The sequence below is a fragment of the Pagrus pagrus genome, assembly GCF_965226575.1.
Source record: "Pagrus pagrus genome assembly, chromosome: 10".
Taxonomy (NCBI): Eukaryota; Metazoa; Chordata; class Actinopteri; order Spariformes; family Sparidae; genus Pagrus; species Pagrus pagrus.
Window position 1 is genome coordinate 10421681 of NC_140194.1, and position 240076 is coordinate 10661756.

Consider the following 240076-nt stretch of genomic DNA (forward strand, 5'->3'; position numbering starts at 1 on the left):
ACAGCAGACGTCTCTGTATGCTTTGGTGCTGGTTATGTCTGCTCCTCCCCTGGGTGTGAAAAGTCCCGTGCAAATTAACCACGGCTGGCTCGCTTTCTGATCCAGTTCCGGATTTCTTCTCCACACCAGCCGCCAACAGCAGTCACACGGATGAGGGGAGATCTGCCAAGCATCTCCTCTGCAGTGCTCTGCTCTCCTCTGGGATTAGCTGCACTGCATTCCTACCATCAGCAGCACCGGGGCCTTCACACACACACACACACACACACACACACACACACACACACACACACACACACACACACACACACACACACACACAATTGAGTGCAGGCAGTGGCGGGTCGTCTATATAAGCAAACACACACATAAATTCCTTTTCTTTCTCTTTTCTGTCTCCCACAGACTCACAGCAGTCTGGTTTTTACCTTTTTTTCTGTTTCACTCAACATCCACTCTCTCGTTTCACCTGCGAGATGCAAACAGACAGCGTGATGCTGTAGGTTGACAAAAGTTTTTAACGGTTGTGGTTTTTGTTGCTTCCTCCCCACACTGACAGGACAGAGACCCTCTCCCCCTCCCTCCTCTCACCCCTCCCTGGGGACGATGGATCAGATTGTATGAACAAGAGGTCAGCGCACACATCATCACATATCGCTGGAGGGCTGCAGCACTGCAATGCAAAAATCTTCAGTGTCTAGAGTACAACCACTACTATATACCACTATAATAACCTATTTTGTTACCATGAATTGTAGCGTATGATCTGCAAAAGAGCGTAAATGTTAGTAGAGACTGTTTATAGTGCTATTCAGACCAACTTTATGGTGTTTTTTTCCCTCATCATACTCTTCAAAAGCTTCCTGATTCCAGCCACATTTGGTGAAATAAATCAGCTTCCTCCACCACCTATCACGATTTATCTTCCCTGTCTCTTCCTCGGCCGGTCTGAGGAGGTTGCATCCCAACGGTGGTGTGACCTTGGACCCCCAGCTGCGTCCCCCTGGGTCATGAATGCCAGTTGTTAAATAACGATAGATGATTAGCCGAAGACAGAGGGGGATTTCCACAGAGCTACTTTGTCTGCAAACAAAAGAGGCACTCAGTTTAGTTGAGGCTTGATTAGGCTTTTCCTTGGGAGACCAGGTAATTCCCACTAATGACGCCCTGAGAGAGAGCAAGGGGGGAGCTCGGGGATTGGCCGACTGCAGGAGGATGCAGGCATGCATGTTGGGAAAATGTCTTCATGGTGAAAGAAGCATCAGAGAGCTCAGCTGATCGATGCTGCAGTGGAGTTAAGAGTGCAAACCTTATGATTCAGCCTTGTGTGCGTGGACTCCAACATATCATCCGTCTGTGAGCAGCCCTGCAGCATTGCTCAATGTTCCAAAATACAGTGCAGTGCACGTCAGTGGCTCAAATTAATCTCCAGCAGAGGGCACCATGGATGCTTTCTATTTATAGTAGTTGACTAAGATTTCTAAAGGGGATTAGAGGCTTCCTGAGGATGCCTTGCTCTGTATTCATGGAAAAAAAGGCCCATTTTTCTCTGACTGAGCACTAACAGGAGACCGTACAGCAGTCATGTATAGACACAGTGATAAACGTCTTTAACTTTTCCTCCACGGATGATTTTTGCATGTCTTGTGTCTCATAGTGGTTACCTAACACTATAGCAGCAGTATGTTGCATTCTGTGAGATGCTGTTCAATGCGTTCTGATGATGCTGTGGTGCCGTGTGTGTGTAACCGGTCGCTGTTTGTTGCGTGCACGACGCCGGCATCTAATACACATATCTCACATCTCTGAGAAGACTTTTGCCTAAACCATTTTTGGCAGCACTAAACTTGACTCAGTTGCTATGGACACAGATGATGTTTTCTTTTTCTTTTTTCAGCCTTTTTTTTTTTTCTATCTGTGGCCATGACAACAAAATGGCTGTATGGTATGCATTTTAAGACCCAAGAAAGAGAAGGAGGGGTGACGTGTTCGTTAGTTATGGCAGGTTAACCTGGATGATGATTACACTTTTGATAACCGCACTGTTGTTTGGTTATTTTCTGTCAAGCTCGCTATATGTCGTCACATGTGACTTCATCCACTGTCGTTTTACACACATGTACTCTTTTTAAACGTGAATCCGGGAGACGGATAATGGTCAAGCTGTAACGTAGACAACATGTGCAGTGATGAACTGAGTCGTCACACAGTGAGTGGATCTCGACTGAAGCCTAAAGGCAACATGAAGGCGGAAAGGAGTGGGAGGGGGGATGGTGGGATATCCCTGATGACGGGCTATTACTGTCTTCTCTTTTGTTTGTTTGTTTGTTTGTAAAGGAATACCAATGAGGGTTCGGCTTGTGAAATGAAGAATTTAGAAAAAAAATGTATTATTTGTCTGACACTTTCACCACCTTTGTAGAAAATGATAACGCACAACTGACACATCCAAGAAAGTCTTCATAAAGAGCCTCTTTTCAGTTACAATGTTGCTATGTCCTTGTATTTAGAATGTATAACGAGTGTGTACACACTTAATAAAGCACAATATAATGTTTATTCATGTATTTGTCAACAACGCCTGTTATAAAACAGGATGAATAAACACTAAGTGAATACTTGATAACATTTTTTTTTCTACTGATATATATAATGACGCCAGGAAAGTACTTTCATGGACTAAGTCTATATTTTGATTAGAACGTACACTGTTAAAGTTATAATTATGTAAGGTGTATTAGATTAGAAAGTAGTCTCTTAGGTAAAAAACTGAGTTATTTCATCTATGCTGATTTCAAACCACCGGAGGCTCCAGCTAGCTAAACAATGGCTGACAGGGATTGTTGCAACCCTTCATCCTAACGTCAACTAAACACATTTATAACAGCTTCATAACCCACTGTAAGGTCATCATCATGTTCACAACTATGTTAAAATGTGCTGTAACTATTCACTAACTGCTTATACACCAATATGGATGCCTCATAGGAAGATGTAGAGAAAGCCAAAACTTTATTGACTGATATATAAACTGTTTATAACACAATAATATAACATAAACTATATTATATATCATGATAAAGTGTTTAATGTCTATACACCGTTAATAAATGCTTTCAAGCTTACTCTGAGGAGTTACTCATGCATGATTACAACCACGCTATGCTGTGTTATCAACTATTGGCTGTTAACCAATGTTTTCTAACAGGAGGGTGGAGCTGCCTTTTCTTTTTCAGTATTTCCCCTGTTATTGTTTTTTCTCTGTTTCTTTGTTTTATTTGGAGCTGAAGTCATTGTTAATGTGGGTCAACCCTCAGTGATCGAGTATAAATAAAGGTTGATTGATTGATTCACTGACTGATTAATTGACTGATTGATTATTTGATTTCAGTGTAACATTTAAATGTTTCTTAATGTCTCCAAAGCTAATTAAGATATATCACTATATATCACTAGAAATGTGTTATCCAGCATCAGTTAACTGTTCATACACAAGCGGATGCTTCATTAGAGAGTTGTAGTTATTTACAAATGCACTAGAAACCTCCTTACATCTGCTTACAACTACATTAAAGAAGTTAATAATAAATACTAATACTTCACCATGTTTATGAGCTGAAGCCTCCCAGGACCTGATCCTTTTGCGTGACCACTAGATGGTGGTGTCAAGTCAACCATCAGCCGGTTTGGGGCTGTGTGGCCACCAGGCTCATTATTAGCACATGATGAGGCTGCACTTCTTGAGAGAAGCGAATGCCGGCTATACTGGATGAATATTTAAGAGGGATAAAGGAAACAAACTGAGCAGCAACACATTCAACACAAGTGGACATCCAAGGTCATTGTGAAATAAGAAAAAAAACACCCCTGAGGCTCTGAGCTCAGCAGCAGCAGCAGCTTTTACACCCATCATGGATAAATTATAGACGGTTTTACTGTAAGCATGTAATGACAAATTAAAATTGTCATGGAGAGGAGTGTCAGCTGTGCAGATTCAACCAACCACACACTGAAGTGACCTGCTGGAAGTTTTAAAAAAAAGATTTTCCTAAAGCAAACAATAATAATAATATATGAGGCCACTCAGGAGAAAGAGCTGACACACCAAAATGAAGCATACAGCATACAGTACAAGGGAATTCACATGTTCAGCTCTTTCATAAAACAGACTTTAATTCATCTGTGTAGAGCAAATAGAAACAATTTCTGCAGTGGCGCGTCTACTGTTAATCATTTCTTCTCTACCTTCGTCTAACTCCGTGGTCAAGGTCCTGCTGCACTGACTGTGCTGAGTAAATGATTGTAGATTATATTGCATACATGTTTTGACTTTCAAACTAAATGACAGTACAAGATGCAAATATGAGCTGCATATCTTCATGCAATGTACATTAAACTGGGTCTGATGCAGCCAGGAAATGAGAAACATACCGCACCAGTTTCTTCCTGGTTTTGAGCTTGATTTGGGCTGATTGATTCACTTTAATGATCAGATTGATGACATCTGATGAGCAGAAGGGCTAATGATTTTGTTACAGTGGGGAAAACACACACAGAAAATGCATTTCCGCAAAATACTGCAGTAAAAAGGGAGAGAAAGGGGGTATTAAAGATCACAACCTCAAATATCAACTCTGCACAGTGTTGCCAAGTCCTGTTGCTATGGAGATTGCATCCTACTGCAGGTGTGAGTAACGACAGAGGAAGTCAACTGTGCTTCCCTCTCTGTGTCTCTTTCTGCTCCTCTGTATCTTACATGGTCCTCGCTGCATGTGTGAGCGCATGTGAGTGTTTCCACCCTCAGACATGCTAATAAACAGCCCTGAAGATGAACCTTGAGCGACTCAATGCGTCGTGCACTTTCGAAACTTTCTCTGATCTCCGTGTGTTCGTCGCAGACACCAGCAGATTGCAATCAAAGGCTTCTTTGTCAGATCTCGACATATTTTTCTTTGCTGCCTTTGTCTCTCACAGAGGCAACAATGGAGGACCTATGGACTGTGCAAATGTAATTAGCCCTCAGGCAGGGTGTGTGCACAGTGTAGGCTGAAATGAATACATGCATGCGTCCACATACTGCTAGGAGATCTCCACTGAACCGAGATGGCATTGCTTTGCCTCGACGCCGTTGGAGGAAATCCAGTCTGAAAAGCTGAAAAGATCTGACCTGGCAAGACGGGATATGACTCTTTCCCAAAAATCTGTTTTTTTGGAGAAAAAAAACGGTGTGTGACTTGTTTTTAGGATGTTTCTGGCAAATTTCTTTTATTTAAAAATCACGAGGACTGTTTCTTTTGTCATCCTTCACTGATTGCAGTGATCAGCACAGTGACAGTCCCCTCAACACATAATTACTTCCACAGCACTATTTTCTATTTATTCAGCATCTATTTTGATAATCCATTAATGATCTAAATTTCAAGCACAAAAAAAACAAACAAAAAAAACCAAACATTTGCTGTACTCAGCTTCTAAATTTTGAGGATTTACAGCATTTCTGCAACTGATAAACTGAACACAATAACTTTATTTCTATAGCACCTTTAAAAACACAGTTTAGAAAGCAAGAAACTCGGGAAGACAATAATACAGAATAAACGGCCCAGCCAAACACAAGGAAGCCCAGACTAGAAGAAGGAGAAGGAGACAGGCTCATAATTTTATTTCGGGTTTCTACCAGAATAAGTTTACATAGTTTAATGCTCAAAAAACACAATCATTTTCTCATACTGTCCAATGCTGCAGCACTGTAATCCCTCTCTGTCTGAACCGCTCTGTTTAAGCTCCTGTCTCTTTAAGGCCCCCCCTCCCTAATACATAGTCTCCTCTGATTGGTTAGTTCACACACGCCTGAGCAACAACAGAGCCGCTGTGCTAAATGATATGCGAATGTGTGACATTGTGACATAGTGTGATGTCACCGAGTCACAGAATTAAAGACGAGGCTACTGATGAGGAGTTTCAGGAGCAGTGTTTTCGGTGGGAGAGAGGAGCTTCTGCTTGACCTTTTTAACTTCTTTAACATGCGCAAGAACAGTATAACACACTGAAGGGAAGGAAAAAATGCAAAAGCATAAAGATCTCCTTTTAAACAAGAGGGCAAAACAGAAAATGTCAATATGAATAAATACAAGTAAAGGGAATAAAAGTGATTTTAAAAAGGCGTAATCGGATGAAAGAAAAATTAACGTAATAAAGGATGAAGAGGACGACATCACATACAAGGAATGGGTAACCGTGAAAAGTTATATAGGTAGGAAGAATATCCATTTGTGTGTTTTTGACTGTGTGTTGCCCAAAATCAATTCAAAGACATCCCCTTAAGCCCTGGAAAACTGTGATGGGCATTTCCCAAAATCGAATGTTGAATCAATTGATCAGAAATCATTTTAAAAATAATGAAAGCAATCATTAGCCCTACAACAAGTTATTCTCCCTTTGAGTAATTTTACAGCTACACTGCATGTAAATTTAAGTGGAAACAGTGTTATTTTTCCACAAGAATTACACCCTCACATTGACTTGTCCAATTCTATCAGATTTGGAGCTGTTGTTATGCACTGCAGGCGGCTGCTGCTCGGCTTCCTTGTGGCTTTGTGGCTTTGAGTCTAACCGAGGCAGACTGAGAGAGGCTTATTAATCCCAGGGCTGCAGCTTCACTCTGAAGGCCACAATCAGGAAAAAAAAAAAAAAAAATCACTCACTGTGTGACATAAATAGACTTCTAATGTTGATCATCTAAATAACCAGGACGAAGTTCAGACGTTAGGATCCAGCATAGTTGATCCGGCATTGTTATTAATAGGGGCTGACATTTTCACAGTTCACGCCTCAATCACTCTATGCAAGCCTTGGCGAGCCTGCACATTTGTATTACGAAGCATAAAAGCTCACCCGAGTGTCCAAATGTGTTCATAACTGCATTTTTGAAGTACAGATAAAAGCTAAAGATAACTGTCTGCAGTGTAGGAGCACAGGGAGGTTTCTACTTTCACAGCTCTTGCAGCTAAAACCAAGAGGAGAAGAGGAAGGAGGCAAAGAAGAACAATTTAGTATTACGTCATCACTATCATCAAAATAATAACCTGTGTTCTGCCACGTTTCTCATACGTGGCCCATAAAAGAATGAATGACAAGTTGAACACCTAATGATCTGTATCTCATTAGCAGCCGACTGGAAAGGGCAGCAGTTTGATAAACAAATATAAATCAGAGATGGTGAGCCGATGATTGCGGCAGGTACAATTTTAACTCAGTGGATTTTGGTGTGAGAAGGTCATCATCAGTGTGCTGGTCTGTTTTCACCCTGTGTCGTCTGCGCTTCCTGTGTTGCTGTGCCTGCTCCCCAGCCCTCGTGTGTCCTCTGTGGCCCCACCTTGTTCTCTGTGGCTTCTAGTATGTCCTCAATTTTGAATTTCTTTCCAGTTTTTTCTTGGACTGTCCTTTTACAAACTATATAGACATCTATGGCACAGATGAATAAGATATGTCAGACTTTGGCCGCACAAATGATACTTGTTTTTAGGATAAATTCATTGTTGGTTGTGTGCTTTCACAGGATCTGCTGACAATAACAAGACACAGACTACCTCCAGACTTGTCCTTTAAATCAGCGCTGTCACACAGACAAGAAAAAGACCAATACGCTGAAGAAGCTTAAAGATGGGTTCATGCTGGGTAGGACGCTGGTGCTGAAGGAGCTGTTGATGCACTGCAAGAGTAGAGATAATAGCGTTTTTATTGAGAGCACTCGTCAACAGTGGTATAACCTTGCCCAGGCCTGGTGAGCACTGGGCTGTAGTGTAAGCGATGGCGCTCTGCCAGGATCTGACCATTAAGGCTCATTAGTCCCTATTGATAGCTCTGATGATAGGCACTCTGAAAGGAGCCGGCCGAGGAAAAGGTCAGCGTTTGGATCTTAATTTGACCTCACTAACCCGTCGCTGATTGGCAGCATCTGTCATCCTTAGATTAAATTTAACAGTGATTGAGTGCTGCGGAGACCATACTGGCAATAACCCCTGCAGGCCGTCTCATAGCCCCTGTTCTTAAAGATTAAATCTGCGCCTGACACCCGTTATGGCACAACTGTCTCCTGTGCCCATTTCATTTAGGGAGTGAATACAGTCAGACTGGTGCATGGGGCAATTTCTGTTCGTTCTCATATAAGTCTTCAAAGGATGTCGCAGTCAAACACCCTAACCCGAGAATGTAGCAGAGGTTTTTGTTATTTGTATCAAGCCAACATTTTTTTGCTCTCTGGTGTTTTATTTTTCAGTGAAACAGTTTTGTGTAATTTCCACTGCTGCCTGTCTTTTCAATAAAACTATAACAAGAGTCTACAGTCATGCTTATTGGCTCTGTAAGGCTGTACTCCTGGTTCACTCCTATGTTCACATTCCTGAGGTTTCTTCCATTTTTCTCCCTGTTAAAGGGGCTGTACACCCCAAAATCAAAAATACATATTTTTCCTCTTACATTGAGCGCTACTGTTGGAGTTTTGGAGATCGGGCGCGGAAATGTTTGCTCATGGATGAGAGGCTAGCTGACTAAACTAAGGGCCCGTGTCCACACAGCATTTCTTTCGAGCAGGAAAGTGCTGGCAGTGCACTTGGGAACACTGGGCTGAAGCACTTGTGCAGTGAGAGAGAAAAAACTGCATGTTGGTTTTGATATAAGCTAACACTATGGTAACAGAGGGTTGACTGCTGTAGACAGCTAACAACAAGCTTAAAAATGTACAATGTGTAGGGTGATAATAGCACAGCACTCACCAGTACCATTCATCGTTTGATTGATCTTCTCCCACAAACTGGCTTTTCTGTCTCTGTTATGATAATGACAATTTATGTTCGATAACGCTCAGGACAGACAGGTACAGCCAGAATAAATTTCTTCCCCATTTTCTTGGTTACCAGGGTGCAGGTGTCAAGTCCCGCCCCGTCTAAGGTATGATCGGTTGCCCCCATCACCTCAGAGAGAGACCTCGATCTCTGTAGCCAATTTCACAGCAATTCATCCAATAGTCTTCAGGATATTTCACTTTAAATCACGATTATCAGCTTCTGCTGCTAGAAGAAAATTCAGGGGATCTCTGAAGTCAATGTATACTATGAACGCCCGAGGAAGTGCTGGATTAGACAACATCAACCATTTCCAGCCGCTGCTTTAGCTAGCGAGCAGAGAGAAGACATGACAACGACTGGGTGTGTGGAGAGAAGAGAAGACGCTTCAAGGAAAAAGGGACTGATTATGTAATGGAGGGACTTGTTTACGTGTCCCCTCTGAGTTCATGTTAGCTGAAGGAAGACACCCTGCCTCTGCGGCTCCTCTTGGGCTCTGCCACGTTGCATTAATGTCTTTATTCATAGTGACTGGTAATTGGCCTACTTTGAGCCGAGCGCTCGTCTCGTATGTTGAAATGTACAGTAAGGGAAGGGGATGGAAACCGTTAAGTGGGAACGCAAACACAAATATAGGAATGAAAAATGTGAAAAATAAACAAGAGCGGCACCTTTGAAGACCACACAGCAGGTCCAGATCGCACAGCACTGAAGTGTGTCTGTTTGAGGCTATATCAAGAGTAATAACTATTACTTGACTTTGTAAATACTTCATTTGTAATCACAAAAATTGTATTACTGTGGATGTATTTGAGTTTTTTGGGGTAGGCGGTGAGCTCATCTGAGCTCATGATGGATAGAGAGAAATAATTGTTTTCCGCTTAATTTTGTGATAAGCGGGCATACTTCTCAATGTAACCCTCAGCTTTACAGCCTTTTAGTGTGTTTTGGATCATTGTTTTGGTTTTCCAGCCTACAAACTTTCATCAGTGTCTTTTTCAAACACACCAGGCAGCTGTTTTTAAGCCCTGGAGGCAAGACACACTTAGCGACTACAGGGGGTGAACATAGTCGAGCATTAATCAACTAAAGAGCCAAATATTTCCCTCAATAGTTCGGTGGAAAACTGGTGAAGATTACTTTTTAACTTGTGATTAAACCGTAGATTTATCTTCATTCCCGTTTACTAACCTCGCTGAAGCAGCTTGTGATTATGTACTGTAATGTCATCTGCCAGCTGGAGCTGTTGGGAAAATGTATTTTACTTCATAACCGTAAAGTTACGGAGAGAAGAAGGAGAGAGATAAACCGGAGTCTCTGGTGAGTGCTGAGTTCAATGAGAGGTTAATCAGAGCTCAAACACACATACACACCCTTGATTTGTGCCGTTGCTCGCTAACGTTAGCTTATGGCTAGTGAACAGTAAAGTTAAACATAGTTGGACACATCTGGGATAATGTATGCACACAAGTCAACACAATTAATAACAGGTCAAGTCATTTTAATACATTTTAATGCAGAATTTCTACATTAATATCTTCAAAGGTGCTATCTGTAAGAAAAGTAGATTTCTGATTAATTCCCAACTCGTCATTTTATGAGTTTAATGCAGTTTAAAGATCTACAGTCTTGTTGATCTAGCTTGCTAAATTAGCACCAACTGTATAATGTCTTATTAGTCAGTCAACACATGTCTACCCAGACAGGCTACAACAACAAATTGTGTAAATATCCTTACACATCATCCTTGGCTTACACGATGAAATTGTGAGAGATTGGCTGCATGACAATTAAATTTGCACACCATATTTGATGTAACTGTATAAAGGCTTATAAAGGCAGTATAGACCTCTGTATTATTTAAATTTTGGAGGGGAGAAATTGTGTTTCTTGTATTATTGACAAGGTTATAGCCTGAAGCCTGAAGAACTAAACTCACAACAAGTCATGTTCCAGCAAAGGGGAAATTTTGCCTCCTTCCTCTCAGGCTACGCTTACATCCTGCCTCTTTTACCCGGATTGGCCAACATAAATATCTTAACTTACCAACCTACTATACTGTATCTATATTGTATCCACTGTATTGATTAGAGCTGGGAGGTTGTACGACCTGCAAGGTTAATTAAAGTTAAAACGTCCCTTGCAAAAGGGGTCAAAAGGTTCTTTCAACATGCTGGTTAAGCCTGTGGCTCTGAAGGTATGGAAGATTAATATAACATCCAGATAATCGCATACCTCTGGCAGGTCAAGGTCGACCCTCTGAAAACATTTAAGTTTTTTAATGATTTGGCACCGTATTTGATTTATCTTTGCAACAGGAGTTCAAAGTGTGCAGAGGAGCTGAAGTGTATCCTCCCTAATCTCGATAATTCTCAACCATATCAAGATTAAATTTTTCAAGGTGCACGCACCTTCCAGAAAACACAGTTAAGCTGACTGTGACATGTGTGAAATTCAATTACAGACCTGCTGTGGATGCACTCTATGTAACCCAGGGAGACTGGAGGCAGCGGCAGCCAGGTGGCGACCCTGTAGGCAGCGGCGAGCACAAATCACAATGGCCTGGGCCGCTGCCAAGAGCTGGGATTCTGCCATCACACAGCCCACCAACACTCCAAGAGCAGCTCATGGTCACTCATCACAGACACTCTCCACGCGTCTCTCTCTCTGCGCACTCAGGTCAGTAGAAAGGGAATGCAATACACATTGTTGGCCACTTCGCTCTATAATTCATGTGCTGCTCCTAAAATAGAGTACTCGAACAGTACGCACTGTTTCATCGGCGGCTGCAAAAATAGAGTCATGCATGTGGAGTAAAAAGGGGCATGTTTTCAAATCAAAGGGAATTATATTGACACATTAGACTGTGGTTTATAGCGTTCAGGATGTCATGTCTGGTGGCTCTGTGCGGTCATCTCTTCACGCAACTGGAAATCAAAACAACATGCGATTGGCTTATGCGAAGGAAGAAATATCTTTCTGGTTGGTGAAGGCTCAACCAGGCAGACATGAAATCTGCATGTGAGCAAGCACAGACTTCCTACATGTGACCAAGACTGAGCGGCCCCTGGGGATCCTGGAACATCTCCGTGCTGTTATACAACGACGAGAGTGTCAGCAAACAACACATGGCAACAGCCATCTCTGATAACAATGTATTTGCCCTGGAAATGTAACCAAATACACACGATCTGAAGGTTAGATATTGTGTGCCATGGCCAGTAGTATCACTGGACTGCCCAAACATAATGCAGCCAGTGTCTGGTGGGTCCAGTTCCTCCCACCCTCCAACTCATGAGCTGTGAATGGCAGGCCGGCTAACCGGTCATGACACGGGAGAATCAGCCTGAGTTGAGAGGGAGCAGCCGTGGGAGCCATGCCTGCCTGCCACATTGGAGACATGTCAGCCTCCATTCCAGTTAAAGTCCTACAACGTGTTGTACTGTACTGCAACACAGCCAGAAACAGAAAATGAATATGACTCTACAGTAATATGATCGCAAAGAACACATGCAGGTGTTTTCTTCCAAAATTAACAATATTGCATTCAATCATTCATTCAGTGGGACACTCAATGGGCCCTTCAGAAGCTCAAGTGCTCCCAAAAGTGCCCCTCCGGATAGTTCAAGTGCCACTTTGATGCAGCCTGAGGTTAAAAATGAACCCTAATGAGATACTAATCCTTTAGATCAGTTATAAGTTATTAAAACAAGAACATTTGAGTGGCCAGGATTTGAAATGCTGTATCTCTACAGCTGATGTGTATCCACTTAACACGTGACATCTGTCACAGTTCTCCAAAAATGCAGACACAGAGGCACGCAAAGAGCGCGCTTTAATGATGATATCCAAAATACAAAATGCAAACAACAAAAGGCAGGTAAAGGAAGGTCCAAGGAAAAAAACTCAAGAGAAATACAAACCTGAGGACGAACCAGAAGCCACAGAGAACAAAGAGGGAACACAGAGGACACACAAGGACCGGGGGACAGGCACAGGAACACAAGAGACGCAGGAGACACAATTGAACCAACGAAGAGTAAAGGAAACCCACAGACTTAAATACACATGAGATAATGAACAAAATGAAACACAAGTGTACACAGAAAAAGCGCGGGAAAACATACAAAGACAGGAAGTGGAAAGTAAATCGTGACACATGAGGATGCACTTTCAACATAAAACAGGAAATCAACGAAACCAAAACCAAGGACCATGACTCTTTATCTGCAGGTCTCTCAAGATGTACGTCACATGGGATCATGGGAGTTATTGTCATCATTGTGAAACAGCTATTTTCTATAACACAGGTCAAGTTTTAGATATTTTAATGCAGAAATGTTGCATATTATATCATCAAATAATCAGGACGATCCTTCTTGTCTCCTTTTCTTTTAACCTCAGTTAAATTATACATTAAAAACTGCCAACTTGAGAAATCAGTATAAAGATATTTAAGAATATAAAATATGACCCTTTATTTGTGACTTCATTTGCATTTGTAACCGCAGAATTGATGACTTATTAAAAGTTTTAAAGAGAAAGTTCACCCAAAAATGGTCCACAAATCATTTCTGCGCAGCAAAGCAGTGTCACAGCATTCTCCTAAACCACTGAAGTAGATCGACTTATAAAGACGTTATTTACACCCTTGGCGCCCGGTCAAGCTCGTGCACCCACTTCAGACAGAACTGAATTTGTATTTTTGGGTGAACTTTGAAAGTAATTTTCTTGTAAATGTTTTATAACTGATCTACTAAACATTAGTAAATGTTTATTAACCATTCATCATAAGTTATAAACCCTTTATAAGGAAAACTTATTAGAAGTGGTGCCTCTGCATATGAAATTTCACCCGTGCCGCTTAGAGAGTCTGTGCACGCCACTGACCAGAGGTTTTCCCAGCATGCACTGGGCAGAGGGCATTGAAGCATCCCAGACAGGTCTCATATCTGTCAAACTGGGGTTCTTGGCAATAGAAGAAATCTTGAGCTTTATAATTCATTGCTCTAATAAGTTTCTGTTGAACAACAGCACATATTGTTGTCATTAATGTGGCTCAACACATTGACTACAGCCGAGGTAACTGTGCCGCAGGCTGCGGCATGGAGGAAACAATCCTGAACAGTTGGGAAGAAAATGTTGGTTGCCCTCTTTGAAGAGGTTGTGTGGGCTCCGACAACTCCGCTTTTTGTCCCAGCATTACTGCATTGCAGATTTCCCTCCACATCTCTCTCTTTTTATTTAATTCCTCTCTCCGGAAAATCCAGATTGTTCAACACAACATCATGCTTTAAAGGGATTTCAGATGTCTGTTTGTATGTTTGCTTACTCACTTTCAATCAAATAGGCTGTGACTGCCACAACAGCCAACTTGTTTGTTCCTACATGACAATGAGCATGAGGGAGCCTGGATCAGATCCAGAAAGCTGTTTCTAAAAAAGGAAGGAGTAATTAGTAAATGTCATTGGAGAAGAGTATGGCGAATTAGAAGCCTGGTGGATCATGTAATTAGGACTGGAGCCTTTTCAGAGGCGGCTCAGAGAAGGACGGGGACACCACGGCAGCATCCTCCGCTGAACGCTGACAGCACTACCAGTTGTTACAGAAAACACCATTTGACACACACACACACACACACACACACAGTCAAACAAGGCTGACAGTGATGCATGACGGTTGCAGTTGTTTTTTCTCTTGTTTCACAGATCTGATGTCTTGAATGTCACATGTGAAACAGAACATGTGGGCTTTAACAGCCAGGCTGAGCTTGAACAGAAGTTTTGGGTTTTCTACATGTGAAAGAAGAAAATTTCATGTAAAATTTTGACATTATTCGACAATAAACGACATCTCCACTCACATGTGCACTTTTTGGGGTTTTTACATGTGACTTTTTTATGATTTCTATGATGTTTGAAGTGTGAGAAATGTGCTGCTTTTGTCGGTTTCTGTGTGGAGTTTTCTTTCATGGATTTCATCAAAAACATGCGCATTAGGTTGATTCTCCAGTCAGTGCTCATGACCAAGGCACGGACTGAGATCTGGAGTTGGTTACCGGGCGCTGTAGCTGCCCACTGCTTCACCAGGATGGGTTAAATGCAGAGAACCAATTTCACTATGTTGCATATGTGACAATCTTCTTCTTCTTCTTCTTCTTCTTCTTCTTCTTCTTCTTCTTCTTCTTTTGCATATCCAATGATGAGGCAGGGGTTAGTGAGTAAAGACTGTTTATTCCACAGATAGGACCAAAATTTGAATAAACAAAAATGCATCCGTATGAAAGACTCATTTTTCAAAGTGACCTCGTGCTGAAAGTGACTTTCCTACAAACACAAAATATAGTCTACAATCTACATTCTGACAAATTGTTAATCTACCCAATAAAACACACTTGAAACGTGGCTCTCATCGGACATCACATCACTTTTCACACATTCATCTGTCAGTATAAGGATTACCTTCAGACACATCACCTTTACATGTGTCTGAAAAAGCAGGATGGCCTGAAAAGTCCTCACATTAAGCACAAAGGCCGTGTTGTGTTGCACCTTGGCTCACACAAAAAATACCCTCAGTGTTACCATGTGTGTTTATGCAAATCTATTCAAAACGTGGCAGCGTTTATCACTCAGCACATGTGGCTTCATCGTTTTATGTCAAAACAGGTGTTCACTCTCATTTTCTCTGATCACCTGCATTATGTTTTTGTATATTTGGGTTCAAATCTAAGTAGAAAGCCACTAATTGAAGTAAAAAAAAAAGGGGGGGGGGAGGAGGTCTTGTTGAGAAAGACGCTGCAGAGAATTCAGGGATTTATGGCAGAATAGATGAGAGAGCGCAGATAACAACGGAGATGGAGTAATACATAAATCTCCTCTCTGAGAAGTAGCCAGAGGACTGACAGCAGCAGATTAGAGCCTGTGCCTTTTAAACAAATTGGGTGCTCAAAGAAGCATATTGGCCGTGTCCTCAAGCATGTTTTACAGTGCAGATCTGTAACCGCCGAGACACACACACGTCTGACGGTCGCCACATGACATCATGGTGCAGTTCAAACAAGCTCACGCTGCAAATTCGGCCTTATTTATTTATTTATTTACTTATTGCCATTTTTAACTAAACTACTAAATGTTGTCTCATCCTGTCTTGCAAAAGATGGATACAGTGCCAGGAGCAGCAGTATATAAGTAAAGATTGATGAGATTGACCTTCAAGTGTTTCTGTTTGGGTATTTGTTTCATCTGAAAAGAACTATTAATGAATAAATAGATAAGTAAAATCCAGGTAACAGTCAAAAGTAAGACTGAAAAACAAAAACAAAACACAGAAGACATTCGAAATGAGACAATAAAAATTGTTTTAACTTCATTTCCCAGGTTCTGAATAAACCATCAATAGAAAAGACATTTTTTTGAGGGAAAATATCAAACATTGTTTTAAATTGATGAAACAAAAACATCCAGAATAGCAACAATGATTACTCACATCATAAAGGTGAAGTTGTTATGTTTTTATCGTGCTGGAGTTTCACAGTTAATTGAATTGAACTCTTCCAGTGTAATCTATACATCTGATAGAAAAAATAATGTGATCAATGTCTGACAAGTGATATCCTCCAGAGTCTACACCCGACCAGAGCAGCAGTTCATCTTCTGCTATCTACTTCCTGTCACTGACTGCTCTCTTTAAAATGCAGCAGCAGCAGCAGCAACTGATCTTAAACAGTCAGACCAAATGTTAAAAGCTCTTTAAAAAAACAAACTTCACGCTGCATCTTATGAGCAGACTATGGCGGTGGGTTTTTGCTGTTTGTTTGTTATTTTTCACAACTTCCAGGCCACCATAGACTCCAGATGACATGTCACACAAGGACGAGCTCAACAATAATCAGAGACATGAAATACTGGGAGCTATTACTGAACTCAGTCTTAACACACACAACCCGAACATATCGTGGCAGAAATGTGAAGTGTTTGTGACTTTAGGTTGAGAAGATGCTTTGATTTTACTTGTCTTTTGTTTTCTACGGTGGGTATTTTGTCTAGTCCCCGTTTAAAGGATGCATTCACCCAAAAATGAAAATGTAGTCGTTATCTAAAGTTCAGGTGAAACATTTCTGGAGCTTCACAGAAAAACAGCGTTGATGGGGACATCCAAAAAAGTAGAAAAACAACTGAAAATTATTTTACGTTGGGTTTTTTTACATTTTAAAGTAGTCTCCAGCTACTGCCGTTGTTTCTGTGTTAAACTCCAGAAATGTTTTGCTGACTACCAAACCAGCATGAGGGGACGTAGATAAAGACTGAATTTTCATTTTTGGGTGAACTTATCCTTTAACACATAACACTAATATGGTTTAAGCTGCTGGCAGAAATGTAAAGTGTCTGTGATTTTGTTGTTGGGATTTTTCTGAAAATGGGCAAAACAAGTCAAAACACTGTTTCCTGTTTACTGTCCTTTATGTTGAGTGTAAAAAAATGCTTTTGTTTCTTATTGTCTTGTGTTTTTTGCACTGGGTCTTCTGCCTTGTGTCCATGTATATACACTCTCTGTGACAGGGACATGCAGCTGAAAGTTTGAGAAAGAAGAGAGCTTTTTGAGATTTTAAGTTGTAGGCAAAAAAAAAAAAAAAAGAAAGAAAATTGTTGCACCAAATTAAAAAAAAAAAAAAAGAAAGAGAGAAAAGACTCCTCCTCCTTTAGCTCGTGGAGCCTTTTTTAGTTATCCACTTAAAAAAAAAAACTCAGATTCAAATCGACGGTGATTGCCATGAAACGATGATGAAAAAGGACAGAAACGTACCAAAGAAAATAAGGTGAGCGCACGTTTATTCTGCTTCCTGCTAAATGTCTGATCTCCCCACTGCATGCCTCTCACTTCACCCCCTTTTTGTTTTATTTTTTATCCCTCTGTCCTCAACAGAAGCTGCTGTAGGCTCAGAGGGAAACTCAACTTATGCGGCATCTTGTAGAAACGTCCCTGTCCAAGGTCCTGAAATCTGCTTTCCCAAGCATGCGTCATGTGACTTCAGCCAGCACTGCCGAGCTCAGCACCAAGCCTCCTGGTTTCTGGAGATTTCATGTGAGAAAAGGACAAACCCCGGACCCCTTCCCCTCTCATCTTGACTGGGTTTTTTTTTCCACTCCCATTTTTCCCCCTTCGTCTTTTTCTTTCTTTCTTTTCTTTTTTTTTTTGGTTTGTACTCGATCGGATAATGTGGACCTTCACAGCGCTCGGAGTATGACAGAAGATTTTTAGGATGCTGGACTTGTGCTGCTCGTTTTGTTCCTCTCTTTTTACTTAAATGCCAACACGGTGAATGCGTCGGACAGAGTGGACTAAGCCTGCTCTCCTGCCAGTGGTCCGCATTCACAAAGTCAACATCTTTTTTTTTTTGCCTTTTATTTATTTATTTATTTATTTATTTTTCTTTTTGATTTGATTCTTCTCTGGAGCGACTTCGGAAAAGATGTAACGACCGATCCCGACCTTTTGTGCATCTCAAGTCCTCCTCATCAAAATGCAGAAGGGATTACGACTTAATGATGGTCATGTCACCTACCTGGGGCTTTTGGCGAAAAAGGATGGTACGAGGCGAGGGTGCTTGAGCAAAAAGAGCTCTGACAACACGAAATGGCACACAAAGTGGTTCGCTCTGCTGCAGAATATGCTCTTTTATTTCGAGAACGAGTCCAGCTCTCGACCCTCGGGATTATACCTGTTGGAGGGATGCATATGCGACAGGGCGCCTTCACCCAAACCTTCACAGTCAGCCAAGGAGTGTTTGGAGAAGCAGGTATGGAGAGAGCGCGCACGCACGCACACACACACACACACGCAGGCTCTGTCTCTGACACACACTCACTGCTTCATTGTTTTTCAGGCTTCATGTTGAAATATTGACGAGGTGCAACACTGAATGTAAATTTCCCTCCCTTTGAACTCTGTTTGAATCTTTTCCTTCATGCGTGTTTTTTCCTCCTCACATCGCACGATGACCTCAAATCCAAAGCGCAGCAGAGCGGCACGAGGTTCCACATTGCCGTATTGCTCTCGTTATGTAATCCATACATGGCATTAATGATGAGGTAACAATATTAACACCTAATGATGTTACAGCAGCCCTGGCAGCGGGGCTCTGCAGTGTTTCTGCTTTAGGTTGCAGCAAACCCGAGCTTCACCCCCCCCCCCACCTCCCCGTTTTTGTTCCCCCCCTTATTGATGGGATAGTTGTCAGTGGCGCATGAGACGCAAATGGATTCCTCTTCTTATCAGGGTGGTGAGTTTGCATCCTGGTTGCTCGCATATTTTGCTTTTGACTTTCAGTCATCATCTTATTGACGTTTTAGGGCGGAGAGTGATATACCTAACGCTCCTGCCAATAAAACATGCAGGAGAGAGAGAGAGACAGAGAGAGAGAGAGAAAGTTGTTGCTTCAAGGTTTCCATCTTGTGGTGAGATGATGAAACTGCAGCTGGAGCCCGGAGAAACAGCAGGGTGCCAGTGATCAGTCAGCTCTGATCTAGATGACCTGGATGAGATGATTCAGCCCAATGTGCTGGAGTTTGCGTGCGCATTTCAGATGTTGCATCACTTCTCGTGAGTCGGATCATAAAGAAAGACTCCTGTTGTGAAGGTTTTCTTACAATCTTGTTCACTTCAGCGTCACAGATCTCCACTGGCGGCTTCTTATAGCAGCAGAACATGGCAGCGAGGAGCGGAAAGGTTAACAGGTCTGTTGTTTTGGTGAAAAAAACAGCAGAGGAGCATAATGCTTCACCGCCTCCTCTCCTCTCCTCTCCTCTCCTCTCCTCTCCTCTCCTCTCTCCAGGCTCGGTGCCTGACTCTGTAGGTAGGGCTGCAATCCAAAGTGAGGCCAGGCTCTTCCTGTGAACAGCTGCCTTTGTGCTGACGAAGCAGAATGCAACACAGTGGCTAATGTTGTGCTCCCACGGTTGCTAGAAAGGCAACCCAAAAAAACAAAAAAAAAAACACCCTTCCTCTTTTTGTCAGCAGTGCTGTTTCCTCTGCACTGTGCTCCGTTTTTTAAACGTCTACAGATCTCTGCCATCTTGCTCTGATTTCACGATAGACTGGAGGCAAGATATTTGATTCTCTTTGTTTTTTTTTGTGAATCCTGTTTGCGGAGAGCGAAAAAAGCACAAATAATGAACAGCTAATGTGACAGGCTGCTCTCAATGTAAACAAACAAACATCCTTAACAAGGACAAACAAGCACAAGAAAACATCACCTATATCTCCAACCCCCCCCCTACCTGGATGTATGGTTTTGTGGTTTTAAGCGATCCCTCCATAATCCCCACATTATATTTATCCTCAAATGCAGTTAGTGTGAAAATGATAATGCGTTTGAGCCCTGGGTTTCTATGGCAACCCTTATTTGCATCCTAAAGAATGATGCAGTTGGAAGAGGCGGGGTGTAACACAGAGAGAGAGAGGAGAGAGAAGAAGTCGCATCTCTCCTATTAATGCGAGCGCTATCTGGGCTAAATTTGTTCCTTGCAGTACCTCGGAGGGGTCAGAGTCCATTTATAGAAAACACAGCTCGCTCACACTGGGAAACAGCAGCGCCACGCAAGAATCTGCTGGAGCGAGAGATGGTTGATTTGGTGCAGGCTGCACTAGGAAATCAAAAGACCTGGATGATAAAAACATGATTGTCCTGCACTCTTTAGAGACTTAAAGCTCCTCATTAAAATGAAAGCAGAGAGATTACCAACGCTTAGTTCTCCTGGAAATATATCACAGTATCTCATTATGTGATTCTTTTATATTATTGCTGCAGTGAAACAGCTGTTTTATCAGCAAGAAGCAAGTGTACAAGGCAGAAGAAGAATGAGGAATGTCTACTGAAGTGTGATTCACATAGTTAAGAGCAAATAAAACTCATGTATCTATATGATAGATCTGATCAATGTCCTATCAAACTCATCTCTCCGTTAAGATCAGTAATGATGTTTAAAGGTGCATGACTCAGCCATAAACATAAAGCAAGAAGCAGACGGCGTGCTCAACATCGCCTCACACCAGACACTCACCGACTGCGCTCTCGCAGAGATCATGAGGGAAAACTACAACAACATGCATGCCTCTCTGCCAGAAATAGATTTTCTTTGACGGTAGGATGAATACCTAATGAATGTGAAGATGGAAGCGCAGTCGGCCATGAATAACGATCAGCTCGCAGGTTGATAGGCGCCTGTTGAACATCTGCAGGCCAAAGATTGGAGTCTGCTCTCCCTCAACACGGAGAGGTGACATTTCACTTCTGGGAGTTGTGGTATCGTCTTATCGTGGCTCACTTTCTGAAATCTTTCATATGTTTTAGTAAGAAAGATATGCAAATGTTCTCATTATACACATTATATAAACCCAAGAGTGCAAACTTATCATGTTTCTAATTAAAAGAGAATATGCATCCAAAGGTTTCCTTGATAAGAAAACCTCATTTTCACTGTTAAGGATATTTTTAGCAGCCATTTGTTAAAACATGCTTGAACCCACTTTGGACAGACATCTTCATTTGACATAAATGCAACATTTGCTCTTTTTTACTTTATCCACATCACACTCAGTGGCCACTTTATTAGGTACGCCTGTACAATCTAATGCAACAGCCCTGCCATCACGTCTTTCTTTACAGAGTTTATAATATTCAGTATTTGTTGACATTGTCAGAAATTCGAGGTGTTTAATCTTTTTTTTGAAACACCAGTAACTCTTTTTAACAACCATCATTAAATATATTTGTTTCATGTGTCGAGCCAAGTGAAAAAATGTTTTTCTTTGTGCTTTTCATTCTGTCACACACGAAAAAAAAACAAAATAACTTTCTCACTTGCCCCTCAGAGCGTCCATAGAAAACTGATAAAGCAAAGACACGGGGAACGTAAATGTCCAATCCCTTGCCCTTCAAAAAGTAATTGAATAGGCCTGATCTAATGTGAATAACTCCTCCATGACAGTGTAAAAAAATAAACACTATAGGCATCATAAAGGCAAGTTTTATTGGATTACATTACATTGTACAGGTGTACCTAACAGTGTCCACTGCATTTAGTCACACCTTCATGTCATTTAACCACAAGTATTCAAATCTTTTACTAACTAAAAATAGTAATAGAACAAGTAAAGATTCAAAATTGTGTTCTATGAACAAGTACTTACATATTATCAGCAAAATGTTATTTAGTATCTAACGCGCTCATTATGCAGACTGGCTCCTTACACAGGAGGAAAAACAACCCAATCGCCAGAGTAACTGGTAGAGGTCTCCGTGGATTTGTTGAAACTTTACATTTCTTTGGGTTGAATTATCCTTTTTTATTGTTGTTGTGACAATGCTGTGCTTATGTTCTGGTTAGGTTTAGGCATAAAACTCTTGTAGGGTTAGGAAAACATCACATTTTGGCTTGAAATACCTGCTTTGGCCGCGTGGAACACGCTACGAGATGTCCCAAGGTCTCGTCAAAAGCACACAGCTTTTGTTGGCGCAACAATTGTCCTATTGTCTCCATGTAATTACCCAGTGGTGTCACACTTACAAATGTTGAAACACAGTGAACGTGAACGTGTAGAATGTAGAAATGTCAATATGGTACGAGACGCGCACAAATGTGAACGGTTTGCAGAAATGTTAACTGCTAACATTTTATTCTGGCGACCTGGCTGAAGGAATCTCCGCCAAACAGATGTTTTACAATTTGAAATAGTAAAATTTACCCCCAATAATGACCTACACTTAATCTATGACCCCCTAGTAAATGACGTAATAATAATAATAATAATAATAATAATAATAATATTTTTAGCTGAGCTACAGTTGCTAGGAAACAGTGCTTCCCTCACTGTGCTCCATCAGTTGCACTGGTGGGCGAGGAAGATGTGGCTTCCCCAGGCCCTGTGTGGTTTTAAATCACCCGCTTGATGTCTGCAGCAGCGAGGCAGTGGAACAAACACAAAGACAAAAGCAGCGGCGAAGCTTCAGTTAAGCCACTATATAATAGATTTATCGAGAAGCCGTGCAATAATGAATGCTCCGTGTTCTGTGTGGAACATATAACATGTCAGTTTAATGATAGTCCTGTTGTTTCTAACTGGAACCCCTCCTCCTCCCCCTCTTCCTCCTCCTCTCTCCCCCTGTTTGTTTCAGTACTATTTCACTGTCAGCTTCACCCATGAAAACCAAAAGGCGCTCGAGTTACGCACAGAAGACGTAAAGGACTGCGATGAATGGGTGGCTGCAATATCCCACGCCAGGTAAAAGGCACACATGTCAGGGAAATGTGCAGACACGGCAGATAGAAGTTGAATTAGTCGGTAGAGGGTGAGACTGCTCCGTCTGCAGGGATGTGGTTTCATAAGTGGGGTCAAAATATGAGGAATGATATGAAAAATGCTTTGTTCACAAGAAAAACCTGACTGCTTTGATGTGAGATGTAACTACACACACTGATGTGAAATTCATTATGCAAGCTACAAAACAAAACCGTGTGTGTGTCTGTGTGTGTGTGTTTGTGTGTGTGTTACAGTTACAGAAACTTGGCCAACGAGCATGAGACTCTCATGCAGAAGTATCTTCATCTGCTTCAGATTGTGGAGACGGAGAAAACAGTTGCTAAGCAACTTCGACAACAGATAGAAGATGGGGAAATAGAGATTGAAAGGCTTAAGTCGGAGGTAATATTCACCGTGATGTCTTTACACTGAGGGGAAGGGATGTAAACAAATATAAATGCATTATTGGGATATGAGCAGATAATGCGCTCTGAGCAGATACGAACAGCGTCTGAATTTTGCAGTAATATTTGCCCCTCCTGTCTCTCGCCAAATGACACAGTTCAGATCTAAACACAGCATGCTACAGCTGAATTCACTCTTTACAGCGATGTTAAGATCTACAATGTCCATTGAGGATGAATGTCAATAAATATGTTTAGAAATGCTTAAAAAAAAAAAAAAAGTTCTGGATCAATTTTAACTGATGTTCCTCTGGTGTTATTTTTACCTCATGATCCGACACTGAAGCCTTGCAGCTTGAGCTACATGACAGTAGATGGACAAATTGGGGAGCTGAAGTTTTAGGGACTGTCTCTAAAGTGCAAGCCGATGGGCCAAGAAATGCTTTTCAGATATTTTTTTTTATATAGACTCATTTTTAAAAAATCATGCATCAAGTATGATGATTCTCTCTTGTAAGATTATGTCTCGATGAAGAAAAATCAATAATCAGAAATTTTAATCCCAATTATTTACATGATCGCCTGTAAAAAATGTTGCTAGAGCGGGGCTGTGCATTCGGAAAGGCTGAACAAACATTGGATTGTGCAAGCAAACAGATGCAAACATGTGCGTCATGTTTACATTCTGTAAGTTAAACAGTTAAGCAGTTAAAGTTGTAGATATAGTATGTTTGAGGACTATAAATAGCAGTAAAAAAAAACAATGTAACAGAGAAAACTTCCAGGATATACTGTAGGTCTCAATCAGGGGTGTCGCGATATAATGATACTCCAGCGGCTCTTTCCGTTCTCGCTTTGTCATTGTAGCTAGCGCTAATGCTTAACACTGATTGCTACCGTTTCATGCTACTGTCGTAAAACGGAAGAAGAAGAAGAAGAAGAAGAAGAAGAAGAAGAAGAAGAATACTTTTGTTAAATAAACAGATAGAGCATAACAGCCCCACTCAGCAGTGTCTGTTTGGGCTACTTTGGCTGCACTGGGTGTCCTGATGGTAGACTGTATCGGGGTCCTCAACACCAAAGCGAGTGCTGTTAAAATATCCAGGATTTTGTCCTCTCTGTATGAATCACAATAGCCAAGGATTACAGGATTTTCCATCTATAGACAAATGTGTGGCGGCCACACACAATATCAGTCAGACCTGCTGTAAATAGACTTCCTGAACTGGCACAATAACACAATACCACTTCTTCTCCTCGCATCGCTCTCTCATTCCTCTCCAGAATTTGTCTGCGTCCGATCATCACCTCGTCCTGCCAGCACAACAAATAGCAGCTGAACCGGTGGGAGAACGATGGATTATGTTGATTATTGTTATGTTTGTCTCGTATGTGTATGGAGGAGCGTGAGAGGACGGAGATGGAAGCACCGCTCCGTCACAGAGAGAGAGAGAGAGACGCGCAAGGGCCAAACCACTTTGCATCTCCTCTCAGAAACAATGCCTCCAACAGGGCCGCATTCCCGGCTGTACTCTTCAGATCAAATAGTCATTTTACTTTAATGTGCAAATGTGATGCTTGAAATCAAATTATGTGCTGAATATGCATGAACACAGCTTTATATTGCATCTCTTCTATGAAATGCAACGACAATTAACTCTCTCGCCGTCTACAAAGTAAATGGAGACACTTCGCTTCAAACAGTTCAAGGCAGCTTCAGTCTGTCTTTTTTTTTTTTTTTTTGGCAGCCTGTTTATGTCAGCATGCAGGACAGTTTGGTGCACATTGCTTTTAAATGACCAATGTAAATAAATATTGATGCAGAGACACCAGCCAAGTGAAGACAAATAGGTTAGTCAGGCTAATGTCTCAGTGTTGACAGTGCTGACAGGTCCTGCCCTGTTGAAGAGAAGTGCGTGAGTGGGAATGATTGGTCTTTCTTCTGCCTGCTTCCTCCGGCAGATCGCTGGGCTGCTCAAAGACAACGAGAAGATCAGCGCCAGCCCCGCAGCCGCCCCGTCCGATGACGACTCAGAAATCAAGAAAATCAAAAAAGTAAAGCATGCGATTTTAAACCTGTTGCAACATATTCAGAGTATCTCAGCACGACGAGAACCTGACTAGAGCCTTTACATTTCCAGGTCCAGAGCTTCCTGCGAGGCTGGATCTGCAGGAGGAAGTGGAAGACAATCATCCAGGATTATATCCGCTCACCACATGCAGAGAGCATGAGGAAGAGGAACCAGGTGGTGTTCAGCATGTTGGACTCAGAGGCCGAGTACGTCCAGCAGCTTCACATCCTGGTGAACAACTTCCTGAGGCCGCTCCGCATGGCGGCCAGCTCCAAGAAACCGCCCATCACCCACGATGATGTCAGCAGCATATTCCTCAACAGGTTGGATCCTTTTATAATCATCATAAAGGTTCTATATCTGAGAGTTTGAACATTAAGGGGGTATGCTATCTATTGTATCATCCAGACATATAAGGATGTAAGGTTTCAAGGTTCCGGCTTGAGTTTCCAGCATGCACCCTCATCGGCCTGTTCAGGATCTACCCACACATTCATCCATGATCTATCCGGATGATTTTATACACATGGCCTGATGTCAGGCTCTGATATACTACTTCAAATTTTGGAAATTTGTAAAAGCTTTATTTGTTTGAGAATTAATATTTTTTCCTTTTTTGCAGTGAAACCATCATGTTTCTACATCAGATATTCTACCAGGGTCTAAAAGCTAGAATAGCGAGCTGGCCAACGTTAGTACTGGGTAAGAAACACATTTTATAACGTGACCGTTGTGAATCTCACAATAAATTACTCCACAGCCCTCAGTATCGCTTGTGTCATTGTTACAGTATCTCGGTATTGATCTCTCCCCAGCCGACCTGTTCGATATCCTGCTGCCCATGCTGAACATCTACCAGGAGTTTGTGAGGAACCACCAGTACAGCCTGCAGATCCTGGCTCACTGCAAGCAGAACCGTGACTTTGACAAGCTGCTGAAGCAGTACGAGGCCAAGCCTGACTGTGAGGAGAGGACTCTGGAGACCTTCCTCACCTACCCCATGTTCCAGGTTAGCTCATTTGTCTCACTGATATACACGAGAAATAAAGGCAGACCCATTTATTTGCTGCAGAGCTGCAGCCTGGAGCCAGATTTTGTCGTTAATTCTGAGCTCTCACAGCCGTTCTGGGCCAAGTTCCTCTCTCCACATATAAATGTTACCCTTGGGCCATATAATTCACCAACTTAATACTAGTTGGCAATAGCTATGCCAGTGAAACCCAGTTGTAGCTGTCTGTAAAGCAGTTGGCCGCTTTGTTTTCTGGATAGTCAAACCTGGACGTCTTTTAAAGGCGCCACCTGTGAGCCAGATGTTAACAGAGAGAGAAGGCCCGTCATCAAAATCCAAAATAAAGACATGAGTTACAACTGGAATGTGCTATTAGTCCCATAATGGTATTTTCCATCTACAAATTGAACTCTTTGAATATTCTTGAATATTGTTTATATCATGTACATGTGATGTATGCTGCCACTAGTTAGTTTTCTGAAGTCCAAAGCCATTTTATCCTGTGCTCTAATATCTTAAAATTGTCTCTTTTGACTTTAAAGGTGCCCTGTGGAGTTTTCTTGTAAACAGAGCTTCTGTAGTCTGCTAACGTCTCGGTAACTAACTAGCTTACTAGCCAGTGTTACATTGCTAGTGTGGATTTTATCTATATAGACTTATTTATTAGCCCCCAGACTCTATGCTGCTATACATTTTTTGTTGTAGCGACATCTATACCTCCACTTATTGGAGGTACCGCAATGTGTAAGATGAATGTGAGCAAAATGGCAAATGGCACATATGATTGAATAAAATCCTTGTAACCAAATGGATTTCCACTTGACAATATTTTCATTATTGCATCCTGGCCTCTACTCTGGCCATCATGGCTCAGTCAGGACTTGGCTTCAAAGACCCGCCTCCTCCTTGAGCACTCATTGGCTCCGTGAGCGATGTCCCATATTGTAGTAGCGCTGATCAAAAACAGAAACAGCAGGCATTTGTCTGCTCTTGCTCAGAATATCCCTGTAGTGTTTTTCATGTCTATAAAAAGCTGTTGTTGGTTTTTTTTTTGAGCTCGGGCTTTAATAACGGCTCCTTTCTGGCGAGGCACGCAGTTTCCCGACAGTCCACTCTGCTGGGGCCTACTGCAGGCTGTGCTGTGTTGATAATAAATTTTGCTGATGAGTGTAGATTGTGCTCTCCGCTGATCTACTTCTCATTAGTGAACGTGCACGTGTATATTCCTGCCGGTGCGTCGTTGTGTTGCTGTTGTTACATTTATGCCTGCATGTCAGCTGTTATGTTTGAGTGTGACTCTCTTTCTCTGTAGATTCCTCGCTACATTCTTACGCTCCATGAACTTCTGGCCCACACACCTCACGAACACATAGAGAGAAACAGTCTGGACTACGCCAAATCTAAGCTGGAGGAGCTCTCCAGGTACTTTTGTGTGACTCAGTTAAAGTCAAGACACACACATGGGGCTGGGTACAGAAGCCCTGAGAGTTCAGTGAGACATCTTTTTGATTTGGGAACAGGTGAAAGAAAAAAAAGTTGTGCCAGGATCCTTTTTTTTTTCAGTTTTTTTTTTTAAATTAATGGATTAGATGACTGCATTTTATTTTTCTCAGTTGCCTCTCAGGGCTTCCGTAGCTGGGTGATACGACCTTTAAATAATATTGTGATATTTTTAGGCTATAATGAAAAACACAATATATATCTTGATATTTTAAAATCTCCTCAAAAGCACTTTATAAATGCTAGGACTGGGTGACAAAATCTAATATCCCAATAGTTTTCAACATAAAACACAATTTTGGTATTTCAACAATATTGGAAGGATGATTATTGGGACTCAAAAAATAAACACAGTGATATTTTTTAAAAACATAATCATTAGTAATGTGTATCTGACTACGTGGGTAAGACAGCTATTAGAACAGATCGAACAGTCTGGTCCTTTAAGACCAGGAAAAGACTAAACTTACGCCATATCACAATATTACAATATCCTAAATCTAAGATAATGTATGGTCTGATATCAAGATAACAATATTATCTTCTTCAAAAATGTTAATGTTATTTCCTGCAGTTAGCAAATAACAAATGTCCAGTATGATAAAAATGGTTATCATGTTTTCTATAAAAACAGTAGCATGACAAAAGACTCAAAATGTTAGAGAAAGTGAGAGAAAAATCATGAAATGAACATCTACAGTAAGATTTAATGTGTTTGATCCTGTGCAGCCCCATAAAGATCAAAGAAGAATGACGAAATGTCCCTTTTCCCTAGAATCATGCACGACGAAGTGAGCGAGACTGAAAACATCCGGAAGAACCTGGCAATCGAGCGCATGATCGTGGAGGGCTGCGAGATTCTCCTTGACACCAGCCAGACATTTGTGAGACAAGGTAACTCCTGCCGTCAAGTGTTGTACTTCAGATCCCGGCAAAGAAAAACCTCCAGTTCCACAGAAAAGCATCATTGCAGCAGAGGGGGGGATTTCCTGTCCCTCTTTACCTGCCTGACAGCCTGATCCTGCATCTTCAGCTTCAGTTTTTAAAAAGGACCCATCTCTCTCTCTCTCTCTCTCCCTCTCTCTCTCTCTCTGGGGATCAGCATGTACTCCTCGTGAGGAGAGTCTTTAATTTCCAAGTGTAATTAGACTGTTCAGAGGCAAACTGATGATGAATCTGGGACTTTAAATGCCACACATCCCCAACAGGCCCTGACGGATGAGGAAAGGGAAGACAGAAATGCTAGATTATCTAATCCTTAGTACGTCTTTTATTCAGTTTCTACACTGTCCCCACCTTATGCTCCTTTTTTCCGCCATCCTCGCCTCTTTTCCACTTATATATGTATCTTTCTCCCTCTCCTCTTTTATTCCAACATCCAGGGTCTCTCATCCAGGTGCCGATGAGCGAGAAGGGCAAGATCACCCGTGGGCGACTGGGCTCTCTGTCTCTGAAGAAGGAGGGGGAGAGGCAGTGCTTTCTCTTCTCCAAGCATTTAATCATCTGCACCAGAGGTTCTGGGGGAAAGCTTCATCTCACCAAGGTGGGCCCGCGCTGCTGAGCTAGCAGCGGTGCTGCTTCTTATTTCAAACGCCGCAATCTTACGGCTCCGCATAAAAAAAACCCTGAATCTCTGAGCTAAATTGAACGGATTAACTGACAGGAGATGAAAGCTACAGGGTTAGTGATGTCGTGGCTTTTATCAGTGGCAATGACCACTGGCAGCTACATGCGCTCATACAAGCCTGCTTACACACACACAGGCTCAGTGTATATGTTTGAAAGCAGCTGCTTGATGTCACTTCAACGTGTGTAGTGGTGGTAAATTATTACTCCACATTACTCAACATTACAAAGGAAGTCCAAGAAGTCCCAAATCTTTCAACTTAAAACCTTAATTATTACAGTAAAACTATAGCGACTTCTTGTGAGATGTTTTAAAGATTTAAACCTATCGTTCATTTTTCAGGCTACTTCAATATCTCTTACTCCCTAAGCTCCATGTTCGGTCAACTCCTGAGGGAAATATCTGTCTCTTTAGCCATATGCTCCTCTACGTTCACCATCTAGTTGCTAAAAAAAAGTGTCTGCCTGCCGTTTGGTGCTGAAAACACAACAACACCATGAGAGCAGTAAGAGTGAGCCAAAACAGTAAAGTTGTCAGGTGGACAGCTAAACAATGAGCGGAAAGTCGCTATAAAGCTTTTCCGAGGGGGAGCTGCAGATTCAGGTTATAAATTCTCAGCGGGTTCATCGCTAAAAGTGCCCCCTTTCACATTTCATGCATTGCTATTATATGATACAGCTGTTTGAGAATTATAATCCTCAAGCTTCTTATGAAATCAGACCCCGTATGCAACCCTATTAACAGTTTTCACTGTAAGTGCAGGGTCTTCACATGCACAGGCTTCGCAGTAAATGACGCCTCCATGTAGTCTGCAGTTCCTCTCATTTTACTTCAGCGTTTCCTGCACCACTTAGGCAGATGATGTCAAAGTTCAGCAGCATATGAGGCAAAGTCTTATGGAATAAAACCAAGCTGTTTTCACAAACACATCCGTATTTTTAGGATATTTCAACAGCTGAGATCAGATTTACTTCTAAAATTCACAACACCAGTCAACTGATGAACCCTAACCTTTGTAGTGTAAACATATGGTGGGTTATGCAATGTTACAGCCTGGTGAGTCAAATGAGGCTCATGTGAAGGAACTAAATGTATATTGTATGTTGTTTTCAGAATGGAGTAGTCTCGCTTATAGACTGCACTCTTATGGAGGACCCTGAGGGGACGGATGATGAGTGTGAGTGTTTTATTCATACAGTAGCTTATAAAAATATGCATCCTATGTACCATGTGTTATTACTGCAGTGTCCTATAATCTATTAATATTTGATAACAATTATAAAGGCAGGTAGTGCCACTAGAAAGTAGAACAGTCTCTAAATAACTAAATATAAAAGATGAAATGTTGACTGATTTCCTTATTTTTATACAAAAAATGTTTTTTTTTCTTTGTCTTTTGTGTATAAAAAAACACTTAACATGTATGTATTTTTATGCCTTTATAGTAAAAAATGACATCGAGTTATGTCTTTACGTTTTTGCCTCAAAGCCAAATCAGACAAGAGCGGCCAGGACATGGAGCACCTGGACTTCAAGATTGTCGTGGAGCCGAAGGACAGCCAGTCATTCACAGTCATCCTGGTGGCCTCCTCCAGGCAGGAGAAGTCTGCATGGACCAGTGACATCAGCCAGGCATGTCAACATGAATCACAGTCTCCGGCAGTCAGACGAGAAGCCGAGGATGTCGGCAGAAAGCCTGCAAGTTTCAGAACTCGCTAACATATCCTCTCTGTTCCCCTCTGCTGCATCTGTCCTACAGTGCATAGACAACATCCGCTGCAATGGGCTAATGATGAACGCTTTTGAAGACAACTCCAAAGTCACAGTGCCACAGATGATCAAGTAAGCCTCATTTTTACCGTAGATGTACATGCAGCTCTGTGCAGCTTCTCCCTCTAAGGTTGGTTGTCTTTTGTTTTCCTGAGCAGGTCAGATTCAAGTCTGTACTGCGATGACGTCGACATCCGCTTCAGTAAGATGATGAACTCCTGCAAGGTGCTGCAGATCCGCTACGCCAGCGTCGAGCGCCTGCTGGAGAGACTGACCGACCTCCGGTTCCTCTCCATCGACTTCCTCAACACCTTCCTGCACTCCTATCGCGTGTTCACCACTGCTGATGTGGTGCTAGACAAACTCATCACCATCTACAAGAAGCCCATCAGTGCCATCCCGGCTCGGTGAGTCACATTTGGACAGATCTGAACGTTGCGAGGTTGTTGACAGCATTTGCAATGAAAAACAAATCTTATTTGTGATGTTTGGCATCTTTCCACCCCTTACTGTGCTGCATAAAGATGAGATCGATCTATAATGATGTGAAGCTTTGTTGTCCTCTCGTGAATGCAAGGCATGGGCAGGCGCCAAAGGGGCTTGAACTTTAAGGTTTAACTGCAGCCATATAAATTTATGAAATTGTGAGTAGTTTCACTTGAGGAATCTCAGTTCGAACATAAAGGCAGTGTGTGCTCTACAGCAGTGGTTTTCAAACGATCTGTGCCCAAGTCACACCAAAGGGCAAAATCTCAAGGCACACCTGTATTCATATCTGTGTCATAAGCCTCTATGACGTGTTACCTAATCACTCTGTACACATTTATTTTAGTTTTTTTCTGGAAGGTTTTTAAAGGATTTTTTTAAGGTATAGAATTTGCCTCCGGATTTGGAAATTAATGTCTACAAAGGACTGATATAGTTACTTTTAATTGTACAAACACATTCATTGACTTTAAGTTACAGTTATGTAACTGCTAACCTTTAATTAGCTGACCTGAATAATTACTTTATTCTGAAGTTATTAACAGTTAACTATGTTCTTGCAGCTACCTGAGCAAGAAGACTTATTAAGTTGAATAAATACTTCATTATTAAATGAAGGCTTATTATTATTATTATTACTTATTATTTATTGGCTTATTGACACACACAGTATGAGCAGATTCTTCACTTTTGTTCTGACAGTACTGCCAGTGAAGTTCATTTAAATTTGAATGTGAATTTCATTAAGGATGGATGTAAGGAGGGTGAAATGTGAGTCTTGTCGGTGTTCAGAGATATTGGTTACACGTGACAGAGTTAGTGTTTAGATTCTGTATCTGAACACTTACGTCCGGTGATCTTTGAAGCTTTGTGTGTGTATTTGGGGAGCTTGTTTTGTTGGTTAATGTGAGCAGCAGCAGTCGAGGAAAACAGGCTCTATGATGTTTCAGTATCACTGTGCATGTGAGCGTGTGTGTGTGTGTATTTGTGTGTTCAGTAGTCGAAGGTAGTAATTGGGTCCGGTCTCTCCTGCCTGCCTGGGAGTGTCTCAACTGGGTCCTGTCGCTCTATGGCAACCAACCTCAGTGCTGCAGGACCCCACCCTCCCCTCCCTCCCTCTCTCCTTGTCTGCAAAAGATCCATAGTGTGAAATATTGACGGAGCGTTGCGGTGGGGCTCGCTCGCCTCTCCACAGGCTGAGAGCGCGGGCCCCTCTGTGGGGCTCAGATCACGGGGAACTCCCCATGCCCACGCCCTGCAGCATGCTCTCCCGTGGCGCTTGTCATGTCACTGTGAGACACCTACACTTGGCTGCTTGTGTCAGCAGTGGCCATGCGCACTATCACTCGCTGTGCTATTTATGGGAACCCGTGAGGTCGCCAGGAGGGTGGCAGGGAGTGGGAGAGGTTTTTCTGCAACACTGCAGCTTGTATCCTGCTTTAAAACGACGAGACACGGCTGCAGAGAGACTTCTGGTTGCTGGGTTGCATAAATTATTTAGGAGGTGTTGTGTATTTAGCTAAGCTCTTAAAACATGAGGTATGGTTACAAATATCAAAGAAAAACACACTCTTATATGTCCTCAATTCATATGCTTATATCCTCCCTTGATGCAGGTCCCTGGAGTTATTCTTTGCCAGCAGTCAGAACAGTAAACTTCTGTATGGAGAGCCTCCCAGCTCCCCCAGGGCCAGCAGAAAGTTCTCCTCACCTCCCCCTCTCGCCATCGCCAAGAATTCATCCCCAAACCGCCGGCGCAAGCTCTCCCTCAACATCCCCATCATCACTGGGGGCAAAGCTCTTGACCTAGCTGCCCTCAGCTGCTCCTCAAACGGCTATGCAAGCATGTACTCATCCATGTCACCATTCAGCAAGACCACCTTGGACATCAACAAACTGTATGTGTCCAGCCCCAGCGCAAGCAAAATCCCTGACGAGGGAGAGGACAAGAAGGACAAGGCGGAGGATACTCCAGTGTCCAAACAAGGTAGGTCATCAGGCCGGTCCTCAGCAAATTACTCCAATTGTGATCTGCTGTAATGATGTTTTTAATGATCCGCGTGATTTTGTTGATGCAGATCTCTCTGTGCGAGAAGAAAGTGACAACGATCCAAACCAGAGTGATGACGGGGACGCAGAAGCCTCTCCAACTAAGTCACCAACCACCCCGAAAAACCTCAAATGCAAAAACTCCTCAGGTACATTGCGTCCTAGATTATGTGCACGACTCGATAGTGTCATAACCAAGCTTGTAACATGCCACCTGTATCCAACGCCTCAGCCCGTTCATCACCGAGCTCTCGTCAGTGTTTTTGTTTGACCACAGGAACAGACTAATACAAACAAAGCTGAAAATATTCTTAGGTTTTTTAAACATTTTGTGGATTAATTATTTTATACGGCCTCGTTTTGCATTAGCTCACACAGCTGAAGTGTAATTTATATTAAAATTAAACCAGTTGATGATCATGTGGGGAAAGCCAATGCTTGGCTTCAGTAGGTGTTAGGGAAACTTGTGTCATAGCAACTACATCAAGAGCGTGTTTTCCCTTCCGCCCACAGCGATGAGGCTGTTTCACTGGAGCCAAGATTATCTGCGCCTTCTACATCTCATGACAAAAATCACACGATGGGTTTTTAAAAGAATCTATCGTCGGAAGTCAAGAATTAACAGAAATTGCGAGGCAGCGAGTGTCTCACAATGTGTAGGATCCTCGGCTGCTTGTGATGTGTCGATGTTCCCGGGATTTAAACATAGCAGACTGCAGAGAATCTGTTGATTCCTCTGTTATGCTGATATTTGGTGGCTATATTTAGCTGCAACCATCTTGAATATCAAAGCCTCTTGTGAAGGCAAGTCTGGAGGGAAAGAGTCATGTTGGCTTGTAGTGCCCCCCAGTGGAGACTTGTGCAATGACACTCAGGCTACTCTGCAGTCTTTACAGTAACACAGTTGATACAAATGGTATTTTACCAACAGTTTTTAGTCATATTTAATGTAAAAACATGTTGTTCCTTATGTCCTTCCTCTAACTGACCACCCATTTATTTAACACGATGCCAAAATCAATCTCTTGCCAGTTTCCAGAGGCTTATTTTCTTCGTCTCTATGCTTCCCTGTAGAGTTTTCCCTGTTTTCCTACAACAACGGCATGGTGATGTCCTCGTGTAGAGAGATGGATAACAACCGCAGTGCCCTGTCGGCTGCCTCTGCCTTCGCTATTGCAACAGCTGGAGCAAATGAGGGCACACCTACCAAGGAAAAATATCGGCGGATGTCCCTCGCCAGCACTGGTATACACACCGATCCATTCTTAGTCTTATATAAGGACTCAGGTCTTGTCAGCTTTCAAGCATTGCAAAACCGCCCCATGTCAGGTTCAATTTGCTCGAATTTTAGATTTATGGATTCTTCAAATTTTGTTTTTCTTTGTTGCTAAAGCTGTATACATCATAGTGATGAGAGCTCAGTGTAAAATCTCATCTCATCACATCTCCTGCAGGCTTCCCAACAGATCAGAGAAATGGAGACAAAGAGTTTGTGATCAGACGAGCAGCGACCAACAGAGTTCTGAATGTCCTGAGGCACTGGGTGTCCAAACACTCTCCGGTAAAACATCCCAACACATATTTATAGGCACAGTTCATAACACTGTCATATTAATAATGGTTGTGTAGATATATTCATATCCTGACTCACTGCTTCTGTTCACATTGATTCTGCAGGTGAGCTGTGAAACATGAATCTTTGACATAACAGAAAACTTGCGTGTTCGATTTCGATCATTTAATCGGTTCAATGTTCAAAAACATGTGAAATGAATAAATTGGAGGTTTCTGTGTTCAAGCCACATGTATGTGTCTGTTTGTCTGTCCCTCTCCAGGATTTTGAGACAAACAACGAGCTGAAGACAAAAGTTATTGCCTTCCTGGAGGAAGTGATGCATGACCCGGAGCTGTTGACCCAGGAGAGGAAAGCAGCAGCCAACATCATCAGGTACTGTCGTGTGTTGTTTGATCACCGGACTACAACTTATTATATGAACCCGACATTTGGAAGGATTTATGATGCTGCACACGTCTCAGGGCTTGAACTTCTCTTTTCCCATCTGTCAGGACTCTAACTCAGGAAGATCACGGTGACAATCAGATCACCCTTGAAGACGTGACACAACTGGTGAGTTGATGTTTAGTGTGGAGCAGTTATGAAGGTGCAGGAAGCAAGATTATTTTTAAAAAATATGCAAATATATATCTGCAATTATGCAGTTCAACCAGAAGCACAATGTGGGGCTTTGCTGAAGAAGACATTAGAGCTGCGACTCAAAATGATTGTCTTGTTTCTACATTTCTCTACCCAAAGCAAGTGAAACATCATCATCAGTGAACCTTTGCTCAGCCTTCAGATCACTTGACATTAACCGTTTACCAACATCTATTTAACAGACTTTTGAATATTCATGTTCTCCTAGATGGAGGGAGGGAAGTGCGATCCTTTCGAGAACCACTCTGCATTGGAGATCGCAGAACAGCTCACTCTGCTGGACCACGTGGTGTTTAAGGTCATCCCGTACGAGTGAGTACCATCGCATCTCAGCTGACAACAGCCGCACAGAAACGAACTGAGTCAGTGTTCACGTTTTCTTTCTGTTAATCTGTCAACAGGGAATTCTTTGGACAAGGCTGGATGAAGAACGACAAGAATGAGAAGACGCCGTATATCATGAGAACAACAAAGCACTTCAATGATGTATGTTTCGATCAGCAGAACTTTTTCACTGTGCATCTTGATTTGAGGGGAAAACCAATCGTTTCTCTCTTTCTCCTGCCAGATAAGCAACCTTATCGCCACGGAGATCCTGCGCTGTGACGACGTGGTCACTCGAGTAGCCGTCATAGAGAAATGGGTGGCTGTGGCCGACATCTGTCGCTGTCTCCACAACTACAACGCCGTGCTCGAGATCACCTCCTCTCTCAACCGCAGCTCCGTCTTCCGCCTCAAGAAGACCTGGCTCAAGGTTTCCAAGCAGGTGCGTATCTCCTAATGTGCCGTCTGTTTAGTTTTTTTCTTCTTTTCTCTTCTAACTGTGCTCTTGATAACCTTTTTTTTTTTTTTCCAGACAAAAGCTTTGATTGACAAGCTGCAGAAGCTGGTCTCATCAGAAGGAAGGTTCAAAAACCTGAGAGAGGCTTTGAAGAAGTGAGTTCAGTTCAAGGACATAGTTTTGCACTGGATCAATAACGCAAACACGCAGGACAAGTCAATAATGTGTGTGTGTGTGTGTGTGTGTGTGTGTGTGTGTGTGTGTGTGTGTGTGTGTGTGTGTGTTTTTCCCAACAGCTGTGATCCTCCCTGTGTGCCCTATCTGGGGATGTACCTCACCGACCTGGCTTTCATTGAGGAAGGGACACCAAACTACACCGAAGACAACTTGGTCAACTTCTCCAAGATGAGAATGGTGAGATGTTCGGTGGCCTGTCGCCTGAAAGAGACCAAGAGTGTGTTTAGAGTCAGAATTTAACACCCTGGGTTGTTTTGTTTCTTTCTGTTTTTCAGATTTCTCACATCATCCGAGAAATCAGGCAGTTTCAGCAAACAGCATACAAGATTGACCTGCAACCAAAGGTAAATAAGGACCAAAACTGTGGACCAGTGGAGAGGAACCTTTTTGGCTTGTGACACCTTAAGAAGATATGTCAGTAACAAAAACAAGCATCTGTAGTAAGTCCAGGGAAACTTAAGCTGCTTTGGAAGAGCAGAGTAAAACTACAGGAAAAGCTTTAATTTTGTCAAATGTGTTAGTTTTAAACACTGACAAGGGTTTTTTTCAGGGCTGAAACAGTAAAAATAAGCTATGTCTCTTTGCAGCAAGACTACTCAGGTCATATATGTAGACATGTTGTGACCAGTTTAGCCAAAGAGGGATAATTCTTTTAAGTTTGTCTTATTTTACTTACTTACTTTTCAGAGGCCTGAAGAAGTTAAATTATCCAGAAATTTACATGAAAAAGGCAAAAACATTTTTAAAGGGACTTATTATGCCCATTTTCAGGTTCATAATTTTATTTTAGGTTACTACTAGAATAGGTTTACATGCTCTAATGTTTAAAAAACATAAATGTTTTGTATGTACATGTGCTACTGATGATGGGTCACAAGCTTCATTTATAGAGGTCACAAACCAAAAAGGTTGGCAACCACTGATGTGGACAAAAAACAATATAGGTCAACATAGCTGTTTTGTATTGTTTAAAAAAGTGTGAAGATTTGATTTAAGTTGAAAGAACGCTCTTTAAACTTGCCTTTCTTTATTTAATGTCGCAGGTATGCCAGTATCTACTGGATAACAGCTTTGCTCTGGATGAAGAAAGCATGTACGAAGCCTCACTCAGAATTGAGCCGAAAGTGCCCAACTGATGGGGAAGTCGGTCCTCCACGTTATTTTCTCTGTTAATATTACACATCAGTTAATCATCTTTTGTATAGTTGTACATGTTTAAGATATTTGCTCCTCTGTACAGTAGATGTTTAATGACACAAAACCTTTCAGTGTATATTTTTTTTCTTTGTTGCCATGACGCCACCTGCTTTAAGGATTTCTTTTTTTATTTCTTTGAGGTATTTCATGCATAATAACAGAGGTCACTTTGGTTGTTCACAGCTGTGCCTTCTTAGTGACCAATGACATTATTTTGCATCATCATACTGTGTCAACTTTGCACTTTCTGAGCACTCGTGCTGCCGGCTGTTGTTCTCTTTGCTTGAGTTTTATCGATAACTGAGTTTCTCTGCAACCAATGTAGCATTGTAAAAAATGTAACTGCATCAAATCAGGTAAAAGAGCAAAGAGAATATAACTGTTGTTAAAGACAAGGAACAATGATCAGTGGAGAAGACAGCGAGATATCTGAAGCTTAACTGTCTCAGTGCTTCCCAAACCAAAACAAGGTTCTTCATCTCAACCGTATTTTGCACTGCGGACCATTTTTTTTATTGGTTCTGTCATTGTGGATCGGCCCAATCAGACAAAAAGAGGATGAAAACTATACTTAAAAAACAAAGCCACTAACCTTCTTTGAATAACACGACTTAGTCTACAGCCATGCTACAGCAGTGCTCTGAGCCAAATGCTAACATCAGCATGTTAAACTGCTCAAAATGACAATGCTAACATGCTTATGTTTACCATGTTCACCATCTTTTTTTGGTGTATAAGCATGCTAACATTTGCTAATTACTGCTAAAAACAGAGTCCAGCTGAGGCTGATGGGAATGTGGTTAGTTTTGCAGGTATTTGATCATAAAGAAAAGTATTACACCAGTTTAAATTATGATCTGATGGTGGCTCCAGATCAAATGTCTGAGGATCACCAAAGTTACTATATTTCATCCTGAGAGGGGCCTGAACATCTCTACCAAACATCATCGCAATCCATCCAATAGTTTTTGAGACATTTTATTAGAAACCACAAAAGTGAACCTGACGGTGGCACTAGAGGAAAAGTCAGGCAATCATTAAAGTCAGTCGGCCTCATCCTTTGGGGCCATGAATTTGTTCCAAACTTTAGCGCAATCCATCTAATAGTTATTGAAATATTTCAGTTTGAATCAAAAGGGAGACAAGCTGACAGACATGCATTACCATCTTTACATCGACACCACTAGCATGGCTACGAATCGTACAGTTTCTTCCCCGATTGGCAGCAAATATGGCGAAGGCTATAAAGTGTCTACAGGGGTTGGGAACCACCGCTCTATGATACATATTAACTAATAATATATAAAAGTGTGTTTTTATTTGCTTTAAAGGAGCAATTTGTGAGATAAGGCCAGAATTTTAGTTGAAATCATTCAAAAAATTAGCTAACATTATCAACAGAGTGTGAAGAAACAACAGTGTTGACGTAAAATCAAAGACGTCTACGTACTGTGTTCTAGGAATATCTACTGAAAGTAGCATGCTAACCAGCTAGCCCCGGCCTGTAGTCTCATAATACCACTTTCAATCGGCGAGCGGTGATGGTCTGATAGCCCCATAGTTTCATTGGGTAATACATGAACAAAATAAACTCAGAAAATAAACAAGATATGAAATTTCTTACTACATAGAAAAATATAACTGCACACCTTCCGAATTCAAGTTTCTTGCTATTACTTAGATGAGCGTAACTGCCTTGTTAACTTGTTAGCTACTACCAAGGTCAGCTAGTAGCAGGCGATAGCCTATTTTATTGGAGCTACCTTCAAATTCTGGCCGTATTCTACAAATTACACCTTTAAAGAGCCCAAACTCACCTCAGACACCTCACTTTAACGAATCTGATCAGTTCTAAGCTGCCCAACAACATGCAGCGATTCCTTAAGATTGCTGTGAATTAAGGTGAGAGATTAGTCATTTACTGCAACGCTTAAAATACACCAGTACAGGACAGCAAGTTCTCCCTGTCAAATATCATGTATCTTGTTTTTTTAGTTCATAAAAAAAAGTTCACATACGATGGAAAGTGTTGTATACCTTCAGGTTTGGCGATACTTCTGTAGAGTGAAAGGTTGTTGCTCTTCTGTAATTAAAAGACAATCTGTCCTTTTTGCTGTTCCAGTGATTGTGGAACGTGACTGTATATCACTCTGTTATATGCATTGCTGTTTAAAAACTATGATAAAACATATGTGAATGACCTCTGCCTGCAGCATTCAAACACTATTTTTGTAGTAGTATAAGAGAGAGTGACCTGCTCTTTATATGAACATGGGAAAGTATTTTGTACTTTGTTGTTAACTCACCTCACTGAGATGTGCTGTACATTTTGTACATGCAACCCTGCATATTTCTCAATGTGGAACAGTGTAATCCTTTAAAAAAAAAAAGAATTAAATAAAAGAAAAGTTGTATCTCAAGCTTAAACACAAAACGCTACAACAGTGTGGTCCTGAAACCATGACTTAGAGGTAGGAGACAACTTCAAAGTGTTTTGCATTTATACTGTAATCCTGTCTATAACCATTTCTGTTAGCAGGAATATAGTAACGTAGTGCTTATTCTGTGAATATTTGTATGTATTTTTACTATGTATGTACAGTACACTTTTGAAGCTCATATGGCAGGCATGCAACACCTTCACAGACAGAATAATACTATATACTTATACTGTATACACTTATACATGCACATACTCTTATAAGGTATATAAACAAATAAACATTTTGCTGTTAGCAATACCCAGTGGTATGAAAATTATCTTTCAACCCTCATGTTTCCACACCTGAAGAAATATTGCCAGTTTTGTAAGAAAACAAACGAAAAGACACTAAAAGAAAAGATATTATGATGATGATGATGATGATGATGATGATGACGATGATGATGATAATAACAACAAATAAACAAAACATGTGTTTCCCAGTTACCTCTTGCTAATAAATCCATTTTATATCAGGGGCATTTTGTCTCAAGCGTTTTTGTAGATCATCTATCGGTTGACATCGCGCTCGCTCCGTATGAAATAAAACATAATCTGAAAGCAACACCAGCATCTCTCTGTCCTAGCAAGCAATGGTGAACCCATCAGTGGCATGTGAAATCCTGGCTTTATCTGGAAAAAAAACGCTGTCATATAAAGAATCCACAATTTTGACAAATGCACAAACTGATGTAAAATGTATAAACATGTTAAAATACATGGTTGGTAACATATTTTGGGCTGAAATGCGAGTTACTCTCAGGACATCGATCAGAGTTTCACGATATGTGGAGAAAATCACTTATAGGACAGGTGCAGTCAGGGTTTGCTGTTTCTTTACATCTATTTCTGTAAATTTATGATATAAATGTTCTCATTTACACATGAATACATAAGAATAACGTTGGGCCCCCGTTGCCCTGCCTCCTTTATTAAAGCTAAGCCTGAGATTTCAACCAGCAGGACTCCTATGCGGAAACACTACCTGGTCCCAGGTTTTCTGTCTGTTAGCTTGAGGCAGTTTGGTTAAATACAATACAACTTTAAGAAATGTGTGACCACAATAAAAAACTAAAATTAAAACCAGATTTTGATCAGATCACATTCCCCTCTTCATGGCAGCACAACAAAGCTAATGTGAAGATCATTTGAAGACTTACAAATAGCACCTTTGAAGGCATTTGAAGGATACACTGATAGGACACTGGTGCTTATCCTCCAAACCAAAACATTATTATATTACTCAAACATAGCCTTTGTTCCTCTGTCAAAATATTAAAATGTATAATAAAAAGTGCATTTTTTATTTTTATTATTATGTTTTAGTGATGTAGGGTTTAGTAGTATGACTTTTAGGGATTTATTCATAGAGAGACTTGTCAGTAAACTGGATTAATTAAGGATTTGTATATTTTGTGCACATTTTGCAGAGTCATTATGAGAATCAAATGACCCCTGGCCTGCTGTAAGTTGTGTGCAGTTTGAGTATCAGCACCTTTGAATCAACGAAGAGAGAGTTTTGAGGAAGTCTCTTTTAATTTTTCATTTCACATCTCATGTGATCTCAAAACAACCGACGACTAAAACATTTTGCACATGGATATTATGCTTGACACTGATTGGTTCATTCACTCATGTACTTTTTTTTTTTTTTTTAGCTGCAGGGGAATTTTACAGGCGTGACTTGATCTGCTTCACTTCACTCTCACCTCGCCTCTGGATCACAGCACCTGAAGCTTTGACGAGTGACCATCATGAAGGCTTTGCTTTTAGTTGCTCTCGTGTCAGCAGCTTCAGCTTTATACCTGCGTGAACAAGGTAAACTTGTGCAATCCGTCCGTGCTTCAGAGCCACACTTCTGTACTTTTTGCAGTTTCATTGTTAGTGTTAACTTTCACTTTCATATTCTGTCATAGCGTCAGATCATTTATTATATAATTCTCTGTTTTTCACATTCTTTTGACCACTTGAATTGTTTTCAGACGAGTTTAACTTCAAAACATGGATGTCACAGGTAGGTTGAGTCTATAATACATGTTGTGTAACACATGTACAGTGTGTGGTTATGAGGAAGTTGCATGCAAATGAAAAAACAGTGTTTGTTTGTTGCTTAATGTTTCTGAATTGTGATGCTCACAAGATCACAACATTATAAACTGATCACACCCCATGTATACCCATACTTAATGAAAAATAAAGTTAACAGCTGTCTCTATCCTCTACAGCACAACAGAGCCTACAGCATACAGGAGTACAGTGAGAGACTCCAGATTTTCACTGAGAACAAGAGGAGGGTCGACAAACACAATGCAGGGAATCACTCTTTCACGAGTAGGATCAGCTTGATGTTTCATTTATTCATCTTTTATTTTTAATATGTTTTACAGAGTACAATGTGTTGAGTCTGGTTTCATGTCTTCCTGCAGTGGGGCTGAACCAGTTTTCAGACATGACGTTCGCTGAATTTAAAAAGTCTTTCCTCTGGTCTGAGCCACAGGTAATGCCATCCATACAGGAAGTGGTTATGTAGTTGTTAGACATGTTTTTTTTTTGACAGTGAGGGTAGTTTTTAACAGACTGCCTTTTCCAGAACTGCTCTGCCACCAAGGGGAACTACCTCAGGAGCAACGGACCAAATCCAGACTCCATCGACTGGAGAAAGAAAGGCAATTATGTGTCGCCTGTGAAGAATCAGGTGAAGTTTAACTGCACAAACATCCACATTAACACACATATTTTATCATTATTTTTACTATTTACAACTGGGCGTTTTACACTCCGACATGTCAGAACATTTTAGGTGAAAATGGTCTCTTGATAAACACTTAAAGTTAAGATAAAGGTTGTTTTTCAGCTTCCAAAGGGAGGAATTATAGAAAAACATTTATAATCAGATCCTGGAATTTTTGCTGTGCATTCACCTCTTCACCTACAACCTCTCTTTGCATTTTATCTGCCAAAATACTCACACAACGCCTTTTTGTTTTTGCATTGAAGGGAGGTTGTGGTAGCTGCTGGACTTTTTCCACAACCGGCTGTTTGGAGTCGGTCACCGCCATCAACAAAGGGAAGCTTTTGCTGCTGGTGAGTTTCCTCTTTCACTTCTCTATCGAAACTGCTGATCATGTATGACAAAATACAGTTCCTTTGTCATTTGCTGTAATCTTTAACTATTTTTTATATTACTTAGTCAGAACAACAGCTTGTAGACTGCGCCGGGGACTTCAAGAACCATGGATGTGACGGGTGAGAACCAAACGTATATGTAGTTCCCTCTTCTTTTGATAATTTCCCCGCAACTGTGTGCATCACTGTTTTTATAACAACATCTTAATTTGTCGTCCAGCGGCCTTCCCAGTCAAGCTTTCGAATACATCATGTACAACAAGGGACTGATGACAGAGGAGGACTACCCATACACAGCTTATGTAAATAAATAGTTTGCCATCCTACTAAAATGACTTTGAAATGACACATTTGATGGTCTTTGATTTTTTACTTTCTTTTAAATTAAAACAGGAAGATACTTGTGTGTATAAACCAGAGAAGGCAGCTGCCTTTGTGAAGAGCGTGGTGAACATAACGGCGGTGAGTGAAATTGACGGCCTTTCTTAAAAGGAGACACATTATGCTCATTTTCTGGTTGATCATTTAATTTTGGGTTATTACTAGAATATGTTTACCTGCTTTAATGCTCCAAAAACACACCAGTTTTCTCATACTGTCCAGTGCTGCTGCACTGTATTCCCCTCCTGTCTCTTTAAGGCCCCTGCTGCTGAATACCCAGTCTGCTCTGATTGGTCAGATCACACACGCCTGAGCCAGCACCACCAACAACAACAGAGTGGCTGTGCTAAATCAATTCTTACGTGCCAAACTAGGAATAAATTATGCAATTTAAGCAGTGTTTTCTTGGGCGAGAGGAGCTTGTGTTTGTGCAGACTTTGGGGCTTTTTTAACTTTCAAGACCTTTTACAACACAAGAACCTCTATAACCTCTATAATACCCTGGAGGAAACGAAAAAAAAGAAAGAGGATCTGTGTCTTTATTGAGTGATGTGAGTGATGAAGTATGTCTGTTACAGTACAATGAGAAGGAGATGCAGGATGCGGTCGCCACACGCAATCCAGTCAGTTTCGCCTTTGAGGTGACCGATGACTTCATGCAATACAGCGAGGGCGTGTACACCAGGTGAGGAGAGCTCACGGAAATATTGTCATGTATTGCTCTTGAAAATGTATTTCTCTGTCGCTTTTTATGCTTTTTTATACTTACATTATATTATGATAAATAAGCATGACTGTGGTGGTGCTTAACACAACATATACAAAGGTACATTGCATTTTAGCAGATATACACAATGTTTCAGGTTAATAATAGGTTTAGGTTTAGGAAATCACATCATTGTTTAGCTTTTTAAAAGCATGTTTTTTCTGTGCACTGTGCCTTTAAAGCACACATTCACAGGCTGTTTGTGCCAGTAAACTTGGTGGATTGAAAGTGGTTTAGTTCCTCTTTCCTTATCAAGCAGTCATGTGTTTATAGCTAGATTTAACTTCCATCTCTTCCTCCTTTCAGCACTCATTGCCACAAAACCACAGACAAGGTGAACCATGCTGTGTTAGCGGTCGGGTATGGAGAGGAGAACGGCTCCCCTTACTGGATAGTGAAGAACTCATGGGGAACCGGCTGGGGGATTAATGGGTAATTCTTCTGTTTAATCACATCCTGGAAAATATTACCAATTGTATATTAACTAGAGAAAGATAATAACAATGCTCTCCTCTTACAGATACTTCCTCATTGAACGCGGGAAGAACATGTGTGGACTCGCTGCCTGCTCGTCTTTCCCGGAGGTGTGATTTCTGCATGACTGCACACTACGAAAGGGAGGAAAAGGGAACACAACTCAAACTATTTTTGGGACTTTTTTATTATTATGCAAGGTGATTTTTATATAATCAGTATCCTACTGTGCCTTCATGTCCAGTGAGATTTTGCACAATGGAATAAGCACTATGATTGGCTGGATCATAGTCATATCTAGATAAATCAGTACATCTGAATGATCACTGAAACAGCAATGGTTCGATTCATTGTAGTTACATTCACAAATAAAATCTATAAAATCTGTTTTTTGAGTCTTTCATTACAGTTTACTGCAGCTGTCTGCAAGATGCCCAAATATGACGGCTATACTAGTAATAATGATTAAAACTTTACTTGCATTAATAGTACACTGAATTTATCATGACAGGGATTAGGGTAAACTGAATTATGTTTATTTCTTCGATTACAGAGGTGCAGGCAGTGTATGTCATCATAAAACCACATTTCCCAGAATCCTCCTTCCTCCTCATCCTCAGCCAATAAGGAGGCAGTTTGTTAACTGGGCGCTAAATCTGTTGTCTGTGTACCTCACAGGGGACTGAGGGGAGAGTAAGCTTACTGGTAACAACTAGTAGTTTAGACCGTAGAAGTTTAATGAACTTTAATGAAATACGACCCAGCGGTGAGACAAACTCCGTGCGAGTCGTCAGAAACTTGTCTTATCCCGTGTCTTGAGCAATGCTGAAGATACTGGCCGCCTCTTCGTGAACTGAGCTGGGGACTGTAAGCTAGCAAACACCCGCTAGCTCAGCTTCTTACCAACAATGTCTGGTCTTCCACAAAATAATTTGAAGGAGCAGCTGGCGAGGCACAGCAATGCTGCTCAAAGCAGGCTGTCTCTGGCTAAACCCAAAACGGGGTAAGTCGCGCTAACAGTTTGGAAATGACACGAGCTAACAGCTAGCTTTGAGCTGTCACCTGTGTTAATGGGTCAACACTTAGCTGCGTTAGCCACGTTAGCTTTGTCAGAGATGATGGGTCACTTACACACACATAGAACAAGTGTCAATTCATTATGAAGACAGTCAGTTTTTCTTGTAATATAAAACATTTTATATTGTTGTACCTGGTGAAGGTCATATAGATTATAGTATATTGGTTTACTGTGTGACAGTTTAACATGTCTGTGTCAATAAAAGCTGCACTATAGAGCCCATAAGATGTAATTAATGCAGCCATTACAACATGTCTCTGTACAATTAATGGTAGCAGTGTTTGCTGCTAGGGGTAGACCGATATGGCTTTTTCAGGGCCGATACCGATAATTAGAAATCAAGGAGATTGACAAAAAATGGAGAGGGTAAAGCAGTTTACAAATTAACAACTCAGGAAAAAAAACTTGCTGAAGAAATCAACTGGGGACTAGCTACAACCATTACATCTGAGAAAAGTAATTAGTTAATTATGATACGCTCCACATTGATTTTACATTGGGTGCTGCACCGAAGCCTTCCAGTGGTAGGGATGAAGATACAACGTAAAACAGCACAAAAGTAATGTTTGAATTGTCTTGATGTCCTTGCTTTTAATGGTCAAATTATGTCTCCAAAATCTCATGCTTTTTGTTTTTTGTTTATTTTTCAGGGCCTTTTGTTTCAAAAAGAAGTCCTCATCTGGTACAACCAAGGTGGAAATCCCAACCAAGGTAATCAGCTCTAATGTTTTGGCAAACAGGAATGTCAATGTCCCTAAGAGCAGTTTAGTGACTGAATCTCCTTTGACATTTTCAAACAAGCTTGAGAGACCTCAAAAATCCAAAATCAACAGCTTCTTCAATGTCAGTTCAAAAGGCAAGTCGGACTCCATCAGCCTAGCGGGTGACTGTGCTGCTGCAAGCCAAACTCCTTCAGCAGTGTCCGCTATTAAGGCGACTACAGCTTCAACTAAATCTGACAACCAGTTTACTAGTGATACACGAGGCAAAGCCAGTCTGGATGCATCTCTCGGATTTCCGCTGGACGACTGGGATGATTTTGATGACTTTGAAATGCCTGTCAAAACAAAAAATGACTCATTCAGTTCAGAAAAAACTGGGAAGAGCAACAACCCTGTGCCATCTTCTGGTGGAGATAAAACACAATTAGCTGGAAAGAATGGTCTTTCAATAAGTGAACAATCTTGTATGGAAACGGATGAACTGGACCACAGTGTCCACAAAGCTGCAATTTCACCAGGACCTAGTTTGAATCAGGACCCAGCAGAGAGTGAACTTGAGGATTCTCCAATTAAAACCACCAGAAGACGACGTCCTCCTCCTCCTCTTCCTCCTCCGAAATCTGTCTTCAGTGATAGTGAAGAGGACAACGATGTTGAGTTTGAGCCTTTTAAAGGAACAGCAGGTAAGAAGCTGTTTGTTGAAGCATTTGTATTTTTAATTTGTACATTGTATGGCAGAAATGGGTCAGGAAAGCTTTGAACAGGCTATATCTCTTTGTCTTTTAGACAATAAGAAAACATGGATTGACCCAAAGGTCATAGAGCTTGATGACAACACAGAGCCTGAAGATGAGCTTGATTGCATTCCTCCTTCTCCGATCCCTGATGAGATCTCCTCTGCATTGGAGACGAGGTCAGTTCCTTAAATGTATTTTGTGTTTCCACAAACATTGCTCTCCTATTACATTGTCCGACAGTTTTTTAAAAAAGAGCAAAATTGATGCAGTGAATTTACAATATTAACTATGATCTACAGAATGTGATCAGTCGGACACAGATTTGAGCTGTGCTGATCATCACAGTTAACATATCTAATTGTGCTTTATTGCTTTTCATCCAAAAGGTGTGAACAGAAAGCTACGTAGCAATGTTTTTTTTTGTGGCTATGAATACATTAACAAATCTAAAGAAAAGGTACCGGTGAGATACACATTACTTTTGATAGAACAGTGGTTATAGTTAATACATTTATGTTGCCATGGTATCATAGCGATGTCTGCCCTCTCAAGTGCATATGCTTGTTTTGACCTGGATATTGATCGACTTGAAGTCCAAAGAGAATTTAAAAAAGGAAACGGGATATAACTTTTCTTTTTATCTCATACAGATCTAAATCAGCTGCTACTGAAAACAAAGACCGTCCTGTGCAATCAACACCACATGAACCCTCTGATCATCACTCAAAAGACAAAACAAGTGGGTGTTATGTCCTTTTTCTAAATTTTCCATACTGGTGACCATTTTAGTCATCAAATTAGGACTCAGATCTTTGTCCCTGTTCATTAATTACCTTGTTTCTTTCCTCTGATCACGTCACAGATGAGCAACTCTTGAGTATCATGGAGTCCATTTGTGCTCTGGTGGATTCCATCCCTGAACATGAGCTAATAGGTCTGTCTTGTGGAAATGAGCTTTTGCTGAAGAGGGCTCAAAGGTGTGTACATTTGAGGCGAAAATGGCTTCGTTATTATTCATGATATTTAATTATACCTCCGTGTGATTGCAATCATCTCCTTTTCTCACGCAGGAAGAGGATTATTGCAACTGGTGGTGGCAGTTTAATGAGGATGCAGCAGCCAGATAGCACTGTGCTTTCTGAACCCAGCTTTAAAGAAAAAGCTTCTTTTAGCTGTGATACATCTAGTTTGATGTCGTCCAGCTACTCTGTGTCCATGGACTCCAAGAAGCCTCCTCAAATCAGGAGGTCTTCGGCCTTCTCCATGGACTATGACTCTGATCAGTCTGACAGTATTATTAATGTGAAACCTTTGCACAGTGATCATAGCAGGACAACACACGAGGAAAGTGAATATATCTGTGACTCTCCAAATCCATGTTTTAATTTCTCAAAGAAATCAAGTGGAGACTTGGACGGTTCGGATCTATTCTTCTCACCCAAGAAGTCAGAGACTGTCGTTCAGAGCAAATCTAAAACCTCAGCTGTAGAGCCAGATGACTTTTACGATGACGACTTTGACATCGATGACTTAAATGACTCGGACATCCCAGATTACTTTGACAAAACCCCAACAGTGTCGCGACACAACTCCAGCACAGTGACTACAACGGTGAAAGAGGGGGGACCAAGCAAGTCTTCGTGGGAGAGGAAACCAACAACACCAGTGTCTGCACCTAAACCTTCAAAGATCACCTCTCCAGGTAAGTCAGCACAACGTGGAATAATCTGGGCCTGTAAACCAAGAAAAGCCCTGTAAACCAAGAAAAGCCCTGCAAAAAGATAGCTGAATAGGACAGCAATAAAAGATGGGTAGTGAAAATACATTTTTTTTAGAAATAAAATTATGAAATACTATAGATAAATTGATTATATTTAAAAGACAAAATCAAATATAATGACCAACTGTAAAATGTTGATAAAACAAAAACTTGTTTTGACATTTTATCGACCAGTTATCGATTTATTGGGGGGAAAAAATGAATTGGGAGATTGAACTTTATTGAAAATAATCAGCCCTAGCTATAATTCAGTCCCAAATGAGTGTGAATACTGAGCAGTCTGTGTTTAACCCTCAGCAAGTGTGAATCTGAAATGATAATTTATGGTTTTATGTTGCAGAACCCACCTTCAGAAACCCAGCCCATGATCGCTTCAGAGGGTTCAGCTTCCCCTACTCACAGGAGATGATGAAGATCTTCCACAAACGTTTTGGTCTTCATCAGTTCAGGTTCAATCAATTGGAAGCAATTAATGCAGCGCTTCAGGGAGAGGACACGTTTATTTTGATGCCCACAGGTAAGTAGTGACCAAAACAGCACTTTGTCTTGGTAATGTGAGAATAGATATAGGATGTCAACGGCAGTCAATATGTCCACACTTCTCTGTAACTGATGCATTTCTAGGTGGTGGTAAGAGCCTGTGTTACCAGCTGCCTGCCTGCGTGGCTCCAGGAGTCACTGTGGTCATCTCTCCACTCAAATCACTCATTGTAGACCAGGTCCAGAAACTCACTACACTGGATGTAAGTGTGTTTGTAGTCTAAGAAGATGATGATATAATATGTGTGATGCTCGGAAAGTGTAGTGATTATTTTGTAATGTCCCACATTTCAGATCCCTGCAACAAGCCTGTCTGGTGAAAAAAGTGACAGTGAAGCAGGAAGGATCTACATGCAGCTCTCAAGGAAAGACCCCATCATTAAACTGCTTTATGTCACTCCTGAAAAGGTGAGAAATGAGTGAGGTACACTCTAAATGTGTTTTCAAGTTAGCTGTAACTGATTTTTTTACTCATGACTGATGCATCTTCTCCCCAAGGTGAGTGCAAGTAACAGGCTGATCTCCGCCCTGCACAACCTGTACGAGCGAGGCCTTCTGGCCCGGTTTGTCATAGATGAGGCCCATTGTGTCAGTCAGGTGTGTTCCTCTGCTTCATACACAGTCTGCAATATGCATTATTTTCAACACCCATCGTGAATAATCTTGTGGCCTTAAATCTTTCAGTGGGGCCACGATTTCCGCCCAGACTACAAACGGTTGCATGAACTGCGTCAGAAGTTCCCCAACGTGGTGATGATGGCCCTGACAGCCACCGCCACCCCCCGTGTTCAAAAAGACATCCTCCACCAGCTAAATATGAGTCGGCCGCAGGTGTACGTGCTCCATCCCAGTCACTCTGACTCTGATTTTTAAATTAGTTCTGTTTCAATATTTTTGAACTCAAACAGCTAAAAGCTGTGCATTTTCCATCCAATATATTTTCAGGTTCACCATGAGCTTCAACAGGACAAACCTGAAGTATGCTGTGTTGCCCAAGAAACCCAAAAAGGTGGACGAGGACTGCATCAGCTGGATCAAGAAGCACTATCCACGTAAATAATTCAGAAGTGCTTTTTTGTAGTGCTGGTTATTTTCAGAAAGCTGCCGTGACTGTTGTGTTGAAAACTCATCTCAAATTTGTATGTGAATGCAGTCTGAGGTCTGTCATATCTGAGTACTGTTGAAGGGACGGTGGATTATATTCTGTCTATTTCAATTCGCTGCCTCATGCCAAAACGATGTTGCTTTTTCCTGAGCTTAGTAATTTTAAAACCAACGTTTTTGTCAAATGATTAAATTGCTTTTTTATGTAGCTTTGTAATTGATGAAAAAGGACAATGTTTCTAATTAACCTGCTTGTCCGCATGTTGCAGGTGACTCTGGCATCGTTTACTGTCTGTCCCGTAATGACTGTGACTCCATGGCTGAGAGTCTGCAGAGAGCAGGGCTGTTGGCTTTGTCGTATCACGCAGGCTTGAAGGATGGTGACAGAGAATATGTGCAGACCAAGTGGATCAATCAGGACGGCTGCCAGGTGAGGATGCTGATATTATATGAAGATAACTAATAGCTGAAAATTAAAAATAAGGTAATGTTTTGCTGACCTGTAGCTTTTTGAAGGATTTAAAGCAAACATTGCTCCTGTTTCACTGTTTCCTTTGTCTGCCAGGTCATCTGTGCCACCATCGCCTTTGGCATGGGCATCGACAAGCCTGACGTGCGCTATGTGATCCACGCCAGTCTGCCAAAGTCAGTGGAGGGTTACTATCAGGAGTCTGGGAGAGCTGGCAGAGACGGAGAGATTTCTCACTGTATTCTCTTCTACTCCTATGCCGACGTGCAACGCATCAAGAGGATCATCAGCAGTACGTGGCAAAAATATGCACATGAAATTTACGAGCAGTTTTTGTTTGGTATTTTTATTAATGTATGTCTCTCTATAAGGGATGTTCCTAATGCATAATTAAGTTTATACTTCTACTAGTTGACTAAAAGTATTAAGTATAATGGCTTAAAGTATAAGCCATTTAAAAGCGTTAATCACATTCTTCAATAACAAAATCGCATTTTAAAATCTGCTGGTACCTTTAGTGGCTTTTGGCTGCCAAAATCTTAGGCCCAACAGGTAACCAGCTTTGTTGATATTGGTAACAGCTTGTTTTTTTATAAAGCAATATATGACGTTTCAGTGCAAATTATGTACGTATGTAGTTTTAAAAAAATGACTTTCTAATGCTGACTAGTGAGGGTAGCAGCGTTACTTTCCAAATGTCTAACTGTAAAAATTAGTCATGTAGACTCAAATGTTTTTTTTTTCCTCTCCTCACAGTGGACAGAGAAGGTGACAGACAGGCCAAGGCAACACATTTCAACAACCTCCACAGCATGGTGCACTTCTGTGAGAACATGATGGAGTGCAGAAGAATTCAGCTACTTGCGTACTTTGGGGAGCTGAAGTTCAACAAAAGCTTCTGTAAGGAACACTCAGACGTCAGCTGTGACAACTGCTCCAAACCCAACGTAGGAATCATTTCTCATCATTTTCTTTTCTGTATTCATCACGAACTTAAAACCTACCTGGTGGTTTCTAATTGATCTGTGAATTTTCCTGTGTGCAGCAATACAAGATGAGAAATGTTACCGATGATGTGAAGAAGATTGTGAGGTTTGTCCAGGAGAACTGCGAGAAAGTCGGAGGGGGTTTCCGCAAGACATCTCAGCAAAACAGACTGACACTGAACATGCTGGTGGATATCTTCTTAGGTAAAGCTCATGTACTGAAAAGGCTATTTTGCAGCTATAAATCTTGCCTGTGAATGGTCTTAACGTGGGGAATCCTTCTTTCTCTCAGGGTCTAAATCTGCCAAGGTTCAGACAGGAATGTTTGGGATGGGAGGAGCTTACTCGAGGCATAATGCTGACCGTCTCTTCAAAAAACTGGTTCTTGACAACGTCCTGGTCGAGGATCTCTACATCACTAACGGCGGCCAAGCTGTGTCTTACATCTCTGCTGGACCCAAATCTATGAACGTGCTCAATGGACACATGCAGGTAACGTGACGTACACTGACTGACGTACAGCATGAACAGTTGGAAAGCTCAGATTTATTGTTTGGATATTATTCAAAGCATTAAACACTGACTGGTATTCGTCACATTGCAGGTTGACTTCTACGAGACAGAGAGTGCATCTAGCATCAGGAAACACAAAGCTGCTGTGTCCAAGAACGTCACCCAGAGAGAGGAGAAGGTTCAGGAGTGTCTGAAGGAGCTGACAGATCTGTGCAAGCAGCTGGGGAAAGCTTTTGGCGTTCACTATTTTAACATCTTCTCCACCACCACCTTGAAGAAGATAGCTGGTAATTTTACTCTTTTAAAAGCCACAGCAGCTCATGCGATACAGCTAGCATTTTTATAACTTGTGAATCTTTCTATTTCACATGAACAGAGACGCTTTCTCCTGACCCTGAAGTCCTGCTACAAATTGATGGCGTGACTGAAGACAAACTGGACAAGTATGGAGCTGAATTCATTCAGGTCCTGGATAAGTACTCTCCGTGGCAGATGACTGGTAAGAGACCTTAGTGAAGATTCTGCATATTTAATATTTTTCCTTTTATATCCTGCACATTGTGGTATTAATCCTACATTGTCTCTGTAGCTGAAGAGCCGACTGACAATGGTGGAGACGGGTGGATAGATACAACTGCAGGCCGCGCACGGATAGATTATGATGACGACGATGACACAGAGTCCTCCACCTACTTCGGTGGAGGTGGAAGGGGACGGGGACGGGGACAGAAGAGAAAGAAAGCTGCTTTCTTCCAGTATTCCAAGAAGAAGAAAGGAAATTACAACTCTAAAGGGTTAGTAGTGTCTCTGTCTCACATTTTATCAACTAGTTTGGGATTGCATAGCTGAAACTTATCCTCCCTTTCCTCTATCTTTATCCGTGGTGGTGTTGGGGATTCAGTCGTGGCTACAGCAGCAATAAATCGTGGACATCGTCCGGCTCCGGCTCCAGGGGCGGATCAAAAGCTGCAGGCCGGGGGTCCAGGAGCTCAGCAGGAGATGCATCAGCAGGCAGGAGACCGGGCTTCATGTCCATCCCGACCCCTCAGACCAACAGACCCTTCTTAAAGCCGACCTATTCTCATCTGGGTTAGTCCCGTCTCCTGGATGAAAACCACTTACTCACTACATTTACAAACCAGTCGATGTAAGTAACTGTATATTTATGTTCTGTACAGGATGATATTATTTGTACATTGGCTGTAGATTGTGTTTTTCTGTCTTGTCTGTCTTGTGATGTACTTGTTAGTTTTTATAATAAAGACAAATTAAAATTTTATCCATGATTACTGCTTCAGCTGATCTAGCTGTACTTCTGTTGTACCACAAAGCCACATGGAGCCACATCACATTTTTATTCAATGTTTATTTCAAGTTTGAATAGTTTTATTTAATGGCACCAGTTACAAGGGACTACTGGAGAGAAACAATATTTTATACTGACTTGTACAGAAGGTTACCTACAGTACAAACATGGGTTCGGAATGGATCAGACTGAACAAGAACTGGATTTTGGCACATGGATTTATATATATTTATATACTCATATATATAACGTAATTAAACAGCAATCTTCAATCCCAGGATAGAGCGATGCAGACTACGTAACACACCACCAGACATGGATATGCGTATACACTTATTGACGTGTATTGGCGTGTGAGGGTCTGTCTACTGGGAGCTGACAGAGGGGCAAAAAGCAGATCGAGATGTCTTCGCTCATGACTAGTTTCATCCGTCAACCCCTCATTTTTCACATGCATCCACATTAATGTGACGGGTTTGGGCCAGGAATTAGCTAATTGCATATAAATCACTTGATTTCAATCATCTTAGTTGGTTATTTTATTCTTTTTTCATCACATAAATATTGACAAAAACCTTAAAAAAAATTATAACTTTAAAAAAAATCTTGATTATGTCGTATTTAAATTGGTTTCAGGGACTTTTCTTTCCTTACTTTTTTTTTACTTTTACTTAAGATGTCTATCTGATGACGAGTGCTAAAATATGTAAGAAGACACAGGGGATGGACAAAAAAACAAAAACACCTCACAGTACAATAACACCACAAAATACAACCCCAGAAATGACCCGCAACATCTTTTTGACACCGCTTTAGCAAAAATATAACTTCAAAGTTTTTGTTGTTTGGTTGGAATTGAATTATACCAAGCGGGTGTTTCTGTTCTTGAGTAAATCCCCTGTGTATTAAAGTTAAGAATTGATGTGTCATCTTGCAAATGCACCGCATCGTATTTGCACGGCTGCACCTTCACTGCTGCTTTTCAGGGACGGACACGCTGTTCTTTAACTGCTAATCAAAAGTCACACATCTGGCCAAAAAACTGTAGCCATCTCCCATGAGGTAAAAGAACTGTAAAATATGTAAACATGACACAGCAAACTGAACTGTAAAAATTAAAGTCAAGTCCGTCACAGGTAACACGCCTGTAAAGACAAATTAAGACAGAGATTTTGGGGCTACAAACAGTTTTGGACAGAGATGAACACTTTTTTTCTCTCTCGACCTGGGAGATTTAAGGATGGAGTAGACTGTAGTACAGTTGTTGTTGTTGTTTTTCGGATATTGTGTCTTTCCATTCCTTCCTCGTTGCAACTTTGGTAAACTGCAGAGTTAGGATCCAGGCACAGGGAACAATCTGTCACTTAACAATGAAACAGCAAAGAAAACAGCAGAACAAACATCCACACAAGAGGTCTCTAAGGAAAATGGGGATTTCTTTTATATATATGTATACATATATATATATATATATACATATATATACATATAAAATGTTATTAATGAATGTGTCTCAGTGGTCACATCGTCGGTAGAGTCAGCACAACAGCAATTAAGTGCTTTTCTAGAAACAGAAAGGACATATTTGACTTATTCATCATTGGATTTTCATACACAAGTTTGTAAATCACATCTTTTTGCTCTCGTAGCTAATTATTGCTTGTTGAATAATGCTGCCTTGTTTGTTTTTTTAATCGTTGCATGTTCAGAGAGACCACTGAAGCTACATAATGCTGATAGATGTATGAGAAACACCTTTTGCAGACCGACCTTTTAAAAGATGTCCTGCTAACAACTCAGCCTGGCTCCGACTGGTCGGCCATGTTGACCTTTATGTCAGTAAAGAAGTAATAAATATGAAGTATGAATGTATACACAAAAAAAAGTCAACCCGCCCACCCTGCTCCACCCCCTGTTAGGAAATAATGTGCTTCATCTTTGCATCTGGATGTATCCGAGTTAAAAAAAACGTGACATAATTAAGCTCCTACAGTGAGCTGACAGGTTTCTTGCCAATGTAGCTCTAATGATTTGAAATTCCCTCCAGCATTGTCGGTGCTGCTCCCTCCACCGCCTTATAACTGCGGTTTGAGAGGCATAATGGGCTACAGGAGTGGATCCAGCCACAACGCCAAAGTGCATGCTACTCTGTGGTCAGGACTACAATTCAGCCATGGACTGACACGCTCGGATTACACAGGAGCAAACAAAGGAAGGTAGCACCATCGGGCCTTCAGTGGAGCAGCTGCAGGTGCTGGTATGAGAGTGTGACATTTGAAAAATCAGGCCCAAAACTAAGCAACCCTGTACAGCCAGATCGATGAGTGTCTCTCATTCCCAATTTCTTTTTTTAAATCCCTCTTTTTCAAAGAAGCAGACTGATCACTTGAACCTCTTCTCTACCTCTTTCTCTCTTTTCCTTTCTCTTTTTATTCTTCTCCAATAAAGATGAAAAAATGGACTTTTAGACCCTCTCTGTCTAAACCTCCGCCGCTATCAGTCTCGTTTCCATTCCTACATACAGACATACTAACACTTACACCTGCACTTGGTACAGGAGGTAGACACGCATAACACAAAAAACAGATTTTACCCAGAATCCAGCAGCCATGACAATTATTGCTCTCCTGGAGCTGAGGCAGAAGAGTCTCGAGCCTGACCGACGAATCTGAGGGCAGAGATTATCGGCAGATAAACTGCTGTCTGCTTTTATTTTGGCTGATTGGAAATTAAGGGAGGAAACTGAAGTAAGTTATTAGAAGAAATAGTGAACATGAGGTATCTCAGAAAATATCCGGATTACATACCGAACGTGTGTTGGTTAAGGGCTGCAACAAATTATTTAATTTCTTTATCGAATAATCTACCTCGCATTCTCTAGATTAATTGATTAACTGCACCCAGACTGAAAAGATTGACAATTATGATTTCTCAGAATCTAAAGTAAAATATTCAAAATGTTTTTTAATCAGTCTGACAGTCTAAACCCAGATATATTCAATTAAAATTATAAAAAAAGAGAGAAAAGCCGAAAATCCCTCTTTTGGAGAAGCTGAAACCAGAAAATGTTTGTCATTTTTGCTTGAGATATGACAATTAATTGATTTTAAAAACAGCTGCCAATTAATTTTCTATCATCTTAACTAGTCATTCCAGCTCTAGTTTTGTCTCACACATATTTAAATCCATTTTAGTCTCACGATAGACTTTTTTTAGTGCAGATCTCGTATCGGCCAGGCTCACAGTCACCTCAAACTCTTCAAGTAAAAAAAGATGTCATGAAAGGTCAAAAATGTGTTTTTGGATTATTTGGTATTTGTGATGGTGTAATGACATCTCCAGATTTCATTCTGTACAACCACATGTTTAAAATAATCTGTAAAATTGTGCACACACTGAAGGCTGATTCACTGCTGGTGGAGTGATGAGAGGTGTGATCAGTGTCGAGTGGATCTGGATAAAAACCCTGTTTTTTAGTCCCCCGTTTCCACATTTCCATAAAATGCTTCTGACCTTACTTGAAACACAGCGCTAAAAAAGGTATAATTTAATCTTCAATAACAAAATAACATTTCAGTTCTGTTAAAATATACATGAAAAACCTGTCAATATATATTAGGAAACAAACTAATTTGTACAAAAAGTACATCATTATTCTTATTCTAATAATAATAATAATAATATAGTATGATACATGAACCTAAGAGCAAGGTTGATATGAAACCAAAATAAATCATAAACTCTTCATACAAAGAAATTATTGAAATTCATCGAATTTCAACTTGATGAAAAAATGCAAATCAAATTAATCGGAGAAATAACAGAACAACTGAACAAATGAGCACATTCAGAAGTACTTAATTATTAAAACCATTGCACATCTATCTAGACTATCATCTATTATTGGTGCCAGTGAATCTTTGCTCGTCATGAATGGTATTTTTAACCGCATCTGACACTACTGGGTCACATAACACTATTGGTTTTATTTTACTGTATCCTTATAAAATGTTATAAAACAACTCTGAGCCTCACCTGCTTACTTTGTACACAGTTGTATACTAAAGTGTAATTGTGTCTTAAAACAATCCACAAAATTCAAACCTGCCGACAGTCATGGACATCTTCTCAAAAAAAAAAGAAAAAAAAAAAGGCATTTGGTAATCACCCTGTCTGTTCTCTGTATCATGAACCTTCACTGTTATTCCCTTCAGATTTTGTTTTCCTGATGAGGTGACTCTGCTGTTTGTCTAGTTGACGTCTGACGGGGCTGAATTCATATCAGAAGATATTACACTACTTCGCCTCACTTCGCAGCAGCAGGCCTACCGACTCTAACATTCACTTCCATCTTCATTTTTAATAGCAAATCAACTTCCTCGATTACCGTTTCCGTCCTCTCCTCTCCTTTTCTTATGCAAACACATGTTTAAAAGCAATAAATAATAAGAAATGAAGGCAACGCTCATCCGTTGCGACAAAATCTTCTGTTCCTGTAAAAGGAACTGTTTAAAATTCTTCAGTTCTTTGATTTCAGTTTTAATTTTTTTCCTTTGTGTTATTTGAAAAAATAAAATACCTGACATGACGTGAAATAAAAAAAGAGGAAAAATGCAAAAAAAAAAAAAAATGTCTTCTGGTTTTGTAGAAAAAAAAGAAGAAGAAGAAAATAAGCGAAACGAGGAGGTGGTTTGGGTGGGGTGGTTGGGTGAGGGGGGTTAACTCAAAGTGAAGGAGTGAGGGGGGAGAGAGATCCTGGCCCGGTGTTACCAGGAGTGGTCCAAGCTGTATGTCTGCAGGAGGATGATGAGAGAAGCAGGGTTCATGGTTGGGACGAGGATTCCCTCCATCGCTCCGGAGTCCTAACCGTCTTCTCAGACCCCCGAACGGGTTTACGAACTCTACGACCTCACTCTCACTTGTTAATGAGCAACCCGCCCACCCAGCGGAGCTTGCAGGCAAACCACCGCCTGAGGGGACAAAAGTATTCGTAATGGAACTGCTCAAATTCGGGGGTCTGGCGGATATCACGTAAAAATGCAATGTCAAGGTCTGACTCGGTGAGGATGATGAGGAGGAGGAGCAAGACAAAGAGGAGTCCAATGGTCACAAGGAGCAAACGGAGGACACTTAAGACAAATTTATTCACCTGTTCCACCTCGCTGAGGGCCGAGTCCCCCCCAGCACCCTCCTGTGCAGATCTACCGTCCGCACCAAAATCACCCCTTTCCCCTTGCATAGGGGTGCCCGCCTCAGACTCCTTCTCCTCCTCTATGCTGCAGGGCGCCCCGTTGATCTGGCGCGAGGCTGCCAGCTCCATGCTGTGCTCGGCCACCGGGGTGGGCAGGACGCTGTCGGAGGGGCTGTAGGCCTCGTCCGAGATCACCGCAGTCCTCTCGCTGTGGTCTGTGGCCTGGCTCCGGGAGCGCGGCATGAAGGATTCCCCGTGGGACACTGAACGCACCGGTGTAGAGTGGGCACTGTCACGCAACGACTCCAGACCTTGTGGAAGGGGGGGTTCAGGGAGGAAGAGGAGGGAAACAGACAGAAAGAAGGGAACATCACACTTATTTCACAGCATGACAATAGATTTCTGACACAACATGATGTGGCTATTCATACTCTACAGTAGAGTGGCGTTCAAAGACACAATATACTGTAGTTCTGGCTCTAAAGGCTGAGAGGTCTCTGCAATTAGTACAGCAGAAATCAAGTCGAGCAGACAAGCAGAGGTTAATGTCATTGTACAGAACGCTCATCAGCTGATGTGACGCCTGGTCATCGACTCTAATCATCATGTTCGACTTACACCAAAAGTGTAAAACTCATTCATCATCTACAGATTGTACAAAACTATTAAGACAAAGTCTGCTTCAGAGAAAACAAAACAAACCGAGCCTGCTTCCTCATAACATCTTCTCCTTTTATTTACTGACACTTTCTGAGCGTGAATCTCTAAATACGATACCAGAGGTTACATCACTGATCCCACTTTAGATGTTATATTTTTCCATATGTATCGGTTATTTTAGAAGCTTATATAGAGACGCTTAAACAGCGTACAAGGAACCTTTAATTGGTTATGAAACAGTTTTGATTTAATACTGATGTCGGTACATGATCTACGAAAGCAAATCACACATAGTTGTTCTTAATGACTGACACCAGGTCAGATTTGGAAATTTTAACTATTAATGACTGCGGACTGTTGAGTATGAATTCAGCCTGAGGAAAGAAGCCGATCTGTAGTCTGGTGGTATGGAAGCGGATACTTGTTACGGAGCCACATAATGCTGCAGGCTTATTATTATGACAACATAACTTTTCTCGGGAAAGCTGATGACTTTAGCTTTAGCTCGATAAGATTACTGTTACAGAGCAACCGAATCTGTTAGCTGCAGACTCAACTTTTAGCATCATTTTACGGTTCTTAATCTTACATAGCCACAAATAGATACATTACCTCATATGCATCCTGCACGTAGAATACTTTAAGGAGAAAAATGCGTGTAACCAGATTATGATCTTTACGACAGGAGGCGATGGAAACACTAACAAAACATCCAACTTCCTTGAAGCGGCTTTAATATTTGTTTATTTTCAAAGATTATTTTTTGAGCTATTAGCCCTTATTTAGATAGAACAGTTTAGAGAGGTGACAGGAAATGGGGGAGAATGAGGGGACGACATGCAGCAAAAGTCCAAGGGTTGGAACCAAACCTCTATACGCGGGACACACGCTCTACCAGGTGAACTCCCTGAGCTCCCTGGCTGCTGTATTAGTTCTGACATAGCCTCATTGCCTCAAACACAAACACAAACCACAAGGTTTATATTGAAACATAGCTCACGTGCCCTGTCCATACAGGCGAAAAAGAAATCTGAGTTAGTTTGAGGCATCCAGTCTTAGTAAAAGCCAAGGGGGTATTTTCTAAAGTTGCAGCGTTTTTAGTGCAAATGTCACTCTTTGTGGTATCCCTCCACCACAGGAGCAATATCAGCAACTGCAAATTGTTTCAATGTACATGTGGGTGTTGTTTAAGATGGAACATTTTAACCTTTCCTTTAATGCCTGTAGAAAACTTGTGCTCACCCTGATTGCATCAGCACAAACTAGTCAAAAGACTCCAATTAAATCAAACCAAACTGAAAAGCACACCAAAATATTTTTAACTTACAACTAGGAGTGGGCTATCTGGATAAAATCTCCTACAGTATATGTAATCTGATATTGTGATCACACAGAAATCCAGTATAGCCACACGGCAGTAACTGCTCATTGACTCACAACATTACCCAAAATAGTCTTATGCAACTGTAGGTATTAAAGCAAGTACAGCACAGTACAGTAGCTACCTCGGTAGATAGATATTCATACCTACCTAAAACTATTCAACATTAGCTTCAGGACATGGTAAATTTACTTTACTGCTACTGTACGACTGTACTGTTACAGTACAGAATGTGAGAGGCTCACTACTCGGTACATGTCACTGAAGATGAGCTGCGGTTGAGCCCTTTGCTGACGATATCACATTCTCCAGATTGTCACAGCAGCGGCAGCATTACACTTTCACTATAAAGGGAAGGGATTAAAATCCTTCTTTTGATGAGGAAGCAAATCGTTAAAAGGACGTTTTAAATAAAACCGCAGGAAAAGTGGGGCAGATTATGTCCAGCGTCTAAGCCTCTGCTGACACGAAACTCCTGTCAAGTCAAAAAGGAGGAGGCATAATGTCTGGATGAGTGTCAGCGGCCATCTTTACTGAGTGTTGATCTGCCTCAGCTTATCCTATATTATGCTTACAACAGCGAGATAGCGAAGAGAACTGTTTTAATTGTATTTGTGTAATGTTTTGAGCTTTTAATTTGAAACACTTTAACACCAAAACATGCCCCTTTAAATACTGAAATACTGGTTGGAACCAGATATAGCTGCTCTATAAACAGGCCTCCAATTTAAATCCACAGAAAGCACAAAGAATAAAAATACAAAACTCCCGTCCAATTACTGAGACATCCAAGAGACACAGACAACCACAGGAATGGTGTCTCTCCCTCCCTGCCAACATTGATGTAGCGCAGACTGATTGGCCATTGGCACCTCCATGCAAAGCACAACACTGGCTGGCTCTGTGGTGAGTTTACCTGGAGGGGTGCTGGGCTGAACGCAGGGCAGCGGAGTGCCAGAAAGAGGGGTTGGGCTGGCAGACTCCGGCTGCCCCGTCAGGGCAGGGTAGAGGGGCAGAACGCCCAGGGCCTTGCCCAGCATACGAGGCCCCAGGCTCAGCACGCGAACCTTCACATCCCGGTAGCAGTGGTTGATCATACGCAGGTGGACGTTCACCCGGGTGGTGATACGAATCAGACACTTCACCATGGCTGCAGCATGCACGTGTTTATCCCGCCCTGATGGTCCCTATCCCGGAGTCCAGGCCACAGTCTTGCTTCGCTGTGTGTGTTGTTGTAGGCCGAACGGTTCTGCCTTAGTTGCAGTTTCAGAGAGGAGTGTGTGATGAAAAAACGGTGTGTTTCTGCAGCAGTGCTACAGTCGCCAGCATTGGCCTGGCCTGGTTTGGCCCCACCCAGGACAGTGACATACATGGAGTAGAAGACCCAGGCTATTTTCAGCTGGGGTATTAATACCTCTGTAAGACACCCAGTCAGCACACACTGGGAGCTCTTATGGCTCTCTTGAGCCCACAGAAAAGGACCCTCAATATACACAGTCCACCTGCTTCTGACCTCTATTTATCTCAGTGTACAAAGAGTTACAGTTTGGACTTAGAAAAGAGGGCCAAAGGGTCTCACTGCTGGTTTTACCCAGAGCCAGGCAGGACAATACACCTGCTGCGTCCATGTCAGAAACAGAAGTGAGGCCACCTGTTCCGGGCCAGGAGCCTGCAGGTGGGCTGAAGGAGTGACTTTAGCTGCCACTGCGTTGGCACAACAAGAACTTAAATCCACACTCTGTAAGTCTGCATTGAAGTGGAGCAGGCTGACTGACGCACACACCTGCAGCATGCCCCACCAGCTCTGTAAGCATGAACCGGGCCAAATGGCTCGAGTTACAGAGTGTGTGTGCACGCGCATGAGAGAGTGTGCACAAGTGTGTTTTCTCAAGAAGGGGAGGAGTTCTCACAGAGAGAACTAATGAGTCTCAAATCTATACAAATATTAGCATTAGCTTCCATGACAAATGAGGTGTTTCAGAGGATGAGGATGACATTTGAATGAATACCAATCTCACTGTGCGGCTCCTGACACAACAAACCGATATCAAAGGAGAAGCGGCGATGAAGGCTGACATTTGCGTCACCTCACGTCACCTGTGTCACGGACAAAAAGCTGCACTTGAACACACCACAAAGACTACAGCTGATGATCAACTCACTCCTACGTTCTGCATCCGTGTGAAATCTCACTCCATACTGTACCACCATTTAGTGGTTGTCTGTAATCATCATTAAAGAAGGGAAACCAGAAAACTCAGGACTGTGGACATACAAATTGTTATGATAAAGCAGCCTCTTTTTGACACCACTCTCACGAATAATATCCACATGAAATCAATAATATGTCTGATAAACAGTTGCAAATGACAAAAAAAACCAAAAACGCTTAGCTGAACAGCCAATCAGAGGGATTTCTCTCACCGACGACTCTACGTGCTAATATTGTGGGACACACCACAACAACTAGGCCCACAGCTCTCACCGATGGCTCCGACAATGGCGTGTCAGGCCCATAAAGAACACATCATTTTTTGTGAAACACACACTTGCCCTTCAGCACTCCCATGACTGATGGAGGATTTGTTGCTTGGTGTTGAAGCTCAAGTCTTACCCTCCATGATGGATATGTGCACAGCTCTCCTGCGCGTGCGCGGTACGCTGCTGAGGCGAGGCCCGTGGGTGATGGATGGGCAGCTTCTGCTGGGCACGAGTCCAGCCCTGCAGAGACAAACACAGACACAGATACACAACCATCACTGCACAGAGAGACACGACGAGAGGAGGTAACTCATACTGTAGCCAGTAGGTGCTGCTGATATAATGACATCTACAGTAGCTTGGTGCCTAAGAAAAATGGAGGAAAATGAAAGAAAGATGTGATTGAGAACATTCTGACCTCTCCTGAGTTTACAACTCTACCTGTGTATTTCTGGAGGTTCGCGTTTGATTTTGGCACTCTGCTCCATCACCTCTTTTGCCACTCGTCCACTGTTATAAAGCACAGAGACGATGCTCAGGATGAGTTTTACATACACACACGCACACACACATAACCAGGCACTCTAGTGTCACCCAATGCCATGAAAGCCATCAGTGCAGTGGATGAGTACAGTTCATGAGCATCATGATTGAATTAACTCGGTGAATTCAGCTTTGTGTAACTGAATTACCACCAGTCAGACAAATGCACACACAGACTTGCAGGCAAAAATATCAAAACAATGATCATGGTTTGCCCTTCAACAGTAAACTCAATGTTTAACTAAGTGGGCTTGGGATTTCAGTTCAAGTACAGTCTCCTTAAATTACAATTTGTAATGCAAATAACTTTCCATCCCTTTCATCTTGACCTTTTAATATTTAATATTTTCATCTGAAAGAGCCAGATCATCCAAAATTAAAAATAAAAAAAAAATTTTTCTCATCTATCTCAAGTTATATCGAGCTATGCCGATAGTTTTGGTTTTAAATGCACAGAATGTCATTTCTGCCACTAGGGGTCGCTAAATCCAATGAAACAAAAGACGCAGTTTGACTGCCTAGCGTGGGATCTTGGGAGTCGTTGTCTAGACTGTTGAACAGCCACCACCGCAGATGACAACTGATTTAAAGTGACGCAGGGAGAAATCATGTTAGCAAACAAGTTGATGGTTTAAAGTTTGACATTATGTTTCGTCATGTTCACCAACGTCCTTCCTCACTCTAACTCTCAACCAAATTACAGATTTTTCTGGGTTTGAATTTTGTTGAAACAATTAGGATAAGGATACAGGTAAGTACACAACTCATCAAAATATTTAACAAATGTCTCGTCGTTAATGTCTTAAACTGCGGAGGTTTTGAGATATTGTTGTTCTTCCAAAGTCCCAGTGAGGGGTATTTATTTATTATAAAGTAGTACTAATGGATTTGATTCACATCAAGGTTTATGAATTGTCCAAAGATACCAGCACATTGTTTCTGAAAACCCCTGTCATCGTTAAAAATTGCAAATGTCGAGCACCACAACTAAATTTCATTCACCTCAACAGGCAAATCATTTCTAAATCTGTGCAAATAAAACAAAAGCTATCCATATGCTTGATACCACAAAAGTAAAGTGAGTGCATATTTTTATAGAATTTGTGTGAACTGATACTTTAATAAAGGACAACATCTTGTCCATACTAAAGGTTTACAGCTCATACAAGGTGATAATGCCTCATGTGATCAAGTCCCCTTCATTTTCCCCTCTGCGTCCTCTATCTTGTGAGGTGTCAGTACTATCCTCCGGGCAACAGCCGGCTGATGTTACAGCACAGAAGGCCAGGAGGCCACGTCTCCTGGGAACACGTCTCTCCCCTTCCAGCTGTTATTTTTTCATTATTTTTATTTTTCCCCTCCCTGTCATCAGTCATAGTGTCCTGTCGTGTACTCTACCTGTAACGGAAACGGCTGCCCTTGAAGAACAGGTTGCTGCTGGACACCGTGCGAACCTGACTCGACTTCTCAAGCCTGATGGAACAAGAAAAAAAACGAGAGACAAATGAAGCTGCACCTAAAGGAAGGAAAAGCAGTAGTATGAACTTAAAAACACCAACAGTTCCCAGTCTTTCTAGCAAGAATATGCATCCTGATATGATCACGCAGTTGAAGCGTGAAGATATGTAATATTTGCTCTCTGAGTCCTGGAACAAAGCAGAACGAGGATTAAACACCCTGCTATTAAATTATGCATGTCCTCTCCATGCACTATAGGCACGGCTCCATACAGTATTCAATATGTTTATATTGTCATCCTAAGTGAGACATTAATGTTTCATGTTTCATTTCGCTTTCAAGGGATACGCGCGCTCCTCTGACAGATTATCACATGTCATCTCGCCTCTTAGCGCCCCACACTCACTTATTACAGTGAGATCTTAATAAGTGTTAAGCTGATAAAACATTATCTGCCACTTCAGAGAGTCATCAAAAGGTCACATCATGTTAACTCCATCAGCGCTCTGCCCTTCCCGTGCCCCCTCTCTTTCTCTCTTTCCATCTGCCGACCCCCCACACCCGCCCTTCGTCATTACACCCCTCCACCTCTGAGCGCACACACACACACACTGTTTTTTCTTTTTTTTATTAATCACCTTTTGTGAGCAGGAGAGAGCAGAGGGGACCTGCACTGTTATTCATAGCTTGGACAGGGGAGCCATATCTCAAAAAGGGAGCGCTGGAGTGCTCGCAGTCTCGTGCCAGCGCACACTCATCTACCAAAAGGTCAGAAGCAACTCACACCTCATTTTCCCGCTGACAAACAACCCGGAGGAAAAGGGCTTTTAAGGACACCAAGGTACCGTGACGGTAATCAGCCCCACAGTGCTCAAGGATGCACAGCAGGTAGCTAAACCATGACAGTGTGCTACAGGGAGAATGAGAAAAACACTGAGATGGAAGCAATTCGTGGACTCACTTGTAGAAAGCCTGGTTCTCCACTCCGCACTTCCAAAGGTGCTTGCATGCCTCCGGCGTGGGCGCAAAGTATGTCAGGATGATCTTTTCATCCTGCACGTTGAAAATAAGAGAACGTGCAGGAAAATATAACAAACCGAAGACAGATAAAAACGCCCTCACACTCAATTCATTTCCAACAGTTCATACTCTCACCTCCCTCTGGTTTGCATATACGTGGAACGTCTTGCCCTCGAACTTCAGCTTGGTCACCTCGTTCCTGTCCGGGAGAGAGAGCGCAGCAACAGTTATACATCGAGCGAGCCGGAACAGAAAGCCACAGCTTCTTTAAATATTCATGAGAAAACACTTTGAGATCACATAAACAGTCACAGAGCTCTATGTTTGCCTGACAAAACAAATAAGGGATAATATTCCCTGCAGACAGGGAATGGAGAGTGGGGAGAAACCTGAGCACTGCTCAGCGCAAACAAACAAACAATGCCAGAATAAATACTGCAAACATCATAAGTCTGTTGTCATTTTTGTGACAGTAAAAAAGAAACAAAACAAACGTTACATAAAAATGCACTATGTTGTATACATTTTCAATTCATCAGTGAAGCGTCTTGCTGGATTCATATCAGTAGGAATCTACCCCAAGCAGAGTCTGCTGGTACCAAGCTATTGTACTGGTCTAGCTGGTGTAATTAGCCATCTGTGCACACGCCAGCCGCCGGCTCTGATCACAGGTAGAGGCAGATGGATGGGCTTTGTTGACTGTGACTGTACAGCCAGCTGTAGTGCACACGCTGTTTCATGAAGAACACTCTGCACATAGAGCATGTTTGTCAAATCAGGAGAAATAAAGGCCCGCAGTAAAGTGTTTGTCTATTTACATCCTGCGAGTACTCGAGGCGTGTGCCGTCTTTGGCTCACATAGGAGAATGTTCCACATTTGGCTCACCATTTGAGAAAATGAACTCTCTTGTTTCCCTGAAGCACCACAAAACCGAACGGTGTGAAGGCGAGGAAGGCTGGGTTCCCAGACACATCCTGAAAGGCAATTTGAAAAAACGAAAGAGCACATTTGAACACAAATAAAACATAAATCATACATGTTTTGTTGCAATGTTAAAGTTGGAAATAACACCTTTTTTTTGCTATCTAGAAATAGTGCAGCGGTGCTTAAAAAAAACCAACCTTGCACGGATGTGGATCAACACCATATGTCTCCAGCATCTGGGCTTTCTGCAGGAAATTTCGCTCTGATGTTTCAGGTGTCTGTCCACTGGGGGGGAGAGCAACAATACACCGAACATCTGTGTCAGTCCACCATGCACATAAAACATGCAACACAAAAAGGCCAAACACTTCTGAGAGAGGCGCCAAACTAATTACTTTCAGTTATTGTGACATATTAAGATCAAGCTGAGGCAAAGAAAAAAAAAACACTTTCTTTATCACATCTTCAACATTCAGGCTGTCAAATCTCTGTAAATATGTGTTTACTCGGTGGTGAAGAAAGAATGAACCACTAGTGGGCAGCAGAGTCTCATGCTGTTTGTCGCTCTGCTCCGACAGCATCAAATCTGGACTTCATCGCTGCCATTCTTCCTCTATTGTGTCTCACTGTTCATCATTAAACAGACATCTTTTTTTGTTTTTTCTTGATGACCTTTATTTGTCCCATTTGTGCTTAATGAATGCAAGACAACACAGTGGCTCATTCACAGCAGAAATGATAAAACACTTTGGGGGACTGTGAATGAAACACTTAATCAGCTCACCTGCTGCGTGTGAGAGTGGTGTGTTTCCCTGTGTGTGCATGGACCGGCTCTGTCTGATCACTTTCATGACTGCGCCGCTCTTTTAATTGAAGCTGGGACCCATCACCACTGACTACAATAAAGTGCAGGTTATGAGCTCAAGACAATCTGACCTGGGTTATTTGAGCGGATAGTTGGGGAGAGAGTGCTTTTCTCTCCTATCTGCTCAAACAAGCGACGATAATCTGTCTGGCCGACCCACACAGGACCAACAGCGCCTCATTACCGCAGTCAATTACATAAATGTCAGCTGTTTGTTCAGCCTGAGTGAGTGCAGGTATGCGAAAACAACAGAGAGGCTGATCGTTGAGTGGTCGTTTATTTTTCGTTTTAGTCTTTTTTTAGCTCTTACATCAGCTCCGTCTTGTGTATGTCTGCAATCCGGCGCTCCAGCTTCTCCGAATGTTTCGGGAAAAACTGGAATTTGGAGCTGTAACCTTCAGGATGCTTCCCGGGGTCGTAGTCACCGATCTCAGCTGGAGGCAGGGCCAGAAAAAAGAAAAAAAAGGTAAATGTTAAACATATTCACAAACATTTCAGAGCAAATAAAAGTTAAAAAAGGATGTCTTTGCAGTTCGGCACAGCGGTGCTTTTGCCGGCCTGAACATGCCCAGGATTATTTGTGCTCCTTCATGCCACGCTGCACTCCCTCGGATGACCCTGATGCTGAATTCTCTCTGCAAGGAGGAGCTGACCAGGCAGCCCATCTTTAATTCATCAGCCCCTCCTCTTGAGGACAAGCCTCTCCTCAAACACGGTGCTCTATCCGATGTTAGCTGTGCCACTATATCTCAAGTGTGTGTTGTGTTTGTTTATGTTTGTGTGTATGTGGTGGTAAGATGCCAGATAACCACTTCAAAGACTTTTGAGATGAGCGTGAATTCTTGCTGGGAATCACCGAACTAATCATCATACAAAGAACAGAATAACCTTTCACTTCGTGGGAGCTTTGGAGTCGATATCGGTACGGAAAATCACATCAACATCAGCGTGAAATGCTTATTACACAGACAATCTAATGTGTGAATAAAATAACACTGCGGGCCTAATCTTATACAGTGCATCCTCCCCGTGATTCAGCTTCTTTCCACATAAAAATCTATTTGCTCGGCTGGCAGTATTCATCAGACTGGTGAATACAGGGCACGGTAAAAACAGAGGTCATGAACACAGTGCGAAGCAGAGAGTGGTGTAAGTCATTTCCATCTGTCACCTTCCATTACCTTGAAGGATGTGGGCAGCCAGCATGGCCGCATCCGAGGTTTTACACAGGAGCCGCCCGTGGTAGAGGTCTCTCTTAATTTGCAGGAAGACAAGATATCTACAAAAGAAAGGACAAAACCCACGTCAGGCTGTCTGACAGGCCTGCTTGTAAGAATGCTGATGATATTCATAAATACCCCGAGCCGCTCGTTCAGCTACATTTCTCAGTGAAAACACAGAAGGATTAAAACAATAAGAAAAGGCAGAGCAGGAGCGGCAAAACAGCAAACCTGATAAACCTCAAATGCTGGTGAGTTCACGTTCCCTATGGGTGTTTTGAATATTTCTTTTTGATTTAGCTGAAATGAGGGTTTTGTTTTTGGGGGAAAGGAGGATAGGAAGGCCCTGAGGGAGAAGCTGCTACTGATACTGTGCTTCTCTTAAAGCCTCCAGCCTACTTTCAGACTCACCAGACCAATCAGCTCCTCAAGCATCGAATTTACTCTTAGACCTGAAGCAAACATCACGCTGATGACTATTATCACTATCATTATTATTATTGTCGTTAGAGGCAAGAACAACACATTCAGTCGGATAATTACAATTATTCTTTTGCGAACCTTGAACATTTATCTCATTTTTCACAATCAGCCAGGCGGACCTGCTTCCCTCAATCTAGGCCATTTCCACACAGGCTAATAATGTTTCCTGTGCTTCCAGAGGCGCATTAAGAAGCCGCTTTCATTTCACATGTTCAGCAGCTTCAGCAGACCCTCCTGAAGGTGTGACGAGTACAATAAACGGGTAATAATTCAACAATAATTTTAATGCCAATGGCTGTTGATGTTTCGCATGTATTACATCCGTACAATGCAAACATGAGCTCACAGACATATCACTCTGTGAAGTAATTTCACCCTTTACAGGTGAAATTACACCTATAAAGAGGGGAAATCAGCTCTTGAGCTAACCCTGGCACATTTACATTGATGTTTTTAAAATGCCAGTGTTGATTTATGTGCATTTCCCCTGTAAGTGAACAGATTCCAATTATTTATGTTTATTTTTCTGTCATGTGGACCTTCTCATATGTGTACAAGTGTAATTTATTTCTTGTGGTTTGCACACATGCTGTATTACATGCTCTGAAGAGGGCTTAAAGCTGAAACACACCAGCAGTTTTGTCAGCCTATTACTTGACTAGACATGAGCTGATTATTTTGCTTTATTTACCACTAGTGTGGTAGTTATTCCTAAATTTGTCTTGGAAAAACCCAGCTGGAAAGGATGTTAGTAACACTGAATGGTCCTACTTCACAGAGGGCATTCTGGCCCTGTTTACACCTGCCATTAACATGCATCTCGGGGGGATCCACTCGTAAGCGGCTGTTCACACCCGAATGCCTCTCCACATGTCTCGTGTGAGCACTTGTGATTGCAACTCACTTAAAAACAAACACATCATACCAGTTTCCAAGGACCAAGAACGTTTTTGTTTATAAGCGGTGGCCCAACAGTAGTAGTCAACACACTGAGACAAAGGGACACATTGAACTGATGTGTGACAGTTGCCGAATTTACAAGAAGCCCCAAATAATTCAGAATTTTTCATAAATAGTGTTTCACAAACTTCATAAAGTTTCTCCAAACTCAACAACTCACAAAATTGCGTGATTTCCTAAGGGAGTCTGGGGACTTTCTCTAAGGGTGACAAAGAAATAGCATACATTGGTTACTGTATACTGTATTGACATGTCAATAAAATGAACGATGGATTAAATCCATTTGGCTGCTTCAGTTTCAGCACCCTCACATTATAGAACTGAGCCATCGCGTCTGCTTTTCCTACCACGTCCAGTCAAATGTCTGCTGTGAAGAAGACCTACATTAAGAAAGTATATTTTATGGAAAGCTGCCTGTTTGCTATTTGTTATCTACAGAATTTCAGTGGCATTAATGTGCTTTCCAAAAAATCCCTGCACAATATGTCGAGAGGGAACACCCACTGAATGAGGCTTGCGTGTGATTGATTATTTACCCTCTCCCTCCCTCTGTGGTCTGCCCTCTCCACTCTCATCATCATGTATCACTCCTCACCCCCACACCCCAGCCTTTCATTCTCCCTCCTTTTCCTTCCCACTCTCAATCAGCACCCTTTGGCCCCCATCTCCTCTATCCACCCTGTTCATAATGTACACTCTACATGTGGTGCGCATTTCATCTCATTACACCTCGGAGAAGCTTTCTCTCCCTCTTGTCAGTGATGAATTTATCGGTGAACTGTACATGCACACGTATACCGGCTGGCCAGGCAGTGTCAGCTCTTTCTGCAAATTAATTTGAGAAAAACATTATGACAGGACTGCATTTAGGAGGTGTAGCTATGGAAAAATGTGTGCTTTTTACACACAAAAATCTGGCATGATGTTAATTAATTCTCTAACCTATTATCTTTCGGAGATGAAGTGCTAATGAAGGCTTTTACATTCCTCTCTGCCTACCAACTCCGCTTGCAAACTGTGTTCTGTGTAATATTTATCATAATGTCTCAGACAGTAAAGTACTCAGCCATTTTAATTATGAAGGCCCATAAATAATGCTTTAGAAAGAGACATGTTTGCTCTATTTAAAAATTTCACGGCACAATCTCTCCAAACGGGGAAATCAGGGTCAACAAACAAGGAGGAATCGCGGCTGCTTTTCAAAGGTGTCTCAAATGTTTAAAAAATGTGCCCCGCTACCCCGCTGTTTAACTGACACAAAGGGGAAGCTGTAACTGAGGTGTCCTTATCAACTCATCTGAAGTGATAGCGACAACAGGAAGTCATACCGAGTGATTTCCTCCTTGAGAGCAGCGGGCTCAGGAGGGTAGAACTTGACTCTCAGACACATGGTGAACGGAGGCTGAGCTGGAGGAAACAAACACAAAACATTTAAGAAATGGACAGGAATCATTTTATTATAAGAGATCAAACAATCAACAGGACATTAGGGCAGCAACTAGTCCTCTGCTATTCCTTCCCTCGCATGTTTTTGTTGAATTCTTACAAATTGATTATGGATTATAACTAAATATCATGTGTTATACTGTGGGATTATTGGTGGATGTTCACTGCACTGTTTTGTGCATATGTACTTCTCTGTATATACACACAATTTTTAAGATATATTGTTTTATCTCATTTTTTGGGTGCCATTTAAAAATCTTGCAAAAAATTGCATGTACAAGTTATAATAATAGTGATTTTTCAATAAAGATTCAAGATTCAATTTTCAAAGTAGCATGAATTGCAACTTCAGCAAAGCAAAGTTGATACTTGAGCAAATTAGTTCAATTCCACCATTTGAGAAGCTGTAACCAGCAAATGTTTCGTGTTTTCATGGCTGAAATGACTTAAATGATTAATCAATTATCAGTGTTTAATGTTCCATCATATATATTTAATATACATTAAGTCATTCAGCGACTGCACGGCAGCCCAGGCCGTCGTGTGAAGGATTTAATCGCCCAGTTTATAAGATTACAAACATGAATTCAAAGTTCTTACCTTTCATTTGCTTTCCAATTGATTTTGTGAACTCCAACCAGTGCTGCGTTAGAAAGACAAACAGACAAATGCAAAAAGATTAAATGTCAATAAAAAAAAATTAAAAAATCCACACATTGAATCATTCTGCTGAAACTTTCAATATCGGTTGCCGTGACGCTCAGCTGTTACTACTGACAGTTTTCTGGGAGAACGTGTTCGTGCCACGTATGGTGTTACGACAGCACGGTCGGAGCAATATGGCAAAGCTGCATCTAATTTAAAGAGGTTTTTCTTTTGAAAATATGTCAGCAGAGGTCTCTAGTTAGAGCAAGAAGGCTGATTAGACAACTGACTTTGACTTTACACTGAGCTCCTGCTGGTTGTGACAGTCATATGGTGTGTCTGAACCCAGATTCAGATTCCTCATCCTCTCTGGGAGCATATTCTCTCTCCATCTTTCTCCCACATTGACTCCTCACCGACCCCACCCACCCACAGCAACAACCACCAAAATAGTCCTGAGTGACAGCATAGGAAATGCAGCATCAGCAGGACTCGGCTCTTGTCTGCAGGACTACAACATGATCTGTGAACATGTGAATACTTCATGAATCAAGCAGTGCTCGCTACATGCCCCACAGTAGAAGAGCCTGATGGAACAACCGTCAGTCTGAGAGGCGCCGTGAATAAGAGAAACTGAAGAACACAACTTTTCACTCTGGACCAAAGTCTCGCTCTCATTCTTCCATCTAGATCAAATCCAATCCATTTTTTAAATTATAGCCACGCATGTGGTTTATATATGGAGCAACGCAGTCCTGTGTGTGTGTGTGTGTGTGTGTGTGTGTGTGTGTGTGTGTGTGTGTGTGTGTGTGTGTGAAGTCACATTAAACCACTTCTACTTGTAAAACATCTCATGCAGTGCATATAAGAAGAGATACTTCAAACAAGCCTGTATCAACAAGGCTCTATTTTTGGAGCTGGGAAATACTTTTATCACTCTTTTTTTGCAGAGAGTTACATGAGCAAGTCTGCGCCAAGTGTGTGCCTACCTTGACGTCACTCAATGGTTTGAAGATTAAGGTTTTAGAGCCTTGACTTTTGGTTTTACAGACGTCGCCATCTTGGTTTTTTTGGAGTCAGAAGTGACCACGTTTGGACAAGAGAGTTTAGCTGATGAGCTTACGCAATGCAACGCCTCTATCTTGACTGACAGTCACCGTCAATCATAAGGTAACCCTAAAGCTTAATAATTCACAATTAGCCATAATTTACCATAATTTACTAAATGAACATCATGCTCTATTGAAGAAGACTTGAAACTTTAGGAAATGGCTTACTGAGGTAATAAATCAAATGAGAGGTAGGATGATTTTCTCATAGACTTCCGAGCTGGCTATACCCTTTTGACTCGGAAGCTCCATCAATATCTAATATAGTCAACGGTCTGTGCGTTAAAGGTACAGTGTCTAGGATTTAAGGGGCATCTAACAACCCCTCAACTCACCCTCCCACGGTGGCAGCTTAAAACATAGAGCCCTGTTTAGAGCCAGTGTCAACAGAGCAGACTGTGTGGAAGAGGACCCACTCCCTCTGTAGATATAAAAGGCTCAATCTAAGGTAATGAAAACACAATTCGTAGTTTCAGGTGATCATACACTGAATACACACTTGAAAACAATTATGCTTCAATTCTCATTCATAATTATGAATATAACATTCAAGTTCTGCTGATAGATCTGTCTATATCTTGCACACTGGACCTTTAAAGACGAGGCTGGAGTAAGGAAGCCTTTAGCTTCGCTTAGCCTAAAGACTCCAGCTTCAGACTGGTGTTGATGTTTTAATCTAACTTTCCTCGAGAAAGCAGAAAAATGGTATTTCCCAAAATGTCCAAATATTCCTTTAAACCAGCAGCAATGGTAGCAAATCCACAGACATGTCAGTTAAAAAAACAAACTTAAGCACTATACCATGCTATGCGTCATATAATAGACCCTTTTCACAGCAGACATTATGACTTGTCACAGCAGGAAAAGCACAGGTGGAATTGATAACGCTACTGATGGCCACATACCATTTAGGTGAACTAGTTCCAGTGCTCAGGTATTAAGCACGCTTACTCACTGACAGGGCTTAGGTTGACACTTAATGGAAAGGAGTCATTGTTGAAGTTATTATATACACCGTTGGTTTTCCTGCTTTGACAAGTCAAAATGTCTGCCGGTAAAAGGGTCTCTTGAAATTAACTGCAACATACTTTAAATCATGTTTTCTCCACCTGAAGGATTTTAAAGAAACAATATCTCAGTTTGCATTCATACAAAGAACACCTGAAACAGTCACACACACAAACACACACACACACTTACCCGCTGCTTGTCCGGATCCACATATCTGATGCCAAAATAGTCTTTCTCCAGCAGGTTGAGGTGGTGGCAGATGAGGTCAAACAGATACTGTCCCTTTGCATCCCGCTGTAACAGAAGAGAAGAAAAACAAAAATTCAGCAAGGATGACCACAACAACAAAAAATCCCAAACATATTTGAACATCCAACATCCGTCCACGAATAGATTCAACAAAGAAAAGGCCACTGTCCTGAGTTCAAACATGAGGAATAATTCGTGCTAGCAGAATGTGCTTCAGATTTTTATAAACCCTGCCAGAGATATCGGAGATTCATCCAATATTAATACACAGCCGCAGCCATCTGAAGTGTCTGGAATAAACCCCCGTCCATATCTAAAAGGAGAGCTCAGAGAGGATGGATTAAATATGCTGAGATCTCACTGGGGTTTTGCTAATACTCGTATGCATTCTGAACCTCATGAAGAGAAACGTGTGCATCCGGCAGCACAGAGAGACGCCTGTGCATCCTCCATCCACTGTGTCCAATATCTGATACCCTCCTCCCGATTCACAACAATGTATCTGCATAACGCCGCTGAACATCCTGGCTCAAACCAGAAAATTGGGATCAGACTGGAACAGATTTTCTTGTAGAGATCCAACAGTAGCACATAATACTGTTTGAAACGCTCCATAGCATTTAGAAACTCGAAAGATGGCGGGACGGAAACAAATTAAGTGCTGCTCTTCAACATTATTTGTTACTTTCCCTGAGGCCAATGTTATACACCCGTGAGGGAAGTGTATATATTTTGCATAAGGACATGACGAGTGATGATTACAACTAGACACAGCGCTGCAGAGAGTCAGGTAGAGCAGTCGCTGACAGTTCCTCGACTGATCAAACACCGAAGAGGTGCCACAACACTGCAAATCAGTGTCAGTCACTATGAAGAGCTGGAATCAAGTCTGAGTTGTGAAAACTCTCAAAAAACTCAGTAAGAACACCTAAAATTCAAAAGACAGCAGGTCACATACCTCACATTTGTTTAATTAGATGGGTAAAACTCTGTTGTCTGTGACATTTCAGCATCTTGACGCATATTTCTTGTACATGTGTTGAGTTAGAAGGTGGGTGTGGTTATCCAGTATCAGGACGACAGCAAACATTAAACCTAGAGCCACTTCAGAGCTCGTACTGTTCCCCGTCTCCTTCCGTGCCAAGGAGACGTCAGGACCACATGCCACATCACAGACTCTCAATGGGGGATTTTTTTGGAGGCCGGCTTTATTGGGTCAGTTTGCCAGTACACAAACACCTATGAGGAGTCACGCTGTTCATTGGCATCAAGCGGAAACTCTATTTGCATCTTTGTTCAAGCTAAATATAGTGAGTGTATGTCCATGCGTCTGTTAAAGCGGCAGTAATCCAGACTTTCATGTCCAGACCCAATTAATAAAAACTTTGTTGATTAAAACTATATTAGAGCTTTCATACAGCTGTTCGTCCAAGATATAGACAGTAACAGTTTGGCAGAAAAACATGTTCATAGAGATTAAAATCTAAAAATGATACCAAGCCCTATTCATGTCCATGTTTAAATCACATGTCAGCTGCAGTCTAATGGCCAAGTCTCAACCCTCATAATGACTCATGAGGAGGTCAGCTAAGGTCAAGGTTGTACAGTCACAGTCGACCGTCTCACTCCTCCGTCCTCTTTCTCTCTCGCTCTCTGGTCGTTTACCCTCTGATGGCAAGTGGAAGTGTCACTGGCAGCACTCTCCTCCACGTCATTACTCAGGCTGCAGATAAAAGGCACTTCATTAGCACAAAGGCCTGTCGATGCCGGGCTCGTCCTTTAACCGCTGTGACTTTCTGTGACCAAATGCCGATAGCAGCTCCGCTACTTGAGGTAACTGACCTTTTCTGTAGCGAGACTGAGGGGCTTCATGGGTGCTCGCCACTGTCACTCTGAGATTACTCCCTCGCTGTAACACTAGTAACCGATCTGACGTGCCTGCTAACTCACAGGGCCTTTTCACGAAGATTATCTTTGTGATGTGCTCTCAGACATAAGAACATGTTGTGCTTACAAAACAAAAAGGAGACGAGAAAAGATAAAAATATATTCATCTTTTCAAAGTGTAACACATTCTTCCTCCTGTGAGTTTATCATCGGGCTGCGAAGGAGACGCAGCGAGTGACAAAGCCAGCCACAAATTAAAACACGGTTCTGTGTGGAGAGGACACACTGAGTCACAAAAGACATCTGCTCTTTTGTTGCACGGAAAGAGCAAGTTTGTTAGTATTCAACAGCCCTCCCGCAAACCACCCTCCCCTTCACCCCCTTCTTGCTCCCCGGTGCCCCCTTCCCCAGACTCTGCCCCGCACCAAGCACAGCTGCATTATTCCCCCGCTGGTCTCTCTAATTACAAGACTGAGGGAGAAAGGAAGTCCAGAAATTTCTAATTAGCACTAATCAACCTTTTCCTCGCCTACACTGGCATCTCTATTCAGCCCTACGGGAGCCTCAACAGATCTGCAAAAGGTTTTATTAGCCTGAAAAAGTTTAAAAACAACCAGGTGACCAAGCGTGACCCTACCCTGTCACACCCAGTCCTGCAGTGTTGTAGCTGTTGTATAGAGTAAATTGTGAGAATGAAAATGTAACACCCGTGGCCAGATGTGCTTCTTACACAGAAAACATTGAAAAGATAAATCTCAAGCAGCATCACTGAAGAGGTGTTGCCTTATGTTGAGGTAACAAGAGCTCTTAGTATATCAATAGATCTTTGATTCAACAAAAAAGCGAGAGCTCATTCTTGTTCTGAAAATACAGAATCTATCAAGAATGCAGTTAAGAAAGAGCTACTCTCTCCTAGCTGATGCTCCATTAGTCTTTACATCTTTGTCAGGAACGGCATTTTCATGCATTTGTCTATAAGAGGTATTTAAATAAGATGTTGATGACTGTTCTTATTGAATAATTAGGACACAATCAAACAAATAGAAGATAGAACGACAGATAGAAAACGAAAATGAACTGGCAACTACTTATTTCAATAAAAGATTAATAATTTTTAGCTGTCTATCAAGAAAAAAGCTTCCCCAATGTAGGGATTAGCTATTTTTTTTCCTTATGATGGTACTGTAAACTGAATATCTCCAAAAATCTATCAAAACAAGTCGTTTGGAGACATCACCTTGGACTCTGGGAAACCGGGAAGGACATTGTTCATTGTTTTACAACAATTAACCTATTAATTAAGAAGATAATTAACAGATTAATCAGTAATGAAAATAATAATGAGCTGCAGCCCTGAAGTAATGATATAAATACATATAGACAAAATAATATAGTCTGGGATTGTGAAGTACATTGTGAAATACACCCTGCCCCTTTTACTCAAAGGTTTTTTAAACAGCGATGACGTGATTATTCATCTCATATTGTTTTATTTAACGAACGTTGAACACTTTGGGCCTCCCTATAAAGATGTAACAGAAGTGAAGGACTTTGTGGATAACTGGGTTTTGATAAAACATTTGTATCTATTAATTATTTGGTAGTTTTATGTATGCTTGAAATAGATCGTGACCAATGAAGTCTATATACTGTGATAAATGTTTGACTAGCTCCACCGATGAATGAATTCACTCACACGCTGTAGTTCATGGTATATTGCCGACAAACAAACACGTCTGCATCTCTCACAGAGGAATTAAAAAAAGGCGTTTCTGATGTTTCTCTGACTGAGAACAACAGTGGCTCGCTTACTTCCTGAAGAGCCCCCAGTGTACAATGGACACTTTCCTTTCAGATTAATCATTAAAATGGTCTCTATGTCAACGCAGGAGCACAGACCATTAATAAAAGATTGTATCACTTTATAGTGGGAGGAGTGGGAACACGATGCCATTGACTGTGAGGGACTGTGTGTGTGTTTGTGTGTGTGTGTGTGTGTGAGCAGTGTAAAGCTAAAGGCACCGAGAACCCTGAGGTGATTTCTTTGGTTTCATAAGCAGATTACTTTCTTTTGTCCCAGGAGGCCGAGCGATAGCGCTGGTTAATGTGTCAGAGCGATTCAGGCTCCTGACCGAGCTGCGCCGAGTTCAAGTCGTGACCCTGCCACTTCAGCTGGGACTGGGAGCACACGGAGGCCAACCCACAGCCACTTAGAGTTAATATGAAGCTTTCATTACATACAGTACGCTGTAAATTCAAGTCTTAAACCTAAATGCTTACCACCTGGTTCAAGTTAATTAATCACACAGCATTATAATTAAATGAAGTGTGTTGTTATGCTTTCAGCAAGTACATTAGCAGTTAGTCACCATGAAAGAGGCCTGTTCACGGCCTGTGCCTTTATTCTCCCTCGTCGTCCTGCATAAAAGGCCTGATGACAGACTGATGGGGTCATTTTTGTTTCGCTAGTACTTCAGCGGAAGTAGTAACAGAGCTGAACTGATGCCTGTGTGAAAAGAGTGGGACGGGACTGGGATGTGATGTGATGTTTTGAGGACCTGTAATGTTGGTAACCCACAACGAAGAGATTTTAAAAGTAAGCTAGCAGGAGTTTGCAGCTAATAAAATAAATAAATAAAATGCCGTTGCTGTTGTGTAACCCGTCACGCCTCCTTTTCTTGTGAAACGCTGTCATGCTATCTAAAATCCCACACTGAGGCGGCATTATGCCATTGTTGTTTTGTTCAGAAGGGTCTTCCTTCCAGGGACACTTTCACACAGAAGACTGTGAAACCAATTGTCAACATTGTTTGCTGTAAGGGAAGTAGTTGTTTTAACTCAAACCATGATCATTTCCTAAACCTAACCAAGTAGTTTTGGTGCTTAAAGCTATCGAGTCTGTGACCACCTGAAATGTTTCTCAGCCAGCTTTATTTTGAAAGTCTTACAGACTGTTGGCATATTTATTATTGCTAACATGTTTTGCCATGCCTTGGCATGACAAGTACACTGTGGACTGGCATGTGTATTACATACTTTGGTGTGTACAGGGTTGAATTATCACTACAGCAAGTATTTTGGTCTTTATTATGTCATTTTAAACCAACAGGTTAACACAGGCTGTTGCAGTATTTGAGCACTGATTTCAAACATGTTCTAGGAATCCATTCTCTGAAATGAAAATAATTGATACCACTTCACAGCATTAGTTTGACGCCGGTAAATCTTCTGCGTGAGTTCTGCTGTTTGTTGGATGTCACAGTAACGACACACATAGCAGGTGCTCCTGATGCACAAGCAGGCTTCTGTTCAAGAGAAAGGGAATCGATTACCCCCTGAAATTCATGGCACACTGCTTTGTTAAAGTACCAGACATTGTTGTGGCTGAATGATGAAAAACAAGAGCAGCGCGTATTGACACACACCGGTTGAGTTTTTTTCCAGCAGCTTATTGAAAAATCAATGCCGAGAAATCTGTGTTTTCAAATACTGCTCGGAAATCAGACAGCTGTAAAGAAACGACTGCTATCAGCTGCATTTATGGCGTCAATTCTCAAACAGTCGACACATCACTGCAAATACACTTCTCAAGACAACTCCAGAGGCTAATGGGGTGAAAACGAGAAAGGCTTCACTTAGAAATAAATTGAAAGTGTCTTTAGTATAAAACTCTAAAAACTTCCTCTCCCACTGAGCCACAGCCAGACTGAAATTATCACACTCATTAGCTGAGGAGGATAATATACGAGATCTGAGAGGAAATAACTTTATCAACGACACCATCCTCGCAGGGATTCACCGCTCAGTAGGAGAGAAAGAGAATAAAAGCTTATACTGATGTCACATGATGCTATTTATGGTGCCCAGATGCATATCTAAAAGAAATGCTGCGGCCAAACCCTCCATGAAACGAAAATGGCTCATCTCCCAAAGGTGTGGAACCAATTGATCAGCAATGGTCCAACGTTTGCCGTCTTTCTAGTAGTACAATGGAAGCTCTAAAATATGGTTATTAAGTTATATGCAACCCCGGGCAATTAAAGGAGACACATAACATGTAATAGATCGTGACAGAATATCTCATGAGTGATTAAAATGCCTCACTCGGACCACTCGAAGTCATCAGTCATTAAATAAAGATGCTAAAGGGATACGACAACGTCGACATCAAGATGTCAGAGTGACGCCTCGAGGAGCCATTCAACATAAAGAGCAAAGGCACATTTGAAGATTTGACAAACACTGACCCTAAAAGCCACAAGCTGGTTTGACGGCACACATATATAACGTCATGCAGTTGTAATCAGTGTACAAGAGGATGCTGAAAAACACAGAAACAGTTTGCGGTACAATCTCACGAGGCGGAAAAGTGGGCCATCAAAACACGATAGAAATGTGAGGAAGGATTTGCCCCAGAAATGTAAAGAATCGGGAGAATACATGTAGCAACAAGAGAACTGTGGATAAAGCGATATGGATAATTGCCTTTAAAGCTTCTCAACGGTAGAAAGTTTGAATGGGTGAAATGTGAGTTTTAATTAATGATTAAAAGTGGAATTCATGAGAGAGGAATGTTCTATTCAGCTAAATGCCAAAGGGGTCTCTTCACAACCGCGTCAAATATGATTCATAATTGATACGTTTAGCTGTAACCCGGCTTGACACTGTTGGGAGGGCATTCAAAAACCTCCACAGCATTATGACCGACGTTATTGTACTCTGACACAGATAACAGCAGAGAAGAATCAATTCAGACATCTGCAAAATGAGGCCAAGTGTGATCTTATTTGCATCTCATGTGAGTTCAGTGGTTGCCCCTGTCCGCTAACGCTTTTGGATATAAGGATGTTGAGTAATTATAAGGGAAAAAGAGAAAGTAGTTCAATTAAAAGTGATAATTTACTGTGTTGACTGAATGTAAATACTGCAAAACACAAAGCAACAGTATGTCTCTTAGTTGCCTTTAATGCATATTGGCAAGCAGCCCTTACAGCTTAGCTCAATACCATTGCTGTAGGTATACTGTAACATATACCCTGTTCACATTGGACAAAAAGTCCAGTGATTGGTGTTGATTGGCTCCATCTCCGATCGACTGTGATGAAGACAAAAACATCTGGGTGGGCACGCAAACTTTCGGCCATCGTCAGGCGCGATATGACGTGTTGAAATTAAGGACACTGGCTTGTTAATACTTTTCCAACCGTCTCGGTTCAAAGCAGCACTCAAACTGAAAAGAGACTGAAGTAAAAGATATTAAATGAAATTTCGACTTGATGGTTACGCTATGGAAAAGTCAAGGGATCACCGACGTCAATATTAATGCCAAATTTAATGGAAATCCAGCCAAAATAGGGTATTTACGTCAAGCCCAAAGTGGTGGACCTGTAAAGGTCACACAGGTTTGGAAGGAGACACAATACAATAGGAACAGGATGTATCCTCAGCACCTGAAAAGTGGCTGTGGATGTACATTTGATGGAGAGATGTTTGAGACGTGTGCATTGATGACGCTGCATCTTCATGCAGGCACGAGGAAATGACGATTTCTGTGTCATTAGTCTCTCAGCGCACCGGTGATGGATTTCACTTGCCTGTCTGGCTCCAATAGATTTTCTGTCACTTCTCTCAGCTGCACGTACAGCTGAGCATTGTGGGTGCAACTATTCCCAAATATACCCCCCCACATGTATTTTCAGTGAGCCTGGTGTTGCTCCCCTTCTTTACAACAGTTAGGTTTTCTTACTAAAAAGTGTGACAAATACCCCCAAAACAGAATGAGCAGCACAATTGGTGTAATGCTTGGGATTAGCATATAAACAATGCTTCATTTCTTGGCATTTGCACAGCCCTGGTGCGCCAGTTCAGTCTCCCCCAGCGTAGTGAAAGGCTGTCGGGCAATGACTCAGTGTCGCTAATTCACACTGTATCAGCCCCTCAGACCTGACATTTATTCTCACGCACTGTTAACCTCTACAAGAAATGAGAACTGTGCCGTCTTACAGCATGCGGTATTATCATAACTACATCTAGGTTTGGCCAACAGGCATGATGCGCTGTAACACACATGCACATTTGAGATGCTGGCGAAGATTTATTCACACACTGACTAATGTCTGTTTATCAGTAGAACTGCACTATTGGATTTCCTGGCAGGGTCAGCGGTTAATGCCCCTGAGCCTTTAGTTGATTTCCATCCATTTTATAAATGCCATTTAAGAACATTAGACCTCAATAGAAACTATTCCCAAGCAGGTTCAGTGTGAGAAGTTGTTAAACGCTGCACTACATGGTCTCGTAATTGGTTTCAGGCTATAACTTCCACAGTGTGTCTCAACCCGGGCTTCTCCCGGGCCTCATCCTCTTCAGGCAAAGGCAGCTGGAGCTTCACCACTGGTACTTTCTCTTTAGGCTGCTGTTTCTAAAATATGCAAGGTACAAGGTTCATTTATTTATCATTCTACCACACAGGGGTTTATACGGAAATGCTAGTTGTAGAAGTCCTAAAAATAAACTATTTCATGGTGGAGTACGAAGGATGAATTGAGGTTTTACAGCCAGTAATCTGGTGTATGGCACGAATACTTCTGTATCGCTTGCCAGACGGCAGCAGGGAGAACAGAGTGTGTGTAATTGTTCACAAAACGTTCTGTCTGGCATGATCATCGGTGATGCTGTGCTGATAACCCCTGTCTGTGAGGGCAATCCCCTCCTGACTGTACCCTGATGACCTCTGATCGCCTTCCTGTATCAGAGCGTCTTATCTGCACGTTTACTCCACTTTACTTCTAAATGAGACTTTCCTCCTGTTTTACACACTAAACACTTTGCCTGCAGCACCTGTCCTTTTTGCAGCTACTTAAAGAAGGTGTTGACACAAAACAAAAACAGCTGGTTAAAGCATCGTGCGTCTCCTTCAATAAACCGCTTCCGTCTGATCTTTAATGAAAAGCAAGACTGCACGAGATAGAGGGCAGGAAGACAAAGGATTTCTGCGAGAGAGATAATTCACTGAGACACAGTTCTCTTTTAACTGTCAAACTGTAATTTCCCTTCTGAATTCTTGGTCTTTCTCTATTATTATTGAAGAGGGATATTTCCCAGCCGCAGCTTCTCCTATTTTTGTCAAGTGGGCTGATTGAATCTGAAGTCACAGGAGGAAACATCCGTTGGGAACAGCCCTTTCGTCATCTTACCTGTACATTTGATAAAATCCAGTAGAATCATGACCTCGTGGTGAAAATACTGCATCTCGAAGATTAAATCAGGATAGAAAATTAAGATTATCCGCGGGAATTTGCACATATTTCCTAACAACTTTGAGTCGTGTTTGAATACCTGTGAAGAATAGTTTTGCACTTAAGAATCAGTTGGGTTGGCAGTAGAGAGAAGAAGCCTCAGGGCTCCATCAATGGAGATATTTGTTCCTGAGATTCACTCCTCCTCTGTCACATTAAGTTAGGCCAACATGAGGCTACGTTGTCTAAAACAGTCAACTCGTCTGGGAGCCTAGAACCAGTGTTGACCACAGAGGTGATGACAGGCACATCACCTAGTCTGAAATAGCTGCAGAAGAGCATAATGGAGCTAAAACGTGACCTGTGTGTGTCGTTTTTTTGCAGAATGTGAATAAGGAGATTATGAGGAATAAATTCCAGGAGAGATCCTTTGTAATGGAGACTTTTATTTTGTGGGAATGACCTTTGATGCCATTGTTTGCATTGTTTGCTTAGAGGAAACCAGTTGAACCAATCAAAAAGCTTGACTGACACCCACAAACATAAGCGCCACTTTCTTTTTGTCCTCAGTGTCTCGAGTATATCTGCAGATCATGAATCCAATGAAAACAGTCTCTGTGGTCAGAGCACGGTGAGAGCCTTTTTCCCTTTTGCATAATTAAAGGCTTTTAAACACCTCTTACCTCAGCATTTCCACAGGTGGCTTTAGAGACCTAAAACTGTACTGCTCCCTCGAACCCAAAGCACACTCGGGGGAAATGGAAGTAAAATGCACATTTGCCAGCAAGGAACAGCGATAAGATTGCTGCCGTAAAGTCAAAGGCAACACATTAAAGTGAGCAAGAAGAGGCAAAGGCAGCAGAATCCTTTGGAGTGAATTCAAGCTTTTGTGTAGTGAGTAGGCGGAAGCTTGATTTTTCTGGCTCGGCTAATGAAGCCACTTCCAGACTTTGCAGTGAGGACCCACTGAGGAAGTCATTGTCAGTCAACCAAAAATAACTTTAAGATTAAAGATGAAATCTTGTAGATGTAGATCTGGTGTTGTAATGTTTACTGCAGAGATAAGTCATCGGTTTGGACAGAGACATTTTAATCAGTTCAATAGCTGGACAGATCGATGTGAGCGCAGAGGATGAGATGTTCTGTTCTGTTTATTGTAGTTGGAGGACTCGTCAAAAGGTCTTGATAAGAAAACATATTGTTCTGTAAAATGTCACACAACCCATTTATGAACTACTGCTTCTGTGTAAACTGCATCCAGATGCCCCCTCACTGTAGTGAAGCCTGAATTTCACTCACTGTGCCTTTAATACTCATGATGACCTCCCACATATTTTGTAGCTACGTCTGTCTCCAGCATGCCAGAGGCACTCAGTGTACTGTAAATCAGACCCTCTGAAGTGAACCACTGCTGCTACAGAATCTAACAACAGCTACCACGGTTGGTTGTCCACTTGACGGATTTACTTAAATGTGTACTTATCTGAATAACCGAGTCTGTACACAGTGTAAGAGCAGTACTTGTGTGACTGGCAGACAAGCTGACTGATTGGCACTTTTTTGCTGTGTTAAACAGCTCATAGGGCGAGCCGAGGGGCCCCGCCGTGGTGCCACTTCACCCTTTACATTGTCTCCAAAGCCCCGGGAAAGATCACTTTCTGGTGGTGAATCCAGCCATAAAAATGCAGAAAGCTGTTTGGCCCTGGAGACTAGCCGCCTGTGCACACAGGCGTGAAAAGGCCCACCACTGCCCCTGCGTGTCAACGCTCTAATGGAGGCCCAAGGGAGATGCAATATTCTCAATAAATGATTCAGAGAAAAGAGGTTTTCATGGAAGGCAGTGCCACGTAGTTATGACAAGGGTAAATGTGGCCAAAGGTGGGTCATCAAACTTCCTGCCCCTGGACCTAAATGTGCCCTGAATGCTTTGAGAGAAGATTGACTAGGAGGAACAGTTCAGCACAGGGAGATTACAGAGTTGAGAGCTGTTATTTCAGGAGCTTCAGGATTTTATTATTCACGGTAACTGTTCTTTTTCTTAAGTAGGTTATTATTGTGTGTCACAGAGCAGACTTTTCAAATCTACTTGTGCTTACACCTGCATAACATAACTGTGATAACAATAAAACCAGATATTGTGCTCACTAGTGCTGCAACTACAAGTCGATTAATCAACGAGGTGGCTGATAATAAACAATCTACTTCTGATCACTTAATCATTAAAATAAATAATGTTTTATAGGTGACTAGTTCTAGCATCGGCCATTGGAATTTGTAGTGGTTTTCTTCTCCTCAACCAAATTTAAGAGGTTACAGGTTAGTGTGTTATCAGAGAAAAAACATTTTAAAAAAATTAAAAAGTCGAAGGAAAAATGTGATGGAGCAGAGTGTTATCTGCAAATTAATCAATAATGAAGACTAATAAATTATTTCAGTGTTACTGTTCACTGCAGAACTGTAACTCTCAATTACCAAACTGACACAAGGTTTACATCTCTGTAAATGTATTTTTAAAACACATCTGCAACACTGCAGCTTGCTTCAAACAACAGTCATCAGTCTTGAAAGCACCCCCATGCGAGCACCCCCTGGAGTCTAGTACTAATGTGCTACACTGAGGTGAACTAACCTTCAAAAGTCAGAAGCTCGCATTAAAGCCAAGTAATGCCAGGCTCCACTGTAATGAAGGGGAATTAGGAAATTATCTTATTGGTCACAGACAATTGGATCGCCTACCGGGAAACAAAGGGCCATTTCAATGCCACTGAGCTCTCCGCTCCACTACAAAACTGAGCTGTCTTTGAAAACTCCCAGAGGACACGGCAGCAAGTCCTTGTGCTGTAGGCGATAAAGACATTAGACATCAAACCCACTGCCTCACCATCAATTTTAAACAAAAAAGTATTTTTTAGGATTGCAAGAAGAACAGACATACAAATACATCACAAGTTTAGAATAAGAGACATTTACCAAAAATTTGTAAACCGTATTTTGTGTGATCTAATCTGATATGATGTAATATCTGGCTACTTTTCATGGCAGGCACTCCAAACTGTCCCGAGGAGGTTGCTGAGGGTTTTTGGGGGATTGGGGAGTTGGACTGAGTTGCACAGCAGCTCTTTACTTACTTTTCACCATCTTACAGATGCAGTGAACAGAATCATTTCTTTTGAGATTGTGTTATTTTCGTAGATTATTTAGTGTGACAGCCGTGAAGAGTTTAACTATGAAGGCGAGGGCGGCTGCTGTCTGCGACCCACTGTGCTGTACTTGGCAACCACGCAGCGAGGCAGGACAAGCTAAAAAGTGCTGTTGAGTTGTTGGCCGGGGATCTGGAGTGACAGCTTATTTGAGAGATTTACTGTGGTGTCACTTAGGAGGCTTCAAGACTGAGTCTCCGATTGCCTAATCCTTGACACTGTTACAGCTAAATTGGACACACTGGAAATATTTTTCTTTGATCAATGTTTTAATGAGGACTAAAGTAAACAAAGTGGCCATCCGTGGAACAAAACATGAGAATTAACTCGATCCCATGACAAGTTTGTGCTATCTCCTTGTTAACAGGACATCATACAAGTAAACTCATTTAAAAGTCTGTTTTATAAAAGCTTAACACCCTCTTGCTCCTAAACAATCAGCATTTCAGTCACACCATAGCACAGAAACTGCTCCTGTTAAGGTCTTGAATGACATCCACTTAAACACCGACAGTAAAAATCTTCGTCTTGGTGTTATTTGATTTCAGAGCTGCATTCTACCTGGTCCACTACAAGATACTACTAGGCAGATTGGACTTTCTGGCACAGTGCTAGTTGGTTCTGAATCCTATTTGAATGACAGAGGCTACTTTGTGTTCAGCAATACGTGAGCATACACAAATGATGTGGAGTTCCCCAGGGCTCCGTTCTCAGGCAACTTGTGTACTTGCTCCCACTAGAGCAAATTATTGAAAACAACAAAATAGCTTACCATAATTATGCAGATGACACAACGGTTTATTTAACTATATCAACTGGGGACATATGGTCCCTAATAAGCACTGAGTAAGTGCATTCAACATATCAATGTTTGGATTTGCAAACATTTCCACTAATTAAAAACAAGGTTAAACTGAAATAATTGTCTTTGGATTTCAAATCGCTAACATTTAAGACCACAAACCAGGCTAGAAATCCTGATGGAGTCACTGAGACCTAAATTGTGATATCCACATTAAAACAATTACAAAATCCACCTACTATCATCTTATGAATATTTCAAGATATAAAAGACTTGCGTCTGAGCAGGATTTAGAAAAACATATCCAAGCGTTTATCTTTACTAGGCTCGACTACTGACTAAAAAGTTCTCAGATCTTTACACTTACTTTCTGTGTGTCAAAGGACTTTAAAATACTTCTATTGGTTTAGTAAGTACTGAATGGTTATTTCTGATCTGCTTCTCTGTTATGAACCGGACTTCCCAGATCATCTGGCTCAAGACTTTCATTTTCCACAGAATCAAAACTCAACATGGAGAAGCAGCATTCACTTTAATGCTCCACATATCGGGAATAAACTCCCAGGAAATTTGAGATTAGCTTCAACTCTCAATTCTTTTAAATCCCGGCAAACTTTTCTGTCTGTCACTGTATTTTATATGCAACTGTGTAATCTGTCCAACTTTATTTGAGCGTATTTTTGCCCTATTTTTCATTTAAACTAAATGTATGTGTCTTTTTATATTACTTTTCTTGTATATTGCCTTATGCTTCTCCTACATGTTTTCTTAATGCCTTTCTGTCCTTTGAAAAGCACTTTCAATTGTCTTTGTCTTGTTGAAAGTTGTTATGCAAATAAACTTTTGCCTTTCCATGACTTACATGGTATGTACCATGGACAATGTGCTGAGCTCTCAGCATGTACAGTACAGTATGTCCTGACTCAGCTTCAGAGGACATCTCATACATAACATTTAATGACATCCTGCAGATCTACAGTACTGTAGATTGTTCAAGTGGTATGTGAAAACAAGAAGCGTTTCATTCTCGGGCTCCAACTAACTAGTCATCCATTTATTATTTAGCCTATGAAATTGTTAGATATACACTCAATTAACCGATTTAACCTATTCAACTTCGAAACACCGCTAGGAAACGCAGCATGCAGAGCGGGAGAGAATTGCACATGCAATAAGGAAACAATGGTTTTCACTGGGCTGCCTTGGCCTCAGCTGGTTTACTTTAAACTAGAAAGGTTTTATGAATCTGAGCACAGACCCCGTGACAGTGGACGCCTCTGCAGCTAACCTTGTCTGAGGTTAACCACAGGGAAAACGAAGAAGAGCATAACTTAATTGGTTTGCACGCTTAATTAAAAGCTGGTATTTTGAGAGCGATCTGATTGTATGGCTAATATAAATTAAGCCTCTTAGGATAAATCTCCCGAAGTGTAGCAAAAAATAGAACTTTCAAAGGCTGCCGTGAGAACTCTTTCAGCCAATTTTCATTTTCGGACAAGCTAGGCAGCTTAGCTTGTCCTCCTCATGGGAGACATGGTTCTGATTGTCTTATGGCCCCACAGCGACTGAGTGGTTAAAAACCTACCATGCAATCATCTGGGATCCAGCATCATCATGTGGTAAGACAAAGCAGAGACTGAATATGTCTCAAGGCATTCCAGTTGCGTTTTTTCCAGAGAATGACAAAAAGCTGAGCAGGTACAAGAAGGATATATTAACAAAACTGACACACCGGAGCACAGGTTGTTAAGCATTGTGCCCTTTCCGAAACATCACTGAAAACCTGACTCCATTCCCATAACCTCTTCCCACAACCTTCTAAATCTTGACACAAACCTAGAGAGACAAACACGGACCTTTTTCTCTCCTTGATATTCATGCTGTGTGAAAATAGAGAGGAGCTGAGAAGAAAACCTACAAAATACAGAGTACTTTTACAGCACCGGCTTCTTATTTCTCACTGCTTTCAATGGGCACATTATTGCATGTTCGTAGCAGAGGGCTTAGCATAATTCTGGTGCACACAAGCCTAAGCATTAGGTGTTAAAAATATTTTAACTTTCCTCAAAACGGAGCTGTGCTTCAAACAAGCTTTCGACAGTCTCATAGCAACAGCGGTATCCATGAGCAGCACTCCTTACAAGCCTCTCTTACGCAGGGCCTTACTCTTCAATGCATGCCCTTTGAATGAATGTAGGCGACTTCTTGCAGAACATACACAATGTAAAGATAGCACTCAGTCTTCTTAAGTAACACAGTCTCAAATTCATCTTCAGCTGTCTCCCACACAGCTTGCATAAGGTATTGATTTGAGTGTGCCAGACTTCAAATGGAAAAACAAGTGAGTAAGACACAACTCTAAATAGCTTGGTAAATGAAATATTTAAATCTTATCAAAGACAATCTGCTTGATTCAGAATGATTGCTTTCAACCTCAACTGTAAATTGACAGCAAACTGACATCTCATGATTGGAAGGACTGAGCTGAGAAGGAATCTTTTGCCTGAAGCAAATCAATAAAACAGCATCCTCATCCAGACGTGCGTTCACTTAAAAACGCAGCATTTGAGCAAAGAATTGTTATTCAAGATGCAAGTGGGTCAAACGCAAAGGAAGAAAAAAACCTGAGGTTACCAATGCTATGAAAGAGAACCAACTTTCAGTGGAAACAGAGCTGAGAAAAATACCAACAACACAAACAACCAGAGTGTTTTTCCAAAATTCTGTGAAGAAATGATTAACACCAGTTTGAAAACCCAAAGAGGTAAAGTGAGCCTGTATTTATTCAGCACTTTTCTGACCACTCAAAGCGCTCTGCAGCACTTGCCACATTCACCCATTCACACACTCATTCATACACTGATGGCAGAGGCTGCCGTGCAAGGTGCCAACCTGCTCATCAGGACTGACACAGCTCTTCCCCAACCAAAGCACCCCAAGATATTTCTATGCTTTCACATCCACTCATACACCGATGGAGCAGCCATTGAGAACAATCTCGTGTTCTGTATCTTGCCAAAGGATATGTCAACATGCAGCTGGAGCCTGGTAACAAACACTGACCCTCTGATTAATGGACAAGCTGCTCCATTCGAAAAGCGTCAGTATTTGACATGTTGGGAATGAGCTACTGCAGCTGGAGTTGGTGCCGGGCTCGAGGTCGAGGTGGGAATAAAAAGTAAACCTTATAGGAGAAGCGTGAGTTTATTCACCTCATAATGATGAGTTAAAGCAGAAATTGTGTGTATTGCCAGTTAAATTGTATTTAGGAAGACCATTTGAATTGATATTCAGAAAGCAGAATGGATTAGCATTTTTATATATAGTGGTTTTATAAGAGGTAAGGTACTATCTGCATTTCAATGAGTTGAAAATGCATCGGCACATTAGTGGCATTAGCACATCCATAATGTGACACTGAAAGACCATAACATTGCAAATATCTTGGATGAGAAAGCAACATCTCAAATGTGAACCATAATGTGAGGAAAAAGACAGAGGCATGTTCGCTTGCTGCTCATGAGTTGAGGGTATCGCTGCTGTACACTTATAGTGCATATACCCATCCACCATTTACTCCTGACAGACAAATAAAGCTCAAAATCTGACACTTAAAAGTAAAATGTTGAAACATTAGAGCGAGCCTGCATATGCACTTTCCAAGCAGCACAGAAGAAATTATTAAAAGTCATGTATTTACAAAAACCTCATTTGTGCCTAACTAATAAAGTTGCTGCTATTTCAAAACGTCCTTCACCTCAAGTCAACTCATTCAGTTTACTGTACAGTCAAAAAATGATTTGGCCCAGAAAATAACTAGTTGACCATTTTTTTTTAAAAACTGACTGTAGCACATCCTTTCTCTGAGGAGTACTGAAGTTGCCTTTCTGTAACAATCATGTTTGCCAGTGACAGCAGACAGTCTCTCCGCTCAGCTTCTGTCACACTTCAAGTACCGTCACGCCCCTTTGGCTCGGCCCATCTTTTAGAGATGCAGTCTGTAGCTGACTGCTTTTTGAGGTGGCCTGGCATTGTGCTTGTGGAGCCATAGTACACAACTTAGTGCCAAGTGAATCATACAGTGAACAGGACTGCTGGTTATGGTCTAATAATAACACAGAAAGCTGATTGTGGACAAAAACAGTGTTGGGTGGGCAATAAGTGGAAGGGAGCTTCAGTTTGCAATCAAAGATACTGACAAGGATGATGGTGATGTTTCCTTTTCCCCCTAAATTCAGTGTTTCATAAGCTTCTGAAATGTATGCTGAATTTTAAGCTTACACCTGTGTTAGCAACACAAAAAATATAATATTATGAGCTTTGTTTTTTTTTTATTTAAGGTTCTTAACTGCAAAAATGGACAGCAGTTAATATTACAGCTCAGTAGTAACAAAGTAACAGTGGCGTAATTATTTGAGTATAAAGAGGTAACAATCAAGTAATACCATATAATTACCAGTTAATATATCTCAGTGTAACACGGTGTTAAGGGACCATAGACAAAAATGGAAATACATTTAAAGGTATCAACAATGCAAAACTATTTAGTAATAGTACAGTAATATTTATGGAAACCTGCTAAATTGTTGTACCAGTGCAATATCTAGATTAGAGAAATGTTAATATGGTGGCATTAATGGGATAATAACCTGATAATCTAGTATTGTATTAAAATATAAATAATATATTTTTTTCCTCTTATATTCTTATAAAATACTTACTGAAAACATGTGTCTAATAAATGTTAAAACAAACACATAAAACAGAGATCTCAGTCTGCAACAAGCACTGGTCAGGTTGTATATTCACCTGAAAATGTCCATTATCCTTCAACGAATAGTGCATATACAGGAAGATACAACAGAGACTATACATAAAAGATACTTACAACATTACAGCTTATTGAAGTCAAACCCTGAAATGATCAACAATGAGCCACATTTATACGTCCACTTTGCCGTACTGTCTCATTCTACTCTCAACACTCAGAGCATGAAACTCTTCAACTTCTAATTAAGATAGCTGCATCTCAACAACTGAAAACAAGTCTCCTTACAAGAGCCTTTCTACTTGACTGGGTAAAATGAGATTCTTGCCCACAGCACTGTACAGTTGTAATAGCACCGTGGAAAAAGTAGGCTGTCAGTGTGACTGAATGTGGAGGGCTCCTCGTATCCCCCTTTTCAACACTTAACTCATATACGACGGTAGTGCCATGAAGGAGTTCTCACAGACATTTGTTGCAGGTTTAGAGTTAAGCTAACTGAGAATTTGTACTCGAGACCCACAAAGATGATAAAGTGTCTAGACGGTGTCAGCACAAAAACTCTTGTCATGCGAAATGCTAAATATTCACCAGTAATTTATTGCCAGATCAGTCCTTCTTGACGCCTTTAAAATGCTACAGTGGATGCATCAATTCTCAGGGGAAAAAAAAAATCAGTACAAGGTTACATAAGTCAGGGTTTCTGTTCCCCGGTCTGAAATCTACAACTGAGAGAAGTGAGAGCAGTGGCTGATGAAAACCAACAAGTCAATACCCTGACAAATACATCTTACTCAGCTATTGATTATTTTGCACAACAGATGAGTAGCAAATCACCTGATGATAAGGAGAGAGAGTGGGAATCTAACACTAAACAACCTGCCAGTGGAAAGAGTGAAGCGTCTGCAGTCACTATCGTTCTAAATCATGGATTTACTAATCAGACATGATATTAGAATCCAATTTCTACTCCTTTTCTTATAATTCGCTAAATTTCCCTTTTTCCTCTCTTATCAAAAACTCCTTCCTCGAGTCTGTGATTTTCTTCTAATGCAAACAAAAGCTTCCTTGATAACCCTAAAAATGTCTTGCGGGCTCAAAGGCTTTTATATTTTGTAGGTCGAGGCTTCTTGAGCACCTTGACTGCTGCAGACAGTGACTGAATGAGGCCAATGGATTGATGCTGCAGGTAGAAAGAAATAGGAGCCTGCTGACTGACAGAGTAGAGATGTGACATCACCCCAGAGGGCTGATGGGAGTACAGGTGCATGCTGGTCCAGACAGCCCAGTCCGGACCTTTTCATTCAAGCAAATAGCATTCTGGCCCTGCGGCATCTTAGACCATCAAAAGGAAGACGAGCTTCCATCAGGAAAGTCACTCAATATCAGAAAAATACCTTCAGCTACTGTTCCACTTTCTCACTAACAGAATCCACATCATCAAAGGCTACAGGGCTGCAGGATATGGACAACATATGTGATGCGTGATGAATCAGCAATCAACTACCTTTCTCAAAAATCACCTTTCCTACCTTGAACTTACTAACGCAACAAAGTTACATCACAAAAGTTACTCACATAACGCATAGTAGTAGTGTAGTAGTAGTAGTTTTAACCAAAACCACAATGTTTTCCGATACAAAACCCAGCAGTTTTTTTTGCCTAAACCTAACCAAACTGCAACGCTACAACAAAGTACGCCTGGTGCTGGTATACTGCAACAATCATGCTGTTTTAGGAACACCAATATGATGTTAAGGAAGTTGCTGGCAATCAACCTACTCAGTCGTTTTGATACGAGCAAGTGTTAAACAAGTAGGTGGGTGAATTGCACTTTCATATCATTGTTCTCATTCAGGCAGAAGACTGTAACATGCTTCCTTCCTCTCTTCTTCTTTTTTTCTTGTCAGACAATCTGTTAATTTTGGTACCTGATATTAATTCAGCTTTAGCATTTTGATGAAATCTTCTTTTTTTGTCTTTCATTTTAAATTTTAATGTCATCTTGGCATTTTAAGGCTCGAGCTGTCATCATCTTTTCTTATGTACAGTTACCATGGTAACAGTTCTCATCTATTGCAAGGTTTTTTGGAAAAGACACTGTTTACTTGTTCACACAAACAACGTCCATGCCACTCTCGTTGATGGAATCAAAAACTGCAGATAAAGACCATAATCAAGAACATTTTGCTTAATTGCCAGTTTTGTCTGAAATATTTCATAATGGAATCCAGTGCACAAGAAACATGTGAGGGAATGAGTAAAATGTACCAGAGTGCCTGAAAATAATGCCCCCGTTCCTACTTGTTGAATCGAGATTCAACTTTAAAATGATTCTACTTGGCATGGTTATGCACGCTCATGCTTTTCCTGTGCAATGAGGAACAACCGCTGGTGTGTGCTAATAAGATAATAAAGTAGTAAACTCTAGGCTTGTTTTACAACCTGTTTGAATGTCTGACCGCTTGTGTTTCTTATCCAATTGGAGCCATTATTAGTGATGTCACTGCAGAGTTACAAAAAGAGAAGTTGTTGTTTCCACTTATTCCCTGACTTATTAGTTTGTGGGGACGGCTCAACTGAGCCTTCATGCCCTTTTCAAGATGGACAGGACCAAGCAGAACATTCAACAGCAGAATCAGCCTGGCTGGTTGAGCGTTGCACAAACCAGTAAAGCTGGAGCAAGGAAAAGGCTGGGTCACTTCACAGTGAGCAGCCAAGAGGAACAGATTGCTTCTGCTCTGCATGATCACAGTAGGGACTGGCCTGAAAGGGGTCTTTGTTTGCCCCGGGGGAAGCTAGAATGGCATGGCTTGGCTGCACAGGGTGGCATGTGGTCTGGTGTAACTGGGACCGGAGTGGCGTGGGAGGCTGCACTTTTTACTGCAGGGCTTTTCCCCCCATGTCTTTCCAACCTCTTCTCAGTCATGCAGCACTGGCAGCAATGATATCATCCAATGCTGCAGGCAGTGGGCAGTCTCCCTGGTGTCTTGCTAATACATACTGTACAAAGTCTGAGATTTAAAGAAAGACTCAAACATTCCTGTGCTTCAATGCTCTCCGTGGTTAAATGAGAACAATTTGCCAAGTCATCCTCAATGTCAATTTGTGATGCATCTGTGGTGTGCGTGCATGCATAAACACTTCCCTCAAATCCCAGTGGAAGATGGTCCGGAAAAAACAATTAGTGCCATCAACAAGTGCCAGCAAGAGAAAATTGAACACAAAAACTGCACGAAAATTGAAACACGAACTGAGTTGACTGTTTATTTCTACTGATTACATCAACCTATCAAAGCAAAATGTTCTTCCACACACCATGGCAGGAGTGAGTACTGAGCTGAATGTGACATTCACGATGGTGGGTTTGGAAGAGAACATCCATCACCTCAGAGTATGAGCAGCATGAGCAGAGCGCGGAGGTCCCAGAAGCAAAAGGTGTGTCTTAACATTATCATCACCTTCTTGGCCCACTGTGCTGCTGCTGCTGCTCTTCTGCTGCAGATGGATGAGGTGTTGTTAGATGAAAATCTCACAGCCCATAAAGCGAGAACCTCCCCAGTCAGCAAAGGAAAACTGCAACTGCGAAGTAAGCTGATTGACTTGTCAGCATACATGAATTTATGGCTCGAGGGTGATTCAGTTTGCATACCATCAAAATGTCAGGGATGGCGACAGGAGAAAAGGGATTCCCTGTAATGAATTAAAAAACACACGGAACCTGGCAACAAGTCAACTGGAGGAATAAGGGGTCGACTTTCAAAAGTGAATGGAGCCGTCCCACAGAAACAACACAGCCACTAAATCTGTTTTAATCCTGCCAAACGAGGCTCTTGCTTCTTTTGACTGTCCCTAATTAATAAATACTTGTAATCAAATTGTAATCCCTGTTCAGGGATGAACGAGGGCACATACAACCATCCATTCATTTTCATTATTTAAATTCAATGACAAGACAGACAGACAGATGTGAAACTTCAGGAGAGACACGGAGAAAAACTAAAAACACACGTATGGCTGTGCTGCAGTCGGAAAAAGACCAGAGGGACACAATTCATACATGATATGCGCGGTTAGCTTTGGTTCAGTGGAAACGCAGTGAGGGCTGGCTGCTCTGAGGAAAATCATTGACTTGCATGAAACACACACACACAGCAGCACATAAACACACATCAAACATCTGTAACTGGCTGTCTGATCAGTGACAGTGATGAATGAAGGTAGGCTAAAGAGCTCTTAAGGATGATGCATCGCCTATTTAAATACCAGTTGTCGTCGCTTAATTTGAATCTGTGATAATAGTAATCAAAACAGAAATAACAATAGACTGTTATTTTAATAGGAGATAATCTCTCATTCTGAAGTCAGTTATTGTCAGTACTATTTAATACTAATAAGGAGAAATCAATATTTATTATGTATTATTCTGATTGAAGAAGAAGAAGAAGAAGAAGAAGACGATGAAGTGACAAAAACGAAGAAGACGAAGAAGAAGAAGAAGAAGAAGATGAAGAAGAAGATGACGAAGAAGACAAGGAAGAAGACAAGAGAAGCAGGTATCGGTTACCAGTTTCAGTTCACCATTATTCTAAATAATGCTTCATTTATGCAATTTTTGAGAAAAGTCAAATTTTGAGTCTCATTCACAGTTCATCAAATACTGATGCATTGGTTTTCTCAAATCTGATGCTATGGGATGGCAGCCAATCCGACCTACAATCCCAAAGCGGGATTTGACCAGTCGGGAATGAGACTCAAAAACAAATTTTCTTACAAACTGGACCTTCAATCATAAAGTTTTGATCCCAAGGCAAAACAGCAAAACACTGAAGGGAAGGAAAGTAAATTCCTTTGGCCAAAAATAATATGCAAATGAAATGTTACATAAAACGAGTGACAGTTTTATATCTAGAGATGGGATTTTTTCTTCTGATCTTGGTTAATGAGGGCAATGTCATAACACAATGTGCCGAGGTTAACACATTCCCTTCAGAGAACCACGACCTTGAGTCAAATTCACCAGAAAAAAGAAAAAAAAACCTCATCTAAGACAGAAGTCCTCTAAACTGTGCTGTAGAAGCCCAGAGAGAACTGGATCTTCCTCAAACCACCAGCCTTGAGCCCAAAATGCTGATCTCATTACCACCATGTAATCAGCCTTTTTAATGATCAGGGCCCCTTTTCAGCCTCCCTCGGATCACGTCATCCATCTGCTCCACTAGGATTCAGTCCTACTCTCCTAGCCCTGAGCCCACTGGAGCACCGGCGCTGGATTAGCAGAATGCGCTAATGCTGCACCCTTCAGGCACTAATTACTGTACCAGAACAAGTGGATTTTCATCTGCGGGCTGTGTTGCTCACTGTGATGTGCCGCCACTTGCTGTTGTTTTTTCCAGTCTTTACTGGCACGCTGCATTTGTAAATACAGGAAGAGAAGGCAGCAGTTTGTTTAGCGAGCCAAGAAGAAAATCTCAGAGATAACAGGTCTGGTACCGAGCCGGCCTGTCGACCATGGTGATGACACACAGAGAAAACAAAAGAAAAAGCTTCTTGTAAACATGAGATAATCAATAAATCATGAACGTAAAATACCAGCATCAATCTGCGTCATGATGAAGGTATACTAAGCGTTACACGAGGTGAGCCAGGAAGTGCAGCATGAGGTGAGACGTAGCTGGCAGCAGGGAGAGTTTGGGTGCACATTACACAGCACACCTGGGGAGCAATGACGAAATGAAGCAGTTGCCATGGTGATGAGGCGCTACGGCGTCCCAGAACTCCAAGGACATGGAAAAGTCATTTTTCCTTGGCTGCCACTCAGGAAGGCCAAAGATGGATGAGAACACAAATTACAACATAAGAGCTTGTTAAAGCTGCTATACGTCAACTTCAGTGTCGACCGTCTCTGTGAATTTAAAGGTGTTTTGGTCGAGAAATCGAGGAGAGTGTCATTCGGACCTGATAATTCTTTCTTAAATATTTAAAGAGAGGTTTGAGCGCATGTTCGATGGCGCCTTGGAGACATTAAACCCCCCACGATTCACACCAGAAGGATTATTATTCACATACAACATACGACAGAAAGTAGGGCCGATCTTCATGGCTCATTGGGCTGAATTCTAAAAGTGGAGTGTTTTTCTATAATCCTCTCAGGCTAGCGGTTACATAAAACATCTTGATTGAGAAAAATAATCCACTACTGGATATCAGAACAGGGTCACAGAGAAATAGATTGCAGAGCGGGTTGTGATCTAAACATATGTGCAGAAGGAGGCGGAGATCGAGTCCTGGATTAGACCTGCACGGCTGCGACTAACTGACCACAACCTCTCTGCTGTTCAACAGCAAAGAAAGTCTGATTTATCTAATTTAGAAACCGTCTACGTCCATGGACAGTATGAAAAAGGGAGATAGCAGTAAAATATAAACCAGCTTTCAGTATCAGTCATATTTAATTCGCTTTGGATTCAATTTCTGCTGTGGCCTTATTCTCCTCCATCTGTCTTTCTCCAGTGTTGACACACTGAAGGATTTGTGACCGTGTTTAAATATCATTATATTGTCATTTTGGCAGTCTGCTGTGCCCCCTCTTCCTTTCTCTCGCTGCCTCCCCACGGTGACTCATCAGGCAATAACCTTGACAAATGACCTTCAACACCCACACTCATCATCCCAACGCTGATAAGATTTACAAAGCGCCTCAGAATTGGCCTTCATTTCCTTCCATCTGTCATCGTCCCAATTATATAGGTCTCCAAGCATTTATACACTCATGATTCACCTTCTGAACATCTACTAGGGAATTTAATGAAACCTGTGGGTTGATGCACGATGGAGATATAATATTGCCTGACTCAGTACAGTATTAGAGGCAATTTCATGCTGTGCCTGTCGGTGCAGTCTTGTTGACCAACTAGTCCAACCATGTGTGTTTGAGATATCTAGTTTTTGTATATTTGTGTTAAAATGAATAAGGATCTCTGTCAGTCAGGAGGACAAACAAAACCACCGCTATCTGTGGTGTAGAGTACGCAAGGAGGAAAAGTGGAGCAGTGCAATATGCCAAGCTCTGTCCTGAGGGACAAATGCAATGTGCAGCATGTACATTACTGCCAAAAAATGCCTGTGCCTGTTTGAATTGGGCCAAAGAAACATGCTCGTGTTGAACCCCTCTTGTAGTTCAGAGAAAATGCATGTATTCTAAGGACACTGGTATTCTGAGTACAGTAGGAGGAGGTTTACATTTTTATTTATATCAAAGAGCATAAACCATGTGCAGGATTAGCAGAGAGGGATGCTAATGCACATGCACCACCGACACACGAGTAAGAAGCGAGAGACACCTTTTCAGCCAAGGCTATCTGCTGGCTAAGCAGCTTTTACTGGCGGGGATGGACTACTCAGCCATATTCCATCTAATGTTTAATACATCCATGGTGTAAACATAATGTACATCATAGAGCTGTGACCTTGCCTGAGGAATTACACAAAGATGCGCATCAGTCTCCAGAGAGACACACATAGAAGGGATTTGTGTTGTTTGGCAACAACCGTGCCACTGAAGAGAGATCCCAACAGACCTTTTCCACAGTGGATGTTTTGACTTGTCATACATTTTTGGAGGGGCAGCTTTAAAGGTCCCATATTGTAGAAAAATAGATTTCTTGTCTTTTATGAATATAAAGCAGGTCTAGGTGCTATGTGAACACTGTGAAAGTATCACAGCACTCAATCCACAGAGAGACACACACAGCGCGAAGCCAGAAACCGTGCCTTGAAAAGAGTCGCTTGGTTGGGATGTCACGACAACATAGTCTCCGTCCTCAACCATGACCCCAGCACGGCTATAGTTGCAAAAACACCGGCAGAGCTTGTGAAGATACACGATGGCCAGTGCCTGCTCAGGCTTGTGAGAGCTGGGCTCTTCGGGAGGGCAGGCTTAAAGACACAGGAGCTAATACAGAGCGTTCAGACAGCGTGTGAATAGAGGTACTGCAGTAATGGACAAAAATAATGTGTCTGTGAACATTAAAGCATGTAAACGTTTTCTGCTAACAACCACAATTAAAGTATGAACCTGAAAAAGAGCATTATATGGGACCTTTAAACAATATCTTCACCATGCTGAGAAATCATGTTATAAAACTGATTCCCCGGTTGCACATGGGGACAGACGACGGTGTTTAAGTTGCACTGGTTTCCTCAACACTGTAATTTTTAGCTTCCACCCTGATGTAACAGAAGCGTCATTGAATGTTTCTTGCCAAAATGCATTTTGGGAGTTTTTCAACTTCTTCAGCTTTTTGTCAAAGAACCAGATATTTTCTGACGCAGTCGTTAATCTTTTGTACTGATGATTCAGCCAGGAGAAGCGTGAGTCACAAAACATTTTCTATGGGAAAAACAAACTGCACTTTTACTTTTAGAAACTTAAAATAGCCACTCACAGTTTGCAACTCTTTAATATTAATGACTATTTTGTAGCATTTTGCTGTCACTGTAAGCCATACCAGTTAGCCAGCATGTACAATTATGGAGCAGCGGGGCAGTGCAAAGAGTAAAGAAAGGTTAAAACATGCCGCACAATTTTGCTGATCCTCCACCGTCCTCAATTCAAAGACAGGAGTCTTAGCGATAAATCAAATCAAGGTGATGTCTGCAGTGAATGAAGTGGGCAGTGAAGTATTGACTGCAAAGTCTGGCCAACTGTCACGGAGCAAACAGGGCCTGACAGCTGGGTGGTAATTACTACACCATTCGCAGAAGGACGCAGCCTTGGCAAAGACTCACATGCTCGTTTTTTTGCCCACACTACAGTTCAAAAAGATTGAAGTTCAAAACTTGTGAAATATCAGATACAGGCAATATGCTGATTTTTGCCAATTAAGCAATAACCAACCTCAGCATTGGTCAAGGAGAAGTGGCCTACATTTAAATTCATTAATGTATCTGGGAGTGCGTCATCACTTTCCCAGTATAGTATAGTGATATCAGAATGGCAAACATCTGCAGTGTTCTGTAAAAAAATACATAATTAATATATTCATTCATCTATTATTCAGCCACTTCCGACTTTAAGAAACAGTCTGGCTGAAGCTATGATACATTTAATGCAAGGGGGGGACGCACCACATCATTTTTTTTCATCACTTCCCTCTTGGCTGAAATGGCGACTGTCAAACAGCGTTAATGTTGTTCGTTCTTTAATGATGTTCTTGTGTACAGATAAAAACTTCTTTTATTGTAGGACTGAGATTTAAGTCTATAGAGACCAGAAATTGAGGGATGAAAAAGGTCCAAAACTGCTGCAGTAAATATAAGTAAACCCTCTATTAAAGAAAAATAAATGTACTGACAGCAGTTTCACTAGATTTGTAGCAACAACAAAAAATAATCTCCGCTTGATTCTACCTCCTACAGACAGCGGCACTCCTCAGCCATGACTGCCACCACAAAACATCATTACCAAGCCAGCAGCAACAGTCACAGTCTGCTCCCACCAGAGGAGAGGGGTAATGGGATGTCCTGAAGGGCACTCCTGGGGGCTTTCCATAAAGCTGTGCTGCCACTCTTCAGTTAGCTACCCTCATTAATTATAGAGGACAGTTAATGCCTACTGTATAAGCGGTGTTTCAGGAAAGCCCAAAGGAGCTGGGAGTGAGAGCGGAGTGGTCAATGACGATGATGCAACGAAACTTAGCCTTTCGCTCAGGAGGAAAGTCTGACCCTCTGCTACTTGTGCTAAGAAAGTACAGTACAAGCAACAAAGCAACACAGATTAACCAAATATCCAGGAACAGATCAACCTCGGTATTAATATCAGTAATGTCTAGGGGAGATACTATTTCTATTGTTTGTTTTGCAAGCCAGACTACAAGTCGATCAAACTGCTAGACTAGCATCTGTTTTCCATACAGCGTCATACCTCTACAGAACAGTAGTAGCCTTTTGTTGTGTGAAGTAGGCCAACGTAAGAAAACTCACACTCTTTCCACCCTGGTTGTACTGCCAAAAGCTGTTTTTTAACAAATCTGAGGTGAAATAGATCTCATTTTAAAGTTTGTTCTGACTTTTGTAAGGCAAGGGCCCTGCTGTACTGCTGTTCTTTCAGTCTCTTTGGACGGAGGCTAACATGCTAGTTGTTGTAGTGCTGAGTTGGCGACATTATAACAATGGCAAAACAAATAAAAAAGCAGGCTGTGATTCACACAGCTCTTGAATGTTAATGATAGCTAGCTAGTCTCCCTTAACTATGATTCAATGGGTGCTTATAAGCTTGTGTACGCCCTTACACATTGAAAACGAACTGAGAGGCTCCACACTAATTCATGTCTGTGAATTATTGACCGAGCAAAACATACAAGCGATTTCACTCTGGTTCTCAGCAGTATAGTGCTTTTTCTACACACTGCAGAAAATCATTATTTGCCACTGCTAGTGTAAACATCTTATATATATTCTTGTAACGTCAGAGAGAGCTCAATGCTCTGCAAATAAAGAAAACTTCCTTACTATTTTGACAACGCATATTTTGGATTCATAAAAAATTAACACAAATACATTAAACACAAGCAGAAAGACACATTTATATATTTGAACAAAACACATGCAAAGCAAACAAATAAATGGCAAATACATGAAACAAGCAAACACAAAAGCTACTCATTGAAGCAACACAACACTAATGTCATCAATAAAACTAACTGACATGCTGTTATCGGTAAAAAGCTAACACTTGGTCTTTAGTCACCATGTCCACTATAATCAGAAGGTTAATTGTATATTTATGTCACATATCTTTTGTCGGATTTGTGGCAAACACATTTTTTATTTTGTTCTTTTTAGGTTTTTTTGCAGCTTTACTGTTGATTGGATGTTCGCTGTGCTGCATCTTATTCGTGTTGTTATGTTATAATTGGCACCGCCGGCTCAGACTAAAAAGCAGCGACTGGAGCATCTGCTTTGAGCCTTGTTGTGAGAATCCTTTCTGTGAGGGCTACATATTATGCAACGTGGCCAACTTCTAAGACTCCTTCGGCTTGAAAAGGCAATAAAAATGTAGCAAAGTATGAGCAATACAATCAATCCAAGATATATCAGTGAATCTTCCCAGAGCGTTTGTACGCAGGGCACCGACAGATCAGATAATGATAGTCACAGAATGTGTTCATGATTCATTAGCTCTGCATTGTGCCTGAGGCAGCGTGTGGGCGGAGGTGGCTAGGCCAACTCCTCTGTAGAATGTATTCTCTGTACCTGCGCTGAGGAATGACTTGTGCTAAAAATAGCTAAGCTCACCACAAACAGGACCACAGCATCGTCAGCATCATCAGTGTCCCCCACAGCCCACAGGATACCTAATCGATCTCTGTATTGATTGGACTGATGCACACTTAATTGGATTCCAATTAGGATAGGATATGATTCAAGGAAGGATTGATATATAGGAAAACTCTATTTGCCTCACAATGATCATACCACCTTTGGTATATCACAAAAATGGTGAAACAATTCTCAAAATAAGAGAACAAAAGCTTCATATTTTATCTAGTATTATATTGTGCAAACAGAAACAAGGTTTTTGTAATGTCCTCTTACTGTTTCCTATCATATGAAACTCTACTGAAGCGGCTCTGGCACTGTACAAGCAGCCAAAGGGGCCCGGGGCAAACAATCAGTCTTCCCTTGCAAATGAGTTGGGAGACGGACGTGCTGGGTAGCTGTGCAAACAGCCCTTTATTCCCTTCAGCGGCACCTGTCCCCCACCCCGGGGACAGTGGGGAGCTCCATGAACACCATTTATTGAGAGGAAAGCACCACTGTTGAAACAATCCCCTCCAGACTGCTATTCTGCTGCCATATGGCACACCTCTGTCTGTGTGCTCAGCCAAAACAAAGACACAGAGCTGCGACCAAAGGCTTAAATCATTTCCTCAGCTCTTTTTCTTTGTTCAGATTCTGCAGTTTTGCAGTACTACCACAGCAACACACAATGAGCAAAATAAGGAGACACTTTTTCTCATATTACTGTTTAAAAGGGCCATAAATGCAGCCATGTTTTCACCTAAAGGGCATCATTTTCAAAAGCATCATTTTAGCGTTTCGTTCCTCATTTGTTTTCAGTTCCGTTCAGACACTAGAAAGCACAATAGGCTGAGTATGTGCAGGCCACAAGAATGAACACTCTCAGGGTGCTGGTGTTATTTTTGGTCATGCTAGCAACACGGCTCTAGGGAAAGCAACGTTGACCTGATGATCTGTCCATCACTTTGGTATTGGCATTCATGGTCCCCCACAATATGATTCCCGTTCCATCAATGTACAAACTCAGAAGGTTTGCGAAGGTGGGTGTCTACATCATGGTTTCCAAAATTGTCAGTTACTGCCCGGACATGAACACTGAAAATGGAGTTTCGTATACTAAAGGCCAAAACGCATTAAAATGGCTTAGTTTTAAGAAACATCCATGTACGTGTGGACAGAGCCACAAACCTGACTGTAGACTCTTCCGACTCTAACCACAGGATTTTTTTACAGTTTGAAATTTATGGATTCTGCCGCATTGTCAATGCGACAAGTTTTCAATTTTTCATAAGCTTTCATAACATAACAGTTATTGTTGGGTTGTTGAGGTTCACCCTGACAATGAACACTTTGTAAATAATAGGGCTTCTGAGTACCATTATTCAAAATTTTGACAAAGATGATGCTTATGGACAGTGCTGCTATCAGACTGTAGTCACTGAGAGCTCTCAGTGTGATATTTGGTAAGAAACAGACAATGTACAAGACAGGACACAATAGCAGCAACTCATCTATGGTTTTACATAACAGGAGAGCAGGAGAGAGCATCTGATGGCTCAGAAGATATCAGATGCTCTTTTCAGTCAGTCATGACATAAACACCTCCAGAGAGACATTCACTGTGACACTCAAGTGCACGACTGTTAAACCTTAAACCCATGTCACTACTTTGGCCTGAAAACCCATTTTCCTCAAGACAGCAATGCAGGCGCTCAGCGATATAACACTTCCTAATGTGATTTTCTCGTGCCAGAAGTGGGAATAGTCTCCTCTTACAATTACAAACATTACAGAGCGCAGAATGGAGTTTTCTGAACCAAATGAAAAGATGCCTGTGATTGAGTCTGCAATGTACTCACTCTCTGCTATAGTCAGTGAGGCGTGCATTCAAATGGAGACAGAGGAGAGGAGAGGAGAGGAGAGGAGAGGAGAGGAGATACCCAAATAACAAGTCTCTATCTCGGCTTGTTGTCTAACATATACAGACACAACCTAATGAACCAGGAATAATGACAATGTTTTGCCTTAACTGATTTCCAGCAGCTGTTGGGGCTGAGGGAGGACGACACCTGGGAAATACGTTGTGACAAGCAGTGGTTGTTGTGGTCATTGAGACCAGCCTGGCTGGTTTCCAGGTTGTCCAGCAAATCAGAGACTGAAAAGATGACTCATAAAGACATTCAACAAGATTAATTCAGATAAATAATATGATAGAGGGATAAATTACTTATGATTTCTCTTTCTAATGCTGTCAGTTGTGGGCTAGACCAAGCCTGATGTAAAACAGAGCTGCAACAATTAGTCGATCAAGAGAAATTAGTTCCCACTTATTTTGTTAATCGATTAATAATTCAAGCAAAGCTGTTGCTGGATCCAGTTTCTTAAATCAAAGGATTTCCTGCTTTTCTTTGTCATTTATGATAGTAAATGGAGAGTCTTTGGGTTTTGGACTGTTGGTGGGACAAACGACGCAGTCTGAAAACATCACTTCGGGCACGTGGAGATTGTGATGAGCATTTTTTGACATTATATTGACCAAACAATTAATCAATTAATTGGGAAAATAATCCACAGATTAATCATTAATGATAATAATTGCAAGTTGCAGCCCTAATGTCAAAAAAAGTGACAACTAGGGCTTTAGCAAACTAATTTAATTTATTTTCTGAATTAATCAAGAACTGTTTTGTTTATAAAAGGTCTGCCTGTTACAACTCCTTAAAGTCCAAGGGGACATTTAAAATTGCTTGTTTGTCTGATTGTCTGATCCGTTTGCCATAATTATTTGGTACACAAAGCAGCAAATTCTCATATTTGACAGGCAAAAACCTGCAAATATTTGGAATGTTTGATTGAAAAATAACAAACAATTAATTGATAATCAAGAAAATAATCTCACTGACTAATCACTTCAGCTGTAGGAACAATACATTTTTATCTGGTCACTGCTATCTGCAGGCGGTGTATGAGCCGGACTCAGGAGAAATAATGAAGCACCAGCAGCATGTTTGCCAACTGCAAGTCACATTACAAGCCATCTTATACTTTTTGACTTCAGCACCAAGACAGCCAAACAACAACAACAGTGGTATTAATGGGACCATCACAGAAAGAAAACAAATCACTCAAAACAAGTCCACTTTTTTAAGTTTAACAAAGGCTCAAAATAGCATGCTGGTTAAGAAATATTGAGACAATCTAACAATCTAATGGTGTAAAATCAGGGAACCAAAGATCTTAAAATGAATGATACAATGCATCCACGACCACAAGTATTTTAAACAGCAGAAAAATTTCAAATAAAAGACGTCAGCTGATGCAACCGAGGGAGACGTTGGCTGCAGCAGAGGCAGAAATTTATGGTACATCAGCTGAACTATAAAAAAAAACAAACACTGTTGCAGACACACATGTCAAAAAGGAGCTAGTGAAAAGTGAAAGATCCCTCAAGACAACAGAAAGCTAACAAAAGATCTAAATTCAACTATGTAGGAGAAGCTCTACTCTCATTTATTACATGAAAAAAGGAAATACTACAAACTGGACAGAACAATATGTTAATGGAAAACACTACACTACTGTTTTTAATCAAAACACACTTGCTGAATTGACCCAGAAGCTGCAGGACAGCTTGCTTTGTGTCTGAGGCTTGTGCATTTCCAGTGGCCAGCCTCTTTGTCTCCGGTGTGTGTTCATCTATCTCCTCTCCAGAGACACTCATCTCATCTGACTGCTGCGCTGACACACACACAAAAGGACAAGGAGACTGATTGCATGCACCAATGGCCGTTAGTGTAATCTGCAGGCCCAGACACACGTGGAACAATGGAAGCCACCCAAGAATTTATCTGATTATAAGATGGGAATAAAACATTGACCGATGGACGATATGCAAATATATATACATGCACACAAGACACACACAATGCAATCATACACGCACAAACACAAATAATGACTCTCATGAAGCAGCTCAGCCTCATCTATCTACCCAGTGGAAAACACAACTCCTTCTCTGGAGGAAAATTATCCAGTGTGGGTGGCATATTAGACTTAGATGAATTAAACATTCAAAGGGTGATTTTTCAAATCTAAATACCAAAAACAAGCAGCCAGCATCGTCTCAACGTCTCGTTGCACCAGTGCACACGCCTCCCGTCGAGCTCCCTCCGCTCTCTGCCTTCCTCCATTTTTATAAGAGGATTTGTTGAACTGTGAGCCGTGGCACACCTGAGAGACGGCGTGTTTTGTCACTCTTTTGAACAGAGAGATAGAAGACAGAAAAGGAGAGCAGGAGTGAGACCCACAGAGGATGAGCAACCCTTGTACTCTCAGTGCAGCTCGAGTAGCCCTCTTCACAGCCTCTCAGCCACATCTGTATGAAGATGACAGGAGCTCTCTTGGAACTAGACACGCATTTGTGAGAGTCCTGACGGCTTTCCTTCAAGGCCATTTTGCTATGATGCTCAAGTTCAGCCACCATCCTCCTAATAAAGAGAGCCAATAAGATAACTACAGTAAGAATAAATTATTGTCTTATTGTTAAGCTTGCACTGAAAGAAAAGAAATGATCATAATTTGGCACTACTGTTGTCTGATACCATCATTGCAGTTCAGAGCAGGGTTGCAAAATTTCAAGAACATTCAAGGCTGGAACTTTTCATTTGAATAAACAGGAATTTATGGGAAAAAACAGGAATGAAATGGAAATATAAGGGTTGTTTGCTCAGGCTGTATTTACCACATCATAGGCACATAGAAATAAATATTTTACCAAATCATAAGCAGATATAACTGTAAGACTTCTATTAGAAATATAATAAATAAACAATTCAGCTGTGTCCCAGTTAACCCCCTCCAAAAAAAGACATCTCTCCGAAAAATGATTTCAATCTCAAGCCTCTATATTGTCTCCATGGATTTCCTCATTGTCACACTCGGACCAATATTGACCTAATGTGAAGCGTAGTTCAGGATTTATTGGATCACTTAAAGTTGCTAACACTAGGCACCGATGCGACAGTCTGATGCACCAGATCATATCGCCGATACTGACTCAATTAAGTAGACTGCCGTGATGTGACCCATCGGCACTAAATGACATTATGTCTTTTTTTTCTTTTCTACCACAGCTGGCAAACACATACAGAGCATCATATCTCAGGACAACAGTCATTTCTAAGATGCCATAAGCTAGTTCATCATCGTATACCATTTAAAACATGGGACTTATGTGCACTATTTAGCCCGCTGCTGAACTTCTCAACCCAAGTCTGCATGCTTTATACTAATGTTTCATTTATTCATGACTCACTGTCTGGTTGAGTAAACTGCTTTTTAAAGACAGAAAGATGTACAAAGTGGTTACTGAGGCTGTACAGATACAGAGCTGAAGCACTGTTTATATAAGGAGAAAATAAGCTGTTAGCAAATTCTGCCTGCTGAACACGGAGCCTGAAGGACCTGACAGCTCTTCGTTTGAAGATCGTTTTCCCTTTTACTGACTATTATTGTGTGTGACATTATCCAGTCAACACAAAGTCATCATCCAGTCAAATCGAGACACCGTAAGTAATACCTCAATCTTCTGAAAGTGCAGTGAAGGGACAGGATCCATGAATCGAGCAGCCCTATGAAATCAAGTCAACCACAAATCCAGTTTATGTGAGCACTGAAAGCAAGAGGCTACAACTGACCTTGCAATAAGCCGGGGGTTTCCTTATCTGGAGTGAAAAATACTGTACACAGTATTTAGAAAATACCCAATTAGAGAAAATTAATACTAATCCAGAAGTGTTTATCCATTGTTTGTGTGAATGCTTTCTTGTTTATTTGATTAGCAACAGCATAGCAGGAGGTATAGGGTATATAATGGCACAGTTGGAAGACAAGAAACTGGTTGTCACCATGGCTTTAACAAAATCGGTAATCCTGACATACAAGCAATAACGGTAAAGCATCTGTTTCTTGAGCAGCAATGACCACAATGAGAACATTACAGAGGCGAGACTCCACAGAGCACGCTGAGTAGGAAAATCTGCTGAGGAGACAGATAAGACACGAGACACTAAGGCATGGATGAAGGGAAACGCAAGATGGAAGAAGAAGGGGAGGAACAGCAATCATTAGCTCAAAAAACCCTGCAGTGAGGCTGTGTGCAGCAGAATCCACAAGCCTGGCGACATAAACAGAGAAAGAGGTGACCCGTGGAGTAGATGAGGGCAGGATGGAAGAGAGGAATAGCAGGAGAACAAAGGGGAGAAAGATGTGTCATAAATAAAACGGCTCAATCTCATTCTTGAGAAAACGCTCCCTTGTGGGACTTCAAACTTAAGTGACGCAATGACAACTAAACTGAGAGCTGAAGATTAAATTACTCTCTATACCTCACTGGTCGTTCTCTGACTTTCACCACTCTGTCGGCCAACAGAAGAGTGTCACGGCTGTCAGACCACGTCAGTTTTCAGCTCAGCACCTGGCCTGAGCTGCTGATGACACACACATTAATATTAATCTCCATCACAAAGCAACTTTTGTATCGGAGAGCGTGACCGCCGATTATTCACAAGCAACAACATTGTTGGGCTGACAAAGAAGGAAAAATACGCATGCTTTGTTTTTATGAACTTGAAAAACAAAGTCCCATTTAGCTGATGAGAGAACAAGAATCTAAATGCACACAGATACACTGCAGATCACTGAGTTCTCAGCCTGCTGTTGTGCAACCTAAGTCAACGAAAAAGTGCAGATCTGCTGTTTTCCACTGTGAGTGGAGTAGTACGAGCATATGCCTGTTTCCTCATTAGTCTGCAGAGGCACAGGGCCTTGAAGTACAGAGCGAGACAAAGGATGGATTCTCTCATACAGCAGAGAGCCCAGAGGCCCAAAGACAAACAGGACCAGAGCAACAAGCAGGACTTACAGAGGAGTGGACGAAAGGGAAAGTGTGACTACGGATAGATCATGACGGATGAGTTTACATACGTACAAGAAGCATTTCCTTATTGTTAGTATGAAAATCTTGCTCACTACTACTTATTTTCCCATTATATTTATCTTTTGATGGTGTTGTTTCAATGAATGTATTTGTTTTTACGATGGAGGCTCCGCACATGATCAGCTTGCATATGTACATACATGCATTTTTCACTGTTTGCATCAATTGGCAACTCATCCTGGCTGTTATATTTTCTAACTACTATTTCGCTTGTATTTGTTTTTTGTTGATGTTGTTTCGACGATCCGTATCAGCTTTTTGTTAGTCACTGGCAGGATCCTGGCTGCTGTTTAAAGGGGTTACACCCACAAATGTCTCAGTAATGCTGAGGAAAGCCTCGGGCTAGGAGTTTCCTTCTGCTGCGGCGCGTCATTAAAAGTGTTACAAACTCATCTGCGGGTGCTGATGACTTCATTTGTTCTGATTTTTGTCATACTCTAAAGACTTTTGAGTTTTGTTGACATCACATCATAAAAAAAATAGTAAATAATCCGAATCAGTTTCTATTTCAAAGTGATAACTTATTGTAGAAATCTTCCCAAACAGATTATTCTGTGCTGTGTAAAACGTCATGAATAAAAATTAGGTTACAAAGACAACATCAGCAATAAGATCGTTCCTCTCTTTCCTGTAAATGTGTATTTGTTACAACACTGTATAATAAATAAGGCAGAAAATGTATTACAGTAACATCAGTTATCAGTCCTGCCACATTTAATATAAAATCATATATTTGTGCCCCGTTGGCAGTTACACAACAAAAATTGCTCTGCACAAAAAAAGTGTCTCATTATTAAACACAACTCCATATCCAACATTAACTAAGGCTGTTGTGTTGTCCTCCTTCAGTTTATGCTGAGCCTGATATAACATGGCAATTAAAATTCTGTTTGATGCTGAATTGTGCTCACAAACTTTTGAGGTCAGCATTTGAAGACAGCTCTTAACCGATTAACTCTCTGGCTTGAGGTGGTGCATCACTCCTGCGTGTCATAACTGCAGGTTAGAAACACCCTTCATTATCTGATTAAAGCTTAGCTCCACACTCTTTTTAAATTAGTTAAGCTATCAGAGGCTCTCCCTCTTCGCAATCCCCAGCAAGAGCTTCGGTGCGCCGTGTTAACTCATTTATGAGGCCACTGAAGTATATAAATATCACCAACAAGCTGTGCAATCTGTTTGCATTACTATGGCTGTAGGCTGTCTCCTTTTTAAGTGAACCTTGGCCTGACGGGGGAACGGGATCATCAACACTGCTCTGCTCTTGTCCACTTCTCTCATTAGCAGACCAGCCACCAGAGGAATATATTACTCTGGTAGTGAGGTTTAATATTCATGCTTCCAGGTGGAGCATAACCCCAGACCCCCTCTCTGTTTCTCTTTGTCACACAATACATCCCAGACAGCACAATGGAGGTCTCAGCAGACTGCTACCGACACACTGACAGACTGCCTGCCTGCTCTCCATCCAGCCACACACACACACACACACACACACACAAAGAGACACTGGGGAATATAAGAGGGCCATTTGGTGAAACCCAAACAAGCTCTCCACCCACATTTGTTGGCCTCAGCATTCAGATACGACAAGAGCTGATGACATTTCTGCGAGAAAAGTGTAAATGTGTGAGAGCTCGTGTTTCGATGAGTGTCTAACAAAAGAGTCATTTGGCATCTCGTCTTCGGCTAAGCTCATTCTTGAATCCAAGGTCAGGCAAAGTTTAAATTCTCCGTACCAACCCGTCGGAAAATCAGAGCTGTGACTGAGAATGTAAAGAAACACGAGGGTGACCACTAAGGACCACATCCAAAGGCAGCAACAGAGTTGCTGCCCTGTGCAACCTTGACACGACGCATCAGCCCTTTCGTTATCAACAAGACGTGACTGATAGAGTGAAACCGGCAAGTGGCTGCTCCCACATTTCAAATCCCCATGAAAGAGATCGGGGAGGGCTGCAAGACCGGGTCTGTCCTGCACCGCTCTGCTGTGTAGATAGACGCCACAGTGATGTAATCCTTAATCGCAACCAGCCATGCGCCGCAGGTTCAGCCAATCGTGATGCTGGTGCGCAGTGATGCTGGTAAACATAAGTGACGTTCTCCTGAGGTTACTCTTCATGAAACATTCAGACCTAGCACACATTTTAATCATTCATATGAAGCATAGCAACAGTGTGTCAGCCGCTGTGAGTTCTGAGCGCACACACCTGCACACAGAAGTATGCGCTCTTTCAAAGACGGCCCCCGCACAGGACACTGTGGAGATGTCCGTGTCACTGAAGGTCCTGACAGTGTAAAGTCAGCAAAGATCTGCAGTCACCAGGGATCTCTCAAGTGTCACGCTGGACACTGCAGATAAAACTGCGATATCTATATAAAAAAACATCTTAGCTCTGAGCCAGCTAGATTCATCGAGAATGTTTTATTTCTTATATGGATGTACAAGAAATACATTAATCCAATCTGTAATGACAAAACAGAAGCACTGAGAGTAAAGACGTGACTGTATATGTATATTTTATTAAACCAAACTGAACCAAATTAGACCAAATGTAAAGCAAATCTAAATGACCACAAACATAACCAAACTAAAACTTTGCTAGCTGGTAGAGACAGATAAAGAGAGGAACAGAGATATCCAGAACCTCATATATGAGTTGGAGCTATCAGGAGGCGTAGATTCAGGTGTGGCTCATTCTCCTGACACGTCTCTGCCACTCTGCCTCTAAACAGAAACAGGTAAAACACACACAAAAAAAGCCAGCCACACACTGTAGTAGGACAGGTGTTACTAATAACACTAATGATGGCTTTGTTCTATTTAAGTGCCCATTAGGCGATGAAAGTGTGAAAGAGAACCAGCATGAATATCCCAGGAACATGAAACTAAAGCAGCAAAATGGAATTCAGCCATCATTAATTTTATGATTTAGATCTGTGCTTTTCATACTCTGCCACATCAAAATGGCATAGACATATGATCAGTTTTGCATCACAGCTTTCATTTTCACTGTAAAAACTTTTAAAATCATGACGATGTGACATTCGTTAGCGTCTGTAACAAACAAACATGTTTTCTTACAGGATTTGTAGGCCGGGGCATCTCTGTAGCACCACAGCACTTCATTACAATGCTTGGCCATACTCCAATTTCGATAATGGATTGATTAATTGTGCAGCCCTGACTAGTACCGAAACATTTTAAATGATACCCAACCCTAAAAGCACATGCCAGTTCTAGATGTTGGTGTGAGCTTTAATGGCATCACAAGAGGTTAACTACTGAATGTGTGTCAGGGGAACAGTGGGACAGTCCCAGGATCATCTTGGTCGGTGAGGGCATGGCATCATGGTGTCCTCCAATAGCATTCAGGGCATTAATTACCTTCCTGGAAGCGCTAACGACCAAGCCTTTGTCAGGGCTTTTGGAAGGGGCAATCCTGACCAGCGAGTGATCTCATATTTTGTTAGAGTAACTGTGGAGTCACCGCAGCAACAGCTGAGAGCCTGGCACCATGCTTCAGTGTAAAGCACTCCTGAATGAGCACAAAACACACACAGCTCCCCTCCCCCGGCAGTCCCCCCCACCAAGATGTCAGCAGACCTCAGGAGAACTTGTACAGCATTGATTTTGGTCACAGCAGTAGTGACTCTTTCTTCTTTCTACCTTCATACATTCAGAATCAGAGTAGGGTTTATTGCCAAGTGGGTTTTCACATGTGAGGAATGTGCCTTGGTGTTTTGGTGCGTAACAACAAACATTAAAGTAGAAAAAATATAGAGAAAGATAGAGAGAAGGATCTCAAAGTCTAGAAAAATAAAAAGAACATTTTAAAAATGGCAATATGGCTGTTAATGAAGGAGCTGTGCAGTTTTGTGCAGGGAAGTATTCGAAGGGGAATCTGCCAAAAGTTCAGTTTGAAATGTTGAATCGAGTGTTTTTTTACTGTTGGGTTCAAAAGTGACACTGCCCTGAGCGCTGGTGGCTGGGTTTCCTTAAACAAAACAGTTATTAGAGAGCCCAGGGTAATCATAGGTTTCACAGGGTGTAGAGTAAGCTATAATTAACGATTTGTGAGGAATAGAGTGGGCCAAATCTCTGTGCTGACAGTCAAATTCAATAAATCCTTTATTAATTAGAAGCACAACAAAGAAACACTGGAGGTTTTCAGAGTGCGTAACAGATTCCTACCAGCGAAGGAGAAATTAAGTATGATCTATGTCTTCTGCATCATCATTCTTTTGCATTATAAGCATTTAAAGAAGTAACAATCAGCAAAAACATGGGAAAATGCAAATCCTCAGAAACAGCAGGACTTGGGTGGAGGGGAGCTTAAACACACCCTACTTCTTCTTTGTTTAAGAAAAGCAGACCAGTCCTTTTAGGCGTAAACAATAGTTTTCTTTCTCACTCTGCCTCCTCACCCCACAGACAATTCACAATACCTAACTGTGTAACAGTGTCGTCTTTGAGGCTCCTTCATATGCACAAGCTGGGAGAACTTTTAAAGCTAACCAGAGACAAACAACCTGCATTTAGATGTCTTAGGCCCATCAATAATGCATCTGGCAGACCTAAATGAGAATAATGCTCGACTTGTGCTTCAAGAGCACAAGCAGATGAGAGTGCATGTTGCACTGCAGTGGGTGAATCCACTTAGTCTTGTCTTTGATTAACTATGGTATTTTCTTTTCATGTGATTTCTGTTATACAAACATGTTAATGACAAATATGTGAGGCTCTCCTTGAGTCTCAGTCGGTGTTCTCTGCTGCAACACTGCATTAAAATCAGAGAGCAAAAGAGGCCTGAGGGCAACCGGGGATTTCAGGGCACTTCCATCAACCTGCGACTAGATGTGAGCTAAATCTACAGGACTGTGTAATTACAAGTGCTCACATTTTCCTCCATAATTCATTAAAGCAAAACTTAAGTCCATGCATTACAGCTGCCACCGCTTTAAAAAGGATGGACATGTTTTCCTCTGAAAGACCTCAATGCTCAGCTGCGGTCGTGTTTCCTTATTTCTGCCGCAAACACCACGGTGACGTCCACGTCACTGAAGAAGTGGGCACCTGGTTCAATGTCAGACAAAGGATGGAGGCCGACGTCTGTCAGGGGTAAATCTGAGTTTGGAGCCATTAAACAGTTTAGGGAAGGGATCAGAGTGTAATGGAAACAGGTCTAGTGGGAATAAAAGCTCGGCATAAGAAGGTGAAAAAGAGAAAGAGAGACAGAAACACAGAGGCAGAGAGAGCTCATGAGAGACTGAGAATATATGACCTAGTTATGCCTCTTACTTTGCATTCCCTAGTCTAGGTGTCCTGGTATCCAGGGTGATTTTGGTTTTTGGCAGGCCTGGAAGCCAGGCAGGAAGGAAGGGCAAAGTTTGAACTGAACGAGGAACACGCTCCAGTGGTGTGGCCAGTCAGGTGAATTAGCCTGCTCTCTCTCTCTCTCTCTCTCTCTCTCTCTCTCTCTCTCTCTCCCAGGTGCCAGGTTAGACAGAAAGATAGTCAGGATGCCAGACAGTCACAGCAGAGCCGGAGCATTCTCCTCTTTCACTCCACTCCCCTCCTTCCAGCCCTGCTGACGTCAGCCACCCAGACCACACGACTCTGCTGCAAACAGCACACCTGCTGGCTTCACAGTCCATCTGGCCCAGCTCCATCTCTGGCTCAGCTCTCCAAGCAGAAATGCAGGTCTGTTTACAACCTGGGCACACAGTCACGATCCTACAGTAATTGCAGTATCTATTTCACGCTTGCTCATGGGAGGAAAGAGGAGCGGTGGCTGTACAGCCTGCTGATGATAACACGTATCAAAGGGACGAGAATCACACATGTCTTATTAATGTTTCACATCGCAGGTTAATGTTGTGGAGCGGCTTTAATGCATCTACATGTTGCTGCTAGTCAGGGAAGTCTCTGAGGATTTCCTTGCGCACCTTTCCTACAACACAAAGAAAGGCAACAATACTGTCTTGCAATTGAAGTGACAGGCCCTCTCACCTACTTTTTCTGAAATCAGCGCGAACACAAGAACTGAGCAATCATCAAAGCATCACTTGTAGAAGAAGACATTGTACTATCAGGGCCTGGTTCTGTTTTCATCTTGACAAACAAACACGCTTCAGCCGGCATGATCAATAGTTTGTTTTCATGATCATGGAAGAATATGTCAGGCATGCACATCATCCCTGCGATCAACATGGCACGGCCCATGCTTCCACCTGTGCATGGAGCACCACTGCATGTTCTCCAGGGCAGCAATGGGATACCCCATGTGCATTATTGATGTCACAGGTTCAAGGGAAACTGCATGAGCAACAACAAGCTGACAAACTGACACGTAAGAAAAAATAATCCTGCCTTTCAGCCATACATTTCAGTAGTGCAATGTGCTTTTGACACCCCCCCCCCCCCCACTCCTCCATCAAGCCTTGAGGGGAGATGTCATGTCTGTCCTACAGAGCTCCCTGACGTCTTCAAAGCCAAGGCTGCCACCAAAATTCACTCACTGGTTTCTGGCAATGCTGGGGCATGCGAGGGGAAACACATCCTCCAGAATATACGCCTTTCTATTATTTAAAATGACAAAAATAACTCTGCATAATGCTCATCCAGGGTGCTCTCTTTGGTTAGACACCAGCAGCGGGACATGCAGGCACTTGCTGTCCCCCCCTCGCCTCTTCTTGTCTGCCAGGTCCAGACACAATCGCAAAGCGCTATTCAGCTGCTGAACCAAACCCCCGGTGGTCGACAGGTGACTAACCTGAATGGTGCACGTATATTCCGTATCGTCCAGCAGTCTGACGGTGCAGCTGTATTCCCGCTCGAGATTCCTGATGCTGCCGCTCATGAATCGGCTCAACATCTTCTCAGAGAGTCGCTGCTCTGCGTCTGTAAGGACCAGAACAATAAACTCAACAACCAGCGTGCCAGTGAATGTCACATTGACCACAATCCCCGGTCCCCTACACGACCAGCAGCCACGGATTCATCCGCCGAGGCGTGCACCATCGTTGTCCCGTTAAGTTTGCGTGCGGCGGGCCCGTGAAGAAGAAGAGCAGAATCCGAGGATGCCCGCATCCAGATCCAGAGGCAGCTCAGCCCTGTTGTGTGTGCGTGTGTGTGTGTGTGTGTGTGTGTGTCTGTGGCAGCAGAGCCGAGGATTATCTCTCACCATTCACCGCCGCCACTTGAGCGAGCGGGCGGGTCCCAGTGAAAACTGACGTCAAATTGAACCAACGGGAGCGCGTGGCGTTTTCTCCGCACTTTATTACCCAGTATTGTTGTTTTTTTTTCTTTGTTTTTTGTTTTTTTCTCTTACGCCGCAATTTGTCTCCTGACTCGCTGCCATCAAGGTCCAGAAAAAAAGATTCAACACCTGGATCCTGTGTTGTGAAACACCCTCCAGAGACTTACAATTAGGCTAAATATAGGGTCATGTGTTATTTATATTGCAAAATCTAGTAGGGAATGACTGCAGTGCCTTAACCCCATTTTTAACCATGATAAAAAAAAAAATGCTTCTTTGGGCTGAGAGCTATTAATAAATCATGAATGGTGTAAAGAAGCCTAAATATAATAGAAATCAGCAGTTAAATAATAAAAACTCTAATACTTGATTTCTTTTGCATGGAAATCTTTAACCAATTAGCCAAAATCATGACTGTCCTCAGGTGTCATGTCGTGTCTTGTCAAACTTCAGGTAAGCAATGTACTATTTTTAATAACTCTTCCTGTCTCGGTGAGTGCATGTTGTAAATATGTATGTTGACTGCCACCTGCAGGCCAGTCAGCGTTAGTGCGATTTAAACAGCCACCAGTGACCCCAGTGTGTGAAAATCATTAACCAGGTTGGTGGGAGAGGACCCTCTGCGGTCTTTGAGGCATGGTGGAGATGATGTTAAGAAAATTAACAGGTATGATTTTACTGCTTTTTAATTCCCACTTATTTCTATTATTACAAAAAACATTTTTCTTAGATCTGACAAAATCTTACCAAAGAGACACCACATTTTCATCTATGTTTGGGGAGTCTGGCATTAGAATCCAATGTCTGGATTGCAACATAATAAATATTTCACCTAAAACAGATCATGTTATTGTTGTGTTTCGTCGATAGGGATATTGTAAAGTTGAAATGGTTAAATTAAAAAAAAAAAAAAATAGGAGTCACCACTTGGACGTCCCTGCCGTGACCCGGATTCGAACCGGGGTTGCTGCGGCCACAACGCAGAGTACTAACCACTATACGATCACGGCGAGCTAGCCGGGGCTGGTGGCGTGAGGTGCCGGTTTCAGTATAAGACCAATGAAGACCCCCGAATTGGAAGCATGTTTGTTTCTTTATACATTAATTAACGACGTCATATAACGTCCTTGTTAATTAACCATGTAACAATAGAGGCTACAGTGGCCAAGTGAAGCGAGAACTGTAGTTAGCTAACGTTTTGTTAAGATAAAGTTTAGCTAAAGTTTAGCTAGCGCTTTATAACTTAACGTTACTGCCTGGTGATGTAATATAACGTCCTTGGGTGAACCACAATAACGTAAGACGTGTGACTATTTGCAAAGCGGACATTTTGTGTAAATATCCAGGCTTTTCTTATATTAATTTAACCTTTATAATATCTTCTCACAGAATTTCTCCTGGTTTTTGTTCGACATAACGCAGAAACTAGCTGGACATTTTGCAAATTGTTGTAAGTAGCCTATATAAGCTGTTTCCAACGTATAATGTACTTAAAGCCTAATTATAGTGTATAATTGTATTATTTGTTTACTCTAAAGACTACACTGAAACCCCACATGGGTTTGTACTGTATTTCCCTTTGGCTTCCATACCATAATGTATCTCGTCAGGATTTGATGTTTCTAATCATTTACATCCAGGTATCCTCACTATAGCAGGGTAGTAAGTTTAGTCTTTAAAGGATAAGTTCACCCAAAGATGAAAATTCAGTCATCATCTTCTGACCCTCATGCAAAGTCAGGTTAAGTTTTGTAGTCCAAGATACATTTCTGGAGCTTCACATGAAAACAGCGTTGCAGCATAAACTATTAAAGTACATGGGGACTTCTTTTAAAACATAAAAAACAAACAAACACACAAAAAAATCCCAATATACTTTTATAGTTATTTGGGAAAATGCAGTGACGCTCCAAAAATGTTGAGTGGCCCACAAAACTTCACCCGACTTTCCATCGGCATTTTGGATGAACTTATCCTCTAAGCCATGCAATTTGGTCTAAGCTAGTATGACTTAAGACTAGCATTTCTCAGGTTTTAATAAACAAGGTCACATCATCACATCATAGGTGTTTATTTATATGTGGTCGATTCAAACACATTTTTGCAATCCATTGAAGCTGTCGATTTCCCAGAAAGACAGAAAACATTGGTGTGTTAAAAAAAGATTGACGATCACAAGTAGTAGTCTTTATTTGATAAATTACAGGAATGGTCTTTAATAAGTTAGGCTAGCCAGCTTGCCACTGATGAAAAAGAAATATGTTAATAGTATTGTACAATTTATGATGAAATCAGTGGTTTGCAAAAGCATTGCTTAATGTTTCTTCAGTGTTTATTTAAGAATTAAAGGCTGGTAATACGAACCAAACACAAACCTCATTCATTCCCTCACTCATTCTTCATCATCAACAACCACAACCGCCAAATATGCATGATCAGCAACTAAGGAATTCCTAATCACATCAGTTTCAAAACATTTCAAACTCTTATTTACAATAACAGGACCAGAAAAACGTCCTAATGTCGATGAGTAAAGCAATGCAGTTCGTTCTCATCATTCTCTTCAGGTTCGTTGCTCCGTGTGACTGCCGCTTTAACAGCGCACACTGCCTTTCTGGTGAAAGGGCGACATGGTCCAGCCTGACTGTGATGCAGCGGTGGTTTGCCGCTTGAAATGTTGCCCATACTTTGCGCACAGGCACCTTCTTGTTTCTTGGTTGCTGTTGTTTGATTCCTCCTGTACAGTTTCCAAGATGCCACCAGAGGCTCTCCTATGTCCACCTGTTGACTTTCTGTCTGGCGCAGTTTACTGTCCTTGTGAGTATAGTGTAGATCCACCTTTATGAGCAGAGACTCCTAAGACACACAAATGATAAACATATTTTCACATTAATTATACAGACTTTCTTTTTAATAGTAGTTCTACCTTATTTTTAAGTAAAAGTTCTTGGTAACAGAATTGGGACACGTATAATGTCCGCATACCTTCAGCTTTTGAAGACCACAAAGTCGTAGAGTGCAGTCTGGATTATCTGATGTCTTAAATAGTAAAGAGTCCATCTCGTCTGACCTGCCAGGGCCGGAAAATATGTCTTCCATCGGCTAAGGATCCAGAACAGAAAAGATTTTGTCAGCATCATCAAAACATGTATAAATTTACTGATTAATAAACATACATTGTACATAGGCACTAAAAAAACAGATGCATTCATAAATCAGCCACTAGATGTCAGTATGATCCCAGATGCTGTTGTCGTCAACAGTGTGCACTATCAAACTTCATCAGATAACCATTACAAGTTCCTGTTTTGTCTGTGGTTGCAGCAGGCTGGAAGTCCATATATGGGCAGTACTTCCTCAAACATGTGGAACGTGGGGGTGAATGGTCATTATTGAGAAATTCCTGCTGGCTCATGGAAACTCACTGCGTTCACTGGTGAGCAACGTGGAACGTATGATGTAGATGCAACTTGCAATTTTTAAACACATTTCTCGGTTTAGTGACTCTGTCAGAAAGGAACTTCAGTGGGTGCCAAATACTCAAGAGCAATCTTTACTAGTGAGAAGTTGACATTTCTATATACTGCACAATTCTTTTATATTTTTTTTTTGTTTGTTTGTTTTACCTATAATGTGTTTTTTGTGTGCCTTGATACAAGTCTTATGTCTTAAGTCTTAGCCTATATAGATGACAATAAAACTTGACAGGATGATAGTTTTAAGTAAAAAATAAATACTTACAGGTTTGCTACTCAGAGTGACCGTGCAGTCCTGCGTCCGGGGGCCTGTGGTCTTCACAGTGGCAAAAGCCACCAACACATTAGAGAACAACGCAGAGAAGCTGACTTCCACTTCCACTCCGCAAAGAAACATTAACCGCTTCTTCCGTGGTAGCTCTGAAAGGGGATATGAAAAAAGTATTTTTTACAAAACATAAGGCTAAAAAGGTTTACTGTGACTGCAATTCTTATGGTATTAAATTACTAAAATAGAACAGCTGATTTGCCAGAGCCTTTTATTAACCACATTGGGGACTTTCAGCCCCTGTTAATTTTAGCCGCAGATTAGCCTGAGGGGAAAAGCAAGTTTGAGGAAGTTATGACATGCACTTTGTAAAAATAACCATTTCCCTGTTTTGATTAATTAAAGACCACGAGGGGCTTCTTTGGATGTTTCTGTAAACATCACCTGTAACCACAATGTCTGCATTTGGTTTGTCACATGCTGGAGTGTAGGAGGTGTCAGGAAGAGTGAATGACAACGGATCAAATGAACAGTGTGTGTGGCTTACTTGCTGGAAAATAAACTATATTTGGAGTGTGAATGTATTTTACACATCCTGTCCTCAATGCAGTTTGACCTAGAATTTCCGAAACATAGCAAAAAGAAACATATTAGAAATTTTTCCTCAACTCACCATTTGCTCGTTTCCAGCAGGCATCTCGCAGGTGTAGCTCCCTTGTGTGGCCAGCGGTCCGAACTGGGTCTGCAAGGGATCGAGCTTCCTTCAGGGTGTGTTTGATCTCCACCCCCTGCTTACCTCTGACAAGAGGGTCTCTGCTCAGATCTGGTGTAAAGAGAGGGAGAAAACGCAGGTAAATATGGTCAAACTCTGCAGCAACTTCACATACAAAAACTCCCGGGTGTTTTCCCATTTTTTACTCAGTCACTTCATTAACGACTAAAACCTGTATAAAATCTTTAACCACAAGAGCCTGCGGACTCACACTCATTTGATCATGGGGCTGCCAGAGTTTTGCAATAGCAGTTAAGAGGAGAATGAGTGAGTTTGGAAAAAAGCTCATTAGATTCACATTGCTAGCTTTGAGGAACTTAGGGAACTTTGAAAAATTAGATGGTTAATATTCACAGTAATTGATTGGGCTGGATTAGTTCTGGAAAACCCCTGTGCACAAGATTTAGTGAATACAAACATAGAAATCATTAAGGGTTGACAGGGTGGAATGACTGGCCAGTAGTGCAAGCATGTTCAAATCATTTAATATAGATTTATGCTTGGCTTTTCAGAAGATTTGGCGTCAGGGATATTCGGGGCAAGCTGTCGTCACTATGTTGACATAATGGATGAGCAACCAGCGGCTCGACTCTTTTTCCATCTCTAAATACGTCCCAGACAAGATGAGCAGATATCAAAAGGCCTGGAGATTTTTAAGTTACTGCCCATATCGTGGCTCTGGTATTTCAAATAAAAAATACAAAGAGATCAAAGGAAAAAAAGGAGAAAAATCCGTTGTAAACATGTCATAACCAGTAGTCTATTTTGTCATGTAACTATGTCCACATACACACACAGATCACTCTCAGCAGGGCGTCCTGTCCTGCATAGCGCTGATTTCATGTGTGACCCATGAGAGCAGTAGCATGGGTGCCCAAATGGCAGCGCAGCTGTCCTGCACTCTGCAGCTCTCAGGTTTCTTGCTGTTCTCTCGCCAACAGTGTGAATTTCCAGTGAATGAGGTCACATGCTAATGGTACCTCGAAAAATTATTCTACCAGAGATCCATCAAACAGGCAAACAACTTGGCTTGCCTACCCCGGCTTCAGTCACAGCTATACTTACAACTCCTGAGAAAGCAATACTACTAAAACGATTTGCCAATGATTATAAAACTTCTGCGCTCCACCCAGCACATCGAAGAACAACTTGTTCCCTTCAGATCTGTTTACACTCAGTCTATAAAAATACTACTGACAAGGTTTTGGTATTCTTTGAGTGGATTTGTAGTTTCACTTCAAACACTAATGATTTTAGTTTAAGCCATGAATGTGTTTATTGACCACAACCTCTCAGGAGCATACATGTCCACTCAGCTACTACAAAACACAGCATACACAGCTACACATAGATTTATTATCATGTACACAAAAAACAAATGCTCACCCTCAGACACCCTCTCCAAGACGTGTGTGACTTTGTCAGTCTGTAGGATGTGCTCGTTCAAGTACTTAGTGAAGATTCCAGTACTTTTCCCTCCGTCCTGGACCTCAAAAGCCTCCGCATCTTCACATCTGCATTAGTTATTAAAGAGAACGTTATTCAAGAATACATAGCAAAAGATAGGCCGATGATAATTGTGCTTGAACTGTTAAATCCATTTGCCGGTTTGGGCATTGGTTTCTGTATGTGTAATTCAATATTTAAAAAACAATGAATAAAGTACATACGTGGCATAACCGTAAACAGTATTCCCAGTGGGTCCCAGTGGCATGATGCCTGAAGGAATGCAATCCTGGTTGTACCTTTAGAAATTAATATACATTTTTTAGAAGAATGAAGCAATCAAAACAAATCCTGGTTTACATTTGTATAAAGTATGTGTAATCATCAGTTTATAATACATTTGAAAACCCATGTGAATGAAATGAATCACTGCACCTACCACTTTCTACAGGTATCCAGCAGGATCACACTCAGTGCAGTGCGTTTTTTCTGCATGCTGAGCATGACCCTCTGCACGCACACACAGTTTTCAGGTCGATATGGTTGTGGAGCGTCAACAGCTACCAAGTAATTCCTCCCAGCATGCTCATACCCATGACCCGCATAGTAGAAAAGGCCTGTGAGGAGTGATAATAACACACATTTAGTTATAGCTGCACAACCACAATAATTGTAATCATTGCATTTTGTCTGCACATATTCTGCCATCCTGGGAGCAACTTAGAGAAAGGTCACGATTTCTATACAGTACAGTACAAACGTGATTTCTCAGTTTTCAGTCATTGTTTCATTATTAGCAAGAGAAAGGCGGCTCGAGAATTGTCACAGACTGTCTCATTCTGACACAGCATGACACCATTTTACAGCTCCATAATGAAAGTGTGTACCTGTCTGGTGTTTATCAACAATAGTGGTTGAACAGTTAGTTCCCCTTAGCAATATGACCAATTGTAAACTACAGTGCCAATTAACAATTACAATAAGATAAGAAAATGAAAGTTAATAAAATCGTGTCAATCAAATTCCGGTGTGCGCTGGAATATTAAAAAAAATGTTTTGGTCCACCGTGGTTTACCCTGTACCAGCTGCACCCACAAGAAATGCATTGCTGTGCACGTGGTGTCTTTTGTTTCTACTGTATTATCAAAGTGCCAGAGTCAGAAGTGTATCTACCCACTCAGCCGCTCATACGTGTAAAGCGAGATACTATAAACCACCCGTGGGTTCATGACAACTGGACAACAACAGATAAGGACCACAAAACACGACAAAGGAAGTTATATATTTGATCGATTAAATAACTGTCAGCATTTCTTCAAGGAAGTTGAAACCGTTAATCAACAGACAAAGGTAGGTAATAAAAAAAAAAGAAAAGATTAATACGCAAATTATACCAACCATAAACTCCTCTGTCAAGGAGCTGGGTGAACTTTTCAATAGCGGCCACCATCTCCTCCTTGGTGAGATCCAGCAGAGAAACAACTCTGAAGCCGAGCTGCTGCAGGAGGTTGGCCAGCTCATGTACATCCATAACAGGGGCCATCAAGTTAGGGTGGTTGGTGTAATTCAAGTTGCCAATAAGGAGGGCAACTTTATCAGTGGCTGAAACAAAGACGACAGAATAATTCTCATTAAAACATGGTGAAATATAAATACAGAGCATGGTACTTTTGCTCTCTAATACAGTTAAAGTAGCGTGGGTTGAAAAAACTGTAGCCTACCTGTGAGTGCTGCAGGAGGAAGCTGATCAGTTTGCACTGGAAGGACTGAAAAAACAGAAGCGCAACATCTTTAGCTTAACAACAATCAACAGTAAGATTATTCTTTCCAGAGGGAGCCCACAGGGCAGTACCATTTACATTTTTTTTTTTTTTTAAAGCATCCTACAGTACCACAACGTGAGTTACAAACGGACGAAACACTGCAAGAACTAGTTTCACTTTACATCATTTTCCTGTTGTGGGTCTAAGACTCGGCTCAAGTAGTACTGGAGTCTAACAACTTCCTTTTTAGTCTGTAGAAATGGGAAAGTACCTCGAGCATAATGGAAATAGTCCAACTGCTAAATCAGTGGAATCAGTCTTCAGAGTTATTTCATTGGAAATGAAGGAAGTAGTCGAACAGTAAAACACGATGATAAAATTGGGAAAACATACACTTTTACCGAGTAGCTAAAAATAATTTGAGATATGTCTTACCTATGTCAACATCGACTGCTTCAGTCCATCTCTCCTCTAGCACGTTAGATATGGAGCACAGGTATGACCCTCTATGTTCGGCCGTTGTGTGATCAATCTGCAAGTACCACAATGATTATCTTCATACCATGTTTGTCTTCTTTACACGTGTAAGAGTACTCAACCATAAATCAAAACGTTGGTTAAATTTTGACCTCATTTCCCAAATGAATTGCATGGTTGGTGAAGGGTGCATGAATCAGAGTCAGTGTAAGGACACAGCAAATATAGCTCTGTGTAAACAATCACTGTCAACACTGAGGTAAGTAAATACTGGTTTGTCATCCTTCCTTACCTGCAGAGTGTCACCAGTCTTGTCCAGCAGTGGCTGTCCATTTCTGTACCACTGATAGTGAGGCGTGGGGATGCCAAAGGCAGTGCAGCGGAGGGTGAGTTTCGTACCTTGTCGGACTGTCTGGGGTTTAGGGTTGACAGCAATGTGTGGTTCACCCTGCCAGTGTACCGGCAAACCTGATGGTGTTTGAAAAGAAGCATCAGAAAACTAGAAATATGCATAAAACTGATAATAATGTGCTGCAAATATGGACAAACAACCATCACACCACTGCAGTATGTGTCGACATGAGGATGGCTCAATGCATACCTGACTTATCGATGTCCAACACCTTCACTTTCGCCCATTCACTGAACTCGTAGTTACCACGGTGGTCATTCACTCGGCACACATAGAGCTTAGTGTCTTTAGCTTTGATGGTCAGGTCTGCCTCGGTGCGACCAAGAAGCTTGAAAACAGAACAAAATAAAAATTAAGAGTTAAATCTCAGAGGCATTCGTGATGAGGTGCTTAAGATGAGTGCAAGATTGTCAAATAATTTCTTAAGGACTTGTTTCGGTTGTTATTTTAAGCAGCTGATTAATCATTTTTTGAAATGAGCAGTTTCAGTGTGACCAAAACAGCTGTGCACCGGATCAAACCTGTACTGTAGAAGCACAGCGACACACAATCCTCACACACTGTAGACATTATTTCACAAATGCCATTTGAAATGCTTGAGCAAAAAGTAAAATCCACATACCTCTTCTTCACTAGTGAACCACTGGTATTTGAGGATACCTGTGCCCTCAGCACGGACACTCAGAGTCACCTGATGGTTCACAGGCACACACACAGAGACAGGGTGGCGCACTATGACAATTTCTGAAACAAATCAAGTGAGAATCTTAGTCAAATGAAATCACACTCTGTGTATTATGAAACATTGCTGCATATTGAGGCTGTGGTGTTGAATGGAGACATAACATACCTCTGATCATTATTCGACAGGGTTTGGGTCGGGATCCAGTCATCAGTGCATTTTCTTCTTCTTATTCCAGACTGTAAGAAGTTGATGAAAAGTTTTAAACTTCAGTATTTTTCAATCACTCCCTATTGGACCGGTCCGAATGGTTAAAAAACAAAGCAAACTACGAAATGACTGACGTCAGGAACACACTGTTAAAACTGATGTCTAGACTCAGCCACTAACTTCTCATTTCTGGTGAAATGAGCTTTAAATGAACAGCGCAGAGAGAGATTCACTTAGAAACGTCCTGATTTAGATCAGAAAATAACCAAGACATCCATAAACACGCATGTTTCAGTGTATACCTGCCGTCTGCCTCGTACCAGATGAGCAGCTGTCGGACCTCGGCCAGAGTATGTTATGTTTGTCTCCTCTCAATGTTCATAACTTCAATTATATCGAGTAAAACTCTCCCCTTTCCCGGAACGAGACGGCGGACACGCACATTACCGCCACGCCCATAATATAGGAGCATCTGATATAAAGAAAGAGTCTCTCACCAAATTGTACGTGGGAAAAAAAGAGATGTATGTTTGATTTTAAAATTATAAAACGTCTTGAATTGAATAACAGCCAAACAGGCGAAATATGCGCCGGTTAAGTTGGTAGAAATCATGTAAGGCAGATGCGAGTAGGAACACTTTTAGTGACATTACGGTAATGAGCAATTTGGCCCCTTTTTTGGTGCTGTACAATCACAAACCAGAGCTGAGTTCAGGGAGGCACACAGATAAGAGAAGTGATGTTTGAACTGGAAAAACAGTCACTGAGGTAGAGAAATCATTGAATATTCTATATTTAGCCTGTGTGATGAAATACAGATCATCATCACAATGTCCTAGCCGTACAGAAATGGGACGCAGAACAAATCCTGTAACACCCATACATTGCTCAACTTCATTGTACGTGACTTTTAAACTGTATATTCACATAGATATATCAATATTGGCATATATGCGCATATTTCAACCAATATGTGCCTATATTTTCCTTTTTTTCAGCACATAATGCAGAAAACGACGCTTGGGGTCATTTATAATTATTCAACTTCCACCAGAGTTTACTGTGTTTTTGTTAAACTGTTAAATATCCTGCCTCTGTTACACAGGCTACGTGTCTTTGAGTAAGCGTTTGATAACCACATTTGTGGGATTATTGCAAAAATGTGTTTATATGTTTTATATTCTGTATATACATATACAGTAGTTTACTTGTATCGGCCGATATATCAATATCAGCATTTTTCATGCCCTATTGGTATCGGTATTGGCCTCAAAAATCCAGTATCGGTCACACTCTAATATAATTGAATGTTTATGTTCTTTTAGCATCCTTTTCACATTGAAGACAAAATGTAGGCTATATGGTATTTTTACAAATGCGTATGTTGTTTAAATAAAGATATGTGCTTGATTTGAGGATATGTTTTGTTTGTTTATGTTTGTGTTGAAGCCACATTTATTTATTTTTTTATCTAATCTTTATTAATCCAGGGAAACATATTGGCCAATATAGAAGAGGGAGTCCAGTATTCGATAGATTATACATTTCATGTGTAATATTTGTAACACAAGAGTATAACAGAATGATTGTAGAAACAAAGTTAACAACAACGTCTAAAACCATAAACATAAATAAGACCGATGTTAAACTATAGCAAACACATTCATGAAATACCCTCAGGTCTTCAGATCAAAGTATAGATTTTGTCAGCCAGGCCTTCTCTGATGTGAAATGTGAGCAGCAAGTGGGTCTCTATGTTTTGACCATGTGTTGCAATACGCAGTGAGGGGGCCTGTCCTATAACAACTCTTGTGCAAAGCACAGGACATAAATCACTGGTCATCAGCTACATCATGAACCATATTTTACAGACATGTTTTTCAAGTCCACATGCACTCCTCTACACTGTCTCATTAAGATGGGACACTATTTTTTCCAACTTTTTAAGATGGATCAAAACAAAGCAATGAATAATTTACAGTGTTGCCATGAAAGAAATGGCACATTTTTAGTTCTGGTTTAAATAGTTAGCTTTTACTCTGAATTCAGTTTAGCTTTTAGACTTCTTTGCTAAGACTAAAGTCTACTTTCGGAAAATCTGATGTGCTCTTGCACCTATTTGTAGGGCTGCTATAAATAGGCCCCTGCTGGCAACACATGCGTGTCTATGATAGGCGGTTACAGAGATTTTCTTCACAGACTCTGGCTCCAAAGCAACTCTGAAAACACCTCCATGGTAAGTTGGAAAATTTACAAAGTTTAAAGGTGACCAAGAAACACCTGAATTGTAGTCCTAACACGTACAAGTAGATAACATGTCTTGGATTGGTGTTTGACCACTAACAGCCCTTCCACAACCTGATAGCTGATCCTATTTATAACCCGCTCCAATGCGAGTACTTTGCTTGGTTAGAAAGGACGAGCATTGAGTGTGAACTGTGTCTTTGAGTGTCCTACAACCAAATAACCCAGTGTGTATCCTTTATCTTCTCTAATTAACTTCAAACAGGTTTTGTTACCACTCTAAAGTGTTTTTCTTTTTTCTTCTCCAGGGGCTTTTACATGGATACCACCACTGAATTTGAGCCTTGAACCCTGAACAAGCTGTGGACTCGACCACAGAGTAGTTTTTTTACTGGCTGATACATTTATTTGGATTTTACATTTTTTGTGAACTTCATCAGTGGATAATGACTTCCAGAAGGCCTATGACTCGCACTTATTCTGGCAATGGGAGGACAAGCAGCTTTGGCGAAGAGGACGGCAGCTCTTCCAATGGCCGCCCAGAAAGTCGTAATACTTACCTCTCGAATGTTAGGCCTGAAAACAGGTAGACAACCTCATCTATAATTCATGTATATGCAGAACACGTGAATCTTTGTTCCTTGTGAAGTGAATTTGTGTTTTAAAAACATATATATTGCACGGTGGTCAAGAAAAAACATCTAGGTCGGACAGAGTTCAAGTTAAAACAATCACAAAACAACTGAAATTGTCTGAATTATTTTTGTTCAGCACTTCACATTGTCAGTCAAAAATCATACTTATCACATAAATTATCTGTGTTATTGTATCTCATCTACAAAAAATAAGAAGTGAAGGAGGGCAGATGTTTAGGTAGGTAAGTTCACAGATCTTAATGATTCAATGACGTCCCTTCATTTGCCTCCTTTCTGAATAGCTATTCAAGGTATTCTCACTACAGACCAACGAGGTAATCCTTACTTTTAAAACATTCCTCCCAACTAACATCTTAACCACAAACACTGGTTTACCCCCAAGAATGACACCAACAGACATTTTAACTGTAATGTAAGTGTCCAGTTTGTCCAGTGATGCGTTCTGTTTTAGTGATCAACATCGGTTTCAGTGTTGGATTGACAGCTTTGTTTTGCCTGACATCTCACACGTCTCTGTGTCACTCTTTCCCGCTCTCGTCACTACCAGATATTTCCATTAACATCCTTTCCACTTAATTAAGAAAGTTGATTGGAATGTATTGCACAGAGATGAAGAAGCCGCTGACATTTCTATTTGAAAGCATGGAATTGACTCTCATGAGTGTTTGTTTCCAGGAGCACGTTGTGCAGCGTCATGGCTCAGCTGACCGAGGACATTCAGCCCTCCTTTGAGACCACCGTGAAATCAAAGGCAGTGTCAGAAAACTGTAATGTGAAGTTCAGCTGTGTGGTATCAGGTAGGACTACTCTTAACTTCCTTGTTCTTTGCATGCCTTCTTGGAGTAACAGAAACTTTCCACATTGTCAGTGATGTGGAGAGGGAGGATGTGAGTTATGTGGAAACAAAGAAAGGAGTTCACCTTGAAGGCACCTAAATGAACTGCTTTATACTTCCTGAACTGCTCTATCAAAACACACCAGGCCGTGTTTTATTCAAGCTGGTTTTTTCAGGATGTTGTTTTTGACTCCAGGCGGATTTGAAGGGTGGGTCCACCCACCCAACAGCAGCAGCGGCAGCAGCTGTTCCATTCTGACGCATCACAAACATGATGCAAGAGCTACAACACAATCATGCCAAAGCGTGTCAAAGCTTCTAAACAGTGATTCGTCAACTGCATAATTACTTCCGCCAAATGTGTTGGTTGTTGGCTGGTTTGTACAAAAAATACTGAATGGATTTCCAGGATCTTGGCTGGCAGATGGGTCTCAGCCCAGAATTGACCCCATTAACTTTTGGTGCAGATCTGGACAAAGGGACTGATCCAGGAATTTTATCTCACTTTCTGTAACATTGCAAGAGAAGACTTTATTCAAGATTTTTGTTAACTTCTCATGGAGTAATGCAAGGATAAAAAAAAATTCCCATGTATTTAGGTGGCTGGTATCTATGAATGAATACAATTTTATACAGATAAAGGGGCTGTTGGGCCTTGGTGGAGGTGTGCTCCATACAGAGTGCCATTCTAGCTTCCCAAATTAATGGTTCATAAAATGATATAAGTGCAGACTACTTCTTAGGACATGCATGTAGCAAATGTTCATAAATAGTGCTTTGCAGTTCTTGGAATGTATTGTTTATAACCCAAAGACAATCAGTTCATTATAGTTTATCCATGTCTTTAGGTTACCCAGCTCCAGAACTGAAATGGTATAAAGATGATATGGAAATGGACCGATATTGTGGACTCCCAAAATATGAAATTCGTCGTAACGGAAAAACCCACACCCTTCATATTTACAAGTATGTAACACAACTTAGAATAATCCATCTATTGTTCAAATTATTAGAAATGCAGCATTTTCTTGTGCAAATATTAACACTATAATAAGAGATAAACAAGTGTTTCTGTTTTCAGCTGCACATTGGATGATGCAGCTATCTACCAGGCCTCAGCCAGCAATAGCAAAGGTATTGTTTCCTGCTCGGGAGTTCTGGAGGTTGGCACCATGAACGAGTATAAGATCCACCAGAGGTTCTTTGCCAAGCTGAAGCAGAAAGCGGAGAAGAAGAGGAGCGAATTGGAGGTGCAGACCAAGAAGGGGGATAAAGAAAACATTCAAGAGAAACGGCAGAGTAGTCCGGAACGTCCACCAAGAAAGCGACACATCCCCCAACCAGAGGAGCTGCCAAAGGTCAAGGAGCCTGAGGTTGTGGAGCAACTTGGAGCTGCTGAGGAACCAAATGGCGTTAGTGCTGAAGTCAAGGAAACTGTCCCTGTGACATCCAAAGACAGTGACCTTGCTGCCAAAAAGAAACCAAAGATCACAAATGGTGTAGATGCTGGGGTTAACAACAGCAGCAGCAGTACCAGCAGTAGCAATGGCAGAAGCCATATGATGGGGAATGGAGGTGAGAACTGTTATGATGGAGGAATTGGTTTAGCACAATTTCTGGCAGAGACTCTCCAGGCCCAGACTGCTGAGGAAAAACAGAACTCACCTCGAGGGGAGAAACCTAAAGAAACTGATACACCTGTTGTAAGTGCCAGTAAAGAGAAAGAGAGAGAGCAAGAGAGGATGCGAAAAGAGAGTGAAGAACAAGAAAAAGCACGAGAGGAAGAGTGTGAGAGAGAGAAAAGGAGAGAAGAAGAACTGACCACAGATGTCAGAGAAAGTGAGAGGCCAGTGGCGATGTCATATACAGTACCATACACAAAACATGGTTCAGAGGTCAAACATCACAGCAAGGCTCATAAGGATCAGGACCACCACAACATCCAGGCATCCATCTCCTCAATGCTCCACTCAGTCAAGGACTTCCTCTTCGGTAAGGGTAAGAAGGACTCTCATGATTATGTTGAGAACAAGGAGAGAGAGTTTGACCAATTGCCTTCTGAACCGGAAATGCCACCATCCTTTCAGCTCCAACCAGAGCATAATCAAGTGTGCAAGCCCCTTGCAGAGGACGTTGTGCCTATGGAAACAGATGAACCAAAGCAGCCTTCAGAAACTGTGGATATAGAACAACAGTCGGAGCTAAACGAATATAAGGCAGCTGAGAGGAGAGAGGAGTCCAAAGGCCAGAGTGTCAAGGAGGCTGAGGATGCTGTAGAGGCCATGGAGGTGTCTGTTGGGCCAGGGGTCAGCAGTCCAGGTGAAGAAATGTCATTGTCCGGGCTTCAAGTTCTCACTAAGGTACGTGCAGTGGTCTTTCAGAGCAGCTGACTGCCACTTGAGATTTAAATATAGGCTGCATTTGTTTGACAAGATAGTACAAGATGAGCTAGGTCAGGGCCAAAGCCTGAACTATGTCAACTATGACACAGTTCAGAACTTGAGCTGCTGCTGTTTGTGGTGGATGAGAAGCAAAGTTAGATGTTATATTCATGGCAGTATAGGACAGTCAGACAATACAACTGCTTTGAAACATACAGTACAATATGTGTGATAAGCAACCGTCGAGGTGAGTCAGCCTGGCCACGTGAGACTGTGGTTATACTGCACCAATATCTCTGAAGAGCATCAAGCCAAACAAGATAGTGTAGAGGAAACTGGGAACCATAAGAACTGGGGCAACTTGCACTCAATATATGTGGGGGTGGGGGATGTTGTGTCTATACTGCACACTGTAAGATTGGATGGGGAATATGTGAGATGTTGGCTGCGATGAGTGGGACACCAGTGCGTCAGAGATCATGATGAAACCTGAATGTCAGAGGAGGCTCTCACGTTACAAACAGGGCTCTGCATGACAGAGTGACAGGGAGTAGATTCAGTTCTGCGGCAGGTCTCAGCAGGAAAGGAGGGCCTCGTCACATTGACCACATTCCTCCTTCCCCCACCCTTCCTCATTTAAAGAAGAGGGAAGAGGGCAGTACTTCTGTCAACTCGCTGTTCAGTTTGGAGAATGGTTCCATGTCTTTCATGTGTGAGGGATTAGGACTGTCACGCTATGATAAACAGGCTGTACAGTTAACACCAGTTAGAAGCTGATAAGCATACTCAGTGATGAATAGTTGTTGTTATATTTAGGGTTGCAATGGTTTAGTACAGTTTGACCATGTGACTGTAAGACTCTCGGCTTTTGAATATGGATTTGTTTTATGTCTTTCTTTGAAGTGAAAGACTGAAACTCTATTATATGCTGTAAATACATGACCATGTAACTTCATCCAAAGCCAAGCTTTGTTATTTTCCCCATAACATTAACGTCATTAAGTTATTAGCAATTTGGAAGATATCACCAGATTTTTTGCTTGTTTGTTTGTTTGTTTAAAACATTCAAAAAATGAACTAACATTATCAACAGTGAAGAAACAACAGTGTTGACGTGTATGTATTGTGTATGGTCCGTCTTGTCTTTTACTGTCACATACCAGCAAAGAGGCATAGAGATATATGCTGCCAGATATATGCCACCTCTTAGCAGAATAAATAACCAAAATAAACTTTTAAATAAACTTTTACCAAACTCTCAGGTCAAGCTACCAAATCCAGTAGAGATGGGCCTCGTCTGCCATCCCAGTCTAGACAAACTCAAGAGCCACCGCCACCATGGCTAACCGAGCCATGAGCTAATTAGCTAAAGGTAGCTAGCTGCAGCCAAGCATAGACGGCTAGTCTGTTGATATGCTGCCTCCTATATTTTTGAGGCTAGCTTTGAATTCTGGCAAAATTCTAGACCTTTAAAATAAATCACTTATTTATGTGAGTTTTGTAATAGTTTATGAAAAGCAGTTAATTATAGTGGCCATATTAAATTGAAATCCACTGAAGTGCATGGCCAAACCCTGTGAGCATACATTTGTTTTCAAAGATCGAATCTTAATTTGAAGTGGTTGACAGATGGTTTAAGTTGCACGTATCATAAATCAGTATCAATATTACAGCTATTATTAGAATGTTATTTCTGTTTCTGCATATCTTATTCAATTTGCCTGCTTGCTCGAGGAGAAGGTTGGGAAGAATTTTGTGAACGATTTGGTCGTTATTTTAACCCATCAATCCAAAAATGTTGCTGAAAATGTAATAATTGTTATCCCTATTAGACAATCCCATAATTGATTAAAATCCAAATATATTTAGCGTCTATGAATTGTCTTATGAATTCTATGAACTGTGCACTTAAACAGCATATGTATTGAACTTTACATTGTGCATTAACATTCACTTACACAATGAGATGACGTGGAAAAGGGAACTGCTACTTTTAAACATCCACCTGCAGATCAGTCTGTCCATAATGTGGAACTACCTTTGTTGTGATGATGGAATATTCTTAATGAATGATGAGTTGGAGGAAGTCACACGTTGTATCGGAACAATGTTTTTATCTCATGAGTGCGTTTACACACAGAGGTGTCCCGAAGACCACGGCTTCATTTTTAGACTCAACATGACACCAGTTCCCTTCCATCGAAAGCAGCAACTTCTTTTTTTCTTGGTAGATACTGCCATCCAAACATGTTGTCACGAGGCAACATGTGCTTTCATTACTCTACTGCATTAATTGTCACTGTTTCAACGGCTAAAACTGGGGCAGTGAGGGGGAAAAACCCCAGTGACTTACTTATACATTTTCTCTTCACTGCTATGTATGCTCAAATTTAATTCTTTTTCAGGAAAATCCTGCTTTTTTTTTAATATCCCATGAACTTGCACAACGGATGTATGTGAATCAGGCATGTTAGGACTTGTTTCTTGCCCAGCAGGTTCTTTGTGTAAACAGCACACGTGTGTCAGTTCTCTGGGATTTCCCCTGTCCGTGTTTCAACATTAGCTGCAAAAAACACAAGCACACGCTTTGAATGCTTAAATTATTGACATAAAAGTTAGTTTAAAATGGATGTTCAAAGAATTTTCAACAAAAAAAATATAAACCCTGTTTGCTAAGGGTAAGGCTTACTTCAACATTTTATTGGACCACTGCATGTGTAAACACCTGGTTTCAGCCACCTTGCACGTGACATGAAGTAAAGCAGTTCCCAAAATAAACTGTCAGACCATATAACCCAAGAATATATTGACTTACTTCCGCATATCTTCGGAGCTGTTTATTTGTCTACCTAATAACTAGTATTGATCAACTTTGTCTGCAGACTGACAACAGGGCTGTCCCTGTCTGTAGGAGATATAACACTGCAGTGCAGTGTCGCTTTGTTAGACTCATACATCTGTTGATTTATGGTCGGTAAATGTGTCTCATTCTAAAAGTGTCACAGAGTCACACTGTCAAAGGTCACCACAGTAACTTCACCATAACAAGCTTCTTAAAAAATATTTTAACTCCTCAACATGACACTGAATGTTTTTTCCTGTTCGGTCTCTAACAAATTTGACTGTTAATAATATTTTGCATGCATGTGAGGCATGTGCATTCATAGAGTTCATTGTGTAAGGCAGACACTGGTGTATCTAAAATGGTTTGTTTACTTTCCATCAGGCTGAATCTCAGGCAGTCTCAGAGGTTTCTGTACACCAGCAAGAGCCAGGTTGCCTGGTAGTTTCACCACAACCTATTCATCAGGCTGCAACAAATGAGTCTTCACCTAAGGAAGATATATCTGTCTTGCCACAAACCCAAACCCCTAATGAAGAGGAATCCTCCCCTACACCCACCATCACTAGTTTGGAAGAAAGCTGGACTCCCCCCTACAGTGTTATCTCAGGGTCGGACAGCCACAACCTTGGAGAAACACCCACTAACACTTTGCAAGAAGAAGAGGATACGAGTGGTGATAAGATTGGCAAAGATGTCCCACCAGAGGAAGCAGAGGAGGGCCTTTCTTCTAAAAAGTTAAGTGAGGAAGAGAAAGCTGAAGTGAAATCAAACAAACAGCCACGCTCAGTTATAAACAGATCTGAGATTACAGAATTAACGACATCTTCACTGGAAGAGAGCATAAAGCTGTGCGAATCTAAAACACCAGATCAGGTGCTTTTACCCCCGTCTACTGTGGCAGCCTACAGTGTAGAGAGAGATCATGTAAAGGAAGCTGAACATGCTTCTCTGATTCAGGAAATGAATATAGGATTTCCGCCCACTGCCGCCCCGGAGAGTTTAGAGAAGGGTGACCTAAAAATACAGCAAGAATGTGCCTCTTCAATACTAGAGGAAAGCGCAGAGGTCCAAAACGTCAGTACAATACTGAGTCCTAACTCAGGTTTTAGAGGCAGTGAAGAGAGAAGTGAATTGAAAGAGGTATTGATTTCTGCTTTAGAGAAAGATTTAGACGTTAGTTCATGCAAGAAAACACAAGAGCCGGCGATTTTAGAAGGTAAGAGCAGTGAAGCAAGGAATGAGAGTTTACCATTTGAAGTGGAGACAGAGAAGGATCCAATGAAAGTAGAGAAGTTTGATGAGTCAGACGGTGACAGTGAGAGACCACAGGATTGGCCTTCAGAGAATATTCCACAAATCCAAATATCTACTACTGAAGACACACCAGATATTAAACCAGCTGTGCCAGATGTAAACCCAAATAAACAATTTGTAATCCCAAAAATTGCAATAATGGACCCTGAGCTCAAAGAGTGTACTCTGCCACTCACTATTTTGTCACAAAACAAGCAAGAATCAGAGGCTGCTGTTATGCAAAAACATGATGCAACTCATGTGTCAGCGGTAATACCTCAAGACCAGGGCAAAGCTGATTCTCAAAGTGTGTTGCCCACACAGAAAGGTATGACGAACGATTACATCAAACCAAATGCACCGGATGTAAACCCCAATGAACATTTTGTAATCCCAAAAATTGAAATCATGGAGCCTGAGCTCAAAGAGTGTACTCTGCCACCGGCTATTTTTTCACAAAACAAGGAAAAGTCAGAGTCTGCTGTTATGCCAAAACATGATGCAACTCATGTGTCAGCGGTAATAACTCAAGACCAGGGCAAGGCTGATTCTCAAAGTTTGTTGCCCACGCAGAAAGGTATGCAGAATGATTATAACAAACCAAATGCACCGGATGTAAACCCCAATGAACATTTTGTAATCCCAAAAATTGAAATCGTGGAGCCTGAGCTCAAAGAGTGTACTCTGCCACCGGCTATTTTTTCACAAAACAAGCAAAAATCAGAGTCTGCTTTTATGCCAAAACATGATGCAATTCATGTGTCCGTGGCAATGATCCAAGACCAGAGCATGGCTGATTCTTCAAGTTTGTTGCCCACGCAGAAAGGTATGCAGAATGATTATAACCTCTCACCCACAGATAAAGTAAAGGAAATTGCGCAATTAGATGACAAGACAGAAACGTTTGAGCAGGATCAGGCTCGCATGAAAAGTAGTGAACAGCTCCCTCAGATGGACTTTGCATCAATTCCTCTTATAAGTGTTTCATGTACTGATGACAAGGAGGATGATGGTTATGTAAACACCCATGTTTCAGATGCCCCACAGCCTTTCGAAACATCAGCAGTGCCTTCGTTTGTGGTCCCACCAATCTCTGTCACTTGTCATGAAAGTGATTCTGCACTCACACTGTCCACTCAAAGTGAGTCAGAAACAGAAACTTCTGCTGCCACGCAAAGAGGAACAAAGCATGATGTTGAAAATAGTATGACCATCAAGCCTGAAAAAACTCAAAGCAGAAAAGAGAACCTAGAAGAAATGTCAGAAAAGATGATAAAAGAGAACACTTCTTCAATGCTATTTGAAGGTCTAATACCAAAGGTTGGTGAGAATGGGCCATCATTCAGTAAAACAACAGAAGACAACATTGTCCCTGAAACCCTGAAGACAAAACCCCTTAAAGAGCCCAAGATAGAAAACTCTGTGTCTGTTGAGGATCTTCAAAGAAACAGATCATCTGTTGAGAGACTCTGCTCTAAACCTCCGACACATCCATCACTGAGTCCGGCCAGTCTCCGCAAGTTCATGTCCAGATCCTCCCCAGACTCAGACACTGTCGGTGACCGTCAGAGTGACAAGGTGGATGATGATCTAAGCGGAGGCTCAACACCAACATCATCCCTCTCCTGTGAAAGCAGTCCCCGGCTGAAACGCAGAGACAGTCTGTCACTCATACGCTCTGCCACGCCTGAGGAGTTGGCATCCGGAGCCCGTCGCAAAATCTTCATCACAAAACCTAAAGAAGATGTAGAAGGAGCAGTGGTTGGTGCACTCGACACTCAAGGCAAGAAAGAAAGCCCCTACATGTCACCCAGCCAGGCTCGCAGAGCCGCGTTACTACAAGCTCCCACGGGGCAAAATACCCCACCAATGGAGAGGCGCTCTCCGCTGCTGAGCCGCAGGAAGGTCACCTTGGAGGTGCCAAAAGTCGTGGAGGAGACTCCCACAGAAGAACCAGTCAGCACCAAACGAGAGGAAAAACCAGCTGAGAAGAAGCTGGACCCTCTGAAAGGTAAAGAATTAATCATTCAGTCCTAAAAGATGGAATTATTTTTTATCTTGTTAGATATTGTGCGAACAAGTTCTGCATGTTTCCTAATAAGGGCTGCATTAAAGGGGCTCTATGGAACAATTTGTGGTAATTTACATGTTGTTATCGGCCATATGTGAGCAAATTGTAACAGGATGTGAAAAATGAGACCTTCCCCGTCTCTCTCAGTTGCCTTTACAAGCCTGTGGGCGATTTATTTGAGTTGTTTAATGCCTCTTTGCTGTGGATTTGTTTGTGAAGGACTCAGGTCAGATTTTCTGTGACCTCATCTTAGTTCCTCTCTCCACTCCACCAACAGAGAGCAACAGCAGCTAATGTAACACAAACTAGCAACCACACAAAAAGTTCCACAGGATTTGTTTCATTTTGTGTAGTTTCCACAAAATATCACAACACAAACGGTTCTATGAAAAACTGCATGTTTTTTAATGTTTGCCTAAACACATGCCTGATCAGTGCATTGGTGTCTGAGGAGGTGGAAACATTAGAAAGCCTCCACTCTCTCGAGTACAGTATATATTTACTTTGGCACCCCTTCTCTCTCATGCACCACCAGCTCCACAGGTCATCCGCAAGATCAGGGGGGAGCCATTCCCGGATGCCTCTGGACACCTGAAGCTGTGGTGCCAGTTCTTCAACGTGCTCAGTGACTCAACCATAAAGTGGTTGAGAGATGAGGAAGAAATACTAGAGGTGAAGAGAAGGTAAATCCCCTTCTTGTCTTACAACATCAACACTGCTCCAACCACCTGTAACACGAAGTATCACCTGGTGTTCACATTGTATTAACATCATTACTTGGCTCCTTTTTCACTGCAATTATTCTAAAAATTTCCATCCAGTGTGACTGGTAAAAATGGGCAGGATCCAAATGTGAAACAATGTTGCTTCAGGATGTTTTTTGGGGCCTCAGAGTGCATCCTGTGGCCCTCTGTCATTCTCATATTCTCACTGCAGAGAGAGAGAGCCCTGCTCATGTGACTGTGAACCCCACAGCTGTGACACAGAGAGGTGAATCTCTGGCTAGACACAGAAACTGTAACCTGACACAATATTTTTCTCATCTCCAGGGGGCATTAAAAGTCTATATATGTGCTACTGGCTGCTGTGTCAGCAAACACGACCTTCTTGTCTCACAGTGACACCTTGTGGGTTGTTGTTGAATCTTTCAAGTTTGGTACAACTCTGATGAGGCAATCAACTCGTTTATGATTGTGTATTTTTCCATTTTTTCGTCACCCAAGTGGAGGAGATGAAAGCCAAGTAGCTCTGGCTATTGTCCTAGCATCCAGCCAAGACTGTGGGGTATATGGCTGCTCGATCAGTAATGAATATGGGACTGACACCACTGACTACCTGCTCAGCGAGGACAGTAAGTGCCTGAAGACATCAAGTGTGAAATCTACATCATATATTTTCAGCTGTGCTTTTATGAGTCTTTGTTTTCTGTTTTACAGTTCTGTCTGAGATATTACTAAAAGATGATCTGGAAGGTAATGTTTCAGAGTAAATTATCTACAATATCAACTTTTCATTTTGTATAAATTATTTCTCATTCTAAATATTTGTTTCTGTTTTCTTTTAGTCGGAGAGGAGATCGAGATGACCCCGCTGTTGTTCAGTAGAGGGCTTGCTGACTCTGGCAACTGGGGCGACAAGTACTTTGGCCGCATCATGACCGAAGCGGTGAACATCGGGGAGGGATGCGCTCACAAAACCAGCAGAGTGAAGGTCATTTACGGCCTTGATCCCATCTTTGAGTCTGGGAGCGCCTGCATCATCAAAGTTCAAAACCCCATCGCCTATGGGACCAAACAGGAGAGCAATCTTGCCGAGAGAAATATAGAGATTACTAAGCAAGTGAGTATTTATTGTCTATGAATGCTCAGTAAATTGCTGCCAATAAATTCCTAGTTATTGTAACTGCAGTACATTAACTTGCTCTGTTAATCTGTTTGTGTTGCCAGGAATGTAAAGTCCAAAACATGATTCGGGAATACTGTAAAATCTTTGCTGCTGAAGCAAGAGTTATTGAGAACTTTGGCTGTTCACTAGAGTACGTACCAAACTTTTTATACAGTGGCTCTGATAATTGATTCCTGTTAAAATCTACGACACTGCTTCTTGTGATCCACCCACTATTCCTTTGTGTTTCCCACAGAGTGATTCCTCAGTATCTGATGTACCGGCCTGCAAACTCTGTGCCTTATGCCACAGTGGAGGCTGATCTTAAGGGTGCCTTCCTTCACTATTGTACGATGGATCCTAAAGGCAAGCTGATTACACGAACCACTTCCGAGGTGGAGCAGAAATGCAGCACCCTCCAGCACTGGATCCATCAGTGGACGCACGGCAATTTGTTGGTCACTCGGCTAGATGGTAAGACACATACAAAGTTAGTGGCCATTTATCTATATATAATAATAATATTAATAATCTTCCTCCTCTTTGCAGGTGTTGAAACGAAGATTACAAATGTTAAAGTTGTGACCAAGTCTAAAGGGTTTGTATCTAAACGTGTACATGCACATGTTATTGTTTGTGGTCTATTATAATAGCCGGAATAAAACGTTTTTCTTTTCCTTTTAGATACCAAGGACTGACGGAGTATGGCTCTCCTGAAGTATTCGAACAGTTCCTGACGCACCATCAGTGCAACTACTACTGCGGACTTCTTGGCCTGAGGTCACTTAAGACTATGGATAGTCTGCAGCCCACCAAGATAAAGGGCTCCAGGAGCCCTCTGCTCAACCGCAAGTTGGGCTCTAACAGCCCACAGCTGCAGCGGAAAGGACAAAGCCCTCAGATGAGGAGAAAAGCAAATTCTAGCCCAAAGGTACCCAGAAAAGTTCAGGAGACCGAGGACAATAAATCAGGTGCCAAACCCATGCCTGCAGAAACCGTTGATGTTCTTGAAAGGAGGTAGGAAAAACCACCCCTTTTGTGTCAAGCAAGATTTTGATGCTTTTAATGGTTTAGTATTACCTGTTTCTTTCCAGTTACCAAAGCCAGCAAGGACTTGAAGAGTTAAGATTGTAAGAAAAGGAACGGTTCATTGACCTGACTTGTCATAAAGAACGGTTGTGACCTCAGTCACCATTAATGTTACAATATGCGACATCCGTTCTAATGTTTATGAGAATGTTTGCAGCATTGGGCACAGGGTTTTTGACCTTATAGCTCACAAATGCTAAACAGCAAAATCAGTGTTTTTAACTTTAACGGTATGAAAAGCAACACTGGGCCACATTAGAGTTGACATATACACTACTGAATGGTTTGAAGCACTTGCTTCAGAGTCTTATCAGCTCTATGAGTGGACAAAACTCTCCAAACACAATTTGTCAAACCGTTTTAATGGTTTGATTTAAAGACATTATGCAGAATAAAGCTTCAGCCACTGAGGGGGCTGAGGTAATGTATCCGTACTAAATGCCATATGTTCATCTGTGATGTACAGTATGTGTGAAAGGCATAAAGTTTATTTTGGAAATGGTATTTAAGGGTGGCATTTGAACAGCATTTCTTTTCAGAGCTCACGTTGTTGAAGTACAGCACCGTAATCAGGTCAAAGATGTTTGTGTGCACTTTGTTTTTGGCATTCATTTTGAGTAGTTTTTGAGTACTTTGTATCTGTCGTGTCTGTGTCTTTAATAATTCCTCTTTTAAAATATATGCTGGTGAATGCTGCTGTCAAAGCCATGAGCAGTAAGGGGCTTATCAGTAAACTCTTTAACTACGGTACGCTCACGCTCATTGACATGCAAACACACAAGTGTGTTCCCAGTCACATGGAAAGCTGCTAATTGAGCTCCACACAATCATTTGCACCTGACCTATGGACTGTGGGGATAAATGCCCACTGAGCAAAATAACCGAAAGAGCAGGATATTGATCACTAAGTAACGTTCTCTGCATGAAATCTGTGAAATTTTTCCACAACTAGAAATCACTTTTAACTGAGCAAGAGAGCTGAGTTTTGCAGTTGGTCAGTAGTAACACGATCAATCTTAAGCATTGCCTATTCTTTTTATTCTGCTCTTTTTTTACGAGATGCAAAGCCAGCGTGGACTGAATAAAAAGTAGAATGAAAGCTTTTCAGTTATCTCTATCTATCTGTGAGTTGGCACAGATATTCGTGGTTAAAGGAGTCTTAGGAATTTCCAACAATGATGAACTTTACAGGAACTTCTGTAAAGGATAGTTGGTTAATGATCAACCAGAGTCTACAAATGAGCCCAAATAGCCACATTAAACATTAGCTACCCTCGCATAAAAAAAAACTGTAATTGCATGATTTTATTTTATGATAGTAAACCCAAATTCTCTAAAAAGAAAGAAAAAAAATGTTGGAAAATGAGGATGACATTTTTCGATCAGCAGATGACGTTCAAAGCACTGTGATGTTAAGGTGTGGTGTCATGCAAACAATCTGTTGTATTTATGTGTATATAAAGTCAAAGCACTAAATATCTGAAGTAGTGTGAAGAAAATCCAAACGTGTGAGGGAGTGTGTGAGTGAGTCAATGAATGAGTAATTAGGAAAGAAGCATAAATGTGTGTTTACAATGTGTGCTGTCTCATTCATGTTACATCATGTCAGCTTATGTTTTTTTTTAATAAATACGTAAAACATTTGTGTCCAAGCAGAGCTCACGTTTTTATTTTCAGAGTTTTATATAGTCAAAAAGTATAACTGTGTGTATCGTTATCAAGAACTTTATGAAATAATTGGTTTTATTTTGAAATATTTACATTCATCAACATTTGAATCCGAGCAGAGCACACGTTTTCATTTTCACAGTTTTATATAGTCAAAAAGTATTACTGAGTGTATCATCATCAATAACATTATGAAATAATTGGTTTATTTTAAAATATTTACATTTATCAAACTGTTGATGCCTGAATACATACTGAGGTATATTTCTAAAGGTGTGTCCTTTGAATCCTTGGCGTTAAATAAAAGCCAATATGTGAATTAATTTACAATATAATACATGAAATTTACAATCATTTTTAAAACGTGCATATACATTTTTACATAAAGTACGACACAAATATACAAACATGGAGAAACAAATTAACTACAGTATAAAAACAGACACTGACATGTATTTTTCTCCTCTAACTACAAACGTTCAGAGAAGGAAGCCCACAACACTGACAACATTTAGACAAATACATTGTGGCATTTGCTACTGTGCTCCATGATCCTTCAAATGTCCCATTGCCGAGAGCGCTGCAAAAGAATCAATTTGAGATTTAAGTCCAAATAACCACAAATCAGATACATATCAGAACCATTTGATTTCACATTAAAGGTGCCATATAATGTTCAGTTTCAGGTACATATGTTCATTTTGGATGTCTACTAGAAAATGTTTACATGCGTAAGTGTCTAAAAAACCTCGTTTTAACCCGCTGTCTGAATGCTCCTGTCTCTTTTAGGCCACCCTCCCAAAAAGCCCAGCTTGCTCTGATTAGTCAGCTTTAATAGGCCTGAGCAGGCACCGCCCACTTTGTTTTTAGGCATCAGCTCTGCAACCACAGCCATGTTAGGGGCATGGCTGAGGGTGGTGGTTATATCGTTGTGACATCATAACTTATAGAAGTCCTGACAGCTCATTTTAAGGAAAAGTTTCTGAATATGGGATGTGTGCATTTCTACATTGAGCATTTTGATATTTACAAAGCGCTTAGTTCTGTTTTATAATCACGAAAGTGAACTGAAGAAGCCTCTTGGATGAGATCAAGAAACTGAAATAAGTCCAGTTGCCTAAGATACAGCGCTTAAAATCACAAAAGACATGGAAATCTCACTTTCTACGATATGGGGCAATCTACTGACCCTGTGTATAACCGATGTTTTCCCAAGATTATCCCAGCCACCAGAAAGTATCTTTGTAATGAAAGTCTACATGCTCACCTTGTGAAGAGGTCTTCACAGCAAGTTTGTACATCTGCATTTGTGGCATTGAAAACAGATACCTTGAACAGCTCCACGCAGTCAAGTGGAGGAATAAATAGGATCCCTAAGAAAAAAAAGTGAAACAGCTACTCAGTTGCAGTACAATATGAAACAAGCTAAACTGCACTGCTAGTTCAATTCAAAAGCTCTTACCTGCAATACAAGCATTGACAAGAGATACACAAGTCCCAGTGAGCATAGCTCTCAGCACCAGGGACGAGATGTCACTTCTTCTGGATGGGCATATAGAGGCTTTGATAAAAGAAAATAGTCTGCGTCAAAAATTGTTGCTGAGGGATAAACGACTTTTTTGTTTGTTTGTTTTTTGCCCTGTGGTTACTCAAGATAAAATACTCACACAGGCCTCCGATCACAATGCCCAGTGAGCTGAAATTGGCAAACCCACAAAGAGCATAGGTGGTGATAATTTCTGATCGGACCTGAAACAGCAAAGAACAAAATCCTGCAGCGTTATTTTTGCATTGCGTAAAATCGTCTCCCTTCCACTTCGTGTTTTGTGCAGTGCTTTAGGAATTTATACTTGTCGCACACCCACACTGACAACATTTAAACTCCAGTGAACAACATTCACTCACAGATATCGATTCTTCACCAAGTCCACTGATCCTGTTGCTACTCAGTTCAGATAATTTCTGATAGGCCACAAACTCATTGAGGAAGAGCTTTGTGCCGATTAGTTCAGCCACGATGAAACTGTCTTCATATGGCACTCCCATCATAAAGGCAATAGGCATGAAGACGTAAGAGCAAATCAGCTGTGGACACAGAGAGACACCTTTATTTGAACATTGTGAGACTCACTTGTTAAATTTACAGTAGAAGCAAGTTTTAAATAAATATATGTATATCTCAGAATAATTACTAAAAAATGAGAAATATCATTAAAAAGATTTTGGTTTTGGTTTTAACAGAAATAATAATTTAAAAAGCTCTTTTGATATTACACCAGGGCCAAACAGATACATCAGATTTTTTAAAAATCCAAGAAAGTATTTGACATTATCAAAACATCCCTCTTGAGTTATCAGTCTTGTAGCTAAAAACATACCTGAAATGTCACTTCAGGATATCCCACCATACTTCCAAACCAACTCAAAGCTGCATTTATGAAGCCGAGGATGGCGAGAAAGGCGATCAGATTTGCTGCAATGTTGGCAACAAGACCTATTGAAGCCGATGCTCCACTGCTCGCAGCCTCCAGAATGTTCTTTTCATCTCTAGGGAGTAAAAAAAAAAATAAGTTAAATCAAAAAGTATAAAAAATCATTAAAGGGAAGAGAATAAACCAAGGGACAGATATACACACCCACAAGCCACTTTAATATTGCCCTCTGACTTAAAGGGACTCTCCTCTGTCTCTGGGTAAGAGAGCTTGGAGATGGCCAAGGCACAAGGAGCAGCCATGACAGAGGCTGATATCAAGGAAGATGCATCTATCTGCAAAATACAACAAGGTGTCTTTTATTGCAGCGTGCTGTAGCGGAGCAAAGATCAGCAACAGATGTAGTATTTGATATTATGCATGATGTTAATCTTCAGCTTTCAGCTTTATTGGCTTCAATTTAAGAGAAATGGGTTGGGCTCTTTGGCTCAATTTGTGCCAGGTTCATATCTTACAGGTTGAAACTATGTAGTTTCCACTGGGGTGTTCAGTCCTGGGCCCCGTTCTTTTCTGCCAGGAGGCTCAATCATGCGCAAACATGGTATCTTAAGTCCACTAAGTGACTTTTTTCTCACAGCACAACTCTGAACACATTTATTTACAATAACTGTATTCCACTTTTTACAGGCCTTCAGACTCTTATCTACAACTGCTTCAAAATTTTGCAGCCAGGAGCTTCCTCAACATAAAACCAAGGGCACACCTTGTCCCCAGACTAAAAGCTGCAAACTGGCTGCTTGTCACCATAGAAATAATTGAAGGTGCCTCTCACTGTTTTGAATTCAGTTCACCCTCTCATTCGGGATTAAATCGCTGGCCTCCTCACAGTTCATGTTCTGAACAAATGTCTGATTTGTGCTGACACTCCCTCATTAACAATTCCTCCCTTCATGAACTGAAGTTGCTGGCGATGCTGCATTTCATTTATACAGCCCCAGACTCTGGACTCTCTCAATCTAGATTCATATCTTTTAAAAGGAAAGTAAGCCTGGCTTTACCAAGATACAGTTTTACACGTACAATATATAATAATTATTATTAAGTAACTAGTGATCTCCTTTCTTTTCAAATGTCTCATTTATTTTATTGTCTCAGTTTAATGTTGCTGTTTTTGTGTTTTTTATATTTTGTTGAGCATATTTGATTGCATCTTTTGCATGAAATGTGCCATATGTATTATGTGGTGTGTTGTGAAAACAGCTTCATCTCACCCCAAATGAGATGAATGCCCCCATGACACTGCCTGCAATTGTGGCAAATCCGCCAGTCAAAACAGCATGGATCTCAGATTTGGTCATGTCCTTCAAGTAGGGGCGGATCAGCAGCGGAGCCTCAGTCTGAAGCACAAAAAACATGAAGCAAAAGTAAATCAGCAGAGTAATTGTCAGGTTTTTTTAAATCAGTTATTAGTGATTGTTTATGTAAGCATGACAGAAAGTACTGACAGATTGGAGCTCATTAAATTTTAAAGCCAAATGTAGGCAGACTAGTGCCAAGACATCAAGCCAGCGTACCTGCCCAACAAATATATTGCCTGCCACACTCAAGGTCTCTGTGGGAGAGGTTCCCATCGTTATCTGCATAACCCATGAGATCTGCGTGCACAAAAACACATGGCTCTTGGTCATAGTATTTCACTGCAGGCGTAAGCAATATACACCCAGGCCAACAGGAACATACGATGCTGTGAGGTGCACGTTTGAACCTTTCTTTACCTTCAGAATGAGCCACTGCATTATCCCCAGAAAGTAAAGGACCGACATTATGCTGCTGAAGAACACAACAATGGGCAACGCCTGAGGAAGAAATCAAAACTCACATTAAACACATTTACTTTCAGCAACTTAGAATCTTGTTTGGTTACGAAAAATCACATTATCATCCACTTACTTGAAAGGCAAAGATGTCTGCTACCAGATCCCCAAAAACAAACGATGACCCTTCTTTGGTATAGTCAAGGAATATCTGGAATTATAGCACAAAGAACAAACGTGGGTTATTTTATTTCAAATGATTATTTATTTCTCCTACCTATTCATTTATGACATTGATGATGCAATTACTCATTAATTTAGATTTTAATGAAGTGGCAGCTACACATTATAAAGTGATTGAAAGACCACATGCCTGCACTTTCTCAATCCTTAGATAACCCAGGAATAAGGGTGAACAGCATAATAAAGTGCTCTAAAGATAAGCATGTATGGGCACATTTAACTATGCTTACATTACGTAAGCATAGTTAAAGAATATAGTGACCTGGCAGAAAATGAACACTGTGTATGTAAGTAACATGTATGTAAGTGTCTGTTATGCAAACAAAACCTTTAGGATCACGCAGGACGTGACCGGTTCAAAAGGCTGAATCACACCTTAAAATGTACATTTTAGATGTTATTGATATTATACAAAATGAAAGGTTTTTGTAATGAGGTTCCTGATGAAATATTTTTTTTTTTTTAACATACAAATACGTGTTAATGTCATGTTTACTAATGATTTGGGAGCTGTATGCTGAATATTTATGATGACAATGGAGGACGGAGAGCTGAGCTTGTGTAATAACCATCAGTGTGGATACTGAAGCTGACACCTGCTTGTTCCTCCAACTAAAAGTGCGTATTTTTCAACATCCAAGTCTAATACCTGCACTTGTTGTCCAAGCCATTCGAATGCAATGAGTCCAGGTTGTGTTCTTATGACAAAAAGGCCAATGCAGAACTGCATCCCGAGACCCCAGAACACAGGCCTCCATTGCACCTAAAAAGTAGAAGAAGTCAGACCATCAGTGTATCAGGGAGTCCCTATAAAACTTTGTGTTATTGCAAGGAAGCATTTCTGCTAAACCTTAAGATGATAGGGGCACAAGGCCAAATGATATCCAAAGTCTCAGCACAACAGACCAGAGATAACATGCAAGATAAACCCGAACGTGTGTCAACACAATAATAATTCGTCTCTGAGAAGTGACTCACCGCTGTCCTGTGTGCTGACAAGATGAATATAAGCACAACGAACATGCACACACCCCCAAACGAGATAAGCTGCTCGGGACGCTTGCTCGTGTCCAAGGCGAGCCACACCACCAACAGGACCACGACAGCCAAGATGAAAACCCTGAAAAACACAGTTGAAACACACCTTTACCTTTTAACGGATTCCATTATGCGTAGCCACTGAAAACAAGATCGTCCACTCACCATTTGAGCCATTTCAAGTTGGATTTAAAGCATCTAACTGCGGGCTTGAAACAGCGACTGATGCTTTTGCCCTTGTACTGCTTCAAAAGTTCATACGTTTTTAGAAAGACAGCCAAACCAGTAAGTACGACAAGACCAGTGGCCCTCTGGAAGTCCAATACACAGGCTGCAATGAAGTAAGCCACATAACCTGTAGGACAGCAAAGAGCACATCAAACCTCACATTGTTGTTCTTGTCTTGTCATAATCAAAGTGTTTAGGACACATCTAGTGAATAAACTGCTACTGCCAGAACAATATTAACAGAAAAACAAACAGATTTTCTTTTTTTTTTCTTACCTGCTCCAAGTATGGCCAGCACAATGCATTTGAAGGTTCTCGAGTGAGCCTTGATGTAATCCTCTGTGGCGTTAATCGGCTTGGAAACTTGGCTGAAGTACAGGAGAAATTAGAAGTGAGGTCCAGTTGTGTACAAAATATATACTACACTGAAATCACAAATGTTCTCCTTTACATAATGAAAGATTCGATATCAAGTCGTCTATATTTGCTCAAAAGTTGTCATATATAATATATATATATAATATAATCAAATCTTAACAGTCTGAAACTTTACAGTAGCATTATAAAACAGAGCAGATTCTCTGTTGTACGTACGTTACTGTACATTTACTTACAGTATAAACAAATCCAACATTTCAGAGGTTTGATTTTGTGCACTTGATGTGATCCAGTACATCCAGAAGTATTGTACTCTCAATAAAACAATTATTATTTCTGCTTTACAAAATGCAATCACTTGAATTGACGCACCTCAAGTATGATCCCAATCCCTTTTTAGTCTTTTTATCCTCCCAGTTCTGGCTGCCAGTGTCAATAACATTGTCCTCCTAAGAAAATACAGACGTTTTATTTTTTAAAACAATGATCACAATGTGCTGCTTCCTTTAAAAAAAATGAAATGTGATACATACCTCTATTTCAAAAGCCTTGTTGTCCACGCCATTTCCGTTGGCTTGGATTACGTTTTTGAGCTGGACACCGTTGCTTTCTGCTGAAAAAAACAAAACACAATCACCGTTCACTTCGTGTGCAGCAGACTTTGTGAAAGCACCCTCGGCTCACTCAAACCAGGAATGCCAAACAAGTGACGAGCTGTGTTGTTCTGTTTCTGTGTACTCTCTGAGATAAAATAATCTTAAAATATGTCCACACGGTCCATACTTTGTGGGAGAAAAATATCAGTTCACAACTGCAAAACAAACAGCTTAATTCAAAGAAAAGCAGAGCTAATGGCTTACTCATTGTGCCTCGTCCTAAACCCGGCTGTCAAATGCTGTGCTGTAAAAAGCACTGCGGGAAAATATACTCTGCCCTCTATGAAGCATCTATCATTAATTAACAGACACGCTCTTCCCAGGAAGTACAGGACGTAAGCGTGATAAGTGTGATAATGCAATAGGAATGATTTAATAGACCTTATGAGGCAACGTTTGATTAGATGTGATGTTGACCACGTTCGCCAAATCACTGGGAGCAACAGATGATAAGTGATTTCTTGTTAGCAGATATGAATTTACTGTGTCTGATTGAATAGCAGGGAAAACACAGTGGATTAATCATGAATGAGTTTATCTGGAGGAGGTTGTCCTCCACCCATGCAAGTCATAAAAAGTCATGCTTATTGCTCATGTTTGTAAAGAAGACTCGTAAGGAACAATGCATCAGCAGCATGTGAATGAACATCATGATGATTAAGACTCAGACGCACATTTTCTATTATTTCTTTTCTAATTTTACTGAATTTAAATAATAATTGGCATGCACAAAAAACACAAATTAGATTATGATTAAACAAGATGAGATTATAGCTACTATACTTATACTATAATTTAAAAAATGCTCTTTGGTTTGTGACAGATGATCCTTCAGTGAAACCTACAGTGAATAAACTCAAGAAAAAACTTCTAATTTTGTGCATTTGTGTAATTTCTGGTCAAAATATCACATTACACTTAATATAAGACACAATCACCTGACGAGTAACATCTCAGTAAGATACAGAGTCCTGCTCTAAGATATCAAATCTTATTTCAACAGGCACATTTTCACTTTTTAACGTCTACAAGCAAAAAATATATTGTATTCATTCAATTTTGATACGCTTGTGAGTGATGACCATGCTGTATAACTACAGCATGTGAAGTTATACGCTCCTGTATGTGTGCTGTGATACACACAGACGGCTTTTTGTGGGTCGAAGTAAGGAAGGTCAAATTAACTTGTATTTTTATGAAAGAATCTCGTCTCTCTGAATGATTATTTTGAAGAAGTACACCGACTTATCGCCCGAGAATCAGATAACCAACAGTTAGAGCTGTTATCTGGACTATTAAATGTATTGCACTGCAATTTGTACTTTCCTTTCAGGTTGATAGTTCATGATTGGATATAATGGCGGCTATTTGTTCTTACTCGCTGCTGTTCAGATTTTATCTTGTCACACACAAAATCATAAAAACGGCTTCGTCCGTGGCTCATAACTCTCAATGGGGGCTCGTTCTGTCTGGATGGATATGATAAACAGTAATCCTTGTTTAAGAGTCCGGGATATTTGTGTTCAGAAAGCCTTGCAGACCTAAAATTCATTAGAAAGAACTTAATGTCCTGAATTTTGTACCATATGCCTCGGTTTATTAACCCAAGACGCTCTTTTTATGTAAGCCATTAACTGGTCTGCCAACAGACGCCATTTGACGATTTAGACAACAGAGCTGAAGTTTGGCCATTACTCAAATTAATCATATTTAAAGGTGCATTTTGTAAAAGTTTTTGTTGAAAAGTTTTAAAAAATAAACTTTTGACCCATAGAGCTTCCGCCCACTGAGCCGGCTAACTTCTGGTTAAGCGCACAGCTAGCTTGAATAAGGAAGAAACTGATTTTATCTTGCAACTTTTCTAGACTTTCCAATTATTATTGAACCGAATGGCTCAAATTATGATAGTCCGACGAGTCGTTTCGCTGGATTTGTGAAGCTAAAAAAAGAAAAAAAACTATCCAGCATTTTACAGACACTTCTTTCACAATGTGAGCTTACGGGATAAAGTATTTTTTGGGCCTGCAGTGCATCAAGACACGTTGTTATAACACTGTCTGGTCGCTACCAAAGATGGCTTCAGAGCCTGGTGCTCTTCCTGGTGGCTTGCTCTAAGCTCCCATTGGATGCACTGCTAACCGAGCTAACTCGCTAACAGCAGCTACAGTTAGCAGCAGCGGTAACTCTGGTGATATACCGCCCCCTTTTTGTTTGGAGTATGTATTAGGCCAATTCTTACATATTGCACCTTTAAATCTAAATTATTTTCTTCTTTATTCACAGACTTACAAATTCAAACATGTGCATGAAATAGCTTTTAGCTTTTTTCATCTCTTAAATCACATTACTGCGCTGTTACCCTTCACTATATGGTCACTACTCTGCATTGCAGTTAAATCCTGCGTCATTATGTCTTTTAATAAGTCTCTGACTACAGAGGCTTTTTTTAAATCTGATGTGAGTGTGCTGCAGTCCTGTGAGTCTGTAACACTGTGTGTCTGTAACACTGAGTCTGTAAACTTCACAGGAATCGGTGTCATCACTTCACAGCCTCACTAGCGGGAAGGAAGAAAAATGGGGATTTTTGCCCTCAAAGTTGTCTTACAGGATTATTCCTTCAAAATAACAACAGTGACACAGAGGCTCCTGAGGTCATGAATCTTAAAAAACTAATAGCTGAACCTTCCCCCTTCTCCTCAGATGATACTGGTACAATCCACATTAATCTGGTGGGGATCTAGTTTAGTGTCAGTTCAAGGCTACAGTATGAGTTGTGGTAAATATTGGTGTCAGTTTTGTTGATCATCTGTCTGCATTCAACTCCACATGACCTTTACACATCTGTGTCAATATAACTTGCCAGGAAATCCTCTGTGAAAAATACTGAAAACAAACAGAAGAACAATACCTTATCTTTGTCTGTAATGTCATGTGACTTACAGTTTATCCAGGCCGCTGATAAGAACAAACAGCGCAGCTGATGCCTGGTTTTTCTTTATTGACATTCTGATTATAAATTGACATGGATCAACAAAACATTATTAAAGCGACACTAAGATCAACATCCAACTGGTAACAATCACTGTGATTTTGGTATTTAGCTGACGGCTCTACCTTTATATTAAGCAGACAACACAAGAAGAACAGCGGCCAAATCTTATATATGTCACCTTTATAAATTATTTGGATCTTATTTCATTTGGATTTGAGATTTTTATTGAGCAGTGAGGGTCTAATGACAGACGCCCATGAGTTGCATGATGGAAACTGTATGACTCAGTGGTTCTGGAGCTGGATCTCAGGACTAGATGGGTCAGGACAGGGTGGGTGCCTCATAATGTGCCCCTGTCTCCAGCCATGCATGTGTTATACATTGATTATTTTATTAACATGACACAAACCCACCTCTGACTGCTTACCACATGTAATAATGGCAGTGTTTATAGGCTCACTGGACACAGTAAGTTGGATCCATCTTCCTCTTAGAGCAGGTCCATGGCACCGCCTATCGTCTGTAAGTCAGAGTCGAGGGCTACAATCACCCAGTTACAGGAAAAGGAAAACGAAGTTAACGCTAGTAGCTTGTAGCCTAGCTATGAAACCCTGCTACAGACAAACGTAGCTGCTACTCACTTACCGCCAACACTTAACTGGCTGTATAGCACATTTACTACAGCTGTTAAACATAATCGGATCAAATGGTAAGCGCACCTGTGCATCGTTAAGGGTTAATTATTTGCTCGATAGTATCATGCTAAGCTATATTGCCAGCTGGCTAGCTTGGCTCCGTTAGCTAGTCGGCTAACGTTAGCTGACAGTACGTTCTCTTGTTAGCTAGGCTAACAGCAAAACAACTTTCTTACAGGTCGGCCTAGGAAGGAGTTGATGTTTTCTTAACGAAATGGGCATTGTAGCATGTATTTAACGTTTACCTGCATATATATGTGTGTATTAATGCATGCCTTGGTACAAAATAGTAGCTGCATATACGAAGATCAGCAGACCTTGTTAACGTTCAGCTTGCTAGAGAAAGCTAGCGTTAGCATAGGAGACAGTACCCAGCTGTAAAACAGTTATTACTCACATTGTAAAACAGTAATAATACTGACAACAGTCCCTTTAGCGCTGGTTTCAATACCCATGGTGTTGAATGTAAATATAACAAGTCAAGCTAATTTTGTTTTTGTTCTTTTTGTAGGTTTATGACCCTGTGCAGCTATGGGTGACATGAAAACCCCAGATTTTGATGATCTTCTCGCAGCCTTTGACATCCCAGATGCCACAGGGTTGGATGCTAAAGAACCCATCCATGGGAGTCACGAGGAGACAGAGAGTCAGCTGAAACACACGGGGATATGTCTGGATGATGGCTTATTGAGTAACCAAACTGTCACACCAGCAGATATTCCTGCTGTAAGTGTTATTGTGAAAAACACAAGCCGACAGGAGTCATTGGAAGGTTTTGGATCAGCGTTGCAGAATGGATTTAGGGGACAGGAGACCTCCATTGATCCGGTTGAGACAACTAACACTGTCTTTTCCAAGTCATTTGTCTCTGCTTTGAACGGGGAGAGTTCAAGAGAGCTTCTTGGAAAGGCACCTATTCAGCAAAAACCTGATGGGACGCCAATATTTACCCAGTCACTTTCTCATTTTAGTCCCATCTCCAGTCCTGAGTCTGAAGACACTCAGTGTAGTAGAGATGAAATGCATCAAAAAGAGAGACCCTGTTTCCCAGAAGCATCAGTTATGGTGGAACCTTCAATCCCGGACAATCCCAAAAAACTGGACCTCAGCGTGTTTGATGACTGTCCAAATGACTCTGATATTCCTAAGAACTCTCAGAAAAGCAGAACAGAAAGTAGAAGTGAAGAGCCCTCTGACATCTGTGTTGGCAACGAAACAAATAAAACACGGAGAACACACAGTGCACTTCCCCCACCACTCGCAAACCAGAACTTTACTGACACTAACTGCAATTCAGGAGCCTCAGTGGATGTTCCCACCCCCTATCCACATGTAAAATCTCAGACATCTAAATTATCCTCTTGCCTAGAGGCTCTGGTGGCTCTGAATGCTAGAAAAGATCCCAGAGAGTCATCGGCAGTTCATAATGACATCATGAAAGCAAGCCCCAATGTGCCTATATCCCCACGAAGCCCCAGAAGTCCACTTGAGGCTGTGAAACGGTTAATGAAGCCCTCGGATAGCCCTGTAAGCATCTGCAGTGATAGTAGTGGCAAAGCGTCCCCTGCTGTGGCATCCGGGTCACCCCCTGCCATACCCAGGGTCAGAATTAAGACCATCAAAACCACATCTGGGCAGATCAAGCGCACAGTCACCAGTGTGCTGCCAGATTCAGAAACGGATGAAGTTCATTCTGCATATGAATCCTCTCCCGCCCAGAGTATGGTTAGTGAAGATTCTGACTGTAACATGTCTCCTCATCAGTCTCAAAGTGCGGCTGTTGATGGCATTGTTGGAATACAAACAAAAGGTACCCCGGCTAGTACATCTTCACCGAGAGTCTCGCACAACAAATTGGATGCTAGCTCCAGGAGGCCAGGCGTAACGCAGCCCCCAACAGTATTCCATAATACTACTGGTCCTGTCAAACGATCTGGTGCTCATCAGGGGCAGAAACCAAAGAGGGGATCAGCCACAGCAGGCCATTCAACTAGCACAAACCTCCTTCCCAAAGCAATGCACTTAGCTAGTCTGAACCTGGTCCCTCACAGTGTTGCTGCTTCGGTAGCTGCACGCTCCACCTCTCAACAACAAAGCCAACACACACTCTCCTCTACAGTGTACAGCACCGTCCCGCTGGTGCATCAGGTCAAAACAGCCAAACCATATCCTCGCACATGCACTCCCAACACAGCAGCAGGAACCCTAAACAGACTGTTAAACAATGCCAACCCTGTGCCTACATATGTGCCCAACCTGAACCCCCCTCCAGAGAGCAATATCAGCCTGCCACCACGCGGATACTGCTGCCTCGAGTGCGGGGACTCCTTCGGGCTGGAGAGGAGTCTGGCATATCATTACGGCAGGAGGAGCGTTCACATCGAAGTCGGATGCACGCACTGTGCAAAGACGATCGTGTTCTTCAACAAGTGCGCCTTGTTGGCACATGCACGAGAGCACAAGAACAATGGCATGGTGATGCAGTGCACACAGCTCCATATGAAACCCATAGCAGAGGAACAAATGTTCGCCCCGCCTTGTACTGACCCCGTGAACGTGGACCCTGTGAACTACACCTCACCGTCATCCTCATCCAAAAACCAACCTGTCCTGCCCCTATACCCAGACAATGTCATTCGCCACCGACTCCGTTGCCTGGAGTGTAACAAGCAGTTACCTGACTATAAAGCACTTGCAGGTCATTACCAGAGACCGTCAGAGGATGTGGAAGGACTTGTGAGTAGATATTTTATTGAAATATTCAAGGATAAGGCTGGAGATAGTTTTTTTTTTTTTTTTGTATAATTTCCAATGACAAGACCAAAACCAACAATGTGTAATTTCGGATACAAATCCTAAAAAATGGATCAAAAATATTGAGATTCAGTAATTTCTTAAACATCTGGGCACTGCAGGAGTATATTGTGTTCATTTTTTGGGACTATTTTCGGCTGAGGATCGATACACATGTAGTGCTCTTGTGAATATTTATGGCAGAATAGATGTGGGATTGATTCAAAGCAAAATTTCCCACATTTATGGACTGAAGCAACATGACGCACAATGCATCATCGTGGCTAATATATGTGTTTTTAGTCCTTTTCATCATGGCTGTACTGAAAAACGTTTTTTGGGCTTCATATGTATCTATAAGTGTTGTTATTATTGTAATAGTGAGAGAGGGGGGGAGATTAGCCACTATTCCCACCTCAAAAGTCGCAACACTAACTTGTTGTCGAGCAAGTGTTAAACAGTTACAAGGATCGGGGCTGGAGCTCTTGACCTGACGCAGTTGGTTTTAGTGTTTCATGGTATTTGTTGACAGTAAGCAAAATATCCAACATCTCCAGACTTGTTCTTCTAAAGGCACTGGGAGCAGTGTTTTTATATTTCCCTTGTTTCCCCTTTAGCATTTTTGACTTTACTGTCATTTTCTTTCACAAAACAGATGTGTAAGGTGTGCTCAATGTTGTTACCCAACAAGTGCAGCCTCAAAGCTCACGATCGCGTCCACGCACACAAGTCCCCTTACTGCTGTCCTGAGTGTGGCGCCCTGAGTCGGTCTGCAGACATACAGAAGCACGTCAAGGAGAACTGTCTGCATTATGCTCGCAAGGCTTGGTACAAGTAAGTAGGCAAACAAGAAAGGCAGGCTTTATTAAAAACATAACTACAGTGCAAACAGAAAATTGGCATTAAGTTTTGGGTTTTTTTTTGCAGATGTCTTCATTGTGATATGGTTTTCAAGACCCTTCAAGGCCAAAAGACTCACATCGAGGAGAAACACTGTGAAGTCTTACACAAGTGCTCCGTCTGTCCAGTTGCCTTCAAGACCACTGACAGCTGTGAAGTGCATTTAAAAAATAAACACAGTGCCAGCAAAATGTCTCCTCAGTAAGTCAAAGTCTCATGACCTGGCCTGTTGTATAAGCTGTACATTCTTTCTGTAGTTATCACTTTTACGGTTCATTTTAAGGGTTTTTCTCTTTTCCTTTGCAGGTTAATCTTTAAGTGTTCGTGTGAGACGTTGTTCAAGAAAAAGCAGTTACTCTTCGAACATTTCCATCAGAATGCAGACAAACGTGTTATGTGCGTGTTCAAGTGTCCAGAATGCAACTCGGTCTTTCCACAAAAGCAGCTGTTGATGCAGCACTTCAAGGTTAGCAATGATTGTACTTTTTATAAAGAGACATTGTGTATGTTTTCCCATTACATACATACATCCTATACATTTATCCATGTCCTTGGTTACCTATATGAAACGTGAAACTTTCATGATCAAAACAAATGACAAAAAGCTACTCATTTCCATTATTCACATCCAAATTATGTTAAACTGCAAAAACCGGCTTTTAAGCTGAGCCTTTGGGAGCATTATATAATGCAAACAATGCAGAGAAATCAACTAGTCAGTCCAGAAACACTTTAAGATGTCTGTCATGTTTGTCAAAAAACAGGTTGTTGAGTAAATAAGGAGTAGCTTAGGATGTTTCTCACATGAGTGCAGGAGATTATAAGGACTTACAATCTTTTTTTTGCCACGTGTTTTCTGTTCTGCAGGATGTTCATATAGGTAACATGACAGCAGAGACAGAGAAGAGAAGTAAACAAACAGGCAACACTGACCGGCACCAGGATGCTCGTTCCGTCCAACAACAGAAGAGTCGAAGCCCAGTTAAACACACAGAACATCCCAGAAAAAAGGCCGAGCAGGACAGCAGACCTCGCGTGAAGCCCACCGGCTGGACGTGTGGAGAGTGTCTCAAGTGGTTCCCTGAACGAGAGTCCTATGTTTCACATGTGAAGACCAACCACGGAAAGGTGAGAGACCATGAATTCCCAAAGATGAAATGCGTGTGTGTTCAACCGAAACAGTAATGCAGCTGCACATTTGAGTTATTTTTTTCTTGAAACATCTTGGCTCACATATACTACTGTGTATGAAATGGGGTGTCTCACTCTGCTTCAACTTCAGTGATCTCCAACTACAAGATCACACATATTGTTGATTGCGTCTTGATGAATTGTCAATTTGTCACATAACTTGTTACATAAGGCCTTTTGTGTTCCCAGATTGAACTCACAGTATATATTGCTATTTGTGTCCTACTAATTAAGCATCACTGTGTAGACGCCCGTACTGACTGAAATATAAGCGTATCTATTATGTCAGATGGGCTGACAAACTACTGATAATGTGCAGAATCACTTCCTGTGTAGACACAATGTGCTGTGAAACTCTTTTTCAGACGATTGATCAAGGTCATCAAGTTTCACATTGAGCTTTGAGTCTCAGTATGAGCGTATTTATTTTGGTCGGCGGGGGGGGGGATAAATTAAAAATAAAACCCAAATTCTCTACCTTCATACTTGTCATGTAGTCTACATGGAAAGTATGCAAACATTACAGATTAGTCAACCTGTTCTAAGGTACTGTTGTCCTTCTGCTGAAATGAGGAAATGGTGCTGAGGACAATGAGTCCTGAGCTCAGACTCATCACACTTTTTAATTGTTTTTTTTGTCTTCAACAGTCAGTGAAGAAGTATCCATGTCGACATTGTGAGCAGTCTTTCAATTCTGCAACCAGTCTGAGAAGACATATTCGAAGTGACCATGATGGAAAAAAGAAAATGTATACTTGTTGGTAAGATTTTTATGTTTAAAAAATGGCTAAATGACTGCACAGTCCTAGTTTTCTATCAAATTACCTGCAAATTCCAGGTTATCATTCAAAATTCCACTTCTGTTCCCTTTCTACACTTCAGGTATTGCACGGATACCAAGAAAACATTCACAACGAGTGTCACGTTGAAGAACCACATCAGTCTAATGCATGGAATCAAAAATCCTGATCTTGGCCAAATGCCGAAAACAGCGGTCCAAGAATCAAAAAAGGCTTTGGGCAAGGTAGTGTTTTTTTCCCGCAGCACAAACAACAAAATAATAACTGCAGGCAAAATTCTACATGTGAGTCTTACAACCATCAATTTGAAATGTGTGACTGTGATTTGCAGGGGCTTGTATCAGAAAGACCTGCCGTGAACGCACATAAGGAAGAACGTGGTCGCACTTCGGGCATCGATGCGCCGTCAGCGAAGCGTCTGAAAAGCCAGTTCCGCTGTTCAAAGTGTGGTTTCATCACAGAGGACAGGACGCAGTTCCAGCAGCATATACCACAGCATAAAACTGATGAAAACACTCCTCAGTGCCTTCACTGCGGCCTGTGTTTCACATCACTACTGTCTCTCAACAGACATCTTTTCATTGTACACAAAGTCAAAGAAGGGGAGAAAGAAGAGGAGGAGGCGGCGGAGGTTCGGGAGATGGAGCAGGATGATCAGCCAGATGGATCAGCAGATACAGACGAGGGGAATGACGTGTTATCGGAGCTAAATGAACCTGAGCCCTCGCAGGCAGGAGAGCCGGAAAGTGTGCGCTGTGACACGACTGTGGACTGTAATTTAAAACTGAGCGCTCACTCTCAGACACAAGCAGTCTCTCTCCGGTAGTGAGAGCAACCTCAACACCTCATTAAAGCTGCTTTAATATCTTCAGTTTTTATTTGAAACATGGGATGCTTGATGTTCTGCATGGAGGTGGTACAAAGTGTTGGGGCCTTTTTAATTTTGAAATTTCTCTCAAGTTATTCAGAGGTCGTGCAGTATATTTGTGCAGATCCTTAACATTTAGTAAAGAGCAGTATTTTCATAAATGAGAGGACAAATTAATATTCATTTTTCAATTGTTTTTATTTAACTTTGCATGTTGATAATATATTAATCTTGCCTTTCAGACATAACTGCACACGTATAACAGATACTTTTCTGTCTGTCTTTTTTATTTTCTCCAACTGTTTCATCCGCCCTGACAAGAGACTCAGGAATGTCTGTTAGCTTTTAGGTTTGATCGATGTAACAGTGAAGGGGTGGTTTTTCACCTTTGTAATCGACAGTAATTTTAATTGCTTAAATGTCGTCTGAAGTATTTAATGCAACACACTATCACCTGAATGGGATTCAGCTTTTACGACATGACTGTGTTGCAGTTAATTTGCAGTACAAAGCGAGAATTGTAGTCAGTTTATCACAAATTTTTATTATAGTTCAGCGTTCGTTTAAAAGCCGCATTTCTGCATTCTTGGTGAACAGTTATTTGAAAAGCTGTCCTGTGAGATCAGATGCAGGCGAGTAAAGCCTACTGAAGTAAGGCTACATAAAAGAACAAGACTTACTTTTGACTATTTAAGCATTCACAAATACTTTTGTTTTATGTTTGTTGAATGTGTTTGATTTGTGAGTGCATGTGTTATCTCAGATCTGGCCTTTTATTTTTTTAATGATTTTCTTTTCTTTCTTTTTTTGAATGATTGTTTCGGGGGAAGCGTGGGGAGGTATCGGATGTGTGATGCAGCAGTATTGAAAATACCTCAAATTGCCAGAAGTGTATTTTTCCGGCAAGTGGACAGTCAATGTTATGTCAAATCAGGGTACATTGTTTTGGATAATCCAGAGCAGGCATGAAAGTGAAGTTTGGTGGCATATCGGAGATAATGTTTTATAAATCAGGACCTGTTAACCGCAAGGCGCTCATAATAATAATAATACTAGTAGGATCAGGGGAGTTTGTTCAGTCCATGATGAATAAATTGCTTAGATCAGCCCTCGTGATGGTGGGCACCTTTTGTTTACAGGTCTGGATTTGTAAAGCAGCACTTCTTGTTTTGTATTCAATACATGACAGTTCCTACCTCCATGGTTAATGGCAGTGATTGTTAAATGATGAAAGTATTCGAGGAGTTGCAGGTAATCTCAGTGCAATGTAAAAATTAGTAAATGTGCATTATCCCACATTATTAAATTTTATAAATTATTTTGGGAATGAACCTAAGGCTATGTGGTCATATTGACTTGACTTGGCAAGTGAACTTTTCTATTTAAGTGCTATATGAGCTCTTTCTTTCTCTTCTCTTTATGTCGTTAAATTACTACACTGCAGCTGTTAAAGCTGCGGAGGCTGAAAAGAATGACTTGATCGCGACTTGTTCTTTTGTAACGCTCGTTGAAAGATATTTGTACTTTTGATACTGTGTACAGTGAGGACCTGTATTGGGAAGTAACCTGTGTACATACAGTAGCCAATGATCCCTGGATTCACAGCATTTCTTAAGCCATTACATCTATTCAGCATGCAGTGGCCCCTGTGCCTTGCTGTAATGTTTACGTTCAGTACAGTACTTACAAATAAATTGGTGCATTTAATTATATATCTGCTTTGTCTTTTCTCCTGTGTGACAGACTTCTTTGTGTGTGTGTGAAAGACTTCTCTGTGTATTAAAGCACTGGTATTTAAAGGTATTTGGATGTGATAATTAGAGGTTTGGCACTGAAGTCACATACTTTACAACCGTCAGAACAAGTCAGAATGGCACATGACTCTCCAATGTGCATCATTCATCCAATAAGAAACCCACCACAGATGGATGACTTCATCACATTAGAATATTAAGCCCATCCTCTCTCTGTATAACTGCCCGTCCCCAAAGTGACAGAAGAGCAGAGATTTTAATTAACCGGCACCAAATTGCGTTGGACACGTTTGAGGAATGAAAGGCACTTTGACAAAGATCTGCAGAGCAGGACTCCTGTCTTCTTTCATCTTTATCTCATACATTGCCATGACATCTTCAATGACGCTTGATTTGACTGAGCTGAGAAATAAAATTTCAAAGATCAAGGTGAATCCAAGGGGGAATCTGTGGGCAACAGGTAAGAGAAATAACACTCATCTGGCAAATCATGTCATGTTTTGTGCTTTTTTTTGTCCAAAAATGTATTTGATAGTTTTTATCATTTTGTGTGTTAATTAAGGGCATTTCATGGGCAAGAAAAGTGTTGTGGATAGTTCCTTTATGGAGTCTGCCTTTGAAGATGCAAATGTTCCCCCTGAAGTCAGAGCTGTTAGTCCTCTGAACCGCATGGAAGACCTGCTGGCACTGCTCGTTGAGATACTGAAAACTGCCCAACGGAAACAGGCATTGAACATGTTAGTTCATTATTATCATGATTATTATGATTATGTTTATTATGATTATTATTATTATTATTATTATTATTATTATTATTATGTTTGTTGTTGTTGTTTTTATCTAATCAACTGTGCAACTAACTTTTTTTTCCATTCATTTAGAGGAGATGGGGATCCTGCTTGAGGAACATTTGAGCCACCAGTTGTTACACCTTTACAGCAACAATGTGAAATCCTCCTGGTGAAGAGAAGAATATGTATTTTTAATGTGATATGTTACAATGACTATGACAACATGATGCCAGTCTGCCACTGCTTTGTTCTTGGGGCCAGTTATTTTGAACCCTAATATGTATTTCCACCTGTCAATAAACCCGTACTGAAAGCCAGAGCCAGTTGTCAGCCATTTTTTTTTTTTTTTAAATCAAAAACAGAGAATGATGTAATTGATGTGTGTGTTTAATGTCTGTCAAAGTATCACAAAGTCAAATAAAAGTTAATTTACTTAATAATAAATAATCTGACACATCTGTAAACTCAGTTTAATTACACTAGTTTTACAGCGCCCCCTGTTGGTCGTTTTGAAAAGTGCTTGCAGTAATCACATCCGGGTGAAGCAGTTGACATGCTGTTCATCACATTCAATGCTACTTTATTTGACAACACTCGGTAGTTATGCCTCTGATAGTGATGTGTGGTTACCCCTGTAGTGGTAAAACACGAAGGGCAGAAGAACTGAAGGTGTACTTTGAACAAAACTGTGACCGGAAGGTTCATGTTGTGGGAGACGGAGCCCTGGACGTTGACAAAAACTCTGTTTACGGAGGCAAGTTAAGCTAGCTAGCTGTGTCTCCGAGGCTAACTTACCTGGGAAGATGTGACATAACTTGTTCTTAAAGTTGACTTTGTGTAGCTTTTTAATGTGTTTAAATACTGCTGATGTTGAAAACTAGCAATAGCTTTTCATTCGTCTACCACGGAGTATGTTTATCGAAGGTTTGGGCAGCCTTAAATTGTTGGTATTTTGAATGGAGTTTGGTGTGAGAGTGTCATCACTGCCCTGTGGTATGATAAATGCTCTTCCTATCAAATTGTGTCACATAACAGGGTTATAGTCGATATCATGTATAGAAAAAACACTCTAGTCTCTTGTTTTACATACTGGCAATGCTACTAGACATCCAGTAGCTATTGGGGTCCTATATTTGGTTCACAAAACCATTTTCTCGCCACTATTTCATTAAATTCCTGATATCAGCAGCTAAAAGGTCTTTACATTTTTCAGCAATTTGGCTTCCAACGAGTCGAATAGTCAGAAAATGGTTGGAATATAAATATTTGGCAACAAATTTGATAATTTTGTAAAAAACAAAACAAAAAAACAACAAGAATTGACTGATATTCAATATGAGACAGTCAAGCAGACAAGCACAATATGAAGTTTGGTCATGGACGTTTTGAAGGGCATTTTCCACTTAGAAATGTTATACGACATCAAACAGTTAATCTGGAAAAGAAGTTGTAGTTTAATTCATGAAATCTTCATCAGTTGTTAATAGCACTTCTGCTGCTTGATGTTGCAGTCACAACAAATACTCGATTCGTTGGGAGTTTCCTCTGACTTTTGCTCACTCTTGCTGTCATTTAACCTTGTTGGATATGTTGCAGATTCCCAAAAGGAAAAAAATGTCAGAGCATCTCTGAAAGCTGAAGTAGAGAGGTGTGTTTTTCTGATCTGTTTTTGGATGAGATTCATCAGTGATGTTCTACCGACACAGCCCTTTTAATCTTTATTTGTTTGTTTTTAGGAAAGTCAACAAGGGTGACATTGTAATTTTGGATTCATTAAATTACATTAAAGGTAAATATTGGTAACAATAGGATTCTATGCAGACATTATGATTTGTTTTATGCTTTTACCTTTAAAGTTGAAATAATGTCTTACAGGCTACCGCTATGAACTGTTCTGTCTCATCAAGCATGCACAGACACCACACTGTCTGGTAAGTATACAAGAGTAATAAGTAATGGACTTGTAATATCTAAAAAATATATATATATATATTACCAAAACATTAAAATCTTATGCTTTTTTTTGATGAAGGTGTACTGTTTGACATCAGATGAAGTGAGTTCAACGTGGAATACCAACAGAGATGCTGCTGAGCAGTACACCCAGGACATGTGAGTGACAAGCCTTTGCACAAACAGTAGAGGTGCATGTCAATCTCTGGTAGGACTGTCTTAATTTGCCTGATAAACTGTCTGGTTTGTCTTGTAGCTTTGATGCATTAGTGCTGAGATTTGAAGCTCCAGACTCCAGAAACCGATGGGACAGTCCTCTCTTCACCATCCTGAAAGAGGACTCTCCTCCTTATGAAGCCATTTCTGATGCACTTTTCAAAAGAAAAGCACCCCCACCTAACCAGTCTACACAGAGTGTAAGAGACACACACACACAGTTTTTTTTTTTTTTTTTTAAGAGGATACATTTTTCAGTAGATGTAGATGGTAATAGAGATATTCTTTTTCTCTGCAGCAACCACTGTCATCTGCAAACTTCTTGTATGAGTTGGACAAGATCACACAAGATGTGTTAATGGTATGTCTTCATATGTTCTTTTTGATTTTCTGTGAGACTTCGTTTTGCTGAATATCTTTTTGTCATATTTCAAATCACCTACGTGAAATAATAGACTGGAGTCATATACTGTAAAATATTTGGCTTAAACTTTAATTTACAAATATGTCACTCCACGTCAAAGACTTTCTTTTACGGCAAGAAAGATAGCATCTGCTTATAGGCTATAAATACCTGTGTTACCAGTTTCAGCTAGTAAAAAAACATCAAAGTTGTAATTATGACTGGGAAGCTTTGACTCCTGAAAATGCGGGTATATCTGACTTATCAGGACAACCAAACAATGACGTCTCACTTCAGTCAAAGTCCATCATTCGGCATAACATGTTGTTATGCAACCAACAAATTATTCAATCGATCATGCCCTCGCAGTTTGTAAACCTGGGAATCTTTCCAGCGTCTACCATCAGTCCAACATGAATAGCAAATCAAGGGGACAGAGCGAGTGACAACTTATTGGCTGGTAGCGATTAGCTGACTAAAAGCAACAAGTAGAGTCAACCTGCTTGCAAATAATTACAGTACAGAGATATGGTGTTTACAAAAAAACAAACAAATACTATTATCAACATCGTGCATGAGGGAGGACACACTGGTGAATGAGGGCCTGATAATTTCTAGTTTTGTATTGTAGACAGAGAATGTTGTGTTGTTACATAATAAATTAAGTAATCTTTGTTCTTGCTTCAATGCTCTGCAGCTGGGAAGAGTTATACCCCAGAATATCAGTAAAGACAACCTCTCAAAATTTTTTATTACAAAAGTAGAATTTAATTCAATTAAAATAACAGTAAATTGATTACATATAAGTGGTAAATTACTATTTTAGCTGGAAATGGCTGATTTCTTTTTTTAATGGAATATCTATATAGGTGTATAGAGGACCATTTTCAACAACCATCACACCTGTGGTCCATCGGCACATTGTGTTAGTTGATCCAAGTTTGTCATGTTAAAAGGCTAATAGATCATTAGAAAACGCTTATGCAGTCATGTCAGCACAGCTGAGCTATAAAATTGTCTTCCATAGGACTAGTTGACTATCTCAAGCATCAGCGGGTTCGATCTTAGTGTGAAACTGGACAGAAAAAAAGAGCTTTCTTCTGAAACTTGTCAGTCTATTCTAATTCAGAGAAATTAATACAAGAAATTGCCAAGAAACTGAAGATCTCATAGAACGGTGTGTACTAGTCCCTTCAAAGAACAGCACAAACTGGCTATTTCCAGACTAGAAAGAGAAGTGGGAGGCCCAGGTGCACAATGGAGCAAGAGGACAAGTACATCAGACTCTCTAGTCTTAGAAACAGACGCCTCACAGGTCCTCAACTGATTAATTTAGTGGTACCCACAAAACACCAGTCTCAATGTTAAAGTTAAAGTTGCAAAGAAAAAGCCATATCTGAGACTGGCCAATAAAAGGAAAAGATTAATATGAGCCAAAGAACATTGGACAGAGGAAGACTGTAAACGTGTAGACAAATAAAAAGATCCTTGGTGCCATCTGTTCAGCATGGTGGAGGAAATGTGACGGTGTCGGGGGGCTTTGGTGCTGGTAAAGTAAGAGATTTGTTCAGGGTGAAAGTGACCTTGAATAAAGATCACACTATTTTGCGACGCCAGTATTGACGTCAGAATCTCTGAATGTGTTGCCGTGTACCAGTGTGTTGTAATTGTGATCTTTTTTTTGTCAGTATGATCATACAAACATTTTCCAGTGCTTTATATCTCAGCCAAGTGAAGAATCGTTTTGATTAGTGCTATATTTGGTAAGACGTTTTTGGCTTTTCTAACTCTAAGCGGGTGACGTAGAGACTGCCTCATCATTAGTATGTGGTTGCGTATCCTCTTTTGTCATACCTGTTGCTCCTGTAATTATTTAGCTACCTATTGATGTGTCTGTGTGATTGGCTCTGTCTGCTAATTGCTGTTAGCCAATAAGAAATCAGCGGCTCTGTTCCCTTAATGAGCTATTGAGGACACTGTTAGTGGCCTGAAACAGGATGTTCTTTGTTGCATTTTCTTCTTGCATTTATCATCTTTTTAAAGTAAAAATTCCCTACAAACCAAAGCACCACAAGAGCTGTGTTTATCAGTAAACACATAACATTCTGTGTGTCATGTGTTTGTTTTTTTTCAGGCAATTTTTAACGCACAGAAGACAAGCGTACCTGGGGATCTCATTTCAGTTCCAGGTACAACAGAAAAGATATCCTTTTCACATGTCCACCTTTTTTTAATCTAAAACCTGATTTTGAAGAATCGTTTCACAAACAAATGTTGGTTATTTTGTTTTCATGCCCTGGTAGCGGGTGATCTTTCACAGCTTATGACAGTCTGAAATCTGCGTTGCCTCTTTTAATTTCTGCAGCCTCATTTTCATAATCTACCTCCTAAGGAAAGTCACATACCCTCACCAGCAGGAGGCAAAGTACTCCATATCAAATGAGTTGTTTGAAGGGGAAGGTGGATGAATGCATGTCCATCAAAGAACTTAAATGAAAGGCACAGCAGCAGACCACTGTTAAAGGTCTTGCCTATAATAACATAGTGCGGGATACACATGGAGGAGGGAAACCAAATTACACAGATAAGTGGATTTGTATTGGCAGTTGCACCATTTCAGACGTTCTCAGAAGCAAACACTTTGATTTTCTGCTTTGAACATGTTGGTCCACGCAGACCCCAGTCAGCCTTTAATGACAGGTGCATAATTTGAATTTGCGATTTACGTCAGTAATGTTCAAAACTTTGTGTTGCGTCATTGTGTTGTTCCCCTTAAAGGTTAAGATGTGATGCTGTGACCTTCAGATACTTTTAGTCAGTAGGTTACCACTTGCTCCGTGACCAGCTCTACTGTAGAAAATGTAAATGGATCATAACTTGCACTGAAATGACCTTAACCTGATGTTAACATTGAGCTCACCAGGAGCATCAACATGGCAGAGCTGAGGAAGTTACGGCGCCAGTTCATCAGCTACACCAAGATGCATCCAACAGAGAACACCGGACAGATTTCCAATATGTTTGTGCAGTATTTAAACAAGAGTCTTCACTGAAATTTTATAGCATGTTTTTTTAATTTCTGACAAATAAATATATTTAAATATTTGTTGTATGTTTGAGTGTTATTGACCTTTTTTATATGATAAAATTCAGTTGCAGACATTTAAGGAGAAGAAGTTTGCAACAGAATAAAAAAGTATACATATATGCAATGCATGTATTTTATATACATCAATTTCTAGACACGGTAAGCACAAAAGTCTATCTCGCATACAAAAATCATCTCATCTGAAGGTCCACTTATAATGCTTGCAGCCACATCGTACGTAAGTGTTATCAAGCTAAAACACTGGAAATTAACCTTGTGTTGAAAAATGTTTTCTAAAGCTAATCAAGATTGAAACCAACATAAGATGTGTTTTCTACTTGTTAGCATTCCTGGTCTGTACATGCATTCAGAGTATAAGGGTAAATGTAATATTTTTTGCTGTGTCGTTATTTTTCATGGATTCCACCTTCAAGTCAGCCTTGAACAACTTGTCCAGTCAAAGCTCAGCACTTTCTCAAGTACAGGTTGACAATAATTCCCCTTGACCTCTTGGTGACAGGCCAGACTAACACTACTTCGTTTTTCTAGCTCAAAAGCTGCTTATACTTTTGTGGAATTTGTAGGCAAAATATTGCTGAGTAATGCCCCTTCAAGACTTTGTCTTATGTAAGATGATTGTGGCAAAAGCAAGGACCGGAAGTTGTTTGGAGGAATTTGTACTTGTAATTACTTCACTGGAATGACTTGGAGAACAATGTACTGAAGGCATTTTATTCCATATAAAACTAAACAAAAGTGGAAGAATCTTTGTAAACACAATGGTTTTATTGAATGGAAATACATAAAAACATAACTTTTATATTGCATATAAATATATATAATGATTATATATATAATATAATAATATATTTATAAAGCATTTTCCATTGAGAAAGCAGCATTTCAAGAGCAGCAATGAGGCAGCTATAAAAGTGCTATAAAATTAGAGAAAATAGTAATAAAAGACAGAAAAATAATGGATTTCACAAATGGAAAGAAAGTGACAGTGCTGAAATAGTTGTGACGATAAAGAAAAAGCACTAAACATACAGTATTTACAGAATTGCATTCAGTTATTTTCTCAGAGTCTTTTTCTTCAGAGGAACGGCGGTGCCAAAGATTCTGTCCCAGTGGCTGAAGAAAGGAGCGTAGTTGCTGCTTGGCTTCTGGTGGTGCATGTCATGAGCCGGTGCACCACCCAGCAGACCAAAAGGCACCAGGTGGTTGAGGGTCCACGGCAGATCGTAGCCAATGTGGTCCTCCACAGACATCCAGATGCTGAATACTGTGACGCACCATGTAGTCAGTGGGTGGCACTTTAAAATAATCGGGTCCTGGTTGCTCCAGAATCCAACAGTCATCAGTTCTGGGATGCTGAGCTGCTCAGTCGACCAAGAGAAAGGTGCCATGTATTCGTGGTGGATTGCATGGATCCAGCGGTAAAGCTGTGGATGCTTGTGATGTATGAAATGCCAAATATAGTACTGAGTGTCAAAGAGGAGAAGCACAGCCAGCCCCTCAATGAATACCTGATAAAGAGTGGGAGCAACCTGTGGCAGTATTGGTGTAGGCAGGATGAACATGCCAATTATTACAGTTGGAAGAACAAAGAATATGTGGTTATACAGCGCTGTCATGAAGCTCTTAGCCATCATTCCCACTGTTGGCTGCCTGTCTGGTTGGATCTTGTACTGATAGAATAAAGGCACTCTCTCTCCCAGAAGGTCCAGTGCAGCAAAAGGTATGCTGAAGAAGAAATAGCTGGAGAAGGCGAGCAGGACGGGGAAAAAAGGAGATGAGATGAGAGGTCGGTGGTGAAAAAGCATGTAATCCCAGAAAGGCTGCAGCAGACGGTCCGAGGTCCTGGAGGGCAGGAGCTGCAGAGTCAGTTCGCTGATGTTCAACATCTTGACGTGGTATTGCTGAAGGCTGCTGCTGCTGCGAGGCTCAGGAACAGGAGAAAGTTCTGCCTTTATATAGTGGAGTTCAACAGAAAGCTTTTCTCTCAATCAGAACAGACCAGCAGCTTTTTTTTTTTTCTCCCCCAAGCAGCTCAATGTCGACAAACAGACCTTGACAAGAAGATTAACAGAGCCTTTCAGGCATAAGACACAACACAATGATAGGCTTTAGACTCAATCAACTAGTGTAAGATTAAACATTTGTAAAGCATGAAAGTAAGAAGGACTAAAACAGTTTTTGTGAAAAGTGAAATATGCCCCTAAATGATTGGTTTCTCATCTGAGCTGCAGGTAGAGACCCTCATTTTGTTTTACAGAAATTTCTCAACAACCTAAAATTAAACCACAAAACAACCACTTATTATAATATAGTCAGGCCCAACTCTAAATTTCGTATTTTTAGTCCATAGATAATCAATCCTGTTTTTTTCTTTCACTAATATCAGAGAATAACCTAAGAAAGTTAGAAGGCTGGAGTACTCAATCCTTTAATGTGTAATCTGATCAAATGTCCTGCCATCTTTACTAAAACTGTTTATCTTGTTAAATGTGATATATTTAACAGCTAGACCATATAATATAATAATAATATGATATAAATGCGGGTTGAATACAAGTCCTCCAATTCAATCAACATTTAATCTTTAGGAGTTACGTATAGGAACAAAAATTACACTTCTCACACTGAATGATCATAACAACATGATTTATTGGAGAAAATTTATAATTTCATTGAAATCAGGTCGTGAATCAAATCATGTGTTTTCACAAATTAAGGCAGTGATGTTCTTCCTCTTCTCCATCGACTACTTCTTTTGGGCGGTCGCCCTCCTTGAAACCGTCTTGTTGGTGTTGGCATGTTTTTGTCGATCATTTCTGAAGAGAAATTAAAAAAACAACTCTTAAACTTTTAAACACAGAAAGAAATATTCTTTAATAAATAAAACGCTTCTACTGCTACCATCATGGTTTCATCAGCAATGGTACCAATGAACTTAGACAAAAGTGGGCCTTAACGGGGTCGGATTGATGTACCTGCCCATCTTGACTTTGTTTCTGCATCCCAGTCCTCCCTCCCAGTGACTGGTGCGGGCACCTCTCGTCATCATGCTTCCACAACTGATGCAAGGCTTTCCATTGCCGTACGGCTGCAACGACAAACAATGAAGAGATGATGATTTTTTAAATGTCTCCATGTCTAACATCAGCCTGTATGCATTAGTGCTTCCAGTTGAAACCAAATTAAGTAGCAGTGATAAGTTTGATATGTATGTCATCAGTATAAGCTCCAGTGTATCTGATATCGCTGGTTGGTGTCATTGTTCCTCAACGTAATAAATTATTGTTCCAGGACCGTCATTAAAACTGACCAATCACATTGTTCTGATGTCATCATTTTGCGACTCATGTGGGTGGTTCAACATAGCTCCAGGGCCATCATTTCAAGTTAGGCAGAATCAGATCGTGCTATAAGCTCCAGGTTATGGAATGTCGTGTCCGGTCTATAGCTCACCTGTTCTTTGGCACAGTAGCCACAGATCATTCTGGTGGCCAGTTCCATGGGGTGGTCCTGGTCCTCATCATGGCACACGTCACAGGGGTAAGCCCGGCCACAGCAGGGAAACCTGAGGGAAGCTTTCATGATATTCTACACTTTTCTTTCACAGATAAATAAGATAGGACACAGTGATGATGATACCTTAGCCAGCGATGGCTCTGTTTGTAATGTTTGCATGTTCCCTTTTCTGGCAGTGGCTTCCCCTTTTGCACAGCGGGATCTCTGATCGTCTTATAATTAACAGCACCGGCACTTGGACCTGCAGGAAGGAATCACATTATATTGGCCTGAATTACAATGTGAGGTAACATTGGTCAGCGAGCCAACTGTGGCTGTTTGTTGCTGCAAGATCTTGAACCACTGCTGATCGCCTTGATAGCAAATGTAGGTGAGCTCTGACCTGTTTTGTTGGTGCGTGGTGGAATATATTGGAATCTTGTGCTCTCAGCAAGAATACTGAGTTTGCTGTGGCAGTGTTCACAATTAAACTCCTTTGTTTGACCATAGGAGAGGTTCTGATGAAAACGAAAGACAAAAACAGAGCCCGTCAGGACATGTTTCAGTTATTCCTGGTGACATTTCACACTTCTGATTCACACAGGTATTGTAGTGTTAAGCGTTTCATCACCTGCATAGGAACGTCCTGGGAGCAGCTGAGGCAGCCCACACTGAGTTCACACTCCTGAAGCACAAGGTCAGCAGGTGCAGCATTGTGAAGGTCCAGGTATCCCAGGACATCACTGTAATGGTGCAGCATGCAGGGCCTGAATGCAGCATTGATGCTTGCACTGCACTTTTCACACTGAGCCGTGCAGGGTGTCCTTCCAGTCAGTGTCAGGTCTGCAGTCACCTTACACCTGCAGACAGTACACTTACAGTCAAGTCCTTCTGGTTAATCCAACTCTAATTTGTGGATATGAAATTGAGCTCTGTTTCCTCACCTGTTGCACTGAAGGCAAACTGTGATTTTTGGGGCCACTACAGTGGCTGTGTTCTCTCCAAGCCTCAGTCCGAGCAGCTTCACCTCTGTGCCTCTGCGGGGATCGCTGATCTTAATGTTCTCCACCAATTGAATGGCATCCTCTTCCTCCCGCCCTTCATCACCACCTGGACCCTCCTGCTGCACCGACTTCTCTCCCTCCACCGTCCTCCCGCCTTCGTCGCTGACGTCCTCATCTGCAGCAGCGGTGTCAGAGGCAGCCGGGTCAGACGAATGATCATTCGCAGATTTTTCAGACACTGTTGCCTGGAGCTCCTGGTATGAAATGAACTGCAATCCAGCCTTTTCCAAATCAATGTCTTTCTTCAACTGCAAAAACATTAACAAGAAGAGAAAATCTATCTACTATCTGCAGGTTTTTAAGGGTCATTTCAGAAAATTCAAAGGGACACAATCATGTTGCAGTCTAACCTGCCTGGCTCCTTCAGTGAACAGCCTCTCCAAACTACGATCGAGCCAGCGAAGAAAAGGCCGGAAGAGCAGCTCTACCTTTCCCAGAAGCTGATTGGTTGCATGCTTGGCTTGGAGCCACTCCAGTGATGCCTCCTGTACATGTCTAGAGATTTACAGAAAAGTCAGCACCGAGTACTCTTAACATTAAATGTTAAAATAAACTGCATGTGTATTTACCTTGCCATGACTGGCGGCAGATCCTGGTCCAACGGTATATCCAATGTGAAAACCTAAGAAAATGTATCAAGAGGATGAGGAACTGTTCTTTCGATGACAACCATCTCTTGTAAAGTTTAGCTACAGAGCATGCAGTGTCAATGGAAGCAGTGGTCTTTACCTCCTGAGGGTAGTTGTCTGGGAAGCTCACCATGATGTCAATTTCTTTCAGATCAAAAGGCTTTAAGTTAAAAAGCAGAGTTAGTATATTTCCAGATATTACTCTGGGATAATGTTCAACTATGAAACCTACTGTCACACCAAAGGATGGGAAATGAAGGAAAAGTTGGCTCAATATGATTTATAGGAAAAAGTTGCCTATGTTTTACCCTAAACCAAGGGATAGTGGCTTAGAAACATCATGAGGGAATAGTGGAGTGGCAAATTTTCTTTCTAGATTACTTGTTTGCAAATGAGCCAAAATAGCCAAGTTTTAATCACTGCTTTACCTCATTTCCCCTGTAAAACAAATAGGCTTAATTTAATCTCAGTGGTGCAGCTTAATTGAAACAAATCCCATGTTATCCTGTACTAATTAACAATAATACTATCACAGTAACATCACAGTGGGTGTTATTACAGTGTTCTAAGAACGCTTCTACTATAAAATCTATGGAGAGGCTTCAGTATTTGTGTCCAAATGCCATCGCTACAGTCTCACTCTGTGTTGATCAGTTGAGGAGAGACTTCTTCAAGTTAACATATTAAAACTGAGCTGTAACTTATTATAAAAATAATATGTGGGTGGATTTGAGCTTGAAGCTCTCAAGAGAGGAGAAAGAAGGTAGCAGGAAATGTTTACCCAGTCTGGATCAGTGGCCGCTACGGTCGCCCTGTAATAAGTAACTTTGCCATCACCTCGTTCCTGAATAATAAGCTGGTCTTTTGGAAAACGCTTCTTCAACTGCCTGATCTCTGTGTCTCGCAGCTGGTTGGCGAGATCCTCTGTCAGGTCACACAGCTTGACCTCCTGGAGGATGCCGGGACGGGGTACCGGTGGCATCCTCTGTGCAGATCTTGAGTAATTCCCAGGAACAGGCTGGTCATCCAACGGGGGTAACTGTGGTGGATGCCAAAAGCGACATCTGTCTTCCATGGTGCAGTGGCCTGAGAGAAAGTAGCGGCAGGGGCGGTGGCCAGCTGCAGGGGCAACCCTGTACCCCACATTTCCTCCAGTGACCTCTGAGTTTGGAAACGTGACATCTGATTGGCTGGGTGTCCCGGTGGTTTTCTCCTTATGAGCTCTGGCATCATCTCTTATGTGTAGGAATCTGCATCTCTTCCCAAAATTGCAGTGTCTTCCTTGAGAGAAGAAGCGACACAGCGGCTGTGTATGCACAGGCTCTGATTCGCTCGTCTTCTCTCCCTCACCCTCCTCCATCAGTATCAACCCCTGAATGAATGAATAGAGACATATAGATTATTGAGATGTATCTACTCGTTTTACATATATGTAAGAACTATGAGGCTAAAGTATGTGGACACACAAATATTACACCCATTTCTGATTAATATGAGTATGGATATGGCTGCTAGAACAGCCTTGACTCTTCTGGCTACAGGCATTTACTCTAATTCAGTCACAAGAGCCTTACTGAGAGCACTGATGCTGGCAGATTCAGTTTGGCTCCACTAAACTTGCAAAACTATTTATTTGTGTGTGTGGTGCATAAAACTTCCCAAAACTATCTTCTTAAATAGGCGTTCCCAACCATCCTGGCTCAGGGCCCTTATAATAAAGTAATAACCACTTGAAACCTCTGAACACAGGTTATGGCCTTAGTGAGTGAAAAGCAATCCCAGTGACCAGGGAGTGTTTTCCTTCTCAATTTGTTTCATTTAAGGGGTTTTGAAGAAGAAAACCAAGAAAACGTATCCAGTATTGAGCAAGAAACAGGAGAAATCTGAAATAATATATATTATTTTGTGTAACAGAAACATCTGGTGACTCCTAAAATTTTCTTGGGAGCATCCTGAAGGGTCCTGACCCCCGGTCACTTGTTTTAAATATCATTGTATGCCATGACATGATTTTCTATTTTTTTTGTCTAATGCAGCACACATATCTGCTCTATAAATCACTTCATCTGTGTTCTTATTGAAAAAAATAAAAACATTATATATATATATATATTTGAATATCCTACAGGTAATTAAATCAAGTCTCACACACAACTCGGGAAAAGGAGCATTTTCTGATGGTTGCTCCAAAACTAACCCAAGCCATTAAAAACCTCCAGATACAGGTATGTGTACAGGCCAATCTGATGGACTTTAATCTGTCTTATTGCTCTAGTTATATCAAAGATTTCTGAGGCTAGAACTAACCATATACATTAAAGTTTTTGTTGGAACCAGTTAACCTAACGAGCCTTTATTTAGCCTCATGATCCGTATCATCTTAAGTTGCATTAAAGTATCATTACCATCCTAATAATATGTTCTTCTGCTTTTTTTTCTTGCTAGTCTTCACAGTATCCACTATGGATCGACAAAACGACCAGCGTTAGCTAAACTTTAGCCACAGTTGTCAGAGTAAAGTTCCTTATTGATGACAGTCACTTCATTTAAAACAATTTTATTGTTGTGGAAAGATTACATTACCTTAAATACACCTGAGGGTCCGCGTAGAGGTTTATTCCGTGCAGTGAAAACAGTGGTTTTAATGGCTAACTGTCAAGTGACTACGTTAGACGGCGCAGTCATTTTACGTCATTACGTACGTCGTAAGGTTCAGAATCGGTTGAGGTAACGTTCGGGTCCGTGACACAATCAAACAGGACTATAATGGGTAAACGTTATGGTAATTTTAGTTACAGGCTATCGACTCGTCCTCTGTTGTAGACTGGCGAGAAATTTGTTTCGACGCCCTCTACAGTTTGGGAGTGTGAAGTGTCCACTTCTCTACTCAAGTTGAAAGTTAATTGTAGACCTTGAAAAACAGCAGTTGATAAAACAGTTTCCACCTCCGGCCTTTTGTAGTAGCTGGCTTGTTGTTTTTTTTTTTTATTTATTTACATCAAATAGTGTCCAGATTGTGCACTTGGTTCATAATTAAAGCTCTTCCAAATAGAAATGTCCACAGAATGAAGTTATGAACCTACAATGTTACTTTATTTTAAAATGAAATACATTTAATTGTTGAGTAATGGTTTCATGTCAAAAGATAGATTGTAGTTAATTCCCATTAAATTATATTTTTAAATAAAAAAGTAAATGTATTTAATTGATCACTATTAGTTTTCAATACATTCTTATAATATCCGCCCCTCATACCTCCGGAGCCACGAGACTTTGTACTACTTTTTCACATATGCAGTAGCACTTCCCCACACCTGTAAACACACTGGAATTAACCTTGCAAGAATGCCAGTGTGCTTGTACGTGTATCTTAATGCCAGATATGTACAACTAACAGAAAGTTTGAGAGAGTAAGACAGGACTTTGAAAACATTTCCCACACTGAACAATTAATCATGATGAGAGCTATATGCTACCAGTTGCCCAGAGTGTATGAATAATTTGTTGCACTGTTGCACCCAGCTGTCACTTGATACCACAGTGAGCAAAGCACTCGCAGACACTCATTTTATTGAGTCTTTACCATAGCTGCTGTTTCCTGCTGGAACGTCCACATATCTCAGTCATTTATAAGACATTTACATTGTGATTTTTTACTTCAGGATGGATTTTGCAGATACCAGCATAGATCTTTGGATAAGATGTTTAGGAAACAACTCTTTGCTCCAGCCTCTGTGGGACAGCCTGAGGCACAACTACAGAGACTATTTGAGATCTCCACTCTTTCCCATTGTTCTGACCGTGTCCTCCTACTTCTTCTTGTGCCTTCCTTTCCTTGTTTGCGACATCATGGGGGAAAGGTGGGGATGGGTCCAGCAGTTTAAAATCCAGCCCAGCCGTCGTCCTACAGCCTCCACGCTGCTGCACTGTGCAGGCATCACCTTGTACAACCATGTGTTTCTTGTGCTGCCAGCATCAGTGGCCCAGTGGGCATGGAGGCCACCTGTGGACCTGCCGGACCAGGCTCCATCCCTGCTGGAGCTGATTGCCGGGGTGATAGGCAACCTCCTGCTCTTTGACTTCCAGTACTTTATCTGGCACCTGCTCCATCACAAGATCCGCTGGCTGTATATGACTTTCCACGCCATCCATCATAATTACTCATCTCCCTTTGCTCTATCCACTCAGTGTCTGGGCGGCTGGGAGCTGGTCACAGTAGGCTTTTGGACCACTTTGAATCCAGTGATACTGAGATGCCACCTCCTCACCACCTGGACCTTCATGGTGCTGCATGTTTACGTCTCTATAGAGGATCACTGTGGCTATGATTTCCCCTGGTCCACATCACGCCTGATACCGTTTGGCATCTACGGAGGGCCTAGCAAACACGATGTGCACCATCAGAAACCCAACAGCAATTTTGCACCACACTTCAGCCACTGGGATAAAATATTTGGCACCCATGCTGATTTCAGCTTCTCTTCTGCTGTGAAATAGAGGACTATAACACTAGCAGCTATAGATGGCAACCTGTGCTTTTATGTGTCTGTGTTTCCAAATCATGTGACGAAAGAGAAATCTACATGTTCACTTTTCTCACAAATGGCTGTCAAAATGAGGTGTGTTTGTGTTTCCTTCAGCTTAAATTATACTGAGCAAATGTGCTCATCATACTGTATATGGAAATTTTGAACTCCTTTCAACTTTGTGCACAATCTAAATAATACCTGAAGGCATCTGTCTCCCAGGGTATCTGGTTTTGTTACTCTGACAGTGATCCTGAGCTTGACACACAGATCACATTACGTTCTTCCTCGTGTAAATAAAACATAATTTGAGCCTCTTCTCTGCTCTTTACAATGCAAGCCTGTTTGTGTATTTCCATGTATTTGACTGCGTGGGACTTAACATGAGTATATTCCATTTTCTGCAACTTTATACTTTCACTCCACTACATTTTGGAGGCAAATATTGTACTTCTTACCAATTTGTTAGATAACTATAGTTGCTAGTTACTTTGCAGATTGTATGCTGCATCAGAGACAAAGTAGCACATTTTTAAATGCTTTTATTTTATTGCCAACTAGAGTAAACACTGATTCAATAACCAGCAAGGCCAATAATGAAGGCCTTTGTATCATTTATATTTAGGCCTACTTCTCCTTTTGATACTTAGGTACGTTTATTGCCAGAAAAGTACTTTTGATACTAAAGTATATCTAATATTATATACTTTAAGACTTTTACTAAAGTACTATTTGCATGATTAACTTTCGCTTTTAATATAAACATAATATTTCAACATGATATCTTTTAACTTTTGGATACTTCTCACAACACTGGTTATTTATGTATAAAAAGTACATTGCACATATTGATGATTGGTTAAATAATTAATTTATCATAGGTCTTCTGAAAATGTGACCAAATGTGCTGGGTCAAAAAAATAATACATACACCAACTTGATCGATCAATTTTGGCGATTATATATATCTTTGCAGCATGGCCTCTTTATGTCTTCTGAGTGATTCTGATTGATGACAGCTGGTGACTTTTCTGGGCCCAAATTTAATAAGGCTTGTTTTTACACACCCACTAGACTCAGCCACAAACACTACAATGGGAAAGTCTCAGCATTGATCTGAAAGAGCACAAAATTGATTTGAACAAGTCAGCGAAGCCACTTGGAGCCATTTCAAAGCAGTTACAGGTTGTTTGTAAGTATGAAGTAAATGACACAGTTGCATCACTGCCATAATCAGGAAGGAAACCCAAACTTAGACCTGGTGCTGAGAGGAAACTGGTCTGTGTGGTCAAGAGTAAACCAAAAACCACCAAAAAGCAAGTCTGCAGAGAATCAGAAGCTGCTGGGAGACAGGTGTCAAGCCATAGTATGTAAACTTTTGACCATGACTCTAGTGTGCAATTTGCAAATATGCTGCCTGCATTATTTAAAACTAGAGATTTAAAAATATAGACACATGCATACCTAAAAAGTAAATGTAAGGACAGCGTACAAAATTATTCTGTTACACATAGTAGTAAAAAAAACATCAAAATATATTTAGTGACCACCTTATCTCTGGATTTCTATTGTGACACCAGTACCTCTTTGTATTTTGAGGTCATGTAACCTGACCAGTGATCCCACAGTGGGACTGACACTCTGTAATGTTTAATGTATAAGAAACAGTTATATTTCCCACCACTAGATGTCAGTAAAACACCCCAACTGCCATTTCGACTATATTTAACATACTTCTATCTTTTAATATAGTTAACTACATATGTCATCAGCAAAGGCTTAAAGTTAGCAACAGAAAAACATCACATTCAATGTATTCAGTACATCTGAGGGCGGTTGGGTGATTTGTTTCTGGAGGGTTTGTTGTTGTTGTTGTTGTTAACCTGGTGGCGCCGCTGCAACCTGCTCCACTGACACACAGTTGGGATATGGAGTGTGAGCGGTGGAGCTGGCCGGGACATGTCTGAGTAGAAACCTGCGGTCTTTCCCAACACGTACAGCGTTAAAAACCCCGTTTTGAAGATGGGGCACTGCGGCATCACGTCGTCCAAGACGGTCCTGGTCTTTCTGAACCTGATATTTTGGGTGAGTTCGGAGCTTTGTGACAGTTTTAAACGTGCGTCACAGACAGCGCACCAGCTAGCTTAGCCGTGTCCAGTCAGCCGCTCCGCTAGCTGCGGCAGCCGACCTTCGTTCAGCCGGGGAGGGATTACTTTGACAGGGCAGTAAGAAGCACATCATATGTCAGGTTTAATGATTCCCTGCTAACAACATATTGTGTAAAGCACAGTTTATGTTTTGGAGTAGATATACCCTTTGTTTAAAAAAAGCTGCAGTGTCGCTTACTGTAGTCAAACTGTCACTTTTTTGACCCTCCCTGCGGGCTGTATATGTAGTTTAACCTTAATCCACCTCACGGCAGAGATTATGACTCAGCTGTATGTGTTGATAATTGTATAATTTAGTTCAAAACGTGTGAAGAAATGTGTTCATGATTTGGTAAAAAGCTCTCAGGGCATCCTATTTAAACTGCAGCCCCAGGCATTATGAACACAAATCCACATGACAGGTGTTTAAACACTGGCTGAAGATGTATTCAGAGCCTTTATTTACTTAAAGTATATTTTGCTGGTGGTTTTTACTGACTTTTACTTGTCTAAAGTATTAAAACATTTATTTTAGTGGATAATTATCATACACTCCAATAATCTATTTGTTTTTTTTACTGAGGCATTAATGTTTAAGTAGTTTGGAGTGGAGCTGATTTTGACTACATACTTGTGGGTGGTTTAACCTACAAAATCCTATCAGTATGTTTTGTTTGTAAATTGTGAACCTGTGAAGTATCTACAGCTGTCAAATGAAGGCAGTGGTGTAAGTAACAAGTACAGCCCTTTTCTCTGAAATGTTGGGCAGTTTACAGTAGCTGTGGACAGTGCTTCCTCTTTACTTGTTTTGAAACAGTGCTGGCACATCATTTTTGGTATTTGCTCCACATGTATCCCTGTTGGTCTTAGTTTTGTTTCTAGTGCAATAAGTGGTTTACAGCACAAATATTGTTCACTTTGGTTAATTGTTCATGATTAAAGGGCTGCTTTTGCACATTGGGCAGGCCTTCTGCTTATCATGTTTGTTGTTTGTTTGTTTTTTGTTATCTAGATTATAATGTCAACTTCTCATCTTATCTAGCTGTGGTGTTAATGTTATTACTGTGGGAGTCCACTCCTCCTCAATGAATGTAAAGGAAACACTGGTAGACTGAAATACTTTTCACCACTGAGGATAAGTGTATTGTTTGTGATGATCGACTGTATGCTGCTGCATGTTAGATACTAAATAATAACCCGCTAAAAACCAAACCACAACATACTGTTTAAGGTCGTGTATACCAGTTGTGGAGTATAGCCCAGATATTTTACAAAAGTGAAAAAGAGACGCGTGTGAAACATCAATCAATTTAAAACAAATGTGTAAAATGCTCATCACAATTTCCCAGAGCCCGAAGTGACGTCTTCAGGTTCTTTTATCCAACCAATAGTCCAAAATCCAAAATCCAAAGACTCCTCATTTCCTCGCAGGAAGTACAGCAAATGTTTGACATTTTTGCTTGAAAAAGGACTGAAATGACTGAATCATCAAAATAGTTAGCAATTAATTTTCTTTGGCTATCATTGCAGCTCCTAATATTGAGTTGCAAGTAATGTTATTTCTCCCACAGGCCGCTGCTGGTATCCTGTGCTATGTTGGAGCCTATGTCTTCATTACATACGACGACTACGATCACTTCTTTGAAGACGTGTACACTCTCATCCCGGCTGTGACCATTATCGCAGTGGGAGCCCTGCTTTTCATCATTGGGCTCATAGGATGCTGCGCCACTGTGAGAGAGAGCTACTGTGGACTTACAACGGTCAGTCAACGAGCAGCTGCATAGATGAGGCGACTAAGGCCTTTGTGCACATAATTGTAAAAAAAAGATTAACTTTGAAACGGCAGACACAGAAACTGCAGAAAAATTCAGTCATTGAACCCTATTCTACAATAAAGGTGTATATGCATGTTAGTTTTCCACAGTGTTTGTCGTCCGTGCATTGCATTTTAAATCTTGAAATTCAATCCACAGTTTGTCGTCATTCTCCTGCTGGTTTTCATGACCGAAGTTGCCGTCGTGGTGCTCGGATATGTTTACAGAGCAAGGGTGAGGAAATCAAATACGAGTCGGTGCATGTTTGTTTTTCTTTGTCTTCTTTGATGTTAAACTTCCAAGAGGTTCACACCCAACCTTAAGAGCAGCAACGGTCTGTCACAACCGTGTTGCATTTTATCGCTCAAGGAAATGCGTCATCAAATGTGCAATCTCACCCTTCTTAACCATTGACAGGTCGAAGATGAAGTAAATAGCTCCATCAAGAAAGTGTATGATGAGTACAATGGCACCAACAGCAACGCCCAGAGCCGTGCCATCGACTACGTTCAGAGACAGGTGAGGACAGAAAGCCCCTGTAAGCCTGTTTGAATTGTTCTGACTGAGTGAGTAGTAGACATTAACCTTGAGTCTTTGTTTTCACAGCTTCAGTGTTGTGGGATCCACAATTACTCAGACTGGCAGTATACACACTGGTACGAAGAATCCAAAAACAATAGCGTACCAATTAGCTGCTGCAAAAGTAATGTTGGAAGCTGCACGGGGTCCTTCACTCATCCTGAAGATCTCTATCAAGAAGTAAAACGACCTCTAAATTTGTTAAGTTTTCAAATACAACTTATTTTTAAGAGTGCCTTGCTATTTTTTCAATTGTGTATTGTCTGTGTGTGTACTGTATGTAGGGTTGTGAGGCTCTGATTGTAAAGAAGTTGAAGGAGATCATGATGTACGTCATCTGGACTGCGCTGACATTTGCTGCCATCCAGGTAAATGTCACCTTCATCAAGATAATTTGTTTCACAGAACATCACCAGTTTTTAATGTCAAACATCCAGTCTGATACTTAAATATCTTTAAAAAATAAAAATATATCTGACCAAATAATGAAGGTCTCGGCTCAAAACTGTTAAGTTAATAAGCAAATGTATGTGTAATGTAAGTATAACAGGGACTCCACAGAGAGAGTATCAGTATCAGTATCAGTTGGAGTTGTTGGGACTGCAAAAACACACAAGTGGTCGTGTGTTGTTACAGAGTGATGTGTCTTTTATCTGATAAACACTCTTTGGCAGAGTACAGACACTACCTTACAGACAACAGCCAAGTTTTATTTTGGCCCGCCATCAAGTTACTCACAGAATTAACTTTTAATTCCTGACAGCCGATGCGTCCGCTGGTGACGTTTGTCATTCGAGCTGAGAAGCAGCTACAGTAGCTGAATGTTTTTCTGCACTGCTCTCTGCTAATAAGAGAGGAGAAATAACAGATTTGTTTCCATCTGAGGTTATGAATCTGTGGATTTTTTAAAGGTCAGTTACCGGTGCGATCAAATACATTTTCAAATCCACACACTCCTAGTTTTTTTTACTCGCATGTGGAGAAAAATGCTTCCAGTGTAGAGCCAACTGTAATTAATAAGAGGAGTGTGCTGCAATGTTAAAAATCTTCCTATGCATTTATGTTTTGATAATCTGTATTCTCCTATTTGCTGGATTTTCCAATTCACTATAATTATACTCACAATTATATGCATTTTTGCTGTAATTCTACAGGCTTCCCTGTTAAATGCTGGCCCACTTATTGTGTTTACACATCAAGCAATTAATATGTAAATGACTCTCAGTGAGCTTTAGAGATGCTGCTAGGTGGATTTTTTTTCTCTCCTAGACAGTGACAGGCTAGCTGTATCCCCTCCAGTCTTTGTGTTATGTTACGCTAACAGTCTCCTGGCTCCATATATTCATCAAACAAGCACAAGAGTGATATTGATCTTCTCATCTAAGTCTCAGCAAAAAGGCAAATCATTTCCCAAAAATGTTTACCTATACCTGTTCCCTTTAAACCATTTTTGGTGTACTTAGTGCAAATTACACAACCACAGTGGAATTTTGTGCCACAACCCCAGTACATTTCTGAAGGGTTGTAACTGATGGGTCATGAAAAAAACAGTTAAGAACTAGAATAACACTAATAAGACGTCTGTCTCTTCTCTTTAGATGCTGGGGATGCTGTGTGCATGTGCCGTGCTGTGCCGCAGTGGCAGAGATCCTCCCTACGAGCCTCTCATTACTGGGGCAACCTACGCATAAAGGAAAACGCATTTCTCACCGCAACACACACTGTCAGAAATTACTTTTGTCTTTGGTGAGAGCATGAAAATAATATATTACCACTCTAACCTTAAAAACACTAACCACACTGAGTTAAAAGTATATTTGACCTGTTTTTCCAAAAAAAGCTACTGACCAAATTCTTTCATGGTCAACGTAAATGACATGTAGAAAGCATTATGTTGCTCTGAGGATGGCGTGAGGGTGCAGACCTCCATCTTACTAAACTCAAACCTTGTTAGTCATGTATGGAGTGAAATACGGACAGGGTAATTTTCCTTATGTTAGTTTGCACTATGTGTGTTGCTTTCAATATTTTATATTTAAATCTGTCATGTACTTGAATGAAAGATTGTATAATTCTACCCTTAACCTCCACCACTATTACTACTACTACTTATACTACTACTACTACTACTACTATTCTACTCCTACTATACCTATTACAGCTCAGTTTTGGTTAAAACCTTTCACCAGCAGTATTCCGTCAAGAAATGGTTGACACCACAACCCTAAACATGTAACTTAACTGGCTTTTCTTTTAAGAATCGGCCTTTGTGATCCCCTTCGGTATGTGGGATTTTTCAAGTAGTTATGTATTCTTAACTCTAGATAGACTTTGTCCTATAGCTGCTTGGTTTGTTTTTTTGTCTCAGCAGTCTACTGATGGTGGTTTTAAAGTTTGATTTGCTGATATGTAGCAATGGCAAGACTCAAGAATGTAAATAAAAAAAAAAAGTGGTAAAGTTTGAAATTAAATGAGTGCGTTTTTGGATTTATTGGTTAAATTTCTCTCAGGTCTTTACAAAGAGATGAAATGTTTGCACAAAATGTGAGATTTGTTTTTCCCAAAGCCCAAGATGACATACTGAAATGTTTTGTTTTGTCCGCAAGCCAAAGATTTCCAGTTTACTGTTGTAAGAGTAAAACAGTCAGAAAATATTCATATCTGAAAAAGTAGACTCACAGAATTTTGACAGTATTTGTCTTTAAAAAAATACTCAAACTGATGAATCCATTATCAAAATAGTTGGTGATTCATTTAATTGTTGATAACTACTATATTAATTGTTACAGCTCTAAACATTTATGTATGAATATCATATCAAAACTCTTCTAGAATCAGTAGACCAAGTTGCGCTCCCTTCTGAAACAACTTACGGGCAGCAAACAACCATTTTGGCCCCTCATACACGCTTAAAATGACTGAGCTATGGCTCTTTGAGAGACACCAAGATAGCAATGAATCACCTGCTGCAGAGTAACCGGATATCTTTGCAGGATGCTCAGACACATGACCCAGGAATAACTGCCCGGGTACAGTTCAGCTACTTTGTTTAGACAGTTCTGGTCTGGTCTTGTTCACGACAATGAAGAGGAAATAATAGAGCAATGTGGTTTCTGACAGAGCAGGGGCTACGAACAAATTAAATTATCTTTCATGTCAATAAATACAACATAGTCACGCTTTGTCAAATAATTATTCTAAGCATTCAGAGTAGAAACAGTTACTACAAATAGAAATTATATACAGGCCGACAACAGAAACCAAACATTCAGGACTGTAAAATAATAGTACAGTATATGAACAAACTTAGTGCAGTGACCTTGTGCAACAGATCACTAGAGTCTCCCAGCTGTCATTGGTATGAGGAGCACTCAACACACCAGCTGTAAGGGCAAAGTAATATGAATATGTGCCAAAGCAATAAATAATTCACCTTTCAGCACTGTCTCATGCTACCGTATGTGAAAGCCCCTATCTGTAGGATTATTGTGTGATATTCTCATTCTAATGACATGAGTTAGCTTTCATTCATTCGTCCATGTACTCTCTGAGACTATGTCAACATGCATAAAATATTCATTTTTTAGAAATGGTGGCTTGTTGGTTTATGTACAATGCATCTTTGTCAACGCACAGAGCAGACCAGAAACAGACGAGAGGCTGTGTGTTGCAATCTGTAGTAAAATCACCAATTAAAACAAATATTTTGAATGCGTTGTACACATGCTCTGAAAAACTGAATATATCATCACATCCCACATGTCTTAATCGCAAAACTCTACATCTGGAATAAGGTCTAATTCAAAATATGCAGTTTACATGATCCATATAAAATTCAAAATCTTGGAGTATATGGGATAATAGTGGAATATAAGTGTGCATGTAAATATAGTCCATGTATCTTATGATTGCACTGTAGGGGGTGCCAAAGTAAAAAGAATTTCAAATCCTACTCATAGGGGCTTAAATGATGCGTGTAACATAATTATGAACAACAGATGAGATGAAAGTATAAGAAAAAGTGAAATGACAAGCCCTTTACAAAATATTACACGAGAAAGTGTCATAGTCGTACAGTCCTACATTCTCAGGTAAACTCATTCTTTCATAAGGTAAGAGCCTGGAACCAATCCAGTGAGGCCGTTCCTTTGCACCGTCCACCAGCCGTCCTCACCTTGATCCACGACAACCACAACGTCACCATAAGATACAGAGAGCTCATCCTCCCCCTGAGCAAGCACAGAAACAATTAATCAACACATATCCCTGAAAATGAACACGGTTTATAACATTTGTCCTATGTAGAGGTTAGGAGCTGACCTGTGCCTCGTAGTCATACACGACCTTGAACTGGTCACTGCTCTGCTGGGAGTCCTGAAATCCGGGAATGGATGCGTACACTCCTTCTGATTTTTCTGCTGAGGAGTCTGAAATATAAACAGAATCTGCAGTGGTTCAGTTACTGCGTGAAGCAGGCCGTACTTTGCTGCTTTAATCCCAAACCAGTGAATACAATTTCATTGGATTATTGACAAAATTAATAAAACGATTTGATGGTAGATCGGGTTGGGCAACAGCTGACGATTATTTTAATTGCCAATTAATTTGTTGATTATTCTTATTTGGTCTATAAAATGTAAGAAAATGGTAAGAATCACTGATTAGTGCCACAATGCAAAGATATTCAGTTTACTGTCACAGAGGAGTAAGAAAAATATAAAATATTCACATTTAAGAAGCTAGAATCAGAGAATTTTCACTTTCTTCTTAAAAAATGTGTCAAAATGATTTATTCTAGAAATAGTTGGTGAATAATTTAATAGTTAAAAATTAATCAATTAATCGTTGCAGCTCTACCATAAGATGAACTCCGGTACCCTTGATTAATTTTAGCAATTCATTGCAACTTCTCTATTCAGGGGCTGGCTAGCCTCGAGAGTGGTTTAGGTGGTTAAGGTGTGAAAATGGATAACAGCAGGTTTAGGTTCAGGTTATTTTGGAGGCATGTCTGTCATATTTATTTATTTGCATTTGTGACAATAAATATACTTCAATTTATAACCCTATGTGTGCTTATAATGTTCCTCAAAGACACAAAAATGGTCAACATATGTGTTTATTCCTCAAATCATAACTTTAATTTTGTTTTATTTGTCTAAATTAGCTGAGCTTCTCGACAATGTTTCCACATACCCTCTCCACTGGAGTTTAAGGACATCTAGTTTACAGTTTTTCTCTCATCATTTTGGAAAATGCAGTGTTTCTTACCTACTGTACCAGTAGGTTGGGCAACTGAGTCATTGAGACTGGATTTGGAGCCACCAGAACAGTTCCCCTGCAGAAGATTTGAAAACCTACAAATTGGAGAAAGCATTCAGTAAGAAATACACAAAAATGTATTGAGAGGATAGAAAAGCATTAGGTAATAATCATCCGTCATAATCCCCATCAGCACTCATTTGAATTACACAATGCAAAACACTGCGTTATTCTGACCTTTTCATCACTCCCCCTACGAATCCGGCACTTCCGTTTCTGTCGGCTGTAGCGTCCCTCTCATAGTAATTTTGGTATTCAATCGGAGCTGCGGAGGGAACATTCAGATTTAGTAAACAAAAAAGTTAAATGCTTTAGAGGTTCACAATACATTGTCTATTTCTAATGATGTCAAGCATTTCAGCAGCGGCTGGGAGATTACACGAACATTTTCATATTGAAACATATTCAAATCGAAATCAGGAAGGCTGCAGGGCAGGTGCGTTACCTGGGGGGGTTGAGCCAGTTCTTTTCATCTCCACAAAGCAGTTGTTGTCTGTGATGATGTCACAATTTTCCAGTGTTTTCCTCACATCCTCGTAACACTGAAAGAACAGTTTGTCCAGAGTGAGTTTTAGACGTGCAGAGCAAGACATCTGAAAGTCTGTCACATACACGTGTGTGAAAACGGCTGCACACACCTCGTCATCTTTCACACACTGCATTGATAACTGGTTGCAGTGCACCCACAAAGCATTCCTTAGTACGTTGAGTCGGTCTTCTTCCTGTTGCTGAAACATCTGCAAAACATTATAGAATAATAAATAATTTAGAAAACATTGTAGCACAGTATATTAATGACACTATACAGAACTGTACACTGAGAAAAATCATCCAGCTCAACTAATATTTTCTCATTAACTTGATGTAAGTTTTATCTTTTTCAAGTTGACTGAATTTTAAGTTCAGTCAGCTTGAAATATATAAAACTTTTTTTTGTTTAAACGGTTTGTTTCTTTTTTATAGGTTGAGGAAAATATATGTGAGGCAAACTTGCCGTGTGTCTTTAATACATTTTGAGATGAGCCATGGTTGTTCACTTTTATAATTATGAGAAAAAATGCTAACCATGGCAAAGGTGTTTGATCCTCCTCACACTTGAACACTTGACATCAATGTTAAGTAGCTTCTATAAGATCAGCGACATGAAAGATAATTCAAACTAGATATTAAAACTGAACTGTAGATGTGAGCTTTGAAACTTTATGTTCTCTGCAGTCTGTCAACTCAAAGGTTCAGAGCTGACATTTGAGTGCTTTTTAATGCTTTCATGCATTAAAAACGCTGTTAAACTGTCTTTCCTGTTTTGCTTTGTTTAGTTTTTCTTTTCTGGTTTATTGCGTGTGTCTATTGTCCTGTGTTAAAGGCTTTTGAATGTGTGTGATTAAGGTTAATGAATAGCTGCCACAGTATTGTTGATGTTATCACACTTAAGTAGCCCGGAAACATTTTGGTAGATCAATGACTCACTGTATATTCTGCTTTTAGGAAGTACTGCACATCCTCATTGACAACCCAGGCCTCGGGTATTGCCACTATTGGTCCAACTCAGTACATTTTAAAATGCGTCAAGCCATAGTGTGCATTCCTCACTTGAACTCGCAGGGCTGTACTTTACCTCACATGTGCTGATGTGTGTTGATTCCCATTCTTGGCGAATCTTTTCCAGCTGTTCAATGTTTGATATGTACTGTTTCTCTAAAGGAAAGTAAAGGAGTTAGTAGTTCAAGAGAAGAAATCGAGATTGTATAACAGATTTAAACTTTGAGGTTTCATGTCATAAACAAAAGATACAACAAAGAAAATATATGGATTTATTAACTGTACTGCAATTTATTTCTAGAGCCCTAAATAAAAAGGAAGTACATTTTACTGCCATCCTCAAAAAAATGTTTCCTGATAAACCGAAGCAGCTTCCTACTTGAAACGACATTCAGGGCCAAAGTACAGCATCCCACTTATTATTTGTCCTTACCAGCCTCCTCTGCAGATTCTCTGCACTGTTTCGATTTGTTGTTCATCTGAAAAAGAAGAATATATTAAATGACACGCTGCCTCTACATCTGTAAACCTGTAGTTTTCACTATAAAAAGAAAACATCATTTACAGTTTTTGACATAGTCTTTGTAAATTACATTTTAAATGTGGACAGAAACTGTTAACCGAACAGCTTATAAATGACTGAATGAAATGATGAAGTCAGAGAAAAAGAGAATTGGATTTCCCAATGTGTTATGAAGTAACTGTGTAATAACTGTCAGTGTTGTTTGAGAAACCATCACTCTGGCTGCCAGCAACAGCAATTTATTTAAATGTACATCTTAATTTAATTTTTTTTCCTCTACTTTTAATATATCTTTCTTCTGTATTGTAAAGAGTATGCAAATATACTATAGTTATTCTGATATGTGGTAAGCAGTGCAAATGACGTGCCTGAGAGACTCTCGAATGTGACATGTGACAGTTATGACAAACGGAAGTAGGAGCACACAGACTTTCTACAGTGTACATGTTTATGATTCATTTATCAGACCTTTGTGGTAGAAATTAAAAGTTTAAAGCCAGAAGACTGTTTATCCAATTAATGTACTGAAGGGTAAAAGTTTCTCTGCGCTCACGATAGAGCTCAAGACATGTACATGTATGTGCAAGCTGGATTTTGTAATATCACAACCAGCAATCACAGTCTAATATGCAGCTTGCTCAGTCGTGATGTGGAAACTTTAAACATCCAGTGCACATACTATACACTAAGAGAGGACCATAAATAAAATTGGATACGTGAGTAAAGGGTAACGCCACCAATTTTAAACATTAGAGTGTGTTTACAGGTAGTGGGGAGTACTACTACTACTACTACTACTAGAAAAAAGTAGTATAAAGCCTTTTGTGACTGCAGAGGAAGTTGCATGTAATCTGATAAATTGCCTCCAGTGATGTCACACAGTGGCTGAATTGCATCATGGGTAATGTAGGCGATATGTTTTGAAAAGGAGGACGAATGCTTGGAATAAAAATGGTGATATCTCTGGTTCTGTTGTACCGATTTTGATCATTTGTTTTTAAACTGTCCGTAAGGAGTCCAACAGTGTGGAATGCTTTTCACAACCCAAAGCCTACATTACCCACAATGCAACATGTCACTGAGTGATATCATTGGAGGCAATTTGTCATATTACATGCAACTTTCTCTGGAGCCACAACATGCTTTATACTACTTTCTTCACACATGTAGTAGTACTCCCCAAGATCTGTAAACACACTTTAATGTGTAAAATTGGTGATGGTGGAGTTTCTCTTTATTATCTCTTCGCATATTATAGATTTTGGATTTTTCAGGAAGGGAGAAGGACTAGATGTAGTTTGAAGATTTTTTTTACTAGCAAATTGAAAATCCAGCAGTGCATTTTATATGTATTAAAGGAGGAGATCTTCAAAGATTCATTCTTTTGAAGTAACGCTTATCATTACAGAAAGTCACGCCTGAAATGAAATCACCGCACTGAATCTTTGATGGGTCGCACTAGATTTACCTTCTCAATCTGTTTGGGAGTGGCTGTGGGAGTGTTGCCCATCTTCTCTGCGGTTTGCTCTGCTTCATCTGCCTCTTTGCAGCGCTGCTCGTAGGATCTTTTAGACTATAGGTGGAGAAACAGAACAGAAACCGTACGAAACTTTAACACCCCTGCTCTGTTCGTCAGCACTCTGCTCTGTGAGCCCTTGACAGGAAAGGGGAGGTGGGGGGGTAGGGGGCAAGATCAGTCAAGAAAAGAGGAGGCATGCATGTGCAGGAAAAACAAAGTATATCAAGTCAGATCTCACTTCCTCATTGTGACCGGAGAGAAATATGATCTCAGACTCCTTACTGTGTCGATGACAACAGTGTATTTACTTACTGCTTCCTCTTGCAAATCTTAAAAATACAGAGCAATGCTTCTCAGAATGAGGCCGAAAGCTGCATGTCATGCATTTAACATGCAAGCAGGATGTAGCTGCACTAAAACTGCACCTGAGGCGATCCATGCAGTTCATCACTGCCATATTTATATAAAGAGCAATATAAATACACTCGCTGAAACAGAAATAAAGACGTCTGATAGTAGAGGTCATGATGACAATATACATTGACCTTACATCTGTTGTTTTCTTGTACAGTGAGACTTTTGTCTTCTGGACCTTCTCCATGGTGACATCAAACTAAGAAGTGAAGGTATAAAGAAAAAAAGTCACAATCATCAGAAAACCACACTGAGAGATGCTACTGTTTTTAGATTTCCTCTGAATGCAAATGACTAAGAGATGTGTACCTTTTTTCTCTGTTCTTTCTGCCGCTCTCTGAACTGCTCCATTCTCTTCACCTCCTCCTTGAGCATTCCAGCAAGCTGAATGTGCATGTTTCCTACATTTTCAATTTCTAAAAAACACCAAAAAATGCAACTAAAAACTCAGGACTGTGTGACGTGCGCAAGAAAAGATGATGCAGGAAACATATCCTGTGCTTACGTGTTTTCATGTCATCAAAAGACGTTTTCAAAGTGCTGCGAAAACAAAATGAACACAAAGCACTCTTAAAAGATGCTGCACCTTCATGCATTTTACAGCGGAAAGATGTGTTGCTTGGAATGGTTGACTCAGAGTTGATGAGTATATCAATGCCACCTACCAGATCTCATATAACCCCCCTGCTTTGCGGGCGATTGTGACCAGTTCCTTGCCATATTTCTCTTCCGCTGATGCCCTACATAGAAACCATAACAGAGCCACTGAATCACATTGTCATGTGGTTAATATTTCTCTTGCATGTCCTTTTTTCAAGAAATTCATGAGCCCACCTCATTTTCAAAAGCTCCTCTACGTCTTTGCATGTCCGTCGTCCATCATGAAGCCTCTGACTGATGGCCTCGTACCCAGTATTACTAATAAAGTCTTCTCCCTGGAACCATAAATACTCAACCATGATTCTCATACATTCAGTACTTTCACATTAGGTCTAAATAAATGCTATTAATCTGAAAGGTTGTGTCCATTGGAAACAAAAAGGTTGCTGTTTCTTTATTGCTTCTGTAATCAAAGACCCAAATGATCCCCTTTAGGTTACAGCTGATGAGCTGAATGAAAGTGTTATAGTGGTATCTCAGCCACAGTGGAAATTAACACATGTGGTTGCTGCTCAAGTCTGAATGGAAAGCCAAGTGGGAGAGACACCAGAAATCCCCTCTTGTGCACAAGTATTCTTACTTTACTGAAATTTGACTGAGGCGGAAGTAAAATAATGGTGTACAAATCTCTCATGTTCATTTCTATTGTGACTGAATTAGCATTTACATGAGAATACTGATAACACGGTGAGAATAACAGAGGAAAAAGGAAGCACACATCTTCACAAAGTAACCTCAAGCTAGATATTAACTAGCCAGTTCCACATGCTTTGTTTATGGCTATAGTGGAAAAAAATAATAATTACACCGTGTTGATAACGGATTACATGGATATTGAGTTATGATCTGTTGTAGTATTGCACATACACATTATTTTAGAAAGATTAAATTAGCCTGATTAACAGGAAACCCAATAATGACACAGGACACATGGTTACCACCATAAAGTTATAGAATTCAAGCGTTATTTTGGCCTTCATACACAATTTCAAAATAAAAGTTGTACTGAGATAGAGCTGTTTAAGTTGTGTGACACACCGGTATTAGATAGACATAGGAGTAGTCAACCCAGCGATAAAAACGTTTATTTTTTTCTTGTCAAGACTGCGTACAAAAATAAAAATGAATGTTTTAGTCAAAGCAACAACTTTGTACCCATTCAGTAAGAGTCAAAGTTCGAAACAGGAAAGCAAAGAAAGCAAAGATTAGAAGTGTATAGACAGGACAAAGTCTTTAGCTAACTGCAGTCAAAGATAGGCTCCAGATAACTTAACACATATCAGGTATATGGTACAGCAGACACTGTCAAGACAATATGAAAAGCATAAAAACAGTAGAAGTGACAAGATATTACCTCAAATCTCCAGTGAATACACTGAATACAACAACACTGACTCCACAGCTCAGTTAAAACTCAAAGTCAGCATCAACATAACATCACAAAAAAAAATCTAGGAATCAGTGGAATCAATCCAACTCACCCAGAAGGCGTCTTTAAATTGTAATGTCATCTTGGCAGCGGTTAAAAATACTCCCCGTTGGAGAATCCACTCAACCAAGAGTCACTCTGTAACAAACAGCAGCGAAACTTGCTGTTGCACGCTGCAAGTGAAACGGTTCATCACACATTCAGGAAACTAGCCGTCAAACAGCCTTCACTTACTCCCTTGATTTGAATGAGGAAGAGCTGCAACATGTCAGTGGTTAACGCAACTGGACTCACACTCATGTCAGTTTGCTTTTGCTGGTATGTGAAAGGAAAAGTCATTACGGCTTAAGTTCAGCAAACCTGCTCTGTTATCAGAGCAAACTCCAATTTCTATCTGTTTTTGAGGGGAATGTCTTACAATATTATGCAATTTGATAATAATAGGCTTGCAACACATACTCTTTTGTGAAACTGTGGTCCATTTGACGTAGCCTGAGCTTGTGATGCATTATTCTTGTGTTCAAATATACGTTTTACGGCTACTTTAAGTCATTCACTTTCATAAACTGATCCTAGATAAGGTCAACAATCCCACGTCTAATGTCAAAGCACAGCACAGGACATAAACTGAATTACATCTTCATGTCAAACAAGAAAACTAACAAAAACAAACAGTTTAGCTACAATTCATCATGTGATACATGTAGCTGTCTGCCATAGTCTGTCACTTCACTGTTCATGAATGTTTCTTGATTTTTCAAAACTTCAGCTTCTGAGATCTGCCCGTCTTCATCGTGGTCCATTTCTTTGAGGAGGTGAAGAGCCTGAGAGGAAAACATGGAAAAGAAAATCAGTGACTATTTGAAGATTATGGAGAGAAGTTATATGTAATCATACCAGGAAACAGCTATAGAAGCATCCAAATACACTGTTTCCCCATGTATTTTAAAGGAGACATATTATGCCCTTTTTTTAGTTTTATCATTTATTTTAGGTTACCACTGCAATAGTTGTTTTCTCATACTGTCCAGGGCTGCAGCTCTGTATTCCCAATCTGTCTGAAACGCTCTGTTTTAGCTCCTGTCTCTTTAAGCCCCCCCCTTCCCAAATACCCAGTCTGCTCTGATTGGTCAGTTCATACACGCCTGACCCAGCACCGCCAACAACAACAGAGCAGCTGTATTAAATCAATTCTTACATGACAGATTAGCCACTAGCAGCAATTATGCAAATGTGTGACTCTGTGATGTAGTGTGATGTCACGAAGACACAAAAATTAAAAGCGAGACTGCTGACGAGGCATTTCAGGAGCAGTGTTTTCTGTGGGAGAGAGGAGCTTCTGTTGGTGTGGGCTTTGATCTTTAACTTTCAAAATCTTTTACATGCACAAGAACCTTTATAACACACTGACGGAAAAGAGGAAAGTGAAAAAGTATACTAAGTCACCTTTAAACTCATAACTTTCTGTTAATTTACACTATTCTGCCAATAAAATCCAGACACACGCTGTACCAGTGGAGTCGTACCTCTTCTCTTGCAGAGCCATAGCTATTAGGCGCAACCCAGCGCAGTTGCTCCTCTCTGTTCAACTTCCCATCCTTATCTTGATCGTAGAGGTCTTTAAACCGCACTGTTTCTTCAATCTCCCACTGTGAAGGGGAATCCTCTGATAACATAAAAAAGTGTTAAAACTGATTATGGGGTGACTAATGACCACAGCAGGGGAAACCAACACCAAACAGATCATTCATTGCTTGAAAGAGAATCTCTGTGGTCTTACCCTCACCACGAACATCCCCGATAAATTCACTTAGACTGATGAATCCATCTTTGTCTGTGTCATATTCAGCCAACACATCTTCAATGGCAAAATCCTATTAGAGATAAAGGTCAATCAATCAATTCTAACATGACACATAAAGGGAAGGATGCATTATCATATCGGGTTTTGCAGGAGTAGGAGCTAAACTCATCTTACAGCCATGTGATCCACTTCAGATGGGTGGGTGAAGGCCAGAAACTCTGTCACGTTAAGCCCGGACGTATTGTCCGCATCAGCAAAGTCGAAGCGCTTCCTCTCCTTGAGATGGAGCTAATGAGGATATGAGCCTATGTTGAGGTGTTACGTATACATCCATCTGTGGTATAATGTACGTGTTAACGAGACAATAAAAGTTTACCTACATGTCTGAGAGACTGTTGCTCTGGATCTTCATTGGCGGTGTCATCAAAACTAATGAGCTGGTCATGAGTGACCATGTTGTATTCCTCCCACGTCACCACACCGTCTTTGTCTATGTCAAACTCAGGGAAGCGCTCCTTTGCGTCGTCCAGAGCATATTTTCTGTAGACGTGCTGAATCCATAGTGTGATCTCCTCTGTGGACAAAACACAGCCGACTGAGTATGACCTTCTTTCCCTTCTGTTTATCTTGATTTTCTTTGCAAATGAGAGACATAAATGTACCTGCACTTAGCATATTGTCAGCATTCGTATCAATCTTCTTCACAATTTCCATGATCTTTTTCCTCTGTTCTACTGGACTAAGTTTCTTTATCTCCTCAGTGTCCTGGAAGAACATAAAATAAGACGTGAGGACAGGTGATGAGTGAGTAGGACACTGAGCTGAAGGGTGTCAGAAAATGGGTAGAAACATTTAGTAACCTCATCTCCGAGCAGGACGTTCATGTCATGTTCAGGGTTGTGCTGCTGGCCAATGTAGTGATCTTCATGAAGATGTTTGTGAGAGCTTTGTCCAAATCCAAACTGAAGTAGCAACAAGACCAACAATGCAGAGGATGCCATCTGTGGAGTAACACAATAAAATGAAAATCAAATGGTTATAAAGAGCCTCTATGTTTTGGATTAGCCTCCAAGGTGGTTTGAAAATTGGACTGACCACAGAGCAGAACAGTTCTGCCAAACGGCAACTGTGCACTCTTGTGGTCAGCTGGAGGAAGTTCAAACAGATTAAAACTTTATATGTGAACCACGTCCTGTATGATGAAGAAACCTGCTAAAATCTACCAGGAACAGCTGCATCTGAGATGAAGAGAGAGGGGAACAAAAAGGCAGAAAGCCTGGTAGACATACTAGTTCTTATACTAGTAGTTTTCATTAATTCCTGTTTAAACTTTATGTGTCTGAGAGCCAATGAGAATGAGACAGATAGACCTAATGTTACAGGCAGAATCGAGGACGACATCAACAGCTCTGGCCAAAACAAATAAACACACTTAAACTAAAGACAACAACGCAAAGATGCAACTGATAAAGTACGTTAACAAAGCTGACAAACGAGAGAAACATGTTGTTGTTACCGTGTAAAGATCTTCGTAGAGGGGGGTGAGGTTTTCGACGTCAAACAACCTAGAGCATACAGGTACTTCCGGTCACGGATTTCAAAATACAGGTTTTTATTATTCTGACATGTCGCACTTTTTTGGAACTTAAAATCTAATCAATGCATGTAAACCATCTAGACAAGGCTGATAAGATTATACAAAGATCAGCAAAATGTATACACCTAAGTTTTCATATAAGATATGCACTGTAGTTCATAATATTTAGGTATCGGTTTTGGATGTTGCACATAAGAAAAATCACAGGACTTGTGATGACTGAGCCTCATGTGCAAGCCCAAAAATATTTATCTACCACCCAAAAGTGATATTTGTACTTGATTTAAAGCTGGTGACTGTAGTTTTTCTTTTGTCAAGTAGAAAACACTCTTTAAATGTGCAGGATTATTGATTATTTTTCATAATCTGAGCATGGCAGGCAAAGTGATAGTACCTTTATCAGTAAAATACAATTTGGCCAATGGCTCACCAATGAGTTTCAGTTTTGGCCCCATAAAGGCAATACCAAAGTGACGGAAAGAATAGAGCACATTTAAAATATATATAAAAGTAAACAAATAAACGCAGACATATACGTACACATTAATACAATTTTCGAGGCTTGCCTGTTTTACTAAGGCCTTTAACATGCTTTAACAGTGTCATAGTTGGGGTACATCTTAGATCATCTGGTTGTTTGGTACTTAAGGGTGGTGCAATTTAAGAAGCTAAACAAAATTTTAACTTTCTTTCACCAGTCTGGTCCCAGGACATCTACGAGGTCTGGCAGCATCCATATTGTTCACGTAGACAATATATTTGAGGGCAAAACCATGTTGTGATTTATATACATTTAGATCAGAATCAGCTTTATATGTTTAGGCTTACAAGATTAACACACAGCTAGACTGAGCACAACGAAGCTTAAGATATTAGCAAAGGGAGGAAGGTCTGCTCCCAAATGCTTTTGTTTTGAAGGCAGGTTCGCATCTCTTCTGGTCTTCCTGCTAACTGTAGATACCTTGACAAATACTGAGGAATCAACCAAACGTCCCGCCCGACCATCATGGTTGCTATGGAAGACACTCGAAATCCCGCCCCCCCAAAATATGCCCCACCCATTGACCCACACTATCCTGTACATGATTGGCTGGCGCGACTGCCGTTTCCATGTTTCGGTGTATTTATTGGATAATCCCAACGCCTGTCAAAAATCTTAACTCAACAGACTTCCTACTGGGTTAGGTTGTCCTCACTGTCATGTATTTATCTGACATGTTTTTCCATCAACTCTAACATCAAGACAACGGCCTATTTAGACAACAATTTCTCACCGACTGAGCGTTGAATTTACCTCGGGTCGATGTCCAAAGACAACCGCCACGATGGACGACGGCGTGGCGCTGGGCAGCACCGTCTCGGCCCAAGAGTTAGCCAAGGTGGGGACGGGAGGGAGAGGTCCGGTAGCAACAGCTCAGGCTCCTCGCATGGAGGAGGCAAAAGCAAGAATTCATCGATAACCGCTTTAAAGGTATGTAACGACTTGATAGCTCGTTGCTAGTGGCGGGAATACAGTCGTTAATTACGTTCAGAGCAATATAATTGATATGCAGTGCTAGCTAGCTTGAGCTAACTTGGCTAACACCTCCAGCAGGAATTAGGCATTTTTGGGTGACCCTACCTGCCGTAGGTGTGATGTTGGCTGCTCTCCCTAATTCTTGATACGTTTCCCCCTCCACCAGCACCTTTGCTAAACACACCCATAAAGCTTCATGATATTAATGTGCATGAATGTATTGTCTCATCATTAGCAAGAATGTGACATCAAAAGAATAGTGTTGTGTAGGGTACCACAAAATCAAATAACAGGACGAGTCTGTAGTAGATAGTAAAGTATCCTCCGCTTCCTGTTTGCCCCAACTTCTTGCAGACTTTCAAGGTTTTTTTTGTACCATTTGTAGGCTGACAGACCATGTGGGCTCGGGTGTTTTGTCCCCTAGCAGCCTATGAATCATCGGGTGCCGAGTCCAATCAGATCCAGAGCATCACCCTGTGTGCCTAGTGCACGGCCAGGCTTGCGTTAGCACACGCTGTCTACTGAGCCTGCAGCTATACTCTCATCACTGGCAACACAGGATGGGGGGGCAGAGCGGCAGGCCTGCTGTGTTCACATGACTGCGCAGCGTTGTGGCAGAAGGAGAGTGAGAGATGAGAAACGGAGGGAGAGTGGGGGCTCTGATGCAGAGCAGGGAAAGCAGAGGAAAGAAGCTGTAAATATACGAGGCTGCGTGCAGAGGAGAGTGGCAGGCAGATAGACGGCAGCAGGCAGTGAGTCGGGCCTAAGAAGTGGCTGCTAACTCAGCAGAGCACTGAGGGCTCAGGCTAGATTACAGACAGGAGAGTCCAAGCGAAAGGCACCACCGGTGGGCTACTGAGCACTTGTCTCTTGCAGTCGCTTCTGGGAGAGGAGTTGACACAGCTGGGCAAGTTGCTATAGCAGTGTGGACAGAAGGAGTCTATTTTGGTCCTGCCGTCAGATGACGATGTCACCTTTCACAAGTGGAGGAGCTGGTGAGGGGGAACAGGTTGCCTGAAGTGGGCTGGAAAAGTATGTCAGGGGTGGATAAGGACGAGGAACCTGCTTACAGACTGTACTTCTATTCTGTACGTATCATTTTATCTTTTGATTTTTGTCTCTCCTACTGAGCTAGATCTCACCCACTGTCTTTTACTTGCATCTGTTTGTAGACCTTACCAAAGGGGAAACCTTACACTTGTCCCTTACTCAGCGCAGTCTAGAAAACAAGCACTCTGTCTGGTGCATGGGGAAGGATTGCCTGGCCATAACAGTAATTATGCTCCTCTACAGTGTATCTTATTTTTCAACAGTGCAGCCAAGGAGACAGCTTGTTTACAGGTGATTAAGTAGATCAAGAGAGTGTTGCTATAAGCCTTTTTTGCCTCAGGGTGCTGAGCCAGTTAGCAATCGGTTGTGAGTAGTGGCTGTGGTATTTTGACAACATTCGTCTGTCATCCAGTGGCTGTGAATCCTAGGAAACACAGGGTAAATATTTGCTGTTTGTGGATGGGAGATGGTGCATTGATGCTGACCCACCTGACTAGTTATTGCACATTTTAGTGGGGCCAGTGTTGTTTGATGTTCTTTTATCTCTTTGTAGTCTTTTCTACTTGGCTGAATAAAGCCCAGGCCACTCGACATGTAAAGAATTTTGCTCGTCAAAAGTAGGTCAGCTGGGTATCTCCCTTCGGGACATTAAATAGTATCAGAGCAATACATGCATGCTGTTTCTTCATGTGTAACTGTTAATGAGTCATGTTCACATTATTCTCTAGGCTCGATTGTCCATGAAGATTGTTGCATGTGATAAACCGTGGCCTAATTATCACTTGTTCCAGAATAAGACATAAACTCTCACCCTCATCGTTTCAGTTGCAAGTGTGGTAGAGGAATGATTTGAGCTGTAGCTTTCTTGTGGTGTTAGTGAGAGACAGCCAGGAAAAGACAGAACGGTTTGTTCCATGACTCATTTGCTATTAAGAGGAGAACTGGCTCTCGATTTTTCTGTTGGTTTCAGGTAACGATGTATTTACAGTCTGAAACCACATCTTTATAGTTGTCTGACAAAAATAGCCAAGTTTGCACAGGACTTTGTCAACACTAGATTAAATCATATATGTACAGAAGTGGTGCAGGCTATTCTGCAGGGAGAGGGTGCACACAGATTGGAAGATCCAGAATGATAAGCCCAGAGGTTTTAGCTTCTGCGTTGTTTTGTAAGCAGATTGCCATAAATCAGAATACCTAGTAATGTAAGATTACAAAGACAAATTATATCAAGTAAGCCACTGGGTACACTGCGTATCTTTCGTTTATGTTATTGCTATGAATGAATAAATGCTTTCAGGGTTTGGGCCGGATTTAGTTTATGAATTTATGCATGAGCTGTTTGTCTAAACTATTTTGTGACCGGATATCCCTCCGCTGTTGATGCCATGTTGCATCACAGGGCATCAGGTAAAGGATGTGATGAATGACTTCTCGCAGCATTTATTTTGGTGCACATTATCTGCTGCACCCGAGGTTACAGTCAAGTTCACTGATGCATAGTCAATGTGTGTAGGTCAACCATGATGCATGCTGGGCACATAGCGGGTTTAGAGTTTCTGCCTCTAGCTGTTTCTTGTCACAGTCTGTGCCAGTAGACCTCTTCCATAAACTTAATGCGTGATGCAGTGTTGTTGCTTAGGCCCCGGCTAGCAACCACACATCAGGGATGGGACTAATTATTGAAACAGCATTGTGCAATACACTCTCTTGTGATTGAGTATTGCTATTTTTCCCTCAATGGAAGGATTAGGGATTTATTATGTCATTTTAATATTGATTAATATATGATTTAATTTTCTGAAAAACTTTTACACACATTGAAAATGTTTGTGTTACTATGAGGCGCAGGATAGGTGTAATATTTAACAGTCTTATATTTAGTTTTATATTTATGTCTGTTGTAATATTTGGCGTATAAAATGTATAATGCATGGAGTGAACACAGGAAACGTGATTTACTTGTTAAAAAAGCTTTTATTTGTTGGTCTATGATATCGCACTGTACTGCTTTACACAATACTTAACTGTACAAAATCAGTGCACACAGTGTAATAAAATGGAGGTAACCATAGCAACGATACTCATGCTTCAGGCTGTTACTGGTTAGATCACCAGTAATTTAACTATTTGGTTTCAAGAATAAAGGAAACGATATTCTATGTATTTTTTTATTGTCAGCAAATCCCATGAAGATCAAAACCAAGAATATGTCAGTCTCTTAATACTTTCCAACATCCCTACCCTGTCTGCGGCACACCGAAGCCTACTGAATCATACCGAGGACATAAATCTTTAAAACAGGTCATAAATATTAGAGATTGACCGATAGTGGGTTTTTAAACACCAGAATTTGGAGCTAGAAAAAGCCAGTAGTTGATTATCGACCGGGTATTGGCGGATTAATCGGCTATTATTGGGTTTGAATATCAAACTCAAAGTAATTAATAAATACATTTGGATCCCATGAAACCTCAATGCAAAACGGTGCTTGGAGTTCGCAGATAGCTGTAAAACATCCCATCAGTCTATCTAGCTTTAATAAATACATAGTTTCATTGTGAAAAAAGGTCCTAATTTGTCCTAATACAGCTGGGCACTGTAGTTTTAAGCAAATGTAACAAGAGTTTTGTATGAGTTGAGGCTATCTTCACCTGCATATTTGGTGTGATATTTTATATTTATTGCAAATAAATGTATATGGGATTTCCTCAAAATACTGAAGTGACATACCACACACTGCAACTGTGTTGCTCACTGATGTTTTTAAAGACATAGGATTTAACCTTGTTGAGTTGTGTACACACATTATCCAAAATGTTTGCAACAATTTTCAAAGAGAAATTGGTAATTTGATTCAAGGTAGCTGCCTGATACCTTGTATATTTGCATTTTTATAAGTTGGAAAATGACCGAAATAAACTAAACTTAAACTAAGGTAACTGTGTTTCATTTGGTCGCCTGTCACTGTAACTTTCGTGACAACATCAGACGACATCAGAGTGAGAAAGGATGTTCGTTGGATGTTACTAAACATAATGTAAATAAATATTCAAAACATTTCCTCGTCCATGAATGTTTACTTCAGTGCCAGCTGTCCAGGTTTGTCATAATGAAGGGACATGTCATCCACTGCAACTTTGTTGCTCACTGATGTTCATTTAAAGATGTAATATTTAAATGTGTAAAGTTTATTTTTTCATTTTCTTAGCACCCATGATCCCACAGTACTTGCGTCTTTTGTTTTGACTGAGGGACCCCTAGCAGCACGAATTACATACTGTGTTTGCGTATTAATTTATTTTTTACAATTTTTTTTTCACGTTATTTGTTGGCAAAAAGAGAAATGTAGAGTATACTTGTGGCCATGGAACAAGCCCATACTGCATACCTTGGTTTCACAAAACAGAAAGTGATGGACTTGCACCTCAGCCTTTTGTCCATTATTCCACTGATGCTTCATTGTCTCATGTTTCTCAGAATTGCCTAATGTGAAACTAGCCTCATCTTTGGCAGCATATCATTATATCATAATGAAAGTCACCTCATGAATCCCACATCTGTTTATCAAAAATGTTATGTTATATTGCTCTACAGCATCTTTCCTTGTCTCTTGGATAAGATGCAACATTGATGTGTTGCATTTGTTTCTCTCACAGGCATCTTTTCAGCGCTCCAACAGCCATGACAAGGTGAGGAAGATAGTTGCTGAAGAGGGCCGTGCTGCTAGAAACCTCATTGCCTGGAGTGTACCTCTAGAGAACAAAGAGGAGGAAGGTTAGTAGTAGCATGCAAAGCAAATTTTATGTGCATGCTTATGGATCAACGTTAATGTTTTTACAGAAATCTACCTGCCTGAATTAAATTTTTACTTGCCCATATACAAATTGTCAAATCAAATAACAACTAAATTGAATTGTCACGTTTAATCTTTGTGTTAAGGTACTACAAGGAACTTTTAACTGGTTATGAAACAGTCTCAATTTAATATTGATGCATTTATCTGACATACATAAGCAAACAAGACTATGAGTGAGAAAATTGGCTATTTCTGTATAGTTTTATAGAGTCTATTATAGTTTTTTCAAAGCCTATTACCGGGTTGGATCCTTACTTATGTGGGTCAGATAAGTCATGAAATAAAAACTTCTTTATGGTGGAGTGCTGTGGGTGAATTGAGGTGTCTCAGCCTGAGGAAAGAAGCTGTTCTGTAGCCTGTTAATACAGTACAGCACTAAAACAAAGTTTACTTCGCTTTGTCCTCAGGGGCCGCCAGAATCAACAAAGATGAAAGCTTCTTGAAAGCTTTAGGTAAATTAGTTAGAACAAGGTAACACTGTCATGGATGCAAAGCAACAACATTCTTGCATTTCCAAAATTTTAATGGGCTTTACAGTCTGTACAGTGTACAGCGAATGACATCCTGACTGGGTCACCTTACACTCTTAATTCGAGTGAGGAAAAACTTCCCAGAATGGAAAATATCCCTCGTAGCAAGGGGGGAAACATTTTGAAGAAACCTCAGGAAGAGCCACAGACGTGCACTATACATGTATGTCAAGTGTACAGAACAGAACACCACAATCACAGAGTATACAAATTTCATTGACAGAATATCTGATACTGGTAATTATATAGAATATAAATGAAGAATGTAGATTCAGGAGGACGACTGAGCAGGCCAAGGCATCGCCAAGTGGTACCCAAGCCACACATGATTTTGATTTGATTAGATGAGAAGGAAGCAGGATGAGTCATTCATTAGGTAATTCCATCATCTGCTCTGGAAAAACCAAACATTTTATTTCATTTAATTTTATTTAAAACTTACTTGCCCGATTGCTGTTGCGGATGATGTTTTCTGTAAGTTTATTTACCATATCTTTGAGCCAACGAAAGGTGTTTTTGTTTTGTAGTTTTTTACAGTGACCATCTTTGGCAATGTCAAACACAGTCTGTAATCTTACCCAAGCTAGACACTGCTGTTCATTGTAATACAATATCAGCTGGAACACAATGATCATTTTTCATCTCATGGCTAGACTGATAAATGATGGTAGAGTGTAGAGAATCTGTCATGCAGGCTGAAGCTTACACCGATGCCTAGTGCTCTGTTATGTAGAACATAACATTTTTGGAGGCACAGGTCAATACTACACTGTGATTCACACTGTTTGGTTAATAGAATATTATGTAATAGGCTTTGAAATGTTTACACAGTGCTTTTGATGCAATTCCTGAAACCCTGAAAGAAAAATATGCCCGTTAAGATGTTAACTTTTCAGCTCGTCTTTTCGGCACTATAGTTTACTGTACAGCACAGAGCTCCCATCGCTTTATTTAGGCTTTAAGCTCCTTTTTAGAGCAACCCACTCAGAAGCCCCCACCAAAGCCTCACACTTTCTCACTTTTGCCGTGGCTCTGGCTCTGCCTCCTCTTTGTGGGTCAGTGCAGTTATTCTATTCAAGGCTTATTTGCTGCTCTTGAGTTTGTGCCATGAATGCTAGAAATCTTCAAACTGTGTGTTGTGTTAAGAGTTGTCCACTTCTCTCGGTGTACATTTGTGGCGTTTGAATTTATTAGTTACTTATGCTTCAATATTTGTCCATGATCAACATTAGGGCTTCAGTTGACAATTATTTTCATTATCGATTTTTTTTTTTGCCAGTTAGTTCCTCGATTAAATGACAATTTCCCAGAGCCCAAAGTGACGTCTTCAAATTGCTTCTTTTCTCAAACCAGAGTCCAAAACCCAAAGACTCTTCATTTACTGTCATATGCGATGAAGAAAACAGCAAATCCTTACATCCTTAATTTTTGCTTGAAATATGACTGAAATGGTTAACGAATAATTTTTATTTCCATCGACTAATCAATACAGCTCTAAGACACGTGTGTTTATCGTTACCTTCATCTGGATTATCAGAGATTTATTTTATCAGTTGCTATATATAAGCATATATTTTTTTCTTCACACAGCAAAGTCTAAAAGCAACTCCAGTGGCAGTTCCAGGGCCCAAAGGGTCAATTCTGGGCAACAGAGGAACAAGAAACAGGTTGGTATATCATCATCCTTCACTAGAGGGCACCGTTCACCAAGCTATGTCATCTATGTCTTTTGCCTCATGCTGCAAGTGTAACTCTGATGGCCATGAATTTTCCTGTTTTTGAAAAGCAGACTACAATGTCTGCATTTTCAGTCTAAAGACTTATGTACATTAGATGATCTTGCACAAGTCTGAGAGAGGTGCAAAAAGATAGTTTAGACTGCTACAGGCTGCAAGGAGAATGTTATAGGACTGGACTTTATATAATGGTGTGACAGCAATTGTTGCCAAAAACAATTTGTCACTGACTGGGCTAGTACAATGCTCTTTAACCTGATGGAATATTATCTTTGTGTACCCATATATACCGATACCTTCTATTTTAATATTTAATACTGACACACTGTGGTTGACACCACTGGGGTGATGCGTGGAGTCAACATTGCCACAAGGGGTTCAAATCTTAATAAAAGGCAAACAATAGCTGCACCCCATGTCCCTGCAAACATGAAAAAACTCCTCCTAGATGCTATAAACAAACTATAATTTTACATGACACTGTAGCAAGTTTGTCATTGTTGTCGTAAAGTTTACTCCATGTTTTGTCTCCACAGAATGCTGCTGTGGAAAATAAAGGCACAGCTGGCTCCTTGTTGGAGAAGGGGGCAGAGAAGAGCCCCACCAAAGCAAGGCAGCCCCGCAAGGTGGACCTGCGAGCACGCTACTGGGCTTTCCTCTTCGACAACCTGCGGCGAGCTGTGGACGAGATTTACGTCACCTGTGAATCCGATCAGAGTGTCGTCGAATGCAGGGTTAGTTTGCCGTGATGAGAAGAAAAAAATAAACAGTCTCCCGGGGAAATGCAAATTCTGTTTTCATGATCTGAACTGATCAAATATGAGTTCTTCTTTTGGGAGACTGAAGGGTCTGATTTATGAACACTAGAGGGAGACATTGACATCATGACAAAATTTCTCCCTCACAGCTCGCATTCCTCCTGATTTCTGCTTTATGTCAGAGGAGCTCTCTGAAAGCTTGCTGGTGAGAGAATTATCACAGGACTCTCTCCCGGGCCTGACTGGACTGAATATTGATGGCAGACTGTAAACAATATTGTATATGCATTGTGTTTGTCATCAGGCATTTGCTGAACTGGGGCTTGGCCATTTCTACTTCATTTTGGTCTACATCTTGCACAGAAAATGAACCTTATTTGAGAATTGGCGTGTTCTGTTTTGGTGCAGCCTTGGAGTAGTACTCTGCTGTTGCTCCAGGGCATACTAGTGTGATACTGCTGGTCCCGTGTTTTATTGATTCTTCTGCCATGCTGCATTATGCTGAGCATGGTTCTGGTGACGGTCTGCGGTCAGTACCGTAGCCCAGTTCCCTGTGGTGTGGTTGGCTCGCTGTCAGTGCCACAGCGCAGCTCCCTGTGGTGTGATCAGCATGTTGTCAGATGGCCTGTGTCAGACATCTGGCTCAGTAGGTGTCTTTTTTTTTTTTTTTTTCCCCCTCACTGTATCTCTCTACACACCCTAATGCTGTCTAATGGCCATGGAGCTGGGTGCTGGTCATAATCCCCCATCCCACCCAGCTTGGGCTTAATGGACACTGATAGATGATGGAGTCATCTGGAGGGGAAGCAGAGTGCTTTGATATCCCCCAGCCACAAACCCCCAGTGTAGCTGTGGGCAATCTGCAGTGTGTGCTCTCACACAAACAATTTCCCACCCAAAAACATGTGGACATAAACATAACCATTGTCAGGAAGTGATGCTCAGCTCTCTGCAGTGTTACTGTAATGCTTTGTATAATTTGAATGAGAACCTCAGCGCTGACCTCATGTAATATGTTTTCCCACTTGGAGGGAAATAATTCACCCAGAAGAATGACTCATATATACTTCTTAATAATGCCCACACTCTTTAATCCACAGGCCTTACTCGAACATATAAACTTTTCCTTCATCCCATCTGTGAGTTATTTTACGTATTACTGAGACCAGGCAAGAAAAGCTCTTGGTATTGGTGTTTGCTTGGAGCCGATACAGGTTCAGATTTTTAATAATTAAACAAAAAAAGCAATGTAAACTGTGAATAATTAACTTAGGTCAGTCAATCTGACTTGGGTTCTACCTGTTCATTCTTGTCTCTATGTATGGACCACAGGCTTTTACTGCCCATCCTACTTTATGGCAACGCCTCTGGAAGGTTAAACATTTTGTCATTCCTCATGAAATGTTATGTGAGGGTTGTATTTAGGTAAGTATGCCTGTTAACATGCTGAAAGCCACTTTACGGTGCCTTCACTCACTGTTGGTTTATCTGTCAGAGGAGAAGCGGACCGCTCTCCGTCTTGTCCTTCATTACCAAATGAACACCAGGCCATGGTGGTGGTCTTTTCCTGTTAACCAGCTCTAATCAGCAGACCTGCTGCTGGACACATCTTTCACTGGTCTGACTTGTCTATTAACTAAAAGCACTGTGAAGCTTTACTCTCAATTACCACTCCCTTCACGCTTCCCATCAATCAGTTGTGTTCGTTTCATTAGAGCTCTGGGAAAAAGCTCTACACAGTCCGCCACCTCTGGATAACCGGCACTGTGAGGAAGTTCAAGTGCTGATAATGGGCATTTGCCTTCTCTGTTCTTCCTCAAACTTTTCAATTTCTTTGTACGTGAGCATTAACATGTCTGGCCCAGCTCCTGTTTCTACCTTAGGTCCCTGAGTGAGTGAGAACTAACAGAAAGATATAATTCATCTCAAACTGGATAAGTCAAGTTACTTATGGATAAGTCAATCAGAAGAAAGTTAATTGCCAACTATTTTGATAATTGATCAATTGTTTCAGTCTTTCAACTAACAATGTCAAACATTTGTTAGTTCTAGCTTCTTTTTGACTATTTGCTGCTTGTCCTTGTCATTTGTGATGGTAAATAAAGAGTCTTTGGGTTTTTGATTGCTGGTTGGACAAAAGAAGCAATGCATTTTTCACAATTTTCACAATTCATCGTGAAAATAATTGGCAGATTAATTACCTCTGCCAAGCAGGGTATGTTTCTCCCTGTGTCTGTGTGTCTGTTTGTTGGTTTGTCAGCAGGAATACACAATGACTACTAAATTGGATTCCCATAAAATTTGGATGGAGGATGGGTCTCCACAATAGACACCTTTAGTTTTTGGTGCAGATTTTGTTTAAGGGATGGATCCAGGATTTTTTATGTTTCATTTTCCTTAACATTATGAGTTTATTTTCTTTTTTTAAACTTTTTTTATTTTTTTTATTTCTTATTGTTTGATGCATGGATCTTGATGGGAAAAAACGGTGGATGGTATCTATGAATGAGTAAGCTTTGATGCAGATCCAAATAAAAACTTGGATTGAGCAGATCTAAAAAATGTTTTATTTGCTATTGGATTAGGCTTAATTGAATTAAAGGGGAATGTTGGGCCTTGGCAGAGCCATTTTAGGTTATAATGATTAGTTGCAGCTCTAAATGCATAATTTTATGCTTAAATCATGCTTGGCATTTCAAGCTGTGTGAAACTGACACCATTTTACATTAATATTGTCCAAATATTAAGACACACACGTGCATCGGATTTTATTTATTTATTTTTAAACCTATCTTTCTGTTGGTTTGTACATTGTGCATTTTTTTATGCTTGTGTTTTATAATTTGCATGTAATCACTCTTTATCATTTTGTGTCTGCTTGTCTCTAGGAGGTGCTAATGATGTTGGACAACTACGTACGGGATTTTAAAGCCCTCATAGACTGGATCCAGCTCCAGGAGAAGTTGGAGAAAACAGACGCCCAGAACAGGTAATCTTCAGTTTCTTTTTTTTTTCTCACTCCTTTTCTTTGTCTGTCCTACACTACCCATTTTTAGTTGCTCCCTGAGGTGAAACTGGAAGTGCTGGTGTCTGGACTCTGACTTTGAGTCACAAACAGAGTGGATCAATAGCCTTGGCTTTGATTCAAAGAGATCCATGAGTTTATTGGCTTCTCTTTAACACAGTGACCACTGCAACCGTAAATTGACTAAGAAATGAAATTCCCAGTGCTGCCTCCCAATTTGTTCATTTAAGGCGTACTGTTAATCAATAAGACATCCTGAAATGTTACACGCTCCATTTATTGCAAAATTGCTGCAAGTGAATCAGCTATTTAACTGATTTGCTGAAGTGTAAGCCAAGTCTGTGTGTGTGTTTGGCAACTAGGGATTGTAATTAGCGTTAGTTAAATAATGTTCACCACTTTCATTTTTTTCAGGCCCACATCTTTAGCCTGGGAGGTGCGTAAGATGTCTCCAGGACGTCACGTGATGCCCAGTCCCTCAGCGGACAGAATGGTTCCTTCCCCAGGGGCACGTCGAACCCTCACCTTTGGGTAAGCTCTGACTTAGTCATGCTTTAAGGCCTGTATGCTGCACGAAACCCCACTTTCCCTCCACCATTAGGTGTTTGATTTCATTTTAAAGATCAACACAACATTTTATTTGATTTAAAATTGTATTATAAGGCATCCTGTTATTAACCAATCAATATTTTAAATGACGCACTATGCCTGTTTTTAAAGGGGTTAGAAAATGCAGACTCCGTTATCTAGCAATACAGCCATTGATTGCTGATGGTGAAGCATTTGTTTAATGCAATTTGTTCAGTCTCTCACTCTTTGGCCACAGAATCAGTGGAAGGTGTAGATGAAAGTGTCAGTTAAAGACTGCTGAAGCATCGGTTCAATATGTGCACTGCTCTGTAATCGGATGCCGCAGGAAATGGATATCGATCATGACGGAGGCCTGTTGTCCAATTCAGTCCCATGCTATCTCAGAGCGGAGAGTGCAGGCGTGTTAGATAGGCACTGTCTTCGGACTGCTCAAGTGTCTTACACGGGCAGGACTGTAGGAGCTGCTCAGAGATTAGATATAATGGCGTAATAAAATTGAAAATCCTACCTGCTGACAGTAAAGGCTTCACTGAACAGGTGCACATTTGTTTGTTCTCATGCATGATGTTTGTGTCTTATTTAGTGGTCCTCCGGCTACACTGGCTGCAGCCCGGCTCTCCCACACAGGCCCCAGCTGGGCAGACCGGGTGAAGTGCACTCAGGCCGTACCTAATTCCAATCAACAAACAATCTCCCCGGTAGAAAAACTTGGTAAGAAATCTCCCCTTGCAGAAAGCCAGAATGTACTTGGACAGCACATCTTCTTCTCCTTGATTGACAAAGTACCTTGTGTGCTCTCCAGGTAAAAAGGATGCAGAGGGCTGGGAGACCGTCCAGCGAGGACGCACTGCCAAACCTCGCTCTGCTGCAATAGTTGCCAAGGTCAGTCCTGTCTTGGCACAAGTCATCCCAAAACAGGACAGCGCCAAGTGTGACCACTCACATCCGCCACCTCAAGAGGAGCAACAACTCCGTCCTCAGTGTACCCCGGACAATGATGCAGCCAAGACGGACTCAGAGCAGCAAGTCCCTGCCGAGTCTGACAATCTGGAGAAGGTTGGACGTCCAGAGAATGGGCACATGATGGAGGTATTGAGGTTCAGTACCTTGTGACGTCTTAGTCTCTGAGCAGTCCCTGGATATCAATTATTCACAAGGAGCAGAGTAACACTAGACCATTTTATCAGCCACATTTGTTTTTGTTTTGGGCTCCATGGTATTCATAGACAGACTGTCCAGACAGGCATATCAACTTTAAGGCGATTGATTGTATGCTGACATTTCAGAGGCAGAAAACCCATTTTCACTCCCATGAAATAAATACTCTGTCGATGCCTCCAGACACACTTGGTAAGAGTGTGTTTTAGCCATCGGTTGAATCAGAAATACAAATCAGTATTTCCAATCTATCAGCTTAATTTGATAGGAATTGGATGTTTAGGGCATGTTAGTGCCAGCTTTCCTGCATGTTTTGTGTTTTTAGCTATGTGTTGAGTATTGACTGGTTTGATTTCTTTTTTTGTGTGTGTTATTGCTCTCATGAATTGCTTGAAATATGCATGTTTTAAAATGAGTTTGCGTGTGTTTGTGTGTGACTGTCGGTGCAGCCCCCAGCAGAGAGTGCACAAGACTCGGGGCAGTGTGTCGACGCACCCTGTGAAGACGCGCCTCCCCCCATAGCAGCTCTCACCCCATCCCAAGCCCCAGAACCCACCCCGTCCTCAGCCACAGTCCCACCAACAGACATTACTCTATCAGTCCCAGTCCCTGCTCTGGCACTCTCCACATCCCCAGACCTTCCCCAGGCGGATGGGCTCAGTGCACTGTTGGCCTTGGGGGACAATGGGGCTGAGGGGGGCGCGTCGCAGGGCATGGCCACATCTGCTCCAGGACAGGCTGAGACTCCCATGGCAGCGGTGAAACTGGAGAGTGTGCTGGACCCCACAGAGCTTTCTACTGTGAGTGCTGAGAGATGGAGGAGCAGAGGGGAGGGGACGGGAGGGTGGGGGGGCAGGGATCCCTAAGGGTCCTTCACCGCCTAAACAAAGTCAATCTTAAGAAACCTCCAGACCAAATGTGCAGGCAAGACTGCTTAGCACTGTGCAGTGTTGTTATAGCGCCGTTCTCTGTGAAGAATAGCTGTGAGTAGATTACTTTTGTACTCGAGCAAGTGCTCCCAGGGTGATGCCCAAAACAAATCTATTAACTTGTTTTCAATTCAACTTGTTTTAGTTATTTCGGCCACCTTTTTAAAATATTGTGCAAAAAAAATAAAATATATATATATATATATATATATATATATATATATTTCTGAAGAACCTTTTCTGAGTTACCAATTTGTGTTCAACCCAGCAACTGATCTTATGCAAACATTGTCTGCCCACATCAGGTGTTGTCACTATTATTAAGCATCATGGAGTGTGTAAACACAGACCTCCATACACTTAATCAAGGATGACTACACCTCTAAGTGGGGTACTGTCAGATTTTGACAGGCATTGAATAAAAATGTGGAAAAAACTTCAACTCAAATCTGCAGTGAAGGCTACTTGGCCTCAAATTTAACACCAGTCTAGTCTTTGACCTCGCCCAGGCTATTCTGGTGTTCTTAAGATTTTGAACTTTTTAACTTTCCCATACACGCCTCATGTAAAAGACTTGATGCTCTGGAGTAAACTGTGAGTCATTTCTTTTTATTATTGCCATGTCATGAAAATGCATAAACTCTCAATATACTTGCAAGGTTGAGGTAAACGGATTCCATCAGTTGCCTCCTTCCACCATCTCTTCATCCTCACAGTAAATGTGACCTGCATGACTCTTGAATGCTTCCTCACTTGTGATTCTTGTGATGATTGTGTGGTACAAACTGTGATTGGGTTGATATGGTGTTCCCCTCAGTCTTTGGATCCTGCATCCAAGTACAAATCGGACCAACTGCACAGAAGTAAAAAGTACATTATTTCTGGTGCTTTACATTAAATACTTTATGTTCAATTATAATTTACCACATTTCTCTGTGTGGAATATTTTTGTCAAATGAATTTACATTCATGACTGTTAGCCAGCATGTACAATACCAGGATCCTGAAGCAGAAAAATCTAAACTGAATTCAGCCATCGTTAATTTTACTATTTATGTCTGTGTTGTTGCGACATATAAAAATGATGTCTATCAAAAAGGCCAATCGTATCACAATAACAGGTTTCCGTTTTCTGGTGTTTCTGGTTGTTTGCATGAAGTCAACATTTTATGAAATTTGAAATGCTGCATGTGTGATGTGGTATCTATGCTGCCATGTGTTCAGCCGCAGTCCATGGCAGAGGTCCTTGCCAAGAAAGAGGAGCTTGCCGACCGGCTGGAGAAGGCCAATGAGGAGGCGATTGCCAGCGCCATCGCTGAAGAAGAGCAGCTGACCAGAGAGATTCAGGCCGAGAACAACGACCTGGAGACTGACAACGAAAGCGACTTCTCTGTAAGATTAATCATGCTAAATTTTAGACTGTTAATGTTTGGATATATATTTTAATTTTTTTTACTAAATTGTACGTTGACATGTAAAAAAGACAAATCTTTATCACAGGCTAGCATTGGCAACGGAGGATGTGGAGTCAATATTGATTGGAGTGACATGCTGGCAGATTATGACGGTACGGAGGTCAACATCTAAATGAAAACTGAATTGTCATCCCTTGTAATGGCAAGCATTACACTGAAGTCTGTTTATTTTCCTAGCTCGTGAGCCATGGCGTCAGAGTACCTCATGGGGGGACATGGTAGAAGAGGAACCAGCTCGGCCTCCTGGACATGGAATCCACATGCATGAGAAATTGTCCTCACCATCACGCAAAAGGTGCAAAACATTTAAATTTTTCTTAACATTTTTCCGCTTTGTTTATTTCTGACACAGACAGTATCCACACAGTACAATCAGCTAATCTTTTTTAGTGCCATCCTCAACAGCAGTTCAATGTACTCATCTGCAAACCCCTCTCCTTATTTTGACAAGGATTTAATCCAGCAGCCTGAGAGTCACAGGCCCACTTACTGAGCCTGACCTTTTCTTTCCTTTTAGGGTGACCACCCAGAACATCTAAACAGGCCCTATTGCCTATCAGAGTCTATGTCTGCGATACGTTTTTTTAATTAGAGGCAAACGGAAAGAGATGAATGATTTGTTTCCATGTTTTTGACAGAACAATTGCAGAGTCAAAGAAGAAACATGAGGAGAAACAGCTGAAGGCGCAGCAGCTGAGGGAAAAACTCCGTGAGGAAAAGACGCTCAAACTGCAGAAGCTCTTGGAGAGGGTGAGTGGGCTGTGCTAAGTTGACGGAAAGCACCCTGAAGAAACTCCATGCAAGCGAAGCCCAGTCTGGCTCATGACGAGAGGTTTTGTCAGCACACTGCCTGATAGAATCACTAAATATTATAACCCCCTCCAGTCGCATCCAGGCCAGCTGGCCGCAGACAGTCGTGAGAGAGACCCCCGGCCAAAATCAACAGCCTTTCATGAAGTTTGTTTTTGTTCCCCAGACCATGGCAAGATGAGTGAGTCCCAGAATAAATCAGGATTAACCACATAAATACATGAAGTGGTGTGTATTCGCATTAATCCCCATGTGGACACGCTGGAGAGGGTAGCAACAGATAGATTAAGAATCTATTGTCTGTTGTTTTGGAGAGAATGTACAATATTTCTTTTTTTTTTTACATTTTCACCCGTTCCTGTGTGTCACTCTTCTCTTTCTGCAGGAGAAGGAGGTGAGAAAATGGAAGGAGGAGTTGTTAGAGCAGCGTCGAAGGATGATGGAGGAAAGGCTGTTACATGCAGAGTTTAAGCGAGAACTGCAGCTCCAGGCGATTGTGAAGAAAGCCCAAGAAGAAGAAGCCAAGGTAGAGGAGGGGATTCCCCTGCAAAAGCAGTAACCAAATGCTCGTGACAGCGAAAGAGTTTTTTTATGAATTAAGTGGGACGTTTGCGGTCATACTTTTTTCACTTCAAGTGTTAAATTACATTCATCAACACACAATGTCTAAAAAAATGACTGCTGCGGCTTGACAGCGTGTCAGTTCGGCTGATTCTAGCCAAAATATTGCTCCTATTTTTTTAACACATTTCATAAGTTACAATATTTAGACTGGAGACAGCCAAACCGACACCCCCCAAACTTCTATATATCTGCGTTCATGTTTATTGATATTTATACTGTGTGTATAAATATCCTGGTTCATATGTATCTGTCTGTACAGGTGAATGAAATCGCATTCATCAACACTCTGGAAGCCCAAAACAAGAGGCATGATGCCCTGGCCAAGTTAAATGAGTATGAGCAACGGCTTAACGAGCTGCAGGAAGACAGACAGAGGAGACAGGAGGAGAAGCAGGCCAGAGATGAAGCTGTACAGGTGAAACAATAACCAAAGATTAACATTTATTTTTTTAGTTTTTAAGTTTTGTTTCTAGGTGCATCTTCAATATCCTCCACTCCCTCTGTAGGAGCGTAAACGGGTCCTGGAAGCAGAGCGGCAGGCACGGGTGGAGGAGCTGCTGATGCGGAGGAAAGAGCAGGAGGCTCGTATTGAACAGCAGAGGCAGGAAAAGGAGAAAGCTAGAGAAGATGCAGCAAGGGAAAGAGCCAGGTTTGTCGATACACTAGTGGCTGCTCCAATCCTCATTAGATTCCAACAGTCACTTTGTTAAATGGGAGACTTGTATTTACATATACAGCCATTTTTGATTGTCTTTTATGAAGAGACCGAGAGGAACGTCTGGCTGCTCTTAGTGCTGCTCAGCAGGAGGCCATGGAGGAGCTGCAGAAGAAAATCCAGATGAAGGTAAGTTTATACCATGTCACCTTGCGTCCCCATTGGACACCATACAGGAATTCCCAGGTTCCCATATGACCCCTGGTGTCTGGTGTCTGGTTTCTTCCATAGCACGATGAGAGCAGCCGTCGACATATGGAGCAAATCGAGCAGAGGAAGGAGAAGGCTGCTGAGCTCAGCAGTGGTCGACATGCTAATACGGACTACGCCCCCAAACTTACACCATATGAGCGCAAGAAACAGTGCTCCCTGTGTTGCGTTGTGGTACGTACAGGTTTTTTCTTGCACAATAAGCGCATCTGAAATGCAATGAGTATGTTCTTATCACAATGACGATGAATCGGTCACTACTAAATGGAATCTGATCTTTTCAGTTAATTTTTTTTCTTTTTTCTCTTTGTTTTTTACGTTACCCACTGACCTAAACTCAGTGTCTTGGTCACGAGACTCTTGAGGAGAGGCTGACAGACATTCTGAAATTTTGGATGAAATCTGTTGTATGTTATGTTATTGTTCTTTTGCGCAGAAGTAATCAGTTCACACAGGAATCTAATATTGGCCAAACAGCCAAAAAAAAAATTTAATCTGATGAAGTCCCAATTGAGCACTTGCAGGCTTGTAGTAAAAACTAACCATTACAGTACAACTTCCCTGGCCTCTAAATTGTAGCGGGATGAAAATCTAAAAAGTCCTCATTGCTTCCTAATGGGCATGAATTGTTCTGCGACTTCTCATTTAATTACCTTCCTCTCCTGGACTAATATTGTGTGAGGGAAAGATGCAGATTCTGCAGCAGAACACCTCTGTGCAGCTCCTGTGTTTATTTGGCAAGCTGTGTATATACATTAAAATGTTGATGGAAAGTGATTCAGAGGATTTTTGGAAGAGGGCACATTTAAATGAGGATTTAACTGCATTGATTAAACATGGGCTCTTAAACAGAGATTTATGACTGAGCATGCTTATTCTTTTTCAAGTGTCAGGCGAGACAAGCAGACACATTTATCTCTGACAGAGTGGCTACCACGGCAACAAGGGTGGGACACCTTGAGTCTCCAAACCAGCATCAGATAAAGAGGGGGGGGTCGGGGGTGGAAGAGAGAATCTTGTTAAAATGTTAGATGACCTTGGCCAGCATCTGACACCAGAGATCATGGATTGGTCAGCAGCAAGCACTTAATTTAATGACATTAAACACAAACCATTCTAAATGGGCTTGTTTCCAGAGATTGAAGAACAGCATTGCTTCCTGCACACCTGCCTCTTGTTGTGGCCATTTCTCAGACCTGCATTCATTTAGACATCTACAAGTCCGCTGCTGTCCCCAACGTTAAGTGTATACGGGGGCGGGACTAGATAAGCTTTTGCTTCTTCCGCTTTCCCTTTCGGTCATATGTATTGTATGATTTAAACTAAGATGATGTGTGATGATTGATCTAACTGACATGCCCGAAATAACAAACAAATAAATAAATAAATATTTAAAACATCTTGTAAAGTATATGGGGTTTTGTTTTAGTGCACTTTCCTTTTGTTAAATATTAAAATACCAAAAGAGTTATTGTGTTGAGGGTCCTATCCTGCTACACTCTATTGCTGAAGGATCAATTAGTTTCATAAAAAATTGTTATACAAAAAAAGGCATATTGTCGCCAATTTACAAAAAAATATGGCTCATGTAACAAATCACATTTCCTTTCCTTAGGTTTTCCTTTAAACTGAGCTTTAGACACCATTTTTGTCCCTTTTGAAAAGCTCATGTGGTATATCGTTTCACCAGCGTCCCCTGGGTCTCTGTTGACCCTTCCCTGCTTCTGTCTCCATTGTGTCTGGCGCAGTGACCTCTGACCACTGTGTTTGTGTTTGTAGATCACCTCAGAGGTGCACCTGTTCAGCCACACCAAGGGCAAGAGGCATCAACAGGCTGTGCGAGACAGTAGCAGCATCCAGGGACGGGAGCTCTCTGATGAGGAAGTGGTGCGTATCACACACACACACACACACACACACACACACACACACACACACACACACACACACACACACACACCCTGCCAGGAACAAACACCCACTCATCCTGTCAAAGAATACGGCCCTGCTGCTGCTTGTGTCATGTAAAAAGACAAAAGGGACACCATGGTTGGCTTTTATGACGTGGTCATTATTATTGTTTATGCGTCCCCTTATATACTGCCACGGCTCTGTTGCTGGCTTTGTGAGATTACAAATGGGCCTTGAAATGTACACAGTCAGGGTTCAGTGCTTCAGTGGAGGGGTGACATCACCCCCTTGTCTCTAGGCTGTTTTTGTCATGGAGCGCCTTTCCATGGGAAGGCAGCTCGTTAATGCAAGGTAACCTCTCAGGCTGCAATATGAGATTGGCTTTTCAGCAGTGCTCATTGTGAGGCTGACAACTGTTGGTGCTATACCCAGCACCTTTGGCCCCGGTAGCTCCTTCATTCAAAGCTTTTTTCAGCGGGGAATAATTGATACCCTCCTCCTTCCTTCCCTCTATATCATTTCCTCTGCAAATGCAGGTCACTTTTTCTAGTTTGACAGTATGATAAATATGCAAGCAATGGAGAGAAGAGCTTCACCAACATGGCACTATAAATGGTTTATATATGAGCAGAACTAAAACATTTGCAATATGTCTTTCAGTATGATGTTTAAAGGTGCAATTTTTTAATACAACATGTGAAGAAATAGTTCGTTTTTAAATAACCGATATCTGCTAAAGTTAGCATAGTAACCTGCTAACCTTGGCAACTCTTGTCTCAAATTATCGCTGTGTAACTCAAGAGTTGAGTCTGATAGTATAGCTCAGGCCTCCAGAGGTGGGCATTGAGTGATGCCCGATCTTTACGCCTCTCCTGCCCTTGCCTAAATGTGGACTTGTCAGAGCCAAAGTAAATCACCTCGTTACTGTATTTCCTGTCATCAAACTGGCCTCAGTCTGTCTTGGAGGCTGTGTCTGGTACCGATACGGCTATGTTCACTGACCACAGTTTCAGGACAATTCTTACATATCACGTTAAGATATTACTACCTTGAGTATTGCCTTTTTTCAGTACGAATGAATTCAAGTTTAAGTCTCTGAACTCCAAGTCATCCTTGCACGATTTTGTATCTGGATTATTCTAAAAAGCTGTACTTGACAGTTTGTATTAATTGTGTTATTGGATTGGCCTGTTAGTCTTGTAGTTTCTCTAAAAGATAATGTTTAGAGGTCCAGAACGACTTTATCTTATTCTATGTGAAAGCTAATCAAGCTATCCAATAGGTCTACGTTTGTTTAGATGGACTTATGTGGCCCCTTGTTATTTATATCAAATCTCATTTTGGTGTCCAGTATTGAATTCATAACACTGCCAACTATTTTCCAGACTGCGCCTCCATAACTCTCCCTGCAATGAAAGATTTTTAATTAAAATGAAGATGGTTGGTTCAACTGAGCAGAGGTCACGGCATAGTTTTTCAGAGAAGCAGCCAGCAAACGCCCTGTGCCTTCATATTTAGTCATTTTCTCTCATTCTGAAAGACCTGCAAATTAAATTGAAAATAAAATGATTATCCACCGGGTAAAGTCGATGTATAAGAACAGAGCCTGAGATGGCAATCACTCTTTTTACTCGCCAGCTGTCCTGGTTTAAAATGATGCAGGTAATATCCAAGACCCATGGCTTCTGACATGATTCACTGATCATTTTTTAGACATGGCAGCACAAAACCCTTCTCTGAGGAAAGACTGCTGTTGGCAAGCATTGCCAGTATACTGATCACCAGGCTGCAGAGGGTATCAGACCAGACCTCCCAAAGGCACCGAGTAGTCCTAAAGGTCTTGTAGTTAAAGCTGCACTGATAGCCCAACATTGAGAACGGTGATGAAATATCCAGACTGCCAGCTGAAGCGAGCCTCTCCCTCCCCACAGTGTTATGAGATCCAACATCATGTCTCGTTATAGCAGTGAAGCTGCTGTTGATAGATCCAATGAATAGTTGTCTGTTTTTCTTTTTTGTTTTTTTTGTCCCGTGTGTTACTTGCGCCCTTCTTAAATGTCACTGATAAGATGCAGTTCAATACAAAAATGTCATGTAAACCACTGTAGTGGTGGTAACTATATCCAGTGCAGTGTCATATCTTATCTAGTAACCAACATGAAATACAGCTGTTTGTTTCACACCAAATTGAAAGCCGACCTCTCAGGCTTTTGTTTGTGACAAAAAAGGCAGTGGATGAACACATCCCATAGAGTCTGTATGTTGTGTTGGCCGCCCTTTAGATCTGTTATAGGTCTGTTTGTGTCAGGGGAAAGGAGTGATGTTGAGAGCAGTATCACATTACTCGCAATCTGTGGTATTGTGCTGTAGCAGTGGCCTAAGGCCAGCGTCTTTGCTGCTTTGTTACAATGGTTCAGTGGTAGACAGCTGTCTGTCATCAAATCTGATTGTCTCAAACACTCAGTCTACACAACTTCCATTCAGACTAGCCTCCGAGCAACAGGAAATGGGATGTAATCATTATATATTTATTTGCTAAAGGATCATTGTTTGTGTGTCAGCATTATACTCTTATTTGACAGCTTAATATTTCAGGTACCCTTTTTATTTTACCACCAGTGTGATTTTGCAAAGATGTTTTGGATGCGTCACTGAAATGATTCCATTAAGTGAGTGGCTCTTGCACTGGATAGCCTCTCAGAGAGATTACTGAACAGCTGCCTCCCAAGTGAGGGACAGCTACGGTCATGAGCCATGACTGACCTGTAGTCTCTCAGAGTAGAGGGCAGAGGTGTGCGCATACAAATACAGACACACACATCCCTCCTAGGAAACCTAATACTCTCACTCGCAGTGCCCTTTGCATGCCAAGTTATCTATCATCATCTTTTTTCTCCTATTTTGTTCTTATTACTTAAATCCCTTGGAAAAAGGCTAAAATATGTTAACTACTTGGCCAATGTCAAAGCTCCTGAAATTGTTGCTTAAAATCTTATACATTTCTCTATAATATTTAATATTTATTACTAAGTACGCAACATCACCTTCAAAAATAATTGTTGCATAGACTTTATCAAGAGATTAACCCAAAGTCTTAGCTGATTTGTGCAATTAGGACCATGTTGCTGTTGTATAATAAGATTTGATTGGCATTGCTGGCAACAAAAACCCCACAACTGTCACACATTTTGCTCCAAATATTTCTAGAATATTTCTTGAATTGAAGACATCACTTGGGCTCTGAAAAATGGTGATGAGCATTTTCTACATACATAATAAATCTTAAATCGTGAAAATAATCACAGGATTAATCAATATTGTAAAAAAAATTGTGGTTGAAAAGCTATGTAAAAATGATTAAAACTGTTCTTACTTTGCTCATAGTAGTGGTTTATACAAAAGGTCTTTAAGTCAAAATGGTAAAGAAACCTTTACATTCAGTTAGTAGTTTTGTGGCACTAATTTAGTCTAGCACACTTTAACCCAGCTAAGGACACCTGTTATTCCAATGACACTAAGTGAAAACCCCTATTCAGGCAGCAGGTGCACTGACAACACTTGTGACCAAAGGGTATTGCATCCCACACACAGTTCAGCTCGACTGCTGAATGGAAGCCCCTTTATCTGTGAGGCCATCCTATCCTCTGGGGTGCTGGATGACAGCATAATTGGGTAATTGGTTTCTTGCACATGCATCATGTTGTTCAAATTGGGTTACATTCCCTTGTCTCCTGGTGGAAATATCAGAATCATCTGACAGGGCCAGACAGGAGGCAACACCTCCAGCTTTTTAGCAGGTCTGTGGGTGGGTGGCTTCAAAAGAGTGGAGGTAATTAAAGGATATAATGGTGTTATTGAGAGGTGTAGATCTACATGTCACACAATATAGTCAGTGCCATGTCGTATGTGTATAACCTCTGCTTAGAGTCATTGAACAAGGATTATATGCTGTTTTATTTCCATTGTAATTTTGACTTGCATTGCATTGTTTTTGCATTGTCAATTTTCATTTGAAAAAAAAAAAAAAATTATTAGTTATAGCGCACAAGAAACACAGTTTGCATCAGTGGAACAGTTTATATATGTATCAGTGGTGGAAATGATTTACATGAAAGGATGGTGCACAGTGTTACTGTGCACCATCCTGTTACTGTTTGTCATGTATTGTCTTTATGCATGTACTCTGTGTTTGTTCCTTTTACTATGCCTGCTGCACGAATTGCCCCTCAGGGACAAATAAAGTTTTTTGTTTTTCACTGAATTGAAAGTAACAAGACCAGACTGTAACAACACTCGTTTATGCTCAAAAGGTCTGCATTCAAAGTTTTACTTTGGTAAAAGTACAGAAATATTATAAGAAAAATGTACTTAAAGCACTTAGAATAAAAATACATAGAATAGCTGCTTTCAGACTGTCATATGTTATATTTATAATATTAAACTATTGGAATATTATTGCTCATGTGTTAATGTGTAATCGACAGTTACTGTAATGCTGTAGCCAAACAGGTACATTTTACCTGCTTTGTATCCTAGTAGTCATCTTTAACAATGCATCATACTGTAATTTATAAAATGACTACATGTATTGTAAGAAAAATCTTAATCTGCACAGTAACTAGCACCTAGAGCTGTCAGATAAATTTAGTCGAGTAAAAAGTACAATATTTCTCTTTGTAACTTTGCACTTCTACTCCACGACATTTCAGAGAATGGAAAAAGTACCTCAAAACTATACTTAAATACAGCACTTGAGTAAAAGTACTTATTTACTTTCCGCCACTGATTTTTGGGCTTATTTTGGCACCAAAAACCAGACGCACTAGTGATTTCAGAAGCTTGTTCTAAGTAACGGTACATAAAATTGCCAGCACTGTCTCTCATGTATTGATTTCGTCTATTCTAGGAGCATCTTTCCTTGAAGAAATACATTGTGGATATTGTGACAGACAGCTCGGTGTCCTCTGAGGGCATGAAGGATGGGGAAGAGAGACAGAAGGCACGGAAGAAGGCAAAGAAGCTGCGCGCCAGGATGAACTCCAGGTAATGCATCCATTTTCTCTCTCTGTCAGTCTGCCTCTCTCTGTTTCTCTCTCTCCATCCTTCTTCTCACAGCTACAGAGGACAAAACTGTGCCAGGACTTTTTTTTTTATGAGTGACAAGGAGATGGAAAGCGGATGTTATGTGCATCCTGGCTGTCCACAAGGTAACACTGATGAGCTTAATTTATGACCACTTTCTGTGATTGGGCAGCAGCACTGCAAATCGATCTGTAGTGTAGGGCCCCGGCTTTCACCTGTAAAGAGCTTTCCTCCAAATTGCTGCCGTGGCATTGCCAAATCTGAAGCCTTCTTCGGTGTACAGGATGTATGTTAAAGTATGTATGAGCCATGCCTATTTTTCTTCTTCTGAGCTATTGATTTTTTTAAATGAAGTATCAAAGAAAATCAATAGTAATCAACAAATAGTAGGCAGAGCTGCTGTGTGTCAGAACCTGGACCTGAGCTCAATCAATTTAACCGGCTGTCACATCAGGGAGGGAGAGGAGTGGAAAGAGACATGATGTTGACAATACTTACTGTAAGATGTTATTGATGCAGATTATTGGATGTATTCCCCGACAACCAGGACTGCAGTAATATCTGACATGTACAATCACTCATTTTTTATTTATTTTTTGGTATGCAACATTCCTGTCTTCGAAGAGGCTTAAAGCCAGACATGGCCTCAATCGTCCTCAGTCGGTGGCTGAGACAACAGACATAATAAACACTGAAAATTATATACGAGTAGAGTGGGCCATAAATAACAATAACAAGCTAAAAACGAGTAAAACCCCAACACAAATGTGATAATCACATTACAAAATTCTTTAACTTTAAAGGGGCAAATTTGTAAGCTATGGCCAGAATTGCAGTTCAAAACATTTTTTAAGGAATTACCTAGCATTATCAACAGAACGTGAAGAAACTACAGTGTTAATGTTATTTCAAAGATGTCTATGTACTGTGTTGCAGAGATATCTACTGAAGTTAACATGCTAACCAGCTAGCCTTGGCCCATCATGTCCTGTAATAACATATTTTACCTCAAGAGGTAATAGTCGGATAGTGTAACCAGTGGCAAGTTTGTGTCACAAGTTCTTTTAGTCAAATAAACATTTTCAATATTTGTATTTTATTACGATAAAACACACTTCATTCAAACTGAACTCAAAAGTGTATTCAAGAACTCATTGGTATTCGTCCAACCGTACCGAAACAACACTGGTATATTTGTAGTTTTTGCAACCGAGCTTAAACATGTTACGAAATAAACATGGTGCTAATGCACACCACTGCAAAAACACAAAGCATTTAAATACACAGGTAAATACCAACTTCTTGATGCGGCTGTGTAAGTAGAGCGGGTCTTCCATCGATCCCTGGCTCCTTTTGGTTAAATGTCCTTGAGCGAGGCACTGAACCTCAAATTGCCCCCGATGGCCAGGCCAGTGGTGTATGCGAGTGTGTGCATGGGTGAATGAGAGGCATTGTAAAGCTGTTTTGTCCCCCTCTGGTTGAAAAGTGCAATATAAGTGCAGTCCATTTACTATTTACGATATAATGGAGGGTGTGTTGATAATGTGGTCTTAAAGGTTGAACGGAAGTAATCCGGTTTATACAGATATCAACTAATATATCATATCAAATTTTAAAATAACCCTCTCCATTGTATGTAAAATATACTGTATAATGATCTATGTATTCATTGCCACCAGTATTTCCTTCTTCAAAAAGACCTCCAACATGCCCCCAACAGTATTTTGATGGATGCTAGCCTCCATTACAGCTCTCCAGCTCACCCAAGTATGTTATGAAAAAATGAAATGTGAAGGTATCATTAAAAAACAGTTTTTTGGATGCGATAGAGGCACAGAGGGATAACTCAAAATATATGGAAATTAGTTTATCTTATCAGTACCTTTTTGATATCAGTAGAAAATAAAAATCAATCCCTTTAAATGTGAGTTAAACTGAGAGGCAGATGTTTTCTTCTGTTTTCAGCATCTTCCCTCCCATTTTTGAATATAGGGCCTGTAAAATGTATTCAATTGTTAGCGGATAATAACATAAAAATTATAAAAAAAATTATGATGATGATTATAGTCACCCATTTGAAAGGTCTTTAGAGGGATTTGAATGATGGCAGTTATAATTTATGATTTATAAACTTAGGTACAGTATTTCATTGTCAAAATCTTATTTGAGATGATTGCAATAATTCAGTTACTGTTCCCAAGTTGTTTAACAGAGTGGCCTTAATTATCTCTGTTGGATGAAGAAAGATGTGAGGGGGTTTTTTGTCTGGCTATGGTGGAGTACATTTCTTCTTTTTTGATCACAGAGGTCAATGTCTTTCTGTGAGTGGGGGCAGACGTAATGATCCTAATAAAGCCTCCAACCTCTTAACATGACCTCCAGTGAGTTCCTAAATAGAGAATTCATTATTATTATGCTTTTCGGGAGAAAGTATTTATTTAAAACGGCAACAAGAGGCTGAAACTCTCATCCGATTCTACTACAGTGCTTGATTCTCAGTGCTGCTGTTTTTGGCTTTGTGAGGCTCAGCGGTACCGAGAAAGTGACAACATGATCTGTCTCTGTTCACCGTCACTCCTGCACCAGCCCTGCTGAGACTAGCACTCAAAGGCAGCAGGCTTTCAGAGGTCATAAATAACACAGAGCCCCAGTAAACATAAAGGTGAGCCGCTTCACCACCGGGTGGAAATGAACCGTTTTATTGGAACACCGTATGGTGTCCGTAAAACGTGAGTGGCTCTCACTAGACTTTTCACCAGGCCAACACGCAGCCCTGCTGTCATAAAGCAGCGCACACACATTTTAACCCCAGTTTTGTTTTTTTTTGCGGCTTGGCTAACCTTTTCTAATAAATGTTTTGGGGAAGGAAAATATGCTGTTAAAATTTTTATGCAAGTAGCCTGTCAGTTAGCGTCAGGATGAGTTCTGAACGTGGAAGCAGAGTCTCCACTTCTGCTTAGGTACGAGATGTTTGCCTGTAGCTTAGCTTCTTGTGGTTCGTTCAGCAAGGAACAGAGTGGGCAGTGTGTTGTAGTATGTATGTAAGGACCTCAGATGGTGGTATGTATACAAAGACTCCCCTGTATGGAATACATATGAGGTGGTAAGCATGGCACTAACTCAATTTGCCCAGTCTGCTGCCAGAGATCAAGGGGAAAATGTTCTGCTCAAAAATGAACATGCCTCCTTAACAATGCAAGCTAAACAGAGTTTAAGTACATTGAGTTATTGAGGTATTACTATAATTTTAGGTGTCTGTAGGTTCTACTTCTCTTTATTGCCACAGAATTAATGCCTGGCTTCCTTACACTATAGATTTTTGCTTTTCCTTTCTTATTGCTGATCAGATATTTATTGCCTGAGGTCCATTTAACACAGGCTGCTTCTGACAATAATGAATTGCTCGGCAATTGCTCCGTATTTAACCTGGTTGGATATAAACCTGTCTGAGATTAATATTGTAATGACATGAATGACAAACTGGGCAGACATAGTTCAGGCCCTTCTGAAAGGAAGTCTGTGCTACCCATTTATCCTGCTCACAGGACCTGGAAAATGACTATCTACAATTAATACTGAAGAGCGGCACAATTACCCGTTGTTGTTGTTGTTGTTGTTACCCTCACTCACAACTCGGTCTATTGACATTGATTTCAAATGTAGTAAGAGTGTACAATATTGTAGATTGCTTGTTTAGGTTGGGCTTTAATATTAATTTCACATATGATTAAATTTTTAAACAAAAAAGACAAAGGTTGCATTTCTTTAATACAGACTTTCCAAGAGTTTTGTAATGGTGTCTATACAGATGATGAGTAAACAATTAAAACCATGGAAAAGCAAATTGGTAATAACACTACTATCTTTCTAAATGCTAGAATTTCTGCCCTGTGTGACCAGTTAAAGGTTTTAGGTATCTCAGTATGCTGGTGTAGCTGTGAGGTGAGTTATCAGTTGGTGTTTGATGACTGCCCTTGAATACACGAGATTGTGAAAAGAGGATGAGTCTTCGGTCAGTCCACGGGACAATCCACCTGTCGTCTTCCTGGAAGTGTTTGATCCTATCAGTGCAGAGATGGGTAACCGGAAGGCGCTCTATCTGACTCTAATCAATAGTTACTTATCATGTCTGGGAATGCCTGATTGACGGATATAAAGACCGAGAGAGGGAGAGAGAGAGAGACACACATACATATAAACGTACAGTTTGTGTTTTTCCGATTCTGGCTGTTGTGGTAATGCCGCCTGTTCCCTAATGACCATGACCTTCAGATGGTCACATATTCAAAACACTGGCTGTGCTGCCCGTTTCCCCCATTAACTGTTTATTTGACAATCAGTGGAGCGAAGAACTTGAGACTCCCTTGTTAAAAATGACTCAAAGGAAGGCAGAATTAAGTCTTCCTTATAATAACCGATGGCAGCAAAACACCCGTCCCCACAGAGCCGGTGTCTGATTATTTTAAGCCAAGTTTCTTGGTGAATGGCTGACGGGCCAAATAAACAAACTCTGCTTGAACTTTCTCCCCTCTCTTCACACTTTCACCCCTTGTGTTCTTTACTGACAGGCCAAACACTTTTTTCCTGGGATTCAAAGACTTTTTCCTACTTCTTCTCCCTCTGCAGGGCAAAGGAATATGAGACATCAATGGAGGTAAAGACACAGGTCCCTGAGTCTCCATACAAGGCCAAGTGAGTTTTCCTTTTTTTAATAATTTGAAGTATTTGAATTGTTTTTCTTCACTTGTAATGTTTTATTCTAATGATTATAAAGATGAGTTTATAATAAATTATTAATTTGCATCTTATTTTCTCAATTGATTGTTTAAACATTTTGTCAATATGATTAAAAAATCTGAAAAACAAAGTTGTAAAAATGCATGATGTATTGAATTTGACAGTTATAACATAATCAGTCATTTAATTGAGATTATATTAATTGATGCCAGGAAATTGGGAAAAAATTACATTTTACCAGAGGCTAAGGAGACATCATTAAGCTGCTTGTGTTGCCTGATAAAAGTGCAAAACCTAAAGATATGGCTGAAAGCAGCTAATCTTAACATGAGAAACTCCAATTTGTAATATTTGCTTGAAAAATGACTGAAACTATTATCAAAACTATTTATTTTCTGCTATAATCATTTATTGACCAATATTTTCAGCTCATCTGTGGTGGATGGAAGTTGGTTGAAGTAGCATGGAACCCTCAGTTAAGAACAGATTTGTACTAACTATATGTTCCTGTATGTTCAGGTTGCAGCGCCTGGTGAAGGACCTGTTGAAGCAGCTGCAGGGCCAAGATGGCGGCCAGTGGGCCAACAACAAAGTGTCCGGTCTGGACAGGACTCTGGGAGAGATCTCTCGCATCTTGGAGAAACAGGTAGAGCATCAACACAGATCTACATAGATACAGTAAGCAGTGTGATTGACCTGTATCTTTTCATGATGGAGAGGTTATTTTTTTAATGTACTGGTTATATAATAATTATGTCATTTTTATGCACCTATATTATTACTTCTCTTTCTCGAACATGCCCATTGCAATGGCTTGAGTTTGCAAACATTGGGGCCATCTTCGGTGCGTCTGCAGGGAGTGTCCTGCTTTGTATGCTTGCCGACTCAACAGTCTGCAGCAGTGCATAGGTCATGCCAGCCCTTTGGCATGTCTCTCCAGTGATGAGTTATCTTTGGCTGTCTCTCCCTGTGTCTCACCCTCCCAATGTAGAGTATCACTTACTCAAAACCAACTTGCCTTTGGTTATTGGCTAATGAAGACCAGATTAAGTGTGTTTTCATTGTGCACATGGTACCAATAGAGGGGCTTCCTAGCACGAGAGCAAGCATTGTCTCGTGTCTGTGCGGCTTGATCGACTCAGATGTCACTCGTTTAGACAATAGTAAATTGGATTTCCAGATGAAATGCCAGTGATGCACAAGGCTTTATTGAACAAAGGCAAGTGGACTTCACTTCACTTCACTTCAGAGATTTAGCTTTTCTCGTACCCTTCTTTACAACTGTATAAATATAATTGTCAGATACTGTATAATGGCACACATTTAGAACTATAGTTGATTTGAAACATCTGTCCCAGAGGTTTTGTTGCATGACGTTTTTTTGTACAGTAAAACTCACATCAATTTGAGACTGAGAGGAGGAATTAAAACACCTGCCACCGTGTTTATGATGAGGAGAATATACAGCCCACTTCCTGTAATGAGGCATAAATTTCCTGCCAAGTTGTGGTTCGAGCCATCATAACATCCCACTGTGCATGCCTCTGGGCGTGAGGATTGAGAGATTATGGTGTCCCATCAGTGACGAGGGGGGACGGCTGGAGAGGCTATTATTGAATTTCCCCAGAGAGGCAAAGAAAGAGGTGGCTGTGGTGGGTGGCACAGCGTCCTGTAAGGAGAGAGGAGGAGACCAGGGTGATGTGAGTAGCTCACAAGCTGTCACTACATGAGGGCTCCTCCCCTTAGCGCTGCATAGTCCCAGTGGGAGGTCAGAGGTCAGTGGGCCACAGGAGATGTCCTCCATTCAACAGTGTTGTCGCTGGCAAGGATGCAGATCAAGGCTCTGTCTGGGTCCTCTTTGTCTTTAGGCTCAGTTTAAAAGCACATTTTTAAACTGTTTTGTCAAGTTCTGCTTCACCAGCTTCTTACAGAAACATCCACCCAAAGCTGAGTGGAACAATGTGATTGGCCAGTAAGGCAGCCAGGGGAGCACTTCCCTCTCTAATCCCTGGACAAAGTCAAATAAATAGAGTCTCCGTCAGCATGGCTGTCTGGCCCCTGAGTCACATCAAGTCGGGACCGTTTAGATTATTTGACCTAACAAGCATCTCTCATGTCATTGACTCACCTAGAGATTTGTTTTTCTCCCCCATATCTGATTCAGTCTCCACTTTCTCTGCTAATTCCTTAGACAACACCCGACACTCCCCCTCCTACACTGCTGTTTGGGTCCAACCCCCCTCACTCCTCCCCTGCTTTCTAGGCTACGTCTAGTCTCTGACCCCGGTGTGTTTCTCCCTCTGTGGCCTCTAATGGTTTATTTTGTGTCAAACCTGAATTTTTTTTTTTTTTCTTGACTTTCCATGATTGAGAATACCAATTTTCCCAATGTGCTGCTCTTTTCTTTTTTTCTGCACACTTGGCTTATTACTGAGCACTTGTATTTATACTGTATATTGGCCAAGGTGTTTACTACTGCTTTCAGTTAAAGCCTGTCTAGAAAAGGACAACATGTATGACAAGTTAGGAACTGTAAGCATGGTGCTCTGAGAACCAAAGGCTGGTTGGGGCGACCACTGGGGCTGGTGGGAGTTGTATCTGGGGACATTGGGGGGGGGGGAGGTGAAGGGCAGAGTGGCAGGATAATAAAGTTTCTTGCTTGGGCCTCCAGCAGACTGACAGATACAGCCCAGATCAACAGTGTGAGAGACGGGCAAAAGTGAGCAGCTGTTCAGTTAAGAAATTTTCCATCTTTAATTCAAACAGTGGTGGAAGCACTATTTGCTTATAGTGTTCCTGTGTTGTACATTACTTCTTGGTTTGGCAATGTAAAGAGTTACAAAAACTGATGTTGTCATCTGTCTACAAGAAATAATCAAAATAATAAAATGCTAATAATAACAAAAGCTTTTCAAAATTACCAATACCTTCCAAACATTTTTAAGTTGAAGCTTGTAAATTTGCTTTAAACACTTGATTTATTTTTCATTTTACAACACCAGGGTTGTAGAACAAAATGTGAGTCGAAAGTCCGAAGGAAAAAACTAATTATTTCATATAGAGGAGCTCAGAGGATGAATTAAGTGGTCTCACAGCCTGAGGAAAAAAGCTGCTCTGTGGTCTGGTGGTACGGCAGCGGATACTTTTGTATCTTTTGCCAGATGGCAGCAGGGTGAACAGACTGTGGCTGGGGTGTGTGTTGGTGTTGTCTTTTAGTATCATTTGGGCTCTGTATAGACATCTCACCTCACCAATATCACTGATGCTCTGTAGATGGGTACCAGTGATGTTCTCGGTGGTTTTAATCACCTGCGGCAGAGCCTTACTGTCCTGGAAAATGGAAAGTTATTGTTTGTTCTCATTTGTTCCCAAACAGCATCTTTGTTTCTTCACCACAAGAGCAATAGGGAGTGAAATGGTTCTAAGCTTCTTTGTGTTTTAGTTACAAATAGAGACAGTCTGTGGTTTCTGTGGCAGGTTGGATTTTTCACCACACTGTCCTTTTGATTAATCTCGGTTCATTTAATAGAATAAACACAGTTTGTTGAATTATACATTTCCATTTTCATCCTGCACTCACTTAGTCTTTTAAATCATATGACATTACGTCTTGTAAACACACAAGTTTATACTCAACCTTTAAAATGTTTACTCCAGCAGCCTTGTTGTGGTTTACAGTCGACTCGGCCCACAGAGCTTTGTTTACCACTCTCAAGCTTTTCTGTTAAGGCTGTATTATGATGAAATTCATGCGAGGAGAGGGTGATTTGTCATACTCTTCTCTGTCACTGTTAGGTTTTAGATGTAAAGGAGTGAACTCATGACTCGAAGGTGCAGATCAAAGTTGGAGCCAGTCATTAATGAACTCTGCCAGTTGTTGTCCATCTGTTGGGGAGGCAGGCCAACTGAGGCTGCGCCCTCCTCTCTGCCTTAATTAAAGTGTCTGGTGGGAGGAGACTACAAAGTACAATCTGGCTGGTCTGCTGGTCTGCTGGTCTGCGGACAGTGTCACAGGAATTGCCAGATGCTTCAGGCTTCCCATCAGCTGGGGTAACAATGACCACCCTGGACAATAATTGGATAAGATTCCCCCTGTTGTATTATTCAGGAGCCATCCGTCTCACTTGTATCTTAATGCTTGGTCTTTGGTGGTTGCACTTTTTTTTTCTTTTTTTTCCTTTTTGAGTGGAAATGAGTTGCTCATCCTGTTACTGTGTTTTGTTGTAGCTTCTGCTGTAGTTTGACCAGGCACAGACAGATTAAACCTTAGAGGGAACACTCCCTACAATTAGGTAAATATGATTGTTTGCATCCAGAGTAATAAAATGAATTTCATTTCTATGATTTAAGTAAAGAGATGCAGAAAATCTGGAATATGATTAGTCTATCTTGGCACAAAGAATTATAGCAAGGGTAACAATTGGCTGACATAAACAGAGCAACATAGTATATTACTTGAGTAAATTCTTGTCAGACCACGGAAGACGTTATTCACCTGTTTTCCAAGGCAGTACTCCTTTTGACATGTAAAATATAAGCAGTGACCCCCCTAATAATAAAACAAGTTTACAGCCACATTAGCATCTGTGTGAGGCTGAGGCACAGCAGGGCTTTGAGCTCAATGCTAATAAGATCACAATTACAATGCCAACAAGCTGATGTATAGCAGGTGCAATGATTACAATGTTTACCATCCTAGGCTGGTGTGTTAGCATGTTTAATGACATTGCTATCGGCCTCAGCTGTTCTAGTTTTGCAGGTATTAATTCATAAACTAAAGAACTCAGCAAATTCAAACAAGATTTTGATCTAATGATGTCATTTTATCAAAAGTTAAGGGAACATCAGAGTTGTTACAATCCATCCTGAGGGGGACATGAATGTCAACCAAACTTCATGACTATCCATTGAATATTAGCCGAGACATGTCACTCATAACCACCAAAAGATGAGGGGTCATCATCTGGGGACCATAAATATCTGTACAAAATGTCAATGCAATCCATACAATAGTTGTCAAGATATTTCATTCTAGAGCGAAGTTGTAGTCTGCAATCAACCGCGCCATCCCTAGAGTCATGCCATCATTGTGGCTGACAGATATGCTCTCTAACATCTACAATCTTATATTTCTTACACATTTTATGTTTTCCGGTAGCAAGCCAGCCACCTAAACATCCAGGAGACTCTTGGGTTTTGTTCTTAACTGTGAAATGTGTGCAAACCTTGCAATGTTTGAGCTAAGGAAGCCTCAAGGCCTCAATAGGGAGGAACTTATAATTAATCTTCTGATCTAACTTTGCAAATAAGTGTATTGCCCCAAGTGTTGGAGTATCCCTTTCAGAGCACTGGGTGAAAACATTATTTTAATCCTGTAAATGTCTGTATGCAAATTCAGCGAACTGTGTGCATACTCTGTCACTTTATTTGTTAAAAGATATATAATCCCTAGATGAAGTGTCCCATGTAAGATTCAACTGCTTTGCAAGAAGATCAACATTCACAGACTCGGAGCTCTTATCATGCAAAACAAGCCTTTATTTAGGCAGTATGTCTGTGTTGTAATGTGTATACTCGAGTGCCTTCTTTTGTTTTCTGTGGACCATGGCATGCACAGACCACCTAAAGACACCTTGTCAGGTAGTTTGAACTTAATCCTCTTCACTCGTATTGTTCAATCATCTCAACAGATAAATCTGTCAGCAAAGCAGACAAGGCACTGACTAGCCAAGAACTTCTTGTCTGGTTTTCACAGGAGACAGCCAGGACTGGGCAGGTCCCAGTTACCCCCTTTAATACCGTTTGATAAGCTGCTATGAAAGAGCTGCCTTCTCTCATTTAGCCTCGGAGCTTTTAGGTAGGTGTGTTGATGGGAGGGTTAAGAGTGGGGTTAAGCCAAGCTCAGTGACTGAGACCCAATTGATTAGATATGGAAACTGCTGGCAACATACAGAAAGGAAGTCATAATGAGGCCTTTTTTACAAACACTGCATAGACCCTTGAGACTGTCTTTGAAACGTTTCTCATTATGTTAAAGGGTCTTTGGTGTTTTTGTTAATGTTTTTGTCCTAAATGATTGCTCAGTGCATGTCATGTGTGTGTCTAACAACCGGAATCGGGGAGCAGTTACCTCAGCACCGGCCATGAATGACAGATGAAGAGCTTATCTGTAATTTGGTAAAGCGCTTTTTTCTCAATGTGTTCAGGCTTGTTGGCAACTTCCCATCTGCGGAACAAAAGCGCTGTGAAGTGGCTGGATTTTAGTGCTGTCACAGCGCTGAGGAGCCTGTAACCTCATTAGGTGGAGGAGTGACCTGCTGTGTAACACGGCCTCCTGCAGTTGTGTGAAGAAGAAGGCCCTCTGTCAGCGGCTCCCCCTTCAGCTCCTTTCCTCCCTGTCGACCCAGGCACAAACATGCCTGATCGTCAGCGCTCGCTCCTGGCTTTGTACTTGTTGATTTATAAGACAATGTAGCTACAGCATCTGACCTACTGCCAGATACTCTGTCATCACAGGAGGGCAGGACCTAACTATTTACATGTGTTCATAAATCTAATGTACTCTGTTCTCAGTGAATTGAGAGAAAGAAGAATATAACTTAATAACAGAAACAAATGGACTAAACTTGAAGCTGAAAAAAATTTGTCAAAGTTCCTTTAATCCCTTATCAAGTCCTGTTTATAGAGTACCATTGTGTTGTAAAGTTTAGCTTAGTCATAAGAGTAAAAAAGCAACAGCAAAACAAAGTTCTTATATGGACATAAAAACAGTTTAATTTTATAATAAAAGTTGAAAGTTATTGGTTTTACTGAAGTTATGAATTAAAGGGGCCATATGTAAGAATTTTAGATGAAAATGAAGATGATGAAAATAATTCTAACAAAAATTATAAACAGACCGCGACACAATACAAAGACATCATAAGTCCGTACTGCTAGCTCATGCCTAACTGAGCTATAACTACAATTAGCAGGAGTTAGCGGTTACTGTCCCCTATTTGTTTTGAGTATGAATTTGACTGGTGTCGAATTCTTAAATATTGCACTTTTTTTCAAATACAAATATTGTCAGGAAAGTCAAATGGCATTAACCTCAATCATCACGACGTTCTGAAATTTGAGTAAGTTGCTGTTTGCTGATGAGCTTCAATTTGTTTCTTATGATTTTAAAATGCCATTAATAGGGGACATTCGGTCAGCATTCAGAGAAATATTGTTTTCCCTCACAAATAGAAAAAAATAAACTGCACTGTTTTCCTTTAAAGTGCAGTTTGCTATCAGCAGCAGTTATCCCAGTTTTAACTTTGTGACTGTCCACCAATTAATTTCCTGTAATTACAGCTAGCGTGGGATTTATTCCCTTCACAAAGTGGCTATAGAGTGTCTTCAACCTCCCATTTTCTAGTAAACAACATTAATATGTCCACTGTTGCCCTCCTCATTTGTTTATTTCAAAAACTTTTTTCCTACATACTGTCTGCACTATGATCTTTGGTCTAAAATGACATAAATAAAACAATATGACGGGGGAAAACCAATTTCAAAAAGAGCCTTTAGAGTCAAAGCACCACTTTGAGATGGTAACATTTTATCAAACACACTTAAATCCGATTGTAAGAAAAGTCTGCTATCGGCGCAAATTTTCAGATCTGAAGTAACTAGAGGTGTGAGAGGAGCTCTAATGCAAGTGTGTGAGGCTGGATGGTGTTAAAGGTTGAAGAAAAGTCACTGAACAGGATTATATTTCTCTTTAATCCCTGTACATGCTGACACAATGGGTGAAGAAATGTGAGCGCACCTTTCTTACCTCAGTAGATCTAATGCTTTATCACTTAAGTCTAATTAGAGTCTATTAGAGTTTTTTCTGTATCCCATTCTAGTAGAGTTGTTGTCTGGATTTTAGAGTTCCCTAATTGGCCCGTTCTTTTTTGGCCAAGTGGCATTTCCTCAGTTTCACTTCAGTCTGTGGTCATCCGCTAAGACCACCCTGTTGTTAACTGGAGCCTGCAGAGCATTTGCCTTCCACTGGAAACTTGACTGCTGTGGCGGAGTCGGGTTGTGCACTTTTGAGATTGAACAGGAATACTTTGGGGATCACTTTGTTTCACATTTCAATCCCTCGCCCCTGTAGGAGAAAGAGAGATTCCCTCTGTGGTGATAGCCATGTAATCCCCCTGTCCAGCCTGTAGCTTGTTGTCCCCTGACTGTACCTCTGTTTCACTCTGTCTCCCTCTCTGTCCTCACCTCAACAGAACAATGCAGACCAAGTGGCCTTCCAAGTGGGCGGCGGCCTGTCGGCTCTGGAACAAATCCTGCAGGTCGTCACTGCTGCTTCCACACCCACTGCAGTTCCTCGTATTCCTCTCAAGTGAGTACTGTTACCAAATTCAACTGTTTACATTTTAACTAACATAAAGATGCACTTAAAAGTGAGATGTTGACGCAAGTATTTTTCAGTGGTTTCACACACAATTCAAAACAAAAGAAATAGTCGCTATGCCTTTCTGTTCGTTATC

General features: G+C 41.0%; 16 protein-coding genes across 27 annotated transcripts in view; 9 read left to right on the forward strand and 7 right to left on the reverse strand.

Annotated features, from left to right (window-relative positions):
- Positions 1-17568: 17568 nt before the first annotated feature.
- rasgrf1 (Ras protein specific guanine nucleotide releasing factor 1) lies at positions 17569-41455 on the forward strand. Of its 2 annotated transcripts, none has more exons than XM_084363206.1 (28): positions 17569-17661; positions 17769-18642; positions 23020-23126; positions 23399-23546; positions 25511-25603; positions 25690-25943; positions 26243-26322; positions 26436-26629; positions 27942-28051; positions 28905-29023; positions 29512-29672; positions 30870-30933; positions 31246-31388; positions 31516-31598; positions 31682-31933; positions 33629-33999; positions 34091-34210; positions 35136-35306; positions 35516-35622; positions 35897-36009; positions 36129-36189; positions 36485-36588; positions 36678-36762; positions 36845-37042; positions 37133-37212; positions 37354-37471; positions 37570-37638; positions 38338-41455. In XM_084363206.1, exons 2-28 carry the CDS (start codon positions 18367-18369, stop codon positions 38428-38430), a joined length of 3774 nt encoding a protein of 1257 aa, XP_084219332.1. In that variant the 5' UTR covers positions 17569-17661; positions 17769-18366; the 3' UTR covers positions 38431-41455. The 2 variants fall into 2 exon arrangements, with proteins under 2 accessions (XP_084219332.1, XP_084219333.1); XM_084363207.1 differs by having other exon boundaries at positions 31685-31933.
- Positions 41456-42662: 1207 nt separating this feature from the next.
- On the forward strand, positions 42663-46107 carry ctsh (cathepsin H). The gene is made up of 12 exons (XM_084364129.1): positions 42663-42791; positions 42956-42987; positions 43199-43304; positions 43400-43470; positions 43564-43668; positions 43971-44057; positions 44164-44219; positions 44320-44401; positions 44493-44561; positions 45059-45165; positions 45553-45678; positions 45767-46107. The coding sequence occupies exons 1-12, from the start codon at positions 42728-42730 to the stop codon at positions 45834-45836; spliced, it is 975 nt and encodes a 324-aa protein (XP_084220255.1). The 5' UTR covers positions 42663-42727; the 3' UTR covers positions 45837-46107.
- A 296-nt stretch (positions 46108-46403) lies between these two features.
- Positions 46404-54928, forward strand: blm (BLM RecQ like helicase). Of its 2 annotated transcripts, XM_084364462.1 has the most exons (22): positions 46404-46723; positions 47449-47509; positions 47600-48203; positions 48307-48433; positions 48908-48996; positions 49120-49234; positions 49328-49959; positions 50378-50554; positions 50662-50780; positions 50872-50985; positions 51076-51174; positions 51262-51410; positions 51523-51629; positions 51951-52111; positions 52247-52442; positions 52907-53097; positions 53196-53340; positions 53429-53628; positions 53741-53936; positions 54026-54148; positions 54239-54443; positions 54551-54928. In XM_084364462.1, exons 1-22 carry the CDS (start codon positions 46629-46631, stop codon positions 54741-54743), a joined length of 4098 nt encoding a protein of 1365 aa, XP_084220588.1. In that variant the 5' UTR covers positions 46404-46628; the 3' UTR covers positions 54744-54928. The 2 variants fall into 2 exon arrangements, with proteins under 2 accessions (XP_084220588.1, XP_084220587.1); XM_084364461.1 differs by having other exon boundaries at positions 47449-48203.
- A 69-nt stretch (positions 54929-54997) lies between these two features.
- Positions 54998-119938, reverse strand: frmd5a (FERM domain containing 5a). Of its 3 annotated transcripts, none has more exons than XM_084364432.1 (14): positions 119572-119938; positions 76543-76647; positions 74189-74231; positions 73471-73549; positions 70661-70758; positions 69790-69913; positions 68812-68899; positions 68576-68664; positions 67825-67888; positions 67631-67713; positions 66610-66684; positions 65110-65178; positions 64802-64908; positions 54998-60457 (listed from the first exon to the last, which is right to left on the reverse strand). In XM_084364432.1, the coding sequence occupies exons 1-14, from the start codon at positions 119671-119673 to the stop codon at positions 59871-59873; spliced, it is 1713 nt and encodes a 570-aa protein (XP_084220558.1). In that variant the 5' UTR covers positions 119674-119938; the 3' UTR covers positions 54998-59870. The 3 variants fall into 3 exon arrangements, with proteins under 3 accessions (XP_084220558.1, XP_084220557.1, XP_084220559.1); XM_084364431.1 differs by having other exon boundaries at positions 67631-67722; XM_084364433.1 differs by lacking the exon at positions 65110-65178 and having other exon boundaries at positions 67631-67722.
- A 2284-nt stretch (positions 119939-122222) lies between these two features.
- malt3 (MALT paracaspase 3) lies at positions 122223-129945 on the reverse strand. The gene is made up of 15 exons (XM_084364754.1): positions 129866-129945; positions 129522-129592; positions 129294-129415; positions 128861-128999; positions 128552-128727; positions 128218-128314; positions 127741-127785; positions 127418-127621; positions 126459-126636; positions 126244-126318; positions 125960-126087; positions 124475-124624; positions 123799-123953; positions 123043-123159; positions 122223-122913 (listed from the first exon to the last, which is right to left on the reverse strand). The coding sequence occupies exons 2-15, from the start codon at positions 129562-129564 to the stop codon at positions 122575-122577; spliced, it is 1968 nt and encodes a 655-aa protein (XP_084220880.1). The 5' UTR covers positions 129565-129592; positions 129866-129945; the 3' UTR covers positions 122223-122574.
- Positions 129946-131718: 1773 nt separating this feature from the next.
- alpk3a (alpha-kinase 3a) lies at positions 131719-146504 on the forward strand. 2 transcript variants are annotated; one of them, XM_084365363.1, is made up of 14 exons: positions 131719-131799; positions 132116-132393; positions 133139-133260; positions 134147-134264; positions 134380-135658; positions 138906-141828; positions 142424-142571; positions 143112-143239; positions 143325-143360; positions 143453-143727; positions 143835-143923; positions 144029-144246; positions 144322-144370; positions 144457-146504. In XM_084365363.1, exons 2-14 carry the CDS (start codon positions 132254-132256, stop codon positions 144791-144793), a joined length of 5862 nt encoding a protein of 1953 aa, XP_084221489.1. In that variant the 5' UTR covers positions 131719-131799; positions 132116-132253; the 3' UTR covers positions 144794-146504. The 2 variants fall into 2 exon arrangements, with proteins under 2 accessions (XP_084221489.1, XP_084221490.1); XM_084365364.1 differs by lacking the exon at positions 131719-131799 and adding an exon at positions 131980-132034.
- Positions 146505-146563: 59 nt separating this feature from the next.
- On the reverse strand, positions 146564-155726 carry slc28a1 (solute carrier family 28 member 1; the record flags this gene model as incomplete). The annotated part of the gene is made up of 18 exons (XM_084363127.1): positions 146564-147109; positions 147797-147902; positions 147992-148090; positions 148197-148278; positions 148435-148614; positions 148908-149076; positions 149166-149296; positions 150233-150358; positions 150536-150616; positions 150737-150817; positions 150912-150986; positions 151668-151781; positions 151997-152138; positions 152222-152411; positions 152561-152652; positions 153035-153111; positions 153196-153272; positions 155678-155726. The coding sequence occupies 18 exons, from the start codon at positions 155724-155726 to the stop codon at positions 146995-146997; spliced, it is 1986 nt and encodes a 661-aa protein (XP_084219253.1). The 3' UTR covers positions 146564-146994.
- Positions 155727-156738: 1012 nt separating this feature from the next.
- On the forward strand, positions 156739-165269 carry znf592 (zinc finger protein 592). 3 transcript variants are annotated; one of them, XM_084365176.1, is made up of 9 exons: positions 156739-156778; positions 157517-159741; positions 160454-160632; positions 160726-160899; positions 161005-161164; positions 161566-161826; positions 162538-162650; positions 162772-162913; positions 163021-165269. In XM_084365176.1, exons 2-9 carry the CDS (start codon positions 157537-157539, stop codon positions 163513-163515), a joined length of 3729 nt encoding a protein of 1242 aa, XP_084221302.1. In that variant the 5' UTR covers positions 156739-156778; positions 157517-157536; the 3' UTR covers positions 163516-165269. The 3 variants fall into 3 exon arrangements, with proteins under 3 accessions (XP_084221302.1, XP_084221301.1, XP_084221300.1); XM_084365175.1 differs by having other exon boundaries at positions 156772-156832; XM_084365174.1 differs by lacking the exon at positions 156739-156778 and adding an exon at positions 156868-157019.
- Positions 165270-166630: 1361 nt separating this feature from the next.
- kti12 (KTI12 chromatin associated homolog) lies at positions 166631-171779 on the forward strand. The gene is made up of 9 exons (XM_084363277.1): positions 166631-166856; positions 167699-167750; positions 167839-167891; positions 167978-168033; positions 168135-168214; positions 168312-168471; positions 168570-168632; positions 170809-170877; positions 171584-171779. The coding sequence occupies exons 1-9, from the start codon at positions 166706-166708 to the stop codon at positions 171725-171727; spliced, it is 828 nt and encodes a 275-aa protein (XP_084219403.1). The 5' UTR covers positions 166631-166705; the 3' UTR covers positions 171728-171779.
- An 874-nt stretch (positions 171780-172653) lies between these two features.
- Positions 172654-173681, reverse strand: ch25hl1.1 (cholesterol 25-hydroxylase like 1, tandem duplicate 1). The gene has a single exon (XM_084363987.1). The coding sequence runs from the start codon at positions 173667-173669 to the stop codon at positions 172836-172838; it is 834 nt and encodes a 277-aa protein (XP_084220113.1). The 5' UTR covers positions 173670-173681; the 3' UTR covers positions 172654-172835.
- A 731-nt stretch (positions 173682-174412) lies between these two features.
- Positions 174413-179649, reverse strand: LOC311263457 (uncharacterized protein). The gene is made up of 12 exons (XM_084363528.1): positions 179555-179649; positions 177753-178343; positions 177072-177131; positions 176912-176964; positions 176693-176837; positions 176223-176590; positions 175910-176138; positions 175682-175796; positions 175423-175540; positions 175237-175348; positions 174759-174871; positions 174413-174599 (listed from the first exon to the last, which is right to left on the reverse strand). Exons 2-12 carry the CDS (start codon positions 178329-178331, stop codon positions 174530-174532), a joined length of 1962 nt encoding a protein of 653 aa, XP_084219654.1. The 5' UTR covers positions 178332-178343; positions 179555-179649; the 3' UTR covers positions 174413-174529.
- Positions 179650-180634: 985 nt separating this feature from the next.
- Positions 180635-181468, forward strand: ch25hl1.2 (cholesterol 25-hydroxylase like 1, tandem duplicate 2; the record flags this gene model as incomplete). The annotated part of the gene is made up of 1 exon (XM_084363128.1): positions 180635-181468. The coding sequence occupies one exon, from the start codon at positions 180635-180637 to the stop codon at positions 181466-181468; it is 834 nt and encodes a 277-aa protein (XP_084219254.1).
- Positions 181469-183388: 1920 nt separating this feature from the next.
- On the forward strand, positions 183389-188527 carry tspan3a (tetraspanin 3a). Its single transcript, XM_084364695.1, has 7 exons — positions 183389-183582; positions 185216-185407; positions 185621-185695; positions 185879-185980; positions 186068-186220; positions 186325-186408; positions 187639-188527. Exons 1-7 carry the CDS (start codon positions 183520-183522, stop codon positions 187729-187731), a joined length of 762 nt encoding a protein of 253 aa, XP_084220821.1. The 5' UTR covers positions 183389-183519; the 3' UTR covers positions 187732-188527.
- Positions 188307-197568, reverse strand: pstpip1a (proline-serine-threonine phosphatase interacting protein 1a). Of its 2 annotated transcripts, none has more exons than XM_084364691.1 (15): positions 197496-197568; positions 196189-196289; positions 196020-196094; positions 195860-195894; positions 195664-195770; positions 195491-195553; positions 194890-194994; positions 193332-193377; positions 192975-193054; positions 191998-192096; positions 191805-191901; positions 191537-191624; positions 191309-191394; positions 190361-190467; positions 188307-190269 (listed from the first exon to the last, which is right to left on the reverse strand). In XM_084364691.1, the coding sequence occupies exons 1-15, from the start codon at positions 197523-197525 to the stop codon at positions 190138-190140; spliced, it is 1251 nt and encodes a 416-aa protein (XP_084220817.1). In that variant the 5' UTR covers positions 197526-197568; the 3' UTR covers positions 188307-190137. The 2 variants fall into 2 exon arrangements, with proteins under 2 accessions (XP_084220817.1, XP_084220816.1); XM_084364690.1 differs by having other exon boundaries at positions 190361-190485.
- Positions 197084-200806, reverse strand: rcn2 (reticulocalbin 2). Of its 2 annotated transcripts, XM_084364694.1 has the most exons (9): positions 200764-200778; positions 200343-200393; positions 200108-200248; positions 199910-200012; positions 199628-199821; positions 199422-199535; positions 199224-199317; positions 198970-199109; positions 197084-198267 (listed from the first exon to the last, which is right to left on the reverse strand). In XM_084364694.1, the coding sequence occupies exons 3-9, from the start codon at positions 200246-200248 to the stop codon at positions 198124-198126; spliced, it is 930 nt and encodes a 309-aa protein (XP_084220820.1). In that variant the 5' UTR covers positions 200343-200393; positions 200764-200778; the 3' UTR covers positions 197084-198123. The 2 variants fall into 2 exon arrangements, with proteins under 2 accessions (XP_084220820.1, XP_084220819.1); XM_084364693.1 differs by lacking the exon at positions 200343-200393 and having other exon boundaries at positions 200764-200806.
- A 1193-nt stretch (positions 200807-201999) lies between these two features.
- The window catches only part of scaper (S-phase cyclin A-associated protein in the ER), a 59517-nt gene continuing 21440 nt past the window's right edge, over positions 202000-240076 (forward strand). The window contains exons 1-23 of one of the 3 annotated variants that reach the window (XM_084364067.1): positions 202000-202315; positions 207070-207187; positions 209390-209466; positions 210072-210269; positions 213182-213282; positions 213733-213849; positions 214493-214620; positions 214712-214998; positions 215517-215867; positions 217221-217388; positions 217497-217563; positions 217649-217766; positions 218110-218221; positions 218667-218807; positions 219165-219320; positions 219412-219554; positions 219668-219749; positions 219852-220004; positions 221610-221717; positions 226648-226784; positions 231450-231515; positions 232080-232206; positions 239813-239928. In XM_084364067.1, coding sequence (XP_084220193.1) covers positions 202148-202315; positions 207070-207187; positions 209390-209466; positions 210072-210269; positions 213182-213282; positions 213733-213849; positions 214493-214620; positions 214712-214998; positions 215517-215867; positions 217221-217388; positions 217497-217563; positions 217649-217766; positions 218110-218221; positions 218667-218807; positions 219165-219320; positions 219412-219554; positions 219668-219749; positions 219852-220004; positions 221610-221717; positions 226648-226784; positions 231450-231515; positions 232080-232206; positions 239813-239928 — 3239 coding nt within the window. In that variant the 5' untranslated portion in view covers positions 202000-202147. Of the gene's footprint in view, positions 202316-202909; positions 203449-207069; positions 207188-209389; positions 209467-210071; positions 210270-213181; positions 213283-213732; positions 213850-214492; positions 214621-214711; positions 214999-215516; positions 215868-217220; positions 217389-217496; positions 217564-217648; positions 217767-218109; positions 218222-218666; positions 218808-219164; positions 219321-219411; positions 219555-219667; positions 219750-219851; positions 220005-221609; positions 221718-226647; positions 226785-231449; positions 231516-232079; positions 232207-239812; positions 239929-240076 lie in introns of those variants that run through there. The other 2 variants (XM_084364068.1, XM_084364069.1) reach the window with 2 other exon arrangements.

Coding starts and splice junctions, on each gene's coding strand:
- kti12 (XM_084363277.1), top strand. CDS start 166,706: ATGCCTCTGATAGTGATGTGTGGTTACCCCTGTAGTGGTAAAACACGA. Junction 167,892..167,977: donor TTCATTAAATTACATTAAAG/GTAAATATTGGT, acceptor AATGTCTTACAG/GCTACCGCTATGAACTGTTC. Junction 168,472..168,569: donor CTAACCAGTCTACACAGAGT/GTAAGAGACACA, acceptor TTTTCTCTGCAG/CAACCACTGTCATCTGCAAA.
- rasgrf1 (XM_084363206.1), top strand. CDS start 18,367: ATGCAGAAGGGATTACGACTTAATGATGGTCATGTCACCTACCTGGGG. Junction 25,944..26,242: donor AGCAGCATATTCCTCAACAG/GTTGGATCCTTT, acceptor CCTTTTTTGCAG/TGAAACCATCATGTTTCTAC. Junction 37,472..37,569: donor ACTTCTCCAAGATGAGAATG/GTGAGATGTTCG, acceptor TCTGTTTTTCAG/ATTTCTCACATCATCCGAGA.
- pstpip1a (XM_084364690.1), bottom strand. CDS start 197,525: ATGACATTACAATTTAAAGACGCCTTCTGG. Junction 193,378..194,889: donor CTCCCAAACAGATTGAGAAG/GTAAATCTAGTG, acceptor CTTCTTTTTCAG/ATGAACAACAAATCGAAACA. Junction 190,270..190,360: donor TGTATGACTACGAGGCACAG/GTCAGCTCCTAA, acceptor GTGCTTGCTCAG/GGGGAGGATGAGCTCTCTGT.
- znf592 (XM_084365176.1), top strand. CDS start 157,537: ATGGGTGACATGAAAACCCCAGATTTTGATGATCTTCTCGCAGCCTTT. Junction 159,742..160,453: donor CAGAGGATGTGGAAGGACTT/GTGAGTAGATAT, acceptor TTCACAAAACAG/ATGTGTAAGGTGTGCTCAAT. Junction 162,914..163,020: donor CAAAAAAGGCTTTGGGCAAG/GTAGTGTTTTTT, acceptor TGTGATTTGCAG/GGGCTTGTATCAGAAAGACC.
- ch25hl1.1 (XM_084363987.1), bottom strand. CDS start 173,669: ATGTTGAACATCAGCGAACTGACTCTGCAGCTCCTGCCCTCCAGGACC.
- blm (XM_084364461.1), top strand. CDS start 46,629: ATGTCTGGTCTTCCACAAAATAATTTGAAGGAGCAGCTGGCGAGGCAC. Junction 50,555..50,661: donor GTTTATTTTGATGCCCACAG/GTAAGTAGTGAC, acceptor ATGCATTTCTAG/GTGGTGGTAAGAGCCTGTGT. Junction 53,937..54,025: donor CACCTTGAAGAAGATAGCTG/GTAATTTTACTC, acceptor TCACATGAACAG/AGACGCTTTCTCCTGACCCT.
- ctsh (XM_084364129.1), top strand. CDS start 42,728: ATGAAGGCTTTGCTTTTAGTTGCTCTCGTGTCAGCAGCTTCAGCTTTA. Junction 42,792..42,955: donor TTTATACCTGCGTGAACAAG/GTAAACTTGTGC, acceptor AATTGTTTTCAG/ACGAGTTTAACTTCAAAACA. Junction 44,402..44,492: donor ACTACCCATACACAGCTTAT/GTAAATAAATAG, acceptor AAATTAAAACAG/GAAGATACTTGTGTGTATAA.
- LOC311263457 (XM_084363528.1), bottom strand. CDS start 178,331: ATGGAGGAGGGTGAGGGAGAGAAGACGAGCGAATCAGAGCCTGTGCAT. Junction 176,838..176,911: donor CTGCCGCCAGTCATGGCAAG/GTAAATACACAT, acceptor GTAAATCTCTAG/ACATGTACAGGAGGCATCAC. Junction 175,541..175,681: donor ACCACGCACCAACAAAACAG/GTCAGAGCTCAC, acceptor TCCTTCCTGCAG/GTCCAAGTGCCGGTGCTGTT.
- alpk3a (XM_084365363.1), top strand. CDS start 132,254: ATGACTTCCAGAAGGCCTATGACTCGCACTTATTCTGGCAATGGGAGG. Junction 134,265..134,379: donor CACACCCTTCATATTTACAA/GTATGTAACACA, acceptor TTCTGTTTTCAG/CTGCACATTGGATGATGCAG. Junction 143,728..143,834: donor ATATAGAGATTACTAAGCAA/GTGAGTATTTAT, acceptor TTGTGTTGCCAG/GAATGTAAAGTCCAAAACAT.
- malt3 (XM_084364754.1), bottom strand. CDS start 129,564: ATGACTGGATCCCGACCCAAACCCTGTCGAATAATGATCAGAG. Junction 128,315..128,551: donor AGACTGGTGACACTCTGCAG/GTAAGGAAGGAT, acceptor TGGTACTTGCAG/ATTGATCACACAACGGCCGA. Junction 124,625..125,959: donor CTTGGAGAGGGTGTCTGAGG/GTGAGCATTTGT, acceptor TCTTTACACCAG/ATCTGAGCAGAGACCCTCTT.
- frmd5a (XM_084364431.1), bottom strand. CDS start 119,673: ATGTTGAGCCGATTCATGAGCGGCAGCATCAGGAATCTCGAGCGGGAA. Junction 73,550..74,188: donor AATTGGAAAGCAAATGAAAG/GTAAGAACTTTG, acceptor TGTTTCCTCCAG/CTCAGCCTCCGTTCACCATG. Junction 70,759..73,470: donor CTCAAGGAGGAAATCACTCG/GTATGACTTCCT, acceptor TTTCTTTTGTAG/ATATCTTGTCTTCCTGCAAA.
- tspan3a (XM_084364695.1), top strand. CDS start 183,520: ATGGGGCACTGCGGCATCACGTCGTCCAAGACGGTCCTGGTCTTTCTG. Junction 185,408..185,620: donor GCTACTGTGGACTTACAACG/GTCAGTCAACGA, acceptor TTCAATCCACAG/TTTGTCGTCATTCTCCTGCT. Junction 185,981..186,067: donor TCGACTACGTTCAGAGACAG/GTGAGGACAGAA, acceptor TTGTTTTCACAG/CTTCAGTGTTGTGGGATCCA.
- rcn2 (XM_084364693.1), bottom strand. CDS start 200,248: ATGGCATCCTCTGCATTGTTGGTCTTGTTGCTACTTCAGTTTGGATTT. Junction 199,318..199,421: donor CTGAAGTGGATCACATGGCT/GTAAGATGAGTT, acceptor TATCTCTAATAG/GATTTTGCCATTGAAGATGT. Junction 198,268..198,969: donor ATGGCTCTGCAAGAGAAGAG/GTACGACTCCAC, acceptor TTTTCCTCTCAG/GCTCTTCACCTCCTCAAAGA.